Raw genomic sequence first — 253,747 nt, forward strand, 5'->3', positions numbered from 1 at the left:
TGATTAAAGGACATCGAGCCTATAAGTTTGGGATCCTTGAGAAGATAATAAGAAGGTGAACTCCCAAAAAAGATATAGTAATCCTCCTGGATATTGGAAGTAGACACGATCGCCAGGCAAAATTGGGAACTTGAGGGTTGGGCAAGACTGGGCCAAGGGAAGATGGGGAGAGAAAAGTGTGAAGGGGAGAGCGGGGGGAGCTCGGAGGAATGGGGTGCTTGGGATATACGAAGGGTGGATATGAGAGCAGGGAAGCATATATCTGAATTTAAGGAGCTACCTGAGGGTTGTCAAGAGACTTGACCCTAGAGGGGTTCCCAGGTTTCCAGGGAGACGCCCCCAGTTAGTTCCTTGGGCAGCTGAGGAGAGGGAGCCTGAAAAGGCCAGTTCCTATAGCCATACTGATGAATTTCTTGCATATCACCATAGAACCTCCACCTGACGATAGATGAAGAAAATGACAGAGCCCCACCTTGGAGCACCGGACTGAGCTCCCAAGGTCCTGATGAGGAGCAGACGGAGAGAGAACATGAGAAAGAAAGTCAGGACCGTGAGGGAACCTCCAGCTGGCGACAGATGGGGAAGGTGACTGAGCCCCACATTGGAGCACTGGACTGAGCTCCCAAGGTCCCGATGAGGAGCAGAAGGAGCGAGAACATGAGGGAGAAGTCAGGAACGAGAGGGGTGCGTTCACTCATGGAGACGGTGGGACAGAACTAATGGGAGATCACCAACTCCAGTTGGAATGGGACTGATGGATCATGCGACCAAACCCGTCTCTCTGAGTGTGGCCAACAGCGGGGGCTGACTGAGAAGCAAAGGACAATGGCTCTGGGCTCTGATTGTTCTTCATGGACGGGCTCTGTGGGAGCCTTCTCAGCTTGGTCGATCACCTTCCTGGACCTGGGGGGAGTTGGGAGGACCTTGGTCTTAGCATAGAGTGGGGAACCCTGATGGCTCCTTGGCCTTGAGAGGGAGGGAGGGGAGGTATGGGTGGAGGGGAGGGGAGGGAAGGGGGAGAAGGAGGGGAGAAAAAGGGGAGAAGGAGGGGAGGGAGGGGGGAGGAGGAGGGAAGGAGATGGAAATTTTTAAATATAAAAAAAAATAAACCAAAAAAAAAAAAAAAAAAAAAAAAGAATATGAGTAAACAAGCTTCAAATTAGTCCATAAATTTAACAGAAGTTAAAACTTCTGTTCCCAGTCTGTATCTGTTTTACCAGGTTCCCACTTGGCTGACAAATGCATCCAAGCATCAATTGTTGATAACAACATGCTCCAAATGACTATGAGTCCTGACCTTGCTGAAACCTGATGTGGACCAATCCAGCCAATGTGACTGTTGTAGTTTCAGCTGGTCAATGAACCAGATTCTTCTAAGTTCCCTCATTGCTTTTGACTAACATTCTAGCCTTCTAGGGCCCCGAGAACAACGTCCTAAGGTCAGCAGGAAGTAATTATAGAAATGAATACATCATCCCTGCCCCCCCCCCGAATGTTAGATAAAAAGGAAATTTCTTCATCAGTCACCACAGGGATTTTGGCCATTAATGCCTTCAATAAATAATAATTCCTATCTGGGTGCTATTTAATGTTACTAAAATCTCAATATCAGCCTCTGGAATAAATTCATCTCAAGGATTTGAGATGATGTACTAAGCAGGGGCAAGGAATTTTTTAAAGAGCAGCATTTTGTCATTAATAACTTTATAGCTGAACAACCCCTTTCACAAGCTCGAACTGTGTTTACTGACGGTTCTAAAACTCATGGCGCGCCGGGCGGTGGTGGCACATGCCTTTAATCCCAGCACTTGGGAGGCAGAGGCAGGTGCATCTCTGTGAGTTTGAGGCCAGCCTGGTCTACAAGAGCTAGTTCCAGGACCGGCTCCAAAGCCACAGAGAAACCCTGTCTCGAAAAATCAAAAAAATAAAAATAAAACTCATGCCACTTATTGTACTGAAAAAAAAAAATAAAAATAAAACAAGAAACCTAGTCTTTCTGCCAGGTATTTAATGTGTAAACTCTTTATTCTTGAAAGTTTTAGGTGTTAGAATATCTACTAATGCTTGGTTTTTAGTTCCATTTTCTTGGAATATCTTTTTCCACCTATTTTACCCTGATATGGTTGTTAACTTGACCATATCAATTTTCCATTCCAGAGTCCATATCTAACTCTAACTTCCTGAGAAAGAACATAATTCACAATGCTTGTCTCCAGGCTGTGCCTAGTGCATGTCCCTCTGGTCTAGTCCATTATTATCTGGTTTTCTCAAATAACGAAGTATGAGCTTAGAAGAGTTGACCCATCATATCTACTATAAAACTATCTCTTTCTTGCCTCCTGGGTCAAGAATTATCCACAAATAAATGCTACCCAAAGTTCTATACTAATACACAAGCCCTTCTTCCTTATCACACTATTCTTGATTTATTATTCCCCCTCTCTGTTGTCTTTTTTTCATGGGTCCCTACTGTCATAGTGTATATGTTCCTGCACTGCAGTAATCTCCCATAATTATGTCTCTCTAAAGAGCTGTGTACCCTATAATTATGTAACACATCAACTTTCTCAAATGTTTATGTTTGGCATATTTGTTCCTTAAGTTTCCTTATCTAAAGTCAAATGGGAGTTGGAGGAAAAGCTTCTAAACAGCCAATCTGAAAGTCCTTTTGCCAAGGACACATTTAACTGCTCTTAGGAGAGTCAAATGGCAGTTGTTTCCATGGAGAAAATTAAAGACTAGGACTGTATGGATATTTTTAATGTTAAAAAAAAGATTGAGAACGAATGCTCATGAGTACATGGAAGGATAATTAAAACATCTCATAGAGGAATGAGAACAAAGACACAGGATATCTAATCTCCCATCAAAAGGCCATTATCAAGGTACAAATAAAGAGTAGGAACTGCAGGAGGAAGACCTACAACCTGGCTGTCACTAATGCTCCTTGACCAATGTCACAGCAACTGATAGCAAAAGTATTATATCCAACACACAATAAACTTCTCAAAAACAATTTATTTTATATCTCCTATTATGATTTTGACATCATGTTACTATGTCTAATCATTGTGTTGCTGTCAATTTCTTAAGGCTTTGTACTTTGTTGATTTTTTGATTATCATTTCATACACAAATTTAATGAATTTTGAACATTTTCATTTTCCATTGCCCTCTCTCACACCCTCCCTCACCCACTGGAATTCTTTGTCTCCCACTTTCTTGTGTGTGTGTGTGTATGTGTGTGTGTGTGTTGTTGTTGTTGTTGTTGTTGTTGCCTGTTTTGGTTTAGTTTGTTTTCTTCTATTTTGTTTCCCACTGAATTTAATTAGGTATTTTATTTTTTATACTTCTTTTTATATTTTTTTATTTATATTTTCAAGCAAATCTTGATCATTCCTATGAGCATGAATGAGCCTGCCACTGTCTTGCCCCTTATCATAGTCAAGCCCCAATTTAGACGCTTTCTACCTTCCTCCATAGAACCTTGGGTCATGCCTCAGATATATCTAATGTCTGAACACGATATTGGGCTGGAAAACTTACATCTGTGAAGATAAGAGGTCTACTAGGTCATCAAAGTAGCAAACTATATCTGAGACAGACAAAGAGATAAAAATCCGAGAAACGCTTTGGGGGTTCAAATTCCTCATCAACCAAGCTTGGTGTATGGAGTGTCTTGGCTTTTTTCAGGAAGGAGGGCAAAGGCCCAGGGATTATCAGATGATTGATGTTTCTTCTGGGAAAGTCCATCTTCATACAACTACTACCAGAGTCTCAGGGCCCTCCGTGTTCCCACCACCCTGCTGGGCTACTTAGGGCTTCTTGCATTATCATAGGGAGAGCATTACTTGCAGGAATCTAAGCATCTTGTCAGTGGCTATACTACTAAAGAAAATGATGCACCTCCCCCATTTTCTGATGTCTTTACTGTAGGAAGTCTTACAGCCAGTAGTTACCCACCCACTGAGATGTGGCGTCTTATACTATTTATGCCAATGTAGAGCATGTGCCTGGTCTCTTTTCCGGGTGTGAGATTTGGTTTCTGATCTCTGTTCCAACAGAGGATTCTGATTTGTGAGTCTACTCCTAAATAAATAACCATCTATTTCTCAATTCAGAGTTAGTGTGGGATCCTCCCACTCCTGCACAGACCACCAAAGAAGCAGGATATAATCTACCTGGCTGAGAAAGGTTCCGAGCCATGTGGCTAACATAGATAAGAACAATGGGTTAATATAAGCTACAAGAGCTAATAAGAAGACTGAGCTAATGGGCCAATCAGTTTTATAACTTATGGAGATCTCTGTGTGATTTTCTTTGGGACTTGCTGACTGTGGGGTACTAGGTGGGACAGAAACCCCGACAAGCCAGCCCTCATGTTCATGTTACAGAAAAAAAGATGAAGAAGACAACCTTTCAGACCAGTGAGTGGGTGCCAACCCACTTTCAGCCATTTTAGAGTCCTCTATTAAGAGTTCTCTGTTTAAGTCTGTACCCCATTTTTATTGGATTGCTTATCTTTTATAGACAAATTGATAGAGTTCTTCATGTAGTTTGGAGATCAGCTCTCTGTCCAATGTGGGGTTGGTGAAGATCTTTCCCCATCCTATAGACTACTCTTTTGTCTTGTTGACAATGTCCTTTGCTTTACAGAAGCATCTCCATTTCAGGGGGTTCCATTTATTTATTGTTTCTCTCAGTATCTATGCTGCTGTACTTATATTTAAGAAGTGGTCCCCTGTACCAGTATGTTCAAGTGTACTTCCCACTTTCTCTTCTATGAGGTTCACTGTGGGCAGTTTTATGTTGAGGTCTTTGATCCATTTGGACTTGAGTTTTGTTCATGGTGATAGATTGGGTCTATTTTCATTCTTCTACATGTTGATATCTACTTATGCCAGCATCATTTGTTGAATATGCTTTTTTTCATTTTTTATTTTTTGCTTTTTTGGGTGTTTTTGTTTTTTGTTTTTTGGTTTTTTTAATTTTTTTATTTTTCCCATCTCCTCCCTTCCTCCCCCTTCCCTCCCCTCCCCTCCACCCATACCCCTACTCCCTCCCTCTCCAGGACAAAGAGCCATCAGGGTTCCCTACACTATTTTAAGTCCAAGGTCCTCCCAACTCCCCCCCAGGTCCAGGAAGGTGAGCATCCAAACTGACAAGGCTCACAGAGCCCATCCATGCCATAGAATCAAAGCCCATCGCCATTGTCCTTGGCTTCTCAGTCAGCCTCCACCATCAGCCACATTCAGAGAGTCCGGTTTGATCGCATTTTCCATCAGTCCCATTCCAACTGGTCTTGGTGGTCTCCCATTAGTTCTGTCCCACCGTCTCAGTGGGTGAACGCACCCCTCACAGTCCTGACTTTCTTTCTCATGTTCTCCCTCCTTCTGCTCCTCATCAGGACCTTGGGAGCTCAGTCCAGTGCTCCAATGTAGGGCTCTGTCTCTATTTCCATCCATCGCCAGATGAAGGTTCTATGGTGATATGCAAGATATTCATCAGTATGACTATAGGATCTGGCCTTTACCGGCTCCCTGTCCTCAGCTGCCCAAGGAACTAGCTGGGAGCATCTCCCTGGATACCTGGGAACCCCTCTAGAGTCAAGTCTCTTGCCAACCCTAAAATGGCTCCCTTAATTAAGATATATGCTTCCCTGCTCCCATATCCACCCTTCCTATATCCCAACCATCCCATTCACCCAAGCTCTCCCCCATCCTCCCCTTCACACTTTTCTCTCCCCATCTCTCCTTGCCCCCATCCCACCCTGCCCCCAAGTTCCCAATTTTTGCCTGGCAATCTTGTCTACTTCCAATATCCAGGAGGATAACTATGTTTTTCTTTGGGTTCACCTTCTTATTATCTTCTCTAGGATCATGAATTATAGGCTTGATGTCCTTTATTTATGGCTAGAAACCAATTATGAGTGAGTACATCCCATGTTCATCTTTTTGGGTCTGGGTTACCTCACTCAGAATAGTGTTATCTATTTCCATCCATTTGCATGCAAAATTCAAGATGTCATTGTTTTTTATCGCTGAGTAGTACTCTAATGTGTATATATTCCACACTTTCTTCATCCATTCGTCCACTGAAGAGCATCTAGGTTGTTTCCAGGATCTGGCTATTACAAATAATGCTGCTATGAACATAGTTGAACATATGCTTTTGTAGTATTGGGCATCTCTTGGGTAAATTCCCAAGAGTGGAATTGCTGGGTTCTGGGGTAGCTTGATCCCAAATTTCCTGAAAAACCACCACACTGCTTTCCAAAGTAGTTGCACAGGTTTGCATTCCCACCAGCAATGGATGAGTGTATCCCTTACCCCACAACCTCTCCAGCAAAGGCTATCATTGGTGTTTTTGATTTTAGCCAATCTGACAGGTGTAAGATGGTATCTCAAAGTTGTTTTGATTTGCATTTGCCTGATCGCTAAGGAGGTTGAGCATGCCCTTAAGTGTCTTTTGGCCATCTGAACTTCTTCTGTTGAGAATTCTCTGTTCAGTTTCGTTATTTGCAGATGATATGATAGTGTATATAAGCGACCCCAAAAACTTTACCAAAGAACTCCTACAGCTGATAAACTCCTTTAGTAACGAGGCAGGATACAAGATCAACTCCAAAAAATCAGTTGCCCTCCTATACACAAAGGATAAGGAAGCATAGAGGGAAATCAGAGAAGTATCACCTTTCATGATAACCACAAATAGCATAAAATATCTTGGGCTAACTCTAACCAAGGAAGTGAAAAATCTATTTGACAAGAACTTTAAGTCATTGAAGAAAGAAATTGAAGAAGATACCAGAAAATGGAAGGATCTCCCTTGCTCCTGGATTGGGAGGATCAACATAGTAAAGATGGCAATTCTACCAAGGGCAATCTATAGATTCAATGCAATCCCCATCAAGGTCCCAACAAAATTCTTCACAGATCTTGAGAGGACAATAATCAACTTTATATGGAAGAACAAGAAACCCAGGATAGCCAAAACAATCTTATACAATAAAGGAACTTCTGGAGGCATTACCATCCCTGATTTCAAACTCTATTACAGAGCTACAGTATTGAAAACAGCTTGGTATTGGCATAAAAACAGAGAAGTCGACCAATGGAATCGAATAGAAGACCCGGATCTTAACCCACAAACCTATGAACACCTGATTTTTGATAAAGGAGCCAAAAGTACACAATGGAAGAAAGAGGGCATCTTCAACAAATGGTGCTGGCATAACTGGATGTCAACCTGTAGAAGAATGAAGGTAGATCCATGTCTATCACCATGCACAAAACTCAAGTCCAAATGGATTAAAGACCTCAATATTAATCTGAACACACTGAGCCTGATAGAGGAGAAAGTGGGAAGTACTCTACAACATTTGGGCACAGGAAACTGTTTCCTATGTATAAGCCCAGCAGGACCTCCTGAAGCTGAGCAGCTTCTGTAAAGCAAAGGACATTGTCACTAAGACACAAAGGCAGTCTACTGACTGGGAAAAGATCTTCACCAACCCCGCAACTGACAAAGGTCTGATCTCCAAAATATATAAGGAACTCAAGAGACTAGACTTTAAAATGTTAATTAACCCATTTATTTTTTGCTGTTTTGTAAATCGGTACTCTTGGGTGTGTGAATTGATATCTGGGCTTTTGATTAAGTTCCATTGGTCCTCCTGTCTGCTTTTATGTCAATACCAGGCTGTTTTCAGTCCTGCAGCTCTGAAGTAGAGTTTGAAGTCAGGGATTGTAATGCCTCCAGAAGTTCCTTTATTGTACAGGATTGTTTTGGCTATCCTGAGTTTTTGCCTTCCATATGAAGCTGAGTATTGTTCTTTCAAGGTCTGTGAAGAATTTTGCTGGGATTTTGATGGGGATTGCACTGAATCTGTAGATTGCTTTGGATAAGATTGCCATTTTATTATGTAAATTCTATCTACACAAGAGCACGGGAGATCTTTCCATTTTCTGGTATCTTTTTTTAAATAAAGTGAATACTTTTTTAATATTTATTTTTTATTTATTATTTATACAGTATTCTATCTGTGTGTATGCCTGCAGGCCAGAAGAGGGCACCAGACCCCATTACAGATGGTTGTGAGCCACCATGTGGTTGCTGGGAATTGAACTCAGGACCTTTGGAAGAGCAGGCAATGCTCTTAACCGCTAAGCCATCTCTCCAGCCCCCCTTTTTTTCCCATGCCACGATAGGGCGTGGGCAGGCAGGCACACTCGGGACAGATGGCCCACGCGGCTCTGTGAGAGGAATCGGACTTGGGAATTGAACTCAGGACCTCAGGACTCGCAAGTGCCGTGCTTAGCCGCTGAGCCACCGCTCAGCTCGCTCATTTTCTGGTATCTTATTTGATTTCTTTCTTCAAAGATTTAAAGTTCTTGTCATACACGTCTTCCACTTGTTTGGTTAAAGTTACTCCAAGATATTTCATCTTATTTATGGCTATTGTGAAGGGTGATGATTCTCTGATAACTTTATCAGCCCATTTATCATCTGTGTAAAGGAGGGCTAATGATTATTTCAAATTAATCTTGTACCCTGCTACATTACTGAAGTTTTTTTATGAGTTGTAGAAGTTCCTTGGTAGAATCTTTGGAATTACTTATATGAAGTATCATAATATCAGCAAATAGTGAGACTTTGACACCTTCTTTTCTGATTTGTAGGTGGATGATTTTTTGATGTGCTGTTGGATTCAGTTTGCCAGTATGTTTTTAAATACTTTTGCAGCTATATTCATGAGTGGCATTAATCTGTAATTCTCTTTCTTGGTTGAGTCTTTGTGTGGTTTTGGTATCAGGGTTACTGTAACCTCATAAAAAGAGTTTGATAATTTTCCTTCTATTTCTATTATGTGGAATACTTTAAGAAGTATAGGCATTAGCTCTTCTTACAAGTTCTGGTAGCATTCTGTAATAAAACCACCCAGCCCTGAGCTGTGTTTGCTTGGGAGACTTTTGATGACTGCTTCTATTTCCTTGCAGGTTATAGATCTATTTAAATTGTTTACCTGATCTTGGTTTATTTTTGGTATCTGGTATCTATCCAGAAAATTGTCCAATTCTTTTACATTTTTCAATTTTGTGGAGTACAGGTCTTTCCAATATGACTCAATGATTCTCTGTTGTTATGCCACCCTTCTCATTTCTGATTTTGTTAATTTGGATGTTATCTCTCTGCATTTTGATTAGTTTAGAGAAGGGTTTGTGTATCTTGTTGATTTTCTCAAAGAACCAGTTCTTTGTTTCATTGATTCTTTGTATTGTTCTCTTTGTTTCTATTTTATTGATTTAAACCCTCAATTTGATTATTTCCTGTTGTCTACTCCTTCTGGGTGAGTCTGCTTCTTTTTGTTCTAGAGCTTTCAGGTGTGTTCTTAAGACATTAGTGTGAGCTTTCTCCACTTTCTTTAGGTAGGCACTTAGTACTATGAACTTTCCTCTTAACACTGCTTTCATAGTGTCCCATAGGTTTGAGTATGTTGTGCCTTCATTTTTTGGAATTCTAGGAAGTCTTTAATTTCTTTTTTTATTTCTTCCTTGATCCATGGGTGGTTAAGTTGAGCACTGTTCAATTTCCATGAGTTTGTAGGCTTTCTGCAATTAGTATTGTTGTTAAACTCTAACTTTAAACCATGGTGATCCGAGAAGATAGAGGGACTTGCTACAATTTTTTTGGTATCTGTTGAGGTTTGCTTTGCTAGCAAATATGTGGTCCATTTTAGAGAAGGTTCCATGAGGTTCTGAGAAGAAGGTATATTCTTTTGTGTTTGGGTGAAATGTTCTGTAGATATCTGTTTAGTCCATTTGAGTCATGATATCTGTTAGTTCTCATATTTCTCTGTTAAGTTTCTGTCTGATTGACCTGTCCTCTGATGATAGTAGGGTACTGAAGTCTCCAACTATTAGTCTGTGGAGTTTGATGTGTAATTTAGGCTTTGGTAATGTTTCTTTTACATAAGTGGGTGCTCTCATATTTGGGGCATAGATGTTCCGGATTGAGAGTTCATCTTGATAAAACTGTCCCTCTGATGAGTATAAAGTGTCCTTCTCAGCCGGGCGGTGGTGGCGCACGCCTTTAATCCCAGCACTCGGGAGGCAGAGGCAGGCGGATCTCTGAGTTCGAGACCAGCCTGGTCTACAAGAGCTAGTTCCAGGACAGGCTCTAGAAACTACAGGGAAACCCTGTCTCGAAAAACCAAAAAAAAAAGTGTCCTTCTCCATTGCTTCTGACTGACTTTAGTTTGAAGTCTATTTTGCTAGATATTAGGATAGCTACACCCACTTGTTTCTATTTGTTTGGAAAAATCTTTGCCCAACCCTTTACTCTGAGGTAATGTCTGTCTCTGAGGTTGACTTGTCTTACTTGTATACAGTGGAAGGCTGAAACATGCTTTCATATCCATTCTCTTAGCCTGTGTCTTTTTATAGATGAATTGAGCCCATTGATATTAAGACATATTAATGACCAATAATTACTAAGTCCTGTTATTTTTGGTGGTAGTATTTGAGTGTTTCCCTTCTTTGGAATTTGCTGATGGGAGGTTATCTGTTGTGGTGTAGGAGGGTCTTCTTTCTGTGTTGCTTTCATTGGTTGAATGAAGAAAACTGCCTTGGCCTTTCAATAGGGCAGCCCTTAGGTGGTCAGAGTAGACAGAACAGAATGCTGGGAAGAAGGGAAGTGTGGCAGACACCATGATTCTCGTGCCCAAGACAGACACTGGTTAGACTCATGCCAGTAAGCCACAGTCAAGTGGTGATACACATTAATAGAAATGGGTTAATCAAGATGTGAGAGTTAGCCAATAAGAGGTTAGAACTAAAGGGTCAGGCAGTGTTTAAATGAATACAGTTTCTGTGTCATTATTTTGGGATAAGATAGCCAGGTGGTGGGACACAGCCTGCCGCTCCCCCATACTACACTGTTGCATGTGTTTTTGTGGGTGCAGTTAGCTTCCTTGGGTTGGAGTTTTCCTTCCAATACTTTCTGTAGGGCTAGATTTGTGGATCTGTATTGTTCAACTCTAGTTTTGTCATGGAGTATCTTGTTTTCTCCATCGATAGTGATTGAAAGTTTTTCTGGGTATAGTAGTCTGGGCTTGCATCCATGGTCTCTTAGTGTCTGCAGCACATCTATCCAGGACCTTCTGGCTTTCATGGTTCCCATTGGAAAGTTGCATGTAATTCTGATAGGTGTACCTTTATATGTTACTTGACCTTTTTCCTTTGCAACTCTTAATATTCTTTCTTTACTTTATATGTTTTGTGTTTTGAGTATTATATGGTGAGGGGACTTTTTTTGGTCCTGTCTATTTAGTGTTCTGTAAGCTTCTTATTTCCTTCTTCATAGGAAAACCCTTTGTTAGGTTGGGAAAGTTTTCTTCTATGATCTTGTTGAATATATTTACTGTACATTTGAGTTGGAGTTCTTCTCCTTCTTCTATCTTTATTATTGTTAAGTTTGATCTTCTCATGGTGCCCCAGATATCCTGGATGTTTTAGGTTAAGAATTTGTTAGATTTAATGTTTTCTTTGGCCAATTAATCTATTTCTTCTATAGTATCTTCAATACCTGAGAATCTCTCTTCCATCTCTTGTATTCTGTTGTTTATGCTTGCCTCTGTAGTTCCCATTCGTTACTCAAATTTCCCATATCCAGAATTCCTTCTATTTGTGTTTTCTTTATTGCCTCTATTTCAGTCTTCAAGTCTTGAACTGTTTACTTAACCTGTTTGATTGTTTTTTTCTTTTGGGTCTTGGGTTTCTTTGAGGGATTTAGTAATTTCTTCAAATTTTTTGTTTGTCTTTTCCTCTATTTCTTTAAGGGAATTTTTCATTTCCTCTTTAAAGGTCTTCATCACCTCATAAAGTTACATTTAAAATTGTTTTCTTCTGTTTCTTCTAGATTAGGTTGTTCAAGTTTTCCTGTTGTATGATCACAGGGTTCTGGTGTTACCATCTTGCTTTTTAGGTTGTCGGGTGAATTCTTGCATTGGTGCCTACACATCTCTTCCCTCAGTTGATGCCAACAGTGTCTTTGTGTCTTTGTCCAATCCTTGCAGTGGCTGTCTGTGTCTTTGGGAACTGTTCTTGGTCTGCTCTGTACTGACATGTCTGTGTCTCAGGAATTTTGGGGCAGCCTACCTGCAGGAAACTCACCTGCTTTCTGGCTAGCAGGTGGGGAAGGGGTTCTGGGTTTTGCCCCAGTGTGAAGGCCTAGGCAGTGGGTGCCCTGTTGGGTTTCTGGCTAGTCACCTCTCAGTCCTCTCTGTGTAGTAGCAGGCTGTGTTTCAGAGTTCCACTGAGGTTGCAGGGGTATAGGGGTGATAGAGTGGGGGATTGACTTGAAGCTTCCAGTGTCCTATTGTCAGGATATGGGTAATTGTATTGGGACTTTTCAAGAAAGGAACCACAGCCAAGATGAATCCTCACTTGTGGAAGCATGACCAGAGGTGAGGGAGTAATGGGGCATACAATTGCTGTTAATATTGCTGGTGTTGGGTGTAGAATTTCAGCAATCATGAGCTGGAAATGTGACCAGATAGAAGGGTTCCAGGATCCCCAGCATTCCTGGGCTTCAAGGAGGAGTCTGCCAAGTTTTTGGCACCATTGTTAAGATACAATGGGAGTTGGGACATTGGCGGATCAGATGAGGACCACAATGAGTAACAGAATATGCCATGCAGGGAGAGCTTGAGTGTGCAGTGTATTGAGAAGAGGGTATTGGGAAAGTAGGGAGGGAACTATATTCAGATTACATGATTTGAGAAAATAAGAAAAGAATCTATGTTTAATAAAGAGGAAAACTATAGAAAAAATCCTACTTCTACAATATTCCAATAGACATTAAGCCTCATGGACTGTACAACTACTAGATTCTTGGCCTTTCTATTGGGAAACAGCCATTGGTGGACCAGTCCAACCACAGCCCATAAGCCATTCTAATAAATATATATGTGTGTGTGTGTGCGTGTGTGTGTGTGCATGTGAACCATACACAGACACACACACACACACACACACACACACACACACACACACACACCACTATCAGTTCTGTCCCTTTAGAGAAACCTTAGTAAACACTTGACTTTCTTCCCCCTCTCATGGTTATTCCTTCACTTTCCACAAGGCTATTACTCCGACTCATTACATGGAGGCAGCTTTCTCATGGGTCTGTTTGGAGCATCATCCCTAATAACCTGTTAAATTTAATCCCCAGTACTCTTTTTGAGAGAGACTAATTAACATGTCTTGGGCCTGAGTCTCAAGGCAATCACTTATCCTCCAATGGTCTCTGATGAGTCAATTAAACAAAATAGTGTTTTCCTGAATCTTATATAAAGTTGGAAAAAAGACCAAGACCACACTTTAGACCAAATAGAAGCAGTAGGGCTTTCAGCTGACTGTTCCTATATCCAGTTGCTTTGAGTAAGGCAGCATCCTCAGGAATTACAGGTTAAGTCTATGTGGACCCATGAAAGGGCAGTAAGTGACTGATTAAAGATGAGGAGAACTAGAAACGTTCAGACAACCTCCACAGAAGCCTGCATCTGCGCTTTGTGAGAAAAGGGGGCCTGTGGGAGGATTCAGATAGGAATGGTCCACTGTGTCAGGTTCCATCCATATCTACCTCTCCACGCTGACTCACAGCACCGAGAATCCACAAGCCTGCATCTGCGCTTTGTGAACAATCAGGGTACAGGTTGGTATTAAAACCTGTCTTAGTGTCATTTATGTCCCAGCTTCCAGTCTGTTCAACCTCCCCATCTGACTCTCCCCACCTAACGTCCAGAGGCAAATCCCTCAGCTCCTTCCCTGTGCCAAAACGTGAGTATGTCCTCCCTCCATTGGGGCTGTGGCCATGTGAATAGGGCTGTCTACTATGCTTTCTACAACTTTTGGTATTAAAAAACCACACTTTGGCTTGTTTTGAACATTTTTAACATGAAGGATAAAGAAAGGTCTTCCATTCTTTACACAGAAAAATCATCCCTGGTAACTGCAATTCTTCCAAATGCTAGTCTATATACATAAGGATAGAATCAAACTGTTGGGAAGCAGGGCACCAGCATATATTATAGTCATATCTGAGTCATAAAATACAAATTCCCCCTATTATTCCACAATAGAAGTAATTATAATTTTGTTCTTTGCACACTCATGTAATTTTATTGTTTCCAATATTTTATTAATGCAATGATGAGATGAAAATGTTTGCACAATGATCCATGTGTGCTTGTGTTGTGTTGGTTATGGACATGAATTTGGAAGACAAAGCAGTGAAATCTCCAGAAGCAGAATGCTAATGGGCAGAAAGTGTTCCAGAAATCCAGCTAGACAAGAAAAGCTCTCTGAAGTCTCCTCTAACAGATTTAGTTAGCAAACTCTGGAAGAGAATTTGGGGGAGCCCAGGAACCCCTTCCTGAAAATATTGACATTCTGGAATAACAATCCCATTACAACATATAATCATACAGAATCCAGTATTTGAATGCTGTTTTGAGCTCTGTCCTAAGCACAAAAACTAAAGAGACAGAGACAGAGAGAGACCCCATCCTGCACTGCACTGTGGGTTATTAGAAAATGGAGAAACAGAATAAAACAGGTGGAAATACGTTGCAGATAGCAAGAATAGTGGATCATCGAGACCATGAGGCTGGGGAAAGATGGCACATGCTACTACATTCTCTGAGGGTTGAAGTAAGAATAAGGCATAAAAATTAAAATTGAAAAGCTGAACCCAGGAAAGCCCAGGTGGTCATGGCACTGCTTGCAACAAAGTCATAGGACGTACATTTTGGGAAGGGCAAGTTTGAAGGCAGCAGCCATTGCGTTTGGATCATGCAGAACAGATGGATTCCCTAAAAACAGATTTTCAGGGGAACTCTGAGACCTCCTGACTGCAGCGCTAGGCTCTGCTCACCTTCATCGCCCATTTCTCTCTTTTTCAGCTTCACAAGGCACAAAAGTCGGTGATGAAAAATCAGACTTTGACTGAATTTGTTCTGCTGGGACTCACAGACGTCCCAGAGCTTCAGGTCTGTGTCTTCCTATTTCTCCTGCTCACGTACATCCTCAGCATTGTGGGGAATCTGACCATCATCCTCCTCACACTGCTGGATTCCCACCTCCAGACACCCATGTACTTCTTCCTCAGGAACTTCTCCTTCCTGGAGATCTCCTTCACATCCACGTTTACTCCTCGGATACTCTTCAGCATCTCCACGGGAATTAAGACCATCAGCTTTGCTGGCTGCTTCACACAGTACTTCTTTGCTATCTTGTTTGGAGCCACTGAGTTTTACCTTCTGACGGCCATGTCCTATGACCGCTATGTGGCCATCTGCAAACCCCTGCACTACACCACCATCATGAACAACAGGGTCTGCTCCCTGTTGGTCCTTTGCTCTTGGCTGAGTGGCTTCCTGATTATCTTATTCCCAATCATCTTGACGAGTCAGCTGGATTTCTGTGCATCCAATGTGCTCAATCATTATTACTGTGACTATGGGCCCCTCATCAAAATAGCTTGTTCAGACACAAGGCTGCTGGAGCTCTTTGACTTTGTCTTAGCAGTCGTGACCTTGATAGTCACCCTGGTGCTGGTTATTCTCTCCTACACTCACATCATCAGGACCATTCTGAAGATCCCTTCTGCGCAGCAGAGAAAGAAGGCCTTTTCCACATGCTCTTCTCACATGGTTGTCATCTCCCTTTCTTATGGGAGCTGCATCTTCATGTACATAAAGCCTTCAGCAACAGAAGGAGTTGCCTTCAATAAGGGTGTGGCTGTGCTCAATAATTCAGTTGCCCCTTTACTTAACCCATTCATTTACACTCTAAGGAACAAGCAAGTAAAACAAGCCTTCAGCGATGCTGTCAGAAAAGTACTTCATCTTCACTCATTTTAGAGGCCTGATAATAAATGAAAATTTTGGATGATATTCAGGATATTCCTCCTCTCTCTTGAAGTGATTTCTCAGGTAAGATGGGTATGGCTGGTGTCAGCAGTCTGTTTCAAATTAGTTCAAGACCTTTCTGATATCTACCTTTGGTGAAAGAGGCAGAAAATTTATATTGATAGACCGTATACAGAATACAGCTAGTTAAACTCTTTTGCTTGTCATAAATTGGGGGATCAGTCTAATTACTGCACCTCTATTATTCCCATTGTCATCTCTTAACTCTTTGATCAATAACTATCAAAAGCATAAATACACTGTGTCAGAAATTCCTACCTCTTTCTCAGAAGAGATTATTATACCATGTACAAAATTCTTTTTTTTTCAAGACAGGGTTTCTCTATGTAGCTTTGAGCCTCTCCTGTAAGTAGCTCTTGCACACCAGGCTGGCCTCAATCACAGAGATCCGCCTGCCTTGCCTCCTGAGTGCTGGGATTAGAGGTGTGCACCACCACCGCCCACCTTGAAGATTCCTTTCTGCATCACTTTTCTTTGGGCTTTAAACAATTTCATTTCTAGAGTTTCTTACTCTCATAATTCTTCAGATCACCTCCCTACCTGAGGAGATGACTCAACAGATAAAGCGCTTGCTTTAAGAACATGAGGACCTGGATTCAGATTCCCAACACTGATGTACTAGCTGGGCATGTTGACTTGCACCAGGAATCATAACATACAAGACGGGATCAAAGATGAGCTGATTCTAGATATTCCCTATATAGAACCTAAAAGATAAGCCACAGGTTCAGTGAGAAATCCTGTGTCAAATAGTAAGGTGGCAAGCAATTGAGGAAAGACACCAGATGTCAACATCTGACCTCTACACTCTCATAGAAAAGGAGTGCACACGCACACACACACACACACACACACACACACACACACACCCTGCAGAGACACATAAAACACACACCCTCAAACATACATGCACACCATATACAACACACACAGAGAGATACAGATATCTTGGAAAGCCATCTCCTATTATACAAGATTGTGTTCCTTGTGTGCTCCCATGAAATTTCTAACTATTTTCTGAGAACAAAATGAAAATTGTCCTGATGAAATCATCTGGACTCTTTCTAAAGGAAGACTCAGAAAAAGAGAAATCTTAGCAATCTTGGCAGTAATAGAAATCTGCTAAGAGACAGAGAGAAGCAAGGGTGTGACTGAGATTTAAGGGGTACATTTAAAGATGATTTATGGAGATTTTAGGATGAATATATAGGATGATTTGCCATATTCTATTATTTCCACATTTTCCAGTACTCAAGGACCCCTGGATGCCTCTTTGACTTTGCCAGTCATTGCACTCACTGCAGCCTGAGATCCTGGACAAGCAGAGCCACCTGGCATCTAATACTTCAGGTCCCATTTTCCTCATGACCACTGCTCCTACCGTTATCCTTTGTGAATAAAAGCCACCTTGAACCTTGGAGGTTCTGGCGCCTTCTCAGAAGCATCAGCCTCATTTCCTATGTGGATGCAGGGCCTCATAAGGGTCTAGTAGTTTAGTGTCTCCCCTGCTGTTGTATAGCCCTCATACACCCTTACGTTACTCGACCTCCCTGTTCATTCCTTTATCATCTTTCATGAAGTTAAGGTATTACCATATCACTAAACATCGGACATTGCTTTTTCTAAGTTCTAAGAGCAACCTCAGTTCTTATTTGAGTGTTAGACTCATATTGTGAAGAAATGCTCTCAAGAAAATTCTAGCCTAGCTAATAAAAAACCTAATCCCAAGAGCATACCTCTGGCTCCTGCTGGTACAATCCTCCAGCCACTGAAATTCTTTCAGTGTGTAGCTTCATTCCTCCTTGACTAAAGTCTGTATGTCTCGAACTAGACTATCAGGGTTTTAACCCTAATATAGCAATCCCACATATACAGAGACATTTCGCATTCATTGATCACTGGTTTTAAAATGATGGCTCTTGAAGTGACAGCATGCTGGAGGAGGCCGGAAAGAAATGAAGGGTACCACAAATGCAAATTCACATGAGAATACAAACTTTATATTAATCCTGCAGGGCCCGCAGAATTGCCTCCCCATTCACTACAAGTCTGAACGCTTTTCTTGAAAATATATAGGTCATTAAGGGCTTTGAACTCTCTGCTCCCCTATAGTTAGGGGGTTATCAGAGCCTTGAGCACTGAGGGCTCTGGACTGGGAAATCTCTATGGTGCGTCACAGATAGCAAAACATTATACATGGGAAAAGCTTGCATATCAGAGCTGCTCTAAACAGGTGACCCAAAACCATAGTATCTATGTCATTAGCCAAATATTGTACCACCCCAGGAATTCCCTCTTGCTCATTCTGAGGAAATAATATATCAAAACCCCTTTTAAATATATTCACTTTATATGCCAATAGACTTTATCATAAAAATATTTTCATATTCATGCACCCATATTGGCTTAGGGTTTCTTTTTTTTTTTTTTTTTTTTTTTGGTTTTTCGAGACAAGGTTTCTCTGCAGCTTTTTTAGAGCCTGTCCTGGAGCTAGCTCTTGTAGACCAGGCTGGCCTCGAACTCACAGAGATCCGCCTGCCTCTGCCTCCCGAGTGCTGGGATTAAAGGCGTGCGCCACCACCGCCTGGCTGGCTTAGGGTTTCTATGGCTGTGAAGAGACACTATGACCGTGGCGTCACTTATAAAGGAAAACATTTAATCAAGATGGTAGCTTACAGTGTCAGAGATTTAGTCCATTATCATCTTAGCAGGGAACATGGCAGCTGGGAGTATGGCAAAATGCATGCAGACAAGGTGCTGGAGAGATAGGTGAGAGCTTTACACCTTCCACAGGCAACAGGAAGTGATCTGAGACACTGGGTGTGGCTTGAGCATATATGAAACCTCAAATCCCGCCTCCACAGTGACATACTTCCTCCAAACAGGCTACACCCACTCCAACAAAGCCACACCTCCTAAGAGTGCCATTCCCTTTGGTAGTCATTTTCTTTCAAACCACTACATTCCACTCCCTGGCCCCCAAAGGCTTGAAGTCATATCATAATACAAAAATGCACTCAGTTCAACTTCAAAAAGTCCCTGTGGTAGTATGAAAGGAAATGGCCCCAAAGTGACACTATTTGAAGGTGTGGCCTTATTAGAGAAAGTGTGTCACTGTGGGGTGGGCTTTGAGGTCCCATTTGTTCAAACTTCCCTCAGTGTGACTGTCAGTAGAATTCCTGTTGCCTGTAAGATGTAGCTCTCTCAACTCCAGCGCCATGTCTGCCTGCACGCCACCATGCTGTCTGTCATGATGAGAATGGACTGAACCTCTGAAACTGTAAGTGAGCCCCCTCAATTAAATGTTTTCCTTTATAAGAGTTGTTGTGGTCTGTAGCACTGGGCTGAGCTCCCAAAGTCCACTCGAAGAGAGGGAGGAGCAAGAATACTAGCAAAGAATTCCCACTGAAACAGCTCACCTGAACCAATAGGAGCTCACCAACTCTGACCTGACAGCAGAGGAACCAGGCTTTATAATCAAACCAGGCTTTCTGAATATGGGTGACAGTTTTATGGTTGGGACAGAGTACAGGCCACTGGCAGTGAGACCAGGATTTATCCCTACTGCTTGTAGTGGCTTTTTGGAACCCATTCTCTTTGGAGAGATACTTTGCTCAGCTTAGATATAGTATAGAGGGCCTTGTTCCTGCCTCAAAGCAATGTGCCAGACTTTGGTGACTTCCCATGTGAAACCTTATCCTCTCTGAGGAATGGAAGGGGGTAGGAAGGGAAGGTGAAGGGAGTGGGAGGAGGGAAGGGAGTGGGAATTGGGATTGGTATGTAAAATGAGAAAAGATTTTTTAATAAATTAATTTTAAAAATAGTTGCTGTGATCATGGTGTCTTTTTTATTTTTATTTTTCCATTCAAAAATTTCCACTTCCTCCCCTCCTCCCATTCCCTTCCCGCTCCCCCACTCACCCTCCTCCCTCCCCCTCCAGTCTTAAGAAAGGGCATGGTACCCTGCCCTGTGGGAAGTCCAAGGCCCTCCCCCACTCCATCCAGGCCTAGGAAAGTGTGCATCCAAATAGACTAGGGTCCCAAAAAGCCAGTACATGCAGTAGAAACAAGTTCCAGTGCCATTATCAATGGCTTCTCAGTCAGCCCCATTGTTCAGCCACATTCAGAGAGTTAGGTATCCACGGGGATGTCCCATGCTAGGTCCTTGGGCAGCAGAGGAGAGGGTGCCTGAACTGGCCACGCCCCACTATCACACTGATGATTGCCTCGAATATCACCATAAAACCTTTGTCCGGCAATGGATAGAGATAGAGACAGAGACCCACATCGGAGCATTGGACTGAGCTCCCAAGGCCAGTTGAAGAGCAGAAGGAGGGAGAAGATGAGCAAGGAAGTCAGGACCACAAGGGGTTGGTCCACCCAGTGAGACAGTGTGCCTGAGCTAATGGGAGCTCATCAAATCCAGCTGGACTGGGACTGAACGAGTATGTGATCATGGTTTCTTTTCATAGCTATAAAAACTCAAACTAAGACAGTCCCCAGAGTCTATCATAGTCTCAACAATGTTTAAAAGTCCAAAGCTCAAAGTCTTTTCTGAGAGTCTTGCAGTCTTTTAACTGTAATCACCATAAAATCGAAATCAAAACACAGATCACATACTTCCAACATACAATCACACAGTATATACATTACCATTCCAAAACACGGGGAAGTGAGCATAGTGAGGAAATACTGGACCAAAGTTAGACTGAAAATCAACTGGGCAAACTCCAAACTCTTCATCTCCATGTTTGATGTCAAAAAAAATTAATAAACCTTCAGATCTCCAATTCCTTTCAGCTTTGTTGACAGCAACACACTTCTCTCTCTTGGGCTGTTTCCACTGCCTGTGAGCTACTCTTCTCAGCAGGTATCCCACAGCTCTGGCATCTCCAGCATCTTGGGGTCTCCAAGGCAATTGAGGGTTCAGCTCCACACCTCCAGACAATGGCCTCTCTGGGACACTCGACACATGCCTGGGCTCAGCAGCCTTCCTTAGCTGATGAGGCAAATTCCATAGCCCTTTTCTTAAAGCCAGAACCACGTGGTCAAAGCTGCCAAGTTCTGAGGCTTACATGGTCCCCTTGTTCATTCACATCTTCACCAACTTTCTGTTTTCAATGGTTTCCTTCACTGCCTAAGCTTGGCTGGCCTGAAACTGGATCTGTAGACAGGCTGGCCTCGAACTCACAGATCTTCCGATTATATCTTCACCAGCTTTCTATTTTTGATGCCTCCCTTCACTTTCTATGCTTGGCTTCTTGGAACTCGCTCTGTAGCTAAGGCTGGCATCCAACTCAGAGATCCGCCTGCCTCTGCCTCCAGAGTGCTGGGATTAAGGGTGTGCACCACCACGTCCATCTCTAAGCTTTTCTCTAATTCCTTTTCACAAGTTGGAAATTTAGCAGCGAGGGATCTTGTTCTGAGGGGACTGTCTTTATTCCATTTCTTAATCTCCATTTTTTTTTTCTGTGTGAAATTAAACTCTAAAATCACCCAGAAATGTCCACAATCTCTGAGGGGAATTCCTGGACACCTTTCATAGGAACAAAAAAAAAAAAGGTTCTCTACAGAATCACAGTCTGCTTCTGTCTCCCTTCCTCTCTGTAGCTCTGCATCTGTCTCTCGTTCTCACTCTCTTTTCAGCATGTTTTCCTTTCCCGAAACCCTCAACGCGATTGGTGAGCTAGGTTAAACAAGCGCTGTTTGTCCCACAAGGTAGTCTCAGTTTGGACACAGACAGCACGAGCAGCTAGAAAATTCATTCCACTTTCCATTCCAAAACTCTTATAATGTAACAGCAATCCCAGTGCAAAGTCCAGATAGGAACTACTAGGAGGGCCAGGGGTTGAAGACTTTCAACACTTGTGTGTAAGAGTCTGGGTTCTCAAGGTCTGGCTTCAATGTCTAGATACAAGTAAATGGGTGAGTAGCTCCCTCTAGTGGTACATGGCATTCTTGCACTATTTCATACACCTCGTTATACAGTTTCTAAAATAATAATTATAAAATATTTTAAATAAGGTGGTAAGACAACTCGAAGTTCTCTTGTCATTGAATCACTGCTTGAGGAATGATCTAAGCAAGCATTGTCTTCAAATTCAGACTTTTACTTTTTTAGAAAATGTCAAACACTGCCATATCTCTTGCCCTGCACCAAAAAAAAAAAAAAAAAAAAAAAATCAGTATAAAGGGGATCAGATACTTTCATATACAAACCGAAACTTTGAAACTGCTAGGGAAACATAGGTAAACACTTCAATATATGAGCATGGGCAGGTACTCTAAAGAGGGCTCTGATAGCAAAGGAAATAAGCCCAGAATTTCACAGACGGCAATGGATTAAAGTAATTCCACACAACAAAGAAAATAATCACCATCTTTTAATTGCTAACTATATATCACATAAAAGACTAATACCCAAGATATATAAACAACTAAAACATTCAAATATCAGAAAAAACTTTCCAATCAATAAATGGACTAGTGAAGTGTATAGTTCTCAAAGGAAATACAAACAGCCAAGGGCTACTTGGAAAATGTTCAACATCCTTAGCCGTCAAGGAAATACAAATTTAAATTGTTTGAAATTCCACATCACCCTAGTCAGAATGGTTATCATTGAGAAAACAAATGACGACAGATTCTGTCAAAGTCGATAGGAAGGAAGAATCCTTATGTCACAGGTGAGAATGTAAGCTCATGCAGACACTGTGGAATCAACATGGGAACCAGCAAACAGCAAGGCAAAGAAGGCAGGTCTAGTTCATGTTACAGTTCAAGACACCACAGTCTGTCACAGCAGGGAAGGCATGCTAAGATACACAAAACTTAACAAAATAAGAAAAATTAACAAAGCTGATCATTTTAAACTAGAATAACAAGTAAAACACTCAAACAAGGTCATAAGTGAAAGGTAAAGATGATATTATAATAAACTACAGAAATGTAAACTATTGGAAGAGTTTCTTGTAAATATTATACATCAGCTAGTTGGATGACCTAGAAGAAATGTATTATCCATCAAGACTTATTTGGGACAAAATTGTAAGTCTAGAAACTGGTGAGTAGGAATATGGAGTCAGCAACAGACTCCTCAGAAATAAATGATAAATGTCTGAGGTTATGAAGTATTAGTTACCCCATATGATCCTTCAGCATGTTCTGAGATGGCATACTGTATCCTAAGTCTGTCTGACTGCATGTAAGTTAATATTGAAAGTATAAAATAAGGGCCATTAAGATGTCTCAGGTTGTATGTCATCACAATGCTACATTCTGCCATCGAAAATGCTCTCGTTTGTGTATAGCAATGACTCAGTGGTGCATTCTGACAACACAACTCGACTGTAACAACACTAAGATATGCAGTGACATCACAATGCTCAATTTTGATGTCACAGCACTGTGTTTGGTTCCTAGAAAGCACATCAAGTGCCTTACAGTTCTCTGAAATTCCTACTCCAAGAGACCCTCTTCAGGAAGGTCTACTGGGCATATACCCTAGCACACACACACACACACACACACACATATGCAAACATGTACACATAAATGAAACTAAAACTGATATATAAAAATATTCCGTTTTATATAACAATAATTAATTATGCCATTAAATTTCATTTTAATATCAAAGCTAAAATATAATACCACCATGTTCACATTTATCAATACCGTGCACAACAGTGTGAAAAGATGCTCCATTGTGTCATCACAGTGCTCCATTGTGTCATCACAATTCTCATTGTGTCATCACAGTGCTCCATTGTGTCATCACAGTGATCCATTGTGTCATCACAATTCTCATTGTGTCATCACAGTGCTCCATTGTGTCATCACAGTGCTCCATTGTGTCATCACAGTGCTCCATTGTGTCATCACAGTGCTCCATTGTGTCATCACAGTGCTCCATTGTGTCATCACAGTGCTCCATTGTGTCATCACAGTGATCCATTGTGTCATCACAGTGCTCCATTGTGTCATCACAGTGCTCCATTGTGTCATCACAGTGATCCATTGTGTCATCACAGTGCTCCATTGTGTCATCACAGTGCTCCATTGTGTCATCACAATTCTCATTGTGTCATCACAGTGCTCCATTGTGTCATCACAGTGCTCCATTGTGTCATCACAGTGCTCCATTGTGTCATCACAATTCTCATTGTGTCATCACAATTCTCATTGTGTCATCACAATTCTCATTGTGTCATCACAGTGCTGCATTGTGTCATCACAATTCTCATTGTGGCATCACAGTGCTCCATTGTGTCATCACAATTCTCATTGTGTCATCACAGTGCTGCATTGTGTCATCACAGTGCTCCATTGTGTCATCACAGTGATCCATTGTGTCATCACAGTGATCCATTGTGTCATCACAATTTTTCATTGCCTCAATGTTGCAGCTTTGAGTTCTGAGATCCAATGTCCCTCACAATGCTCTCTGGTGACATCGCAATTCACAAATTAGCCTTAATAATACTCTTTTCTGCCATCACAATGCTCTAATTTTGTTACTTAAATGTGCTCAGTTTGCTGTTATAAAATCACTGCTCCATTGTGACGTCTGAGTGGTGGATTCTGAATTACCATGGTCAACCACGGCTTCGCATGGGTGGCTGACTGGCTGACTGGCTGCCTGACTGGCTGGCTGGTGGGTGGGTGCTATAGGAAGTCCTACAGCCATAGCCTTTAATTGCCTGCCCACTTGGGTATGGCCTCTTATATCATAAATGCCCAGGTAAAGCACAAGGTCACTCTCTCTTCCATCTGCAGGATTCAGTTGCTGCTCCCTATTGAAGCAAAAGACTGTGATCTGTGTGTCTTTCCCTAAATAAATAACCCTTTATCATACTCAATTCTGAGCCAGTAAGGGATTTCTTTTTAGAGTCCGTCTTCATCTGGCGCCCATGTGGATCCAAACTCCACACCTACTGGGTTGACCGGCTTAAAAAGCCTAAACCATCCACAGCCCAGAAAGTCTCCCATCCCCACCTGCTTGGCTTGCTTTCACCTACTAAGCGGTTTTTTGTAAAACCCCCCACCACAACAGAGTTAAGTGCGCCCGGCGACTTGGAAATTTCCCAAGCTTGCGCGCGCACACACACACACACACACACACACACACACACACACTGCCTCATTCCCTGTCACACAGCTATTTGCACAGCTTCTGGTGTGTGCTCTATGCTCCTGAGTTCTGGGCTCCTTGTTCAGTGTACGGGATTGATTTAATTGCTTTTAATTTGTCAAGCAAAACACATTTCTCAGTATTTAACCAGCACCAAGGCAGGAAACCAAAGCAGCTCTGGACTGTTCATGGCTCCACTGGTTGTGCCACCGGTCATGACTGCAACCATAACACCTGCTGCACAATAAAGATTATTACACCTAAAACAATTTACCAGACCTCATAGCACAGGTAAATATTCTATTAATTAATAAATCAATAAACTTGAAAGTTATATAATGGCAGACAACATTATCATTGAGAATTTTAGTAACCTTTTTTGCTAATACTGTGGATTGTATTCCACAAGGCTTATATGGTTATTATTCTGTAGGCTGTCCAGATGACTACTTATTGAATCTCTGGCTTTTGCAAATGCCAACTTATAATGCAAAAAGATACTTGGGCCTTTAAAGGTTAGATTAGTAGCAATGCATGAATGGATCCTGTATACAATGAACATTGAGACATTTGACTATAATACTGAATCATGGGTAGGAGAAACAATTTCCAAAGGTATGAGGAGACATCAAAATGCCAAATGTTTTAATTGTGGTAGAATAGAACATCTGAGAAGGGATTGTAGAGAAAGAATTCCAAGAAATAATGTCTCCTCTGGGAATGGTAAAAATAAAAGGTATCAACCTTATGAATTATGTAGAAGGTGTGGCAAAGGTTGACATTGGACCAATGAATGTAGATCAACAAAAGACAGACAAGACAACCTGATATCATCAGGAAACTCTTTGTGGGGCCTCTCACAGGACCCAAAGTCAAAAGTGACTCAGCCATTCCCAGTCATTGTGGAGGACATGTGTCACAAGGTAAATTTAAAAATCCAAAGCCTCTGTAAAAACCATACTGTTGGGGGCTGGAGAGATTGCTCAGAGGTTAGAGCATTAAAACATTATAAAAATTAAACATTATTAACTGTTCTTCAAGAGGTCCTGAGTTCAATTCCCAGCAACCACATGGTGGCTCACAACCATCTACAGAGATCTGGTGCCCTCTTCTGGCACCAGAAGCATACATGCAGACAGAACACTGCATACATAATAAAATAATTCTTTAAAAAAAAATATACTGTTCTAGATGATGAAATAAACATGAAGGATAAATCAAAAATTTCAATAGGAAATAGAAAATGTATATTCTGGCAAACTTCTATAAATGAGCAAAGACCAGAGCTAAGAGTGCATATAAATCGCATTGTAATTGTGGGTTTGATAGAAATGAGTGCAGACGTGAGAATCATTACTCCAGAATTGCAGCATGCAAATTGGCCTCTTCAAGAGGCAGATGTTCAATTCCTAGGAATTGGAGCTCTATTTCAAGTGAAACAAAGCACTAGATAGGTTGAATGCATAAGGTCGAAAGGACAGAGAGGAAGGCTGAGGCCGTACGTGGCTAATATTACAGTAAATTTATGGGGCCATGATTTGCTGCAACAATGGAATATCCAGATTAACATTCCTGCATAATTCTGAGAAGGATATTATAAGGTACTATACACGAAGGTCATCAGCCATTCAGGCTGTACAAGAACACAAATCAACTAGCAAAATTTTACAGATACTAAGAGCCCTACCTTTAAAATGGTTAACTGAGAAACCAATATGGGTTAAACAGTGGCCATTAACATAAGACAACCTGCAGGTTTTAGAACAGCTGGTACAGGAGCAACTAGATGCTCACCATATTGAATTCAGCCCTTGGAATTCTCCTGTATTTGTTGTTAAAAAGAAATCTAGTAAATGGAGAATGGTGACAGATCTAAGACCTGTCAACAAGGTAATTCAACCTATGGGCTGTCTACAACCTGGAATTCCTCTGCCTTCTCTATTACCAAAAGAATGACCTCTTATAGTTATAGATTTGAAAGACTGTTTCTTCACTATACATTTACAAGAAAAGAACAGAGAAAAATTTGCCTTCATAGTGTCTACTTATAATAATTCTCAACCTACTAGGTTGAGATACCAGTGGACCATCCTTCCACAGGGAATGCTCAATATCCCCACCCTATGCAAATACTTTGTAAGTCAGCCATTGGAATAATACATAAAAAAATCTAAATCTATAATTTACCTTTACATAGATGACATTTTGTTATCTTATTCAAACATAGATACTTTAGAAAAAATGTTTGAAGAAGTAAAGAAAGTTTTACCAAAATGGGGATTATGAATTGATCCTGAAAAAATATAGAGAGAAGATTCTGTCAATTACCTGGGTTACAAAATAGGCTTACAGAAAATTAGAACACAAAAGGCACAAATTAGGAGAGACCAATTGTTGACTTTTAATGACTTTCAGAGATTGTTAGGAGACATTTCCAGTCTATGACCAACTGTTGGAATAACACCTGATCTAATAGTTCATTTAAACAAAATCTTAGATGGTGACAAAGACCTAAATAGTCAAGATAATTAACAGCAATGCCGGACGTGGTGGTGCACATCTTTAATCCCAGCACTCAGGAGGCAGAGGCAGGTAGATTTTTGTGAGTTCAAAACCAGTCTGGTCTACAAGAGCTAGTTCCAGGACAGGCTCCAAAGCTACAGAGAAACCCTGTCTCAAAAAACAAACAAAAAAAGAGAGAAAGAAAGAATTAACCGCAGAAGCAGAAAAGAAATTGACTGTCACTAAAGAAAAATTACAGGAGGCACATGTTGGTAGGGTAAATCCAAATCTTAATTGCATTCTAGTCATATTGCCTTCCAGAATTTCCCCTACAGGAATTTTAATGCAAAGGGAAGATATTCTCTTAGAATGGATTTTTTAATCATATAAACCAAGTAAAAAATTAAAAACTTATGTGGAAAATCTCTGAATTAATTATAAAAGGAAAATTGAGACTTCATCAACTAGAAGGAATAGATCCAGAAGAGATTATAGTGCCTTTTACTACTGGTGAAATTAAAAAGTGGAAAAAAGAAGCATATTTAAGAAAGGGTGCTGGTATAACTGGATATCAACATGTAGAAGAATGAAAATAGACTCATATCTATCACCATGCACAAAACTGAAGCCCAAATGGATCAAAGACATCAACATAAAGCCAGCCACACTGAACCTTATAAAAGAGAAAGTGGAGGGGGCTGGAGAGATGGCTCAGCGGTTAAGAGCATTGCCTGCTCTTCCAAAGGTCCTGAGTTCAATTCCCAGCAACCACATGGTGGCTTACAACCATCTGTTATGAGGTCTGGTCAGAAAGACTATTGTATACATAATAAATAAATAAATATTTAAAAAATAAAAAAAAGAGAAAGTGGAAAGTACACTTGAATGCATTGGCACAGGAGACCACTTCCTAAATATAACCCCAGAAGCACAGACACTGAGAGAAACAATAAATAAATGGGACCTCCTGAAACTGAAAAGCTTCTGTAAAGCAAAGGACACAGTCAACAAGACAAAACAACAGCCTACAGAATGGGAAAAGATCTTCACTAAGCCCACATCAGGCAGAGGTCTGCTCTCCAAAATATACAAAGAACTCAAGAAATTGGTAATCAAAAAAACAAATAATCCAATAAAAAAAATGGAGTACAGACCTAAGCAGAGAACTCTCAACAGAGGAATCTAAAATGGCTGAAAGACACTTAAGGAAATGTTCAACATCCTTAGTCATCAGAGAAATGAAAATCAAAACAACTCTGAGATTCCATCTTATACCTGTAAGAATGGCCAAAATCAAAAACACTGATGACAACTTATGCTGGAGAGGTTGTAGGGTAAAAGGAACACTCCTGCATTGCTGGTGGGAATGCAAGCTGGTACAGCCCCTTTGGATGTCAGTGTGGCGATTTCTCAGAAAATTAGGAAACAACCTTCCTCAAGACCCAGTAATACCACTTTTGGGTATATATCCAAAGGATGCTCAATCGTGCCACAAGGACATGTGCTCAACTATGTTCATAGCAGCTTTGTTTGTCATAGCCAGAACCTGGAAACAACCTAAATGCCCTTGACTGAAGAATGGATAAGGAAAATGCACTGATACATTTACACAATGGAGTACTACACAGCAGAAAAAAATAACGACATCTTGAATTGTGCAGGAAAAAGAATGGAGCTAGCAAACATAATTTTGAGTGAGATAACCCAGACCCAGAAAGACAATTATCACATGTACTCACTCGTAGATGGTTTTTAAACATAAGGCAAAAAAAAAGCCAGCCTACAAACCACAATCCCAGAGAACTTAGACAACAATGAGAACACTAAGAAAGACTTGCATAGTCCTAATCTACATGGTAAGTAGAAAAAGACAAGATCTCCTGAGTAAATTGGGAACATGGGGACCTTGGGGGAGAATTGAAGGGGAAGGGGAGAGGCATGAAGGGGAGCAGAGAAAAATGTAGAGCTCAATAAAAATCAATAAAAAAAGATTCCCAATTTAAAAAAATATGGGAAGACAATGAACCTTGGCAAAAGCTTTTGCTAATTTTTTTAGGAGAGTTTAATAGCAATTATCCCAAAAGTGATAGAATTAACTTTATATAAAGAGAAATATTTGGATCATTCCCCACATTGTACTGGACACACCAATAACTAGAGCCCATACATTCTATACTGATGCAAATAAATCAGGAAAGGCTGGTTACAAATCAGAAGATTTAAGTAAGGTGGAACAAAGCCTTTATAATTCTGTTTACAAGGTAGAATTATATGTTATTCTCGTGGTATTAAGGGATTTTTAAATAAACTCTTAATATAGTTACTGATTCACAATATGCAGAAAGAGTTGTCTTACATATGAAACCACTGAATTTATATCAGATGATACAGAATTGACTTCATTATTCATACAGGTTCAAGATATAATCAGGAATAGGCTTTGTCCCATATACATAACACACATTTGATTCCATAGTGGTCTGCCAGGTCCTCTGTCAAGGTAATTGATGAATTATTGATTGGAAGCATGTTGCAGGCCTCAGAATTTCATAAAAAAATCAGATCAATATCAAAGGTTTTAAGAAAGAGTTTTCTATTATATGGCAACAAGCTAAAGAGATTATAAAGAGATGCCCTACTTGCTCTTTCTATAACCAAACACTGCTATCTGCAGGGACTAACCCAAAGGGTACTCAAATGAATAAAATCTGGCAAATGAATATATTCCACTTTGCAGAATTTGGAAAATTAAAATATGTACACCACACCATTGACACTTATTTATGTTTTCAATGGGCAACTGCTTTGAGTTAAAAAAAAAAAAGGCTGATCCAGTAATCATGCATTTATTAGAAGTTATGGCTATCATGGGTATTCCCGCACAAAAAACACAGGCAATGGTCCAGCATATGTCTCTAAGAAAAAGAAACCGATTTTTGCTTATTTTAATATAAAGCATATTACAGGTATACCAAACAATCCTACAGACCAGGTAGTTATAAGAAAGATCAAGTCGAACTATAAAGGATATGTTAAACAAACAGAAAGGAATGAACAATACCCTCAGAAATAGGTTGAATAATACTTTATTAATCTTGAATTTTCTTAATGCTAAGAATGAGAGACAACAGCATCAGAGAGACACTGGATAATAGAAAAGTCTTCTGAATTAAATCAGCCAGTGTATTTCGAGGATGTGTTGACCTCACAATGGAAGCCAGGAGGTGTTCTACATTGGGGAAGGGGCTTTGCTCTTGTTTCATCAGAAGAAGAGTTATGGATACCATCATAATTAATATATATTCAGTTTGAAAAAGAAAAATCTCTTGAGAAAGAGAGATGACAGCTCATCCACAGAGGTGACAACCAAACAGGTGGTAGGGAACTCATAAGGGTTGGGGCAGGGTTCTGTTCTTGTCATTGCAAGAAAAATATTCATCTTCAAAAAGTCAAGAGACCCTGGACATCTAGATGCCTAAAGGGGAAAAGATAATTATCCAGATAGGATCACCAAGCAAAGAGAATTATCACTTATGAGGACAGGTCATCTGAGGGTAAGAATCTCTGAATACTAATTAGAATAATAGTCATGACTCACTTAAAAATCAAAGCTGGCTTTGGAGTTGACAATGGCTCTGTTCTTCTCTAAATCCAATCATGTTGTTAAAATAAAAATTCAGAGTTTCTGTCTCATGCCAGGAGCCGTGGTATGGGATAGAAAGAAGAAAGAGTTTAGAAAAAAAATTTACTGTTCTTCATACCTATTTTTGTCTCTATTGCACCTTTTATTGAATATATGTCTGTATAAATAATGTTTACATTTTCCACAATGAACAATGAACTTTCCTCCAGTCATCTTTGAAGTTTCCAGGAAGAAGATAGAACCCCACAATAACTCCACCTGGTTGATATGAAGTCATGATGCTGATAGCGCTACTATAAGACTTGCTTTGGGTACCAGCTGCTCAAGATGGTTTCAACTTGGTTAGCTGAAATGATGCACTTTTTTACAATGTTCTGGCCAGAACCTCAGAAAAACCCTACCAAATACTCAGAGACTATTTGCAATTATGCCAGACAGTAATCTTGAAACTTAACCATCATTTTATTTCACAGGATCCTATAGAAAGAACATCGCCCCCTTGACAGATGGAAGTAATTCTAGAAGACAACATCACCTCCCCCAACAAGGTTTGTCCTCAGGGTTAGGGACATCATTTAGGGGTTGACTATAACTGTTATAGGGTTAGGGGGTTGGGGAAAATTATGTAAGCTCAGGGATCTCTTTGAAAAAAAGGGGGAAAATTGGATGGGATAATAGATTAGTGTGAGCTTACTCACACTAAATAATAATAGTGAGTAATAGAGTGAATATTTGTGAGCTATTATTTATAGGCAGTTTATATTGGTATAGATTCTTGTATATTGATACAAACTTAAATTATATTGAATATGTTCCTATTTGCATCTACAATATTTGCACACCTAGGCAAAGTTATTTTGTCATAGTGTATGCATGTGTGCTTCTACCTCTGCTTAAGATATTTTGTATATTGATACAACTTTAGGATATATTTATCATATTGCAATATACATTTCCATCTCTGATCAAGATACTTATACATTGTTTACATTTGAGGTCATTGACCTCATTTGTTTCACAGTCATTTAAAGATTCTCTAATATTCTAATATGAAGTCTTAGTCTTTAAGTTTTATAGGTATTAAGAATTATAGGTCAATAGTCATCCATGTTTGTCATACTTATAGTTAGACTAATCAGGTTCTTTAGATACAGAGAGATTGTATTCTGCATAGATAGGTAACCTTCAACCACTTCAAAGAGCTGTAGAATATGGCATTTAAATAACTTAGGGTTCTGTTGACATGAGACACAACTACTCCTGGCAGCACCAATCTATCCCCGAGAGAATGATGAGCACCAAAGACACTCCACTTGGAGATTGTTTTCTTCTTGGCAAAACTGGCCTTTGGACAAGGAACTGCCCATGCACCGACCACTGACAAAATGCACAGTGTCTGGACAGGAAAAAGCAGGATACAAGAAAAAAGACTGTCAGATCTTGCCAAGACAGGGTAATTTTTATAACTGATACTCATTCTTGTTGTATATAATTTTGTATTAGTCTTAGAATTATCTTATTTAAACAAAAGGGGGAGGTGCTGTAGGAATTCCTACAGCAGTAGCCTTTAAGTTAACCCGGCCTTTTTGGGCATGGCCTCGTATACTATAAATGCCAATGTAAAGCAAGCGGTCACCTTCTCTTCTGGTTGCGGGATTCGGTTGCTGTTCCCTGTTTGAGCAGAGGACAGTGATCTGTGAGTCTACCCCTAAATAAATAACCCTTTATTATACTCAATTCTGAGCTAGTGTGGGATTTCATTTTAGCGTCTGTCTTCAGCTGGGTGGCTGGCTGGCCCCAGATAGCCTCCTCTCCTTGTTTTCTCATTGTTTCACCTTAAAAACCCTTCTCCACCTGGCTCCTCCCTAGCACTTCCCGTCAGCTAGTTGCTGACGCAGCCTCCTGACCACAGGTGAATTTTATTTAATCAAAACCTTTGTTATACTCCATTCTGGGCTCCTTAACATACACCTTTGCGAGCCGGGCGATGGTGGCGCACGCCTTTAATCCCAGCACTCGGGAGGCAGAGGCAGGCGAATCTCTGAGTTCGAGGCCAGCCTGGTCTACAAGAGCTAGTTCCAGGACAGGCTCTAGAAACTACAGGGAAACCCTGTCTCGAAAAACCAAAAAAAAAAAAAAAGAAAAAGAAAGAAAGAGACCACCTGATGCAATACTCCATTCCTTTAACTCTAGCCCTTGGAAGGCTAAAGCAGGAGGATCAACACAAGTTCAAGACCACTCTAGGCCACATAGCCACACAGCAAGACTATCAGGGGAAAAAAGAGTGGACACAGCAAGCGTTCAACTATACTATGATGCCCAACTACAGGGCATCAAAGATTAAGGGGAACATCTAGGCTACTTCAGATAACACCTCTCTTCCTCATGGGGTCAGGGACTGGGGCTGCTTACGCTTCTGGTATCAGAAAGTAACTGGTAAGGTCCCTGTGCTCTTGGGTTTCAGTGCAGGGCAAAACAGAGGGATGAAGGGAGGAAGAACCAAACCGACAGAAAAATGGAATGTCAGTAAGTATAAGGATGTGAAATGTTTGTTGAGGGTTGATAGTGGATGAGTGTGGGGTGTTCCTGGAATGCTCCCTGGGAGAAGCAGCTCGAAACAGGGCCTCCAGCCTTTCTCATACCATGGGTAACATTTGGATTGTACACTCAGGTAGAACATGGTGAATTTGGGGAAATGTGGAAACTGATCCACATAAAAAACTTCATTGACTTTTTTTACTACAAAATTAAAATGAAAATAAAATATATGCCACTAGAGAGGTGTTTAAATACTGACTTATGTAATAGTTCCCAAATACTGCTTGCATCTGTGAACATAATTTTCACATTAGGTATTTTGCCTGAAAAATGGTTAACTGTCCAGACCTATAAGGCACACCTTACTCCCAGCACTTAAGAGGCAGAGGCAGGTGAATCCCTGTGAGTTCGTGGCCAGCCTGATCTCCATAGCCAATCTCAGGCCAGCCAAGGTTACATAGTGAGACCCTGTCTCAAAACAACAACAAAAATTGGTAAAGTTGAAAATTCTTGTACTAATGATAACTGTTTCATTACCAATTTTACCTTCTTAGTACCAAGTATTTCAGAATAACAGAGGCTGGAAAGTCGAGAATACGCATGCATGGATCTCTGTGTGGTCAGCTTAGATATTTGAATAGGACACAGCAGCAGATAATGGGCAGAAATCTGTCTATGAACAAGGGAACAGAAGCTGACAACCACCACCACCTCAGGAAGTCCAAGGCTCACCACCTCCACCGTCTGAAAGCCTCACCTTAAGCTTGTGTCCTTACGTTTAGACCCCGGCTATCTGGAAGTGGTTCCTTGGCTCACACTGGGATGCCTCAGGGTATGTTTCCAGCCCACAGGTCTCACTCCACCCTTGGTCATCCAAGGAACAAGGACCCATTTATCTTACTCGTTCCTCCTCAAGAAACTTTCAAAATATCTGTCTATACTTTCTTCACCCTTCCTCTCTCTGAGCTATCTAACCTCAACCCCTTCCTGACCCTTAGACAACAGCCCTGCCCTGATATTTGTACAGAAAAGTACTCAAATTGGCTATAAAACACAATAAAAATTCTTGTGGAGGGTAATTTGGCAAAGTATTTCAAAACCATATTTAGTCAGCAATCTTGGTTCAGGGAGTTGTACTAGAGAAAGTGTAGGTAAATATACAGATACGTGTGAGTACGTTTACCTCAATGTTCATAACAAAAGTTAATTGCAAAGACAGGACATTTCTTAAGGTTATCGGACACCCACACTGTACGATAACACAGAGACACTGAAGGCATGCTCTAGGAGTCATGGCACGGTGCTCAAATGTCTTCAACCAAGCAGAAACTGTTAAAACACAGTTTAGACAATATAATCTTTTTTAATTTTTATGAACTTGCATGTGTACAAATGCAGAACAAAAGCAGGCAGTAGTAATTCCCCAAAGACATTATTAGCACTTTGTTGATAGATATGTTTTCTTCTGTATGCAAATTTCTTACCACTAACAGAGTTGCTTTTTGCAAACTGGGAAAGAAACTTAATGCTGTTTCCAAGCCTTCGTTTCTCCTTTGGATTCATTTTCCCCGATTCTGCCTCTACCTCTCCCACCTGTCATGAACAATCAAGAATGGGCTTTCCAAGAAAAGGGAGATGTGCCAAATTCCTCCAAACAATAGCAAAAGTACACACCAAGTGTAAACAGTAAATAGTTTGTTGCAAGAAACAAGTGTCATTTCAAGACTCGAAGACCACATCAGACTTCAGATGGGGGCAGAGGGGAGATGTGTGCCAGACCTGAGACCAAAGGAGGGCATGAAAAGCATTTCTATCAGCATGGGTTGGGAGGAAGTTAAGTAGAAAACACCAACATCTCAGGAGGATCCAAAGAGATAGGGATCAGTCAGGAGACAAGTAATTGGACAGACCAAGCCCACAACGATACCAAGCAAGACTTGGGAGCTGAACTTGCAAACCAAACAGCTACTCCCTGCCCCTGTCCCTTCCCAGACATGCGAATGATATCAGGGAAAAAGGCTTACAATAAGAACTTACTGGGAGAAGCAGGAAGATGGCTGTCTCAAGAGCGTAACCCCAGGAAGTCACTCAATCATGACCAGGATTACATCATCACACAAGCTTCTCCCAGCTGCCTTCCCCTTGATCTTCATTCCAGTCTTCAGCTCTCCTCATATGATGAAGCCCAGTCAAGGTCTTAAAACCAGGTCCAGGAAGCAGAGCTCTGAATATACCTGAATATGCGTAATATACCATTGCCTTAGATGTTCACGCTGAGTGAGACACACAGTGCACAGCAGACTGCACCCGAAGGCCTCAGCTTCTCCTTTTCCTTGAGAATGTCCAGGGATCCAAGATCTTGGGAGGAAGTGGAGTATGGTCAAGGACCCCAAAGGTATCTCTTCATGAGCCGCCTCATGGCCCCTGTGACCTCCTTATTCCTCAGGGTGTAGACAAAAGGGTTGCACATGGGGGTGACAACTGTGTAGAAGACGGATAGAATCTGGTCTGTGTCCCCAAGAGAACCTGCCTGAGGCCTCATATAGGCCACAGTCCCGGTCCCAAAAAAGAGTATGACCACAAACAAGTGAGAGGAGCAGGTGGAAAAGATCTTCTGACGCCCCTGGGACGTGGCAACGCCAAGGATAGCAGCAAGAATACAGGCATAAGAGGCCACAATCAACGAGAAGGGCGTGAAGATAAAAGCGATTGTAACAAAGAGATTCCCCACTTCGCCCCAGAAAGTGCTCGCGGTAGCCAGTCTCAGCACAGGCAGGATGTCACACAGGAAGTGATGAATGGTGTTGGCACCGCGGAAAGGCAAAGTGAAGATGAAGACAGAGTGAATGGTGCCAGTGATGATGCCCGCGAGGTAAGAGACCCCCACCATGCTGGCACACGTTCCCTGGTTCATCAGGGTGGTATAATGCAGCGGACAGCAGATAGCAGCATATCGGTCATAAGCCATGGCGGTGAGCAAACAGCATTCGGTAATGCCGAAAAGGGCAAAGAAGTACAACTGCGTGAAGCAGCTGCCACGGGGGATGGTGGGGCGGGAAGAGCGCAGGTCAGCCAGCATCCTAGGCACGATGGTAGTGGTGTAGAGGATCTCCACCAGGGAGAAGTGACGCAGGAAGAAGTACATGGGGGAGTGGAGCGCCGAGTCGGCCAGCGTGAGCAGGATGATCAGAGAGTTGCCCAGCAAGGTAACCACATAGATACACAGTACACCCCAAAACAGATGGCCCTGGAGAAAGACAAAACCTGAGAATCCCAATAAAATGAACTCTGTTACTTCTGTACCATTGTCACCTCCCATTTCCCCAAAGCCAGACTAGAAAATAAAAAGGAGCTAGAGAGGGCAGTCAGCCAGAAACAAAGGCTGCAGCAGTGAGGATGAAGAGTCGTCCATGAGAGCATCCCAGCTTGCTGGAGAGGATGCTGAGGATGCTGAGGAGGATGCTGAGGAGGATGCTGAGGAGGATGCTGAGGAGGATCCTGAGTAGGATGAAGAGAAGGATGCTGAGGAGGATGCTGGAGGAGGATCCTGAGTAGGATGAAGAGAAGGATGCTGAGGAGGATTCTGAGGAGGATGTTGCGGAAGATGAAGGCTAAAGTGAAGGCTTAGAATTTTGGCAGCTGTTGCCTCCCACTCAGGAAAAAAAAAAAAAAAACTCGGGAAGAAGATTCTCCTGCTCTTGAGAGATTTCTCAGACAGGTTTTGTTCCACCACCCAAGCAGGAGCTAGAAGCAAAAAGCTGGGGACAAAAGCAGTTTCCTTCTAGAAGGTGTTGGGGATGTGGACAGAAGAGTGGGTGAGCAAACAAAAGGCAGATAATCTGGCAGAAGAAAAGTGGGCCTGCCCAGACGCAGAGAGTGAGTGGGAAGAGGCAAGAGCAGGAGACAGGAACGCAGAACTGAGGACCACAAGGGCTGTGGAGATTTTACCTGTGAATGGATCCCCAAGGCCCTCAGAGTGCCCCCCCCCCCACGGAGCACATCACAGCAGTTCAGTCCCCTGGAGAGCTAATTCTCAACAGAGGGAGGAAAGTAGAGGAGATGGAAAACAAGGAGAAGCAGGAAGGAAGTGGCTTCTTCCTCTTCATTGGCGCCTAACCCTGAGCTCCCTGCTGTCTGGGTCTGGTGGATCCTCCTCCTCACACCCAGACACAGCAGAGAAAATGCATGTGGAGGGGAATGGTGTGTACAGGGTTCTTTTTGCTAAGCACAAAGTGAACTGGGCTCAGAAACCCGGTGCTCTAACTCTTTGACCGGCTTCTCTAGGTGGGATTGCCAGCCCTGGCCCCAAGGGCTACAGAAGCCTTTCCCACTCGCAAAATTATTCCTTAGCATTCTGCCCATTCCTGGAAAACACCTTTTCTCCTCGTGCTGGAGATGGGACGCAGGGCCGTGTGGACGTTGGCCCGGCTTCTTCACTGGACTGTACTCCCAACACTCCCAGGCCTGGCAAGCATTTGGAAGCCTTTTCGTAAAATAGTGTTAATCCGCAAAGAAAATAACTACTGGAATAACAACAGACCGATTCTGGAAGAACACCCAGCCCAGCACAGGGCTTTGACTCATCCTCCAGCTGCAGAGGGAAGCAGTAACCTTCTCACGGTGTCAGAAATGGGAAGTGTCTCTTCAGATCTCAGCTGCAAAGACGGCATTCACAAGGGCAGGTGACAGAGGCGACCAGAGAGAGTGTCTGATGAATAAAGACAAGACCCAGAGCTTTGGGGGCTGGAGAGATGGCTCAGTGGTTAAGAGCACTGCCTGCTCTTCCAAAGGTCCTGAGTTCAATTCCCAGCAACCACATGGTGGCTCACAACCATCTGTAATGAGATCTGGTGCCCTCTTCTGGCCTGCAGGAAGAGTACTAAGAATACTATATACCTAATAAATAAATAAATCTTTAAAAAAAAGACACAGATTCTTCCAATTATGTCACTTAAATAAGAAAGGATGTTTTTCATGGCTGTGGCTTGGAACCCAGTTGGATAATCCAGAAAGATATTCCAGTTCAAGGCAGGCCATTGTCTGCTTGGCCCTTTCTGGTGTGCAGGTGTTAGAAAGAGTCCAAGTGGGGACTCAGGAGATGGCTCTGCACTGAGAGTGCTTGCTACTTCTCCAGAGTGTGGAGTTCAGTTCCCAGCACCCACATGGCAACTCATGGCCGGTCTGTTCCAGGGTATCCAACACACCCTCTCTGCCTCCTCAGGTACTGCACACATATTATACACAGACAAACATGCAGAAGAAATGCACATACACATAAAATAAAAATTTCATAAAAAGAATTCCAAATGAGCCTTCATAAACACACTAGAGACTGCACACATGTGCACGCACTTGCCCAAATGCACGTGTACACACAGACACACACACACACACACACACGATAAATTTAAAAATTAAATAATTAAATGTTTTTTTAAAGCGCAGGAACTAGAAGGGTGCATCAGCAATTAATAGCGTACACTGCTCTTCCAAAGGACCCATTAGATTCCTGCCACCCATGTCATGGCTCACAACCACTGTAATGCTAGCTCCAGGGGATTCAGCGCCCTCTTCTGGCTTCTAACTTACGCATGCTGGAGGGACAACAACTCTCAGCAGTTAAGAGCAATGACTACTCTTCCAGAGAACCCAAGTTCAATTCCCAATACCTACACACTGACACATAATTAAAAATAAATCTAAAAATACTTCTTTTACATGATACTATTCAGTCATGCCTTCTCAAGCACATCTTGGCATGACACCTGGATTGTGGTATCATAATGCTTACTTGTGTTACCCCTATGCTGCACTGTGCCATCGCAGAGCTATGTCATGACATCACATGTTATCACTATGCTTCATGGTCTGGTCATCGTGTGACCACACAGTGCTCCCTATGACATCACAGGGGTCAGCTTATGTTACAACGCTACATTTTGACAACATACATAAGCTCCAGGAGAACTAATGCCCATGTCTGGCCTCCAAGAGTAGCTGAACTCACATACACATACCCCCCACAAAGGCAGACACATAACTAAAAATGAAAAGAAAGAAACTGACTTTTTTAAGCTTCTTTATTTTTAGACGGTCTCTCACTATGCTGTCTTAGTTGGCCAAGAATTAAATATGTAGCCTTAATAGGCCTTGAATTCAGAGGGATCTGCCTACCTCTACCTTCCAAGAGATTGGCTTAAAAGTGTGTGCTGAAAAGAGCCTTTAGTGTGTTTAAAATTGGAGCAATATCTCAGTGGGTAAGAGCGCTTGCTCCTTCAAAGGACCCAAGTTCAGTTCCTATCACCCATGCCAGCAGCTCTCAGTTATGTCAGGACCAGGGGACCTAGTGCCCTCTTCTGGCCTCCACAGACATGCACACACACATGAGAGAGAGAGAGAGAGAGAGAGAGAGAGAGAGAGAGAGAGAGAGAGAGAGAGAGAGAGAGAGAGAGAGAGAGACAGAGAGAGACAGAGACAGAGAGAGAGAGAGAGAGAGAGAGAGAGAGAGAGAGAGAGAGAGAGAGAGAGAGAGAGAGAGAGAGAGAGAGAGAGAGAGAGAATAACCAAGTATTGCCACCTGGGGGATTTTTTATCTGAGGGCGTTAGGGGAAAAGGCACTCACACACTCTCTTGATGGCTTCCTTCTTTATTCTCTGTTCTATTTTCCATTTATCCCCCTCATGTTTTTCTACAGCTTTTATGCCCAGCAAAATCTTTTAGGCAATATAGGAGTCACAAAGTGGTTATATTCCTCTTTCAAGTGAATGATTACAGATAAAAACATGTTTTATCTCCCTTACATGATTAAAAACAGAGTCATTCTGACAGCCCACATACATCTAAGTTTCCTGTCACATATTAATAGATCATGAGCAAGCAAGGAACATTTTTTTTCTCAGTCACCTTTTTTGTTGGCAGACCACAAACTGGTTACAAAGAAAGGACCAATCACTTTATTATCTTGTCTTGATAGGTAACCTTTTAAAGAATTTTAAAGTAGCCACAAACCTAAACTTATGTACATAAAAACAGTCCAAAGAAGCAAAAAATATCAAATGGAAAAAAACATATTTAACAAGTGGTGCTGGCATAACTGGATATCAATTTGTAGAAAAATGAAAATAGACCCATATCTACCACCACGCACAAAATTAAAGTCCAAATTGATCAAAGACCTCAACATAAAGCCAACCACACTGAACCTTATAGAAGAGAAAGTGGGAAGTCCACTTGAACACATTGGTACAGGGAACCACTTCTTAAATACAACCCCAGCAGCACAGACATTGAGAGAAACAATTAATAAATGGGACCTCCTGGAACTGAAAAGCTTCTGTAAAGCAAAGGACACGGTCAACAAGACAAAATGACAGCCTACAGAATGGGAAAAGATTTTCACTAACCCCACATCAGACAGAGGTCTGATCTCCAAAATATACAAAGAACTCAAGAAATTGGACACCAAAAGATCACATAATCCAATAAAAAAAAAAATGGGTACAGACCTAAGCAGAGAACTCTCAACAGAGAATCTAAAATGGCTGAAAGACATTTAAGGAAATGTTCAACATCCTTGGTCATCAGAGAAATGCAAATCAAAACAACTCTAAGATTCCATCTTATACCTGTAAGAATAGCCAAGATCAAAAACACTGATGACAACTTATGCTGGAGAGGTGGTGGGGAAAAGGGAACACTCCTGCATTGCTGGTGGGAATGCAAGCTGATCCATCCCCTTTGTATGTCAGTGTGGTGATTTCTCAGAAAATTAGGAAACTACCTTCCTCAAGACCCAGTAATACCACTTTTAGGTATATATCCAAAGGATGCTCAATCGTGCCACAAGGACATGTGCTCAACTATGTTCATAGCAGCTTTGTTTGTCATAGCCATAACCTGGAAACAACCTAAAAGCCCCTCGACTGAAGAATGAATGAGGAAAATGTGGTACATTTGCACAATGGATTCCTACACAGCAGAAAAAAAAAAATAACGACATATTGAATTTTGCAGAAAAATGGATGGAGCTAGCAAACATAATTTTGAGTGAGTTGACCCAGACACAGAAAGACAATTATCACATGTACTCACTCATAGGAGGTTTTTAAACATAAAGCAAAGAAAGCCAGCCTACAAACCACAATCCCAGAGAACTTAGACAACAATGAGGACACTAAGAAAGACTTGCATAGTCCTAATCTACATGGTAAGTAGAAAAAGACAAGATCTCCTGAGTAAATTGGAAGCATGGGGATCTTGGGGTAGGATTGAAGGGGGAGGGGAGAGGCAGGGAGGGGAGCAGAGAAAAATGTAGAGCTCAGTAAACATCAATTATAAAAAAGAAAAGAAAAAGAAAAAAATGCCATATTAATTTCAAGTGTTATTAATAAACAAAGTAAATGGGAATTCTAGATGCTGTTGGCAATTAACTTCTTTTAATTAAAAGCTATTCTAAATTGAAATGTTACTCTTTGAAAGGTTTCTGGGGGGGATAGAGGTGCTGTGAGGAATGACAGGGAGGATTTGGAGGTAAGCTCAGCGCTTGCTTTGCAAGCTGAATTCACATCCTTGGCGTCCGTATAAACAGGAAAGAGGAAAGAAAAAGACACAGTGGTCCACCCGTAGTCCCAGCACTGAGGAGGTAGAGATAGGTGAATTCCAGGAGTCTGCTGGCCAATCAGAAGAGCAAACTCACGTGCCCCAGGTTCAGCGAGAGAACCTGTGTCAAAAAACAAATTAAAGACAACTGAGAAAAACATCCAGTGCTGACTTCTGATCTACAAGTGCTTGCGTACAGACACACACACACGCACACGCACACACACGCACACACACACACACTTTGTTAAGGATTTTTATGTTTGAACTTTTCTTTTTTGGAGAGAACATTTGGAGAGTATATTGTTTTTTGCTAGAGGTAGCCCAGGCTGGTCTCTAACTCATGATTCTCCTGCCTAAGCATCTGGAATTCTGAAATTATAGTCAAGTCACAAGGCTTAAAAGTTTGTTTGCTGGGCTGGAGAGATGGCTCAGTGGTTAAGAGCACTGCCTACTCTTCCAAAGGTCCTGAGTTCAATTCCTGGCAACCACATGGTGGCTCACAACCATCTGTAATGAGGCCTGGTGCCCTCTTCTGGCCTGCAGACATATACACAGACAGAATATTGTGTACATAATAAATAAATAAAACTTTTTATTTATACAATATTCTGTCTGTCTGTGTGTATGCCTGCAGGACAGAAGAGGACACCAGACCCCATTACAGATGGCTGTGAGCCACCATGTGGTTGCCAGGAATTGAACTCACAACCTTTGGAAGAGCAGGCAATGCTCTTAACCTCTGAGCCATCTCTCCAGCCCATAAATAAATATTTTTTTTAAAAAAAAGTTTGTTTGCTGACATGAGAAACTTGGAATAAAAGGAAAAAAAAACATTAAGTTTTCAATACAAAATTTCTTCCAGTAGAGAAATACATACATACCAGAGTATTAACAAGAATGAGTGGGTGAATTTGAAGAATTACGTATGTTTTTGTTGGTCTTTTGTTGGTCAGAGATTATGAGCACTGGCTGCTGCTCCCGAGGTCCAGAGTTCAATTCCCAGCAAGCTTGTGGTGACTCATAACCATCTATAATGCGATCTGATGCCCTCTTCTGTAGATGTACATGTAGACAGAGTTCTCATATACATAAAATACATAAGCAAATAATTCTTATATATATATATATATATATATATATATATATGATACAGTAGTGAAAAAACAGAACATAAAAGATTAGCACAAAGAGGTTTGCACAACTCCACAGTCCTGGTCAAGGTGTGATCCCTCTGTCATTATTGCCACAGCTCCAGCCTCTCACAAGGTGGCCTATGAAGTGTCAGAGCTGCTCTAAAATTCCAGAAGCCAAATCCCCCCTCTGCCCAGCACTGGGCCACCGTTGCTTTAATGATCTGATAGCCTGAAGGAGGAACACAAGTCTCTTCTTCAAATACCTTCGATCCAGCTAGAACAACTGCACTACAACCAGTTAGGCAGCAACGGCTGATGTCCCCAAGGCAGATTCCCTGAGCACGGAAGAGCTAGCAAGGACCAGGCGTGAGGAAGCCCAGGACGAGGCCCCAGGTGCTTGGAAATGCTTGCTCACTCACAGGATCGTCACTGTCAGCTCGAGGGTGATGTTCCCACACACATACCCTGTGGGTAGCTGACGCAGCTTTGGAGATGTGCACCTGTGGAGGGGCAGACTGAAGTCATGGAGAGGAAACTGAAGAACAACCCAAAACAGAAGGGACCAGCAGCTATTAGTCAACACCACAGAAGTTGGAAATGAGCGTGGTGTCAGTAACAGCTCGCTTCCTGGTGTCGTGGGGCTGTGTGTGATGTCAGCCACAGCTCACTCCCCGTGCAGTGTGGCTGTGTCTAAGATGCTGATGAACATAGGTTAGTGCCTAAAAACTCCTGGTGCCACTTTGGAGGAAAGAAAGCTGTGTAAGTGCACACAGAAGCATGGCTTGCGTGTTCCTTATCTTTCCATGGCAGGAGCAGGGTGGATTTTAAGGCAGCCCCAGTGGCATATCTAGGAACATCTATGAGCATCCTGTGCCTCTGCCTTGTAGCAGAGTTGGTCCCATAGAGAAGTTCTGTAGAATTCAGACTAATTGCTTATAGAATTCAGTTCCAGTATTTAAAGTTTTCTGTGGGTCAGCCCTAGCCCGAAACTAGCCTTAGTATTAGCACCAAAGACCTTCTTTCTTGCCTCATATACTCTACAAAAGTGACCAAGATTTAGTTCAAGGTCAGTTTTGGAACAAATCACTCTACCTAAACTAGCTAATTTATTTTTATTTTACGTGCATTGGTGTTTTGCCTGTATGTACATCTGTGTGAGGGTGTCAGATCTTGGAGTTATAGGCAGTTGTTAGCTACCACGTGGGTGCCAGGAAGTGAACCCAGGTCTTCCTGAAGAGCAGCCAGTGCTCTTAACCACTGAGCCATCTCTCCAGCCCCTCAACTAGCTATCTTGCATCTGTCTTAAGACAACTTTATGAGTAAGCTGCTTCAATTTACAAAACTCGTGTAAGATTCCATTCTCTCTTTATTCTAGAGCAATGGTTCTCAATCTTCCTAGTGCTGTGACCCTTTTATACGGTTCCTCATGTTGTGGTGACCCCCAACCATAAAATTATTTCGTTGCTACATCGTAACTGTCATTTTTCCACTGTTATAAAATGTAATGCAAATACTTTTGGAGACAGGTTTGTGAGAGGGGTCGCGACTCAAAGATTGAGAAGTGCTGTTCTAGAGGAATATATATATATATATATATATATATATATTCCTTTGCAACATGGTTTATATATTGCTATCGAGGCATTTATAAAATTTAAAGTAGGCTTCATTTCATTGGCATACTAAGGAAAATTGATTTAAAAGTTTCTCACGTCTACAGCTTGCTTTGCAGTTATTTTATATGCATTCACATTTTCCAATGAGAGACCACTTAGTGACGGGCTGTGGCCCTTTGGAAAGAAAGCAGATCAGTGACTTTAACAGATCAGGGAAGAATTGACTGCTAAGCGTCGTGAGGAGCTGCGGAGACTATATACTGATTACGGTTGCGTGACCGCGCATCTGTCAAATTTATACTTAACAGCACCGCTTTTACGGCACATGATTTCATACTTCAATACACATGATTCAAAAACTGAAACTGTCCTTAAGATGGCCTCAAGAATCTAACCTTGTGCTATTGTGCTGGACTGTTCCCGAGAGATCGTAAAACAAACACACACACACACACACACACACACACACCTGGAAAAGCCTTTGGCCTTCTCGCCTTTCCTGGGCTGAGATTTGTTTGTTTGTTTGTTTGTTTGTTTGTTTTTTAAAAGGTGGTGAGTGAGGCTCTCACAGGCAACAAGAGAGAGCTCCCGAGAGAACTTAGGCCGAGCACCAGCCTGTCCATTCCCCACGTCACCCCAGGTCATATTTACTCCTAACAAGCCTCCACCCAGAGGCAGCTTAATGATTAGCAAATACTTTCTCCCTAAAGCTGCTACGTTTTAATTAATTCCCTGAGGTCACCCTCAGTTTCCTGTCTCCTTCAGGCCTCTTTCCCCAGTTTCATAGCCCCAGGGACTCCCCAGCAGTAATTACCTGCTATAAATGAGGGCTTCTCCACACAGCACAGCAGTAATTACCACCCCGGTAACTTCATAATTATTTTTGTCCCTCAGCACTTAAGAAAAGGGAAAACCTTGCTGTTCAGCAATGAACATAACATTTGAGTAATATCCGGTTTTGTCCTCACGTCCGCCCTGGCATGTTGGGCCTCGAAGGTGTTTATTGCTGCCTTGTTTCGGTGACAGGAAAGCTAAGAGCCGAATGACTACAAAGTCACGTGGCCAATATAGACGGAACTGAGACTCAGAATCTCAGCTCCCAGTCAGCCTCTTCTCGTCCTGACTAGATCTAGGCCCACGTTCCTTCCAGCACCAGGAGACCTGTCCTACACAGTCCTAGACACCTCAGTTACTCTCTCATCCCTGCCTTGCAGCCCCCAGTCAGGCTCCCGGAGCTGGAGAGAAGGCAGCCTGTGGAGAGGTTATTGATCCCAGGCACGGTCCTCACTGCCCTGTCTCATCACCCTGAGCTCCGCCAGACTCCTCCCACCTCCATCCTGCAGCTATGATCCTATGTGCAACACAAGTAGCTTGTCAGGCCATATAAAATGCAGCACTATAACAAAGATTTAAAGCAGGGGACAAAAGAAAAAGAAGATTACTTTTTTTAAGAGCAGTGATTAAAAAAAAAATGGAGTCAGCAGAAAACTAAAAACCGCCCAAAGACCTATGCCCTTTGTATGGGCGGGCTCCCAAGTTTGTCTCAAAATTGTTTAATGGCCAACTCCAAAAGGGCAGTCTAATCCATTGCAGAGTTAACAGTTCCAGGCGATAGAGAGAACAGCTATCCTTGGAACTAAGAACAGACCGAAATTCTCCCAAGGACAGTCTTAGACAGACGGCTGTGGTTCAGCCCTGATGGTGAGCTTTCTGGGCCCTCGGCAGAGCGGATGTCACCGCACTGAAGGTCCTCGGTGGCTGTGGGAGGCACCAGAGGCACCCTAAGCTCTGCCCCTTCCTGAAGGCAGGATTTCTCAACCCTAGCACCATTAACGTTTGGAGGCAGAGGGTTGTTCCAGGCATTTTAGAACATTTGTCCCTCTCTCCACTAGATGTCAGTAGCAACCTTCCCACCAATTGTGATACCAAGCCAGAGATGCTGCCATGCCTCCTGGGAAGACCCAGAATAAAAACTGCTGCTCTCTTTCTTCCTTTCTTTCTTCCTTCCTTCCTTCCTTTCTTCCTTCCTTCCTTCCTTCCTTTCTTAATGGAGAGAGGCCACAGAAGAACTCTTACTTTTTATTGGGGTTTTTTTTTACTGTTTTATTGAAGCATAAGGCCTTTAAGTCCACTCCCTTCGCATATTCAACTCTGCGGCTTTTAGATGATTCACAGGGTGATATGACCATCACCACTAACCAATTTGGGGACCTTTTCATGATGTCAAAAGGAAATTGTGTAACCATATCAGCCTTCCCCTTCCTCTCCCTCCCCGTGCCTCAGCTGGCGACCACTAACACTGGTATCTCTCTATAGATTTATATATTCTGGGAATTTTACATAAAAGAATCATTATGAGTTGGGGTGTGAGGCTGGAGAGATGACTCGGCAGGCAAGAGCACTGACTGATCTTCCAGGGGACCTGGGTTCAGTTCCCAGCACCCACATGGCCATAAGCCCAATTCCAGAGGATCCAATGCTGTTCTGGCCTCCACAGCCACCAGTCACGCAAGTGGTGCTGGCATACATGCAGGAAAAATATTCATATACATAAAATAATTATTCTTAAATTTTTAAATTTTTACAATTTATTCACTTTTAATTAAAACACAAATACATCACTTCATCCTTCCCTTTTCTCCCTCCAGCCCCTCCTAGGTACCCTCCTCCCAACCCTCCCATGCCTCTCTCTCAAACTGATAGCCTCTTTCTCTTTATTAGTGTTATATATATATTTGTATGTGTGTGTGTGTGTATGCACAGTTATGTAACTACAACCTGCTGAGTCGGTTTTTCGAGGCGCTAATTCTCCCTTTCGACCAGTCACTAGTTGCCTTAAGTTCTTTGTGTCGGGTGGCACCTCATATAATCTGCTTTCGGAGTTAACATGCCCACTGATATCACCACTGCGTACGTCTTGTCCACAGTAGCCATTTCTAGGACAGACTTTTCACAACAGACTTCCTGGTATTCTGTCACCATGTGTCCTGTACCACAGACGCAGGAAGTGTGATGTAGATGTATCTTTCGGGCCTGAAGTCGCCACAGTCTGTGGATCTCTGCACGGGGTCCGGTTGTGGGGTTTTGTGGCGGTCTCCGTTTGCTGTAGAGAGTTTTTTGATGACGGGTGGTAACTCATCGAAAGGATACATCCTTTTACTGTGGGTGTAAGAAGGAGATTTAGGGTGCAGAAAGGAATTGCGCCCGTCTAGTCAAGCGGCAGTGGTGAATACTTTTCTCCGTTTCGTGGTCTCGCTTGCTGGGAAAACTGCCTAGGTTGCTAGTACCGTGCATGAGGCTAGGTTGCTAGTACCATGCATGAGGCTAGGTTGCTAGTGCCATGCATGACTCTAGGTTGCTAGTACCATGCGTGACTCTAGGTTGTTAGTACCGCGCATGAGGCTAGGTTGCTAGTGCCGCGCATGGTTTCCCTCCTCCGGAGCGGGCCTGAAGCCCAGTGAGAAGCAACACATGAGTGCCCCTTGCTGCATCTTCGGGAATATCTTGCTCTGCCAGTCACTGCAGTGGTTCGTAGATGTTGCAGCTGGGTAGCTCCATTAATTGCTTCCTTCCCTTAACAGATCACGTAGTATTTTCCGGTACCATGGAGGTGAGACCACAGGAAGCAGGCTTTCAGGTCAGATCCTGTATGTTATGCGGTTTACTCTTTTTATATGACTTTACTTCTCTATATAAAGACTTCATTATTTTTAGGCTCTTTATTTCTTTCTGTGACTGCCTATACCCATTTTCTTTTCTTAAGCCTACACATTGTTAAACACACTGGAACCTGTTTAGAGGTTTTTTTGTTTTTTGTTTTTTTGTTTTGTTTTGTTGTTTTGTTTCCGTCTGGATTGTCTTTACTGTGTAACTCTAGTCTTTTCGGACCCTGTGAGCAAACTTTAAACTGTTACACTACAGCGGGATCCTCCGCGCGCGGCTCTATCGGTCGGCTCCTCCCACTTCTAGGGTTGTGAAAGCCAAACCTACACCACCCCCCTGCCAGGCCTGTTGGAGGTGTTTGACCTGGAACTTCATTCAACCCCCCAGCTCTGGAATGCCAGTGCCCTACGCTGTGACGGCGTCTTTACTTAGCGTTTTGTTTCTATTTAGCGTGGAAAAGGCTGTTTAAGTGCTCTGCTGTAAGGCAGGGTTTCTTAGAGGGACCAAATCCCTTTTTCTTTTTTCTTTTTTTTTTTCAGCTTTCTCGGGGGCACCAGAGATATTCAAGGAGTCCTACACTGGGCTTCAAAATGTAGTTTTTGTTTGTTTGTTTTTTTTATTCTTTACCCTTTGATCTTTAGGGGTCTGCTACCCAGCTCCCAAATAAACACATAGAGACTTACGTGTTCTTATGAATGCCTGGCCTTAGCTTGGCTTGTTTCTAGTCAGCTTTTCTTAAATTAAATTATGCTGTCAACCTTTTGCCTTTGAGCTTTTACCTTTCTATATACCCAATAATATTCCACTATATGGGTACATTATACTTATTTATGTGTTCCTTGGCTCATGGGTATTTGAGCTGATTATACATGTATTATGAACGATTACTGTGAACTTCCATGTAAAAGTTTTTGTGCGAACCAATGTTTTCAAATTTCTTGGATGCATGCCTAAGAATAAAATTGTTGAGTCATGCAGTCACTCTAGGCTGTGTCTGAAGAAACCGTCAACCCGTTTCCAGAATGGCTGTGCCATCTTACAGTCCCGCTCACGGCGAGTTAGCTTCCAGAGTCTGCGTCCTCACAACAGCCGTCATCGTCCTTACTGTAATCCTCTTACGGCCTCTCCTCGCAGTTCTTATCTTCATTTCCCAACGTGGATGGTGTTGATCGGCTTCTATGTGCCTAAGGCTATTTTTTTTTTTTTTTTGCATCTTCCCTGGAGAAACATCCGCACAATCCTCTCTTCAGTATTGTTTTTTTAACTTATTTTTATTCTTTTTTAGTTTGGGTGCATAGTGATGGGGTACATGCAAAGGAATACAAGGAGGCCAGAGGTGACAACCCCGGAGCTGGTGTCTCAGAAAAAAAAAAAGTTTTAAAAAGCGAGCTGGGCGATAGCTCAGCCTGTTAAGCGCGGCGGCGCCAGCGCAAGCGAGGTCCCGAGTTCGAAGCCCGGGTCCGTGAGATTCTGTCACAGAGCGGTTCTGTGTCCCGTGTTTGTGTGTGTCTGTGTGCTGTATATGTGCAGTTTCCCACGCTGTCTTGTGGGGAGGGGGGGGAAGAGTGGTGGACATTCCTAACCACGAGCAGCTTTTCCAGTGCCCTTCCCCCATTTCTTAATTATTCCTCATTGTATTACTAACTTGTAGCACAACACTGTATATTCTGGACACTAATCTCTTCTAGGTTGTAATTTTCAAATACATTCTCCTCCGTGGACTGGCTTTTCACTTTATGGACAATGTTATTAGTAATGTGGAAGGTGCCGGGCGGTGGTGGTGCACGCCTTTAATCCCAGCACTCGGGAGGCAGAGGCAGGCAGATCTCTGTGAGTTTGAGGCCAGCCTGGGCTACAAGAGCTAGTTCCGGGACAGCCAGGGCTACACAGAGAATCCAGTCCCGGGGGGGCGGGGTGGGTTAGTTCTGAAAAAGCTTGATACAGAGATGTTTACAACCATGAACTTTTCCCTGGCCCATTGCTTATTTGGGAATACACCACTTCCCTTCTACACATTGTGAGGGTCTTAACTAGGGATTCTGTCCCCTCACTGAAACACCATGACGAAAAAGAGCAATATGGAAGGAAAGGGAGTTTTTGTTTTGTTTTGTTTTGTTTTTTGTCGTTTGTTTGCTTGCTTTTGTTGGATTTTGGTTTGGGGGCTTTTTTTGCTTATACTTCTACATCACAGTTCATCATCAAAGGAAGTCAGGACAGGAACTCACACAGGACAGAATCCTGGGCGAAGGATCTGATGCAGAGGCCATGGAGGGGGTGCTGCTTACTGGCTTACTCCCCATTGCTTGACCAGTCCGCTTTCATATAGAACCCAGGACCACGGCCCAGAGATGACACCACCCACCAGGGGCTGGACCCTCTCCCATCAATCACTAGGTACTTCTGTGGTAGTCCATGTTCTCTCACTCTGTAGAGACATCATGGCCATGGCAAATTGTAGCTTGAATTCTAATTGGTCTTAATAATAAAAACCTAGAGTCAGATGTTAGGGGTAAAAACTGAAAGACAAGAGAAGCAGAGCAGCCAGCTACTAGTTCTTACCCCTACAAAATCCTCAGACCGAATGGGGTATCCTGTCTCTGCAAGTCCTCAGACGGAGTGTCTCTGCATGAAACTTCTCAGACTGAATCCTGAGCCCCTGTCTCCTCCTGCCTTATATTTCCTCTCTCCACCCAGCCATATCAATTCCTGTCTCCGCCTCCCTAGTGCTGGGATTAAAGGTCTGAGCCACCACTGCTTGACTATGCTTCTCTTTCAGGCTGATTCAATCTCATGTAGCCCAGGGTAGCCTAGAACTCACAGAGATCCATCTGCCTCTGTCTCCTGAGTGCTGGGATTAAAGGTGTGTGCCACCACCACCTGACCTCCACGGCTAACTAAAGTGGTTAGCTCTGCACTCTGCTCTTCGGGAAAGCTTTATTTGTTAAAGCACAAACAAAATATCCCACAACAATTCTTGGGCATACACCCAAAGGATGCACATTCATACCGCAAGGACATTTGCTCAGCTGTGTTCATAGCAACATCGTTTGTTATAGTCAGAGCCTGGAAACAACCTAGATCTCCCTCAACTGATGAATGTATAAAGAAAATGTACATTTACACAATGGAGTATTACTCAGCAGTAAAAAACAATGACATCTTGAAATTTGAATACAAATGGGTGGAACTAGAAAAAAAAAAACTTCCTGAGTGAGGTAACCCAGACTCAGAAAGACAAAGACAAACATGGTATGTATTCACTCATAAGTGGATATTAGATATGAAGCAAAGGATGACCAGTCCATGATTCCAGAGAAGCTAGGTAACAAGGAGAATCCTAAGAGAGACATACATGGACCCCCTGGAAAGAGGAAACAGACAAGATCTCCTGAGAAAATTAGGTGTGGGGGAGGGAGAAAAGGGAGGATGGAAGAGCATGGAGAGAGGAGTAGGGGAAGGAGGAGGAGACATGGGGTTGCTCAAGCAGAAGAAAGGACAGAGAGGGAGAGCAAGGAAAGAGATATTTTGATTGAGAGAGCCATTACAGGGCTAGCAAGAAACCTGGCACTAGGGAAATTCTTAGGAATCCTCACCTCAAGGATGACCCCAGCTAAGCCCCTAAGCAACTGGCCTTCCCCTGCAATCAGACTGATGACTACCTTAATTGTCATCACAGAACCTTCATCCAACAACTGATGGAAGCAGAAACAGAGATCTACAGTTAAGCACCGGGGCTGAGCTACCCGAGAGTCCAAGAGAAGGAGGAGTGATAATATCAGCAAAGGGGTCAAGACCATGATGGTGATACCCACAGAAACAGCTGACCTGAGCTAGTGAGAGCTCACTGACTCTGGACTGATAGCAGGGGAACCTGCATAGGATCAAAGTAGGACCACTGAATGTAGGGGACAGTTGTGAAGCTGTGGGGCCACTGGCAGTAGGACCAGGATTTATCCCTGCTGTTTGGACTGGTATCTTGGAGCACATTCTCTTTGAAGGGATACCTTGGTCAGCCTAGATACTGGGGGGAAGGCCTTGGTCTTGCCTGGAAGTGAAGTGTCTGACTTTGTTGACCCCCCCCATGGGAAGCCTTACTCTTTCTGAGAAGTGGATGGGGTGAGGGGTGGAGGGAAGGGTGGGGCAGGAGGAGGGGAGGGAGTGGGAATGGGATAGCTATGTAAAATGAGAAAAGATTGAATTAAAAAAATTATTAATAAAAAAGAAGAAAATTTTAAATGATAAGAGGTAGAGGGTTAGTCTATTCTGAAAGAAAAAAATAAAGATTAAAGCTTAAATAAAGAAAACAATAAAAACAGAAAATCAACAAAACGAAAAGTGCTTCTTCGAAAAGATCAGCAAAATTAGCTAAGTTGTAGCTAAACTGATCAAAAATAAATAAATAAATAAGAACGAGAAAGAGTCAGATTACTAAAATCAGGTAAGATTTACTAACCTTACAAAAATGAGAATTTTGAGGTAATAATATCTTCCAAGTGGCTCTGCCACCTGGTTTTCTGCAGGGAAGCATACTTTTCCCACGCCTCCTATAGGATCTGTGCTATTCTGCTTCTTTGTATCTCTTTAAATTTCTCATTGGAAACTGGGCGTGTTAAATAGTGTACCTGACAGTTCTAGAAACCAGGTTTTGTCGCCGCTCTTTGTTTTTGTGGCGGCAGCTGCTGCTCTCTCTGTTGTCTGCGTCTTTCCTCCGCTGATTCTGAAGTCTCTTAGCCATGTATGACCTTAGCCATGTATGACCACGAAAGTTTCTGGCTGACTTCGCAGTCAAATAAGAAAACCAGAGATTTCCTTGGTTCTCTCTGCCTTCCTGGTAGGTGCCCCACCCTTTGCTGAGGGTGCCATACCTGTTGCCTTCCCTACACTAGCAGGCTGGACCTCTAACCTAGAATTCACTTCCTGCTCGAGTAGCGCCTTAAGGTGCGCAAAGAGGTGAGAGATTCTCAACTGTGCACGGATGCTGCCACGAGATCCGGGGACTGAGTAAGAGCTGCTAAAAGGCCCCTCTGGACATCCCTAGAATTTCTTCATAAAGTCTGGCCAGTCCGTCGTTTGCTTCAGTGAGTAGCAACACCAAGGAAATGGAACTTTAAAATTACCACCGACAGCCCTGTGAATGAGGCTGTTCCCGCAGTTTGTAGAGACTTTAGGAGGCGGGAAGCCTGCTGACCGCCTGCAGGAGCTGCTGGTTTTACAGTGGGCCTGAGGTTGTTCAAGGCTGGAAAGTGGGAAAGGGTGACGATGAGACTCCTTCAGCTACTCCTTCCACCACACTGACTGCTCTCACAAACACTCAGCCATTTCTCTAGGAGACGAGCAGGAGAATCACTTGTGATTGATTTATCTTAGGCTCATTTCTAGGGTTCTGAGAAACTTTTATTTTGACCATTTTTGCTAATGACTCCTGGCTTGACTCCACCATCCAGGAAGTGCTTCCTCCCGCTCTGATGTTTTAATCACTTTTTTTTACTAGTCCCCTGGGACTTTGGGAGAAAAATAACCCAACACTAGAATGCCTATTGGAGCAGACACTACAGAACTAGAATGACATTGCCTAAAGAAAAGTAGACTGCAAAAGGACCCATCTGACTTCTGGGTAATAACTACAGGGAAGAAGATGGATCCACATAAAGACACTCGCACTCCCCTCTTGATGGCGGAACTTTTCGTGGAATGAAAACAAATGTCCATTAACCAGCAGACGGATAACGAAACTGCAATATGGATATACAATTTTTTTTGGTTTTTCGAGACAAGGTTTCTCTGTGACTTTGGAGCCTGTCCTGGAGCTAGCTCTTGTAGACCAGGCTGGTCTCGAACTCACAGAGATCCGTCTGCCTCTGCCTCCCGAGTGCTGGGATTAAAGGCGTACGCCACCACCGCCCGGCTACAATATTACAATAAGATATTACCCACCCCCACTGGACACAACGTGAATAAGATCAGAAGACATCATGCAAGTGAAATACGTTACATAAAGATAAAAATACTAGCTGGGCATGGTGGTGGCACACACCTTTAATCCCAGCCCTTGGGAGGTAGAGGCAGGCCACATCTCTGTGAGTCTGAGACCAGCCTCGTCTACATGGTGAGTTCCAGGACTGCCAGAGCTATGTAGAGAGACCCTGTCAAAAAAAAAAAAAATGCTGCATGGCCTCACTTCTGTGTGGAATCAAAAACTTTTTCCACAGAGTTAGAGAATGAAGTTGTGGCTACAAGGACTGGGGAAATGACTCAATCAGTAAAGCTGCGTACCGCCTCAGCTGAAAGCCTGAACTTGGGTCCCCAGCACCCATGCAAAATCTGGGTGTGTGCATCTGTAACTCATCACAGGAGAGGGAGAGAACAGGCAAATCCCTGGGATCGATATCCATCCTAACAGTGAGAGACACTGTCTCAAAGAATAACATGGGGAGCCGGTGATTGAGGACAATACCCAGTACCAACCTGTCCTCAGAAGAATCATCTGCAGAAACACACACCCGAAAACCTTCGGGGTCTTGTTTATTTATTTGTTTGTTGAGACAGGTTCTTCAATGTAGCCCTACCTCACCTAGAGCTTGCTATATAAACCAAGTGTGGTAGTGTGTGAATGTAACTGGCACACATAATCTTATAGAGACTGGCACTATTAGGAGGTGTGGCTTGGCTGGCGGAAAAGTGCCACTGTGGGTGCGGGCTTTGAGGTTTCCTGTGCTCGGGATACCACCCAGAGTCCTGAAAGTGCAGCAATCCCAGCTCCAGCACCATGTCTGCCTGCACACGGCCATGCTCCCCCTCATGATGATAATGGACTGAGCCTCTGAAGCTGTAAGCAAGTCACCCAGATTAAATGTTTTCTCTTTGAGAGTTGCCGTGGTCCTAATGTCTCTTCCCAGTCATAAAAACCCTAACTAAGAAGTCGGTACACAGGTCTGGGTATTGCTGTAATAGGCCTGCCCATGGCTTGTTTGGAGGTATTTGGACTTTGGTACTCTGGGTTATGAAAGCAATGGAATGCTTTAAACACTGCTCAATGTGCCAATCCTAGTAGAAGCCTGGAAGACAGAAGTGATAAGAGTTAGCTGAACTGTCGGGGACTCACTCAAGAGGTTTCAGAGCAGAAGAATGTTACTATTCTGCCTAAAGATCGTTCTTGTGATATTTTGGTGAAGAAAGTAGCTGCCTTTTGCCTTTTGCCTAAAGAGTCTACCTGAGGCTAACGTGAAGAGTCTTGGATTAATTCCATTAGCAGAAAAAAAAAAATCTCAACCTAGTACAGACTCTGCTGTGTGGGTGTTAGCGGTAACTCTAATGACAATGCCTAATGAAAAGACATGAGCTGAGCAGGGTGAATTGCTAAAGGGAAATTTTGAGGAGAACAAGAGCACCAGGAAGTGGAACGGAGCTAAATCCTGCGTTCGAGGAGATGAACGATTAGGAAATGGAATACAGGGAGTGGTGACCTCGGTGCAAGATTCCACCCAGCTAAGCTTCCAACTTGTGAGAAGGAACTAAAAAAAATAAAATAAAACCTTAGAGCCAGATGTGGTGGCGCACACCTTTAATCTCAGCACTGGGGAGGCAGAGGCTGGTGGATCTCTGGGAGTTCGAGGCCAGCCTGGTCTACAGAGCGAGTTTTGGGACAGCCAAGCTTAGGCAGTGAAAGACAGAAAGCTGGTGCAGATATAATTGAATGAGGGGGCCGTGTTCCAGCCCCGGTCACAGCAAACAGCAGAACTTGGCAACTTCAGCCACGTGGCTCTGGCTTTAGAGTTAAGAATCGAAGAAATGAGCTATGGAATTTGCTTCCATGCCTAAGGAAAGCTGCTGAGGCCAGGCATGTGTCAGGGGTGTCCCTGAATGGAGGCCTAGAGAGGCCATTGCAGGAAGCCGTGAAGGTGAAGAGCAGATTGCCCTGGAGAACCCAAGATGTTGGAGATGGCAGAGTCCTGGGGTACCTGCTGAGGAGAGCTGCTAACAGGGAGTGGGACCAGCCCAAGGGGAAGAGGTGTTTTAGTCTGCAAAGTAGAAGAGAGTTAGAAATGTAGAAAGCGTTTTGACATCAGATATGGAGATGCAGAGTTTGGAGTTTGCCCAGTTGGTTTTCAGTCTTGGTTTGGTCCAGTATTTCCTCACTATGCTCCCTTCCCGGCGTTTTGGAATGGCAATGTACATCGTGTGCCTTATATGTTGGACATATGTGACCTGCTTTTTTATTTTGATTTTTACAGGAGATTACAGTTAAGAAATTGCATGAAACTCAGAAGAGAACTTTTGAACTTTGGACATTTTTACATTGTTGAGGCCGTGGGGGCTTTTGAAGTTGTACTGACGCATTTTGCGTTATGATATTGTTACAAGCTTATGGGGGCCAGAGAGTGAAATGTGGTAGTTTGAATGTAATTGGCCCCCAATAATCTCATAGGGATTAATAGGAGATGTGGATTTGTTGGAGTGGGTGTGGCCCTGTTGGAGGAGTAAGGTTTCCTATGCTCAGGATACCACCCAGTGAGTCAGACAACTTCCTCTTGCCTGCAAGATGTAACACTCCTAGCTCCAGCATGTCTGCCTGCACACCATCACGATGATAATGGGCTGAGCCTCTGAAACTGTAAGCAAGCCCCTTCAATTAAATGCTTTCTTTATGAGAGTTGCTGCGGTCATGGTGTTTCTTCACAGAAATAAAAACCCTAACTAAGCCACCAAACTAACCTCAAACTCACAGAGATCCACCTATCTCGGCCACCCAAGTTCATTCCCAACACTGGGTCCTCAAAACTTTTTTTTTTAAAACAGGGTCTTTCTTTGTTGTTTTCTGGAGTTTACTATGCATACCAGATCAGTCTTGAACTCACAGAGAGTCTCCTGCCTCTGCTTCCCAAGTACTGGGATTAAAGGCGTACAACTCCACATACGGCCCTCAAAACTTTAAAATAGTGGTTACCCCCAGTGTATTAGGAGGAAGAAATGGGGATATATATAAGTCAAAAGCTACGAAGTAACAGACAAGTTCTACTAGTCTGGAGATCCAATATAGAACATGAAGACTATAGTTAATAATATACTGTATCCAAATGAGTAGATTTTTAGCTCCCCTCATCATACCAAAAGGAAAAACCCTGTGAAATGATGGGCGTGTCAGCTTGCTCCAGCTCAGCAGCCATTTCACTATCTGCGTGTATCACACAGCATATGGTGTATGTCTTACTTTACACAATCAAATTCACACCGTGAATTAGGGAGACAGAGAAACAACCCTAAAAGGAAAGCTTCCAAGGATTCAGTCACCCCCATCAGACCCCAAGCTAAGAAGCCTTCAGTTGACCCTGTGTCCCCAGAGTCAGGGTGCCCAGGGAAGGGAGTGCAGCTCTCACACCAGGAGGCCAGAGTCAGCTCTGGGGGGGAGGGGGAGCCTCAGAGCCAGAGCCAGGCTAGAATGGAGTTGCTCCGGGAACAGAGCTAGGTGAAAATCTCTTCTGCTGTTGGTAGACTGTACCTGAGTTTGTCGCTCACTGGTTCCAGTGCAGTCCGGACCTATCCTGAAAAGAGGAACACGGTTTTCCATTTCAGGACACACAGAATCGAGAGCCACACTTGCAACTGCCACAGCTGATGTCAAGTCCATCTATAAACTGTGTGTCCCACGCAGGCCAATCAGACTCTGGGGAGGCAGAGAACTAAATGTCTTCCTTTCTCATACTGTAGATATATTTAAAATGAAGAAACTACAGCAAGGAGTCACTTGGTAATGTTGTACTTTTGATGTTTATTCCCAACCAACCAAAAACAAATATTTTTGTTTAAAAAAAGTGTTTTTAAACAGAGTCTCACTATGTAACCATGGCTGGCCTGGTATTAGCTATGTAAACCAGGCTAGCCTCAAACTCACAGAGATCCACCTGCCTCTTAAATTTCATCTTATGTGTAAATTTCTATGTGCACGTAAGTGTATCTGTGCACGTGCGTGGGGGTGAATCCCACATGTGTGCAGATACCCACAGAGGCCAGAAGAGAGTGTTAAATCCCGTGAGGTTACAGATGGCTGTGAGCAGCCCTGTGTGCATGCTGGGAGCCAAGCTCTGAGTCCTCTACTGAGCCATCTCTCCAGTTACCCAACCAAAATTTATTTTGTTTGACTTTTGAGACAATGTCTCATTCTTTAGCCCTGGCTGGCCTAGAACTCTCTATGTAGACGAGGTTAGCCTCTGAAGCCAAATTTTTAATACAACCAATAAATACGTGGTGGTTAATCTTCATTATCAACTTCATTTAATTTAAGATCTGTTGAAACACATCTCTAACTTGTCTATGGAAAATGTTCCAGAAAAGTTTAACTAAAGAAGGAAGATCCACCCTGAGTGTGGGTGACATCATCCCATGGACTAGGGACCCTGAGTGTGGGTGACATCACCCTATGGATTGGGGACCCTGAGTGTGGGTGACATCATCCCATGGGCGGGGCCCCTGAGTGTGGGTGACATCACCCCATGGGCAGGGTCTCTAACTGGATAAAAAGGAGAAAGAGGACGTTGAACACCAGCATTCATCTCTGTTTCCTGACTGTGGATACCATGTGACCAGCTGCCTTCCCCCCTCATATACTGAATCCTTTCTTTCTTAGACGGTGAGCCAGAACCACTCCTTCCTTAAGCTGTTTGTGATGGACATTTTGTCACAATGAGAGAGGGACTAATATGAAATTCCAGGCTAATGTGTCTTTATTAGCATTGGCAGAGCTGCCTGAGGCCCTTCGTGAGCCCAGGCTCAGGAGTCTTTCTCATCCCTCCTGTTAAGATGACCTCTCCTCCCTTCCTCGCTGGGGAGCTCTTTGCTCCCCTATAAGGAGAAAAGAGTTAGAATTCAGGTAAATTAGCCTCATTCTTTCCTCCCAGGATAGTTTCAGACCAACGGTTCAATGCTGGATCCTCCTAGCAAACTTGTGGGGAGTGAGGGAGTGGGTCCTTACTCTCCCGAAACCCTGTCTGTGTGGCGCCCCTATTGGAGTCCTGCTTCTTATTCCAGGCCTGGAACAAGTCACCCCTTTACACTGCTTCTTTCTTGTCTGGCCCAGGGAACGAATGCAAAGTACTTTAAAATGAGGCCAGAAGTTATACTCTTTGGGGCTGAAGAGGTGGTTCAGAAGTTAAGAGCACTGGCTTCTCTTCCAGAGGTCCTGAGTTCAAGTCCCAGTAATCACATGGTGGCTCACAACCATCCATGATGCGATCTGTGCTCTCTTCTGGCCTTCATGATGGCCTTCATGCATACATGCAGGCAGGATACTGTACCCATAACAAATAAATAAATCTTAAAACACACACACAGTTACACCCTTCTCTACATAATTCATTCTCTGCTTCACACTAGCAAAGGAACCCTGGCACATCTGGGTGTTTTAAAAGAAGGGAGTTTCACATAGACCTTTTCTTTCTCTCAATCCATGTTCAAGTTCCAGATTTTGGCCAAATCATACTAGAACTTTCTCTGTCTGGATTTCATCAGATCCTAATGGGGGCGGAGCTACCTCCAGTTCCATATTTGACGCAGACAAAGTTGTGTGTTGCGGCCAATCCACCTAAGAAGCAAACATACCACATCATAACATGGATTAATTTTTCACCCACGTCAATAACACTTAGTTTTATATTAAGAAAGCATGTATCATTTCCTTTTTTGTTTTTGTTTCTCAAGACAGAGTTTCTCTCTGTAGCCTTGGCTATCCTTGATCTCACTTTGCAGACCAGGCTGGCCTCAGAGATCCACCTGCCTCTGCCTCCTGACTGCTGGGATTTCAGGCATGAGCCACCACAGCCCAGTTCTAGAAATCCTGTATCATTCTTAATGTTAAAAGTGTACCCTATTCCTTGCAGGATACTAACTCTAATGTCATTGCACTGAGGACTCATTGTTGGTCTCTCAGGGGCTTCCAGGCCATAGGTGCAAACTCCGATCCATTCTCTCTCTCTCTCTCTCTCTCTCTCTCTCTCTCTCTCTCTCTCTCTCTCTCTCTCTCAAAAGAAAAAATGGGTTATAGCATATCTTAACACACATGCATCATATCTGGTGACTTCAATTATTTTTGTGGGGAATAACAAAACAGCAGGCAGGAGTCACACACTGAGCACACATGTATCTAACACGAGAAGCATGCAGAGTGCAAGAGCCATGATCTCTTCTGTCACTCTTCCCCATGCTCCCTGGGAGGAAACTTACAAGCTAATGCAGGGCGGTTTAGCATCCACCCTTTTGAAATGCGCAAGTATTGCCTTGGATTACAAGAATGATATTTACTCTAGCTGTTTGCAGACCCTGCCTGACCTTTACCCTGGTCCTAAACCTTGCCCCATTCCTGGTGCTCACTGATCCCTGACCCTCCAAGTTGAGGGCCCAGCCCCAGTCCCTGCCCAAGTCCACATCTGCCTTATGAGATTCCTGGCCTGACCTTTGCCCACTGACCGGGCCTCTCCTGTCATTCCGTCTAGGAGGTCCAGCTTCTGCAGATCCTAATCTCGGCTAGATTTAACTTGAACCCCAAAGCTAAAAGGAGAGTGTGAGGCACGGATGGGCAGTAACAGAAGACATGGGCAGAGGCCATCACTTGTGTGGCTCTATGAGCAGCAGCGAGGAACTCAGGTGTGTGTTAAAGACAGTGGAAGTTCACTCAACAGTGGCTAGAAGAAAGGGTGGGAGCGAAGAAGTCAGGCACAAGGCAATTAGGGTATGCCAGCCAGGAGAGGGTCATGGTCTGGTTGTGGGGCCCAGGGAAGCCTGGCCACACATAATGTCTGGCCATACATGGGGCCCAGGCTACACAGCTTCCATAGCAGGCAGCACTGGGTTCCAGAAAAAGCCATCAGCTAATACCACGCAGGGACAGCCGCTACTGAAGAGGAAGTACCTGACATCTCAACCATTAGATAAGATCACCAGATGTCCCTGAGTCCAGGGCTCACCTGGTCACCTTTTGCCAAAACCCCTAGACAGATGCTAGTCAATCAGGGTCCTGAACCCCGGAAATCCCATATATATAAAACCTCAACTGGGCTTGGCACTCTCTGCTCTCAATCACTGCATCGGACACACAGAGTCCAAGCTTAAACTGGAATAAAGGCTCTTGGCTTTGACATACAGGACTCAGTCACCTAGTTGGTTTTAGGGGCTCCATGATCTGGGCATAACACTGGTAAGGTCATGCCAGCAGAGATAAAGAAGTGTGTGACATTACCAAATCAGGAAAGAGAGCGGACAGGGCTTAGGGACTACTAACACACGTGGAACTGGGGGGGAAAGAAAATATAAGTCCTGTTACCACTTCCTGAGTATTGGGTCATGATCGTGTGCTATACTATACACAATTTAAGCAGGACAGGGGTTGAAACACAGGGTGTTGCACATTCTAACTTAACAAACACCACAACTGAGCTACATTCTCAGACCAATACTGCACGTGAGTTTTATTTAATTTATCTTATTTAACTACGCATCTTTAAGAATACAAAGCAAGACACACGCAACCATCCCCCACTGGATCCGTGGCCACCGGATCCTTGGCCCTGACTGGCCCTGGAGAGAGGCTGGGCCCCGCCTATACCTGGAGGAGCCCCAGAGCCCTTTCAGCGGCCACTAGAGGCATGGACTTGCCAGAACCTGGATGAAGAGCGACCACCTAAGCCACAGACCCCACCTGCACCAATGGAGAAAGAGAGACCCCTTGAAGCACACGCCTCACCTGCACCCACTGGAAGAGATGGGCAGACAGCAGTGGAAGAACACATTCAACAACATGAAGAGCAATGTGGCAGCACCAGAACCCAATGGCCCTACAACAGGAGGACCTGAACATCCTAACCCAGAACAGCAGAAGAAAATGACCTGAAATACTACTTTATGAAGATGATAGAGGCCCTTAGAGAGGAAATGAAAATTTTCCTTAAAGAAATGGAGGGAAAGCCGGGCGGCGGTGGCGCACGCCTTTAATCCCAGCACTTGGGAGGCAGAGGCAGGAGGATCTCTGTGAGTTCGAGGCCAGCCTGGTATACAAGAGCTAGTTCCAGGACAGGCTCCAAAGCCACAGAGAAACCCAGTCTCGAAAAACCAAAAAAAAAAAAAAAAAAAAAAAAAAAAAAAGAAATGGAGGGAAAGACAAACAAGAAATTGGAAGAAATGAATAAATCTCTTTAAGAAAGTCAAGGAAACCAAGAAAAAATCAAACAGGTGAAGCAAACAGTTTATACTGTTCAAGACTTGAAAATCGAAACAGAAGCAATAAAGAAAATGCTAACCAAGGAAATTCTGGAAATGAAAAATCTGGGCAAAGGAACAGTAACTACAGATGCATGCATAACCAACAGATTACAAGAGATGAAAGAGAGAATCTCAGGAGTTGAAGAAAACGGTAGAGGAAATAGATTCATCAGTCAAAGAAAATGTTAAATCCAACAAATCCTTAACACAAAACATCCCGGAAATCTGGGACACCATTAAAAGACCAAACCTAAGAGTAATAGAGATAGAAGGGGAAGAAATCCAGCTCAAAGTCACAGAAAATATATTCAACAAAGTCATAGGAGAAAATTTTTCCAACCTAAATAAGGATATGCCTATGAAGGCACAAGAAACTTACAGACCACCAAATAGACTGGACCAGAAAAAAAGTCCTCTCACCATAAAATAATCAAAACACCAAACACACAGAATAAAGAAAGAATACTAAGAGCTGCAAAGGAAAAAGACAAAGTAACATATAAAGGCAGACCCATCAGAATTACACCCATCTTCTCAATGGTAACTCTGAAAATCAGAAAGTTCTGGATGAATGTGCTGCAGACAGGAAGAGACCATGGTACAAACCCAGACTACTATATATACTTACCACAGATAGAGAAAACAAGATATTCCATGACAAACCAGATTTAAACAGTACCTATCCACAAATCCAGTCTTACAGAAAGTACTAGAAGGAAAACTCTAACCCAAGGAAGCTAACTGCACCCACAAAAGCACAGGCAACAGATAACCTCACCCCTCACACCAACAACCCCCAAAGAATGGGAAAAGACAAACACTACCACCAAAAAACAACAGGAATAAACAATCACTGTTCAATAATTCTCTTAATAACAATGACCTCAATTCACCTATAAAAAGACAAGGGTTAACAGTATGGATACAAAATCATGATCCATCCTTCTGCTGCATACAAGAAACACACACCTGAACCTCAAAGACAGACATCACCTCAGAGTAAAGGGTTGGAAAAAGATTTTCCTATCAAATGAACCTAAGAAAAAAGTGGGTGTAGCTACCCTAATATCTAACCAAACACTTCAAACTAAAATCAATCAGAAGAGATATACTCATCATGGGAACAATCTATCAAGATGAAGTCTCAATTCTGAACATCTATGCCCCAAATACAAGAACATCCTCATATTTAAAAGAAACATTACTAAAGCTTAAATCACACATCAAACCCCACACACTAGTACTAGAAGACTTCAACACACCACTCTCACCAACGGAAGGGCAATGAGACAGAAACTTAACAGAGAAATAAGAGAACTAGCAGATGTCATGACTCAAATGAACTTTGAAATAGACATCTATGGAACATTTCACCCAAACACAAAAGAATATCCCTTCTTCTTAGCACCTCATGGAACATTCTCTAAAACTGACCACATACTCAGTTATAAAGCAATCCTCAACATATATTTTTTTAAAAAAAAATTGGAGTAACCCCTATATCTTATCAGATCACCATGGCTTAAAGTCAGAATTCAACAACAACGCTAATTGCAGAAAAACAACAAGCTCATGGAAAATGAACAATACTTAACTAAATCACTGAGGGTCAAGGAAGACATTAAAGATTTCCTTCTGAGCCAGTGAACTCTGCCAGAGCAGGCCTGAGTGAGCAACCTCCATAGGACCAGGTATGAAGGAGCGACCGCCAAGGGAGGTGCAAGCCAGGGACATCTGCAAAAACAGGCCTGAGCCAGTGAGCTCCACCAAAGCAGGCCTTAGTCAGTGATCTCTGCTGGAGCATGTACAAGTGAGTGGCCGCTAAGGGAGCAAGCCTGAACCAGAAAACTCTGCAGGACTGAGCCCAGGCCAGGGACCTTCACAGGAGCAGGCCTGAGCAGGGATGTCTGCAGGAATGGGCCCGAGCCAGCAAGCTTCACCCGAGTAGGCCTGAGCAAGTGACCTCTGCTGAGCCCAGGCCAGGGACCTCCGAGGAAGCAGGCTCAAGCCAGCAACTCCACTCGAGCAGGCCCTAGACAGCCACCTTTGTGGAACCAGGCCCAAGCAAGTGATCTCTATGGGAACAGTCCCAAACAACCTTGGGGAATACAGAGAAAACTCTGGGAACGTCGTCGAGTGACCTCCGGAGTGACTGGAACCATGGCACTGACTGCACCATGAGGAGCAAACATCTGAGCCTTGGATCCGCTGGCACCTGGAAGACTGATCACCAGAGATGCAGCTCCAACTACACCAATCAGAGGAAAAGATAAGTAGACAAGGTAAGAACACACTCAGCACCACAAGGAGCAACACAGCACCAACAAAAACTAGTGGCTCTACAACATCAAGACTTGAACATCCCAATATAGATGAAGCAGAAGAAAGTGACCTAAAAAATAACTGTAGGAAAATGTTTGAGGCCCTTAAAGAGGAAAAAAAATTTCCTCAAAGAGATGGAAGAAAAGACAAAAGAAAAATATTGGAAGAAATCAACAAATCCCTTAAAGAAAACCAGCAATCAAACAGATGATAAAAGCAATCAAACAGATGATAGAAATATTTCAACACTTGAAAACTGAAATAGAGACAATAAAGAAAACACAAACGAAGGGAATTCTGGAAACAGAAAATATGGGAATACAATCAGGTACCACAAATACAAGTAAAAACAGCAGAATATAAGAAATGGAAGAGAGATTCTCAAGCACTGAAGATACAATAGAGGAAATAGACTCACCAGTCAAAAAAAACAAAAAGGAAATCATTAAATCTAACAAAAGCTTAACACAAAATATCCAGGAAATATAGAACACCATGAAAAGACCAAACAAACTTAAGAATAATAGGGATAGAAGGAGGAGACATCCAATTCAAAAGCACAGAAAATATATTCAACAAAATCATAGAAGAAAACTTTCCCAACCTAAAAAAAAAAAGATATCCCTATGAAGGTACAAGAAGTTTACAGAATACCAAATAGACTGGACCAAGAAAAAAAGTCCCTTTGCCATATAAAAATCAAAACACAAAACATACAGAATAAAGAAAAAATACTAAGAGCTACAAAGGAAAAAGGCCAAGTAACATATAAAGGCAAACTTATCAAAATTACATCTGACTTTTCAATGGAAACAATGAAAATCAGAAGGTCATGATCAAGCATTATGCAGACATTAAGAGACTAAGGATGCCAACCCAGAATACTAAACCCAACAAAACTTTCAATCACCATAGAAGGATGAAAAAAAGATATTCCATGAGAGAACCAGATTTAACCAATACCTAGCCCACAAACCCAGATCTACACAAAGTACTAGAAGGAAAACTCCAACCCAAGGAAGTTAGCACAAAAATACAGACAATAGATGATTTCACAGCAGCAAAACCCAAAGAAGGGAAAAACACACTGCCAACAATGATAACTAAAATAACAGGAACTAACAATCACTGGCCACTAATATCCCTTAATATAAATGAACTCAACTCACTTATAAAAAGACAGAGCCAAACAGATTGGATACAAAAACAGAATCCATCCTTCTACTGTATACAAGAAACGCATCTCAACCTCAAAGACAGACATCACCTCAGAGTAAAGGGTTGGGAAAAGATTTTACAATCAAATGAGCCTAAGAAACAAACTGATATAGGTATCTTAATATCTAACAAAATAGACTTCAAACTAAAATCAGTCAAAAGAGACAAAGAAGGACACTTCATATTAGTCACAGGAAAAATCCATCAAGAGCAAATCTCAATACTGAACACTTATGCCCCAAATACAACGGCAGCCTAATATGTAAAAGAAGTACTACTAAAGCTTAAATCACACATTAAACCATACACACTAATAGTGGGAGACTTCAACATTCCACTCTCACCACTGGACAGGTCTGCCAGACAGAAATTTGACAGAGAAATAAGGAACTAACAGATGTTATGACTCAAGTGTACTTAACAGACCTCTGTAGAACATTCCATCTGAACATAAAAGAATATACCTTCTTCTCAGTACCTTATGGAACATTCTCAAAAATTGACCACATACTAGGTAACAAAGCAAGCCTAAACAGATACAAAAAAATGAAATAATCCCATGTATCTTATCAGATCACCATGGCTTAAAATTAGAATTCAACAGCAACACTAATTTCAGAAAGCCTACAAACGCATAGAAACCAAACAATGCTCACCTGAATCACCAATGGGTCAAGGAAGAAATAAAGAAAGAAATTAAAGACTTCCTAGAATTCAATGAAAATGCCCACATAACATACCCAAATTTATAGAACACAATAAAAGCAATATTAAGAGGAAAGTTCATAGCACTAAATGCCTTCATAAAGAAGCTGGAAAATCCCACACTAGTGAGGTAACAGAACCCCTGAAAGTTCTAGAGTAAAAAGAAGCAAACTCACCCAGGAGGACCAAATGACAGGAAATAATCAAATTGAAAGATGAAATCAACAAAATAAAAACAAGAAAACGATACAAAGAACCAATGAGACAAAGAATTGGTTCATTGAGAAAATCAATAAAATAGAAAAAGCTTTATCCAAACTAACAAAAAGGCAGAGAGAAAATATACAAATTAACAAAATCAGAAATGAAAGGGGGGGCTGGAGAGATGGCTCAGCAGTTAAGAGCACCGCCTGCTCTTCCAAAGGTCCTGGGTTCAATTCCCAGCAACCACATGGTGGCTCACAACCATCTGTAATGAGGTCTGGTGCCCTCTTCTGGCCTGCAGGCATACACACAGACAGAATATTGTATATATAATAAATAAATAAATAAATAAATAAATAAATAAATAAATAAATAAATAATAAAAACAGTCATCAAAAGTCCCCCAACCAAAAAAGCCCAGGACCAGATGGTTTCAGCACAAAATTCTACAAGATTTTCAAAGAAGAACTAATACCAATACTCCTCAAATTGTTCCACACAATAGAAACAGAAGGAATATTGCCAAACTCTTTTTATGAGGTTACAATTACCCTGATACCCAAACCACACAAAGACACTATTAAGAAGAGAATTACAGACCAATCTCATTCATGAACATTGATGCAAAAACACTCAATAAAATACTGGCAAACTGAACCCAAGAACACATCAGAAAAATCATCCACCATGATCAAGTCAGCTTCATCCCAGGGATACAGGGATGGTTCAACATATGAAATTCTGTCAACATAATCTACCATATAAACAAACTGAAAAATAAAACCCACATGATCATCTCATTAGATGTTGAAAAAGCATTTGACAAAATTCAACATCCCTTCATGATAAAGGTCTTGGAGAGATCAGGGTTACAAGGAGCATACCTAAACATAATAAAGGCAACAATATACAGCAAGTCAACAGCCAACATCAAACTAAATGGAGAGAAACTCAAAGAGATTCCACTGAAATCAGGAACAAGACAAAGTTGTCCACTCTCTCCATGTCTTCTTAATATAGTTCTTGAAGTCCTAGCTAAAGAAATAAGACAACAAAAGGAGATCAAGGGAATACAAATCTAAAAAGAAGTCAAACTCTCACTTTCTGCTGATGATATGATAGCTTACATAAGGGACCCAAAAAATTCTACCAAGGAACGTCTACAACTTATAAACACCTTCATTAATGTAGCAAGATAAAAGATTAACTAAAAAAAAATCACTAGCCCTCCTTTACACAGATGATAAATGGGCTGAGAAAGAAACCAGAGAAACATCACACTTTACAAGAGCCACAAATAGCATAAAATATCTAACCAAACAAGTGGAATACCTATGTGACAAGAAATTTAAATCTTTGAAAAAAGAAGGAAATTGAAAAAGACACACACAAAAAGAAAAATCTCCCATGCTCTTGGGTAGGTATAATTTACATAGTAAAAATGGCAATCTTACCCAAAGCAATCTACAGATTCAATGCAATGCCCAGCAAAATTCTTCACAGACCTCAAAAGAAAAATACTCAATTTCATATGGAAAAGCAAAAAAAAAAAAAAAAAACAGACTATCCAAAACAATTCTGTACAATAAAAGAACTTCTGAAGGCATCACAATCCCTGACCTCAAACTCTACTACAGAGCTACAGTCCTGAAAACAGCCTGGTACTGGCGTAAAAACAGACAGGAGGACCGATGGAATCCAACTGAAGACCTTGATATTAATTCACACACCTATGGACACCTGATTTTTGACACAGAAGCTAAAATTATACAATGGAAAAAAAGAAAGCATTTTCAACAAAGAGTGTTGGCATAACTGGATATTGGCATGTAGAAGAATGCAAATAGATCCATATCTATCCCTCCTGCTTCCTTCCCATGTTCTGGGATGAGAGGCATGTGTGACCTGATTTCTTCAGGTCTAGGAATGGAGCCTCCCACATGCCAAGTGAGCCTTCTACCCACTGACTCCCACCCACTCACCTCCAATATTTATATGAACGTATTTTAAACCACTTTCTTTGGGACTGAGGGAATAACTCAGTGGTGGGGCACTTGCCTAGCAATCCCTACCAAGCCCAACAGAACAACAACAACAAAAAAGATAAGGAAAGAAAGAAATTGGTACGTTTGCTGTGCAGCCCTTGAGACTGTACATGAGGAGTCACCAAGTTCAAAATCACTAAGGAAGCTGCAGGAAAAAGGGAAAAGTCAGTACTTTAACAACCCGGGGGTTTGTACTAAGATGCCTTGGTCTGAAAGTCCAGTCTCTGAGACTCTGCTGCCTTAGTGTCAGTCGTGACCCGGTCCTGAAGCCCTGCTGTACTGAGTCGTCCAGGTTTCCAAGGACTCTTAGGGCAGCCTCCTGCTTCTGAGCCTACCCTCCAGAGACCACACAAACACGAGAGCGGAGCAAAGCACTGGCAGGTGTGCCAGGTTCTCCAGCTTCTTCTCTCTCCTTGTTTGATGAATGAGAATTTGAGGCCCATAAAGAAAAGATCATTCCCAACGGATCTCAGAAATCACAACAAAACCAGGGCTACGCCTCAGGTCTCCAGGCTCTTCTGTCTGTGACTTCCTCTCTTCCTTCCTTCCTTCCTTCTTTTCTTCCTTCCTTCCTTCCTTCCTTCCTTGTCTCCTCTTTTTCTTCTACTTCTGGATCTTGAAGCCTTGAATTTGATAGCTGTAGTCAGTTCAAAAGAGTGTCTTCTTAGGGCCAGTGAGATGGTCCAACTGGCGAAAAGGCCTTCTGGGTATGTCTGAGAACCTGAGTTTGATTCCCAGAGCCCATGTAAAGGTTCAAGGAAAAAAAATCAAGTCCACAGAGTTGTGCTCTGACCTCCACATGCTCCCAGTGGTACATATGCCCACTCACACACATACACACACAGACACATGCACATACACACATATACACACACACATGCACGTACACACACATGCACATACGTACACACGTACACACATATACACACGTGCACACATGCATGTATATACAGACACATACACGCATATACACACACATACATACACACTCATAACATTAAAAAGAAAATCAGAGTCTGTTGAGATGAATCAGCAGGTAAAGGCATTTGCTGCCAAGCCTGACAATCCCTGGGACTCAAATACTGAAAAGAGAAAACTCCCTCAAGCTGTTGTCTGACCTCCGCAACTGTACCATAGCACACACACTCAAAAGCATACAGACATGCATACATATACTACATATATACATACATACATGCAAGCATATATATATATATATATTCGTACATACATTTTTAAATATAATATTTAAAGTTTATTTAAGTGTCCTCTTTCAGGGCAGGGCCTTGAGCACAGCAAGCTGGCACTCTACTGCTGAGCCATTCTTTCTTCTGACCAGTAACCTCCCTCCTTCTCATGACCAAGCAGCTCTCACCGTGTACATTGTGTACATTCTGAAGAAAAAGGCTTCCACAATGGAAAAGTTACAGCTCTGCTCCAGGGGGAAGGCTGCCCCCAAAGGGTTACAGCTCTAGAGGGAAAGGTACCCTGGCAGTCAGGAGCCCAGGAGCACCGCAGTCACACGAGATGTGTTGAGAGAGAAGAGCCCAGGAGGGTAGCTGCCTCTGCTCAAGCAAGAAGCATCAGAGGACTGGGCAGAAGATAGGGTTTATACAGAGTTTCTTGGGAGCAGAGCTTTCCAGGGTGGAACTTTCCAGAGTAGGTATTGGTGGGATGTCAAGTCTTGAGTTGGGGTGAGCCCAGAGAATGATGGAATTTCACGTTCAGGGATTGGTAGGTTTTTAAATCCAGAGCTTGGCTGGGTCCAGCCTTGTTAGCAGGGCCTGGCAGTTGGAAGTCCTCCAGGGAGGGGCCTGGCCACTCATTCAAGTCCCTAAAGCGGCTTACACAAATGTTTCTTGGCCACCATGCAGCACAAAGTCATGCTGCTGATTATAAAATCCCAGGGTGTGTGGGAGAATTTCTGGTTTGTACAGCCTGGCCAGACCTGAAGAGAGTAAGCTGACTCCGCCCCCAACCTTGGAACTGTGTGAGGCTGTGATCCGAAACTTGTCCCCCAACCCCTTCCTACTCTCCTCTGAGGTAAGATAGCATACTCAACCATATCTGTCTGCTCATAACACAATAACATAGGCACTGCCATGATCCTTCACTCACATAAAACTTTTGAAGAGCCTGTGGGGCTGTGTGAGCCGTGCTACTGGAGGAATTTCATACACAGGCTCCACCCAGTAAAGAGAATTACCAGGCAGGAGACAAGGAGCAAAGTCCTGTCACAGGAGGAGGGGAGATTTATATCTACCAGACCAGGCAGAGGCGAACACCAGTGTCCCGGGACACACACCACCTAGAACTGCTATCATGGATATCCTGGTCGCATTTCTGCAGCTACTGGTGCTGCTCCTGACACTTCCCCTGCACCTGCTGGCTCTGCTGGGCTACTGGCAGCCTATGTGCAAAACCTATTTCCCCTACTTGATGGCCAGGTTAACAAAAAATGCCAACAAAAAGATGGAAGGCGAGAAACGGAAACTCTTTAGCCCGATAAAAGATCTGAAGGAGACCTCCGGGAAAGTGACCCTGCTGGAGCTGGGCTGTGGCACTGGTGCCAACTTCCAGTTCTACCCACCTGACTGCAAGGTCACCTGTGTGGACCCGAACCCCAACTTTGAGAAGTTCCTGACGAAGAGCATGGCGGAGAACAGGCACCTGCAGTACGAGCGCTTCATCGTGGCCTATGGAGAGGACATGAAACAGCTCGCTGACAGCTCCATGGATGTGGTGGTCTGCACACTGGTGCTGTGCTCTGTAAAGAGCCCAAAAAAAGTCCTCCAGGAAATCCAGAGAGTCCTGAAGCCGGTGAGCAAAGTGGGAAGGGTATGGGCTCACGGCAGGTGAGCATTGCATTGGCAACTCCAGAGTTCAGGACCCCAGATGAGGAAGTTGATGTAACCTACCCTCTGGCAGAAAAAAAAAAAAAAAACGCCATCAGAATGTCATGGTCCATGGTCGATAACACCAGGCATCTTCTTGTGGATAGGAGATCTGTGGGGGTGCAATGGATGCTCCAGAAACACAGGGGAGTACTGTTCAGTACAGTGGTGAGGAGAGCTGGCACAACACTGAGGGCAGTAAGGTCTAAATTGGTATCTGAAGAGTTAGGGTGTAGAGGAGGTGGGGGAATAAAAGTGGGGAGAACAAAGACTTCAAGTGGAAATGTTGGGGGGAGCAGAGTCTCTGACAGTTTGACCTGGGTGTGAAAGAAAGGAATTTGGGATCATTTCCAAAGTTTCTGGCTTGCACAACTGAAGGGAAAGCGGATCAAATAGTCACTAGCCGGCAAGGAAAACTGCTCTGAACGTGTTGGGTCTCAGGATTTGCTAAGGCATCCATGCAGAGAAGCCACACGGGTCATTAGAAGTTCAGGTCTGGAAGTCAGGACAAGATGTGGCCTGGAGAAAGAGCTACGGACAGTATGACCGTCTAGTGGGAATTCAGTATGGGAATGAGTGACTCCTCTGGGAAGAGGACACGGGGAGAGAGAGCTTGAAGGAGCCCTGCTGTAGTCAGAACCCTGGGGTGTCTTGGTTGTGCTAGACACCAGAGTCTCAGGAGAGGCTGGAATCACGGCTCTAGCTAGCAGGCATGTCTAACCCACAGGCCCTGGTTAACTATGAAAGTGGCCCAACCCAAAAACTGTAAACTTATTTAAAATACAATGAGACTTTTTTTTTAAATTTTTTTAAAGATTTATTTATTAATTATGTGTACAGCATGCTACTTGCATGTGTCCCTGCAGGCCAGAAGAGGGCACCAGATCTTATTACAGATGGTTGTGAGCCATCATGTGGTTGCTGGGAATTGAACTCAGGACCTCTGGAAGAGCAGCCTGTGCTCTTAACCTCTGAGCCATCTCTCCAGCCCTACAATGAGACTTTCTGGGTGACTTTTTATAACTTGATCACAAAGTTCTTGGGCATGAACACGGTAGACAACAGGTGTCATGTCACAATACCGGAAGGTTACACACATGAAAGAACCCTCAATCGCTCTTGTTCCCCTACTGTGCAAGTCACTTTAGTGAGTCTATAAAGATCTCTCACCCGTCATGGCCGCCCAGTTACCAGAGGCTCCTTTCGTGCCCTGTGAGGAGGGCGGGAGCTAGACAGACAATGTCAGGAGCAGTTTGCCCCCCACAAAGCCTCAGGCCAGAAGCTCTTACTCCGGAGAGATGGGTCTGAAGGAAGGAAGGGGCAGGAGGACCGGCAGTATGAGATGGAATGGATAGGTGACCTTCACCCCCTCCCAGGGAGGACTACTCTTCTTCTGGGAGCATGTCGCCGAGCCTCAGGGAAGCTGGGCCTTGCTGTGGCAGCAGGTTTTTGAGCCTACCTGGAAACACATCGGGGATGGTTGCCACCTCACCAGAGAGACCTGGAAGGACCTGGAGCAGGCACGGTTCTCCAATATCGAAATGGAATGGCAGTCTCCTCCCTTCTGGTGGTTACCTGTGGGGCCCCACATCATGGGAAAAGCTGTGAAGTAGCCCTCTAAAAGGAGTCCCTCTGCTCCCTCCCTGCCTGTAGTCAGAAGCCACCCCAATCAAAGAACGAGAAAATCTCCTCAGCGCCACTGCCGCTGCCGCCAGGGTGACCCTTAGCCTTGGTCCCGCTTGCAGTGAGGCTTGCTTCCTGCTTTCTCCAGAGGCACTATAAACTAAACTATATTGTCACCTGCAAAGCCCAGGATTTTGCCCGGTCACCTTCTGGGACCTCTACTCTCCCTTTCCCTTATCCGCATGGTAAAGTTCTCACTGCCGTCCTTCCGACACTACACTCTCGTGCCCCTCGGAACTGGTCGCATGTCGATGCGTGTGTTCTCCGCCAGGCCACCTCAGCCTCCCTCCCTGACATCCACTTTGTGCCAAGCTTCAGGGGGGCAGAGGGAAGCCAAACCCTCAAGATAAGAGAAAAGCACTCAATAAAGCAACCAGAGTTTTTTTTTTTATTGTCAAATTCTTTTTAATAAATAGACAAAAACCACTAGGCTGGTACAGCACACTAAGGTCAGAAGACAGGGAGGATTAGGGAAGGAAGAGCCCCTGAGACAGCAACAAGAGACAGCGACACGCTCTCCTCCCTGACCCTCTGTCTAAGGCACTTTGGGGAAGACATGCTATCCAGGGTGGATGAGAGGAGGAGATCGGGGACCCCTACTCCCTATCCTGCACCCCATCCTTCCAGTTGTGCCCACAGCCCATCTCTGATCTCACAGCATTCTAAGGGGAAGTTGGAGGGGTGGTTCTCACGGTGGGAGAGGTCTGTGCCCCTGAGGAAGCAGAGTCTGCTGTATCTCAATGCGACGCCAACAACCTTCCCCACTATTTCCATCCCCAAGAAGCCCATCTTGGGAAAGGGTGGAAGGGATTCAAAGGCCAGGCCTGGAATAAGGGAAGTTAAGCAGTGGCTGGCACAGGAGTTCCATCAGGAGCCACATCGGCATCCAGGATGGGGCGGGCGTCAGAACCCTCCCACTGGGAGCCGCCCCAGTTACTCCTCTGGATGGTGCCTGTCTTCTCCTCCTTGAACTGCTGTCGGTCTTCCCGAAGGATCTTCACTGCGTGGTACTGGGGCACAGTGGCCTCCGGGTGCTTTACGCGCTTGAAGAATCCCAGCTATGAGGACAGCAAGACAGACCATGAGAAGAAGCCTGCAGGGCTAGGAGCCCTTAAAGCCCCTCACCAGCTCTGAGCCAGAAAGAACTAGCTGAAACGAAAGTAGAGTAGGCTGGCCAAATTCCAGCACGGCGGCAAGTCCCCAGCTTGCTACCATTAGTACCAGGGTCCAAGGTTCTCATTCACAGCCAAAGGAAGACCAGAAGGAAGCCCAAGGTGTAAAACTAAGGAAATACCCTTGGTCCCTGAAAGAGAGGGTTAAAACTGAACACCAGGGCCTCCCACGCTTTCTTCTCCCACCCAGGTTTCTAAAAAAAAAAAAAAAAAAAAAAAAAAAAAAAAACTCAGTAATGTCTCCTAGAACACAAGAGCCAAGGGATAAAATAGCATCCTAGACCACCCCGAAAACCCGAATGATGACTCATAGCCATACACCTGTGTGTTTGTGCACTGAATTGCATCCCCTTAGGCAAGGGCCCTTGCAACCATGGATACAGTAGCTTAACCCCTCACCTACCAAGGTGGTGCTGGGCCCCTTGTACACTGAAATTCAGAACAGCCAAGACTCCTGCATGCTCAGACGGCATAGGATCTCCTTGTGCAATTGTCTCTGCACACTTGTTCCCTCAGAAAAGACATGCATGGAACCCCACGTGCCCACATGCTGGCACTCCCAGCCTACTCGCTCCCTGTGCATGCTGGGCTGTGTGCTCACACTGAAAACCTCACCTCTGAATTACTCCTTACCTCAAATATTCGGACCCTCGTCTCCCTTGTACACACCCCTCTTTTTACTGAGCCCCTCCCAATGCCAGATCTGTACTTAGACATACACACACACACATAGTTACGCACACATGTTCATACACACGTGCACACACAGCAGTTACCCCACAGTCCCTGGACCCCCAACTTCCATGGCCGAGGGCTGCACGGCCAGATGGGCTCGGTGATAGCTGGTTGGAAATGATGAGCTCGGACTGTTGCGATGGAAGAAGCCACACTGGGATGTTGAGGGAGAAGGGGAAAGAGGCAAATGATGGGAAGGCTGAGGAGGGAGGGGGACTTTGTATCTGCTGTCTCCCTTCTATGGGAGTAGTGCATGGGACAGGCATCCTGAGGCCGATCCTGAAGGCATCAGTTGTCCCTAAGATCGGGCAAGTTCTCAACAGCACTGATGCCACTCCAGAGCTGGTCCGCTGATGACACACCCTTGTCAAACAGCAGCGGACAGGGCAGCTACAGAGCCCAAGGATGTGCTCGGCTCTGCACAAGCCCCCTATGTGACATGTGGCTCTGGGAGGGGCCCTGGTGGAGCATGGGATTCCCTGTACTGACATGTGCATGTGTGTGCTTCTATGTTGAGCCAGTAGGATTCTGTTACAGCTCTGTCAGAACAAGAATGGTCCCATACGAGGCAGCGCCCACTCAGCTCCAAGCAGTTCCCTGGAGCCAGTACTCCACACTGTAGGCCTTGGTCCCACAGCTTCCTTCCCAACCTTTGCTGCCACACTGTGGCTAAATCAAACCACTTTCCTACTCCTGAGGCTCTATCCAAAGAGCTTCTTCTGGAAGCCTCACATGCCACTGCCCCATCTCCCCACATCCCTATCCTGCCACTTCACCATCTGAAGCCCAGCTCTTGGGACCTCAAAGCCTTCCTTCTTCTGAGTTCCCACCATCTCAGTTCGACACTTCTGCCCCAGCTACAAGGCTCCCGCACTCCCACTCGACTACACAAGCCTTGAGGACAAGGTCTGCACCGGAGCCAACTTCGAAACATCCTGAGCAGACGGAGTTCCTGGGGCATGCAAGGTAAGTGCTCAAGGTAGGAGCTGCTGGATGAACCTGTGTGAGTGAGCCGCCAGCCACCTTCCTCTAATTCCAGTTCCCACTGGCTCCACCCCTCCCCGGGGCCTCACCTTCCACAACAGCAGCACCAGCAGGGCCAGCACCAGCAGCCCAGCCAGCACTGCCAAGAGGATGACCCACCAAGGGACTCCTTCTGCAACCACAGCCATAGGGTCCAAGTACACCATCACCGGGATCTGAGAAACAAGGAGTCAACAGGGCAAAAGCTGGAGAGAGTGGGAAGCGGGGAGTCCCCCACAGGCCCCATCCTCCAGCCTGGCAGGCAGCTCACCATTGTGGACGCATCTCTGAGCAACAAGTTCTTGATAGAGGACTTCACTGTGATGTTGGCTCGAACGATGACTTCCAGGGACTTCACGGCTATGTACTCCTAAGGGATAGGGAAGGAGGGAGACTTCTAAATGCCCATGTTCCCCTCAATCCTCTCCAGCCACTGACACCACAGACAAAATGGTGCCAACGCAGAGGGCGTTTCTGCCTGGCTTGGCTTTAGAGAGTGCTGCATTAGGACGGGGAAGAGACAAAAGTAAACTCCAGGGGGCGGGGTTTGCAGAAGCCGGCCAGCCTGAGAACCAGTGGTGCCCTCACCTCCAGAAAGGTGCTATTCCAGAGACGACCCCAGACATGTAGAACGGCTGCACGATCAAAGCTGTAGAGCGGGCAGCTAAACACCACACACTTGGCCGTGCCCTGGGCACAGTCCTGCGGAGAAGGATAGGAAGACCCTGAGCCGACAGGCCCATGGGTATGCCATCTTTCCCATGCTCCTCCATGGACCTTAAATCCCTCTCCTCCAGGAAGTCTTCCTAGGCTAACCCTCTGGCCCAAAATAGCTGCCTACCTCAAACCTGGGCCTTGAAACACATTGGAAGGGGTCCCTCACTCCCAACAAACAAGCAAAGTGACTTCCTGAGTTGATAGCTACTCCGCTTACTGTCTCAATAATTAAGCACCCAGAACCTACCTTAGCTCAGTTAAGCTCCAAATCTCCCGCAAGGTACTTTGTTTTTGAAACGGAGTCTCACTGTGCGGCCCAAGTTAGCCTAAAATTTATCCTTCCACCTGGGCCTCTAAGTGCTGAGGCTGCTCTGGTGTGGCAGAAGCTGAGTCTTAAGGAAGGCCACCAGCCTACTTCATGTCACAGAGCTAGCAAACTTATCCAGTAGTGTCAGACACGGTGGTGCACACCTTTAACCCCTGCGCTCAGGAGGCAGAGGCAGGCAGATCTCTGTGAGTCCAAAGCCAGCCTGGTCTACAGAGTGAGTTCCAGGTCAGCCGGGACTACACAGTGAGACTCTGTCTCAAAGGAAGGAAGGAAGGAAGGAAGGAAGGGAGGGAGGGAGGGAGGGAGGGAGGGAAGGAAGGAAGGAGGGAGGCGGGGGGGCAGAGGAAGGAGGAAGGAAGGAGGGAGGGAGGGAGGAAGGGAGGGAGGGAGGGGTTAGGGAGGGAGGGAGGGGTTAGGGAGGGGTTAGGGAGGGAGGGAGGGAGGAAGGAAGGAAGGAAGGATGGAAGGAGGGAGGGAGGAGGGAGGGAGGAAAGGGAAGGAAACCCATCTAGTCAGTTGTGGAACACAGGTCCATATTTGGCAAAGTCATGATCCCACTCTAAACTCAAACTCACTGTGGGAGAGGCTGCCTGCGAGCTACTGGGGCCAGGAAACTCACGGTCTCCTCCTTCCAAGTCTGACTGAAAGTTATGTTAGCCATTGTTTGCCACAATGCACACACGTAAGAACAGCTTGAGAGAGTTTGGAGTCTCTTCTGACTGGGGAGGGAGCATGCTCCCGTGAGAGTCAGAGGACAACTTGCAGGAGCTGGAGCTCTCCTTCCACCATGCAGGCTCCAGAATGGAACCCAAGTCTTCAGGCTTGGCAGCAGGGCCCTTACTCTCTAAGCCGTCTCCCTAGCCTCTATTTGGAATGTTTTAGTTTTCTGCTTTTGAGTAATTCAGAGGTCCTTAGCCGGTTTGTTGAAAAGCAAGGCTATCTGCTTTATTTTATATACAAGATTCAAAATGATAGGCAAGATGGCTTAGCAGTTAAGAGCCCTGGCTATGCTTGCAGAGAGCCTGTCTTCACTTCTCAGCACCCACACAGCGGCTCACAGCCATCCGTCACTCCAGCTGCAGGGGACCCAATGTCTTCTTCTGACCTCCACAGGTACCAGGAACGCACGTAGCACACATACGTATATGCAGGCAAAACGTTCATAAGCATAAAATAAACCTTTTTAAAATACCTTTTTAAACAATCTAAGAGCCAGGCAGCGGTGGCTCAAGCCTTTAATCCCAGCCCTTGGGAGGCAGAGGTGGATCTCTGAGTTCACGGCCAGCCTGGTCTACAGAGTGAGTTCTCGGGCAGCCAAGACTACACAGAGAAACCCTGTCTTAAAAAAAAAATTTTCAAACCATCCGAGATATTACACAGCTGAAACGAGCCAGGTACAGATGAAAAAAAATGCCAAATGTGACCTCTGAAAGAAGGCAAGCACATGTGGCTTCCACACATACATGTGGGCAAAACACACATGCACATGAAAATTTAAAATAATAAAATCATTTTAAAAAATAAAGCCAAGCCGGGCGGTGGTGGCGCACGCCTTTAATCCCAGCACTCGGGAGGCAGAGGCAGGCGGATCTCTGTGAGTTCGAGGCCAGCCTGGTCTACAAGAGCTAGTTCCAGGACAGGCTCTAAAAAAGCTGCAGAGAAACCCTGTCTCGAAAAACCAAAAAAAGAAAAAAGAAAAAAAATAAAGCCAGAAAAAAAGTAAATAATAAATAAGTGCAGCCACGGGGGCATACGCCTGTAATTCCAGCATCTGAGAAGAAATAAAAGGATTTCAGTTTGGAGGGACGCCCGGGCTACATAGCACAGCAGCCCTTCCCCTCTCAAAAGAATGAAGAGCTGGGCCATAGGTCAGCAGTAGAGTGTTTGCCTGGCATAGACAAGGCCCTAGTTTGGTCTCCAACCCTGCTAGTAGGAACACCCTGTATTTTATGGAATGATGCGAGCTTGATTCTGAAATAAAAATAAGCACAATTAATGAATAACTAGACATGGTGACACATACTTCTAATCCTAGCACTGTGAAGGCTGAGGTAGGATTGCCGTGAGTTCAAGACAGTTTCTAAACTGGGCATGGTGGCACATGCCTTTAACCCCAGCACTTGGGAGGCAGAGGCAGGCGGGTCTCTGTGAGTTCGAGGCCAGCCTGCTCTACATAGCAAGTTCTGGGTCAACCAGAGAGACCCTGTCTCGAAATAGAAAGAAGGAAGAAAAAACTCTGTTTCTAAATAAAGAAATACTAAATAAAGAAACTATTTCAAGGTTCTTGATAAACAGGGAATCTCTCGGAGCTGTCAGTCCTGTGGAGGAGGCGGGACTAGATGTCTACCACAGCAGCAGCGAGTTCCACAGTCCAGATGCAGCACAGCTGCCTGAGTCCTTTAGCCTCGGGTTAGGTACCAAAGGGGCATGGGGAGGCTTCAGCCCAGAAAAAGGACGAGACGCGGCAGAGTTCACCATCCGCTTACGGCGACTGGCGACTGGCCAAGGACCTCCGTACTTATCACGCTCCACGCCGAGGCTCAGCTCAAGCCCCAGGGTCCCTAACTGGCATCTGTACCACATTCTCACTGTCTGCACCAACCTAGGAGGAACACAGGGCGTTCAACAAATCCAGCTAAATACCAAAACTATGTGGGAGAGTGGGGAGCCAAGCTGTTCAAGGGGGATAGACAGAAAGCTCAGCCAATCTTGTATATATACTATAATCTTAATTATGAGAACGTGAAACACTGAGCCTGGAGGCCCATGGCTGTAATCCCAGCCCTTAGAAACTGGAGGCAAGAGAATGAGTCCACCCCAGCTCCTTACAAAAGGCAATGTTTTAGACAAATGAGCAGGGTCGCTGCTTGGCTACCTAGCTGGCCCTGGAGTGCACACCGGGAGTTGCAGGGTCTGAGGTGTCAGGAGCTGCCTCACGGGTACTGTCTCCCTCCAGCTGTCCCTGGCATCTGAGCACCACACGCCTTGCCAGGTGACTCCGTGGATGCCCAGCTCCCTGACCCTCATTGTGTTGGTTCCGTAGCCGTGTTGCCCTTACCAGGGTGATGTTTCTCTTTCTCTCGGCAGAGGATACTGGCCACCAGGATGTGCTGGGCTCCAGCTTCTCTGGAGGCTCCTCTGGACTCGGCGGTTCCAGCTCTCGCCGCTTCCTATCCCTGTTGTCCACATCCTGGAAGGCGCAGTGAGAGTTCCTTCAAAGACTGCAGCCCTGAGATGCCATCTTCCCTCCAACACCCACACATAGCCCCTGCCGCGCGACATCCCTCCCACGCTCCACCCCGCCAGCCCTGCCTAAGCCTCACCAGACGGAGGATGTTGGGTCTTGGAGAGCAGATCCCTTTCTTCCCAGGCCCCTGTCCTCCCTCCAGCTCCACCCGCATGGGGTACAGCAGCCACTTCCCGTTGGCAATCTCGTGGGGCCACATGATGTTGAGGAAGGCCGAACCCAGAGTGTTGAGCGACTGTCCTTGATTGGAGACCTGTGGGCCCAAAGCAGTGGGAAGAAATGAAACTCGGATTCTGAGTGGTCCCTCCATTGCAGGGAGAGAGGCAAGGCTGATGTGGAGGACCTTGGGGAAACAGAGCAAAGCCGCACAATCTAGACCAGACTGAGCGTTGTTCTCTGCTCATTCTCCAGGAAATGCTGGCCAAGTGTGAGGGGATCTAGGACGAGCCAGGGCAAAGAACTGATGAAAGTTATAGATTCTCCCAAGAACCCATTCCAGTGAAAGAGTTCCCAACGCCTCTCAGATCTGCCGGAGAGATGGCCTGTCCAGATAACTCCCTGAAACCCCAGCACCAACGTGTGCTTAGAGCCATGTCTGCCCGGTGCAGAGGCCTGGAACCCCAGGGCCACAATGCTGCCATGTGGGGAAGAGCCCAAAACATTGAGAAATCTCTAAAGCCTCTTTTCTGGGGCTACACGACAGGATGCTTACCGTGACCTCATACTTGACCTTGCTGCCCACATCCCTCTCAGATCTCATGGCGCTCTCTCCCTTCACCTCGCCAGAGAAGAAAAGTTGCTGAGGCGTGGCTACCCTGGTTGTGGGGAGATGAGAAGAGGAGCTGAGGAGGCCTGGGGTCCATGCAGCAAATGGAGCCAAGAGGGTAAGGTCGGGTAAGGTCGGGTAAGGCCGAGCAAGGCCGAGCCCAAGCTCTGGGAGTGGCAGAGAGACCCAGGCGAGCAGCACCTACCCTGAAATGGACAGCGGTAACTCAATGAAGACTTGAGCTCGAACAAGGGCTGGGCGCAGCTCCTGCTCACTGATCCTGGCATACAAACACAGGGACGTGTGAGCCGCTGGCCCAGGAACCTCCACGGGGCACTGGAAGCCTTTCTAAGTCACCCGACCTGTTCCCAGTCTTACGTGGCCAACAGCAACTCCACCTCCAACTCCGTGGTCTCAATAGTGATTCCAGAGGTGCTGAGGATGAGGTAGAAAGTGACCTGCCAAGTGTGGGACGGCAGGTGAGTCAGACAGGAGCTGGGTCTTAAGAATAGGCCTCTCAGACAGAGAAAAGGCTAGACATGCCAACCTGGGCACCTCTCTTCATAGGGTTCCCCAGCTCACACTCGACATGAGAGGCATTCTCATTAGACAGGCAGAGCGGCTTCTCCTGAATCAGGGAGGGAAGGATAGGTCAGTTTGGGTTCCCGAAGCCCTCAAGATCTCATCTCTGTGAACACACGATGGAGTTTCATTCGGTCATAAAGAAGAAGAAAACTACGTCATATGCAGGAAAACAGATGGAACTGAGGTCCCCACAGTAAGCAAAACAAGCCAGACTCAGAAAGACAAACATCGCACTTTCTCTCATATTAAAGAAATCTAGCTGGATAACGCACACCTTTAATCCCAGCACTCAGGAGGCGGAGACAGGCAGATCTCTGTGAGTTCAAGGCCAACCTGGTCTACAGAGTGAGTGCCAAAACAACCAAAACTGTTACACAGAGTAATCCTGTCTTGAAAAAAAAATAAAGAGAAGAAATCTAGCTTTAATATAGATATGTCATAAAATTGGAAGGGGGAGCTGGGCAGTGGTGACACATGTCTTTAATCCCAGCACTCGAGAAGCAGAGGCAAGTGGATCTTTGTGAGTTCAAGGCCAGCCTGGTTTACAGAGAAAGTTCCAGAACAGGCTCCAAAGCTACACACAGAAACCCTGTCTCAAATAAAAAAAAAAGTGGAAGAGAACCATATGGGGAGATGAGAAGAGGCATTCTACAATGAGGATGAGGGAGCACAAGGAAGAGCAGTAGAAAAAATAATACTGAATATTTTGTGGAATCTAAATATGTGTGTGTGTATACACACACATATATATACATAGGTATACATATATACATATATACACATATATACATACACACACACACACACACACACACACACATATATATATATATATATATATATATATATATATGAAGCCAAGTGTGGTGGCACATGCTTGTAACCCTAGCCCCTAGGAGGGTGAGGCAGGAGGACTGCCATGAGTTCAAAGACAGCTTAGGCTACAGAGAGAGACATTGTCTCAAACATACATGCGGACCAACCTTGGTACTTGGGAGACAGAGGCAGGCAGAGTTCAATGAGTTCAAGGTAGTATGGTCTACAGAGCTAATTCCAGGGGAGTCAGAGCTACACACACACACACACACACACACACACACAACTGTCTCAAAAAAAAACAAAAATAAAAACAAAAGAAGAATATCCATAAGCATAGGGGACAATTTCGGGCGAGGAGGGAAACCAGAAGGAGAAAGGACGGTGTGGTGGTCTGCATAATAAAGTCCCCTCTAGGTTCACAGATTTGAGTTTGTCACTGGGGAGTGGCACCACTTGACAGGGATTAGGAGCTGTGGCCTTGTTGGAGGAAGTGTGTCCCTTAGAGTAGACTCTGGGGTTTCAAGTGTTCAAGCTAGGCCCAGTGTCTCGCTCTTCCTGCTGCTGCCAGTCCAGATGTGGCGCTCTCGGTTCCTCCACCACATCTGCCTGCATGCCGCCATGACAATAACAGAGTAAACCTCTGAGCTGTAAGCCGCCCCGATTAAATGTTCCCTTTATAAGAGTTACTGTGATCATGGTGTCTCTGCACAGCAATGGAAACCCTGACTCTGACAGGGAGGGGGGGTAATGGGAGTGACTTTGATGAGCTAAATACAGTGACATGCAATATGAAAATATCATAAGACCTATAATTACTAAAAAAAAGTCACAAAGAGAAAATAAAAATTAAAGGAACACACTAGGCCCTGTCCCAGGTTCTTACCACAGAATCCAGGGCTCGAACACCTGAGTAGTGTAAGGAAGCCGGTAGGGTGACCAGGAGCTGGGCTTCATGGGCGTCATCCCCATCTGCCTGAGGCTGGGCGGGGTCCGAGGGCAGGTTGGTGACCGTCAGTTCCAGGCCTATGAACGGCTGCCCACTCAATGCAAACAGGGCCGTTGTCCCATCCACAGCCCTGGAAGATGGAACCCAACTCACTGTAGGATCCGAGCCTCCCACCCCCTGTCTACTTCCAGCCCCCAAACAAGTGCACATGGCCTCTCCTCTCACTCCAGGTCCCCCACAACACACACCAGCCAGCTCTGAGTCAGGGGACCTCCATTCTTAGGCTAACTCCACCACTTTATGACCTGGTTTAAAAAAAAACAGCAACCCAGAGAGGTTGCTCTCATTCACAACGTGGAGCCACAGAGGGGTCACACTGTGATGATGTGTCCATAAAATACACGGTATTACACAGACTAGGAGCATTGTTCTCTGGTCAGGACCCTGCCCTTCGCTCGGTCCTCTGAATCGGAGCCCTGTCTGACCCCTCTGAAGAAGCTTCCTCCATTTGCTGAGGCCTAGCCCTCTCCTCCCCGACACATGTACTCTCCACCCGTCTCACGTGGGCAGAGGTTGGAACTCGGTGTCGCTGATCCGGGAACAGAACCGGGCCTGCACCAGCTGCAGGTTGCTCTGACAGATCTTATCGTCACCACAGCCTTGCTTCAGGAAGTGGATCTGAGGAGAGTGTTCAGGAGAAGATCACGTCTAAGGTGCAGATCAAATGTGTCACCGAGGCATACGGTGCATTAGCAAAACACGGGATGAGAGGACTCCAGGCTGGTCCATAAACAGACCGCAGTTCCCCGCCCAGACTGCACAGACTGTGAAAAGCAGTGACTGGTGCCACTGGGCTGTCAAGAGAGCCACACAGTGAGCTGCACGCTGTCCATTCTGGCCGAATGGGAGCAAGGAGATTTAAGAGGTTTGATGTCCATCTCAGAAAACACCAGGCTTTGATTACCCCAGAACCATGAACAGGGAGCAAGGGAGCAGGAGCACTGTCCTCTTAGACTACAAAGGAACACATGGTCATCTGAGCCATTTCCCCTTTGAGGTATTACCGTGCCTACATATAAGGCTTGTACTGGGGCTACGTGTGCGGAAGAGCTTTTTCTGCAAGCTGCAAGTGGGTGTCACCATGGAGGCATTGGGACCATAATCCCTCCCAGCTCCATTTCCCGCATGCTCACCTCTGTCCTTTGGGTGCTAGGCTGGTGAGCATTGAGGACGGGAGCCACAGGGGGGAGCCCCTGGTCAGGAGCTTGCCGAGGGCTGTTGAGACTATATTGCAGGGTCACCACAATGGCCCGAAGCTTATCTTTGACATTTTCCTGAAAGGGAAGTATTGTTACTCACTGGAACCACCCAGCCCCAGCCCTGATCAAGGCCCTCACCAGTACACTGAAGACTTTCAAGCTTAGAAAGAAATTGAGGGAGACAGACATACAAGCAGGCAAGCAGTGAGGATGAGAGAGACCACAGCAGGAAAGACTTTCCCTTTGAGCAAGGAGCAGACGCCACCTCTGTGAACTCCCAGACTTCACTTCTGTGAAAACAGCAAGGACTACTAGCTGGGTGTGGTGGCTCATGCCTGCAACCCTAGCACCCAAAAGGCTAAGGAAGTGGGATCTCATAATTAGACCAGCCTGGCCTAAATAAAAAGTTCCAGGCCAGCCTGGGCTACATACAGACACTCCATCTCATTTTTTAAAAAAAATCAGGCAGAGAGGTAAAAGTGTATAGAAAGGAGCTCAAACGGGGGACTGCTCAGTGCCTAGATCTTTTAAAGGTAAAAAAAAAAATGGAATTCTTCACAAATTTATGTGTCATCCTTAAGCAAAAGCCGTGCTTGCCTTCTCTGTCATTCCAATTTTAGTATATATGCTGCCAAGTACAAAGGCTTTTTTATTTTTTTAACTATATTTGTCTGTGTGTGTGTGTGTGTGTGTGTGTGTGTGGTGTCTGTGTGTGTGTGGTGTATGTGTGGTGTGTGTGTGTGTGCGTGTGTGTGTGTGTGTGCGTGTGTGGTGTGTGTGTGTGTGTGCGTGTGTGGTGTGTGTGTGTGTGTGTGTGTGTGTGTGTGTGTGTGTGTGTGTGTGCGCGGTGTCTGTACGTGAGTATAAGCACATGAATGCAGGTATCCAAAGAAGCCAGAAGAGTGCCGGGTCTCCAGGAGCTGGAGTTGCAGGGCATTACTGAACACCCAAGGTGGGCACTGGGACCCAAACCTGGGTCACCTACAAGAGCAAGACAATCTCTTGGCTGCTGAGCATCTTTCTAGTCCCTTGGGGCCCAGAGCTCACAACAAAGAGAAGAGGCAGAGAAGAGACATGCAATAACGATGTCACTCGGAGACCAGAAGGCAGTGTCACCTGCAGCTGGAACACAGTGTCCCCACAGACTCGGTCTTGTTGGTGCTTCAACCACACAGTGCCTGAGGACTGGTGCTTGGGGTCATCCGGGCCTCTGCTCAGGAAAGCCACTCGTGGAACCTGGCCCCGGAGCCTCCGGTCCGTGTCCCCATCTAAGGTGTAATCCAGGGCTGTGGCGTGGAAGGAGAAGAGGGAACCCAGTGAGCTGAGGACCCTGTTCCTGGGGTGCCATCAGAGAGAGCGGTAGGTGAGGATTCCACTCACCCACAGTAGGGTTGTAGCTGCTAGGCACAGCAACGTAGCTGAAACAGATCCTTATGTCCACGCTGTGGGGCAAAGAGAGGCTCTTGAGCAAACAAAACCCCAAACCCTACTTCTGCCACAACCCAGACCCAAGCTAGGGAAGAGAGGCAGGGGAAGGGAAGCCAGCACTGGCCTCCTCCTTGACACAGTCCCTTCTGGCCGTGCCTCACCAGACCAAGAGTCCACCGGCACAGTTGGGTTGTTCTAGGTCGATGGCTCTCGGAGCAATGAAGATCTCTTGGGAGACGTGAAGAACGGGTCTAGCCCTGGGTGTGGAGAGTTCATTGGGTAGGGAAGACGAGAATGTGGGGTTAGGAACACTCTGCAGGACGAGGCGTGGGACTGGAGAGAGGCCAGACCCACAGTGAGGCTCTGAGAGTCTGGAGGCTCACCTGAACAGTGCGGCAGTATCAGCCAGCGAGCCCACCAGCAGGTCTGGGTAGTAGTTTTCATCCACATCCAGGCCCCCAGACAGGGAGTAACCAAAGCTCTTGATGCCCACGGCTTCGCCCTCCAGCACCTAGAGAGCAGCGGTCACCCTCCTGGAGCCCCACTTTCCCCAGTCCTCCCTACCCTACCCTCTGCAGTCCTTACTCCACCGGGAACCATTCCTCCACATCAGTTCCCTCACCTGTGAGGGCTTGACAACCACCCCCAGGCTGCTCCCGTGGTAGATAAAGACTTTCCCATCTCCATCAAAGGGAGCTCCCACGGCAATATCTGGGGGCATAAGAGAAGCATTGTGAGGCTGCGGAGGACGGTAGACAAGGTCCATACCCAATTCTAGTTTCATTGAGGAGCTCCACACATCTTTCTAAATCCTCCCGGCCATTCCCCCCAGACATCTCTAGCTCAGCTTGGCTGAGTTACAGAATCCGCTGATCTCGATTCCACTCCCGATTCAGCTCCCGTCTCAGCTCCTCCCCACACTGAGCTTTGCTTTCCCCGATCCCAGTCACACCTGGGAAGCCATCTTGGTTGAGGTCCCCCAAGACAGCCAAGCTGATTCCAAACATGGAGTCGGGGGAGCCACAGATCCGCAGAGGGGAGACATGTGCCCAGTGGCCACCCTGGTTCAGGTACACATACACGGCACCTCCCAGCTCTTCTTGGCGCTCAAAGAAGTAAGGGGCCCCCACAATCAGGTCCGGCCAGCTGTGGAAGAGGAGACAGCATGGGGCCCTCTAGACCAAGGGAGTCGGGACAAAGTGTAGAAGACACTCCTGGACCCCGGGGCACACTCCTCTAGTCCCCTCTCACCCGTCGTTGTTGAGATCAGCCACAGCCAGAGAGTAACCAAAGCCAGAGGTCAGTTGCTCCCCAGACAGCACGACCTCGGGTATCAGGCGGCTGGCGCTATCCTTGCGCAGAATGACCACAGCCCCCTTGTGGTTGGCACGGGGAGCCCCTGCCACAAAACTCAGCTCTTCCGCACGCAAGAGACCCTTCCCAGAGTCGACGGAGAAACCTAGGTGAGGAAATCCCTTACTATGAGTGATTCTCCGAGAGTCGGAAGCCAGGGGATCCCCCTGGAGCCATGAGGGAGAGTTGCTCCCCAATCACTACCACTATGTCTGGGCTATTCCGCCGCCGCCGCCAGGGCCTAGAAATCCTTACAGCCCTCCTGGTCAGAGACACAGGACGTGATACGGAGGTGTCATAGAGCAGAGAATAAGGCGGTAACAGAGAAGCTTGGCGACTTGGTAAGAAGGGCTGGCACAGCAACGGGAATCGGACCAGAGCCGCCACCATTCATGCCCAACCTGGGGAACTGGAGAAGAGGATGTCCCTCCCATTCTGCACACCCAGGAGGTCCACTGGCATCCAATGCGCCTTCTTTACCACCCCCTCTCCCCAACCCTGCAGAGGAGGAAGTCTTTACAGATATGGGAGGAAGACAAGGGAACAAAGCAGCGCTTGCTTCACCCAAATGTTTCCTGGACCTCATTCCATCCTGGATGATAATATGCAAAAGAGGCTATAAATGACCCACGAGGCTGGAGCTCCTCCAATCATAAGCCCACATTCACCCCCAAAGGAAGTTCCCCAGAGGTCAAGATTGTCCTTCCGACCAGGGTCACCCTTGCCCTCTGGCTCCACCTGCGTCTTCCCCCATGAAGACCCTTGGCTCACAGCCCTCAGGCCTGTCAATGTGCCTAATTCTCCTCTGCAGTTTGGGCCCAATATGTATTTCCCTGGGCATATGTTAGGAGAGGGCTAGGGAGGAAAGAATACTCCCTAGGAGGGAAGCAGGAAAGCCAGGGCCAAACCCCAGGACCCAGGATGCAGGAGCTTACAAACCTAAATAGCTATTCAAGGTCAAATCTCCGGCTGGTCCTGTGAGCCGGTCAGCAGGATCCAAAGTTTTATACACCAGCTGGTCAGGGTCTGAGCTATCAATGTTGGTCACAAAAAGCAACCCTGTGGGGGGGCAGGTCGGGAAGAGACACCAGGGAAAGGCCAGCAAGAGAAGGGGGCACAGAGTGAGGAGACAGAGACAGGTAGAAAGGCCAGAGGAGGTTCAAGGGGAAGAAGAGGAAGAAAGTGAGAGAAACCAAGAAGCCAGAGGCAAAACAAGAGAAAGACAGAAACAGGAGGATGGGAGTGTGGAGAAAGAGGAAAAGAGAAAGGAGCAGAGGGTTAGAGCAGTTCTGGACCAGGGAGGGGTCCCTACCAAAGTAGCTGTTGGCAGGGACCGGAATGAGGCTGGGGTCTTGCTCCTTCTCGCCCCCTGCCTCGTAGGGCCCGTCGTCCAGGTCTGCCAGGTCGGACGAGCCCTGTGCACAGAGCTCCACCCTGGCCGTGCCTGCAAGGACAGTCCTGTTAGTACTCAAGGCAGGAGAGAGGCTCACCCCTCAGACCAGACGCCCGCCTGCCCGTTGGATGGGCACACAGGGAAGCCCCTCCCCTCCTCTTCAGCCCCACCTCCACCATCTCCAGAGCCCAAGCTTCTAGGGTCCCCAGACATGACATCACACTCACCGAGTGGCAGCTCAGCCAGTGGCAGCGTGCAGAGACAGGAATGGCAGTGATGAGGTGTGGGCTGCTGTGTTGGAGCATGCAGGCCCCGGGCCCCGCCGTGCATGTGGGAACTCATGCCAACATGTAGATAAACACATGGCCATGCGACGGAGAGTAGGTACCCCCATTCATTTATGTGCTAGCAAGATGGGAGTGGAAGGCATGGCAGTGCCCCAGGTCAATACGCCAATGAACTTGTGGTCATGCTTGGCCGTGTGCTGCCGGCAATCCCATCTCTAAAGTAAGAGGAGGCCTTGGGCCCCTCCTTCACCCTCCCCAATGAATGACTCACCCTTCCAGTTATAGGTTCCTGGAGCCCCAAAGACGAGGTAGTGGCTGTCGGGGGAGAAGGTGGCAGCTGTGCCCTGCTGGCAGAACCCAAACTGTTCATGGCCCTGGGGGCGCCCCTCACAGAACTTCCATTCCCCACCGTCTAGCTCATCACGGATGGCCAGGTCCTGGCTTAGCACAAAGCAGCGACCAATCACATCCCGAGTCTCCAGGATCTGATCCACTCGCTGTCGAGACTCATAGCGGTGTGCACAGGTCTGTGAGAGAACAGGAGGTCAGGTCATTCCCCTGCGTTTACCAGGGACCTACAAGCGGCTCGCATACATGTAAACTTTTGGCACACACACACACACACATACCCATGCACACACGGACAACCCTATGCCAACATCACTTGAACACCATCACTTAGCCAGTATGAGATCTTTTTTCGGTACCCTATCTGTGCTCACTTGAAGAAAAATAGCTTTGTCTACCTGGGTACTCACAGACACATAACAGCATAGAACACGGGCTTCCCTGATCATGTAACAATCTTAAAACATGCTGTTGTGTGTGTGTGTGTGTTCATGCAGATGTGTGCAGGGGAACATACACGCAACATCAGTGCACATACACGTGTGTCAGGTGCATGTGAAACCTAGAGGACAACCTTGGGTGTCATTCTTCAAGAACTATTCGCTTTGGGTTTTTTATTTATTTATTTATTATGTATACAATATTCTGTTTGTGTATATGCCTGCATTACAGATGGTTGTGAGCCACCATGTGGTTGCTGGGAATTGAACTCAGGACCTTTGGAAGAGCAGGCAATGCTCTTAACCACTGAGCCATCTCTCCAGCCCTCGCTTTGTTTTTTGAGACAGAGTCTCTCCCTGGGATCAGGGCCCTTCCAATTGGGCTAGACTGGCTGGCCAGTAAGTCCCAGGTATCCTCCTGTCTCCACTCCCTAATGTGAGGGTGAGAAGCACAACCTCCAAACGTTGCTTTACGAATGTTGACTCTAGGAACCCAACGACGTTGCTTTGTTGTTGGTGGTTCTCGGAATCCGACTCAGATGTGCATGCTTACAAAGCACTCTACTGAGTCATCTGTCCCTAGACCTTCGTAACTGTCATCATCTCCCAAAAGAAGACATCCTAATATCTGTCCTCTGAGTATTCCCTCTTCCCAAAAGCATGGCTCAGCACGCCATGCTTCCAGCAGCCCTTAGCCCTTTCTCTCTACTCTTCCTTCGGACTCGCAGACTAGAAACCAGACCACTTAGTGAGCACTGGTGACATTCCACCTCGTGGCGACTCCTGTGTACGTCAGTGAGAGACCCAGATGAGAAAAAGAGCTGTCATAACTAAAAGGCATGATGCCACACGACTTAAATCAGCACTCGGGAAGCAGAGGCAAGAGGATCTCTTTGAGTCCCAGGACAGCCAGGTCTACATAGTGAGATTCTGTCTTAACAAAGCAAGCATCTCCAGAACTGTCTGGCAGCGCCGAGGCCTCCACTGTCTTCATGTGTCCTCCCTCAGAGGTTAGCATAATGTCTGAATCTCAGCAATGTTCGCAGTAGGAATCCGACAAGAGCTCGGATGAAGAGACGGGTGTTTTAAAACGGATGAGGAAAGGGACTGTCGCTTACACGTTCGTGTATCAGCCAGTGGTTCTAGGAATCACCCCGGCGTCCAGCTTGTGTTCTGTAGGTGCGCCTCTATGCATGTACACACGCGGGTGCGCGCGCACACACACATGCACACACGCAAGCGCACACACATGCATGCACGCACGCACACACGCATGCGCACACGCGCGCGCACACACACACACCATCAGAGCCTCTGCATTGCCACAGGAAGCAGTACTCACGACAATCTTGCCCCCGGGTCCCTGGCTCCGAACACTGACTCCCAACCACTGGTTCTCCTTGCTTTCCTTCTGCACATCAGCTGAAGCAAGACACTGGGTTTCAGGGGAAGGAACAAGGGACCAAGTCCTGCCCTCCCCTCTTCACGCGCTGCTCCCACTCCACCGTGCCAAGGCCACACCTCCTCTGTCGATGTCGACTCTGTAGCAGTTCCTCTCGTCTAGGCTCAGGGGACAAGCAAAGAGGCCTCCAGTACGGTTTGCTTGCTGCCCAGGAAAAGCCAGGGCCTGGGGAGCACCCGCCAGCAGCCTGTAGGATGGGACAAGGGCTAGATTCAGAGACCAGAGTACTCAGAGCTTCCCTGACCCCAACTCCTCAGTGCCAAGCGGAGTGTTCAAGTACTAAAGAGGAAAAAATAAAAGTCATTTTTTTCTCAAATTCTGGCAAGGGTATGTTAAAAGACCTAGGCACACAGTCATGTCACATGTGTGCTCACTCTCTACATAAAGGACCAACAGAAAGAGTGGATACACACATGTCAACACACATGCCTGCCAGAGCAGCCTGCCAGCATCGCCAGCTTAAGAGAACTGCCCGTCCCTAGCACCTGTTCCCGACAAGCTTCTCCACCCCCTGCTTGGCCCCAGCCTCAGACGCTACCCTCCTCCCTAACCCTGGTCTAGTTGAAAGCCTGCCAGAGATAGCAAGAATGCCCGGAGCAAGAGCGGCAGGCACAGAGACTGGTACAACAGTGGCTCAGGGACTTTCAGAAGCCAGGCAAGAGGCTAGAAATGGGCCTGTTTCCCCTCACCACGTGCCCAGCAAAGACCCTACCCACTGGGTAGCTCTGCAAGCCCCAAACTCAGTCATGCCCACTCGCAGGAAAATGGGGAAATGTTTCTGGTGGCCGCTAACACCACTCCATTTCCTTCCCATTTCCAGAATCCCCTTCCTTGTCCTACCTTCGCCTCCCACATCCACAGATTTCTCTTTTCCTCTCCCTCCACCCCTACCCTTCTCTCTCACTGCCCCCTCAGCCTCTTTCTTAGTTACAACTTTCTTGGCAGAACAATTTTCCATGATTACAGCCAAAGCGTCTTCCCCAGAGGGGGACTGTGCTGGGAATGGAGGCTGCCTGAGTCCCTCAGGACTGGACCCCGAAGCTAGGAATGACTGGGAAGTGAGGTGCAGTAACTGATACCCAGATGGCAACCGAGACCTTCTCTTCAGGAAAGGCTCAAGAGTAGTAGGCAGCAGGACAAGTCCCAAGTCCTCTCTCCCACACTCTTCCATGTCCCATCCTGGGGGCAAATCCCGCAACTGTCCGACAGTATTACAGACAGGCATCTGTGGGGCACTGAGCCAAACCTTGTAGGGTGGGGGAGAGGTTCCCAAGCTCCTGCTGTCCCTTAACTTAGCAGCTGTCACCTCGTATCAGAGCCAGTGTCAAGCAGGATCGGGGAAGCACGCAGCTGGACAGATGGCCCAGCCGTCAATATTACTTGCTGTTCTTGCTGAGGACCTGGGGTCTGTACCCAGTACCCACACCAGGTGGTTCACAACTGCCTGTGAGTCCCATTCCAAAGGATCCAGTGACCTCTGTGGGCACCCATCCTCACGTGGTACACATAAATTAATACAGGCACAGGGAACGCGCACAAACACATAAATAAAAAAAATAAAAATAAATCTTTGAAGAGGTGGGAAGGATAGACTGACAGTCAAGAGCACTTGTTGCTCCTGCAGAGGTAAGCACCCATAAGGTAGCTCACAACCATACCTAATGCAGCTCCAAAGGAGCTGACATCCTCTTCCGGCCTTCGGGAACACCAGCCATGCAAGCAGTGCATACACACAGGCTATATATATGTGTGTGTACGTGTGTGTGTGTGTGTGTGTGTGTGTATCACCGAAAACAATCTCTTAAAATGGGGAAGCAGGAAGAAAGAGGACATATATTCTCATTCATTTCACCACTGTTAACTGACACCCCATTATACACCAAGCCCTGAGTCAGGCAGTGATTGGTAAGACAACACAGCACCTACTATAGGCCAGGCCCCAGGCTGGACAGAGGCTGAAGGAATTAACCTTTACCACTCTCCACTTGGATTCCTAGGAGAGGAGCCACAGGCACCATCCCACTTGATCTCACAGTCCTGTAAGATAAGGATTCTTATCTTACAGGTGAGCAAACGCATTCACAAGCTTGGCTACCTCTAGATCCTCATCTGCCTAATTGCCGGGTCACTGGCGCTCACTGCCTGGCCTGTTTTCAGAAGGTTGAAACCACTCCAGCAGGGGGAGAGGAGGGGGAAATGACACCCTAGGAACTCTAGGTGATGGTGCCCAGGGAAAACAAACTCCAGCCTTCGCACGGGTCCGCAGTGTGCCAGCCTGCAAGCAGCGGATGTCATCTGTTACACTGGGGTCGACCGATGTGTCTTTGGGCCGGCCCCATAGGAAGTGTCAGGACTCGTGACTGGGCGCGCGCCTGTGGTGGACGCACAGAGACACCCAGGGCCTCCGCTGCTTAGTGTGCAACTGCACAGTCAAAGGAGTAGAAGTGTGAGTGTTCAGTGTTCACACCTGCCCTGGAGGTCGAGGGCTGGAAGGAGGAAAAATACGGACAGACGCTAAGTGCCCAGTCCCACTCCTGGAAGGAAGAACCCAGCCAGTTCCTCCTGGAATAAGAGAGCCCTGCACCCGGCTCCAGTCACACTCTCCTCTCAAACTTCATCCCAGAAGTCCAGCCGCCCCAGGCCTTCAGACAGAACAGTAGCCAGGGCTCCAGCTACTGCGAGGGTGGGGGGTGGTGCTGGCTGCTGGGTACAGAGTGAGCCTGGAGGCGCAATAAGTAGCTCACTACTACTGCATCCTGCAGAGCTTCGGCCCTGGCTCGCCCCTCCCTGGCCCAGCCAGTCTGAGTGGCCCCCGGGGGAAGCTGTGCAGCCAGGAAGGTTAGCTCAGTCAAGCCTCTGGACCCGGGATGCTGTGATGCTGCTGCTCTCCGGCTCTCTGAATCCAGCACAAGAGCTTTAGCACAACAAACACTTCCAAACACTCACCTCGGGTCTTGTGGTAGTCTAAATATTCTGCGTATATTAAGAACTTTTAATCCTCCCCGAACAACCCCATGGGATAGTGATGCTGCTGCCTCCGTTTCTCAGTTGATGGGAATAAAGGAGGCGATAGAAACAGAGCAAAGCAGGGTTAGGCCTCAAAGTCTCATCTCTAGGTTAGACTGGAAACAAACAAGGTCTAAAGAGGGACTGAGCAAGGCCGCAGCTTCTCCATGCCCCCAGTCACAGGAATGCCCCCTGCTGGAGCGAAATGGAGCCAGATGGCCAGGGCCCCTCTGGGAATACCCCCAACTTGGCTCTAGAGACAGAATCAGGGGCCACCTTCAGACAAGGGGAAAATGACAAGAGACCAAGCTATTAAAAATAACCGAGAATTTGCCTGGAAATAACTCAGAGAGTTCAGCATGTCCTAAAAAGGCCTCCGGGCCTGGAACTCTAGCAGATGGCAGAAGGAAGGAAGGAGGGAGGGAGGGAAGGAAGGAGAGAGGGATGGGTAACTGTAAGGCTTGTTGATGGCTTGAGACATCGGTTGGTTCCTATCTTTCCCAAAGGTTTAAAGAGCACAGCCTTCTCCCAGATGACGGGAATAATGGAAGGAGAAAGATTAAGGCTCCCCCCCCCCACCTCCAGTGGGTGTGGAGAAATAAAGTGTTGTCCCTGCCTTCTGCCCCTAGACCAATAGTAAGGGGAGAAGACAGTCCCTGGGGACAGCATTGATCCCAGTAATGGACACTTAAATGTGGCTTATACATTGGCTATGAGGGTGGGGGAATGCCCCTTGGCAGGAGGGGGTAGAAAGCTTTCTCCTGTTCTTGCCGCTATTCCTGTGTGGTAAGAACCAAGGGTATGGAAACGCAATCAGCTGCAAATGTATCTGTCTACCAGGAGCCCTGAAAAGATGACAAATGTCCTCTTCATTCCACTCCTGTTTGTCTTTCCCCACTACTGAGATTTCTGGAGTTGGACATTCCCTGAAGAGGACAAGAAGCAACTTGGCATCTTTACTGGATCTTGCTGCTGCTACTGCTGCTGCTGCTGCTGCTGCTGTTTCTCGCAGCAGTGGTGACAGCTGCCACCATCCCTTGCTACAACTCGGAGTCTCTGTTTTCCTGCCACTGTTTCTGACCAAACCATCGCTGCAGATTGTCAGGCCCCCCCTAGGTCTTCCTATAGCCTCCCTGCTGTGTTGAGCCGCATCAGTCCTGGCCTCCCAGGGCCCTACAGCCCTCACTCCATCTCAGGGGGATGCTCTGGCAGTAGCTAGTTGTTCTCTCCTCTTTTCCTCGCACGGCACCCTCATCCTCTCTGTCCTGCCCGCTCCTTTCGCCCTAATCAGTTCGCCGCTCTGAGGAAGAAGAGGAGCCAGAGATGCAGGACTGGAGCGAGGATGCACCCTGAAGGGAAAGGCAGAGAAAAGGGGGTCTCTGGCAAGACCATTGCTCTCCAACTCATCCCCAAGGCAAGATCCTGGGTCTGGGGATCTGGACAAGACCAGGCAAGCTTTCAGGTTAGAGTGTGAGATACCTGTGGGCAGAGCACGATTGAAAGTCCGAGAGACAGGTAGATAAGGAGTTGGGAGAAGGGTAGCCCAAGGGCTGGTATGGTGACTCACCAGCTCCGGGGTTGGGGTTGTAATTGTCGGTGCAGGGCTACCGAGAAGCCGAAGAGGCTTCCAGGTTCGCCTTCCTTGCGCAGGGCGTTCATTACATCCAGATTGAAGGCGACAGTCCCTGGTAAGAGCAGTCCGGCGAACAAGGAACTAAGAAGGTAACAAATCCCAGGAGGCCGGAGGGAATCGCAGCTCGGAATCCTGCCCATGGAACCAACCCTGCAAGCGCTCCCTGATAGTGCGAAGAAATCGTCGCGCGCCTAGAGCCCCCGGTTCTCCCCAGGAGTGTTTCTGGTTTCCGAAATCTATCTGGTCTTTCGGGAGTCTTCCAATCTTCCAATCACCTCGGCACCCCTCTTGAGACCTCCTCTCCGCTGCCCCGGGACCTGCTAACTACAACTACTGCAGTGGGAGCGCCGGCGTGCGCTCCGGCTCCGCCTCCTCTCCAGGATGCCGCCCAGGCCCCGCCCCTGCCCCGCCCCCTGCCTTCTGCAGCTGATGGAGAACCCGCGCACCGCCCGGGATGCCCAGAACCTCAGCTCCGGTGGAAACTGGTCTACCACCCGCCGTACCCCCTACCTAGCACCCTGCCACCCCACCCTTGCACAATGTACTCCTCCCTTTCCTCACCCTTCCCCCCCAAAAAGTGGACGCTGAGGTCAAGCCTGCTGAGAGAAGTGCAGCTGGAGAGAAGGCTGAAAAGAAAGAAGGGTCATAGAGAACTGGGAGGAGGCTGAAGGATTGACTACCTGAGAAGACAGATGCGCAGATTAAAAACAAAGGAAGGGAAAGCAGAGGGTCCCTGCGCCTCGATCCGGCATGGTCCTTTACAGAATAGCAAAGCACACCTCTTAGGCTGTAGGAATCAAACCGCTCCCCGTGCCACAGAGCCCACAAACAGTTAGTCACGACGTCTGCGTTCTAGGGACCAGAGAGAAGCAGAGGCTCAGAAAGAAAGACACTCAGCAGGTGTGGAGACTGGAACGAAAGAAAAGAAAGAAAAAAAAAAGAAAGGAGAGCAAGAGGAAGGCGAAGAGTTAGCTCAAAGTCTTCAGGGAAGGAAGAAAAAAAAACGAGTAAAATAAGAAATGTGGAGAGGGAAGAGGGGGTCAAAAGGCGATAAAGATGAAAGACAAAGGCACAGAAAGGGAGTGTCCTGCTATCAGATCTTTCCAGGGACTGGGCTTTTCCCGCATAATGATAAGGGATGGCAAACTGGGCAAGGTGGGGCACACCTATGAATCCCAGCATTCGGCAGGCAGAGGCAGGCAGATCTCTGTCTCTTCGAGGCCAGCTTGGTCTACAAGGATTGTTCCAGGCAGAGCTACAGGGTGATACCCTGTCTCAAAACAAAGAGGGGAAGACAGGCTTTGTGGCCCACACCTGTAACCTCAGCACGGGATAGACCCAAGGAAGCCAGCCTGGTCTACATAGCCAGGGCTACAAAGTGAGATGGTGTGTCAATAAATAAATCAAAAGGGGGCACGGGGTTTGGGACTGGTTCAGGCGGGAGTTGGGCATCAGAAAAGAGATCTCCACAAAAGACCTTTTCTCAAAAACAAGAAGAGTTCTTCACAGAGACCCAAAGGCCTACCCGGCTTCCTTTCCCTTCCCCCACTCTGGGATAGATGCAAAGGGAGGGGACTTTTTTCTCATCTCTCTGCTATTTATAACTCTAATCAAGAAACAGTGCCAGGGACTAGATGGGAAGTAATTTGGCAAAATGGTAGCCTCACAGCCTTCCACTTTGCCCCCTGGTTTCTCTTTCTCACCAGGCATTGGTCTTGTGTATGGCACTCTTTTTTTTTGTTTTGTTTTTGTTTTTCGAGACAGGGTTTCCCTGTAGTTTCTAGAGCCTGTCCTGGAGCTAGCTCTTGTAGACCAGGCTGGCCTCGAACTCAGAGATCCTCCTGCCTCTGCCTCCCGAGTGCTGGGATTAAAGGCGTGCGCCACCACCGCCCGGCCTTGTGTATGGCACTCTTGACGCTTACTTTGAAATCCTATTTTTACCACCCCACCCCTTATCGGGTACGTCGCTCTTGAGACCTTTTTCAAGACCATTTCTCGTTGTCACTATTGTCTCTGCCCTACAAATACCCCATATTCTTGAGAACTCTCTTCTTCCCTTTCCCATGTCCTCACATCTCTCTCCTGTGTTCAGGGTTATACTTCTTCAGCAGAGAAAAAGGAACTGTGGGCTCTTGCTCCGACCACAGGACAGTGTTTGTTGCCAGGTGAGTTAAATGCAGATGCTAGCTTGGGCATTTTCTTTATGCTCTGCAGGGCTGCAGCACCCCTCTAAACAGTTGCTATGAACAGACACACATGCAAGGCTGGCTCTACCAGGGTTCTCCCTTCAGTGTCCCCCCCCCCCCGCGTTTCCTCTCCAGTGTGTTGTGTCTCAGAGCCCCAATCAGCAGAAAAGAGATGCTATGAACACACAGAGGAGCAAAACCGGGATGGAGCCCAGTGCTGATGACTCCTCCCCAGGCCTCTGACTCAGGTCAAAGCCTCGTTAGAGCCCCAGCTGCCTTCCTTTCTGCACCTGCAGCTTCACTTGCCTCGGTCTGGTCTGCACTCCCCTGCGTTCCACCAACTTCCCATAAATCGGAGGCTGAAATCAGATGCCAAGAATCTGCTTCTGACCTCCTCTGCCCAAATATTTGAGAAGTCACCTCACCCGCTACAGGAGGAAGAAGCAGAAAATAAGAGAGATTGGTCACCCAAAATTAGCCTGGCTATAAATAGTGGGGCAAGGGAGGGAAAGAACACACAGGACTACTGGACCAGCTTAGTAATGAAGACAAATATATTTCCCTACGGGATAATCCAGAGCAGAACGTTGCGGTGCTGAGCTGCACCGTAGGTGAACAGACATAAAGAGACTGGAGAAACCCAGAGAGCTGGGGAAGAGATCGACACTAGACATCCTGCCAGAAAACGTCTTGTATTTGAGTCAAGAGTTTAGAAATTAAGCCGGGCAGTGGTGGTGCACGCCTTTAGTCCCAACTCTCAGGAGGCAGAGACAGGAGGATCTCTGTGAGTTCGAGGCCAGCCTAGTCTACAAGAGCTAGTTCTAGGATAAGCCCCAAAGCTACAGAGAAACCCTGTCTCAAAAAAAAGAGTTTAGAAATTAGTAAAATTAATAAGCAATGCTCAAAGCTGGACATGGTACTGCACTCCTTCCATCCAAACCCTCATAGGCAAGATCTTTAGTGTGAGGCCAGCCTAAAAATCCAGGAGAGCTCAGGGCAGGAGCATAGCTTGGTGGAGGAACCCCTGCCTAGCATACATGATTATGATTCCCAACACCGCGTACGCAAAAGTACTGCATTATAACATTGATATAACATTCTCAAAATGACAAGATTATACAGATAAAGAGCACATGAGTGTCTGCCAGGGGATGAAGACTGGGGGGGGGGGCGGTAAGTCCAAGTATTAAGGGGCAGCTCAGGGCAGCTCCTTCACAGTTGCAGGCTCTGTACAGTGGTGGAGACTGAATCTATACGGGGGGGAAAAGTGCACAGTCCTCAAGCACAAATGAATACATACATGACGAGTTTGGGTTTTTTTTTTAAAGATTTATTTAAAACTTAATAAGGCTCGTGGATTGTTAACAGCATTGTACCGATGTCAGCTTCGGGGTTTTGATGTCATAGTGCAATGGCACATTCAGGAAACTGAGCAGAAGGTCTTCAGACCCTTAGCACACTACTTTTGCAATTTTCTGTTGGTCTAAAACTATTTCCAGAAATATTTTAGTTGAGAAACGTCCATACCCCACAAAGACAGTGGCCTTTTCTCCCGTCCCTTCCTGATTCCCTAAATACCTTCTTCACTTGTCTATGGAACCCCTATTTGCCAGCTCCCCAATACATACTTTTTTCAGCTGTCGTCTCTAACGTATAAGCAGGCACTTCTAGAGGATACACCCCACGGTTCACTTCACCCTCCACCCCCCTCTGGCAACAGAGGCTTGGAGTGTGTGTGTCAAGGGTCGGGCTTTCTCTCCCCAAGACACACAGCTTGAGGACTTTCTCACTCACCCCACCCAACTCTCCAGCGCTGGAAGCCTTTGCAGGCCTCTGAATTCTGCCTGTAGCCAAAGCTCATGCTGGGAGTGGCTGGGAAAGAAAGAATCTAAATGTGATTGAGTGAAGTCCGGAGGGAGATGGCTTGACCACTCTGCTTCTCAGGGACCCAAAAGAAACTCTTGTATGTTGGAAAGAGGACCAAGGGGTCACTTCCCACAGGGAGCCATTTAGACCATCTTAGGGCCCTTTTCTTTGAGCGCTGGCTTTAGACCAACATTTGGAATTTGGCCACACTGCCAAGAGCCCCCTCTCTTGAAGCCCAGCCAAACTTCCTAGTATGTGAAGCTTCTCCACTCCCTCCATGTCCACCCTCACTCAGTCCTCGCCCAACCCCTAACAACTCAGCAGTTCCCGCACTAAGGTTTGGCCTGGATGCTCAATTTGGAGTTTGTTCAATAAAGCTAACTCTGAGAGAGACCTCAAAGAAACAAGGAAATGGTGAGAAAACGGGAATAAGAAGCCGCACGCATTCGTTCCAAAGGAAAAGAAGCCGGGTGCAAAATCACACAGGGAAGTGAGCAGAATGCCATTTCAAATTCATGTTTTTACTTTGTTTACTTGGGGGATTTCGGGTTTTGTTTGGTTGGTTGTTGTGGGGTTCCATGTGTTTGCTTTGTTTAGCCAGAACTGGTGAACCTGGGTTCAGCAAAAGACCCTGCCTCAAGGGGCTGGAGAGATGGCTCAGTGGTTAAGAGCACTGTCTGCTCTTCCGGAGGTCCTGAGTTCAATTCCCAGCAACCACATGGTGGCTCACAACCATCTGTAATGGGGTCTGGTGCCCTCTTCTGGCCTGCAGACATATACACAGACAGAAAATAAATAAATAAATATTTTTTAAAAAAAGACCCTGCCTCAATAAACTAAGTAAAGAACCATTGAGGAAGACACTCGGGGTCAACTTCCAGGCTCCATACACACACGTGTGCCTCACACACACTCAGACCCAAGCAATACAGACAAACACACAAAAGCATGCTACAGAGAGAGAGGAGATGGGAGGAGGAGGAGGAGGAGGAGGAGGGGGAGCGAAATTAATAAATATACACATAAGCAAGCTATAGAGAGGGGAGGGGAAGGGAGGGGTGGGGGAAGGGCATGGTGGGAGAGGGGGGAATTTTAAGTAGAGGAGCCATCCTCTGGAGACTTGTGTCCCACTTTTGCCAAAGTCAGCTAGAGCTAATGAGCTTCAACTACAGCGGAAACCAGAGTCACACAGTAAATAAGGGAAGACCAGACTAAAGAGGACCCTGTAGAGATCAGTTGGAGTTCCCAGATATAGGCACCCCACGTCCACTTCCCAGCTCTCGGGCAGAGGAACAGCTGGGATGTGGGAAAGAAGGGCAGAGACTGGTGTCTGTAGCCCTGGCAGTCTCTAGTGTGAAGAACGTCAGGATGTTGTGCCAAGGTAGGTCAGGGGAATACAAGATGACCCTGATCTTTTCTCTGAGTCACTCCTGACATTCCCAGTACCAACCCCTCTCATTAGCTCACCGTCTGTATCTCTCTTGATTATGCCTCTCTTTTCTGGTACCCAGCCAACCCAAACCCTTCTCTCTCAAGCCCCAAAGCTTTGGGAGTGAAGCACCAGGCATCTTCCATTCTGCCTATTTTTTGCTTGCTCACTGCTGTAAGAAGCAGGGACCAGAGCAGGAGGGGGAGGAGCCTGGGCCATGCTGCCCTGTGATGCTCTCACTCTTTCCGATCAACCCAACCGGTACAGAGAACAGAGCCTCTTCCCAAACGCTCCTCCCCTTCCAGGGTTCCCTTTAGTTCATCACACCCAGCAAGCTCCCCTGAAAAGCGTTTAGGGTCTCCCCTTTCTGAGGTCTATGGAATGCATTCTCGGGCTTTAGAATCAGCTTGAATGTGCATCCTAAGTCTGTCTATTCAGAGCTCCATTATTTAACTGAGCTCTACCTCGGACTCTTCATCTGCGCAATAGAGATGACAGCAATATTACACAGCATTGTCCGAGGAATCAAATGAACACACAAAGCGCTTGGCCTATTATGAATGCCGAGGAAGTGTTTATGATAGACATAGATACATACATATTATCCAACATTTTATTTAGCCTTTGTATGTAGTGCTAGGGATTAAACTCAGAGTCTTAAACACGCTAGTCAAGCACTCCACCACTGAGCTACATCCAATCCAGTCCCTACTTAAAAAGTTTATTGTGGGTACTTGGAGAGATGGCTTAGCAGTTAAAACCTCTTGCTACTGTCTTAGTCAGGGTTTCTAGTGCTGCAACCAAACACCATCACCAAAGAACAAGTTGGGGAGGAAAGGGTTTATTTGGCTTACACTTCAACATTGTTGTTCATCACTGAAGGAAGTCAGGACAGGAACTCACACAAGGCAGGATCCCAGAAGCTGAAGCAGAGGCCATGGAAAGGAACTACTTACTGGCTTGTTTCCCCTGGCTTGCTCAGTCCACCTTCTTACAGAACCCAGGACCAGCAGCCCAGGGATGACACCATCCACCATGGGCTGGGCTTTCTCCCAGTGACCACTAATTGAGAAAATGCCTTACAGTTGGATCTCAAGGAGGATCCTTCCTCTGATGACTGTAGCTTGTGTCAAGTTGACACACAACCCAGTACACTACTCTTTCAGAGGTCCTGAGTTCAGCTCACACCACCCCAACAGGTGACTTATAACTGCTTTGAATTCTAGCTCCAGAGGATCAGGTGCCCTCTTCTGGCACTGTGGGCACACAAACAATGATGATGATGATGATGATGATGATGATAACAATGATAATAATAATAATAATAGAAAATGAAAGTTCCTAATGTTATTTTGACAGTTAATAGTGAGACAGGATCTCACTATGTAATTCTGACGGCCCTGGAGTTTGCTATATATGTATACCAGGGGCTATCTTTGAATCTACAGAGATCCCCCAGCTTCTGCCTTGGAAGTGCTAGGATGAAAGCCTCCTGCCACCTCAATGAGGTATGTCTGTACACTACTTGTTTTTTTTTTCTGGGGGGGGGGGTTGTTTTTGTTTTTGAGACAGTATTTCTCCGTAGCTTTGGAGCCTGTCCTAGAACTGGCTCTTGCAGACCAGGCTGGCCTCGAACTCACAAAGATCTGCCTGTCTCTGCCTCCCAAGTGCTGGGATTAAAGGCGTGCGCCACGACCACCCGGCATGTCTGCACACTTGTAATGCACCCCACAGCCCAGTTGCTTGCGGGTCTGAATCAGAAGGTTCCTGAATTCCAGGCCATCCTGAAAAGCACAGGGAGACAACACAGACAGAAAGACAGACAGGCAGGCAGGCAAGCAGAGAGGCAGAGCAAGGGACAGAAAGAGAATGTAACAACAGCAATAAATTGATGATGTTTATAATTTTTCTTGCTGGAATTAATCCTGGAAGCATTCCTCCTTCGTCAGAGAGGCACTGCATAATTTACCTTGCACTTTGGCTGCAGCACTTAGACTTCTGCCACGGCTAAAATGGGTTCGCATTCCCTGACCACAAAAGGACAGGGATGGCCTTGCACGCTCACCACTCACAGCCCGCAGCCTTAGCAAAGCTCCATAGAAGGCCGCTAGAGGTGCCTTAAAATGCTTCACTACCGTGATTACCCAGAGCTGAAGGAACCTTGGTGGAGTGGGGAAGATGACGAGAGGGCTGGAAAGGAAGGAGAGGACCTGGGAACGCACAGCGAACCGGCCAGCACTGCCAGGAAGGAAGGTGAGGGAAGGAAAAGAATTTCAATGAGTTTGGAGAGCTTCTGCTACCCCAATAATCTCAGAACTGGGATGGACAGCAAGAGGCCACCAACCCTCCCGGGGCCTGACGGCCTGGGCATGTGAAAACCGACGCCTCAGACTGACCAAACGGGAAAGCACTTCCAACTCTGAAAAATGAGCCCCATTAAAGATCAGCTCACACACCAGCCAACGCTCCACTTCCCCGCTCCACTTCCCTCCTTTAGAGATGCACTACCAATTACCAACGACAAACGCGGAGGGCGGCTCCGGCGTCACGTGACGCCGCGGCCACGTGACCCCGCCCTGGCGAGCGGAGGCGCGACCCAGCTCCCGCAGCCCGAGGGAGGGGCCCGTTGTACCCAAACCCAGCCGGATTCGACCATGCTGTCCCGCCTGCTCAAAGAACATCAAGCCAAGCAGAACGAACGCAAGGAGCTGCAGGGTGAGCGCAGTCCCATCGGCCCTCCCGGCCGCGGCCTGGCTTCTGCCGGAAGCCTGGGGCCCGGGCAACCTCCCAAATCAAGGGGAGGGCGCCGGCTAGCGGGCGACCCGAGTGCAGGGCAGGGAACTGGGGCACTTGTGCAAACTCCGTTCCCTTGCCAACCCGCTCGGGTCCCTTCGGCAGCTCCCAGATCCCGCCGAGGCGACGTCTGAGCCCCGCCCCTGGCTCTTGACACGCGGTGCCCATTGGCCCAGGCAGTCTCTCACCCCGGAAGTGGGAGGGAGTTGGGGCCGCCCAGTGGCTGGCTTCCAGCCGGTCTGCCACCACAGCAAGACTGTGAAGCGCGGATCCTAAGGCCCGGACTGGGAATCTGGTTGCCAATCCATTGCCCAAAGTAATGGAGAAAGGGTGTCTGGGAAGAGGCCTGGGCGTGCTTGAGGGGGTCCCTTCCCCTCGCAGGGTGCCAGTTTCCTCACCTCCAAAATAAAGGGGTTTGTTTTATGTTTGTGAGGTTCTTTTTTAAAGGTCTGACGTTAGTTGACCAGAATAATAACTTTCCAGAATAGTAGTCAGTGCGTAGGGAACCCCTTGGCACCACCTCTTAAATACGAAATCTGCTCCAATCCCTTTCCCCTTCCCCAGAGAAGAGGAGGCGAGAGGCTATCACTGCAGCGACCTGCCTGACTGAAGCTTTGGTGGATCACCTCAATGTGGGGTATGAACCTCGTCCCTCAGCTCGTTTCCTCCATCCACCCTGGTTAGACAAAGTCTGGACCATTCTCCTAAAGGATCCCGGTGCCCCAGTTACTCCGCTGACCTCCCTCCCCCTAATTTACTTCACGGAGACCTGAGTCAGCTTTGACCCCTAAGCAGCTGCAGTGGTCAGGAAAGTTGCCAGAATTCCCCCTCCCCATACCAACCTCCCTGGCACAACTTGATGCCACCTGGCGAACTCGATTCACCCATTTAAATCCAGCTGTCACTTGGGTGGGAGGGAAGGACAACCTGTCTCACCACATCCCGCTTTCCTTCCTTCCCTCCTACTCTCTGGCAAGCCTGGGAAACAACTGGCAGGAACAAGAGGGCCCAGCTGGTAGAACTGAGGAAGAGCCTATGCCAAGAGCTATGACAAAACCAGGCTGTCTCTTCCCTTTCTTCTGGGTCTCCAGGGACTCTATCCCCAGCCTCATCCCTGAGTGAGGAGGCCAATGATAGGCAAAGAGACTTCCTGGACATGCGTGACTCAGAGGAGCGTAGAGATGGTGCCTTGATAGTCTGCCTATGGGAAGAAAGGAGGCTCACACTATGCCTTCCACTCAGGGCAAGCAGAACAGCTCTGTTGTAAGTCCAGAGACTGAGTCATCCAAGGGAGACGTGCAGGGCTTGGGGTCATCTCCATTACTCATCTGAGAGATTAGGTGGAAAATGGCTGTGGTTGGGGCCTCTGGTCTCTTTGGTCTCCAGACAGCTGTCCCCTCCCAATGCTCCCACATTGGCACCTTTGCTACCATTTGTGAGGCTGGCCGGATTTCTCTCTTTTCTATTGCTAGATGCCACCCCGCATTCAAGCTTCGAGGGCAGCTAAGCCAAATCCAGATTAGAAAGGGTTTTGTGTTGCTACCCACAGCTCCTATTCTCCAGAAAAATGAAACAAAGGCTTGGTCTGTCTCAGCCCTTGTCAGGTGCCCTGACCGCTTTCTCGGACCCCCACACACACATTCCAGTGGGTGGTGGCACCGGAAGTGGAGTCTCCTTACTGACCTAGAGCATTGGGATCGGGAATGCTAGTCAGAGAGGGAACGGCAGTTACATAAAAAAAAAAAAAAAAAGCAAAAAAGTCAGAGCACCAACCCCTTGGTAGTCATGGCAACCACAGCCAGACCTTGATTGACCAGAAAAGAAGTGTTGCCCAGAGCATAAGGACAGGAGTGTGTCGTGTGTGTGTGTGTGTGTGTGTGTGTGTGTGTGTGTGTGTGTTCACTCGTCTTTGTGGGTGAAAGGAGTGTGAGTGGGAGAGTTAGGTGTGACGGCAAGTGGCCATACGCCTGTAATCCCAGCACTTGGACAGTAGAGGCAGGAGGATTGGGTCAAGGCCAGCTTCATCCCCATAGCAAATGTGAGGTCCTCCTGGGCCACATAAGACCCCATCTCAGAGGGAGTGGGCGTGAGAAGGCCAAGAAAATCTCCTGGGACAGGCTTATTTGACCCAGGGTTCCTGAGGAGGGGGCTTACTCTCCCATCTCACCCCAGATTCAGGGAGGGGCCTGGTTCCTTTCCCAGCTTCTTGCTGAGAACCCGGACCTTCAAATCACTGCCAGATGTGTCCCTGCTGCTAAATTTTCCCACGCTCCCTTTTCCCTTCTAGCTTCTTCCTCGGGGATCTCCCCCAGGTTAACCCTCCCTGCCCCATCTCAGCTACAGAAACTCCTTGAGAGGATAAGGAATGGTATGTCTCCTCTAGCTCCCAGATTGGCTTTCTTAGGACCCTTAGAGTTGTAAGGAGCCTGCTTCATTAGGATCATACCCAGCTAAAGGCCAGAATCCCAAGGCTTCCCCAGCCCTACCTCCTGGCTGATCTTCCCAGCACGGTCATAGGCCCTATGAACTAGATGAGCTGACATCCTCCTCCTCCTCCAATCCTTAGTGTGGCCCAGGCTTACATGAACCAGAGAAAGCTGGACCATGAGGTGAAGACCCTACAGGTCCAGGCCGCCCAGTTTGCCAAGCAGACAGGCCAGTGGATTGGAATGGTGGAGAACTTCAACCAGGCACTTAAGGTGGGCCACACTCAACACATCGTTGCCTTTATTTGAGCCCCCAGTGGCTAGCTTCAGTCACATAACTGTCTCAGACTCAGGGTTAATGAGGAAGTGGGAGCGGTCCCAGATATTCCTTCCGGTGTCAGAAAAGTCAGAAAGAAGGCAGGATTTGGGGATGTGGCTCAGTGACATGTTTAGGGCCCTGGGTTCTACAGAAAACCCTCAGTATGGTACATAATCCAGTCGTACCAAGTACCCTGGAGCCTGAGGCAGGAAGATAGCTTGAGCCCAGAGTGGAAGCCAACCTGAGTAATGTTGCAGTAATCTGTCTCAAAGAAAGGCAGACAGACAGACAGAAAAGCAGCTGGTATATCTGAGTGAGCCACCTCAGCCTAGGAGGCATAATCTATCCACCCTGATTCCTAGCCTCCAATCTCCTCTCCCCTTCCCAGGAAATTGGGGATGTGGAGAACTGGGCTCGGAGCATCGAGCTGGACATGCGCACCATTGCCACCGCACTGGAATATGTCTACAAAGGGCAGCTGCAGTCTGCGCCGTCCTAGCCTCTCTCCTCTCCCCAAAACCCTCTTCTTACCCTCCCGGATGGGAGGGAGACTGGTAGGCCACAAATAAAACATAAGGTTCCATTCTGTGTGGTGTGTTTGACAGAGTCACTAACTCCTGCATGGTAGTGGGGTTTCCAGGTTGTTTCCCTGTGGACCAGTGCCTTTTGTGGAGGGCGACAATATTCCTCTTCCTGCGCCTACTCTTCCTTGAGCCTGGTGCAGGTGCATTTTGGCTGAGCCGGAAGTTTCCTCATCCCTGCCCAGAGGAGGCCTCTGCTCAAAACTTTCTACTTCCAGACTGGAGTTTCCTACAGGGAATTAAGGCAGGGAGCAGACCTAGTCCTCGGCTCTGGCTCTCTGCCCCATCACAAGCTCACATGCTCTTCCCGGCTGCCGCTAAGCAGTGTCATGAGTCTGGGCCGGGTGGGAGATTAATTCCTGGGGGCACTTTAGGGCTGAGAAGGAAAAAAAAAACAGGTCTGGGGCCACCCACAGAGAGGGGAAGCTGCCATCCTTAGTAGTTCCTACCTCCTAGGAGACAGTAGCATAGCCGGTCAAGAGGCCAGGCTGAGAAAGACAGCCTAAGGGGGGCCTGGGCAGAGCTGCCCTCTGCCAAAACCTAGCTTCAGCCAGGCAGGCTTCAGCCTCTTAGCTCCTCCTCATCATCACTGCCCTCACCGCCCCCCCAAACACGGAGACACTTAACACCCCTGCTCCGCAGCAAGAGTCCACCCCTCCAGACTTTGGCCTTAACTGTAGCGAGTGTGGGAGCCTGGGAAGGCTGGGAGCAAAGTCTCTTAAGCAGACGAAAAAGCCTGCCAGCTTTGCCCAGAGGTGAGTGGAGCGGTGGGAACGGGACGGGTGCTCTGAAAAGACTTGCTAGGGACGGCATGTGTTGATCGTTCATGCTTCCAGCTTCACGCACTGTCCTCACACAGAAGCCCTTTGATCTCCCACAGTGCTGAGGTGGCCCTGGTGGGTACCGTAGCGCAGTTTGCTAAATGAGAAAACAGGTTCCAAGACAGTGAAGGTGTCCAGCTCCACTTTGAGGCCGCCGGGGCTGAAATGCAAGGCTCTCGACTCCAGAAGTCAGGCAAGGATGCACCCAGAGGGTCTTGGTGTTGGTGGATTAGTAGAAGGTACAGTGGCACTCCAGGTCCCTCTGCCCCCACACAACACGTCTGTACAGAGCCAGCTCAGGTTGATTTCATTAGCTACAAACGTTAGCTTGCTCGTGTGTGTCCACATCTGTTTGGCACAATAAGCCCTAACCTGCCAATCATCTGCCTAGCAGACGGTTTCTTGGTTTGTCTGCTCAGACCAGACATTTCCAGCGTAGTAGACGGTAGGGGCCAGGGCTGAAGGGACAGAGGGAATGACAAGCTTTCCCGCCCAGTCTAGGCTGCCATCTGCAGGGCATCGCATCTAACCATGTGGCTGCCTCTGCTTCTGGGTGCCTTGCTGTGGGCGGTGCTGTGGCTGCTCAGAGACCGGCAGAGACTGCCTGCCAGCAATGCTTTCATCTTCATCACTGGCTGTGACTCAGGCTTTGGGCGCCTTCTGGCACTGCAACTTGACCAGAAAGGCTTCCAAGTCCTGGCTGGCTGCCTGACCCCCTCTGGGGCAGAGGACCTACAGCGGATGGCCTCCTCCCGCCTCCACACAACACTGCTGGATGTCACCGATGCCCAGAATGTCCAGCAGGTTGCCAAGTGGGTAAAGACCCACGTCGGAGAAACTGGTGAGTAGTGGAGCCCCCGGGAACCTGGTCTCTACAGTAATCCCAGGAGTCACTGGGGCTGTGGGGAGGAATGGGGTTCAAATCCTCCCAGGAAGGAAACCTTCCCAGAACCCCAGCCTGTGTCTGTCATTTCCCCACAGGGCTTTTTGGTCTGGTGAACAACGCTGGTGTGGCTGGGGTCATCGGGCCTACACCATGGCTGACACGGGATGACTTCCAGCGTGTGCTGACCGTGAACACACTGGGTCCCATCGGGGTCACCCTTGCCCTGCTGCCTCTGCTACAGCAGGCCCGGGGCCGGGTGGTCAACATCACCAGCGTCCTGGGTCGTTTAGCAGCCAATGGCGGGGGCTACTGTGTTTCCAAGTTTGGCCTGGAGGCCTTCTCGGACAGCCTGAGGTGAGGGTGCACAGCTCCAGCCCAGCCTGGAGAGGGACGGGGATCTTACTCCAACGGGTACACTGGATGCTGGCACGGGCCAGAACAGGAAGAGGAGACAGGGTTATAGAGAGCTGAAACCCCAGGCTTTATCACCTACAAGCTATGTCCTTAAATAGCTTACACTTGTGTGTGTTATTTGAGGCAAGTCTCACTGTGCCATCCTGACTGAGCTGGGACTCACAGAAATCAGCCTGCCTCTGCCCCTCTGCCTCCTAGTGCTGAGCTTAAAGGTGTGTGAGCACCACCACACCAAGCAGGGACTTTTGTTTTGTTTTTTTCCTGCAGTTTTTCGAGACAGGGTTTGTTCCTGGTTGTCCTGGAACTCGCTTTATAGACCAGGCTGGCCTCGAACTCACCAAGATCTGCCTGCCTCCACCTTTCAAGTGCTGGAATTAAAGGCGTGCACCACCACTGTCCAACCTACTTGATTTTTGAGTCAGGGTTACCCTCCGTAGTCCAGGCTGACCTCAGATTCTTAGCAGTCCTCCTACTCAGCCTCTTGAGCACTGGCATTACAGATGTGAGTCACCACACACCTAACGAGGTTATTTCTTTAGGTTTGTTTTTTTTCTTCCAAATCTGTTAAGTCAGAGTGAGACTTGCCTCATGGGGGTTCAGAGCAAAGTGGGGTATGTATAAGAACCCATCAGTGCCTTAGATGTTGGGGAAAACCTTTTGTCATTTTTTTTAAATGGCATTTACTTACACACACACACACACACACATATACATGCACACATAAAACAGACACACATACATATTTATTGTGTGTACGCATGTACACATGAATGTACAGCTGCCATGGTGTGCATGTCAAAGTAAGCCCACAGGAGTCTGTTCTCTCTGAGGTGGCGAGGCAAGGCGGGAGCCCTTCCTCCTCGATGAGTCATCCCGCCAGCCGCACAGCACTGTTGCTGTTTATTTGTTTTTGAGACAGGGTTTCTCTGTGTAGCCCTGGCTATCCCGGAACTTGCTCTGCAGACCAGGCTGGCCTCGAACTCAAAGAAATCCTCCTGCCTCTGCCTCCCGGGTGCTAGGATTAAAGGCACCACCATCACCTGCCTCCTCATTAACAGAAAAACTAGGATTTTTCTTTCCATCCTCTTACCCATCCTGTATGAATAGCTATGACTGTGGGACTAATTAGTAGGAGTGTGAGACACACCCCTAGACCAGGTCTGTCCTTCAATTTTGAGACAGGGTCTACTAGAGATAGACCAGGAGGTCCTTTTTTTTTAATGTGTGTGTATTGGTGTTTGGCCTGTGTAGATGGAGCTGCAGGGCTGTGTCCCGCCACCCGGCTAGCTTTACCCAAAATAATTACACGGAAACTGTATTTTTTTAAACACTGCCTGGCCTCTTATTGGTTAATTCTCACATCTTCCTTTAACCCATATTTAGTAATCCATGTAGCACCACAAGGTGTGGCTTACCAGGAGAGATCTTAACCTGCGTCCATCTCGGATAGGAGAAGCATGGCGACTGCCTGAAGCATCTCCCCCTCTTTCCCAGAATTCTGTTCTGTCTACTCCGCCTACCTAATTTTCTGTCTCTTAAAGGGCCAAGGCAGTTTCTTTATTAATAATGAAAGTAACATATAGACATTCCTTCATCAGGCCTGCATGTATGTCTTATATGAAGGTGTCAGATCCTCTGGAACTGGAGTTACAGCTGTGAGCTGCCATGTAGGTGCTGGGGATCGAACCTGGGTCCTCTAGAAGAGCAGCTAATGCTTTTAACCATTGAGCCAGTTCTCCTGTCCTTTTTCCTTTTATTCTTGAGATAGGGTATCACTTTGTAGCCTAGACTGGCCTCAGACTCACAGACACATCTGAACGACAATGCTCAAAGTCGGTGGGACTGTCAGGAGCTAAGATGGCCATGGGAGCAGTTCCCGACAGATAATTTCATTGCCTCTGTCCCCTTGCCTGTTCTTCCAGTCAGCATCATGGAAACAGATACATTTGGGTCTCAGCCCAGGCCAGAACAGGGCGGCACGATGCATCCCTACCCGAACTATCAAGTCACCTGCCAGCTAATACCAGTCTAGAGTCCCCACACCCAATACTCAGGTCTCAACCTTACAAGGCTCTAGATCAAGAACTGGTGGCCTGCAATTATCAACCACATGGGCTCAGCTGCCTTCAGGCCAATAATGGTTTTTATATATTTAAATAGTTACATTGTAAATGGTTATATAAGTACATTAATTTTGCCAGATATTGTGGCATACACCTTTTAATCCCAGCACGCAGGGCAGAGGCAAGAGTATCCCTGAGTTTGAGACCAACCTGGTCTACATAATGAGTTCCGGTCCAGCCAGGGCTACATGGTAAAACCCTGTAGCAAAATAAACAAAAACACTAATTTTGTCTGGCCTATAGTATGTCAAAATTTACTATCAAGAAAAAGTAAGAGATGGGATGGGGAGAAGCTCACCAGTTAAGATCGCTGTGTGATCATGAGGACCCATACCCATGTAACATGATGCCCTCTCCTGTGTATGTGCATACACACTCCCACATGTACAAACACATGCACACACATGTGCACACACGCACACACATGTGCAAACACATGCACACACATATGCACACATGTACAAATAAACTCCCACATGGGCAAACACATGCACATACACGTGTGCACACAATGCACACATTTACATGAATCTTTTGAAGACAGGAACGAACAGAAAGATCCTGAATTCAGAGTTAATCTGGACTACAATTAGCAGCGTGAGGCTTTAGGCTTGATCCCAAGCACCTACCACCACCAAAGTAAAGGAAATACAGCTTGCTAACCATTAATCTAGTTAACAGGATAAAATACATAATAGAGATGTGTTTAGTGAGACCCACCCATAATTCCAAGACTAGGGAGCTGAGGCAGGAGACTGAGGCCAGCCTGGGCCACAAAACAACCCCCCCCCCCCCCGCCCCAGCACAGTGATATAGGCCTGTAATCCTAGCACATTCAAGGCCAACTTCTACATAGCAACCTCAAGCTACATGAAAACCGATCTCAAAATTTTTTTTTTCTTTCAAGCCAGCAAAATGGCTGAGCGCTTCCTTACAAGCCGGACATCCTGAGTGTAGTGAACATCCGTGGTAGAAGAAAACCAAGCTGTCCTGAGACATCCAGACATGAACAGTGGCACACACATACACAAAAAGATTGGCCTAGACTACACAGTGAGACCCTGCCTCATAAAATAAGTTTTAAAAAATGAGAGAGAAATATCCAGCTAACATAACGGCTCACACCCATAATCCCAATACATGGAAGGCAGAGACAGAAGTTACCAGTTCAATGCTAGCCTGGACTACGTGAGACTCTGTCTCAAAACACAAAAACAAGGGGTCAGGGAGGTGACTCAGAGGATAAGAGTGATTAAAATCTGCTCTTGCGGGCTGGAGAGATGGTGCAGAGGTTAAGAGCACTGACTGCTCTTCCAAAGGTCCTGAGTTCAATTCCCAGCAACCACATGGTAGCTCACAACCATCTGTAATGGGGTCTGGTGCCCTCTTCTGGCCTGCAGAAATACACACAGAGAGAATATTGTATACATAATAAATAAATAAATAAATATTTTAAAAAAAATCTGCTCTTGCAGAGGAGCAGACTGGTCCCCTAGCACCCACATGGTGGGTGGTTCACAACAGCTGTAACTCCAGCTGCAAGGGACCTGACACCTGACCAATGAAGGCTCCTGCATACTCATGAACTCATGCAACGCACATAAATAATCAGCAGGCTTTTAAAAATGAGAATATAAGGAAAACAAAGTGAGAGGTCCCAGCCCTCACTGGTGATGGTGTGGCGTGTATGCTGGTCCACCATACACAGGCCCTAGGTTTATCCTCAGTGCCAGGGAGAAAAACAAGAAGATCCCCACGCTCCCCATCCCAGGCCAACCAGCAATAGCCGTTCCCGTCAGGATGCACGTCCCTATACTGTCACACCTCAGATCCCTCACTCGTAGGACCCCTCTGCCCACCCTCCAGGCGGGACGTGGCTCCATTTGGAGTACAAGTATCCATCGTGGAGCCTGGCTTCTTCCGAACCCCTGTGACCAGCCTGGAGAGTCTGGAAAACACGCTTAAGGCTTGCTGGGCCCAGCTACCACCGGCGACACGGGCCCACTACGGGGAAACCTTCCTCACTTCTTGTGAGTAGCTGGGCCCATATTGAGTGCACGGTGGGAAAAAGAGGGCCAGGAAGGTCAGGCCTCGTAGGGAGGAAAAGGACAGGCAGAGGGAGGTGGTGTCGCTTCCCAAACTGGGCAGCCAGCCCAGGTGATCTATAAGACAGCCTAAGAGGGATGGCGGGGAGGGAGGAAGCACGCGCACACTAACTACGGGCATCTTCCAAGATACAGATCTCCGAGTGCAGCGCCGCATCATGAACCTGATCTGTGACCCTGACCTAGCGAAGGTGACCAGCTGCCTGGAGCATGCCCTGACTGCTCGTCACCCCCGAACCCGCTACAGCCCGGGCTGGGATGCCAAGCTGCTCTGGCTGCCTGCCTCCTACCTTCCGGCCAGCCTGGTGGACTCTGTGCTCACCCGGATCCTTCCCCGGCCTGCCCAGTCAGTCTCCTGATTCCAACTTGCCAGGGCTGATTGTGAAGGGCATAACATGTATTTCTGTCTCCACTCTGGTGCTGCCTGGTTCCTGGCACAAAGCTGGCTCTCAATAAATATGTATTGTCTTAAAAGGAAAAGCAGGTGGACAGAAGTGAAGGTACTCGTGCGAGCCTGACAAGATTTAGTATCTTAAATCCCTAAACTGCCTAGAGCTGGGACTCTTTACTGCCTGCAAAACTTCTGTTGTCCACTGGGGGGGGTGTAAGGAACTACCTTCCACTTAGGCTTTTTGGAGCTGCACTTGGAGAGATGGCCACAAGAGGGCACTTTTGTCCGATTTTTCTGCGTGGAGTAGTGAGCATTCATTTGCACCTGGCAGGGCATTATCTAATGTTTGCCAGACAGAAGGGCAGGTGATGAAAATGCTCAGAGCCGGATTGGGTGGCTTCCATGGAAGAAGGAAATACTTAAATTCTCCTATTATCTAATGCACGAATCGGGACACTGGCCCCATAGGTCTCAAACAACCATTCGAAAAAGGAGCCAGGCCTCCTCAAGGACTGAGAGGGAGGAGTCTACTGGCCCTCAAAGCATCAGAAGGCCAAAAGTTGTCCAAAATAGACATGGGCCAGGCTTTACCATGTAGGCCCTTTGTGGAAAAAAATCCCTTGGTCTTATGCAAGATATGGCTTCGTAAATGCTCTAGGAACACTGAAGAGACCCAGCAGACAACACAAAACAGGGCTCAGAGAGGGGACACTGACATCTCCTCCTCTGGTCCCCACTTCTCCCACGGCCAACCCAGCCAACACCAACAAAAGACTCCTTTCCCCAACACCCCCTAAATATGCCTGCCTATTCCCAGGGCAGGGACTGGGAGAAGGTAAAGGAAGGGGCCAGCCTTCACTCTAAGATAAACTGAGACCATCTCCTTTTCAGGTCTGAAAAAATAATCCGTTTAATTGAAAAACCTGGAGAATCCCTTAGATGGAAAGACAGAATCTGAGACCAGACCCCCCCTACATTACTTCATAGCCACTTCGGATACTTTTCACCAGACAGCAGGAGAAGATGATTCCCAGGACCTAAAAGGAAAGATAGAGATGAGGGTGGGAGGGAGTCAGGGTCAGCTTCCCCAAACCCATCCAAGGGCCACTCTGCCCAGGCTCCCCAGATGCCCTGCACTGACTCAGACCCCAGACCGCAGCGTTCCTCACCTCCACAAAAGCAATGCCCAGGGCTGCCGCAGCCACCAGCAATATATTCTTCCTCAGCTCGGCCCCCATGCTCTGGACGCAGCCCTGAGGGAAAAGCGAGCATGAATACCAACAGAAAGAGATGTCCTCCCTCCCTCCTATTCCATCTCCCAGCCCTCTCCTCCCTGGAGCTCGGCCCCAGCCCTGATCCCGTTAGCCTCTCTCCTGCCTCCTGAAACATTTCCCAAGTTTCCCCGGTCTAATGTCTTCTCCCTACCTGAGTATGGATCGTGGGTAACTTGAAGTCAGTCCCACAGCCCACAGTGACGTTGACGCAGCAGGAATCAGGGACTCGGTCCTTGGCCATCCCAGGGACGGTCTCCCAGTCTGTGTAGTTGTTAGCCCCACAGCAGTTAAACTAGGAGAATGAGGAGGGTAGGGAGGAAAGCTGCTCAATCAAACCTCCACTTCAGTCCAGAGATGAGGACCTTCCATCCCCACGGTCCCTCTCCCTGGCCTTCCCACTCACTCGCTCCTGCCACCCGTCCAGAACCAAGGCCGTTCTGTTGTCTTTCAGGTAATTCTGCATCTGCTTCTGGAAGCTCTTGCTGAACTCTGACTTCACCTACGAGTAGGAAAGCATGTTGGAGAGAGAATTCAGGCCCTAGAGTCCCAGGGTGACCCGAGCCAGGGCTCCCCTGCTCCCTGCTTACCTTGTCTCTGAACACGTAGCCAGCAATGGCCACAGCCACCTCCACAAGCACGATGAGAGACAGGAAGATGGCGAACTGCAGAAGCACAGGACAGGCGTCGGGTTTGACGTCTGCATCTAAGAGGCTTGTTCTGACCCAGTCAATTCCTGGTGCTCCTCACCCACCCACCCACCTCACCACAAAAACGCCCTCCGGCGTCACAGGAGTCACGCTGCCCCCCAGCCACTCACTGTAATCATAAGACAGGAGTTCTCCTTGCAGGCCCCACAGCAGCCCACAAAGGCCACCAGGAACAGGAAGGCGCCCACTGCAATGATGACCACAGGCAACAAGGAGACCGGTGTGGTCTCCTGGCTGATAGTCTGATTCAAGAAAACCTGAGCTGCTACACCAACGGCAATCAATCCCACCGCACAGGCCTGAGGGGAAAAGGTGGGTTTGGTCAGATCCTCGCCCTCACACCTGACCTCCACCCAGAAAACAGATTTTTGTTTGTTTTTGTTGTTTTTTTGGTTTTGGTTTTTTTTTAGAAACAGGGTTTCTTTGTGTAACAGCTCTGTTACATCCTGGAACTCGCTCTGTAGACCAGGTTGGCCTCGAAATCACAGAGATCCACCTGCCTCGGCGTCCCCAGTGCTGGGATTAAAGGTGTGCACCACCACTGCCTGTCCCAGAAAGCAGATTAACACCTCCAGGGAGCCCTGACTGTAAAGAAGGCAGTCTGCCCATCTGTGCCCCACAGGGAAGGCTGGGAAGTCGGTCAAGACACTCAGGGAGGGGGATCAGGTGTCACGCCTTCCTGTAAATGGCTCTTCACATGGATTACTTTCTACCACTCGGGTAGACTCTCTCCAGAACTGCCCCCTCACTCCAGTGACTAAGGTCCTAGGGCCAGCTAGGCCAGGGAGAAAGAGGGGGGTAAAAGTGGCCCCACTCTGAACAAACACTAGCTTCTCAAGCCAGGAGCAAAAGAAAGTAGGCTGAGCCTTTCCTTCCCCCACCTCCATGAGAGGGTAGAGAAGAGAGATGAATACACAGGGTGGGGATTGGGGTAGCCCCGTGGCGATACCATCAGACCGTTGGCAGGTTGCCCCACTACCCCATATCACAAATGGTTGGGTCACCAGACAGGAAGGGCCAGGAGGGGGTTGAGCGGGGGTGCTGCCCATCTAGGGTGGCCATTCTCTGGCCAAACTTTCCCCCGAGGTCCCGGAAAGCCAGCGGGAAAGGGGTGCGTTCTGCCTTGGACCGTTTCTTCGGGCTTTCCTTCCACATCTGGCCTCCAGCTGCCTTCATTCCTAGGTCCCTCACCCCTCATGGCTCCCGCTCCAAGACTCCCCGCACCCCGTCCCTCTACCCCCACTACTCACGCAGAAGGCCAGCAGAAGAACGTAGAGCAAGAACTTGACACACTTCATTCCTCCTTCCACCGCCATGGCTGCTGGGCCTGGGGCCGCGGAAAGCACAGGGATCGGATCAGGCCGAGGGGGCACCAGCTCGGCAGCTCCCCGCCGGCCCTCGCAGCCTTCCCTGCGCGGCCCCCACCACGGCCCTTCCCACCCGGAAACCCGCGCTCAGATCCACGTCTCCCTGTCCCTTCCGCGCGGCGGCCGCACAGGGGTGGGGTGGGGGGGCGCGCAGCGAGCGGGACCTCGGGATCCCAGGACGCACGGAGGGCGCGGCCGGGCACCGTGCAGACCTCGACCCCGGCGGCCGAGCGCCGCACCGGATCCGGACTGCGACCCCCGCCGGCCGCCGCCCAGCGCCGACGCCTGCGCTCGGCAGGCCGCGACCCCGGAGCCGCCAGGGCCTCACCCCCGGGGCGGCGCGCCTGGCGCCCCGCGGGCGTCGCTAACTTCGAGGCAAAGTTGCTCGAGGGCCCGAGCGAGCAGCGGGCTGCTCGCGGGCGGCTGGGCGCGCGGCCCCCCGGGGCGCCCCCGGGGGCCCTCGGCACGCGCCGCCCCGGCCTCACCTGCGCTCCCCGACGTCGCACGATGCTCTCCGGCCGCGGGTCAGCCGCCGTCTCCCCGCCTGCGCCCCCCCACCCCCGCTCGCGCCCCGCCTGCCGCGCGGCCCCGCCCCGGCTCCAGCCAGCCCCCTCCCCCGCGGGGTGGCCGCCAGCCTCCCTCGTGACGCGGGAACAGCTGCGGCCTGAGTCACCAGGGCTGGCGGGCGAGGGGGAGGCGAGCCCCCCGCCCGGGCAGGGCCACGTGGCCCCTACCCGGAAAGCCCGAGCCGGGCGCCGGACCCCAGGCTTCCCGGGGCCCCTTTCAGAACCCGGCTCCGGCCGGTTCCCGCTGCCCCAGAGGACGGAGGGGCCGCCCAGAGTTGCCCAGAGGCAGAGACGAGGCCAAGTGTCAAAATGGCCTTCGGCCGACTGCAACCCCCACCGAGAGTCACGAGAGCTACGCACCTCCCGCTCCGTCCCGGTTCGAGCCCCCGCCCCCATTCCCGAGCCCGCAGAGAGCGGTGCATTGGGTGGGGCGAGAGTAAACAGTTCCAGAAAGCCCCTGGCTTCACGTCCCAGCAGTCCCCTAGCATTCTAGACTAGGGTGTTCTGGTCCCAACTTCTCCATTTTCTGGGACTCCTGGGCTGAGGAAACCAGAGGAAGCCCTCGTCTTGAGCCGGTCCACTTTTCTGGGAAAAGATGAACAAAGTCTGCGCTCCCTAGCTCCTGAGTCAGCCAGTGGTTGAAGGAGATGTGAGAAAGGGCACCAAGGCTAGCAAGGCGTTTGTCGAATAAACTTCCCCCTCTTGTTCCTCTTCTCATCAGAAAAATGGCAAAGCTTTAATCACGCTCTTATTCTAGCACTCTGGAGGCAGAGGCAGGCGGATCTCTGTGAGTTCGAGATCAGCCTGGTCTACAACAGCTAGTTCAAGGACAGCTTGGGTTGTTTGGTAGAAAAACCCTGTCAGACCTCCTTTGTGCCACCGATGGTTCCCTAAGGAGCTGTCATGAAAAGCCGAAAGGGAAGCAACCTTCACACTCCTAGCCTGAGCTCTGTTATTTCCACAACAGCTCCTTCTGCGAGTTGCTCGGTGAGTCTGAAGAGGAGAAAGTGTGCACTAAGAAACAATTAGAGCCGGGCAGTGGTGGCCCACACCTTTAATCCCAGCACTCAGGGAGACAGAGGCAAGCAGATCTCAATGAGTTTGAGGCCAGCCTGGTCTACAGAGCGAGTTCCAGGACAGGCTCCAAAGCTACTGAGAAACCTTATCTTGAGAAAAAAAGAAGGGAGGGAGGGAGGGACGGAGGAAGGGAGGGACGGAGGGAAAGAAGGTTAAGGAAGGAAGGAAGAATTAGAACTCAAGGCTTTATCAGGCCCCAAGTTGGGCACCAAAATGTAGTTTTTTGGATTTTGGGTTTTGTTTTTTTTTAATTCTTTATATTTTGCCCTTTGGAGACCCACAACTCAACTTCCAAATAAATATACAATGACTTATTATTCATTCTTATGAATGCCTGGCCTTAGCTTGACTTGTGCCTCGCTAAATTGTTCAGGATGAATTTTGAATTTCTTAAATTATTCCATCTATCTTTTGTTTTTGGACTTTTATCTTTATCCTGTATACCTTTCTTTTCTTCTTACTCCAAGGCTTGTTGTGTAGCTGGGTGGCTGGCCCCCTAGAGTCCTCCCTGCTCCCTGTTCCCACTCCTCAACCTTCCATCTTCCCCGATTTCTCCTATTCATTCTCTTTCCTTGCCAGCTCCACCTAAGTTTTCCCTGCCTTGCTATTGGCCGTTCAGCTCTTTATTAAATCAATCAGGCGGCCGGGCGGTGGTGGCGCACGCCTTTAATCCCAGCACTTGGGAGGCAGAGGCAGGCGGATCTCTGTGAGTTCGAGACCAGCCTGGTCTACAAGAGCTAGCTCCAGGACAGGCTCTAAAGCTGCAGAGAAACCCTGTCTCGAAAAACAAAAAAAAAAAAAAATAAATAAATAAATAAATAAATAAATCAGGTGTTTTAGGCAGGCAAAGTAACACAATTTCACAGAGTGAAACAAATACAGTGTAAAAGAGTACAACACATCTTTCCACAGCATAAACAAATGTAACACCTTAAAATGAGGCGTCCTTTCCTGACCTCGCATCGCACCATACATAGACATACACTGTGCATAGAGAGAAAGGTAAGATGCATGAGAACAGACAGACCTGGAGGTCTCGAGAAGACAGGCATCGCATGTTTTCCCTTATGTGGAGTCTGTATTTTTTTTGTTTTGTTTTGTTTTTCGAGACAGGGTTTCTCTGTGGCTTTGGAGCCTGTCCTGGAACTAGCTCTTGTAGACCAGGCTGGTCTCGAACTCACAGAGATCCGCCTGCCTCTGCCTCCCGAGTGCTGGTATTTTTAAGAGGAGATGGTAGTAAATGCAGGATTATTGTTAGGGATGTGGAAGAGAAAAGAAAACAGAGGGTGAATAAGAGGGAATAACAGGGGGCCAGAGAGATGGTTTGGTGTCTAAGAGCACTGACTGCTCTTCCAGAGGACCCGGGTTCAATTCCCATCACCCACATGACAGCTCACAACTGCCTGTAACTCCAGGATCCCCCACCCTCACATAGACATATATACAGGCAAAAACACCAATAAAATTAAAAATAAATAGAAGGAATAACAGGGGTAAATAGTCATGTATGGGAATGTCATAAAGCCAGGCAGGGGTAGTGGACCCGCACTTGGCAGGCAGAGATAGACGGATCTCTGAGAGTTCTATGCCAGTCTTGCCTACAGAGTGAGTTAAAAGACAGCCAGAACTACACAGAGAAACCCTGTCTCAAAAAAATCCAAAAAGAGAGAGAAGTGTCCTAATGAAGCCCCCCGACAATGCTGCCTCATCCAGCACAGAGCGAGCCCTGGAGAGCTGACTGGGCTAGTGGAGAGATAAAGAAAGTACAGGCACATGGACAGAAAAGCCGGCACGGGGTGGAGCATGTGTGCTTTCTGATGGAGAAGCACTCAGCACGTTTACTGTGTTTACTGAACAGTGGCATGAGAAGGGGTGGGAGCCGTCTGTGGGGAGTGGCCTCGGGCTGTAAAACAGCAGGTGGGAGGGAGCTACTGTCTGATGCTTTCTGTGAACTCAGCACCCACACATGAACCCGATTCCTCTGGGTCTGTGGCACCGGAGTCTTCAATACAGCTGTGCTCACCTTCCTCGGGACCTCGTCTGCCCTGACACGTTGACTCAGGGCTTCACTTCCCAGACAACGTAAATCCACTGGGAAGGAAAATGCAAAGATAAGGCTGTGCTGCGCTGGCTGGGCCGAGAAGCAATTGCCAGAATTACTCCCAGAAGAGTACACCAAGCACATCTGAGACCTGGCTCTCCCTTATCACCGCAGGATATGGAGGAGAAGTCAAGATGCCTTAGAAAAGAGTATTCATGGGTTTTCTTATTGTGCTTCTACCAGAAGCCAGGCCTGTACTGGGCACAGGGCAGCAAGGAGAGAAAGAGAGTTGGTCTGTCCTCTGCCATGTTCTATGCACACTGAAGGAGGGCAGAAACTCCTGGTGAGCCACAAGAGCTCTGGGGGAGAGTAGACTCCAAGGTGGGTAGTATTCTCCAAGGTAAACTTGCTGAATAAAAAAAAAGGAGACTCTCAGCTTCGGGGATGGGGAGTGAGAATTAGCCATCAGCAGTTCATCAGGCTTGGAGAGGGGAGTCTCAGTGGTGACCACGTGTTTATCATGTTCAGGGCCCTGGGTTCTGTCTCTATCAATGCAAAAAAAAATAAAATAAAGTTTTCTAGCTTTGACAGTGATATGATAATGCAGGAAAATTTGTCTAACTCTTTGAAGGTGCATGCTAAAATATGGAAGGGTGCCACGTCACGCCTGAACTGTGTTTGGAATACTGGGAGACAGTAAACGAAGCTGAAAGATGAAGAGTAACAGGATGGTGAGTTACCAGTTATTACTAGTTCCATCACCCAAGGCTACCTTGGGTATGTCCCAAAGGCAAACACATGGGAAAAAGGGTAATAGGAAGCCTTGAGAAGGTAGCATGAGCCTAGAGATTGGGCTTACGACACTGGGGTGACAGCCACCATCCACGGGACAGCAGTCAGGAAAGGAGACATCACCTAACTTAGGAAGCTCCAGACTGGTATCCAGGTGGCCACATTTTTACCAGAGGTTGGATGTGAAACTCAGGAGACAAGGGACAGTCTAGAGACAAAAGCCAATGTGTCCGTGCCACTCCGGAATCACCTGAGTACAGCAGCTCAGAGACAGCCTGGGTAACATATCAAGAACCCGTTTCTTAAGGATTAGTTAGTTCATCTACAAATGGGTGGGCAAGAAGGAAGAAAGAGAGCCTCTGGGAGGCTTTACACTTAAAAAATACATGGGTGTGGACCAGGGAGATAGCTTACTCAATAACGTGCTTGCTGATCCTTCCCACACACCTCCACACCCATGCACACGCCTCCACACCCATGCACATGCCTCCACACCCATGCAACACCTCCACATCTATGCACACACCTGCACACCCGTGCAACACCTCCACACCTATGCACATGCCTCCACACCCATGCACACCCCTGCACACCCGTGTAACACTTCCACACCTGTGCGACACCTCCACATCCATGCAATACCTGAACATCCTTGCACACCTTTGCAACACCTCCACACCCGTGTGACACCTCCACACCCGTGCAGCACCTCCACACCCATGCACATACCTCCACACCTGTTCACATGCCTCCACAGCTGTGTAACACCTCCACACCCGTGTAACACCTCCACACCCGTGCAACATCTCCACACCCATGTACACACCTCCACACCCGTGCACATGCCTCCACAGCTGTGTAACACCTCCACACCCGTGCAACACCTCCACACCCGTGCACACACCCAGAGGAAACAGAAACAGGTCGAAGTAGCCAGTAAAAGGACTAAAAGGGAGAGGTTGGGCTTCTTCACTATGCCAGACTTTGTGCCAAGAACCTTCTCCCAGCTCACTAAGAATTAATCATCGCAACAGCCCTTTAGGTCAATATTGTCTTTCCTGTCTTACAGTTATTTATAGTGTGTGTATGGAGGTCAGAGGGTGACTTCCAGGAGCCATTTCTCTCCTTCCACCGCGTGGTCTTCCGGTTCTGTTCTGTCTTAGAGATAAGGAAACTGACGTGACCACGTGGAGTAACATTCCCAGAGTCAGTTAGGACAGTCTTCGAATTTTTTGTTTGCTTTTTTTGTTTCATTTATTTATCTCTTTCTTCCTTTCCTTTCTTTCTTTCTTTTTTCCTTTCTTCTTTCTTTTTTAAAGACAAGGTCTCAGACTGTCCTGGAATTCAGTATGTAGACCATATCAGCCTCGAATTCACAGATATCCACCCTGCCTCTTGAGTGCAGGGACCAAAGGTGATTGCCATACACCCTGCCTGTCTTGGAATTTGAACCCAGATCACAAAAGAGAGAATGGGAGCATCGCCCAGGAAAGGAGCGGGGCACCCAGGGCAGAAGGCTCCAGCCTGTCACGCCGTAGGTGCACCCCGCAAAGGTGAGAGCTGTGAAACTCTAACGCCTGCGCTTTTCCCCTCTCACGGGAGACTTTTAAAAGACAACAAGAGAGGAGAGCTAGCAGGAGGAAGCTCACAGAACCGTGGGAGCCACGAGTGCCAAACAGTGCGGGGAGGGAGGTCAACTTAGGTGAGCAGCAAGAGGAGCTGCCTCCGGGACACTTCTGGGACCTGGGAGCAAGAAGAAGAACTGGGCACAGATGAATGAGCAGGGGAGATCTGGAACGAAGATGAAGAGAATCACCCACCACCACCCAGGGGGGCTGCCGCAGGAAGGGCCAGGGCAAGCTGCAGCAAATGCACAGTTGGGGAAACAGGAGAAAGCTAGGAAGACCCAGAGAATGAGCCTGTATGGAACTGGCGTGGGGGGTGGGGAGGGAGGACCCAGTAGTCATCCTAGCCACTTAGTCAATATGATAGTACTGTGGGGTGCTGGGTGTGAGGGAGGAGGAAGTGTGTTTACGGATGCTCAGTGAAGGAAGATGAAAACTCTGGAGAGATGGCTCGGCGGTTGAGCTCACTGGCTGCCCTTACAGTGAGCCCACGGCGGCTTCCCAGCACCTAGAGAGAAGCTCATGAACATCTATAACCCCAGTCCCAGAGGATCCACTGCCTCTTCTGAACTCCCCGGGCACTATACACACAGTACAAACACACACACTCAGCCACACATCTATATACACAGATATAGTTTTGAATTATGGGGATCAGTGGCGGTAATGGTTTTAAGTACAAATTACTTAAAGCCATTTAACGCCACCTTAAAATATACCTATGAGTCAACTAGATGGCTCAACATGCCCAGTTCCTACGCAATCCTATGTTGGGCTTTGAATCTTAAGGCCCCAGCCTTGAGTAATAAAACACTCCAGGACAGCAGGCTCATCAAAGCGATGCTGTGGCCGGAGCTGTGTGCGCAGGTACAGCTCTCCAGTCTGACACAGAACCGCTCTTGTGCCATTGCCGAATGCATTCCTGAGGGGAGCATACCCCACAGAGGGACTGTCGCTCTGCTCTGTCGGTTGGTTGAGTCTGGGGACACGGAAGGGGCTATGGTGGCCAACTGTGCCTGTTCCCACTTTTCACAGGCTGTAGATGTCTGTGTTACCCAAGAGGACACATTGCCCAATCCCTGTGTCCTCACTGTGAGGAAAAAGAGAATCAGAGTAATAAAGCGAGTCACTCAGAATCAACCTGCTGGTAAAAGTAGGGGTGTCCTGCCTGTCCCCAGCAGGAGGCACCTGAGGTAGATGCCCCTGACACCCTGTTCTGTCAACTCCAGTCTAGAGGAAGGAGAACAACTCACCCTCTCAGCTCCCGAGGCAGTTCTGAGGCTCACGGAAGGAATGCAGAGAGCTGACAGGGAGCCCAGGGCTCCAGTTCAGTCCAGCAGGAAAGTGCTTATCTTGCACGCTTGAGGCCCAAGGTTCAATCTCCAGCACTAATAAGAAGAAGCTAAGGGGCAGGGATGTGGCTTGGCTGGTAGAGTGCTTGCCAGTCATGCATGAAGGCCTAAGTTCAAGCCACAGCCCAGCACAAATTAGACATGGTGGCACAAGGCTGTAATCCTGGAATTCAGGAGATGGAAGCAAGGGGACCAGAATTTAGAGGTCCTCCTCATCTGCAAGGAGACTCTGAAACCAGTCTGGGCAACTTGAGACTCTGCCTCAAAAACAAAATAAAGGCTTTGTATTATTATTATTATTATTATTATTATTATTATTATTATTATTATTGGGTTTTGTTTGTTTGTTTTGAGACAGAGTCTCACTCTGTAGCTCAGGCTGTTCTGAAACTCACTATGTAGACCAGGCTGGCCTCCAACTCATAGAAGTCCGCCTGCCCCTGCCTTCCAAGAGCTAGGATTAAAGATGTGTACCACTATGCTGGCATATTATCTTTGGACTTATGGGAATTAAAATAACTTTGCCTACCTGCCAGGTGGTGATGCCCAGCACTCCAGGAGGCAGAGGCTGGCGTATCTCTGTGAGTTCGAGGTCAGTCTGGTCTACAAAGCTAGTTCCAGGGCAGTCAAGGCTACACAGAGAAACCCTGTCTCAAAAATCCAAAATAGCCGGGCGGTGGTGGCGCACGCCTTTAATCCCAGCACTCGGGAGGCAGAGGCAGGCGGATCTCTGTGAGTTCGAGGCCAGCCTGGTCTACAAGAGCTAGGTCCAGGACAGGCTCTAAAAAAGCTGCAGAGAAACCCTGTCTCGAAAAACCAAAAAAAAAAAAAATCCAAAATAATGGTAATAATAATAATAATAATATAAAGAAAATAACTTTGCTCTGATAAACTAGAGAGGTGACTCAGTGGTCAAGAGACCTTATTGTTCTTCCAGAGGACCTGTGTTCAGCCCCCGGCACCCACATCAGGTATCTGACACCTTTTTCTGACTTTGTGGGCATCTTCATGTTTCTCCTGAGACAGGGCAGAGGTGAGCATGAAATACTGAGACAGAAGCAAAGCTAGGGGGTTGTTGGTTACCTCATGAGTTGAATCCTTGGGACGAAAGCCAAAGACCCTAGGCAGGGGCTGAGGAAAAACTCACTCACTCACTCATTCCAAGTATTAAAAGCTAAGTTATAGCTGGGCGGTGGTGGCGCACGCCTTTAATCCCAGCACTCGGGAGGCAGAGGCTGGCGGATCTCTGTGAGTTCGAGGCCACCCAGGCCTACAGAGCAAGTTCCAGGACAGCAAGGGCTGTTTCACAGAGAAACCCTGTCTTGAAAAAACAAAAACAAAACTAAATGACTCTAGTCCTAGCACTGTATGGAAATGAGCAGGACCCGGTCCTACCTTGAAGACGCCACAGGCAGAACTGGGAAGATAGCTTGACTAAGAGCACTGGCTGCTCTTCTAAAGGACCAGAGTTCAGTTCCTAGCACACACATGATAGCATAGGACTGTAACTCTAGCTCTAAGGGATCTGGCGCCCTCTTCTGGCCTCCCTGGCACAAGGCACACATGCAGTTCACATACATACATTCAGGAAAGATACTTATACACACAAAATGCAAACAAATCTCTTTTTAAAAAAAGGGGGGGCTGGAGAGATGGCTCAGAAGTTAAGATCACTGGCTGCTCTTCCAGAGGTCCTGAGTTCAATTCCCAGCAACCACATGGTGGCTCACAACCATCTGTTATGAGATCTGGTGCCCTCTTCTGGTGGGCAGGCATACATGCAGACAGAACATTGTATACATAATAAATAAATAATTTTTTAAAAAAAATCTTTAAAAAAAAGAAAAACTAAAGATGATTACGGCCGTTGACACAGATGAAACTACAGTGGGGTGATGTCTATGATGCCAAGAGGCCCCGGGTCCTGGGAGCTGCCCGGCACAGCACGGTGGGTGCAGGAGAGCAGCAACATACCTAACATGGGCTAGGGGTGGTGGCACATACCAGGGGACAGAGGTAAAGACATCTCTGTGTGCAAGGCCAGCCTTATCTACCCAGAGAGTTCCAGGACAGCCAGGGCTACCTAATGAAAGCCTGTTTCAAAAACAAACCAACCTAAGATGTTTGCCAAAAAACCGAGGGCTTCGTAAAGGGCCCACTGGATGCTGGTCTCAACCCAGTCACGCGTCTTACATGGGGGCAGTACTGCAACAAGCCGGCCAACAACAAAGAGAAGTATCCTGATTAGGATGGGTAAGGAATGCTAGCAATGCCCAGGCCCATTCTCTGATCCTCCTCACACCCTCAACACACACACGCACACGCACACGCACACGCACACGCACACGCACACGCACACACACACACACACACACACACACGCCATCTGGTCAACCACTTTAATCTTTACACCCATGGACTCTCTTGACTTCCCTCTGAGATAGAGATAGGATTTCCTTGGAATTCTCCTCCCGCCAGCCTCTTGCCAGCTTCCCTCATCTGACAGCTCAGGTCAGCTTTGTCGGTGCCTGTCTCAGCCCATCTGCCAGCTTTTCCACGTCCCTGGAAGGGTAAACATTGAACGCAGAACCCCTCCTTTTCTTAGACCGGGAACATGGCGCCCCCTGCTGGGAAGGTCCCATCTGGCCCTGAAGTTAGGATTTCAAGGCCCTGGAGAGGGAACCACCATGAAAGAAAGACACAGAATAGGTGGGGAGGCCTGGAAAAACCAAGAGTAAAAAGCAAAGGGCAGAATTGGAGGGCTGACATTCCCTAAGGTTAGAGAAGATTGGTTGGAATTTGGAGAGGGTTCTTCTCTGAGGGGCTGGAGGCAAAGGAAACCATGACCCCTAATGATTCTTACACTCTCCAAAGTGTGCTATGCCTCCCCGGCCACCGCTACAGCCCCTAGCACAAACTCTTTGGATCCCTTCTCCCAGCCCCCCAGCTTCTCTTAGAGAAACCAGAGTTAGCGGGGCTGCCAAGAGAGGCAGGCAAGATAAGTACAAGGTTTGGGGAACATGATATGGGAAGGGGCAATAATTACACAGTAAGGTCCTCGTGGGGACTGCAGGGTTTGTGGCCAGCGGCTTTGGAAGGGTCCACTCCTATAGCGCACTACCCCAGCCACAAAGAGCCTCTCTGTATCCCCAGAGGCACGCACTAGAGGGAAAGAGAGTCGACACATCCAGTAACGCCCTCTCATCCCTCCTCACCCACCCCAAGAAAGCCAAGGAATAAAGTCATTAACCCCGAATGAATGAATGAGGCCTTGGGAGCAAAAATGAGAGGAGACAGGAGTAGGGAACCCCGTCTACCACCGTGACCTGGCCCTGCCTAACCTCAGAAGCAAAACAGGGTAGGACCTTGGGGAAACTCTCTGCGAGGTGGGCCCCAGGGGAGGGTGCTTCATGGCTGGGATACAGAACAGTCCCCATCTTCGTGGCAGCACTTCGGAGCACAGCCTCGGCCTCGAACACTGGCCGCTGGCGACAGAATCCCAGGAACAGACGTTCTTGTTTTTAAGGTTGTTAGCAGACCGCATACCCTAGAAAGCACTTCTGTCTCTCTGCCAGGTCCTGCCCCTTGGTACAGCAAAGCTGCGGTCCCTTCTCACCACCAGCTCACAGTCTTCAAACTTCAACACCAGCCTCAAGCCCCTACCCACGGTTGAAGGAGGCGGACCTGAAGGTTGCCAGGGCTGGGCTAGGAGAGCGGGCGCCCTGTAGTAGGAAGGCAGTTACCAGGGTGACCAGGACAGTGGGCTGGGACCCGAGCCAGGGTTGGCACTTACCGAGATAGCAAAGGGTGGTTGGTTGGTTGGTTGGTTGGTTGGTTGGTTGGTTGGTTGGTTTGTTGGTTGGTTGGTTGGTTGGTGCAAAGGTCTCTCTAGGTAGACTGGGCTGACCTTGACTTGTAGCGACCATCCTGCCTCAGCCTCTAGACTGTTCTAGACGGGCACGTGCTTTTACCCCAGCAAGCCAAAGTCTTAATGTTCCGCTCTCTTCTAACTCCTTTCCTGTATAGCAACCAGCGCCCCTCCTCGTGACTGGGTCTGGGGGCAACTGGAGTGCTGAAGTTCCGAAAAGAAACCTTAGAAGAATCATCCTAAAGGACCAGGCCTGAGAGAAGTCAAGGAAAGAGGTGAATCTAGGAGGCGTTGGAGAACGGACAAGGCTGACGGTATTTCAGAACGTCGACTGACGGTGCTGTTCACCGGTCCAGCGGTTGCCTACCTGGGTTCGGGGTTGGGGAACGTACTTTGGGACTTCAAATCTAAAGGGCAAAATATCAACAAACAAACAAAACACACACACACACACACACACACACACACACACACTGGATTGACATTTCATATTATTCCACCAGAGGGCAGGATTGTCCACTTAATCAATGACCTGCTGTCTAGCGATGGAGCGGAAATCTGCCTGGTTTCTGCCTCCCCGGTTCTTTGGCCACAACAACCCCTTGTGGACACAAATACACAGTTTTCTTCACACACTACCACCCCCTGCCCAGCTCTCACCAGGTTCCCTCACTAAGGTTCATTCAACCTTTTAGTCAAAGCAGCTAGGGAATACATTAGTGAAAAGGGCCCTGCTCTGTTGGGTGTCACCGAGCCAGGGTTACAAGCAGAGTAAGGGGTGATGACAGACTCTGTTAGAATGGTGTGTCAGACCTTCAATCCTCATAGTGTTTCAAATCAGCTGTAGTAGTGTTATTCCCATCTTACAAAGAACTCTTAAGTTTGAAAACTTAAAAAGAAAAAAGAAAAAAGGAAAAAAGAACTCTAAGGTGTAAAAGGGTTTAATAACTTGGGCTGGGAAGATGGCTTGGCAGGTAAAGGAGCCACCAAGCCTGAAGAACTGACTTGGATTCCAGGGACCACATGGTGGAAAGAGAGAACTTACTCCAGAAAGTTATTGTGACTCTTTTTGCTTCTGTGTGCACTCGAATCACACACACACGCACACACACACGCGCGCACACACACATGCACACGCAAGCACACACACACACGCATGCACACACACGCACACACGCACGCACACACACATTCACACACACGCACACACACGCACGCACACACATACACATGCATGCACACACGCGCGCATGTGCACATACACACACATGCAGACACACACATATTCAAGTTCACACAGCCAGAAAGGGAGGTTGCATAGACACGGGCAGCCTAGCTCTGGTAGAAGCTGTTGAAGGAAAGGACTGCTGACTGAGTCCTCAAAAACTCTCGTTCGTCCGTACTGATACCTAAGAAAAGAGTAAATCTGGCCAAGAGACTTGGAGAGTGAAGCTGTGTGCCTTGATCAAACCTTGACAGGCTAAGTGCTCACACATCACGCTGAGCTCTCAAGTTCCAGCTCCAGCTGAGAAGCTGTTCTGGGGAGACTGCTCAGATGATGGGACTGGAATGCTACACCAGGCGTGTAGCCTGGGTGACTGCGTTCATTAAGTGAAGCCGCAGGATAGGGCACATCTGAAGGGGAGCGTTTCTCTACTTGATCTGTGGTGTTTGAGGTGTCTCGGGTTCTCAGGACTGGAGCAGTAGCTGGTATCGTGTACCTAATGTCTGCTGCTTGGAGAAAGGGGCTGAATCTTAGCATCTCACTTGTCTTTCCATCTTCCACTAGATGCACGTTTGATGGGAAAGTGAGAGGTGTACTCTCTAAAGAAACAGAAAGAGGTGACACCATTTCTGCTGTCAAGGCGTTTGCCGGGTGTTTGTTTGTTTTTCAGACACGGGGTCTCACTATGTCACCTTGGCTGTCCTGGAACTCACCCTGTAGACCAGGCTCACAGAGATCTGCCTGCCTCTGCCTCCCAAGTGCTAGGATTAAAGGCATGAGTCACCATGACCAGTTTATGATATTTTATTGGGTTTTGATTCCAGAAAGGAAACCAAAAGCCTTCTTCTTGGCCCAAGAATCCCAATAGTGAAATTTATACTTTTTATATTTATTTATCAAGTTTTTTTGAGTTGGGCCTTCCTACCAGAGTCTATGCATTTTTATTAGTGAACAATATGTGGCATGGCAGAGGAGCAAGACCCACGCCCCAAACATTTTCAGTTTGCTAAGGGATCTCCAGAGACACAGGGCAAGGCATGTCTAAGCAAAGAACTCTCTGAGGGCTGAGGCAGGAGGATAGCTGAGTTTGAGGCTAGCCTGGGATACATTTGAGACGCTGTCTCGAAGAAGAAAACGAGGATAGGGAAACAGAGTGAGAGGAGTTTAGGGGAGAGGGAGGTCTGGGGAAAGGTAACCGGTATTAGTGACCACCTTGAAGCCATTTTACCACTTGGCCTTCTTCCTTCTTATGCCCTGCTGTCTGGCTATGCTTGGGGTCACACCTGAAGACTAAGGCTGGTCTGGCTCCACTCAGGCATCTGCGTATAGACCTCTCTCCCACCCTTGTGCCTTAAACTTCAAGCTCTTTTTCATACATGTAAAACAAAGGCCTGACTGGGAACGCAGGAGCCCAGAGTCCAGGCACCACTTTCAAGTCCAGCGTCTCATCTGACTCTTTCCCTCATGGCTCTCACCCTGTCCAGCCCGGTCACTCCCTTTGTTCCATTAAAACCCACTTTCAAGCCCACGGCTCTCCCAGTTAGTTTTCTTCCTATCTCAGTACTTGGCATCACCTCCCCAACTTCTCCGTTTGTCCCTGACCTTCTCCTCTCCTAATTTCCTCGATCGGGATTCCTGTGATAAGTCAGCCTGATGTTTCACTTTATGGCTCCTCTAACCATCCTGGGCTACCTCAAGTAGCTGAGGCTGTTCCCATCTCCACCTCCTCCCCTTAGTGTCTCTCTCTTCGCTCCCACCACGACGGACTTGTCTCTCTTCCTCTTCCCTTTAGGGGACTTGCCTTCTGATCTTTTCTCTGCACCTGCTCAGCGAGGGCTCCCCTCAAGCTATCTCCCGGTCTCTGCTTCTCCCCCACGGTAGTGAATCTCTGTCAGTCCCCTTGACCACCTCTCTTGCTCTCTCCTGGTTGAGTTTGTAGAATTCGGTTAGGCAACCGCCCCTCTTTGCGGTCCACCTTTGTCTCTGACTCTCTCTACTCTAACTGTCCCACTAGTTTTCCGTCTTTGCTCTGGCTCTCTAGCTAAGTCTCCCCTCTGTGACTTCTTTTCTCTTTTGTCTCTCCCTCTTCCCTTCCTATCTGGGTCTCTTTGGATCTGCCTCTTCCCCCACCCCCAACCCCTACTCATCGCTCCGTCTGTCCCCGGTCTCTCTGACTCGGTCCCTCCCGGCCTCCCCCCTCCCCCCTCATCTCTCGCTCGGTCTCTTCATCTTTCTCTGGGCCCGTGCTCTCCCTCGCTCCCTCCCTCTCTCTCTCTCTCTCTTTTCCTCGGCTCTCTCCGGCTCCCTCTCTCGCCTCGGATGACAGCGCTACCTCTTTTGTTGGCTCCGCAGCCAATCGCGGCCGCTGACGACACGGGGGCCGGGGCTATAAAGGGCCCGGCCCGGGCTTGGGCCCCCCCAGCCGCCCGCCCCGGCCGCCCGCCCGCCCCGCCCGTGCGCCCGCCGCCCCCGGCCCCCGGCCCCCCCTCGGCCGGGCAGCCCCCAATCCCGCGCCGCCCGGACCCCCTCCTCCTCCCTCTTCCCTCCGCCCCCTCCCCGCGGGACTCCGGCGTCCCCGCCCCCCAGTCCTCCTCCCCTCCCCTGCAGCATGGTGCTCGCGGCCCCGCTGCTGCTGGGCTTCCTGCTCCTCGCCCTGGAGCTGCGGCCCCGGGGGGAGGCGGCCGAGGGCCCCGCGGCGGCGGCGGCAGCGGCGGCGGCGGCGGCGGCGGCCGGGGTCGGGGGGGAGCGCTCGAGCCGGCCGGCCCCGTCCGCTGCGCCGGAGCCGGACGGCTGCCCCGTCTGCGTGTGGCGGCAGCACAGCCGCGAGCTGCGCCTGGAGAGCATCAAGTCGCAGATCCTGAGCAAACTGCGGCTCAAGGAGGCGCCCAACATCAGCCGGGAGGTGGTGAAGCAGCTGCTGCCTAAGGCGCCGCCGCTGCAGCAGATCCTGGATCTGCACGACTTCCAAGGCGACGCGCTGCAACCCGAGGACTTCTTAGAAGAGGACGAGTACCACGCTACCACGGAGACGGTCATAAGCATGGCCCAGGAGAGTAAGTGAGCTACGGGGTGCGCGCGGTGCGGTTCAATCTCGGGAAGGACTCGGAAGCCCTTTCTGCAAAAACTTGACGGATTGGGGAGCCGGGCCACTCCACACAACTTTTTCGAACAGCGAAGATGGGCAGCGGAGTTGAGTGCACGCCCCGTTGGGGGTGGGGGGTGGGGGGTGGCCAAACCGGGCAGGTTGTGAGATATTGCTTCCCACCCTTGTGCGGAAAAAGATTCAAGTTGAAGTTGTCCCAGAAACTGGCACCCAACAGTGATTCTCCTTGAAGCGCTAGGTGGGTAGATTCCGTGACCAGTGCAGTCCCAGCTGGGCCGCAGTGCCATCTTCCTATTGCTCTGGCACCGGCACCAGCTCCCTGCCTGGTGCTCTGTAAGGCGCCCACCAGGCTGCGGAGAACCGAGGTTCCTCTAACCCCCACAGGCATAGGACCCAAACCTGGAGTCCCTCTGACTGACACCTTTTCTTTCTGCACCTGATCTCGCGCTGGGTAGCCCCTAGGAGCTGGAAGAGCTGTTCCTTCCTGGTACAGAAAGAGTTCAAACAACTCCACTCCACTGCGCTTGCGACTTAATGAGTATCATTTGGTTACTCTCACCTTAGTGTTCTGTCCCTTATTCCCCGTCCTACCCACAGCTGGAGCCAGAGAAGACCCAGGGAGAAAGAACTAGATGAGGGGGATGGGAGAACCCAGGCATCCGAGCCTCTGGCCAAACGGAGGATGAACACTCTAATAGACATGAGCTGCTTTGAAATTTTATGGCCTGGAAAATCCAGGCCAATACTACCGCCCCCACTGCCTGCTCTCCCTAGGGTCAGGTGACTCCCTGCTCCCCTCCCCCACCGATTGTCGTGCCCCCCCCCTCAACTTCAGGGAACCAGGCTTTCTCTATTCCCTAGTGGTTTGGCAAGCCCCCCTCCTTTGGTTTTATGGCTCTGAACAGAAGGGGTGGGGGAGACTGGTTTATTGGCAGATGGGTCATAAAAAGCTGGGGGCTGCGGGATATCCTAGTGGTCCACCCCTATGGTAGAGGTACCCAGGTGTACATCTGGAAGGTTGAGTGCCTGGCATTGCCACCCAGTTTCTGCAGAATTCAACTCCAACTTGGTCAGGCTTGTAAAGAAAACTCAAAAAACCAGGAAATTTGTGGTGTGTGTGTGTGTGTGTGTGTGTGTGTGTCTGGGGAGAGAGAGAGAGAGAGAGAGAGAGAGAGAGAGAGAGAGAGAGAGAGAGAGAGTGGAGGGCATAGAGATCTGATCTTGGGTTCTCAGTCTCCCATGTTCTTAATGCTTCTACTTTTGGAAACCAGGGTCAGTCTGAGATTGAATAGGGCAGGGATGGGGAAAGGATTCTATCTAGAAAACAGTTGTAGAGAAATATGAATGACCTAAAATTTTCTTATTCTGGTCTGTGTGATGTAAAGTGTGTGTTTCCAGGGTGAGTGGCCTAGCTGTGGGCTTCCTGTTGCCCTTCACTCTTCCTAGCATCCCTTAACCAAAAGGCTTGAGCCCAGAATTAACTCTGGTAGTGGGGAGCAGCAGCAAGTAAGGGACTCAATACGTGAACTGGGCAGTAGAGGTTAGCCTGGGGGCGGGAGTGCACCAGTAGATGAGGCTGGGGTCTCACCCTAACTTCCATTTTAATGCCACTCCAGGACTTTAGGTAATCCAGGAACTGGGTTTCAAACCAGGTATTGTACTTCCCCTTTAAGAGTGTAGCTGCGACCTTAAGAGAGGGAGGGGGAGTAGAGGGGAGGGGAGGGAGAGAGAGAGGGGAAAAGGAAAAAGAGACTTTTATAGTCTAATCCCCAGGGACCCGCTTTAATAAGAGACTTGTGCTCTGCTAATCGGGGGAGGTGTTTGTCAGCAGAGATGGCCTCTGCTCCCCTCCCCCTCCTCCCCTCCCCTCCCCCAGCCCCCACCTTTCCGCGGCGGTTCTGCCTGCCCTAGTTCCCTCTACCCTCTCACTCTCCCACCCCAGTCTTCATCCCCGGGAACCCAGCCCCCTGCTCTTCTGGGAGCCAAGCCCAGCCCCTCAGTTTGTCTCTCCTGTGCTCGCTCAGAGGCCCCTGCCCTCTCGCCCAACCTCCTGCCCCTGGGCCATCCAGCCTGAGTTGGGAGAGAGTGAGTGGTGGGACGGAGGCTGTAAGCAGAGAGGGGGCTGGGCTTTTGCTGAAAATAGTGCAATGACCTCTCTCCCCCATCAGCACCGCCTACTAAACCTGACCTGCTGCCTGCCACCAACCAAATCAATCCAACACAGATGTGGCCCCTTCCCCTCCCAACCAGAGCTGGGCCTAAATGGGTGTTGGGGACTCTCAAGTCCTTTCCCTCTGTAGCTTTACCTGCTTCTTTGTTCCTTCTGCACCTTATCATCTCTACCCCTTGAGGTTTGACTCTCTCCTACCTTTGCCCTCTTAACCCCTGCCACTCCAGTCGAGCCCACCCAGTATTCTCCATCTCCCAAACATTCCCCTCCTTACTGCAGCCCTCTAGCCTGCCTTCAGTCTCTCCATTCTTACCTCACTGTCTCCAACCTCTCCCTTCCCTACATCTTGTCCCTTAGAAACATTCACTGTCTGCATGTGCACATGTATGTGGAGAGCTAGAGGAACCCTTGTCCAAAGGAACCAGACTCGAAAGGGATATCACATCACCCTGTCCCAACTTTAAGTGGGCTGCTTAGGTTATGAAGTGAACCTCTATCGAGAAGCTATTATTATTTTTCACATTCATTATTTAATGCCCAGAATTATCTGTATCGCACTGGGGAGTATGGTGGGTAAGGTTAGATACGGGGCAGCAAGCCAGGCAATGGTTACACTTACTTTGGTTGCTGCCAGGGAAGAGTCTAGGAAGAACCTACCATTCACATATGGCATTATGGCAGGCACAGGAACTACAATGACGGCAAAACAGGCTCAAGACAAGTATAGACCCTCAAAGGAATAAGTCTCTAATGGCAAGAAACAGATAATTCTACCTGGAACGGGTGGTACTTGCATGGAATCCCAGCTACTCAGGAGACTGAGTCAGGAATTTCTGAAGTTCAAAGCCCAAGTATAGAGCTCAAAGCCAGCCTGGACAACTCTGTCTCAAAATAGAGACAGGGAATGTAGCTTAGTGGTGGAGTGCTTGCCTGGCAAGTGTGAGGCCCTAGGTTTGTTCCCCAGTAACACATACACATGCACACACAAATCTCCATACTGCAATTAGATGTGATAAGCATTTGGATGCTTGTCACTCTGACTGCCCTCCTAACCTCTGAACGTCACTCCTCATCCCTACTCTACCTGACGGGAGCAGATACTGGAAGAACAAAGGGAAAAGACGCTGCAGAAGGACATGGTGTGTCATGTTCTGAGTATATAGTCATTAAGTACTTTCTCCCTCACCACATTTGGAGAATGCTCTTCCTGGGGTGATGGGGAGCTAACCCGAGACAACAGATGTTACGCTCTCCATCACTGTACAGGTGGTAATACTTGGGTGACAGGTAAGGGCCTAGACAGCACCAAACTTACATGGCCCTGGAAAACCCTCACTGCATTCTTCCTATCTACAGTGAGAATGGATATGCCTGGGCAAAGGACACATAACTTAGGGCCTCTCTAACACACTTGGGTGGTTAAGGAGAGCTCGGCATCATGGTACACACTGTAATTGCAGCACTTGGGAAGATGAGATTGGAGGACTGCTGTGAGCTGAGGCTAGTGAGTTCCAGAACAGCCAAGGATACATGACAAAACTGCCTCAAAACAACAAAGACTGGAAGAGTTTAAGGAAAACAGAGGAGCTGGAACAGAGCAAAGGGATATACTGAGAACCATCCGTGAGAAGTAAAGTTGGGACAAGGAACCTTTGTAGACTTAGAAGCACTGGACTGAGTAACCAAAGGGAGCTCAAGGGTAGAAAGATGACTGCTTATAGTTGCTTTGGTGTGTTAAGTATTATTTCTGGTGCTCTGGACAAGCAGGACACTCCGCAGATTCCTTCCTTCAGTTGCTTCCTTCAGCGTCTCTGCTGGCAGTGAGGAAGCAGCAGTGGAGAGAGGAATGCCTGGTAATTCCATTCTGTAAGGTGTGCTACTGCAAATAGGGAGCCGAGATCTGAATTCTGGTTTACTTTATAAATTTAGCCCACACTCCATCTCTCTGATGGTTACTTCCTCTTTGCTTTTCTGGGGGGTGAGGGGGGCTGCCAGGTTCCACCTGCTCACCAGACAAACTAGGGCAAGGTAACTGTAGACAGCGATAGCTTCTATGAATAATAAAGACTCAGAAAGAGCTAGAGACTAACTGAGAAGCACAGAGGCCAAGAAGCCTTCAGATGGAGGGAGACTCAGTAAGCACCTTAGCGGGTCATTTGGTAGATGGATCCTCTGTGTTAGGAGAAATGGTAGAGAGAATGGGTATAGATCGGCAGGACCTAACAAATTTATTATCCTATAGATGAGACAATTTTAGGCACCAGAGACATACTAGCTAAACAAGATAGGCACAGGAGAAGGGTAAAGAAGAATGGAAGACAGGCTGAGAAGAATCTGCTAAAGCCACCACAGCTGCTAAACCCCTCCACAAACACCCTTTGCTGATGCTGTACCCCCTTCTCTCTTATCAGCGGACCCTGCAGTGCAGACAGATGGCAGCCCTCTCTGTTGCCATTTCCACTTCAGCCCCAAGGTGATGTTCACAAAGGTCCTGAAGGCCCAGCTGTGGGTGTACCTTCGGCCTGTGCCCCGCCCAGCCACAGTCTACCTGCAGATCTTGCGACTGAAACCCCTAACTGGGGAAGGGACCGCAGGGGGAGGGGGTGGAGGCCGGCGTCACATCCGTATCCGTTCACTAAAGATTGAGCTACATTCACGGTCCGGCCACTGGCAGAGCATCGACTTCAAGCAAGTGCTACACAGCTGGTTTCGCCAGCCACAGAGCAACTGGGGCATCGAGATCAACGCCTTTGATCCCAGTGGCACAGACCTGGCTGTCACTTCCCTTGGGCCAGGAGCTGAGGGGCTGGTGAGCAGGGGGCCTGAAGTGGTGGTGGATATGTGTAACCTGTCCCCAGGAGATGGGGGTTATAAAAAAGTAGATCAGGAATGTGGAGGTTGGGGCCAGGAACTAATTCCAGAGGAGGTGGAGGTGGGGTGGCAAACTATCACTTTTCAGGGATTTACGCCCTGAAATCTGAAACTGGATTTGGGGTGACGGTGTCAGTTAGTGGGAGACCCGTGGGAACACAAAACTGACCCTTGTCTGGGCGTGGTGTTCTCTAATCCTGTCACTAGGGAGGCCAGACAGGAGGATCAGGAGTTCTAGACCATTTTCTGCTACGTACCAAATTTGAGGCCAGCCTGAGCTATGTAAGATTCCACCTCGAATCAAAACTAAAGAACCTGGCCATTGATGAGGTCACACTGCCAGGAAAGGAAGAATTAAGGAACATGAGCAAAAGAGATAGCTAGATGGCAAGAGAAGTGGGTAGGTCTGTCGGTGGGAACAATGAACAAGCCAAGATGTCAATGGTTTTTGATCTGATGCTCCTGTTGAGATGCAGGTAGGAAAATAAGAGAAACTTATTTTCAGGGCTATGTCACATCTCTTTCCCCTCTCCCTGACCCTCAGCATCCTTTCATGGAGCTTCGAGTCCTAGAGAACACAAAAAGGTCCCGGCGGAACCTAGGCCTGGACTGCGATGAACACTCGAGTGAGTCCCGCTGCTGCCGATACCCTCTCACGGTGGACTTTGAGGCTTTTGGCTGGGACTGGATCATCGCACCTAAACGCTACAAGGCCAACTACTGCTCCGGCCAGTGCGAGTACATGTTCATGCAAAAGTATCCACACACCCACTTGGTGCAACAGGCCAATCCAAGAGGCTCCGCTGGGCCCTGCTGCACCCCTACCAAGATGTCCCCAATCAACATGCTCTACTTCAATGACAAGCAGCAGATTATCTACGGCAAGATCCCTGGCATGGTGGTGGATCGCTGTGGCTGCTCCTAAGGTGTGGGCTACAGTGGATGCCTCCCTCATAGACCCTCCCCCAAGACCCCAGCCCTGGTCCCCATTCCCCCAAGCCCTAGAGTGCCCTCCACCTCTTCCCATGAACATCACACCTTGTTCCCTGACCAAGCAGTGTGCAATACAACAGAGGGAGGCAGGTGGGGATGGAGGGTGAGGGGCCGGGAGAAAGGAAGGGCAGTCAGGGTGGAGTGTACCTGAGATTTGCAGGTGAGAAGGCTTGGCAAGAAGACAAGAGATGTAGAGACAGAGGAAGATGGAAGGATAGAGACAGAGGAGCAAACAGAGCAACACTGAGAAGGCTAAAGACAGACAAGGAGAAAGAGACTGAAATGGGAGTAAAATGAAAGCCCTGCCCCAAGCCTCCTTTCTTCTACCAGCAAGGTGAGGCTTGATATAGACTGGGGAGTTCCCCTGACAACTCAGTAGGAGTAAATCAGAAGTCCATTCTTAGCTTCTTCCCTCTCTCCTTCCAACAGCAGCCAGAAGTAGAATAAGGATGGGGCAAAGGAAGGACCTGGGAATTTTTTATTTATTTATTTATTGTGACTTTTCTTTCTTTCTTTTTTTTTTTTTTTTTTGGTATTTGGCTTTACTGGAATAGGGGGGACCCTGCCCACTGTGCCCCATTGGTCCCTTAGTCCCCAAACCCTGCTCTCCCCAATACCAACCTCCTTAAGCACTTGTATTAAGCCTCCAGGGTTGGGAATGGGAGTAAAGGGCAAGAGGGTGGACACATGGAAGCTTCAAACCCATAATCACCCTAACCAACCTTCTTGAGCCAAACGGGTTGAGCTGAGTGGTCATGGAAACAAAAAAGTTCAGACTTAAGAGCTGAGGGGAGGGGAACCTCAACATCCAGATCTATGAGAGCTACTAAACTACCCCTCAGGCCTACCTTAGTTGTGGTACTATTAGCCACAGGGCATAGCCTGCTTATCCCCAACCCCCCTCAGCCAAGAGACCAAAGAGCCTGTGGAATGCCCCTGCTCTCAGCCTCTATCTTCAGGTCAATAAAAATTAGAGATCCCAGAGTCCCCCCCCCCCCAGGTCTGGGAAGGGTTAAGGGTCAAAAAAATAGTAACGAGGCTGAAGGTTATAGGGCATCTGAATCCAAATCACTGCTCTAGGCTAGGGAGTACAGCCAGCAGACCAAGTGGATGGGATTCTGAAGGGGACATTTTAGTCCCCAACCCCTAAGCTCAGGGTGGAAGAAGGGAGAACAAGGGAGAAGAGTGTCTATAATTTTATCTTTTATTTTTGGAATATAGCAGTACCTGACAGCAGGGATGGGACAGTACAGGCATGTGATAAGGCCAGTTACAGCAGAGGATGGGAGGATGGAGAATCCTTGGTTGGGAAGGCTTAGGAAGCAGGCAAGCGATTAGCTGCCACTTCAAGTCACTACCTGGGCCCATTCATTCCTCCCACAATCCGACCCACCCTCCTCTGGACTCACTGTGCCTCAGTTTCTTCCCCTTGATGGAATGAGAAACAGCAGCACCCGCCACAGCCAAGAGATGAATTCTGAGCACTTACCACGGGCACTTTATGGACATAAAATACCTCTCGCTGTGGGACTAGATAACCAGGGCACCACGATGGTGGTGAAGAGATGTGAGGCTCAAAGGAGTCAGGCTTCAGAGCACAAGTACCCTCTGCCTCTCAGCTGGACAATGCCTGAAGCCAAGGAGCTGAAATCTCCACACCCTAACCGACCTCACCTGTGGCCTCTTGGCTCCAGACAAGATCTTGAGAGGATGGGGGAAGAGGGGGAGATTACAGCAACATGATTACGAGTAGAGCCAGACATGACGTAGAAAAGGACTGAACGGAGGTCTGTGCTTCCTGAGATCATGCTTCTCTCACTGGGGCCAGACCACAGGAAGGACAAAGGTGTGGGACTATCCTTGGCACCTAACTCCTGTCTCACAGTGAGAAAAGGAGACGTCTCCTACAAGGAATGGACAAGGGCTGTTATGCCTTTCAACTCACTTCCCATGTAGCAGCTGTTAGTCCCAAGCCTCTCTCTGGCCCTGTTCTTCACCTTTTTTTTCTACCCCATCTTAAAGAACAAGACACATTTGACCATCACCACCAACCACACTTCTTTGGTGGAGAGCAATAGAAAGCAGCGAGAAGATGCTTTCCTCCAAGGTCAAATGTCTATTGATCTTGGAAAAGGTGAGGGCCGGATAATTAGGTTATCAGGTAAACTTCTCTACTATAGTTTAGAGAGCTGGGACATTAAACTTCAAATACTGCCTCTTTATCACCACCAAGTAAATACCTTTCCAGGGGGAAAAGGTTCTCTTATGAATACAAACCTGAGTTAAGCCTCAGTTTCCTGGTCTTTTCTATCCCCTAAGAGGCTTGAGGACATGGCCTAGCAATTCAGTGGGAGCTGGCACTTCCCACACCTTACCTGTGTGGACTAGCCAGTGCTCCTCTGAAAGTGTCATTCATTATTAGTGTAATTCTTAACTTTGTGTATCTGTTACATCATGTGAGTAATTGCCGTTGTTTGTTAAGGGTGTTTGAGGAGTATGGGCTGACAGGGGCACTGGAATGCCAGGAAAGGACTTCTTCACTGACATCAAGGTTATAGGAAGGAACCATTGCAAAAGGCCATCAGGCAGTTTTCAAGTTATGTGACAGAGGGCAAAGATGGCCATAGGGTGCTCTGAGTTTTGGAACGGTCACATGACACAATCCAGCACTTGAACCTGAAAAAAGAAAAATAAAAGCAGTCAAAGAGTTTAGAATTCAGTGGTGAGCTCTTCTCCTTGAGAGTCACGTTTGCACCTCGAGACTAAGAACTGGAGAGGCTTTGAGAGAACAACAGACAGGCTCAGGTGAGTTCACTGGGGGCTCTAGGGAACGGAGACAGGATGGACAGACCCTGGGAAGGGAGATGACTTCAGAGTTCTTCAGAGAGCTGGATATAAAAGTCCCAAAGACCACAAAACACCTACTTGCACAGAATGAAAAGTCTAGGCTGCCTTCAGAGTATTCCCAAAATCAAGCTGGCAGCTCCCCATTGTAGTTCAGTGTTCCAAACATTGAATCCACTATAAAAACTCCCACATGCCCACAGCATAATTCCTAAGGCATTAGAGTAATCTTGCTTGAGTCACAGGATTCAGTGTGCCACCTGGCTTTCTCTGTCCCATTAGTTCCATTAAAGCTTTCCTGCCAATGAGCTAGACTAAGAGGGTCTCTTGGTCTCACGTATATGTGCTCCCTAAAGGAGCCAGACTGCATTTATATACACGAAGGCCAGATGACGCCACTCACCACCCAACCCCCATTCTCTAGCTGGAACCCGCTTGTCCAGGTGTGTGTGTGTGGGGGGGAGGTGTCCCCATTTGTCCTAGACCTCAATTTTACTTTGGTAGACTTCAGGGCTAACACTATGTAAACTCCATCAGGAATGTGTGCTGAGCACACGATAACACTGAATTCTCACTGCAGCCCTCACAATAGTTTGGAAACAGTCACAGAGCAATAAAGTAATCTGCCAAATCAGGATCCAGAAGTAGTAAGGTAGAACAAGGAATCAAACCTGGGTACTTAACATGCAATAACATGTTTTAATCTATTTAACCTGTTGTTAAATTGTACGAGAGGTAGACAGCAGAAGTGAGAAAGCTGAAAAACAGCTTGGGTCCAAAGGGCTGGCTGAGTGTGGAGCCTTTCCCAGTGTCTTTCAGCTTACGGATGGGGATGTAGCATAGCTGACAGAGTTCTTCCTGCCTAGCACCACACAAAACCGGGCATGCTGGCACAAGCCTGTAATCCAAGCCCTTGTCAGGGAGAAGCAGAAAGATCCTGAAATTCAAGGCCACCCTCAGCTTGCTTCATAGCTCATTTGAAGTCACCCTGGGCTATAAGAGACTTTGCCTCAAGAAGGGAGGTTAGATTTTGGAGGTATTAATAAACAGAAAACAATTGCCCCTGTCTGAGGCCTTGTACAAGAGAGCAGTTAAGAAAAACTTATTCATGAGTTTGGGACCAGCCTGGTCTACAGAGCTAAGTCTAGGATAGCAAAGACTACACAAAGAAACCCTGTCTAACCCCGCCCCCTTCCAGAAAGAAAGAAAGGAAGGAAGGAAGGAAGGAAGGAAGGAAGGAAGGAAGGAAGGAAAAGAAAAACCTATCCTAGCTGGAATGGTGGCACACACCTTTAATCCCAGCACACTCAGGAGGTAGAAGCAGGTGGATCTCTGAGTTCCTGGCCAGTCTGGTCTACAGAGTGAGTTTCAGGACAGGACAGAGTCAAGGCTACACAAACCCTGTCTCAAAAACAAAACCAAACCAAAAAAACCCAAACAAACAAAAAAGCCATCCTATCTCAACTATCTGAATTTCCTCCATTTCTCATGTCAACTAACAAGTCTCAAAGACTAAGAAATTCTGCTTTGATACCTTCCTTCTTCCTAAAGTCTTCACCCCAAAGCTTCCAGCCTTTTTGCTTTCAGCTGTTCTCAGGGTGGACAGAGCCCTAAAAAGGTACAGCGTCACAGCTAAGGGTTCCAGTCCTCACTGTGGCTATAACACTGACCAAATCCCTTAAGAACTCCAGGGGAATGATGATTCTGCATTAACCGGGGGATGAAGAGCAGTGCTTAGGTCCCAAACCTAGAGGACTATCTAGTCAAACAGAACGGACTTGTGCTTTAAGGATTAAATTAGTAAAAACATAGGCGTTCTGATCTATTCACGCTCACTGTGCAAAAATGACTAAAAGGACACAGAACAGGATGCTCAGGGTTAGAAGTTAAGAGAATATTCTGATCAATGTATGAACAGCTGGAGAAATGGAACAAAAGAGGTTAACTAAAAGGAAAAAAAACTACACAATTGGGAAGCACCATAAAAAATTTGGGAAAAGCCAAGAGCGGTAGTGCACACCTTTAATTGAGGCGGATGGACCTCCGTGAGTTTGAGGCAGGTCAGGGGTACAAAATCAGACTCTGGGTTTTGGTTTAAGATCTCGGTAAAGCAAACTAAAAACAATGATTATACCTTAAAAGAAGAGGACCTGGGATTAGTAAGTAAATGCCTGTTGCTCAAATATAAAGACGCTGAGTTTGGACTCCTAGTTCCCACATTTAAAAAAGAAAAACAGGTCTAGTAATATTGTCTGTAACTGCAGAACTGGAGGTTAGAGACAGGTGGATCCTTGGAAATTATTGGCCAGCCAGTGTAGCTAAATCAATGAGCTGCAGATTCAGTAAGGGGTCCTGTCTCAAAAAATTCATGGTGATCAATCGAGGAAGAAACCTGATTGGACTACCAGCTTCAACAGGCACACATACCTACCCATATGAACACATATACACGTCACATGCATATAAAAGTAAAACCATAAAAGAATCTTAGCCAGGCATGGTAGAAATCCCACCACTACGAATCCTAGCACTCAGGAGGCTGAAGCTGAAGAATGCTGTGAATTTAGAACCAGCCTGGGCTACAAAGTGAGACACCACCTCAAAAATGAGGGGCAGGAGAGATCAAAGAGAAACTGAGGTTAAAATTGAGTGTGTCTCTGCAAGGTTATGGAGGATAAACAGATTAAGATCAGAGCGGGGCTGTGGTGGTGCACACCTTTGATCCCAGAGCATAGGGGGTATCAAATCTCTGAGTTCAAGGCCGGCCTGGTCTGCAGAGCAAGTTCCAGGGTAGTTAGGTCAACACAAAGAAACCCTATATTGGAAACAAACAAACAAAAAAAAAAAAAACCACAAAAAACAAGCAAGCGAGCAAACAAAAACAACAACAAAAACACAGACACCAGGAGTGACTTTAATAGCAACACTGAGGATACAGAGACAGGCAAATCTCTGTGAATCTGAGGCCAGCCCCATCTATGTAGGGACTTACAGGACAGCCAGAGCTACCTCACAGAGACAGCCTGTCCCAGAAATAAATAAATAAAGCCGGGCGGTGGTGGAGCACGCCTTTAATACCAGCACTCAGGAGGCAGAGGCAGGTGGGTCTCTGTGAGTTTGGTCTACAGAGCAGGTTCCAGGACAGCTAGGGCTGTTACACAGAGAAAACCTGTCTTCAAAATAAAAAAAAAAAAAAACAAAACAATAACCAACCCCCCTCAATTAAAAGACCTTTACTGCTACATTGTATTATCTACATCAACTTTATTTCTTCAATATTTATTTATTTATAATCATTCTGAGATATAAATCCTAATGAGCCTATACTCTTAATACAAAACAGCAATTTTCTGGTTTTCAGAAGAAGACACCGTGGAGAGGAAAAAATTAACTGGAGGTTACAGTCTTGTGTAAAAAAGGGGGGTGGGGCCGGCAGAAGAGAATGATGGGAAGAGAACCTCATCCAATTACATCATTTGGCTGAGGAGGTGAAAAATTATACAATAAATGAGCAACCTTGGCTCTGTTCACCATGACGCCACTCAAGTTTTCCTGAAGTGTCTAAACTTAGGTTCCCACCTTTCTCATCTTCCCAAAGAAATCTCCAAACCAAGCATTTATTGATCCAGAAATATAGAGACTAAGATGAAAAACCCATGCAGGCGTGGTGGTGCCTGCCTGTAATCACAGCTCTAAGAAGGCTGACTCAAGGCCTCCTGGTCGACACAGCACGTCTCAGGCCAGGAGGGAAAAAAAAGGATATAGGGAAGGGACTTCTGTTAACTTATCAAAAAGGCTAAGTAGCAGGTTTCAGATCTACATATAACTTAGAGAAACAACCAAATGATTCCTACTTAGGTGACTCAGAAAGGAAAGTGAATTTTAGTGATATCTAAGACATCACTGCTGTGGCTGCAATAGCATCCTGCAACAGAAGAGGACAAAGTAACCCAGAAGCCTCACTACAAAGTGCAGGCATGGCTGGGACCACTGTGTAGTAAGTGAAGAGCTTACCCAGCGGGTACAAGGCCATGTTTGATCCCAGTACTGGGATAGGGGAGCAAACGAAAACCAGGCATCTTGTTCTGCATATGGCCCAATGACCTAGGTAACAATACTTAATATTTCTGACATATAGTCATGCTTTGGATTTCTATACTCCTACCTAAGGACCGGCCAGCCCCTTTGCCTTCTTGAGCTATAACCACCAAGCTCCCATACACTGACTTCTGCTCTAATCAGAGTACCATGTCAGACCATTTGGATTCTATTTTATTCATCCAAGCTTAACTTAAAGCAGAAGACTATCAAGTCACCAGCCCGACGTCTTACTCTTTACATTCCCTAAAATCTCCCACTTCCTCCACATCATCTCAAAAGGTTATGTTATTTGCTTTTTCAGGAGTTTCTCTATGTACTGGAACTCACTTTGTAGACCAGGCTGGCCTTGAATTCCGGGATCCACCTGCTTATGCCTCCTGAGTGCTGGGATTAGAAGCAGGTGCCACCAACGCCTGGCTATTTCAAGCTTTGGGTGATTTGGCCTCATCATGAAAAATAAATAAAAAGCATATCTCTGAGTATGAAGAAGATAAGAAAGAAGCTTAAAAGGTAGGCTCAATCTTCTTATCTTTTTTCCTATGGGATAAAGGCATTACAGTTAATTCCCCTAATATTTTTCATTGACATTCCCTGTGTGGTCTAATCTGGCTCTAGGAATTTAAAGGAGCACCTAATAAAACACATGTTCTCTTTTCTTTCTTTTTATTAATAAGCAAAATAATTAAAAACAAAAATATAACAACCTTAATGCAGAGTAGCAGTTAAATCAAACTGCTGCTGGAATTTAAGGATGCACCTATCTAAGGCACACACTTCCTCACTGTGAGGCACATGACTGTGTGTAGGGTGTGTGTGTATAAAAACCAACAAGAGTTTGAGAAATGGAAACCACTATGGGGCAGAAAGCATGAACTTTTCATTATGCAATCCCAAAACGCTCTGCTCTTTTCCTTTTCTTGGCCTGTAATGAAAAAGCAAGAAAAAAATTAGACTGCAAGACAATAGCAAGATTAAGTTTATGTCAGCTTTAACCCAAACCCACATTAACTGTCAAAAGGCCCAAGAAGAGATAACCACTGACTTCAAGCCAGAGACTATATTCCTGAATCCCTCCAGCTATCCAGTCAGAAACAGAGAGGTTTCGTGAAAAAAAAAAGGTGAGAAATGAAGACAAAACACATCCATACACATATCATAAAAACAAAGGTACAACAAACAAAATATAACATAAAAATAAAGGTTAAATAAATAGGGTGTGAGGTGGGAAAACAACCAAGGGAAATGGGAGAAGGAAAGAGTGGCAGAAAATGCAAGATTTCAGTGGACAACGGTGAGCAATACTTTCCACAGAGCACCTACAATGAGGCAGTAGCTATGACTTAGGCCTCTAGCTCACAAAGAAGTTGACTCTTCAATGCAGAAAGAGTAAGTTGGAGAAGAAAGGGTGTTTGCAAGAAAGTCCTTATTATGGATCTCTCTCTCCCTCCCTCTCCCCCATTAGGTTTTTCAAGAACTAGCTTTGTAGACAGCTGGCCTTGAACTCAAGAGATCCTCCTGCCTCTGCCTTCTTAGTGCTAGGACTAAAGATGCGCACCACCACTACCAGTAGCCTCAAACACGTGTTCCTCTTGCCTCTGCCTCTGCCAGCAAATCCTACCAGCATGCTCCACTACAACCGGTTTGCTTTTTTTTTTTATGGAGTCTTTTCCCTTGTGTCTTAATATTCTTTAGCAGATTTCATCTTAACTGCTAAGCCATATCTCCAGCTCTTGATTTATAATTTTCATGGCATATATACTTATTTATAAAGAAACTTTAGGGACTAGCAAGATTGTCCAGTTGGTAAAATGCTTACTGTACAAATAACCATGAGGACTGTGCCTGTAGAGCTATCACTGAATAGGGGAAGATACGTAGATTCCTGGAGCTCACTGACGAGGCAGCCTAACCCATCAGTGACATCCTGGTTTAGTGTGAGAGGCCGTCTCAAAAAACAGAGAGGAGACAGGCAGTGGTGGCACACGCCTTTAATCCCAGTACTCTGGAGGCAGAGACAGGTGGATATCTGTGAGTCTGAGGTCAGCCTGGTCTACAAAGAGAGTCCCATGACAGGCGCCAAAGCTACAGAGAAACCCTGTCTCCAAAAATGAAAACAAACAAAGAAAGGTGGGTGTTAGTGGTGCACACCTTTAATCCCAAGGAGGCAGAGACAGGCAGATCTCTGTGATTCTGAGGCCAGCCTGGTCTAGAGAGAAAGTTCCAGGACAGCCAGGGGGACACAGAGAAAACACACACACACACACACACACACACACACACACACACACACACACACACACACACACACGAGTCCTAGAAGGACGAAGAAACAAGTGGAAGTGTCAGTCAAGCAAGCCTAACAACTGAAAACCTGAGTTCAGTCTCCAGAATGCCGACAAGCCAGTCCACCTGAATAAGCTCACAATTACAGAAACGAAACTCCCAGAGTTGTCCTCTGACCCCCACACAGAAGCCTTGACACGGGAGGGCATGTGTGTGCATATGCACACACAATTTTGGTGGGGTTTTGTCTGATTGTATTACTAGCTCTATGAAGTATTCTAAATTTAGTTCACCTCTGTATCCTCTGTGGTTCCAGTTCCAGCTGAACTTGTCACAATCCCAAATCTCTCCTTCCTTTTTTTCAGCTTCTCATCATCCTCAGACTGTCAAAGGATAAAGGCAACAGTTGAAACAAGTTATTCTCTATTTACAAAGTTTATAGGAATAAAACTAATTTATTGGTTACAACATGCAAGCCAACCTTAAATATCAAAAGACAGAGAAGAAAATAAACACCCTTGTACTGTGATTTAGCTGCACTTTGGCCGCAAGGATTCATGTGCTGTAAGTTTGGGGAATACCTAGTGTGACAACAGTGGGAAGTGAGGAGACCTTTAAGAGGTTGGGCACTAAAGGCCATGTCTAGGCCGTGCGCAGTATTTGTTCAGAAAGGATTAAGACAGTTCTTGTGGAAGCCTGAGTGGATTCTTGTGAAAACAAATCATTCTAACAAACCTAACCTCTGTATATGCTCTGACCTCCTGTTTGGAAATGTGATTTTCTCCTCCTGCAACATTCCTGCCATGATGTAACACCACCAATGAGATGGGGGACCCTTGTTGTTGTTTGGACTTTCAGCCTCTAAACTGTGAACTAAGCAACTTTTGTTATCAACTTTCTCAACCTTTTATAGTGTTTTCCTATAGTGTTAAGAGACTAATACAGTTAGCATGCAGTATGCAAGAGTAACTAAACTTACGTTGAGTAGTAGCCTCAAAACAGTACAGTGAAAAAAGTCAGTCAGGCATGGTGGTAAGAGTAATACCAGCACTTAGGAGAAAGCCTCAGGAAGACTGTGAATTCAGGAGAGGTCTGGAGTACAGTGAGTTTCAGGCCAGTAAGAAATATATAGCAAGACACTGTCTCAAAAGCTAAAAGGCTAAGATGGCTCAGACACAGTATAATGTTAGATGTATAAACATAAGAACATAAACTCAATTCCCATCACCCATGTGAGAGACTGGATAAGGAACTATGTGTTTTTAATCCCAACACTGAGGAGAAAGAAACAGGCAGATAAATCTCTAGGGTTCACTGGCCAGTCAGTCTAACCTAATCAGTAAGCTCCGTGCCAATGCAAGACTACCTCAAAAAACACAGTGGAGCCAGCTGGACAGCTTAGCCAATAAAAGCACTTGCTGGCAAGACCGCCTCACCTGAGAATGATTCCTGACATCCACAACTGATTCATCCAAGTTCTCCTGTGAGACAGTCAGACAGACTCATACATACATGCAGTACCTGAATAACACCCGTGGTTGACCTCTGGCATCCATATACACATGAACCCACATCTATCTATCTATCTATCTATCTATCTATCTATCTATCTATCTATCTATCTATCATCTATCTATCTATCTATCTATCTATCTATCTATCTATCTATCTATCTATCTATCTATCTATAATTTAAAAAGAAACACGTGGGGGCTGGAGAGATCGCTCAGGGTTAAGAGCTCTGGATGCTTTTCCAGAGGTCCTGAGTTCAATTCCCAGCAACCACATGGTGGCTCACAATCATCTGTAATGAGATCTGGTGCCCTCTTCTGGCCCACAGGCACACTGAAGGAAGGAAGGAGGGAGGGAGGGAGGGAGGGAGGGAGGGAGGGAGGGAGGGAGGGAGCGAATATATACGTCTTTCGTTTCCTCTCCCTCTATATCTCTCGCTTCTTTCTTTCTTTCTTCCTTCCCTTCTTCCTTCCTTCCTTCCTTCCTTCCTCCCTCCCTCCCTCCCTCCCTCCTCCCGTCCTCCTAAATAACTCCCACAAAAAAAAAGAAGAGCAAGCAAGCCCCAATCAAGAAATTGCCTTTGGCCGGTGATGACACAGGCCTGTAATCCCAGCACTTGGGAGGAATAGATAGGCAGGTGGATCTCTGAGTTCAAGGCCAGTCTGGTCTACAGAGTGAGCTTCAGGACAGTCAGGGCTACACAGAGAAACTCTGACCCGAACGAAAATAAATAAAATAAAATGAATAAAAAAATTTCAATTCCACACTAAGAGAGCACCAAGCAACACAAACACTACACTACAGCTGAAACAGCCATCACTGGAAGCACAAATAAACCTGAAGGCCATTTACCTTATAAATCCTACTACAAAATGCATGTTCATCGGGAATATGGTGAGCCAGCATTTTTTGTGTATTTTAATTATTATTATATTATTATTATGTGTATATAATGGAGGGCATCTGCAGTCAGAGGTTACCCCTGTAAAGTCATTTCTCTTCCATTTTTTAATTATTTTTTATTGATATTTATTGAGCTCTACATTTTTCTCTGCTCCCCTCCCCTATTCAGCCCTCCCCCAAGGTCCACACGCTCCAAATTTACTCAGGAGATCTGTCCTTTTCTACTTTCTACTTCCCATGTAGATTAGATCTATGTAAGTCTCTCTTAGTGTCCTCATTGTTGTCTAAGTTCTCTGGGATTGTGGTTTGTAGGCTGGCTTTCTTTGCTTTGTGTTTAAAAACCACCTATGAGTGAGTACATGTGATAATTGTCTTTCTGTGTCTGTGTTACCTCACTCAGAATAATGTTTTCTAGCTCCATCTATTTTCCTGCAAAATTCAAGATGTCGTTATTTTTTTCTGCTGTGTAGTACTCCATTGTGTAAATGTACCACATTTTCCTTATCCATTCTTCAGTCGAGGGGCATTTAGGTTGTTTCCAGGTTCTGGCTATGACAAACAAAGCTGCTATGAACATAGTTGAGCACATGTCCTTGTGGCACGATTAAAGATCCTTTGGATATATACCCAAAAATGGTATTACTGGGTCTTGAGGAAGGTTGTTTCCTAATTTTCTGAGAAATCGCCACAGTGACATCCAAAGGGGTTATACCAGCTTGCATTCCCACCAGCAATACAGAAGCGACCTTTTCCCCACAACCTTTCTCTTCCATTTTTTTCATGGGTTCTGGGAGTGGAACTCAGATCATGAGGTTTGCACAGCAAGTGCCTTTACCCACTGAACCCTCTCTCCAGTTCCATGGGAAGAGAAGGTCTTATGTAGCCTAAACTGGCTTTAAACTTCCTAAATTCCTTAGGATGACCTCCTCCCATGTGCTTCTATTACAGGTATGTGCCACCCTGCCTTAACTGTGTGTGTGTATGGAGGGGTCAGGGGGCAGTCTATTGCCTAGTTTTAGTTCTGATGGAGAGTATGAATTCACCTTTTGAGCTGAAAGGTGAGGGAAGAATGAGCCAAGAAAAGGTCCTGACTAATTATCACTGACTCCAGACAAGCTTCTTTTTTATTCAGACCAGGGGACTTAGAGGTTTAGGTAAAGCCTCTGTTCCAAATATATCTTCCTCAGTCCAACAAACACCCTGCCAGCCTTTACCTCCCAAACCCAGTACCCTCAACTCCTTTCTAGAAGCTCTTCCTGTTGGGAAATATTTTTTTAAGGTGTCTTGTTTTTGTTTATGCTATATTTGTTTAACTCTGTGAAGCTGTGATTTTTTTTTTTGGCTGTCTAAAACACCTGATGGTCTAATAAAGCACTGAACAGCCAGGAGCAAGGACAGGCGGAGCTGGCAGGCAGAGAGGATAAACAGAAGGAGAAAAGAGAGGAGAGGAGGACGTTAAGGTTCAACCAGTCACGGAATAAGACTGAAAGTAAGATATACAGAAATAAAGATAAAAATCCAGAGACAAAAGATAGACTGGGTAATTTAAGAAAAGCTGGCAAGAAACAGGCCAAGCTAAGGCCGGACATTCATAAAACTAAGCCACCATGCATGATTTATTTGGGAGCTGCATGGTGAGCACCTCAAAAAGACAACAGAGTAAAACATTACACACTTCCTCCTTGCCCTTCAGGGAACAGCAATGAACAGTGTCAGTTAATCAACACAGTTCTTATGATCTCCCAACCTGACCCTGCAGCACTGATACTATCTCAAAGAAACAAACATACAATAAATGTCACACCATCCTGACTGACAGATTCGGATTTGTTGGTTAGGAAGACCCATCGGAGGGAAATCACCACAATCAAAAGACTCTCCTCTCTCTCCCTCCCCCCTCCCCCCCTCTCCCTCTCCCTCTGCATTTACCAAGCCAATATTCCCCAAGGCCAAGCTCAAGCACAGAAATGAGCTCATGCACCCGAGGAGCAGAGACCTAGTGTGGTTTGTCCTTGTCAGCCTTTCCCTTCACCATGATTCCCTCAATCTTTCAACACCAATCACACTTTTTCTCCTCATGAATACTCCTGTTCAAGAAAAGAAATGTTTCTATCTGAAATGCTTCATTTCCCTCCAGCAAATGTAAATTCAAAACATATAACTTATATCTAGGACTAAATAATTTGTCCCAAATACAAGAAAAACAAACAAACAAAAATTTCATTTATAAAGTAAGAATTAACACCCATATAAGAACAAAAAAGAACAGGGAGTGGCAAGATAACTCAGCAGGTAAAGACCCTTACTTGTCAAGCCTGATGCCCCGAGTTCATCTCTGGTGCCCACTTAGTAGAGGGAGAAGAATAACACACACAAGAAAAATGAGCATTGCCTGGTGGAGCTGGCACACGTCTTTAATCCCAGCGCACTCCCAGCACTCAGGAGGTAGAGACAGTAGGATGTCTTAAGTTCAAAATCAGCCTGGTCTACAAAGAGAGTTCCAGCACAGCCAGGGCTACACAGAGAAACTGTCTTAAAAAAACCAAAGAGAAAAAAAATGAAAAAGAAAAATGAACAGAATAACAAAAAGAACAGAATAGGCTGGATGTGGTAGCTCATGCCTATAACCCAAGCACTCAGTACAATGTCATCACAAGTTTAAGATCAGCCTGAGATCCAGAAAGAGATCCACTTCCCCTCTTAAAAAAAAAAAAAAAAAAAAGTACAAGGAGAAAAAGAAAAGAAAAAAAGAGGAAGCATGCAGGACAGAAAGCATAATCTACATTTAATAAGCTTTTATTTAACATTTATTTATTATTTTTGGTTTTTGAAACAGGGTTTCTGTGTAGCTCTGGCTGTCCTAGAACTAGCTCCGTAGACAGGGTGGCCTCGAACTCAGAGACCCACCTGCCTCTGCCTCTGGAGTGCTGTGATTAGGGTGTGTGCCACCACCACCAGCCTGCTAAACATTTATTTTTATTTAAAGGTTTATTTTTATTTTTAAATGTGAGTATGTGTACATGCCTGATAAGGCCAGAAGAGGGCGTCACATTCCCTGGAGCTGCCCACATGGGTTTGGAAACCAACTCAGGTGCTCTACCACAGTAGCTATGTGCTCTGCAGACCCATCAGTGTGCTTCCCGCTATAAAGGCAGTGCAAACTGAGCCCTTTAGAAGGTACTCTTATTTTTTTCCAAACTGGCTTCTCTTCTTGTTCTTTTATATATATGCCAAGTCCTCAAGGAATATTAAGAAAAAGATGCAATGAAAGAACTACTAAGACATTCAAGAATGCTCTAAGATAAAAGTCACACAAACAAAAAAGTGTTTACCATATAGGAACTATCATATGAGGTAAATAAATATTAGGTGGTATTATAATGATTATTGTTATTGCTGTTTTGTTTTAATCAGGTAACCCAGGCTGCCCTTGAACCCTTGAATTGTCTCACCTCAGCTTCCCATGTTCTGGGATTACAGGCATATACCATATAGAATTCAGGTGTGTGTGAGGGGTATGTGAGCTTGTATGTGTGCAGGTACATGTGTGTGTGTAGACCCAATGTTAATGTGGGTGTCATTAATCATTCTTCACCTACTATATTTAAGCAGGGTCTCTGATAATTGTCAAACTCAGATCATGTTTGGGATAACTGGCTTGCTTGGGGAATTTGTTGCCTTTGCCTCCCATATGCTGATATTACAGGATGGCTACCACTGCTTTTAAATGGGTTCTAGGCATCTGAACTCTGGACCTCAAACTTGAACAGCAAGTGCTTTCTTTATCCAGTGAGTCATCTCCCTACCCTCAAGTATTTTTATTGGCACATTCCTTCTGGTGCCTTGAAGTCTGAGACTACCAACAATTTTTGAAGCTCACTATGCTAGTCATTCTTCACACAAGCCAGGATCACAACAGTGGCACGAATCGGTTACCAAGGAAACTCCAGATATTTGAACAGGTGATCAGATGTAGAGTTAAAATTTTATGTGTGAGCCAAGCATGGTGGCACACGCCTTTAATCCCAGCACTCAGGAGGCAGAGGCAGGTGGATCTCTGTGAGTTCGAGGCCAGCCTGGTCTACAGAGTGAGTTCCAGGACAGCCAAGGCTGCTACATAGAGAAATCCTGTCTCGAAAAACCACACACACTTAGGTGTGGCAGAATACTCAGGACAATGTATAGTCTTGTCCACTGAGCACTATTAACTTACCATTCTTACTAGGTCTCTGAAATCTGGCTACCATATGCTTGACTGTCTTTAATCAACTATAATGATTAACAACTGGAAAAACAAATACATACAGGAGTGAAGCTTAGTACTGAGCAGAGATTCTAATTCTAGACCCCTGAAGAAATGCTTTCATTGACTTATGTAAAATTACTTTGCTATATTGACAGGATCTTTCTATGTAGCACAGGACAGCCATAAACTCAACAGCCTCTTTTTCAATATTAGTGTTGGGATTATATATTTCATATTAGGCATAAATCAACATTTTCAATGGCACCGCAATCATAAAATTAGTTCATTCGTTATTCAAATTATCAATAGAATCCCTTTAGGTCAAACACCACTTGAGGCCCTGGGAATCCAAATACAAATAAAATAAAGATCTTATAAAATTAACCTCATGATGCTGATTAAGTTTACCTTGGAGTTACTGTAAAGATGCGTGTTTATGGCCGGGCGGTGGTGGTGCACGCCTTTAATCCCAGCACTCGGGAGGCAGAGGCAGGCGGATCTCTGAGTTCGAGGCCAGCCTGGTCTACAAGAGCTAGTTCCAGGACAGGCTCTAGAAACTACAGGGAAACCCTGTCTCGAAAAACCAAAAAAAAAAAAAGATGCGTGTTTATTCTTCTCTACATTACTAAATTGTCTATCACATCAGGCTACTGGGAGGGAGATATCGATTTTTCTTTCTAATCCCAGATCAAAATGTGCTTTTCATAAGCAACCTGCCAATAAACTTTATACAATGTAAACAGCAATGCAACTATACTTTTCTCTACTGCTACAAAGTCTAGAGCCAAGAGTGTCCTTTATCTTTGAGAAGTGATTTTGAAAATATTACTATGGGCTGGAGAGATGGCTCAGAGGTTAAGAGCACTGCCTGCTCTTCCAAAGTTCCTGAGTTCAATTCCCAGCAACCACATGGTGGCTCACAACCATCTGTAATGCGGTCTGGTGCCCTCTTCTGGCCTGCAGGCATACACACAGACAGAAATTGTGTACTAAATAAATAAACAATAAATAAATAATTTTTTTGAAAAAGAAAATATTACTAGAAAAGAGGGGCCCAGATCAAGTCCAGTGTTCAACAGCTTATAATCCCAGTTACTGAGCAGTTAGAGAATTATGATTTTTAAAGTCAATCTGTTATAAAATCCTATCTCAAAACAAAATTTTTATTTATTTTTTCATACAGTATAAGCTTTATTATATAAATTGGATGTCACTTTATCTTTTGTTAGTTACATCAGTCTAAATTTTATAATACTAAAAAACTAAAAAAAAACATTTCAATACAGGTATAATGTGGAAAATACATATTTGTGGCTTTACACAATCTAAATTAATCCATACTATTCAGTTCTCCAAAATATAAATGCACTAGAATATACCAGTTAAATGCCCTCATATAACTTAATATATAAGAAAATACCCTTTAGACTGGACAGTTTTACAGCAGAGGTAAAATGAAGAAAAAGATTTTGCTTTAACATAATCTTGGGTATGATCAAAGAAACACAAAAAGTTAATGCAATTTCTACTTCCAATTAAATTAGCATTTTTCTCCTCCAATGGGTCTTTCTCTTGGCAAGAAGCAAGTGCAAGGAAGTTCATTTGTAATTTGTTCACTTGTCTGTCTCTTGTGTCTCTGCATTCTGCCCAGATGGGACTTCAAGGTTTTCTGAAGTACAAGCACCTTCAGGCTCTGGAAAGAGCTGGGAATGCAGCTCTGGAAAGAGCTGGGAATGCTGTTCAGTGATAAGAACAATTGCCTAGCCTCTTCAGGGCCTTGGGTTTATTAATGTTTATTAATCCATGGTACTGTAGGAAGGAAGGAAGGAAGGAAGGAAGGAAGGAAAAAGGAGCCAGAAGTACTGAAATGGAAGAGAGAAATACAAAATCCAGAGTGATCCAAATCAGTATCAGAGGCAAATGCTTAGAAAGTAAAATGATACGGTTAGTTACAGCGCTGCTGCTAGCTCTTAAGAATTGACTTCACCCAAACCTGGGATAGCCCAGCAGTTAAGAGGCAGAGGTAGGCAAGATCTGTGTGTTTAAGACCAGCCTGGTCTACAGAGTGAGTTCCAGGATAGCCAGGGCTACACAGTGAGACTCTGTCTCAACAACAACAAAAAGAATTTACTCCACCCTAATGTAACAGGAATGTTTTTAAATGTCGCAAATATTCTAAGGGAGCAAAAAGGAGGTACTAGGTTATAACTACATATTTTGACTCAAGAGCTTGTGTGGCAACCATTTTCACTGCAGCCAGGAATTAAGAACACAGTTGAAAATTACCTACAGCAATTGGCAACTAAAAACAGTTTTAAAAAAGTGATTTTCTTTTTTTCCCAGCAGAATGCCAACATTAGTATCTCCAAAAATGAGTTCAAACTTTTGTTGGTTTCCAAACTCAACTTTTAATTCAAGATTCAAATTGAAAAGAACATTTTTACAAAATTTACTAATTTTATCTTGAACACACAAGTACTGCTCAGACTTTGCCAAAAACACAATGAGTGTCCTGTTCAAGCACTTAAAACAGTCACCACCTTCAATCTGAGCAGCACGATTCTCGGTCCTACAAAGAGACTACAAGAAACAGGACCTGAAGTGTAGTCAGGCACATTTAAAAGTTTTGAACTCAGAAATTCCCAAGACAGAAGTAGTCACTGGACTCAAATAAGAAAAATCCTCATTTTTATCTTAAGAGACCAAAGCAGGGTACCCTTTTACTGGTGAGTGCAACAAAATTATTCATCCATCAGTCCTCTTATGCCATGGGTGAGGACAAATTCCAATCTGGAGACCTAGTCAAGACACCTGTACAAGGAGAAACCTAAGGCACTACAACTAATTTTCCCTCAGAAAATCTTTCCTCTGGAGTGATTAAAGAAGTTTGACATGAGCTAAGACAGTTGTCTTCTTGGTCCTCTACACACACAATATAAGGATGTGAGCCCTTGAATATGTTAATGTGCTACTACTGAGCTCTAACCCCAGGCCCAAATCAGTTATACTTTGCAAAAGTAACAAGTAGCTGGTGATTTCTGTAAATGATATAATATGCATTAAGATGTCAGCAATTCTCAGGCTAATATGATTTTCTAAGTGAATTTAAGGTTGTAAGGCAAAAGGGCCTTCGGATCACTTTCCTGAATCTACCACAATGTGACTGACAAGATGAAAAGCAGAGCCTAGGGGACGACGGGAAACTAGTGTCGAGGTGGCCTTGAATTCCAATAAGTAAACCTTGTGAGATATCCCATGGTAAGTAGGCTTCCAATTTCATACTTGCAGGGTGAATACAACACTGATGGTTTCTCTCAGAAACACTTCAATGCTTGAATACACAGCTGTCACCTCCCTGCTTCAGTTCCCAAACCCATCTGACCTTGTTTTTTTCCCGAGCCTTTACACCAGTCAGGGCAGAGAACAAAAAGTGGTTCCCAAAACTAATGTGCACACCTAGGCAAATTAACGGTGAAACACACTGCACTAGCAGAAAGCATGCCACCTTAGCACACCCATGGTAAAGAGGTCTAGTAACATTCCTTAAACACATACACAATAAAGTTACCTTTCCTGCACTGTGCAGTCTCTGTGACATCAGAATCTTTTCTAGGGCCAACAGAATGTGAGAACTGTAAAGCCAAATAGAATCAGAGAGCACCAAGGCCCATGTTTTCTGTCTCTGGGATTTTTAAGTGAAAGTCTCCATCGCTCACCACCACACACCCTTCTTACAAGCCCTATTGCTTTTTCTGGAACCCCCCCCCACACACACACATAAACACACTCTCTGGAGGAGGTCCTCTCAGCCTTGCTCTAGCTGATTATAGGACAAAGAGGAGCAGGTGGAGGAAATGAAGGCTTCACACTTGAGACCCCAGGAAACCAATTTCTATTAAAAGTTCCCACCTCCTTCCCTTAGAAGCCAGGAAGCGATTGCTTTTAAGGATAAGTGATGCAGAGCTTGGTCGAAATGTCAAGAAGTCAATAAAGGAAAGTGAAACTTTTAAGAGAGAGTGAATGTTTTCATAGCCAAAATATTCAGAGAATAACAATGCAAAAATGGATATACCTGAGCTCTCAGAAATGTTGAAAGAAGGTCTTTTTACTTGGACTACTTAAAAAACACATATTCTTGCTGTCATATCAACATAAGAATCTAAAAAAACAGGTTTAGAGAGAGCTGTATTGTTATTTACTAATATTGTATATATGCACACACACGTGTGATGTGCTTACATTATTTATTAATACTGTATGTATGCACACATGTGTAAATGTGAGGTGCCTGCATAGTTATTATTTCTAATATTGTATATATGCACACACGTATGTGTGATGTGCCTGGAGGGAGTATTCTTTGCTATTATTTACTAATATTGTATATATGCACACACACGTGTGAGGTACCTGTATTGATATTATGTACTAATAGTGTACGTATACACACACGTGTGTAATGTGCCTAGAACAGTCCATGGCATGCACTTAAAGGTCAGAGAACAATTTTGGAGAATCAGTTTTCTCCTTCAACTACAGACTTGGGACTGAATTCAGGCTGTCATGCTTGCATAGCCGGCACTCTCATCTACTGAGCCATCTTGCTGAACTAGGAGCTATCTATATTCACCTTTGTTTCTTGAGACAGGGACTTACTGTGTAAACCTGACTCGCCAGAACTTGCTTTGTAGAGTAGGCTGGCCTTAAACTCATGGCTATTCATCGGCTTCTTCCTGGGTTGAAAAGCATGAACTACCATGCCTTGTCAGGAACTGTTTCTTAAAAAGATCCTGGTGTTTACTTAGGTACAGCCATACTTAGAAATAACTTCAATTACATCTAACAAAGTACTGATAAAAAATTTCAAACACATCTCATCAAATCCAAATAAGGCTGTCACCTGACTCTATTTTCCCCACAAATACTACAAACAAAGATCTCAGCTTCAGAGAGTTTTGTAAAAGTCAAGAGAAAGGGCTGAGAGGCTAGAGAGATGACTCAGTGGTTAAGAGCACTGGGTGCTCTTCCAGATGACCCACGTTCAACTGCCAGCACCGCATGATACAACCATTTCTAACTCCAGTTCTAGGGAATCTAATACCCTCTTTGGTCTGTAAGGGCACTAGAGACACACAAAGACATACATGCAAGCAAAATACCCATACACATACAATAATAACAAATTTTTAAAAAGAAAAAAGAAAAGCTAGGAAAGAATCATAGACACCTATTACATTCCTAGAATTCAAACAGAGAAGCAGTGGGAATCTTTCACAAGCATATCAACAACTCAACAAACAAAAACGTATCAAAGGCTTGAATATGGAAACAGAGCATCCTGAGCAAAATAGCAAACTACAGCTCTAAAAATTAATTAATGCACTATTTTTTTAAAGCAACAAGATCAGGACACACTTGTGCAGGTCCAAGAGTAGGATAATTAGATTCAACCATGAAACGGTCCTTTAAAACTAACAGAGAAACGGTATGTCAATAAAGTAGGAGAAATGGATTTCTCTGAAGACACATACTATTCTAGAACACTAATGAGGCCAATCCTCTTAGGCTTCTCAAAACACTGTTTATTTTCAACTGCTCTTCTACACAATGGCACAACAGTGAGAATTCTATAACTGCTTCTGTTATATCCTAGCTAATTCTGGACCAAAATAGTCTCTAAAGTCCACACTAAGCATTTCAAACAATTTCAATATGTTTCTGTGAAATAAATATAAGAAACTAAAAATAAATAGGTATAAATAAAAGACACATCTCCACTGCTAGGGATTTGAAAATTCAAGATTTTATAAACCCCAAATGCTGAACACTGCAAAGATATTTCTATTTCTGTCCTAAGAATCTGCTCTGGAAAGGTTAAGACCTGAATAAAATACCAATTAGAAATGAACAAAATAAAATACCACACAAAAAAACAGGAAAACTAGCATCTGGATGGGGCAGCAAGCAGAAACAGCAGATCAGCTGGAAGTTAACCTCAAGTAATGGCAAGTTCAAAGACAGCCTGAGCTAAAAGAAATCTTGCTTCAAAAACCACAACACAACACAACACAACACAACACAAAAAAGTCACAGAATATGGAGGTGAGGAAGGAAGTTAGCATGTTCTAATTCTGACAGGAACACCCCAGACTACATCTGTAACTCTAGCCGCCAGAGTCTCGATGTGACACTGCTCAGACATCTTCATCTTCCACTCATCAACTGGTTTGTTTGGGTTTTGGGGTTGTTTTTTGTTTTGTTGTCTTTGTTTTTGTTTTTTTTTTGTTTTGTTTTGTTTTTTTGAGACAGGGTCTCACTCTAGTCCTGACTGACCTGAAGCTTATAAGTTTCATCTCCCTCTAGAGAAGGTCTGTTTGTCTGTCTCTGTCTCTCTCTCTCTCTGTCTCTCTCTCTCTCTCAAAAAGAACACCATCATGCTTCTCAAACCACTCCGTAAAACAGAAAAAGTACATTACCAAATTATTTTTCCTAATGAATGTTCTCATCAAGAGACTTGTAAACAGAATTTTAAAACTAATGGAAAGATTACTGACTACGATCAAATTGCCTTTATTTCAGAGATTCAGAGGTGGTTCAATATACTTAAATCAGCAAATGTTTTATCTTACATAAATGGGCTAGGCATGGTGACCCAGGCCTTTAATCCCAGCACTTGAGGCAGAAGCTGGAGGATCTGTGTGAGTTCAAGGGCAGTCTTGAACTACATAACAAGTTCCAGACCAGTAAATGAGAGCCCCCCCCCACACACAAAAAAAACAGACTCAAGGATAGAAATCCTATGGTCATCTTGATAGACATGGAAAGGCTCTTGACAAAATCCAATATCCCTTCATGTTTAACATCTGCAAAATTTGTCTAGAGATGGCTCAGCCACTGAAGAGCAACCGTGACTCTTGCAGAGGGTCTTGGTTCAGTTCCTAGCACCCAGACTGGTTCACAACAGTCTGGAACTCCAGTTCTAGGATCCAACATTCTCTTCTATCCTCAGTGGGCACTGCATACATGTAGTACACATATATACATGCAGGAAGAACACTCACAGAGATAAAATAAGCAAATATTTCATAATATAAAGTTTGAGGAATCTAGGAACAGAAGAGAAGAACTGTACCTCAAAATAATAAAGGCTACAGCTGACAAACCTACATCAACTAAGGAATGCTGAGAGAGAGAGAGAGAGAGAGAGAGAGAGAGAGAGAGAGAGTCTTCCCAGAGCAGAGTACCCCAACTGATTATCTAATACCAAATAGTCAGCCCTAAAAAAAAAATACACACACATGTGACATTACACACACTGAACATATTCAAGAACATCATGCAAGTTTAAAAGCTAAAAAGACCATGAATTTAAGAGCAAAGGGAAGACACAGGGGTGGGGTAGAAAAAGGAATTATAATCTCAAAAAATTATAATAAAAAATTCAGTAGTCTTCCTATAAAATAATGACATACAAAAAAAGAAAAGAAGAAAAGCACAGAAACAATGAAAACTTCAGGCCATCCTACCAAAAGCAATCTATATAGTCAAGCAATTCCAGCAAACATTCCTGTAACTTCACAGAAACAACAAAAAAAGTTAAAACTCATAGGAAGCAAAAAGGACCCCAGATAGGCAACGCAACCCTGGACAAACATACACTACCACAGGTATTCCCATGCTGACTTCAAGTTACATCACACACTCACAGTAATGACAAAAACATGGTACTAGCCCAAAACCAGACTCACACATCAATGACTAGAAAAGAGGATCAAGATACAAGGCCAGGCAACTACAGCCACTTCTCTTTTGACAAAGGTACTCAAAACACACACTGAAGACAGCACCTTTAGCAAATGATATTAGAAAAAAATATCAACTTCAAATGGATCCACGGGTGTCAATGTAAGAGACAGGACACTGCTTGAGGAAAAAGAAGAGCACACTTCAAGATATAAACACAAGAGAAGGACTTTCTGAGCAGGACTTCACTCACTCGAGAAGTAATTAACAAATGGGATCTCTTGAAACTAAAAAGCTTCTTTGCAGTAAAGGAAACTGCCAATTAAATGAAGAAGGTGCCTACAGATGGGAAATTTTTGCCAGCAATTAATCCAACAGAACATCAGTATCTAGAGTATACAAAGAACTAAAAAGCTAAACATAAAGGAAATAAACCAATCAAAAAATAGGCTAGTAGTGATGGCTGAGCAGTAAAGAGCACATACTACTTCAGAGGATCAATTATACTTTCCAGCACCCACATCATGTGGCTCAAACTGCCTGTAACTCTAGTTCCAGGGATACCTGAGGCTCTGGCTTCCACCAACCCCTATACTCACACGTGCACATACATACACAGAGTTAGAACAGTTACTGCTCTTGCAGAGGACCCAGGTTCAGTTCCCAGCACCCACACTAGGTTTCTCTTTACTTACTATAACTCTGACTCCAGAGGATCTAATGTTTTTTTCTGGCTTCTGTGGGTATCACAGTGCCTTTTGGGGGTCAGGGAGCATAGTAGTGCTCTATGTATCCCTAGCTGTCCTGAAACTTTCTATGTAGATAGGCTGGCCTTGAACCTACAGAGAACCATCAGCCTCATGCATCCCAAGTGCTGGGATTAAAGACATACGCCACCAGCTTTGGCTGCATACGATATCTACAAATGAAAAATTAAAAAGTGTTCAAAATCATTAGCTATCAGGGAAATACAAATTAAATCTGCTTTGAGAGTCCATCTCACCCCAATCAGAATGTCCATCATCAAGAAAACAAAGGGTAGTATTACAGCTCTTTTAGAATTTGTCCAGCAGATTTTCTGACTTTTGTCAGAAATCCCACTGGTCACCCGCCCCATTCCCCACTCCCAACCAAAGAAAACAAAAGAGCTAGGACTGGTGTAGTGGCACACACCTTTAATCCTAGCAATTAGGGAGGCAGAGGCAAGTATATCTGTGTGAGCTAGAGGCCAGCCTGGTCTACAACAGTAAGTTCCAGGACAGTCAAAGAACACAGTGAGACACTATCTTGAAAACAACAAATAAAAAAAGTCAAGAGGTAACAAACGTTGTGGAGGATCTAGAGAAAAGAAAAACCCTTATCTCCTGCAAACTGTGATAGCTATTATAGAAGTCAGTGAGGAATTTAGATCACCACATGACCCAGCTAAACTTGTCCTGGGCATATCCCTAAAGTGGTTCATCGCCTACTGCAAAGATGCTTCTCCATCCATGTTCAGGGTCGCACTGCTGACAATGACTAGGGGTGGAGTCACCACAGATGTCCACCAATGGATGAATGGATAATGAAAATGTGGTTCACATAATGGAATTTTATTCAGCTATAAAGAAATTAAAATTTACAAAACGACTCCTAGTTTTCACAGTACCACTATGTAGAGCACAGAGGGATGGGATGTAAAATTCATCAACACATTTAGTTAGCAGTAAACCCTGCATGCTTGAATACCAACGAGACATGCCTACCAATGAAATGATGGTATGACCATTGTGATGGGTGACCAACTATCTTCTGATTGATTTTCAGATCTGCTCCTACATGTGGGAATTCATATCTTGTACTTTAGCCCTGTATTGTATTTAATATGGCAAGGGAGAACACAACCCCTAGATAGGAAATCTGCTGTGGGACAATGATCTTTTATCCTGTCACTTGTATTAGTTTTAATAAAATGCTGATTGGCCAGTAGCCAGGCAGGAAATAGAAGAGGGGGTGACCAGGCAGGAAGTAGAGGTGGGGCAACAAGAATTCTGGGAAGAGGAAAGTTTCAGTCTGCAGTTGTCACCCAGAGAAAGAGAGAAAGCCAGACACAGAGCAAGCAAGATGTGACTACCTCACTGAAAAAGGCACCAAGCCACGTGGCTAACACAGACAAGTATTATGGGCTAATATAAGAGTTAATAAAAAGCCGGGCAGTGGTGGCGCACGCCTTTAATCCCAGCACTCGGGAGGCAGAGGCAGGCGGATCTCTGAGTTCGAGGCCAGCCTGGTCTACAAGAGCTAGATCCAGGATAGGCTCTAGAAACTACAGGGAAACCCTGTCTCGAAAAAACAAAACAAAACAAAACAAAACAAAAAAAAAGAGTTAATAAAAAGCCTGAGCTAATAGGCCAATCAGTTTATAATTAATGTAGACCTCTGTGTACTTCTTTGGGACTGAACAACTGTGGGACTGGGTAGGACAGAAAGTACGGTCAACAGAAACCTGTAATTGTCGGTTTGCAAAATAGACACATTGTCAAACTAGCTTCTAAATATTTATATTTAGGTTACTGTTGCTCTCAACCTTAGTAAAAAAAGCTTCTTTTTTGCAGTATTTAGCAGTTACACGTAAACTCATAACTGGTTAATGTGCTGAGAATGCTCAGCCCTAAATGGGACATGCATATCAACCTCTCATGTTAGGCTCAAATAATATCAAAGAAATATGACTCAAAAATTAAGAGCATCTGTTGCTCTTGCAGAGTGTTGGAAGCAGAGCACGAAGGCCCTTGTGCCCACAAATCTCCAGAGAAACCAAGAACGTGAAGCAACACAGGATGTCTCTCCAGTGGGAAAGATGTAAGACACATGTTCTTCCAATGAGAAAGACAGGAACTGGAAGTGATTAATAACTTGGTGATCTGCATTATCTGTTGGCCTAGGCTGTTATCAAGCTCCCATAGTCAGGAGCAGAGATACCTAATAGTCTAAATGGCCCTAACATTATCTGTATAGCCAGAGGCTCCCACAACTAGGACTTGAGGTGGTTAATAGCCCAAACGACCTCTACACAATCTGCTTGACCAAGACCAGGTCAGACCCTTCCTTAGGCCCTTCAGCTAGTATAGGCTGCCTATCTCTAGACCCCATCTTTACTGAAGAAATTACATGTACTCTGAGGTGAGTTTTGATGTAATTACGCTTCCGTTTCCCACTGGAAACTTTACAGCAGGAAACTTTTCCAAATTATGCTGTGTTTAAATTTGTTGGGAACAACTCACCTGGGATCAGACTCCAAGTCTTGATCCAGGCTGACGAAGTCAATCTCAACAGTTTTCATTCTCACCTCTTGCCGTTTACTTCCTTGCCTGTTGTGACTACCTACAGGGTTCTCCTCAGCAGAGGACCCAAATTTGACTCCCAGCACTTATATGGTAACTCAAAATCACCCATAATTCCCATTCTGGGAATCTGACACCATCTCCTTTAAGTTCAAAGCCAGCCGGGTCTACGTATCAAGCTCTCAGCCAGGGAGGTCTACATAATGAAACCCTGCTTTAAAAAAAAAAAAAAAAAAAAAAAGCAGGGGGTAGGGGACAAAAAAGCTATCAGGTAAACAACTTTGATTTTAATGGTGCCCATGTATGTAAACTCCTCCTAATCAATGCTCCCAGATGGTATTACTTGGGTTAGCTTCTTGAGTGTTAGTTAGTACCTTAGATTTCCTAAGCTTCCACAATCCATAGACCTAACAGAGATGTAGCTGTGGTGCCACAGGGGAGGGCTTGTTGCTTGAGTCCCGACATTCAATGCCACCACTGCCCACTCATCCCATAAAATCAAACCACAAAAAACACACAAAACAAACAAAACCCCAGTTAACACAAACTATATAGCCCCATACCTCAAATCAAGCACCCTCCAATTTCCTCTTATACAAATTTTTAAATAACTTTTAAATTGGTGTGTGTGTGTGTGTAAAATACTTTAACTGATATGCCCCTCAAACATGGCTAAGTTAAAAGTGTGTGTCTATCCAGGACAGTCAGCTGCTACACAGAGAAACCCTGTCTTGAAAAACAAAAACAAAACAAAAAACTATGTGTCTATAAGCCGAATGATGGTGGAGCACACCTTTAACCCTAGCACTTGGGAGGCAGAGGCAGGTGGATCTCTTGAGTTCAAAGCCAACCTGGTCTATAGAATAAGTTTCTGGACAGCCAGGGTTACACAGAGAAAACCTACGTCAAAACACAAAAACAACAACATTACCAAAACAAAATAACAAAACAAAACAAAAAGAGTAAAGAAAAGAAAGAGGTGTGCAGTGTCTAAGGTTAAGGCAGAGTGGGAACAGGAGAACCACTGAAGCAAAGAAACCACTTAGTTAAAATTAAATTATCTTTTCAAGGGGCTGGAGAGATGGCTCAGAGGTTAAGAGCATTGCCTGCTCTTCCAAAGGTCCTGAGTTCAATTCCCAGCAACCACATGGTGGCTCACAACCATCTGTAATGGGGTCTGGTGCCCTCTTCTGACCTGCAGCTGTACACACAGACAGAATATTGTACACATAATAAATAAATAAATAAATATTTTTTTTTAAAGGGAAGATTATCTTTTCAAGAACCATGGACAGAAAAAAATCCACTCTGCATTGGAAGCACAACAGGAAGAAGGAAAGGCTGGGAAGTGAGAGGGAGAGGTGAAGTGTGTCTGTTACAGACAGACTGGACTGCTACACAGAGGTCAGAGAGTGCCCCTCCACTACGCACTCTTTAAGCAACACCTTGCTCTCCCTCAGAGTTTTTTCCACTGGACCAGTGGAGAGAATACGTTGTTTTATTTTTTACCTTAAATGGGTAGAAGAGATTAGGAAAAATGGATATAGGACTCTACACTGCCTCTGATTTTGGAGACAGCAAATTATGTAGCACAGGCTGGTGAACATGAGCTCCTTATCTTCCTGCCTCCTATCTTCAGAAGTGCTGGGGTCACAGGATGAGACAACACAAACTCAGTGGAATTGACTCTTTAGAATCTAAACATATCTCAGAGACAATCTCAAAACTAACAGTCTATTACATTTCTCATTTTAAAGGAACCCACCACTAACCAATAATAAGCATATATATAAACAAAGCTTATGCATACATACACATATAAAGCTCATAAAAATAACCGGTGAAAATACACAGGAATATCCAAGCCTAGAGTAGAGCTGTAGAGTCCAGTTGTAGAATGCTTGACAAGCATGCACAAGGCCCTGGATTTGATCACTACCACCCACCAATAAGAATAAAAACTAGCCGGACTGTGGTAGTGCACACCCATAATCTCAGCACTCGGGAGGCAGAGGCAGGCGGATCTCTGTGGGTTCAAGGCCACCCTGCTCTACAGAGCTAGTTCCAGGACAGGCTCCAAAGCTACACAGAAACCCTGTCTCAAAAAACAAAAGCAAACAAACAAACAAAGCAAAACAAAACTCAAAAGATTAAAAACTTGAGAGAAGGAAACTTAGTAGGCGTTAACCATATGAAAAGCTCCAAGTGTGGGACAATCTGGCCATAGTCCAGAAGGAAAAAGAAAAACAAACTAAAATTAGTAAGGCACCTGCAGCCCCAGTACTCTTGGGGCATGGAGACAGGAAGATTACCAAGCCTTCCTGGCTGCCAACATGAAAACTATGAGCTCCAGGTTCAGGAGATTCAGAGAGAGAGGAAACCTGATGCCATCCTCTAGCTTCTGCACACGCACACACAGGTGTAAGCACCTGCATATATCACGCGCACATACGCAGGGAGGTCAGAGGAGAGCACAGATGGTTCTGAGACAGTTGATGTGGATGCAAGGAATAATGCGCTCTTAACAGCTGAGTCAGCTTTCCAGCCCTAAAAGTTGTTTCTCTTTGTTTAATTCATTTTTTCCTGGGCTGAGCTAGCCTGCTACCATTTAAACTAAGGAATGTGTTCCCAGTCTCACAAAACTAAAATTAAAACAAGTATAGTAAGGAAAAAGGAGAATATCATTTTTTTGAATATACCTAAAAAAAATTCCAAAGACAAGTATACCTGGGAGAAGTGGTCACCCCAAAATGGTATCAACTTAAAAACAGTATCAGTTAGCAGATGAACAGAAAAAAAAAAAAAAAAAAAAAAAAACCTTACTTTTGCTCTATATTAATCCCACATTTTATTCTAGGTACCTGTTTTCTCTTTAATTCTCATTACACCTGTATCAGAATAGTTAAAGCAGATTTTAACATTACTATAGACCACACTTTTTTTTTTAAAGATAGGGTATCACTAGAGACCAATCTGCCTCTCTATATTCAACAATATACCAAACAGAAACAGGCTGTGTTTTAGTAGTCTGGATATAAGCTATGAAACAACCTGCAGGACAAGATTATTTTGTCAACAGTTGATATGACATAATCTATAGTGAGACAGGGATACTCAAAGGACTTATAAAAATGAAGTGCTAAAGAGCCAGCTTTACGAAATAACTTCATGAAAGTCATTTCCATATGTACAGCTTCCCAGGCTGTTCTAATGTTTTAAAAACAGCAGTTACAGGAACATACATTACCTTTCTAGAGATGGAAGAGACATTCAAACCAAATCTCTGTGCTCTTTCCTTTAGTTTATCCAGGTTAACCTACAAAAATAGAGATACATTAAAAAATAAATAAATTAAAAAAAAAAAAAACAGAGAAGGCAGAAACTATGGTCCAAGACTGAGTTCAAATAGGCCTACTGACATCAAACATACGCTATGTACCAAACTCAGGAACCACGTGACACCTACTCATCCATCCCAGTGATGACTAAAAAGCCCTCCTGAAAGGAGGTGAAAGTGAAGGATTCCACGCTAACGCTTTATTCATCAGTGGTGGCAAGGGCATAGGAGGGCTCAAGACCAAAGTAGGTCTAACACTGCTTGGAAAAAACTACCATATAGCCGGGCAGTGGTGGCACAAGCCTTTACTCCCAGCACTCAGGAGGCAGAGGCAGGTGGATCTCTGTGAGTTCGAGGCCAGCCTGGTCTACAAGAGCTAACTCCAGGACAGGCTCTAAAACTATAGCAAAGCCCTGTCTCAGAAAAAAAAAAAAAAAAACAAACTATCATATATATAAAGTATCCAAAAACAAGACCACCACTCACAATCCAAATTCATGAATTCCTACAACACAAACCCCAAAAATAATTTAATTGGTTTTTAGTTTTTTGAGAAAGGCTCTCTCACTATGAACCCCAAGAAAGCCTTTAAGTCACTATACAGCCCAGCATTACTTTAAACTTGCAACAGTCCTCCTGCCTCAGCTTCCTGAATGCTGAGATTATAAGCATGTACTATCACATGATTCCTAATTGAATCTTCAAACAAAGACCGCTGTGGGAGCTCCATTAGCCAATAGCTCAGCAGCCCCCAGCTTGCGACCCATAAGCTGCAGCTTGGCATGTTACACCCACACGCTTCAGCCTGTGATCCTGCAGCGCAACTGATGAAAGACTTTGGGTTTTCTCTTTATCCTGGGCCCCAACTCTCAAAATCATTTGATCACCTTAATAATTGCTCTTAATTTGTTAAACGAAGCATTTTTTTCAATACCTAAGTAAGCACAGTGCTGCTAGCATCTCTCAACCATGTGGTTGCAACTGCGACACCTGACGGCCTCGGGTGTCTGGTAACAATTACACCTACTCAAACTCATTGTAACTGCCTTAAGACAGGGAAGATTTAAAAAAACTACAAAAATGACTGGTACCATAACTATCCAGAACTTCAATAATTATTCTGCTTGTACTACAGATGGTGTTCTACAAGGCTTACGTGATTTTCCCTCTATATCCATTTATTTGATTCTAGAAATTAGTTTTGTCTTTCATATTATCTCATTAAAAATGGTTTGGTAATAGAGCCAAAAATGAGGCACTTTTAAAAATAACACAGTCTTTACAGACTAATAACGGACATCAATACTACGGAGAGGAATAGCAATAATTTGACAAAATCATCTATAACAATTTGTGCTGTTAAATTTAACTATCAAAATCTGTTAAAAAGTTATGATAGAGGGGCTGGAGAGATGGCTCAATGGCTAAGAGCACTGGCTGCTCTTCCAGGGGTCCTGAGTTCAATTCCCAGCAACCACATGGTGGCCCACAACCATCCATGAGATTAGGTGTCCTCTTCTGACATGCAGGCAGAATACTGTATACATAATAAACAAATGAATCTTTAAAAAAAATTATGATAGATTAACAGATAAGGTATCTCTCCAGGAAGGTAATATGCACACTATAAAAACTATATCTAAGGATAAGACAAGTTTCATACCTTAAAATCCTAAATGAGGCCATCAGAACATAACACTGGACTAGAAGACAACATCCCCTCTCCCAACAAAATTTGTCCTCACAGTTAGGGATACCATTTTGGGGTTGATTATTACTCATACAGGGTTGGGGTGGAAATTATGTAAGCCCAGAGATTCCCCCCCCAAAAAAAAGAAGAAAAAAAAAACTGAATGGGATAATAGGTAGATTAGTGTGAACTTACTCACACTATAATAATAATAATAGTGAGTAATAGAGTGAATACTTGTGAGCTATTCTTTATGGACATTGGCATAGATTTTTGTATACTGATATGAGTTCAAATTATATTTGTTATATTGAATATGCTCCTATTTCCTATTATAAAAAATTATAATATTTGTACATCTATACAAAGTTATTTTGTAAGATTGCATGCATGCATGTGTCTATCTGTTTAAGACATTTTGCATATCAGTACAATTTTAAGATATATTTATCATATTGCATTATATAGTTCTACCTCTGATCAAGATATTTATATATTATTTACATTTTGAGGTCATTGTCCTCCTTTATTGCAGTTGTTTAAAGATTGCTTAATATTATGATATGAAAACTTAATCTTTTAGTTATATACGTATTAAGTATTATAGGTCAATAATCAGTCGTGTTTGTTATACTTTTAGACTAATTAGGTTCTTTACATAAATAGAAACTGTATTCTGCATAGATAGATAACCTTAAACCACTTCAAAGACCTGTAAAACATGACATTTAAATAATTGAGGATTCTGTTGAAGTGAGACACAATTGCTCCTGGCAAAAACCATCTATCCCTGAGAGAATGTTGAGCATCAAAGACGCTCCACTTGGAGCTTGTTTTCTTCTTGGCACAACTGGCCTTTGGGCAAGGAACTGCCCATGCCTCGACCACTAACAAAGCGCACAATGTCCAGACTGGACAAGTAGGATACAAGAAAAAAAAGACTGCTAAACCTTGCCAATACAGGGTAAGATGGTCCTAAAATTATTCCTGCCTCTAAAAATGGTCTGTCAGTTACTCTAGGCCTTAGCCAAAGTTGGTTGCTTCAACACTGCAAATGAGACTTGGGTGATTACTCAGCCAGCCAGATGTCTCTGTCATCTACTGCACATTTTGGAAACTGCTTGATTGAACTTCCTACTCAAGTAATATTATCTCCCTTCTCAGGCCTTTGATGGGGTTGAAGATTAGATAGTCGTAGTTACCGTTCTCTTATGATCTAGCCAAGCCTATTTCCAATACAAGACTTAGACTCCTTAGGATAAAATGTTTATTAAAAGATTAAGAGGGCTGCAGAGATGGCTCAGAGGTTAAGAGCATTGCCTGCTCTTCCAAAGGTCCTGAGTTTAATTCCCAGCAACCACATGGTGGCTTACAACCATCTGTAATGGGGTCTGGTGCCCTCTTCTGGCCTGCAGTCATACACACAGACAGAATATTGTATACATAATGAATAAATAAATATTTTTTAAAAAGATTAAGATATGTTCCTTGCATAATATTGTTTATGCTGGTTGTAATTCTAACTTTATACTTTATCCTAGTGTACATACTTTTATATTGGGTTTAGAACTCTCTTATTTAAATAAAAGGAGAAGGTGCTGTGGGAGCTCCTTCAGTCAACAGCTTTTAAGACACCAGCTCATGTGGGCGTGGTCTCTTATACTATAAATGTAGCTGTAAAAGGTGTGCTCGTTCTCACTTCTGGCTGCTAGATTAGGTTCCTGTTCCCCGTTAGTGCAAAGGACTGTGATCTAGGACTGTGATCTGTTGAGTCTACCCCTAAATAAATAACCCTTTATTATACATAATTCTAAACTAGTTGGGATTATTTTGTAACTTTCATCATCAAAAACAAATTTCTCAACCGTAGAAGACAAACGATACAACTCAACTCCCTTTATTTTCTTGGAAGCCTTGGTATGATAATTTAGAACATGTTAACTAACAATAACAGTAATAAATTATTTCAATTCAGTTATAATACTAAATGTAGCAAGATTTCAAAGTTGAATATATTTTACAGCAACATGTTTCTATTTTAAAAACATGCTAACTAGTCACAATGGTCCAGAAAATACCACTCTAATTCTCCACTTTTAGTGTCATATATGTATAATAAATATATATACATTCTCCATTTTTTACTCATACATATGTATTATATATACATATATATCTATATACACACAAATACATCTGTGTGTTTATTGGATTAAAGGCATATACCACCACGCCTGGCTTCTTTTAAACTTATAGGCAATATTATGAGACAAAAGGCTGGGACTAAATGTAGCTCAGTTGGTGGAGAGTCAGCTTAGCATCCTGGGTGTGATCCCTATTACCAAATGGAGTGGGGGCAGACAAGAGTGAGGAATGCATGCAATCCCAGCATTCTGGAGGGAGGCAAGAGAATCAGAAATTCAAGGCCATCCTCAGCTGAAAACAAGACCCAAGTTAGCCCAGAAATCAGGAGACCCTACTTCAAAAAATTAGATTAATTGATTTTAAAAAAGAACAATATCTATAGATAGAATTTATTAAGTTGCTTCCACAGATTCTTTGTAATCACTAAGAATCATTAGGTGCGGATGAGGTGGCACAGCGGGTGAAGGGTGTTTGCTACACAAACCTGTAGTCTGTCCCCAGAGCCTGAGTGAAGGCAGGAGAGAACCGGCTCCACAAGGCTGTCCTCTGATTACCACACACACACTGTGGCACGCCACTCTCCAAAAACAAATCTTTAAAAAAAAAAGGTTTCTTTTAAAAGCCAGGCATGATGAAGCACACCTTTAATCCCAACACTTGGGAGGCAGAGCCAGTAGATTTCTGAGTTCAAGTCCAGTTTGGCCTACAGAGTGAGTCCCAGGACAGTCAGGGCTACACAAAGAAACCCTGCCTCAAAAAACCATTAACAAACAAATTAATTAATTAATGTTTTTAGAAAAATAATATTACCAAAAGTTGTAAGGCCTAAAACGTCGGGGCCATAAAACAAGGTGAGGGTTGGTAGGAGAAAAGGTTATCTGCAGGTACTTGAAGATGCAGCAACTTTTCTATCTTCCTCAGACTTCAAACACTTAAAATTCAAGGCATACTATTCTGAAAAATGTCACCAAACTCATGACAGTCTTCTCTAATTTGACAAAGAACTTCTATCCTTAAAACTACACAGAATTAAAGTTGGATTGTAAGAAATTAAAAAGATTTCATACCATAGGTTTGGCGTCAGATGACAGACCTAAGGGAAAAAATTTAAACAAAATTAATTATTTATTATTGCTAAAACTCATAAAATTAAATCCTCAAATCAAATTAAGAGCATAAACAATACACAGGATAAATTCTTTAGACATATATAAGACCTTGTCTCAAAAAGTTGATTCAAAAAAAGAACAATATCTACAAACAGAATTTATGAGTTACTTTGACAAATTCTATTGTGTTTATTAAGAATTTGACATGGGGGTTGGTGAAATGGCTCAACAGGTAAAGGTGCTTGCTGTTGATCCCCAGAGTCCAAGTAAAGGTGGAAGTAGAGAACCAACTCCACGTAGGTTATTTTCTAGACAGAGGTTCAAAAAACTGAAAAGCATACATCCACACACAAAAAAAACCCAAATATTCAGAGCATCATTAATTATATCAAGCAATTAGTGAAAGCAATAAGCAACTATCAACTTAAAACTGATTAAATAAAATGGGGCATAGCTATATAGTGGAATATATTATAAGCAATGAAACGAACAGAATATACTTTAAAATCAATTTTGGAAACATGTTAGACTGAGAATGATGTTCAGTGGCAAAGCACTGTTTATACACACAAATAGATAAGATATTCATGTCCCACAGTGGTGGCTCACACCTTTAATCCCAGCATTTAAGAGGCAGAGGCAGGCAGATCTCTGGGTTTGAGGCCACTTTAGTCTATAGAGAGCTGTCAGGACAGCCAGGGATACACAGAGAAATCCTATCTTGAAAACTTTTCAAAAAGAAAAACAAAAATCAGATATACAGAGTTGGCCCAGGGGTACAGATCTATAATTTTAGCATTTGGGAGGCTAAAGGAGAAAGATCGTAATTCGGAGACCAGCCTAAGTAAGTTACACAGTAACCCCAAGGCCACCATAGGGTACAAACTGAAATTGTCTCAAAAACAATAAAAAAGCCAGAATGTGGTGGTGCACGCCTTTAATCCTAGCAGTCAGGAGGCAGAAGCAAGTGGATCTCTGTGAGTTTGAGGCCAGCCTGGTCTACAGAGTGAGTTCCAGGACAGCCAGGGCTGTCACACAAAGAAACTCTGTCTCGAAAAAACAAAAACCAAGACAAAACAAAAAAGTATTATATTAAGCGAAAAAGTTAATTACAAAGATCACATATCATACATGCTTCCACTTGTGTGAAGGTAAATTTATAAATGAAGATAAACAGCAGTTGACTAAGCACTGAGGTAGAAGAAGGAATAAGAATAACTGATAATAGGTTCAAATTTCCTTTTGTGGGTGGTAAATATCAGACTCACTGTAATGCTGCACAGACCTCTGAATAAACTAAAGAACTCCAATGAATTACATCCTGGATGGATGGATGGATGGTTGGATGGTGATTTAAATGAGAAAAGTTACCCAAAAACTTGGCATTTGAACAACTGGTCCCCAGATGGTAGTGGTGTTTAACAAGTTCAGTAAGTGTGGCCTTACTGAAAAGTATCCCTGGGGTGGGTTTTGAGGGGGAAAAAAAAGCCTAGCCTATTTGTAGTTCACTCTCTATGCCTGTTTCAAGATATGAGCTCTCAGCTTCCTGTTCCTGCCACTATGCCTGCTGTCATACCTCTGCTCCACCATCATGGACTCCTATTCTCTGGAACCATAAGCCAAAATAAATTCTATTCTTCAAGCTGCCTTTCATCATGATATTTTACTGCATCAACAGGAAAGGAATTAATATGGTATTTATGAAGCAGAGGATGATCTTAAACCCCAAATTGTCATTCATCCACTTTTTCACCCTCAAGAACTTGTATTACAGGTAGGTACCACTATACCCAGAGATAATTATTTGTTACAAACTATATCAAGGCCCTAGACCTTAGCACAACTGATTCTATGATGGAAGTACCATTCAGGCTGTAAAACTCACCACACAGATCACATTATCCACCAAAACTAAAACAAAGGCCTAATCCATCAAATTCCATAGTCTCTAAATGTACTAACCTTACTTTTCGGCTTCTGTAGTTCTACTCATGGCTAACTGTTCTGATTAACTAAGTAACCAAGGACACGGTTTCTATGCATAAAAGCTCACCCTGGGAAAGGCTTGAGGCTACTCCAGGATCCTGAATACCAAGTGTAGTTGCCGGCCAGCTAATAAAGACTTTCTTTTTTTTCTTTATTAAATTTATTCATTTTTTAAAATTTTATGTGCACTGGTGTTTTGCTTGATGTCTGTATGAGGGTAAATGGTCCCCTAGAACCTGTCATGGTGCTAGGAATTGAACCTGAATTATCTGGAAGAGCAGTCAGTGCTCTTAACTATTGAGCCATCTCTCCAGCCCAATAAGGACTTTCTGTTGGCTTAACCCCATGTCTGAGCTGTCTTTTCTGCAGGCTACCCCACAACAAAACTTTTCAAAATTTATTTTAACTAAGAGGTAATCTAATTCCCACTGTAGACATTCAGATATATATGAACTATTAAATGACTTATTAAAAAAAATAGTATTTCCTTTTACATTATCTAAGTTCTTCTAAGAGTTATTCTGTAGTTTGTTTGTTTTTTGAGATAGGGTTTCTCTGTGTATCCCTGACTGTCATGGAACTTTCTCTGTAGATCAGGCTGGCCTAAATTTACAGAGATTCGCCTGCCTCTGCCTCTCCAGTATTGGGATTAGAGGTGTCCACCACCACTGCCTGGCTTATTTTGTGGTTCTAATATGTCAGAATGTAAAAATAACACTGCAAATGTTACTTATATATTACTTTATTGACTAGGTTTCCTTTTCAAATTAATTTTAGCTTTCTTGGAGAAAAGTTGTTTTTTACATTGTGTTGTTTTCAGGGTATTTTGAGACAGGGTCTCTCTACACAGTGCTGGCTATCCTGGAACTCAGAGATTCATCTGCCTCTGCCTCCCAAGTCCTGGGATTAAAGTGTTCTAGTGCGCCCAGCTTAAGACAGTTTTTTTACTACATAGCTAAGCTGGATTTGAACTAGCACTCTCTTACATCAGTCCCAGTGCTAGGACGAGAGGACTGCACTGCTGCACCCTATCTTAAAATACTAGATTTTGTATGTATATGGGAGGCCAGAGGACAACCTCTCGCATGGGTCTTCAGGCTCTGTTCACTTTGTTTTGTTTTATTGAGACAGGTCTCTCAATTAGGCAGGTTGGATGACCAGAAGGTCCCAGGTGTACCCCTGCCTCTGCCTGTTCAGCCCTAGGATTATAAGTACACACCACCATATCCTGTTTTTTAACATCTGAGTCCTGGGCTCAAACTCTCCTCAAGCACTTTACCCACTAAGCCACCTCCTCAGCCCTTAAAATACCATTTTAACATTCTACAAAGTCTACTATTTTTTCCAATTATTAATCAATATATATGATGCCAATATAAGCCTCACAGCTAAGTCTATCAAAGATTACTTCTTTCTTAAGTTCTTCAAAGTAAAACTGTAACGTTAAATATAGTCTTCTTCACTTTAGTACTTAGGTTAGCTCAGAGTTCTGAAAAAGAACACAATAATTTTAGGCTAATAAGACACAAAAGTAAGTAAACAAGGTACTAGAAATTCCTCAGATCTTCTAAGAAAGGAAAACAAATAGTAAGATCTCCTCGCTCATAATTTCAGAACCTTCTCTTATATTCCTGAGCTCTTAAGGGTGTAAATGCTGTAACTCTTAAGGGCTTCTAGACCTAACAAATTTAATTTGGAGGAAAGAAACCCATTGTCAGAAAAGAAAGTAAACTTTCTCAGAAGAACCTCTGCATTCTCACCTTTTGTTGGAACAGAAGAAATTCCAAACCTGTAGGAAGAAAAGACAAGCTAAAGTTTAGGAAGCTGTTCACACTCTTAGTTGTCTATGTCCGTGTCAAGGGTACATGACACTTCTTCCTTGTGATCTCAAACTTTGCAATCATTAGCTAATTCTAACAGCCCCATGAAAGAGGGCCAGTTTACTCTCCTTCTCACCAACAGTCCAAGAGTACACTAAAAGAAGTCCTCAGACTCAGAAGCAGCTGTCAGTTCCTGACTTTTACCTATTATAAAAACCCTAACCGATGATGACAAAACCTAATGCACAACTCCTATATTCAAGTCAGCAGAAATGTTCTGACTATGGCCCAAACTGTGTTCAGTAATTTTAATGAGAACACTGTTCCACTTAAACCAACAATTATATCTAGAAACAAAGATCTGATCTTTATAACATCTCTACCTTGTGTCCAAAGGGCTAGAAACACTCACCTAGCTGCCCGCGCAGCCTTCTTACTCTCCAAGCTTACAGGTACATTGAATCGTTCAGCCCTCTTCTGCATTCTCTATGTGATAATAAATGAAAATAAAGAGAAACTGTAACTTCTTGTTTAAGAAAATGTTTGTTAGGGTCATTTCTTAAGGTCTAACTGAAAACATGACTACATCAGTAGTATTCTTAGGTTTATCACAACTATTTTCAGAAAGCACACACACACGCACACACACGCACACACACGCACACACTATTATTACATTCACATTCTCAAAAACAAAAAGAATAATTCTATACAAACCCCAAAACACAAAAGTTATATTTGGTTGCCCTGTGAAAAAGATCAAAAGAACATCTAGGTCCCAGTACAGATAAAAACAAAACAAAACAAAACAAAACACTACTTCACTGAATTATAATTGAATAAATTTCTACTTTGTGTAGGGCAGTGATGATGCATGTCTTTAATCCCAGCACTTGGGAGATAGAGGCAACTGGATCTTTGAGTTCAAGGCTAGCCTGATCTACAGGGCAAGTTCCAGTTAGCCAGGGCTACACAGAGAAACATTGTCTCAAAAAAACAAAACAAACAAAAAACCTCTACTTTGGAAATACAAAGCTGAACACAAGATTTCAAATGAAACCTGTTCTTAAACACCTTGAAATAAGAATGCAAAGAAATTTTACTCTCACCAGCTACCAGCTAACAATTTACAGGGAACATCTACCACTGCTACTTTTCCTCTCAAACTCCAATCCTATGCCTGTAACGTTCCTATGAAGATCACACTGGTATATGTAACAGATGACAGTTTTAACTGCTCACTATGCCAGCCCAAATATCTTCCCAAGTAGGCAGAGAAAAAAATATTAGTCAATTTTTTACACTTATTTATTTTTAATTTTGCGTGCGTACATGGACATATGCATCTATGCTACAACATACGGAGCTCAGCTCCTTCTCTTCTAAGACATGGTTCCAGGGGATCAAACTCCAGGTTGTCAAGCTTTAGCCCCAAGCACCTTTACTTACAGAGACAACAGCCCTAAAAGAAAACTATTAAGTGATGCGGACAGAAGAAAGGGTACCTAGAAACCCAGCATCTGAGAGGCTGAATGATCTGGGATTCCCCTCTGTATGTTGTGAATACCACTGGCTAATAAAGAAACTGCCTTGGCCTGTTGACGGGGCAGAACTTAGGTAGGGGGAGAAAACTAAACTGAATGCTGTGAGGAAGGAGGCAGAGCCAGGGAGAAGCCATGCAGCTGCCTCCAGAGACAGACACGCTGAAACTTTGCTGGTAGGCCACAAACTCGTGGTGATGCACAGATTAATGGAGATGGGTTAAATTAAGATGCAATAGTTAGCATATAAGAAGCAGAGCTAATGGGCAAAACAGTGATTTAAATAATATGCTTTCTGGGTGATTATTTCAGGGCTGAGCAGCTGGGAAGTAGCGACCTATTACAACAGCTGAAGTAGAAGGGTTATGTTGGGGGCCAGCCTAAGTTACACAATAAGATGTTGTTTCAAAAACACAAAAAGAATCAAAATGGGGACTCAGTGGATAAAAAAGCACGCTGTGCAAGTCTTTTAACCTAAGCTAGAATGCCCCAGAACCACAGAACCATGGACATAGCCAAATGTACTAGAACACATCTCTAACTGGGATTCCTGTTGCAAGATGGTGGAGATCTGCTGGAAGCTCATGGGTCAGTTAGCCCTGGAAGATAGTTCAGTGGGTAAAGTTGTTTGCTGACAAGCTGGATGACAAAGTTCGGTCTCTGGAACCCACAATGCTAGAAGAGAACCAATTCCCCCAACTTATCCTCTGACCTACACATGTGCATACACACACACACACACACACACACACACACACCACTGATAGATAAATAAAAGGCAATTTAAAAAAATGTTTTAAAAGAGACATAGAGAGACTCCTACTGCAACAAAGTAGAAGGCAAGAACTGCCTCTGGAGTTGTCCTCTGGCCTCCCCGTGTGTACCACGGCATTCATGCATCCATATCCCCACCAGCACCCCAATAAATATTTTTAAAAAAGAATGAGACAGGGATCACTACTAAGAATACTTACTTCCGTCTGAGGTATTCCAGATGTAATTTTTACCACCTTCTTTTCTGAGGCCCTGCAAAAGATTTTTAAAAATCAGAAAACTGCTATTTTAAACCAAAACCTTAGAACTGGGTAAGAATTCACCTGAGTCATGTCCTCTGTCCCATATGTGTCTACCACCCCTTAATATAAAGAAACATCAAATTCATAAAAACTCTGGTTCCTTGAACTCTCATCTACTGAGAGGAAAAAATTAAAATAAAACTAAGCTACTTAACTAAAGTGTAAGAATGTAATCAGCAAAGAAGTCAGGGATCATTATTTGCTTTTAGGAACTTTACAGCTACTTCTGAACTAAGAATTCTCTCTCCAACCTTCAATTAAATAGAAGTTCTCAACCTTCACCAAAATATTTAACCAGTGATGTACAAACCTTGATTTCCTTCTTTTGTAAGTCCCTACTACTCCCGTGGGATTTTAGCCCTAGCTAAAACACTCAAAGCAGAACAAATAAAAATGCCACAGGAAGTGGGAAGAAAAAAGGCTAAGGAGATGGGGTGTTGAGTTAGGAAAACATGGTGAGTTACTGGTCAAAAGGTTTAAGAGAAAACAAAAGAAGGGGACCACAGGGGCAGGAGACAAAGTTCGGAAGTCCTCAGGATAAATGGAAGGGCATTAACTCTCCAACAAACAACTCCCATAAAACCGTGGGTCATAACCAGTCTCATTAAAGTCCCTTATTTAGAGACATGGGCAGCTTTTGTTCAAATATCCCAAACACTTTTCCCATTTGATGTCCTGAAAGGTAGTAATGGTTTAACGACATTTTCAGAGGAAGCAATTCTGGAGCAGGAGCCGACTATGCCCTCCATCCTTTTGTTGGAGGTCCTCCGACCAACAGGCAAGCAACAGATGCCCCCTACTGACCATAACTAAGTCCTACAATATTTAGCTACCTTGACTGGAGTTGGGGGCGGGCTTAAAACTAGAAATGGAACTGTATTCGCATATAACTTCAGACCAAAGATGATGTAAAGAGGTTTCCTTTTGGATATACAAGGGATTCAAATCAGTCCAGGAATATTCAGACTGTTTAAGAAATTTCGCCAACCAACCATCTTCTCATTGCTGTTGTCTGAGACATGGCTTCTCCCATGAGACCAAAGCTATCTTCAAATTCCTAATCCCCTTGCTTCCTCCTCTCATTACATATGTACACCACACACTCCCCTACTTTTCTCCTAAGATAGCATCTCATCTTGTAACACTGGCTGGCCAGTAATTTCCTGTAGAGACCTGGCTAGCCTTGATCTGCTCCCCTCTGCTTCAGGAGTGCTGGAATTAAAAGCATGGCCACAGTCAGACAAGGCTGCATTTGTAGACAAGTCTACATTTGAGAGGCAGAGGCAAGAGAATCTCTGTGAGTTCAAGGCCAGATTGGTTTATATACCAAATTCCAGGGCAATCAGATCTACATAGAGAGACCCTGTCTCAAAAAACAAAAAAAGGCATGGACAACTAGACCCAACAGAACTGTTCTTTTAATGACATGCAAGTAAAACAAATTTCTGTGACACTTTTCCTGATTAAGATAGAGGAGCAAAAGCCAAGTATGGTGGTAATCACCTTTTTAAATCCCAAGGCTTGGGAGGTAGGGGAAGACAGGTGGTCTTCTCCATCAACCTCAGGAAAATGACTGCCACATTCTCATCTAGTTTGTTCTTTGTTGTTTTTGAGACAGCATCTCAAGTAACCAAGATTGACACAGGCCTCCACTTCTCTCATTTTGGGATTATAGACACCCAACACTGCATCTAGTTTTACAAAGGGCTGGGGACTGAACCTAGGGCTCTGTACATACTAGACACTCTACCACCTAAATTACAATCTCAGTCTCAATGTACACATCTTGAAAAACAATCATTATAGTAGACCCAAAAGTAGAAAGGGAACCCTCATATTATATACCAATTTCTTTGGTCACAACTAAACTCAGGCAATAAATACACATCATATTCTCATAGGATTCACAGGACATTTACATACTTCACTGACTTATTTCTCTATCTAGTCACATACAAAAAGCATTCCCCTAATATATTAGTCAGGGTTCTCGAGAGTTACAGAACTTAAGGGATAAAAATTTCTCTCTCTCTCATACAAATATATGAATATATTTTATAATATTAATAATTATCATTATACACACACACAAGGAATTTATTGGAATGACTTACAGGCTGCAGTCCAACTAATCCAACAGTGGCTAGCTATGAACACAAAGTCCAAGAATCTAGTAGTTGCTCAGTCCCACTAGACTGGGTGTCGTCTCAGCTTATCTTCTATATGTGCTGGAATTCTGAAGTAGGCTCCAATGCCAGTAAAGGAATGGATGTGCTGGCAAGGCGAGGACAAGCAGGCAAGAAGAAATGAACCCTTTTTCTACTGTCCTTATACAGGGTTCCAGAAAGTGTGGCCAAGATTAAAGGTGTGCTTTCCCACCTCAAGATCTGTATTAAAAGGTGTGTGCCTTCCAAACTCAAGATCTAGATCACAAGTGTGCCTTGAATTTCTGGATTATAGTTCATTCCAGATATAGTCAAGTTGACAACCAAAAATAGCTATCAGAATCCATCCCTTGTCAACTTGATACACAATTGTTCTCCTTAAGTCATGGTCATGATTAATTTCCAAATGAAAACCAGGTCAAAATAACACCTAAAACATATCTATCCCACGTACAACCGCAAACACATTATAAATTTAGGATAGGTGGCAATGTCCCTTAAGAGACATTCTTTTAGTATCTCAAACTTGAAAACACAAGTGTCTGTACAAATGCACTCTTAACAAAGCACAGCAGAGCACTCATGTCAGCTGCAACCCTCACGTCTGTGGCTGGCCACAGGGCCTCCATTCTGTGTCAGCTATAACCCTCACTTCTGTGGCTGGCCACAGGGCCTCCATTCTGGATTTCCTCCACTCTCTGCAAGCACCTCAGCAGGTCTTGGCTCTTTTCCTGTAGGAGTGACCGACACCTTCATTCTTGATAGGTCTGTGCCCTTTGTCATTCTGCCCAGATTAGGCTGTTGTAACTTCCCATTAACTTTAATCAAGGGGCATGGTAGCACCAAAAGATGCCCTAAAGTACTTCCTACACTCCAAACATAATTCTTACCTCCATCATGGAGAGGCAATCCAATTTCCTCATAATAATCTAACACTTTTATTTCTTTTTTAGCCTGTTGATTTAAGAGCGTTAGAGTCCAAAGTGACCAGGAGGAAGTCTGAGCTTCCAGTTCAAAGGAATGTTTGTTGTGTCTCCTCCATGTGGAACCCAAAACTTATGGACCAGCAGAATTTAGGGAACAGAAAGTAAAAGCATTCCTAGTGGGTCACTAGGGGTATAGTGAGTGGAAATATTCCCTTTTCTATTCCTTGATTCCTTGACCCATGGTTTTGGCTACAGGAGAAACCATACCATATGTTGAACATTGTTTCAAAGTATATACTGCCTTCTGAAGAACCCTGCCCCAGTCCTCCATGCTGCTGCTACCTAACTGGTGTTGTAACTGCGTCTTCAAAAGGCATTCATTCCATCTTTCTGTCAGGCCAGCTGCTTCAGGATGGTGGGGTACATGGAAAGACCAGTGGATTCCATGATCATGGGTCCACTGTGGCACTTCTTTGGTGTGAACTGAGTTAGTTCCCTGGTCAGAGCAATGCTGTATTGGATAACACTGTCAGTGGATAAAGCGTTCTTTAAGTCCACAGATGGTGGTTTTGGCTTCATTACGTGCAAGAAAAGCAAATCCACAACTAGAATAAGTATCTACTCCAGTAAGGACAAAGCATTGTCCCTTCTAAAGAAGAAGTGGTCTAATGCAGTCAACCTGCAACGAGGTCTCTGGCTGGCCTCCCCAGGAAATGGTGCTGTATCTGAGGCTCAGTGTTGGTCTCTGCTGTTGGCAGATCTGGCACTCTGCAGCAGCTGCAGCCAGGACAGCCTTGGTGAATGGAAGTCCATGTTGTTGAGCCCATGCACAGACCCTACTTCTGGGTGGGGCCTGCATAATGTACAGAACCATCAGTAAACCAAGCCCTAGTCTTCTCTTCCTCAGTCAACTGATCATAGGCTACATACACCCCATGAGGCTACAGGTGCATGCTTGGCATAAAGTCTGCCTTTATGCTACCATGCTTCCCGCCATGATGATAATGAACTAAACCTCTGAACATAAGCAAGCCACAATTAAATGTTTTCTTTTATAAGAGTTACTGTGGTCATGGCGTCTCTTCACAGCAATAGAACATTGACTAAGATAGTAACTAATAGCTTTACATATATTTGACAAAAATCTATCAAAAGGATAAATATACATTCTGTGTAACACAGTAAATATTCCAGTACAAATTTATCTTCTGGATATGACTTACATAATTATAAGAATAGTTAGATAAGGACATACTGCTTTTATGAATAATGTAAATGTTTATCAACAGGCAACTGACAAAATAAAGTACTATTCCTACAATGAACAGAATAAACAGAATATACCAATTGTAGTCACATGTGGTTGCTCACATAGATAATCCTAGCATTTATGATTTAATGTTCAAAGTAATTCTTGACTAAATAGCCAAGTTCCACACCAGCCTGAGCTATTACATCAGACCCAGAGAAGGGTATAATTACTAGAAAGAATAGTTTCAAAATTAATAATTATATCTGGATGATAAGTACAAGAGGGTCCATTATATTATTCTCTTAACTTCTAAATTATTTACTTGTACTTTCCTATAACAAGCTATTAAAAAAAAACCAACTTACCACTTGCTAAAATAATCAACAACATACAGTTGATTAAAATAGATTACAATTATGTCCAACATATAAAATTTAAATAAATTATCAATGTAATATAAAACAATCTCCAGATGGAAAAGAAAAATCAAGAAACTATGTGCACAGCACCTAAACATGCATCCATACATTCATATAGACACAGTCTATGTTAAACTATGTGCATAGCACCTAAGCATGCATACACACACTCATACACCCACACACTCCCTGTTAAACACATGAGCACAGCACCTAAGCATGCATCCACACATTCACATACAGACACCCACACACTCCATGTTAAACAACTCACAAAAAAAAACTACTAAAAAACTTTGTAAAGTCTCATGGAATGTGCTCAACTTCCTTTTTCTTAAATAAAATTCATTGTATGTGTTTGAGTGTTTTGCCTGCATGTGTATATACATGTATACAGTGCCTGCAAAGAGCAGAAGAGGGCACTGTATCCCCTGGAACTGGAATCAGCCAGGCTGTGACTGCTATGTGGGTGCCGAGAACCAAGCCCAGGTCTTCTAGAAGAGCAGCAGATACTCTTACCATTGACCATCTCATCGATGCATTTGCTGTCTATTTTAGCTTTTCTTTGGTTTGTGCGTGTATGTGCTAAGGGATCAAATCCAAGGCGCTTCCCTACTAAGCCATATACCCAGCCCCTTCGTTTGTAACTTTATACTCTTCTATGATCTACGTAACACCCTCCTTTCCTCCCTGCCCCTCTCTCTGGGTATATTTTGCATATTAAAGGTTTGGGTCTATTCCAGCTACCCTAAAAGTTGGAAATTAAACACAAGGTCTTATACATGTCAAGGTGCCCTCCACCACTGACCTGTATTCCCAGGTTCATACACTTCCTTTTATAACACAATGCGCCTAACAAAACTATAGGCACACACCTGTAACACCAACACTCAGGGGGCAGGACAGGATAACTGAGTTCTACAGCCTGCTGAGCTACACAGAAGTCCAGTCTCAAAACCAACACCACTTTAAAGAACAGAAATGGTAGGAGGGCTCCACATGTCTATTGTCCCAAAGTGCAAAATGGCTAAAAATTTGTAAAAGGAGCCCCAATAAATGTTTATGACTAGCCTTGCAGGATAAGTTAAACAAATCAAAACCTCCTTTCTACTCCAGTATTTTGTCTTCTTTTCCTCCACTGTAAATCATAAATCAGAGGTAAACTTACATGAGCTACAGCTTCTGCCAATTTCTCCCTCTTACAAAAGTCCTTATACACAGTTTCATACTTTTCTACACAAGTAAAAAGTTTTCTGTAAAAGTATAAAATTCTACGAATAAGGGTTTGCAGGACTGTCCATGGAAGAGCATGCTTTTAATCCCAGTACTCTGGAGGCAGAGGCTGGTGGTAAAAGGTTTTATAAAAATTTATACTGCACAGGGAATCATTGATTCTAATCAAATAATCTATTATGGTGCCTCACAAAAGAACAAAGGCTAAGAGAACTGAACAATGCCTGCACCAAAGTTAACCTAGTTCTAATTACCTAATACATAGCATAAAGAAAAGCTCATTTTCTTCACTGGAAACATACCTGAAGCAGGCAAACCTTTCTAAAAATGCCTGACCTTATCAGAAATGAAAAGGTCAGGGGGAATGTGTAACAAGGAAACAGAGTGAAACTTTTTTTTAAAGCACTATCTGGAAGGCTAGGTGTTTAGTTGGTAAATGCTTGCCATACAAGCTGGAAGGACTAAGTTCAAGTTACAGTCTCCCTGTGAAAAAGACAGGTGTTGAGCTGGTGCCTAAGAGCTCAGCACTAGAAGGTGGAGACAAGAGACCCTTGGGACTTACTAGCAAGTCACTCTGCTCAAATGGGTGTATTCCAGGCTGGAGAGATGGCTCAGTGGTTAAGAGCATTGCATGCTCTTCCAAAGGTCCTGAGTTCAATTCCCAGCAATTACATGGTGGCTCACAACCCTCTGTAATGAGGTCTGGTGCCCTCTTCTGACCTGCAGCTGTACACACAGACAGAATATTGTATACATAATAAATAAATAAATATTTTTTAAAAAAAGGGTGTATTCCATGCCAGTAAGAGACCTGACCTCAAAAACTAGGTGGAGTCAGACACACACCTTTAATCCCTGAAACTCAGGAGGCAGAGGAAGGAAGATCTCTGAGTTCAAAGGTCAGCCTGGTCTACATAATAAGCTCCAGGTCAGCCAGGGCTACACAGTGAGACCCTACCTGGGCCGGGGGGGGGGGGGAACTAAGATGGAGAGTAATTAAGGAAGACACCTGACATTATCTTCCATATATATAGTATGCACTAGCACACCAAAAAATAGAACTATCCACTCTTATTTAGATTATTAAAAAGGGCTGGCTGGCTGTGGTGGTATACACCATTAGTCCCAGCACTTGGGAGACAGAGGCAGGTGGATCTCTGTGAGTTCCAGGACAGCCAGGTCTACAATGCTAGTTCTAGGACAGCCAAAGGTACACAGAGAAACCCTGTCTCTTGGGAAAAGAAAGAAAGAAACATAGAGAGAGAGAGAGAGAGAGAGAGAGAGAGAGAGAGAGTAAAAAGGAATAATTACACATCAACAGTTTTTTCAGGAGGTTCTTCCTCTTTAACGGGCAGTTCTATGGGCTTTGGTTCTTCTTCCTAAAACCAAATGAAACAATATGGTTAACATAAATCAGTATCCACCAAGAGCAAGGAGGTGGTGGCGCACACCTTTGATCCCAGCACTCGGGAGGCAGAGGCAGCCAGATCTCTGAGCTTGAAGCCAGCCTGGTCCACACAGAAAATCCCAGGACAGACAGAGCTACTGGAGGGGGCGGGGATGGGGGAAGAGCCATAAGGAGAGATGACTTAGTGTTTAAGAGCGAGTATTAGGTCTGTGGTGACAGCGCACGCCTTTAATCCCAACACTCGGGAGGCAGGGGCAGGTGGATCTTTGTGAGTTTGAGGCCATCCTGGTCTACAAAAAGACTCCCAGGAGAGTCAGAGCTTTTAAACAGAGAAACCCTGCCTCAAAAAAAAAAAAAAAAAAAAAAAAAAAAAAAAAAAAAAGTATATTGCTCTTCCAAAGGACCCGAATTTGATTCCCAGCACCTATTTCAGGAAGCTCATGACTGCCTCTGATTCCAGCTCCAGGGGAGCTGAGGCCTCTGTATCCATGTGCACATCACATACCCACACAATAAAAATAAAATCTTCAAAAAAAATTTTAAACAGAGTCCCCATTAGGGCCAGCAAGATGGCTGGGCAGCAGGTAAGACTCTAGTAGTACCAGCTCAAAATCCTGAGTTTAATCCTTCCTCAATCTAGGAATCAATTCTGCAGCAAGATGGATGGCTGAAACAACAGAAGTATCTGGGAGCTTAAGGGTTAGCTAGCCTACACACCTCAGTAAAAGCAGTAAGAGAAAATCCTGTCTCAAACAAGGTGGAAGAGAGAACTAATTCCAGAAAAGTTGTCCTTTCTACATGCTTACAAACAAAATTTGTTTTTTAACTAAAAGCAAGAACAGTTGGGCATAGAGGTGCACACCTTTATCCCAGCATTTGGGAGGCAGAGGCAGGCAGATCTCTATGAGTTCAAGGCCAGCCTGGTCTACATAGTGAGTTACAGGACAGCCAGGGCAACATAGTTAGACCCTGTCTCAAAGAAACAACAAAAATAGTAATAATAATAATTAACTTTAAGTCAGGCAGTGGTAACATACACTTTTAATCCCAGCACTCAGGAGGCAGAGACAGGCAGAGCTCTGTGAGTTCAAGGTCAGCCTGGTATACAAAGCTAGTTCCAGGACAGCCAAGGCTCTACAGAGAAACCCTGTCTCAAAACACAAAAAAGCAAGCAAACAAACAAAAAACCCCAACAACAACAAAAATATCCACTTTTTAAAAAGATAAACTGAGCATGGCAGTGCTCAAGAAACAGGAATAGAAAGAACAAAAATTAAAGATGCAGAGATCCATAGCCAAGCACTGGGCTGAGCTCCCGGAGTCCAGTTGAAAAGAGAGAGAAGGGATTATACGAGCAAGGTAGTCAAGGGAACCCACAGAGACAACTGACCTGAGCTAGTGGAAGTTCACGGACTCAGGGAGCCTATATGGGACCAAACTAGGCCCTCTACATGTGGGTGACAGTTGTGTAGCTCGGTCTGTTTGGTGGGGCCCCTAGCAGCGGGATCATGACCTGTCTCTGGTGCATGAGCTGGCTTTTTGGAACCTATTCCCCATGCTGGGATGCCTTGTCCAGTCTTGATGCAGGGGAAAGAGTTTAGTCCTGCCTCAACATGATGTGCCATGCTTTGTTGACTCCTATAGGAGACCTGCCCCTTTCTGAAGGGAGGAGGAAGGTGGGGAGAGGGAACAGGAAGAAAGGAGGGAGCAGAAACTGTGGCTGGTATATAAAAGAAGGGAAGGAAGAAAAGGGGAGAGAAGGGGAGAAGAGGGGAGGAAAGAAGGAATGAAAGGGAAGAAAGGAGAGGGGAGGGAAGGAAAAAGAAAAGCAGAGGGAGAAGCAAAAAGAAATTTAAAAAAAAGAAAGAACAGAAGTTCAGGTTATCCTTGGCTACATAGTGAATCTGAGGCCAGCCTGGGCTGAGACCCTAGCTCAAAACATTATATCCATCAAGAGACAACATAAGAACTCCAAAATAAACTAGTCTTTGACTCCTCTTAGGCACCTAAGAACTCAAAGGACTGATAATACACAATTTAGCCAAAGCAATGGCCAACCATTCTCAACTCACCTCAGTCTCGTCTCCCAGTACATCTTCTTCATTTGCCTCCTCTTCAGCTAAAGAACATTAAAGTTAAAATATTCAGGTCAAGCCCTGTTATAAAACCATCTTGATCACTGTGATAAGAGTAAAATTACAACCTCTTTGCTTTCCCAAAATTATATTCAATAATGATGGCAAAACCAATCCTTATAAAATAAGTCACATTTAGAGAAGATAAAACCAGATCTCTATCTAAAGTTAATATAAAACTGTATTCCATCTGAACTGAATAACTAAAAGCAACTGGGTTGTAATTAAGTCACACTATAATATTAATTTTAAAACTAATTGGACAGAGTATGGTGGTGCATGCCCTATAATCCCAGCATTTGGGAGATAGAGGCAAATAATCAGTAAATTCAAAGTCATTCTCAGTAACAGAGGCCAACTTAGGTTATATAACACCCTGTCTCAAATAAGCAACAAAAAAGGTGTGTGTATGCATGGTGTAAAGATAACTCAGTTTAAGTCCCAGAACCCACATAAAAATGTCAAGCATGTGGTGGTAGACCCTGGTAGCCAGGCAGAGCCAGAGGCTGACTAAAATGACAAGGTGGGTGGCTCCTAACAGCAATTCCCACGGTGACCTCTAGTGAGTTAGTCAGAGAGCGAGGGACAGGCGAGTGTGTTACAGAATAACACAGAAAGTATCTCTGACAGTGACAGAAGGTTGAAAGACGCCTCAGTCATTAGTTGCTCACAAGCAAAACACCAGGGACTTAGTGGGGAAGGAGTTCTTTAAAAATTAAGCAAACACAATGATACTGAGAGGCAACTCAGAAGTTCAGAGACTTATTGCTAATTAGATCCCAGCACCTAAATCAGGCAACTCACACTACCTGCAATCTCAGCACCAAGGAATCTGACACCTTTTACTGGCTTCCTTGGGCACGTGCGCGCGCACATACACACCAAAATAGGTGAAAAAAATATTTTCTAATTACACACTACTAAAGAACACCAAGGGGAAAAAACAAAAGATCAATGATAAAGATACTTGTTTAAAACCAACAAGGTAGCCCCATGCCTATAATTTAGCACTTGTTGGGGGGGAAGGACAAAATCAGGAACAAAGACAGTCTAAACCGAGACATTAAACTTTTTCTTGGAAAAAAGTATATTAAGACCAACAAATTAGCCAGGTGGTGGTGGCACACACCTTTAATCCCAGCACTTAGGAGGCAGAGGTAGGCAATTCCAACAAGACCCTGTTCCCTTAAGTTTCAGAGGACACTGTGGTTAAGTGCCCTGTCTCCAATTTCAGAAGAATGGGAATTCATGATGGACTGGGAACCCCACATGCTTTCCTTCCTGACCCCCATCCCCAGGCTGCTCTGCCTTCTATTTACACTAATTAGTTTGCTTCATCAATTCCCTTTCTATACATCCCCGATAACACAGCAAAGCCTCTAACCAAACCAATGAGCTAGTGCTGCAGGACTACCAGCTGTTGGCCACAGGGCTGGAGCACAAGCACCTCAGAGGTGCCACGACTGCCTTCGGTAGTCAGCTACTTGTGTCTGCTGAGTGTTAAGGTGACGCCATGATGATGGGAAAGGAGCAGGTGCTTTAAGGCTCACTTATGTACAGATAAGCTTAACTGATGATAAGGGAAAAGTGATTTGAGACATTTAAAATAATGAAGCAATTGCCAGATTTCTCTCATTGTGCTACTGTTATTTTAAGATTCCAAAAGTTCATAGACTTAACCCATTAACTGATGGAATTCTGATAAGCTTAATCTAGCTCTGGCAAAATACTAAACATCATATTATCACTCACTATATGATCATAACTACAAGATAACTCAAACTCCTGATTTTCAGGCCTCAGTCTAGTGGGTACTGAATTACATGTACTACCACATCCAAATCAGCCCAATAGTATTTTTTGTTGTTGATTTTTTTTTTTTGAGATAGACCTTTACTTTGTAAATCAGATTAGCCTTGAATTTGAGGCGATCTTCCTGCCTCTGCCTCCCAAGTACAAGGATTAGAGGCATGAGCCACCATGGCCATCTCTAAAAGTTTTCTTGATGTTGTTAATTTAGACCTAAGAAAGGAAGAAATCTTTTCAGTGTTAGAACTTGAAACTTACTGCTTTACCCACATCATGCTCCCTCCACAAAGTGCTCACCGTGTTCTTCAAGATATGCCTGCAGCCGATTGATAAGATCTTGTTTTATTCCCTTGGTCTCTAAACCACGAGCAAGACATTCTTGCTTTAGTTCAGCAAGCTGGGGAAACAAACAAACAACTTTCTAACTCCTGTGAATGGAAAGGGACGGCTCTCACGAGGAGGAGATGAGGGTCAGCTCCTAATGGCAAGTGCTATCCCCGACCAAGATCCTAAATCCACAAAGGTAGCTGACTTTTCCTTCAACAACACTGGGAAACACACACATACACACACTAAAATAAAATTGTAATCTATTTGAACAATTTTTTTTAATAACTAAGGGGAGACAGTTCTAAAAGATTACTCTATCATCAACATGGAGGGAGGGGAAATCAATCTCCAATCAGAAAATCCAGTGTCCTAATGGCAGATTCTCCCTACCATCCAGCTATGGTTTTACGGTACTGTAATAGCGGGTCTTCCCAGCACAGTTTCTGTGTCAGAAGCTTGGTCCTGAGTGTAGTCCTGCTGGGACTATTAAAAGTAGAACAGGAACTGAAAAGATGGTTTAGCAGTTAAGAGCATTGGCAGCTCTTCCAGAGGTCATGAGCTCAATTCCCAGCAACCACATAGTAGCTCATAGTCATTTATAATGGGATTTGATACCCTCTTCTGGCATGCAGGTGTGCTGCAGATGGATCACCGTTATACATAAAATAAATATAAAAAAATTAAACTGAAAAGACATTTTTGCCAGGCGGTAGTGGTGCAGAGACAGGAGGATCTCTGTGAATTTGAGACCAGCCTGGTCTACAGAGTAAGTTCCAGGTGGATCCAAAGCTACAGAGAAACCCTGTTTCGAAAAACCAAACAACAAACAAAAAAAGGTAGAGTAGCTTGATCAAGTGGCACAACATGGTAATTCTACCAATTGTGAGGTGGGAGCAGGAGGATCAAGATTTTAAGGCCAGCAAAAACATTCACCCTTTCCCCCCAAATGTGGAGCTTACTGGGAACTTCATCCTGGGCATTAATTAATACAGTTCTTTAGGCTAATTCTCCAAACAAATGAGTTCATATAAAAGAGTGAGAGTGGCCTGGTATGGGCCTGTAATTCTAGCAATCAGGATGTGGAGGCAGAAAGACCAGGAGTTCAACACCAACCCAGGTCAGCTTGGATTCATTACATGGGACCCTGCCCTAAACCTCACCTCTGGCTTCAGTCCTGCCATGTAATCACTCGTTCCTCAGAATTGCTGCCACCATTCTGTCACCTACTAGAAGGCTGTTACCAGAGCAATACCATGCTACTGGGGCTTTCAGATTCCAAGATTGGGAAATAAGGAAAGTACAACCTCAGGTATTTTGCCATAATGTTAGAAAATTGACTAATAAACACCTATTATCCCAAAAGTGCTATTACATATACCATATACGCATCTATAAAAATAATCATTTCAGAATTAGAAGTTCAGCTGGCTTAATATCAACAATGAACTAACTAAAGGGCCTATCCTTTAGTTACATATATCACAACAAAAAGAAACTCAACACCCTCCCATAGTCTATAGTATTTAGGTTTTTATTGTGCTGTTCCTATGTTGTACATCAAGTCCAGAACCTTAAACAGGATGAGCAATAACTCTACCTCTAGAGCTATATATACCACAGTCCTATTACAAACTTTAAATCACACAGCAGCTATGATTTCCCATGACAGATCTGCACAAAAATTAGACCACATGAGCAAGGGCATTCTGGAGATCCTCTCTGAGGGTTTACAGTTAATGGCCTATGGGGGATTTCTTCAGTGGTGTAACCAAAAGTAAGTGCCCCTGCCATAATGAAACTCACTGGATCATAGGGGAAAAAAACCCAACTACATAAGTAAAAGGGGGACTAGTTGGGAGGAGAAAGAAGGTTAGTCAGAATGAGAAGAGGGCAAGACAAGGTGGGGGTACCTAAATATGAGCAAAATACATTATGTACATGTATAAAGATACCATATGAAACTCATTTCTTCATTTATAAACAATATATGCTAATAAAAATATTTAAAATATTAACATATGAAAGACGCCAGATGGCAAAAAGATTGAAAATCCTAGCTCATCAGGATTATCTTGTAAGGAACAGAGCACACCTGAGAAATGCACGAGCAGGTACCTCCTACATAAGTGATTTATAAGGGGGTCACAAACTGGGGATTCAGGGTTTTTGAGCTGTGGACTATCCCAGTTCTCTCACCCATTCCATTGTCAGACGTGTCTCCCTTTTCCTTAACAAAATGTCTCCATTTCTACCAGACACACACTTTTTAAATCAGTAAAAATGTATACTTACCAATCTTACAGACTATAGAAGGAATAGTGATGTGTAACGGACAGAACTGAGAGAGAAGACACCCACATCAGAAGTCTCAAAATTGTCTGTAACTCCTGCTACAGGGAATTTAACAACCTCTTCTTTCCTTCTTGGACCCCTTTGGTCACCTGAATCACATGCACAATGCTCATACACAGACACTAATTAAAAAACATTTTTTGTAAGTTTGTTGTGCTGTTATGTCTCCTAGGAATGTCAGGAGCTGCACTATTAAAGTCTCGACATAACAAGTCTGCCTAACAAGAGCTGAACAAAGACAACAAACACACTAACACGGAGGGAGGGACAAGTCTAGGAACCTCAACACCTCACAAAGAACTACTGGCAACTAAGGAGTACCAAGAGTGGGAAAACAGTCTTTCACAGAGACAAGCATAACAACTGATATCAATACCAACGGTCAACCCCAAAAACATACAAATAAGGAATATTATACAGACTGAGCAGGTTGTACTTATGTATTTAGGTGTGTTTATGAAGAGAGAAAGACATACACATGTAACAACAATTAATGAAAAAGAGGCCATGGATTTGAAAAAGGGGTATACGGAAGAGTTTGGAGAGAGGTAAAGGAGGGGTAAATGATGTAATTATATTAAAAGCTCAAAAACTAAAAGAAATATTTTTAAAGAGGGGCATAATTTAGCAGAAGTGACTATTGCTATGTATGAGGTCCTGGAATTTCTTTCCAGTACCACATGCATGAATAAAAACTGTGAGCTGGAGGAGCTGGCACATACATGTCTGTAATCCCAGACATGGACAGAAGCTGAAGAATCAGAAAAGACCAATGTATCCTCAGCTAGATAATGAGTTTAAGATAAACCTGAGTTATGAGACCCTATTTCAAAAAATAAAAATAAGTAGGTATATATGTGAAATCTTCTATTTAAGAATCAACTCTTGGGGCTGGAGAGATGGCTCAGCAGTTAAGAGCATTGCCTGCTCTTCCAAAGGTCCCAAGTTCAATTCCCAGCAACCACATGGTGGCTCACAACCATCTGTAATAAGGTCTGGTGCCCTCTTCTGGCCTGCAGGCATCCACACAGACAGAATATTTTATACGTAATAAATAAATAAGAAGCCGGGCGGTGGTGGCGCACGCCTTTAATCCCAGCACTCGGGAGGCAGAGGCAGACGGATCTCTGTGAGTTCGAGGCCAGCCTGGTCTACAAGAGCTAGTCCCAGGACAGGCTCCAAAGCCACAGAGAAACTCTGTCTCGAAAAAACAAAAAATAAATAAATAAATAAATAAATAAATAAGAATCAACTCTTGTCGGGGAGTGGTGGTGCATGCCTTTAATCCCAGCACTTGGGAGGCAGAGGCAGGCGGATCTCTGTGTGTTCGAGGCCAGCCTGGTCTACAAGAGCTAGTTCCAGGACAAGCTCCAAAGCTACCGAGAAATCCTGCCTCAAAAAACCAAAAACCAAACCAAACCAAACCAAACAAACAAAAAAAAGAATCAACTCTTCAATCACATAAAAACTAGTTGAGGGCTGAATAGACGGAGCTCAGTCTTGAGCTCCATACTAAAAACAAGCTAGGTTTAAATTCTACCTTTACCACCTACACCTATGTATTACCGGAAAGTAATTTATAGTGTCTGTGCCTCAGTTTTCTTATCTTTAAAATGGGAATACCAGAACCAATTTTATAAAACAATTATGAAAAATGAAAATCTAAAGTAGTAAACCAAGTGTAGTAGTAGCTCATGCTTATAATCCTAGCACTCATAGGTAGAGGCAGGCAGACCATGAGTTTAAAGCCAGCCTAAACAACACAGAGTCCCAATCCAGCCTAGGCTACATAGCAACTCTGGTATTTTGTTGTCTTTTCAAGGCAGGGTTTCTCTGTATAGCCCTGGCTGTCCTGGAACTCACTCTGTAGACCAGGCTGACCTTGAACTCATAGAAATTCCACCTGTCTCTGACTATAAGGGAATAGTTATTACAACTCCTGCCTCCTGAAGGCTAGGATTAAAGGTATGAACCACCACTGCCTGGCTTGACCCTGGTTTTGTTTTTTTTTTTTTTTTTTTTTTTTTGTTTCTTTTGATTTTCTGTTCTTATTTTATTAAAAAAAAAAAAAGTCTTTTTTTTTAAAAATGATCTCTTACTGAGACCGAGTCTCTCTACATAGCCTTCGTTGTCTTGGAACTCTCACTATATAGAGAAGGTTGGCCACAATGAATTCACAGAGATTCACCTACCTCTGCTTCCCAAGTGCTGAGATTAAAAGTGTTTACACAAAGTAGCCTGATGATCTGAGTACTCCATTACCTACACATGGAAGAGAAAATCCTGACAGTTTTCTTTTAACCTCCAAATGCATGACATGGCACAACTCACCCTTACACACACACACACACACACACACACACACACGCACGCACAAATGTAATTTAAAAAAAAAAAAAAAGAATGTGAGGCCAAGCAGTGGTGGAGCACATCTTTAATCCCAGCACTCAGGAGGCAGAGGCAAAGACAAAGGCAGGCGAATTTTTGTGAATTTGAAGTGAGCCTGGTCTGCAGAGTTCCAGGACAGCCAGAGCTATTACTGAAAGAAAGCTCTTTCTGAATTAAGGATTACCTAGGGTGAGACTGGGTTAGAGAGAAGCCCTATCTCAACCTAAAATAAAAGAGGGTTTGGAAACAACTCGGCAGGACCCAAGTTGGGAACCCCAGAGCCCACATAATCAGATAAGGTAGCATGTAATCCTAGCACTCCTACACTGAGACAGGAGGCAGACAGAGAAGAATCCTCAGAAGCTGGAAGGCCAGCCTGCCTGGCATAGGCAAAATGGAACAAGAGCTCCTGTCTCAAATAAGGTGGTAGGTGAAAATGAACACTAGAGATTGTCCTCTGACTTCCACAAATGTGCATGTCTGCATTCATACAAAGGAACACATAAGATAAAAAATAAGAAGTACCCCACCCTCTACAACAATACTCCAATTTACTTTTATAGTCAGTTTCAATAACCTTCCAAATCATTAGCAACAACATTTACATACCTCATGTTTCAATAACACAAATACTATGACACTAGACACTATTATCCACCTCTGGTTCTCTCCACCGTAGAGTTCCTTTTAGCATGATTAATTATAAATTTGGTTGTTATATAGGTCAAGATATTCCTAAGCACAAGTCAGTCTTTCCAACTGAGTCAGAATGCCTATACTGTCACAAAATTTCCAGAAATTTGCACTTGACAGACTCACAATCAATGCAGACGTTTTCATCCTTCATGCTTTAAACCTTGTTCCTTTCTACTGAACTAAAGTCACCAATTTCTCTTTATAAAAATAAAAACAGCCTTTTTTTCATTTTCTTTTTCTTTTTTTTTTGAGACAGGGTCTTTCCCTGTCACCCTGAGTGTTCTGGAACTCACTATGTAGACCAAGTTAGCCTGGAACTTAGAGATCCACCTGCCTCTGCTTCCCAAGAGCTGGGTCCACTAAGCCCTACTTAGAAACAGTTGGGTTTGTGGAGTTTTTGGGTTTGTTGTTGTTGTTTTGGTTTTGTTTGTTTGTTTTTTTGTTTTTGGAGGGTTTTTTGGGGTTTGGTTGGTTGGCTGGTTTTTCAAGACAGGGTTTAGCCCTGGTTGTCCTGGAACTCACTCTGTAGACGGGCTGGCCTTGAAATCAGAGATCTGCCTGTCTCTGCCTCCCCAAAACTGGGATTAAAGGTGTGCACCACCACCACCAAGTGGAAACTGGGGTTTGTTGTTGTTGTTGTTTGTTTGGGGTTTTTTTAGGGTACTAAAAACCCTAAATCAGCTGGGTAACATGGCACCTACCTTTAACCCCAGCACTGGGATACGGAGGCAGGCAGATCTCAGTGAGTTCTAGGCCAGCCTGGTCTATGTATCAAGTGCCAGGCCAGCAAAAGCAACACAGAGAATCACTGTCTCAAAGATAAATTAAATAAAATAAAAAGTCTAAGTCAAATCAAAACATCAGACTATTAAATCAAGATGAACATTAGAGCCTAACATTGTCTTTAAAGCCAGAATTTATATGGGTTCTTAACCAGAGGTCTATGGACTCCTCAGGGCTAAAAGGTAAATTTATGGAGCCCCTTAAATCGCATGCAAAGTATTGTACATGCCTTTTTCTGGGGAGAGGGTCCATACCTTTCATCAGAGTTTCAAAGATATCTGTGACCTCCAAAAGTTTAAGAAGTGCTCTAGAGAGAAAGCAAAGACAAGCAACCGTGATTAAAGAGTAAGCCCTGCTCAGGCCCTCAGGAGCGCCTCATGTGCTCCTGTCTACAGAGTGCTGAGATCAGGTCGGAAGACATAGATGGGATTCACTCAACCAAATGCAAATATTAATATGATGGAAGGAGGAACTCCTTAAACAAGTACAAATCCATACAGGAAAGTCATAGAACTAGTGACTTATTCCAGGATCTCAAAAGGGTACAATAAGAAAATATCAAGATAGCTCACTAACTTTTAATCTCTTTCACCTAAAAATTAATTTTCTGTGTATACTTTGTAACATGTACAACAGTACAGAGTGTGTATACTCTGACATGTACAACAGTACAGAGTGTGTATACTCTGTGACATGTACAGCAGTACAGAGTGTGTATACTCTGTGACATGTACAACAGTACAGAGCTCACACAGATAACTAAAATGAGGCAGTTGCTACGTTTTTCTCACTTGTTCAGATAATCATTAGGAAACCACTGAAAATTCATTCCAGCAACTAAAATAACATAAAAATCCACTAATGAAGTTGAGATCCAATAGATAGTTAAGAAATGTTTGCTGTCAAAAAAGGTGATGTCCCCTGAAAAAACTAAATTATAGGGACATTTTCTACATACACTTCATTTACATTTTTTAAAGAAAAGACAAAAAATTATCAAGGCTTTTTCAAGATTAAAAATGTTGGTGGGGGGGACACACAGGAGCAGGTGCCTGAGGACACCTGAAGAAAGCATCAGATTCCTTAGAGTTGGTGTTCAGGTGACTGTGGAACCAAACTCAGGTCCTCCAGGGAGCAAGTGCTCTTAACCACTAAACCATTTCTTCAGACACAATTATCAAGTTTTAAGAAAAAAGGAAAAGTTTTCAGGGCTGGAGGAATGGCTCAACAGTTAGGAGCACTGACTGCTCTTTGAGGAGCCAGGTTCAATTCCCAGCACATGTGGAGACTAACAACTGGCTGTAATTCTTCAAGCACACAGACATACATACAAACAAAACACCCATACTCATAAACTAATAGTTTTGAAAAATCATCTCAATGCAACAAATAAAACAACAACAAGAAAGTAGAAAAACAGGCATGACGGCACATGTCTTTAATCCCAATACTTGGGAGGCAGAGGTAGGAGGATCTCTGTGAGTTCCAGGCCAGCTAGAGCCACATAGTGAGATCCTGTCTCAACAAACAAATATAAGTTTTTAGTTTTTACTAAGTTTGATTTGTACCAGGTTCCCAGGATAAGGTGACCAAAACATTTAACAGCAAAGATACTTGTGAAAACAAACAAGAATCAACATAGTTTCTTAATTCTTCCTAAAAAGAATAATCACAGAAGTGTAAGTCTACGTATAAGAAAAGTACTATGGAGGCTGGAGAGATGGCTCACAGGTTAAGAGCACTGACTGCTCTTCAGGAGGTCCTGAGTTCAATCCCCAGCAACCACTTGGTGGCTCACAACCATCTGGACTGAGATCTGGCGCCCTCCTCTGGCGTGCGGGCATATATCGAGGCAGAATGTTGTGTACATAATAAATAAATAAATCTTTTTAAAAAAAAGAAAGAAAAGTATTATGATTACCAAAATTTACAACTCAAAATATGTCCTGTGGTTCAGAATGTCAGCAAGAAGTGACACCAAGGAGCGCCGGAGAGATAGCTCAGCGGTTAAGAGCATTTATTGCTCTTGTAGAGGACCAAATTCTGTTCCCAGCAGCCACATCAGGCTGCTTACAACCGCCTGTAACTCCAGCTCCGGGGACCAGCATCCTCTTCTAACCTCCTCGGGCAGGCACCACACATTCCCACAGACGCATACATGTACACAACAGAAATAGATCTGAAACAAACGAACAAACAAAAATAACACCGAGAGACGGGGGTCCTTCCCAATGATAGACAGCAAAAGGAAGATCCCAACGTTTTCAAACATACTTCATATATTTCCAAAATCCTACAGCTATCCGTTCTCTGTAGGGGGTGGGAAACAGCCTCAAGAGAGGGCAGCTTTCCAGAGAAAACTCAAAAAAAAAAAAAATACTTTTAGGGCTAATGTGTTCGTCATTTTACAAACTCTTGGAGCTGCCTCTGCCCTAGGCTTCCACAGGAAAACCCATTTTAAGGCCTCTTCTTGCTTTCAAAATTCGAGTACGGGGGCGTAACCCCACCTAGTTAAAAGAGAATGGAGACATCTTCTGGGTTATGTTTACGACATGTTCAGGCATACATGCAAAAACGCCAATATATGCTAACTGAGCAGTCTCAGCCGTGGGACGAGGAGGGGACACATCAATTTGAGAAGAAAACGTAATTTTGGGTCCGCATGGGCCCCGGGGGAAGGACACTGACGTAATGCAAATCTAATGAGAAAGGAGAAAGGTGAGAAAGGATGAGCGATAATAAAGCAATGAGGAGAGGGCCGAAACAACAGGTAAAGACAGCAATAAAATCCTGAGGAGAAACGGGGTTTAGGGCAGGCCTAAGAAAGGAGGCACAAAACTACAACGGAAGCCAGGAAAGAAGTATAAGCGTCTAAAAGAAAAACACGTAGAAGGCGGCGCAGGACCCCGTGAGGAATTCGGGCTCCAGAAAACCCCACCTTAGCCTTTCCCGCATAACGGTACCTTCAGCTTGTGCAGCTCCACCGTCTCGGTCGCCATCTTGCTGCGCCTTAACTCCACCAGACCCAGCGCTGCCCCCGCCTCCAGGAGTCTAGGCTCCGTCAACCAATCGCTGTCGCTCTTACTCCGACCTCACACCAACGGTTCTTCCCATTGGTCGACGGCGGCGTCGCTCTCACGCCTCTTGGCCACTTTCCAGGATTCACTGAAAAGCTGGATCCAGGGAAGGGCGGGGTTTGCATAGCCTAACGATAGAAAAATTGACCAATTGCACGTCCCCACTGCATAACCAACCAATGATTGGGGACAGCGCGGATTCTGTTCCACCAATAGGAAAAGCGCAGACGGGGCGAAAGGCGGCCACTTCCTGGAGACCACAGGTGTGAGAGCCCTCGCTGTGCCCCAGCCGGACCGGCTTCTGAAGCTAGCAGGTAGGGGCTGTGCGGAACTTGGAAAAGGTTACCGAACGAAGCTGATGGGAGGAGTGGGAAGGGCGGCGGCGAATACGAGTTCCCGTGAAGAAAGCCTTAAACGACTTGCGAAAGTGGGACTCTGGGAGGAGCCTGGGCGGACTCGGTACCTGATTTGGGGAATTTGGGGACAGGCAAGAGCAGGTAAAAAATAGGCATTAGAGTTAGCATAAGTTTAAATGCCAAAAGCGCCCCTAGAAGGGTGACGGCTCCATTGCTTGAGGGACTGAGCTCAGGTCCCTTCCTAGATTAATTAAACAACTGGGTAAGTTCTTGCAGCGCCCCACGCTTCACAGTAGGGCTGAAGCTACTGGCTGGTGACCGGCCATGAGAGTGAAAGACAGAATAGACAAGCCCTAGAAAAAGATGAGGACCAGAGGCAGCTTTACTCTCGGTACCTTATTGGTCCTTTCATAACTGCATAGCTTTCTTATAGAACTCTGGGTGTGGATGACCTCTTATGATTTAATAACTTCAAGAAAGTAAATTAAAAATACTCCCGATTGCCCTGATGCTTCGAGTGAGTGTCACAGTCTAAGCTTACTGTTTCATGTTCTAATAGAAGTGCAGAGATCGGAGTGAACGAAACAAACCACTGTGTGGGTGTGCACACTAACGATGGCAGGCATGGAAGTCGGGATAGCTTGTAGGAGTCTGCTTCCACTGTGTGCATCCTGGGGATCCAACTCAGGTCTTTAAACTTGGTGGCAAATGCCTTTTCCAGATTAGCCATTTTAAAGACCTTCTTGCTCTTTTGTTTTGGAGAAATGATCTCCCTCTAGCCCAGGATAGCCTCAAACTCAGGACAGTCCTCATGGCTCAACCTCCCAAGTAGAGGGATGACAAGTATGAGCCACCACACCCAGCTGCTTCTGTCTTCTCAAGTTTTAACAAAGTCTTCAGTTTTTCCCTTGTTTTTTGTTTTGTTTTGGTTTTGCATGATAGGGAAATTCTTTCATTCCCAAGAGTTCAGGGGATTTTGGCTTTTCAGGAGACAACTGGGGAACAAGCTCAATCAGGGGTTAAGAGGAAATTGAGTTGGACTCCTGCCTGATCCCTCATTGTGGTAGGATGAATGTGGGGGTGGCACACAGCGAAGTGAACCCCAACACTCGAGTGATGAATAGTCGGGGCATCTGGCTGGCCTACATCATCTTGGTAGGACTGCTGCATGTGGTTCTACTCAGCATCCCTTTCTTCAGCATTCCTGTTGTCTGGACCCTGACCAACGTCATCCATAACTTGGTGAGCACTAAACCACACCCTTGTACCCAACCCAGGTCTATCCCAAAACAAAACAAAGTCACCAACTGTTTGGGAATGTATGTCTTCCTTTTGGGATCTTGCTTGGCATTGCTCCTGCCCCAGGGACTACTTTCCAGCCCTCACACTTCCCCTTTCCCTCCTCCCAGGCAATGTATATCTTCCTGCACACAGTAAAAGGGACGCCCTTTGAGACCCCTGACCAAGGAAAGGCTCGGCTGTTGACACACTGGGAACAGATGGACTATGGGCTACAATTTACCTCCTCCCGAAAGTTCCTCAGCATCTCTCCTATTGTACTGTGAGTTTGGGGTAGAGGAGATGCTGGGTCACATTGGCTCTACGAACCAAGAAAAATGTACTAGGGGTGGGGAAATGGCTTAGTCAGTCAGGTTCTTCCCACACAAGCATAAGGACTGGAGTTCAATCCCCAGCATATATGTAAAAGCCAAATATGACCACACACAACCATGGGTGCCTATAATTCCAGAACTGAAGAGTTGGAGGCAGGAAGATTCCCAGGGCTTGCTGACTAACTAGTCTACCCAAAATACTGCACTTCAAAGAGACCCCAGCTTCAAAAAAAAAAAAAAAAAGTGGAGAGCAATCAAAGAAGATTCATGTTGCCCTCTAGTCTACACACACACACACTACTGTATGTGTATAGGACTAGTACACTACTCCTAAGCCTACAGAGAGTATATTATAAAGTACAAGATAGTAATTAAGCATTCCTTGCTGGTTCCATGGTAATAAGGAAAGGAAGGAGGGACTGAAAATAAATCAAACTCCTATATGAATCCAAGTGATTTTACAGTCCCAAAAGAAGCAAATAAGTAGCCGGGAACACACCTTTAATCCCAGCACTTGGGAGGCAGAGGCAGGCAGATCTCTGTGAGTTCAAGGCCAGCCTGGTCTACAAGAGCTAGTTCCAGGACAACCAGGGCTACTACACAGAGAAAGAAACCCTGTCTCAAAAAACAAAACAAACAAAAAGCAAATAGTTAAAGGCAGAGCTGATTAAAAAGTAAAACTGATTTGGGGAAAGGAAACAAAAGGCTCAAAAAGTAATGCAAGGCAAAACAGCTTTGGCTGTCATTTGCAATTTATCATTAACAACTAGCAAATGGGCTGAGGTCTTGCTCAGTGGTAGAGCGCTTGCTGCACAAGCACAAGACCCTGGGTTTGGTCCTCAGCTTGGGGGGGTGTGTGACAACAATTAGCAAACAAACTGATGTACAGTCTCTAGTTACAGATGCCTTCTGATCATATCCTAAACCTCATTTAAACACTGTTTAATTTAGCTGGAGTAGTTTTGGACTACAAAGACTGTATGCAGTAAAACTAGTGATTCAAAATAGAAAAAGACGATCACGAGAAAGGCATGAACGTGGGTATGGAAAGCCAACATTTGTCACCCTGTTTTTTTCTCCCTAGCTACCTACTGGCCAGCTTCTACACCAAGTATGATGCTGCTCATTTCCTCATCAACACTGCCTCACTGCTCAGCGTACTGCTGCCTAAGCTACCCCAATTCCATGGGGTTCGTCTCTTTGGAATCAACAAATACTGAGAGATGAGTTGACAGTTCTGCAGGCACTGAGAGAAAGCACTGGAACAGAGAGATACAATGGCTTCCCTTCTCCGTGCTCTTCTGTATCTTGGAAGTCTGGGAGACAAGACAAACCTTTCTGAACTCCAAGAAGGAAGAAATTGGAAACTGGGGTTCCTGAGCCCAGCCTTAATAGGGTCAAGATTGTCTGAATCAGGAAAGGTGGATGAGGTGAAGGGCCACACCACTCTCCTCTGTACAGCAAGAAGCCATCCATACTTGGGCAGCTTGTCTGATGATTCTGTTTCCATGTCTCCCAAACGTACCACCTTCAAGTTCTGTTTTGCTGTATATTTTCCTTAAAATAAAGTTTTCAGTTATGACTGAAATTTGATAAGCCAGAAGAATAGAGAGATGTTCTCAATGCTGGAGAGGAAATATAGAATCCTGACTATAAAAGATTTAAGCAAATTTTTATCGCTACTCCTTTGATCCAATACAGGGTAGCCTTCACTCTCAGGTAACAGCAAGGAAAGAATTCTCAAATAAGAAAAAAGTGCTTCTGAGCTAGGTGTGGTAGCACGGACCTATAATCCCAGCCCTCAGGAGGCAGAGGCAGAAGAATCACTGCAAGCTGGAAGCCAGCCTGGTCTACACATAGTAAGACTCAGTCTCCAAAGGAAACAGAAAAGAACTCACAACTACATAAGCAAAGAAAAGAAGGAAGATATAAGTTGCCAGTTATATTATTTATAGAAAGATAATCCCCTGGCTTTAAATAGATATGTACATACAAATATGAACAAACTTAAAAAAATACAAACCCTTGGCTCACAAGGGGCCCCCTGGGAACCCCTCCATTCTTCCCCCTCACCCAAGGGCACAGGGCGTAAGTCTGCTTTTTAAAAATTAATTAATTTTGGTCATCCTTGCAAAAACAAGCCTGAAGTTAGGTGGTGTCCCATAAAGTGAAAGTCAGAGGAAAAATTCAATTTCCACTCTGAATTCTGTATCTCCAAAATTAGGGCTACATGCTTTTTCTCTTAGCTAGTACATCAGAGTAAAGGGGGAGGAACCCCTTAAATGGGTTAAGAAATAAGATACACTCATTTAAAAAGGGGTGTGTTTCATTTGCTCTGAGAGCAAATAATAAAGGCATACAGAGCCCAGAGAAGTCACCAGTTCCCACACCTTAGGAACGCACTAACTGGACTAGGTCCGACCCTAAGTTCTTTGCTCTGGCCACCTCCTATTTCTTTGGTATTGTCAGAAGACAAGAGTCAGTTCCTAGGTGTTGGAGAAGAGGGAGACTAGGTCAATGACTTCCTCTAAGTACTGAGTGAAAAATTTAAATTTTTCCCTTTTTAAAGTATTTAAAAAATAAATCAAATTCCATCCTGTGCTGTACACAGCCCTTTTGACTCCCTGACATGGATTTGAGGAAGGAAGAGGGGTGTCAGCGTTGACTCCCTGACATGGATCTGAGGAAGGAAGAGGGGTGTCAGCGATGGAAGGGCCGCCTAACTTTCTTCCGCCGCTTAGGTTTGGCTTCTCCCTTGGGTACTGTACTGTTGGGCTTGGAGGTCGAAGTGGCCCCAGGGCCAGGCTGAGGCGCAGCAAAGAAGCTCCCATTGGACATCTGCCCTGGGGGTACTTGAAAGATCCGGCTCAAGAAATCCTGCAGGTCAGCAGGGGGGGCCTCTGGAGTGGCCCTAAGGGAGAAAAGATAAAATGAGGCAGGAGCCATAACAGTCAGCTACCAAAATTAACTAAACTACACTGGGTCAGTTCCCAAACCTAGAGAGCTAGGCTTCTGAAACCATACAAATGAAACAGTGGTTAAATGAAAGAAGTATCACCTACCTCTGCCGACCACTGGTGCCTGGTACCCGAGAACCAAATGAGATATGGTAAGGAACTCTGTGGGTATCTGGAGAGATTCCCACACGCTGGCATCCAGCCCACTCTGCAAATAGAGATAATTATCCAAAACATCCATTCATAGCAAATGAGATAAATAAATATGATCTTGTATTTAGAAGTCAGAAGTGTGTGTACCTGTGATATCATAGACCTTTCCATCCATCAGTGCAAAGTAGGTGATCTTGAGGCCCAGCATGCTTGACTCTGCCCAAAAGTCTCCCTCCTCAGCAGGATGCAGCCTATTACACTCAGCACAGTATCTGGCGTTCTTAGGTTCCCGATCCATTTCAAACCTCCTGCAACCCAACACATAATTCCTTAATGCTCTTCAAGTGGTCATTACTGTCAAATACGACCACACAATAAGTTATCTTTACTCAGCTATAATATCTGCCTCTCTATACTTTATTTTCAACTTTCTTTTAGTTTGAGGCAGGGTCATGATATATAGCCGAGGCTAGACTTGAACATATAATGCTTCTACCTTAGACTCCTTAGTGCTGGTACTACAGGAGTATAGTTCCATACTGTTTTCACATTTCTATATTTAAACTATTTTTTCTTTCTTTAATGTCTTATTAGCATATAACACTTATGGACACTGATGGCTTTAATTCTGTTTCACATGTGTACAGAGTATTTCGGTCCTTTACCTTCTATCACCCTCTCTTACTCCCACTGATACCCTCCTCTTCCCAACTAACAATCTGCTCTCATGTCTTGACCTTTGTTCGTGTGGGGGTGGTGTAGTGACTTAATCAGTTTCATTAGGGTTGCTTACAGGGCATGGGTACCTTACCAGTAGCTATACAACTTAAAAATTTTTCTCTCAGGGGTTGGAGAAACGGCTCAATGATTAAGAACACTGGCTGCTCTTCCAGAGGTCCTGAGTTCCACTCCCAGCACCCACATGGTAGCTCATAACCATATGTAATAGGATCTGATAGCCTCTTCTGGTATGCACAAAGACAAGTCACTCATATACATAAAATTAGTATTATTTAGAAAAAAAATTCTTTCTTCCAATAACTTTTAACTGCCTATAAATCCTCAAAAAGGTAAGGCCTTGTGAACCCTTTACTGATTATATGATATATATACCCCAAAAAGCCATACTTATGCTAAAGATTTTTATAAAGGTGATTGACTAGAACTAATGCTGACTGTAGGACTTGAATATTGCACTTCTATAGCCAGATTACCTTGGACTTTCTTCAGCCCCTTTAGTCACCATCCACTGTGTTTTACCTTACAACCTTGTGACCAGTAAGTAAATCCTTTGGGTACACGAAACAGACCACTAGCTTCCACCAACTCAGCAGGCTACATGTGAGGCCTACCTGATATTCCCATCATTGGAGTTAAAAAGTATCTTGAGGTTGGAGAGATGGCTCAGGGGTTAAGAGTGCTGTTGCTCTTGCCAAGGACCCAGGTTTAATTTCCAGCACCTACATGGTGGCCCACAACCATCAGTAACGTTGCAGGAGACCCAACTCCCATTTCTGATTTCTGTAGGTACCAGACACACATGGTGCATATATATACATGCAATCAAAACACTTGTACACACATAAATCAATCTAAAAGAAAAAAATTTTAAGTGCTTAATTTATAAGTTTTGCTCTTTATCTATAAAAATATGATTAGTAAGATGGCTCAGTGGGTGAAGGCATGAGCCACCAAGCCTGATGACCTCCGTTCATCCCCAGGGTCCACATGGTGGGAGGAGAGAACTCCGTCAGGTTGTCTCAGGACCTCCACCCTACACCTGTGTGTACAGACATGTTTGTAAGCAAGCAAACGTACATATATAAGTGTGATTTAAAGGATTAAGAGAAAAAAAACCTCAGGAGCTGGAGAGATGGCTCTTACAGAGGACCTGGGTTTAATTCCCAGCACCTAAGTGGTGGTTCATAACCATCCATAACTCCAGGTCTAGAGAACTTGATACCTATTTTTTAAAATGGATGGAATCAGTATCATATTTTATTTGATTTTTACATTTTATTTCTTTTATGTGCATAAGTGTTTGTATGTCTGTGTATCATGTGCATGTCTGGTGGTGCCCTTGGAGGTCAGTAAAGGGCACTGGGTATCAGATCCTATGGGACTGGAATTATGGATGGTTGTGAGCCACCTACCATGTGGCTACTGGGAATTACCTGGGTCCTCTGAAAGAATAGTTAGTGCTGGGGGCTGGAGAGATGGCTCAGTGGTTAAGAGCACCGGCTGCTCTTCCAGAGGTCCTGAGTTCAATTCCCAGCAACCACATGGTGGCTCACAACCATCCATAATGAGATCTAGTGCCCTCTTCTGGTGTGCAGGCACACATGGAGGCAGAATGTTGTATACATAATAAATATATAAATAAATCTTAAAAAAAAAAAAAGAATAGTGCTCTTAACCGCATCTTACCAGCCCTCGATGCCCTCTTCTGACCTCCTCCAGCACCAGGCACACAGGTAGTATGCATACATACTGGCAAACTCACATAAAATACAAAAAAATGTAAAAAAATAAGTAAACAAAAACCTCCTGAAACTGTTAGCACGTTTGAACAAGGTTAGGCATATAAACAGAATCTATGTTCCCAGGCCAAGGTATTCCTATGTGAGATAGGAGCTCACAGAGCCCAGCCTGGCCTTGTGATATATCGCCGGGAATGATCTTGAACCTCAGCTCTTCCCATTTGTACCTCTGGAATGCTGGCATTATAGGCATGTGTCATCACACCTGCTTTATGAGAGCTGTATTTTGGCATCAGCAGTTGAAATCCTCAATCTTTCTATTTTAAAGATTTGGTGATGCACGCTTTATCCCAGCACTAGGGAAGCAGAGGCAGGTGGATCTCTGTGAGTTTGAGGCCAGCCTGGTCTACAGAATGAGTTCCAGGACAGCCAGGACTACACAGAGAAACCCTGTCTCCAAAAATAAAAATTAAAAAAAATCAAAGATTTTTTTGTATACATTTTAATATATGTGTGTATGCATGTAAGTATGTGTGCATGACTGCTGATGCCCTCAGAGCCAGAGTCTGGCTAGAGCTGCAGTTATAGACAGCAATGAAGCATCTGCTGGAGGTGCTGGCAGCAGAAGCCAGATCGCTGGGAAACAGCAAATGCTCTTAACCATGAGCCACCTCTCCAGCCCTAAATCCTCGGTCTAAGCAGCAGGGCAGACATGGCACTCATCGTCTGGGCCCCAGTCATCAACGACACCCAGAGGAAGGTCTTCAGCTACCAGTCACCAAGCTGCAGCCGTCACAGTCCTGTCGTCCTGTCTCGTACCTATGCTTCCCTTGGCATCGGCTGCACATCATAGTATTCATTGCCTCTTTGAGGTCATCTTGTAGCTTCGACAGAAACTCATTCACTGACCGACTCAACTCATTCTCTGCCATTCTTTTCCTAAAAGGAGAAAGGCTTTGTAAGTCAGTGTATTAAGGTACAAAGAAAGAAGATCTGGAGGCCTCCTCAGCGGTAGTTCTCAACCTTCCTGATGTTACAATCCTTTAATACAATTCCGCATGTCATGGAGACCCCCAGCCATAAAGTTATTTTTGATGTTACTTCATAACTGTGATTAATATCTAATATGCAACCCACCTAAAAAGAGTCATTAGACCCCCAAATGGGTCACAGTGCACAGACTGAGAGCCACTTCTGATGTGGGATTCCTCTCTGTACGCTATGAATATGTTTTATTACTATTGGTTAATAAAGAAACTGCTTTGGCCTATAGCAGGGCAGAATATATCCAGGTTGGAAGAGATATAGAGAAAGAGCAGGAGGAGTCAGAAAGATGCCATGTAACTGTCAAAGGAGGAGGGCGCCAGAACCTTAACCAGTAGGCCATGGCCTCGTGGTGATACACAGATTAATAGAAATGGGTTAATTGAAGATGTTAAGAGCAAGTTAGGAATAAGCTATTGGCCAAACAGTGTTGTAATTAATATAGTTTCTGTGTGAGTATTCAGTCCGGGCAGCCAGGAAATGAATATGCACTGTTCTAGAGGTTACAAGCTAAGCTAAAATGACAATTTAAGTTCTTTCTGCCTCAGAGCCTCCACCCACAAGTTCGGGGCCTTCCACTGAGAATTTCCCATCCACTTCCCCTGAATTTTCCCATTTTAAACTCACAGTTCATACTCCTTCCGCCTCTCTGGGTTGCTGACAATGTCCCAAGCTGCCCGCAAAACTTTGAAGGCCTCCTCAGCCCTGGGATGATGATTTTTATCAGGATGGACCTACCCAAAACACAGAGAATTGATTCATCACAAATCAATCCCAACCCTCCCCCATTTCAGGTCCTGAGTGTGTGTGTGTGTGTGTGTGTGTGTGTGTGTGTTTGCGTGTTTAAGAGCATAACTATATATAAATTTTTCGTCAATTACTGTAGCTTGTGGAGAGATCTGAGTTTACATCTAGGCTTTCAAGCTGTATGGCCTTGAATACTTTTATCTGTTATAGATTTTTAAGAGGATTAGGTAAGAATATATATGAAGACACAGGGAGATGGTTCAGTGGGCATTAGGACCTGAGTTCAAATCCCCAGAACCCACATAAAAGTGGACCATACAGAGATCAAGTATCTATAATCCTACCATTCCTACAAAGAGATGGAAAGCAGAGACAAGAGAATCCTCAGAAGCCAGCTAGTCTAGCAGAAGCAGTAGAAAAACAATAGAGACCCTGTCTAGACAAGGTAGAAGGCAAAACCCAATACCTGAAGTTGTGCCCTAGCCCCCACCCCACATCTGTGACCACATTCACAAACAACAGACAGATTTTCCATATCTGGCACAGAATCTAGCTCTAGGGTGATCTGCCATCCCAGTTTGTCTGGAAGTATCCCAGCTCAGCTCTGAAAGTCCCAGACAAACAGGGACAGGTGAATCACCCTACCTGACATTTAAAGCCCTTGCATTTTTGTTTGATTAGCACTCTTAGTATAAAAGTTTCCAATATGTTACAACTTCAAACTCATCTTTTTCAATTTCATGTTTTCTTATCAGGCAGAGTGTGATTGCGCACACCTTTGATCCCAGCTCTGTCAAGGCAGAGACAGTCTGATCTCTGTGAGTTCAAGACTAGCCTGATCTACAAAGCAAGTTCTAGGACAGCCAGGGCTGTTACAGAAAAACTCTGTCTGGAAAACCACACACACACAAACTTATCCAAAGTTGAAAGTGATAGCACAGTCCTAAAATCCAAGCAGTTGGATTCTGAGTTTAAGCCCAGTCTTCCCTCTCAGTAAGCTCTTAGCTACTGCTCGAGCACCATGCCTACCTGTCTGCTGCCCTTCTCCCTGCCATGACGGTCATGAACTCACTCTCTGAAACTGTAAGCAAGCTCCTGTTAAATGCTTTCTTTATTATAAATTGCTTTGATCATGGTGTCTCATCGCAGCAATAGAAAATTAACTAGGAAACACTAATATCCAAAACTTTCTACTGATCTGCCTTTCTGCCCCAGAAATGAAAGAGTATTAAGATCTCAGAAGCTTTTTACGTTTTCAGCCTTTCTCCACAAGAAGCCTTTATCTTCCTACAGCCATCTGCATTACCCAAAAGTACGGAGATGAGTCTCATCACTGCTAACAACAACAACAAAAAGAATGTGTTTAAACTTCATAGTCTGAAGCTGATAAAACAGCCTTTTAAAGGTATTCATATGGGGATCTAGGCTATATACAACAAGCCAACAGAAATTCTAGCCCAGAACAAGAGAGATTTTTTTTGGGGTAGAACTGTGTATATAAAGGATGAGGAAACACTTCTACTCCAAGAGAAGCTGGAAAACAAGAATGTGTGTATGAATGATATTCTCCAAGAGAAGATATATGTATGCTAAAGACATGAAGCTGAGACAAAGAAGTTCTACTACTATTGGTGACAATTTGAGGGAAGAAGTAATTGTTATCTACTCTTAAGAATATCCTAGGCCATCCACTAAGGAACATGTCTTTTTCACCAAATTTAGTTCCTCGCTAAATTAATACTCTGGGGGCTTATTGTACTTTTAGTTGTCAAGGAAAATATTGGGTGCCCACTCCAGTCTGTCATACAGCCACTGTGGTAATTTGCAGATTATAATATTTTTCCAATCCAGGCCCATACATTCAGTCAAGTCAGCCTCAGGTGCAGTTTTACACATATTACTTATATTCATAATATAGTTTTAGTACAGAAATAGCAATCGCAGGGCGGGGCTTCAGCTCAGGTACAGAGTGCATGCTAGAATGAGCAAGGCTCTGGGTTTGACCCCCCAGCACTGCAAAAAAAAAAAAAAAACAACTCATTTTTCTCAAGTATACAGTACATCAAAACTCCCGCCTACCTAGTTAACAAAAGCAACATATCTTCATGCACATATGTGACATACATGTCTCTCTTATGATTTATGCTCCCTTTTTTCTTCCCTTTCATATTCTGGGTTGTAGTGATATTTCATTTATATTTTAATAAATAAAGCTTTCCTGGAATTCAGAGACTAAAACAACCGCCTGATCAGCCTTACACACCAGGCAGTGGTGACACACACCTTTAATCCCAGTAGCCACATTAGTTTGCCATAGAAATCAGTGGTAGTGGTGCATGCCTTTAATCCCAGAACCAGAGAGGATTATATAATGGGAGGAAATAGCTTTCAGACACAGTCTCATTCTGAGATTCCTGAAGTCGGCAGGATCGCCATTTCGGACTGAGGTAGAGGTAAGAGTCAGTGGCTGGCCGTTTTATTTTTCTGACCTTCAGGCTGAACCCCAATTTCTGTCTCTGTATTTTTATTAATCATGCTACACTGGGTCTTAAAATCACATGTACAGCAGAGGACAACACTTGCCCAGCATGCACAGGTCCTGGACTCCACCCTCAATCTCACAAGAGAGAAGAAGCGGTTTTCACTGTCCTGGTCCTGGAATAACCACTGGCATGCACAACCCGAACACTCTCACACAAGGTCCACATTTGCCTCTCTAGGAGAGGCTAGTTTTCTCCATGTTTAAAATCTGTTGGGGCTGGAGAGTCGGCTCAGTGGCTAAAATACTTGGTCCCACATGGTAGCTCACAACCATCACCAACTCGAGGGGATCCAGCTGCAGGGGGTCCACACTCTTCATCTCCCCGGGTACCAGTTCGCACGTGGTGCATGTGCATACATGGAGGCAAACACTCATACACACGTAAAATACATCTAAAAAGATAAGTTCTTGCCAGGTGTTGGTGGCACAGGCCTTTAATCCTAAGGAGGCAGAAGCAAGTGGATCTCTGTGTGTTTGAAGTCAGCCTGAGTTTGAGATCTACAGAGCTAGTTCCAGGACAGACAGGACATATGAAATCCTGTCTCAAAAAAAAAAAAAAAAAAAAAAAAAAAAAAAAAAAAATCTTTAAATTCCTCCTTTTCCTCTTTTACCATTCATGGTGATGCACATTTATAATCCCAGTACTTCAACAAAACAAAAATTCCTTTGTTCAGGTGAGAGCAACTGAGATACTGCCTGTCTGTAAAGGATTTCATTTAGCTATTGCAAAGTGAGTGAGTTCAACCCTGTCTGTCAAATAACCCCCACCATCCCCTAAAAAAAACCCTCAAGACAAGAGACTTTAAATGGAGAGAAAGTAAGCTCCCTAGTCAGAGACGTCCATGATCCTTCCTTAGAATGTCTCCCTTCGCTTAGCTAGGAGTAGAGGCAAGCGCCTGTAAACCACAGCACTCAGAATGGAGGCAGGAGAATCGTGAATCTAGGTGAGCCTGTCTACACAGTGAAACTCGGCTTCAAAACAAAACAAAGGAATGCAATCCTTCAGCTTCAGTAAAACTGGAACAGAAAATACATAAGAGGAACAAGAAGCAAAGGATACTCACCATCACTGCTAGCTGCCTATAGGCCTTCTTTAGTTCAATATCTGACGCTGTAGCTTCAACCCCCAGCACATGAAAAGGGTTTAGTTCATCCTCAGGAACCCCAGCCATGGTCAAAAGTCTGGCTACTTCCTCTTCTGGCTGGCAGCAGCGCCCACTAGCGGCAGGTGCATTACCTTGCTTGTTAGTCCTCTGCCTGACCCAAGGCAACTCCAGCCAGTTCCACTGAACTAATCTTACCAGCCGCTGCCATGGTCGGCTATCTCGCAGCAGAGTCAAGCAACGATGCAAGGCTGGAGAATCCAGCCAAGAGAACAGCCAGGTGGTCTTATCCCTCCAGCCTAACCGATCACCCAGTCCCACCAAAAATCGCCAGCCCAACTGTAGACAACCCAAAAAGAGGGCAAGAGCCAGGAGGAGGAAAGCACCCACTAGCCTAAGAAAACGGGTGACTAGCCCTGCTGCACAGTAAAAGCTCTGGCTTAGAAACTGGACCATCACCTGGGCCCAGTCCCCCAATCTCCCTGCCCAGGCTCCCACCCAAACTCGAAAAAGGTCCAGGTCACTGCCTTTCAGCTGCCTGCACGCGTAAATGAGATGGCCACAAGTTTCCACGTACTCTCCCACCAACACCAGAAGTTCAATCAGCCACCAGAAGCCCGCTTGTCCAAGCTGACATAGTTCCTCCACTCCCCAGAGCCCCAGGCCTCTGCGCTTATCTGCCTGATTTCGTTTTCGGCCCAGCCGATGACGACCAGGGGACCTGGGATCTCTGCGTCCACTATCCCGAGTATCCTCCTTGGTCAAAAAACGGTGTCTCTGCTTCCGGGACAGGGGTTTCTTTCCACTGGACACACGTGGAAAGTCACTGGGAAATTTAAGAGGTTCCTCCTCATCATCCTCTTCTAACTCTTCATCTTCCCCTAAGGCTGGAGAGGTGCAGTGGTGGCAGAAGCTGCTAGAAGAGCCATCGCCTTCCTCAGAATAGGTCCCTTCAAGGACTCCAGGGCTTCCCTGGCAGTTACAAGCAGGTGGAATGGAAAGAAAGGAAGGGCTCCCATCTTCCTGGTACCCAGTCTCGTTCTCTCTTGAGGGCTCCTGGTCCACTCCTGACTCTTCCGATGACGCCTCACTGTCATCGGGGTACCCTCCTTCTCCAGGTGGTCCTGGACCCCTCGGAGGACCATGGCTTGGATCCGACCAGTGGGCTGGGTTTGGGGGTTGTGTGTACTTAGGACCAGAGTGCTCTGTGAAGCAGCGTGTACCATTCGGAGCAGTCTCTGTTGAGTTCCTGAGTCCTGAGAATGAAAGTATTTCAGGGTCCACAGAGGGTCCTGATGTCCTGAGGGAGGTACCACCGCTCTGCTGGGCTCCACACAACCCTCCTTCTCCGGGGTGCTTCTGGGCCATGACCCCGTGGCTTCCTGAGGATTTTAGGTCACAGCCATCATGAAAAGTTCTATTGCCTGCAACAAAGTTATCAAGTTGGGAATGGTCAAGAATAGAACCAAGAGACAAAGTTAAACAATGTACCCACTCCCCCAACCGCGTAAATTCAAATTCTTTGGGGGCATTGCTAACCCTGACAATAAACCTTACTTAGGCTGACCACAAACCTGCTTGCACCAACCCTCGACCTCAGGAACCTCCTTACCCCCGAAATTTTAATTTTTCTTCTTTCCCCCAAGAAGCTAAACTCTTCAATCTGGGAACTGGGCGTGGGGGGTGGGGGGTTACCGCAAAGGGTGTGGTCGGGGGGTTGGGATTACTCTTAGAAAAAAGACTGCCTTAAAGAGAGAGGCCGCAATCTGTCAGAAAAGGGTGGGGACAGTACAGATTAGGAGGAAAATCTCAGGGCGGAGTTTAAGAGGTGCCCCAGCAAAAGACCCCCCGAGAACCCACCGACTGGGTCCAGGGGCAAAGGCGACTTACCGAACCGCGGCGGTAACTCCTCCCCCTCGAGCAGCTGCGCCTGAGGCCAGGGGGAGCTACGAGAGCAGCTCCCCCGGCTCCGCCTCCCGCTCCGCTTCCGCCTTCCGTCCCCGCCGCGGCCGCCGACTTCCACTTCCGGGGTCACCGGGGGAAAAGACGGGAAGGAAAGAGAAGAGCGGTTGGCGGGGGCGCGAGCCGGCGCGGAGTCAATCGAAGGGGCGGCGCTAGAGCGCCCTGGCCACGCCTCTTAAAGCGCCCTCGGCCGCCTTGCGGGCCACACGGGTCGCGCGGCGAGTGAGCGGCCGAGGTCCGCTGAGGCCTGCGGCTGTGTTCCTTGTCTCTGCTGAGACTGGAAGATGAAGGGCAGCCGCCGGTGCACACATAGTCTGTGGCTTGCAGACAGTCAGAGTACGCAGGGGAGTCAGCGCCCCGCGCCCAGACCCGGCCAGAGAGGAAGCGAAGTGTGCGTTCCGGACTGGCTCGCCCCTTGACTACACGCGACACTCCTCTCCCGGACCCAGCCGGCGAGCTCCCATGCAGCTGATCCGCCCCCTAGGGACGCGGCGCATGGGCCGGGCCAGGGAGTGCGGCCAGGGGCTCCGGAGCGAGGCTCCGCGGGGCTCAGAACCCCGCGCTCATCTGCATGCTGCTTTGCATCTCATTTACATAGTAAGCTTGGGGTCGACGCCCGCACGCGCCCCCACCCCTACGCAGACCCTTGTGGATCCACTACACACACTCCTGAAGCCTTACAGTTCTGTCATTGTCCCTGCCAGGCCCGTCTTGCTCCGCAAGTTTTTTTCACCCATGAACACCCCCACCAGCACGGGTAATAAAACCCTTCCCCGCATCCCGCATCCGACCACCCGGTTCTCCAGAAGACAATACTCCAATTCTCTGGGAAGTGGGAGAAACCAAGCTGGACTTGGGGGTGGAATGGGACCCCATTGGGACTTTGAAAACGTCAATTTGTCGATTAATCTCCTCATCATTCAGACACCTTCTATCTTAGTCTTGGTGGGGGTCCCAAAACTCTCCATTGCTTAGTTAGGGGGGCGTCCCTGGGTCCTGGATTAGGGAAGTAGGTAGCCTGAGTTCCCCCCACACAGGGGAGGATTGAGGGGGCCCGCCCCGTGATGTCATCCCCCCCCCAACACACACCCTGTCTCCTTCCTCCCCACACACCCCTACCCCCAAGCTACTTGCTTTTAGCTCACAGGGTTTGGCTCGGACTTGTAGACGTTTAGGGAGCACCGAACACAGGGGACCTGGGGGGGATGTCTGTGGCCAACAGCCACCCCTACGCCTAGGACCTGGGGCTGGGATGAAGCTGGAGGTCTAAGCAGTTCCACCCTTTGCTCTCCTCAACCCTGGAGGGTGGTGAGTAGTGAACCCCCTCCCTAACCTCTCCTTGTCTAGGGTACCAGACTCTTAAGCGATTGAGAAGAACCCCACGAGTTCTCCAGTCCAGCTCTTAGCCTAGGACTTCAATATCCAAAAGACAGCAAATGGGAAAGTTTATCGGCATCACCCTGCTCCCACAGGGAGCTTGCCAATGCCAGCCTCTCCTCAGTGATCCCTCAGGATCAGAATTCAAATCCCATTGGCAGCCCGGGCATGCCAGGATGAGAGGGTGGGTGGAACAATTCCCATGCATGTCTGAGGCGAGTAGCAAGTGGATATCAGGTTGGGCGATGTCAGTGAGCCAGGCGCCTGCTTATTCCATGTAGGGCCATGAGATTTGGACTGGCTGTATTCGGCTTGTACCCCATCTTGGCATAAAGCCAAGACTTCAAAATCTTGACAGGGTAACTGGGTGACTCTTAATTCCTTATCTGAAACTCTTAACTCTCTATTCCCTTGCTTCCTTGGGGGTTGCATTTAGATCACAGGGTTTGGGCTCCAACTTACAGTTTAGGGAGCAACAAGCACAGTGGCTAGGGTGGGGGTGCCTGCAGCCAATGGCCACCCTGTGTCTAGGACCTCTGGGTTGGGATGAAACTGGGGGTCTAAACAGCTCTCCTCAGCCCTGGAGGGTGGTGAGCAGTAGTCCTGAGACCCTAAGATGACTCATTCTCCCTCTTCCTTCCTCTCCCTGTTTTATTAACCCTGCCCTGTCCGATGCAGCAGCGGGTTGGTATTGCATCCCAAGTGCGAACGAGGGGAGTTGCTTTTTAGTTGGACAGGTCACTCTTCAAAAGAAATGGAGGTACAGAGTCCTCAAGTCATGGTTTCTGTTCTTTTCCAGATTTACCGCCCCCTGCCCCAAAGTTACAGATGGATGAGAGAAGCTGACCTTCCGCTCTGGGACTATCTTCCCTTCTACCATGGAGAAAGCCTTGTTGCCGCTGACCATAACATCTGACCCAAGGCCCTTCAATCAACAGCTCCCCGAGCCTCCGGACCTGAGATGTGCCTTGGAACCCCAGGACAGCCTTGAACTGGCGCCTGCTCTTGTGTGCGTGCTTTGCTGCTGCTTTGGAATCATCTACTGCTGCTTCGGTGAGGGCAGGGCCTGGGGGGCAGCTGCCTGAGACTGTTGTCCTCAAGAATGATGCCAGTTTTCCTCCTTGTTCCGGCCACTCCACCTCCTTTGTCAGAGTTTTCCATACTGCCTCTGGCAGCCTCTCATCTCTGTTATCTGCCTTTCTTTCGTCTCCTGCTTCAAAATCCCATTCCCAGTTGTCCTCCCCACCAGAGATTTCAACTATCCTCAGAATCTGAGTCAGTCTGTGGTGATTTGGACATTGTCCTTTTTTCTCTCCACAATGCCATTCCACCTCCAGTTTTCTCCACCTATCCCCTCCGCTTCTGAGTGTCCTTATTTAACACTGGGCTAGTCCTTCTCTTTCCTTTGCCTGGAGGTCCCCATGGAATGCTGTTTCTGGCTTCTACGCCTTTGATTAGCTGTTCCCTTCCCAACACAGCAGAGCCATCCCTGTAGGACCCCCTTTCTGCCTCTCAATGCCTCCTGCCTCCCTTCCCAGGCTACCGCTGCTTCAAGGCAGTGATGTTTCTCTCCGGTCTGCTGTCGGGAGCTCTGGTGATCTTCCTCCTGTGCCACAAGGAGCGAGTGTTGGAGACACAGCTGAGCCTGGAGGTGAGCGCAGGCATCGCGCTGGGCATCGGACTCCTCTGCGGCCTGGTCACCATGCTGGTTCGCAGCGTCGGGCTCTTTCTGACTGGTCTGCTGCTAGGTCTGACCCTAGGTGCTGGAACCTTATTGGGCACAGAACCAGTCTACCAGCCACATTCAGCCTGGGTGCCAATCGGTGGACTGATGGGGCTGGCGCTGCTGGGAGCCCTGCTCACACTCCGGTGGCCACGTCCATTCACAGTCCTAGGCACAGCCCTCCTGGGCGCTGCCGTGCTGGTGGCCTGTGCTGACTACTTCTTGGAAGGGCTGGCACTGGGCACTCGGCTGAGCGAACGCCTGCAGGCGCTTCCAGGATTGCTTCCTCTTTGCTGGTATAGCTGGGTCTTACTGGGGACCTGGCCAATCTTGGGGGCTCTTGGGACACTGGCCCAGTGGAAACTCATGGCTGAGGAACGCGGAAGCCACACCAATGGTGAGTTAGTGCCCCAACTGCTATCCCTGATTCCGACACGTGAGGGGAAGGGAAAAGATGGAGAAGTGAGGATGGGGGAGGATTCCCATGTCAAACAGGGCAGGCACTGAAGGAAAGCTAGAGTTGAAATAGCCAAAGGAAGGGGCTGGAGAGATGGCTCAGAGGTTAAGAGCATTGCCTGCTCTTCCAAAGGTCCTGAGTTCAATTCCCAGCAACCACATGGTGGCTGACAACCATCCGTAATGGGGTATGGTGCCCTCTTCTGGCCTGCAGGCATACACACAGACAGAATATTGTGTACATAATAAATAAATATTTAAAAAAAAAAAAAGAAATAGCCAAAGGAAGTCTGGGTAGAATAAGAAGAAAGCTTGCCAGGAGATGCAGGAAGTAAGTTAGGACTCTTCTGAGGGGGAGGAGGACGGTAGAGGAAATCTAGTGTCTGGACTTGGCATTCAGGACCTAAAAAGCCCCCTTGAATCTGTATTGCCTCCTCCCCAACAGTGGTCTTGAGCCACCAGAGAAGGCATCTCCAGCTCCTCCGGATCCATCAGCAAGAGGCTAAGTGGCATCGGAACCCTTCTGGAGTGGGACTGTATGAAGGCAGCTATCGAAGTCAACTTTCCCCCAATATCCGGAGCCCTGGTGACAGTCTGGCTCCAGTGAGCGGGAGGGTGAGGTACCCTGGGGAAGATGGGTCAGAGGGCGTACAGTGATGGCCAGGGTGAGCTTAGGGTCTGACCCAGAACCCCCTTCTACTCTCTCTGGCCTGTGTCCACGCCGAGGTATCTCCAGAGTCTCCGTGAGGCCACGGGTCCCCGCACCGTCCTGGACCTGGGTTCTGAGTGCAGTCCCACTGCCCTCTGTCCATCTTCTCATTCCGCCCAGACCTGAGCCTAAGCCTCTGTGATGCCGCTACCCAAGTAAGGGCAGGAGATTGCTAAGTGGATATGGCCTGAGCCCACGGGACCCACACAGAGTTCCCTACCTCTTGGACTTGGAGATAGTCTCTATCCCCAGACTAACCCTTTTAAAGGCAGGCAGAGAGAATTCTTGTACAGATGGGAGAGAGCAATACAGCACCTACCTCTGTCAGTGGTCACGGTGCCCTGGTCCCTAGAGACACTGGCTCCAAACCAAGGAGATTTACCCAAAACAGCTTTAAAAAAAAAATTCCTGTAGTGCCGAGACAGAACCTAGAGTGTTGTCCAGAGTAGGCAAGCGTCCTACCACTGAACTACGACCATTCCCAAATATCCGTTTAAACGTCCCGATGTGCCTTACTATGGTAAATACAGGGCTCTATTGTAGGACCTGTAGAAGACCCAGGAGCCCCCTGAGGCATTAACAGTTTTTCTGGTAGGGAAAATGGCACAGAAGTATCTAAGATCCCCCAGCTCCCAGGCTCCTTAGGGGTACCTGGACTTCTGGTTGGCCTTTCTCAGTGGACCCCATAGTCTTGAGTCCCCTCTACCTCAGGGGAATGGCAATCCTCCATGGTGCTTTCTCCTTTCTCTTCAATGAGGGAAGACCACAGAATCTGCCTCAGCTCCCCTCTCCAAGAGCTGGCTCCTTCTCCAAGAAGAGAGCATTGACTCACATACCTAATTCTTGCCTTTTTGTTCAGAGAAACCTGAGCTTCAGGGCTGCACGGTAGTCAAGTGCCTTCTGCCTCCACTAACCTGTCCTAACGCTCCCTCCTCTGACTCTACTAAGCAAGATCTACTTCCTGGTTTCCCAGACAGTATGAAGGAACACACATCCCTCCCCCAGCAGCAAATCTGTAATGAGAGGGGGGAAGAACAAGGGGACATGGGAATAAAATGGCTTTGAAAATTCAACTGGGGAGCTGGACCTCTCCCGTAGCTTTTTACTTTCTTTACACGGCAAAGCAAAGGTAATCAGTCCAGGGCTGGAGAGGTGGCTCAGAGGTTAAGAGCACTGGCTGCTCTACCAGAGGTCCTGAGTTCAATTCCCAGCAACCACATGGTGGCTCACAACCATCTGTAATGAGATCTGATGCCCTCTACTGGCCTATAGGATATATGTAGGCAGAATACTGTATACATAATAAATAATTTTTGTAAAAAAAAATTAGTCTGTCCCTAAAGATCTGCTGTGGCACCTTTATCATGTATCACATTATGTATATGATGTACGTATACACATGATACACATATGTACCCAGACAGCTCAGCTCTCAGGAACACAAAGTTAGCCTTTATTAAATACAAATGTGTCAGACTCCATCAATCTGACATATAACATTTCACATATAACATTTCATCTAACATAACAACCCTATAACATTGAGATTGACCTTATTTTGTTAATAGAGAATACAAGGTTTTCCAAGTTTTTTGTTTGTTTGTTTGTTTGTTTGTTTGTTTGTTTTGAGACAAGGTTTTTCTGTAGCTTTGGAGCCTGTCCTGGAACTAGCTCTTGTAGACCAGGCTGGCCTCGAACTCAGAGATCTGCCTGCCTCTGCCTCCTGAGTGCTAAGATTAAAGATGTGTGCCTGGTCAAATTTTAAAAAAATAAAAGACTTGCGCCGCCACCGCCCGGCCTCCCAGGATTAATTAACTCACTGAAAGTCACAGGTGGCTCAAGGACTCCAGAGCCCTTGCTCAGTTTACTGACTGTGCCGTTTCTTGCTCTTGACGTTGGCAGAACAGCCCAGGTGTTGAGTAGATCGGCTGTTGCCTCTGTCAGCTAAAGTCACAACTGACAGCCAGGTATGGTAGCACACACCTTAATTCTTTTTACAAAACAAAACACGGGGGCTGGAGAGATGGCTAAGTGGTTAAGAGCACTGCTCTTCCACAGGACTGGGGTTCAATTCCCAGCACCCACATGGCAGCTCACTCATGTCTGTAACTCCCGTTCCAGAGGATCTGACACCTTCACACAGAAATACATGTAGGCAAAACACCAGTGCACACAAAACAAAACAAATTTAAAAAAAAAAAGACAAAAAAAATACTAGCCAGGCATGGTGGCACATGCCTTTAATCCCAGCACTCAGGAGGTAGAGGCAGGTGAATGTCTGAGTTCAAGGCCAGCCTAGTCCACACAGAGTGTTTCAGGATAGCCATAGCCAGTGTTATGTAGAGAGAGACCCTGTCCAACAGCAAAATTAAAAAAAAAAAACCTGATTGACAATTTCCTTCCACTAAAGAATAGATAACACACTTGAAAGAGCTATGTGACAAGGAGAAAAGGGAATTGGGGACTGACTCAGAATTCAGGGGCACCTTCTAGGAGCACAAGAAAGTGGTATCCAGAATTAGAATATTTGGGCCAAGAGGCCTCTAGCTCGTGCCAATGCTGTTAACATCCACACAATCCTAATGAGCAGACACTGATTAGTCTTAGGCCCCTCGCGGGGTGACAGTAGCAGGGGATGAAAGCACGACAGAGTCTGTAGCTGAGGGAATCGTGTCCAAGATTGAGTCCGTGGTTGAAGGAGTGGTATCCAAGATTGAGTCCGTGGTTGAGGGAGTAATATCCCCAGTTAACGAGCTCATGTCTGGAGTCTGAGGATTGCAGTGCATCCAGTGTGTGATGTTTCTGGGATAACCCTTTGCCACGCGAAGCTGCTGGTTAAGCCGCCAGTACTGTTTGCCCTTGAAGAAGTATACTTGACCATCTTGCCAGCTCATTGCTGCTGAGGGTTGGTCTGGCACTCCAGTAAACAATTCCTTGATTGGTTTGGGGTAGCGGCTGAAGTCTGTTCTGGTCAGCTCGTCCCATTGCCAGTATCCTGAGCCCTAATTTGGGGTGGGTGGGAGGAAGAGAATGAGAGAGCTTAGGGACCCCAGAGGCTGATCCAAACTTCAGAAGGTGCCCCTTTACGGGTAAGACTTCACCCCTCAGTATGAGGTAGCCTGACCCTCCTCAGAAGAGATTATCCTGACTTTACCTTAAAAAGGAACACCTTTTGATTAACAGGCCAATAAAGCGCTGCATCCAGGTTGGGTTCCACCCTGTTGAATTTCATGGGAAAGCCAGGAGACATCTTGAAACCCACATATCGCCACACCTTGTTTCCTGAGAATGGTCAAGGAAGAACAAGCTGTGTAATCGGGTGGGAGCCTTTGGTCCCTCTCTCGCCCTCTCGAAAGCGTCTCAGCGCCTCCTCCATTTGCAGCTTTGTAATGCCCAGGCCCTCAGATAAAGACCAAATTGCCCCCACTTACCCTTGAAGAAATGAATCCATCCTGTTCTAGGAGAGTAGACAGCAGCATCTAAGTTTCCAGGGAGCCCCTCCCAAAGAGCCGACACGCGGAACAAGGGGCCTGGCCCTGAATCTGTTACAGTCCACACATAGTCCCCCTTGAAAGCATAGGTCTTCCCGCGAGGTCCTAAGAGCAGAAGCATGTTGACACTTTAAAAGACAATGAACGACTCGTGAGCATCTCAGTGCTTTCCTTACTGGCTCCCGAGGGGCTCGTCAGAAATTCACTCCACTTGAAAGGGGCAGAGAAGGAAGACACAGTGCTGAGCCTCTCCTTTGTTGGTCACAGCCCTCCAGTCAGGCAGCTGGCTCTCTCTCTCTCTGGAGACCTAGTGCCCCATTCCAGGAAGCTTGACAATCTTACCACCAGGTGCAAAGCCCTCTCTAACAGGCATTGCAGCTGATTCCATCTTGCTGTTTCCACATGGTTTTGGTTTTTGTTTTGTTTTTTGAGACAGGTTTTCTCTGCGTAACAGTCTTGGCTGTCCTGGAACTCTCTCTAGACCAGGAAGGCCTCAAACTCCCAGAGATCTACCTGCCTCTGCCTCCCGAGTGCTGGGATTAAAGCCGTGCGCCACCGCCGCCCAACTCCACATGTAATTTTATTAGGTGGCAACCATAGTAAATGCTTACCCAGCCCTCTTTTGGGGGGATCGTTTTGTTTGTTTTTGTTTTTTGTTGTTTTGGAGGGGTTCAAAATAGGTTTCTCTGTGTAGTCCTGGCTATCCTGGGCTTGGCTCTGTAGACCAGGTTGGCCTCATACTCAGAGATCCACCTGCATCTGCCTCCCGAGTGCTGGGATTAAAGGCCTGCGCCACCACCTCAGCTACCCAGCCCTTTTTTTTGACTCTCAGTGCTCCCTCTCCATGCTATACATCTTCCCTGGTCACCAACCGTTTCCTGGAGTCCAACCTCCAATGTTCCTGCTTTGGTCCCATGTCACCCCCATCTGACCAGGCCTTGGAGCCAGTAGATTGCCCCCATTGCCTGTCGACAGTCTGTTCGGGAAGCGCCTCACCCAGCATCGTGGCATCCAGTTCAGTGCTGCAGGGGGTTGGCATGGGACTGGGTTCTGTGGTCACTGGTGACACAGTGGGAATCTCAATCTCTTCCTTCTCATCCTCTGTCTCTGGGCTCTTCTTGCCTGCAAAGTGAAGTAAGGCACCATAGGGGAAGAAGTCCAAACAAACACTCAAGTCTACTGTAAGCTCTGCTCAGTGACCCCATAGAGAGGGAAAGGGGAATTCTAAGGAGTTTCCCTCTGTGGTCAGCAATATACAGGAGACAGCTTAGTTTTGAGAAGCCCCAGAGAAGGAAGTTTCCTGGAATATACATCTTCAAGAATATGGTTGCCAGGCAGTGGTGGTGCACACCTAAAGGTTAAAATCCCAGCACTAGAGGCAGGCGGGTCTCCGTGAGTCTCAGTTCAGCCTGGACTACACAGCAAGTCCCAGGACAGCCAGAGCTACAAAATAAAGACCCTGTCTCAAAACAACAAACAACAACAAAAGAATTAGGATGTGATGGGGAGAAAGGCCAGGAAGGAAAAACAGACATAGAAGAGTCAAAAATAGAGACAGTATTTGAAGATGAATAGCTTGAAGAACTGGACAGAGGAAGAGAAGAAAAAAAAGCCATTTCACTCCATGAAAGCTAGTATTGTCTCCTTGAGCCTAGAGAGCTATTAGTCAGACTGACTCTCATGCTCACCATAGAGAGCCTGGATCCCTGCCACATCATCTGGGTGCAGCTTGAAGTAGGGCTGGTAGCCAGCATAGACAGGGGCCATGAGTGCTTGAGTGTATCGGGAGTGCCCAAGGCCCAAGGCGTGACCCACTTCATGGGCTGCGATGATGCGCAGGTTCACCCCTCGGTAGGTCCCCTCAGTCCAGAGTTCATCTCTGTCGAAGTGTACACTGCCAAGTTCTGGGATGTCGGCGTGGGCCAGGACCTTTCCTGGAGAACGGCAAAAGCAGACAGTAATGTGAGCGCCCACAACAACAGAGCACTCTTTGCTGGCTATACACTCGAGCTACTTTCAAGAGTAACAACACATCTGTAATCACAGCACTTGGAAGGTGGACATGGCAGGATCAGAAGTTCAAGATTAGCCTCAGCTACATAGAAGGGTTTATGTCAATCTGGTCTACACAAAATGCAGGATACAGCGCCATAGCTAGCTTAGGTGCTTCTTTCGGATTTTCCAGTCGTTACTCAGGGAAACTCAAAACAAAATCTCCACATCGGTTACCCAGTTCCCTCTCAGGGTGAGGATTCAGAGGGGAATGAAAGTCGGGTGTAACATTGAAAGAGGAGACTTAATAAGGGTCCGGCTAGGTTAGAAACAGCTTCTCTAGGGAGATCAGAGTACAGGGTATCATTGGGCAGAAATGATAACTTAAGATAACTTAACTGAACCTTAAGATCTCAGAGTCACTAGCTCACGGAGACGGTTCAGTGCTGAGGTTTGTTAAGAGTTAAGAATCAGTGCCTACCAGGTCCATCAAAGGTGTTGGAGCAGTATGGGCTTTGGCGGCCATGGAAGGAGAGGCGGATATCCGCAGAACCAGCCTTCACCTCCCGGAAGGTCAGGGGGGTCACGTTGCTCCAGTACGTAAAGGCTTGATGCAGGGCTGCCCGGGCTCTGGGGGGTGAGAGTGTGGAAGGCAGGTTCAAGATGCGGAATGTTAAGTGCTTCTTTCTCCAGCGACCTGGTTAAGGGACCAGAAAGTAAGTTAGAGACACAACCAGGAGAGCCTCTCAGGGTGAGGGTACTCGCTGCACTCCTTAGCAGGTTACTTAGTAAGTATTGAACACTTCAGGCTGTTCCGATGCTACCCACACTCAGAGCCAGGGCTCCTTCTCCTTCCCTTCCCAGGCTCAGTCCTCACCCAGAAGCAGGTATTTAAGGGTCTTCTGGTTGAAGGGATCCTCCAGACCGCAGCGGGGCTGTTTCATACGAGCCCTTGTGCCATCATCCATCCGGCCTGAAACTGGCAGGTCGGATGCTTCTTGGAAAGCTCTAGAAAGAGAGAGAGAGAGCCGGCGGTGGTGGTGCACGCCTTTAATCCCAGCACTCAGGAGGCAGAGGCAGGCAGATCTCTGTGAGTTCAAGGCTAGCCTGGTCTACAAAGCTAGTTCCAGGACAGGCTCCAAAGCTACAGAGAAACCCTGTCTCAAAAAAACCAGAAAGGAAGGAAGGAAGGAAGGAAGGAAGGAAGGAAGAGAAAGAGAGAGAGAGAGAGAGAGAGAGAGAGAGAGAGAGAGAGAGAGAGAGAGGAAGGAAGGAAGGAAGGAAGGAAGGAAGGAAGGTCCATGTATGTAGGTGGATCTGGAATGGCTAGAAATTGGGGATAGCTCTTTGGCCTCCTGGTTCCCAAAGTAGTGATAAAGAAAAGACTAACCCAAAGTCTTTAAAGCTGAAAGGGCAGGCACTCCAGCCTCTAGTGCTCACAACCGGGGCTCTGCCTTCTAGTCTGTAGAGATGGGGCACCCGTTCTACTTCTCTGCATCCTCAGAATCTCCTGCGGAACACTGGCCTGAAGTCCAGCCTTCCTCCCCCTTCCTCACTTTCTGGTCTAGCCGATCACTCCCTGGCCACCCTCTGGGAGTCACCCTGCACAGCTGCTGTGCTGCCATCTGAGGTCCTACTCACTTCAGCCGGCCAAGGTAGCCAGTACTTCAGTGGGTAGCCAGCCCACACTGGGGCAGCCTCATCCACCTATGACCTGGCATAGGACCATAAAGAAAAAGAATACCATAACAAAAATTAGCAGAATGTAAAGGAACACAGAATAGAAATAATGAATTAAACATCAGTGTTTTTTAATATTTATTTATTTATTTTGTATACAATATTCTGTCTGTGTGTGTGCCTGCAGGCCACAAGAGGGCACCAGACCCTATTACAGATGGTTGTGAGCCACCATGTGGTTGCTGGGAATTGAACTCAGGACCTTTGGAAGAGCAGGCAATGCTCTTAACCTCTGAGCCATCTCTCCAGCCCCCTAAACATCAGTGTTTATCCTGCATGTATGTAAGTATACCACATGTGTGTACTGCCTACAGAAGTCAGAAAAGAGCATTGGATCCCCTTGAACTGGAGTCGTAGATGATTGTGAGCTGCCATGTGGGTGCTAGGAACCAAACCTGGCTCCTCCACGATAGCAGTCAGTGACCTTAACCACTGAGCCATCTCTCCAGCCTTGTTTTGCTTTGTTTTTTGAGGCAAGGACTGGCTAGGTATGCATAATGACTCATCCTGTGATCCCAGCACTTTCAAGGATGAAGCAGGAGGATTAGGAGGTCAAGGTCATCCTCACTACATCGTAGGTTCAAGACCAACCTAGGCTACATGAGACCCTGTCTCAAAAAATCAAAATCGGGAGCCGGAGAGATGGCTCAGCAGTTAAGAGAATTTGTTCAGAGCACCCAGGTTCAATTCCAAGCATCGACATGGTGGTTCACAACCAACCTTAACTCCAGTTGTGGGGGGGGGCGGTCTGGTGCCCTCTCTTGACCAGCTTGGGCACCAAGCATGCACATGGCACACATACATACTTGCATAAATAAAATAAATAAACTTTAAAAAATTACATCGAGACACAGGCAGGCAGATCTCTATGAGTTCGAGGCCAGCCTGGTCTACAAGAGCCAGTTCCAGTGAGATAGCTCAGTGGGTAAAGGGCTTACTGCCAAGCCTGACTACATAAACTCAATTCCTAGGATCCACGAGTGAAGGACTCCAAATTCTCTTCTGATCTCCAAATATGTCCCATAGGACGTGTGCACACCCACCCATAAATAAATAAATGCAATAAGAAACTTTAAATCAAGCAACCCTAACTAAACTCAGTGGGTTACAAAGACAATAGAGGAGGGTCTTGTTGGAGGAAGAGATTTAGGAGAAATGGAAGGGAAGAGAGAGGGTGATAGGGTGAAAACAACCAATGCACACAACACACACACACGTACACACATGCACACATGTATGTGCACACATGAACATACGAACACACACATGCATGCGTGCATACATGCATGTATATGTGAAATTATCAAAAATCACTTTAAAATGTAAGGACAAGGCGCCTAGCTCAGCATGGTGGCTCATGCCAGTAACTGTAGCATAATAGAGGCTGAGGCAGCAAGATTGCCAGGAGTTCCAAGTCAATCTAAGCTACAGTGTGAGACCCAGCTCAAAAAGTAATAATAAAAATCAAAAACAAAGACTCATCGTGTGGTCCAGGCTAGCCTCCAGTCTTTTGCTAAAATGTTTGTTCTTGGCCAGGCAGTGGTGGCACACGCCTTTAATCCCAGCACTTGGGAGGCAGACGCAGATGAATCTCTGTGAGTTCGAGGCCAGCCTGGTCTACAGAGCAAGTTCGAGAACAGGCTCCAAAGCTACGAAGAAATCCTGTCTTGAAAAACAAACAAACAAAAATCAAACCAAAACAAAATATACATATATTGTTCTTAACTGGTTGGTGATGGCACATGCCTTTAATCCCAGCACTCGGGAGACAGAAGCAGGAAGATCTCTATGAGTTCGAGGCCAGCCTGATCTACAGAGCCAATTCCAGGACAGCTGGGGATCCCCAGAGGGATCCTTTCTCTGGGGGAAGAAAACAAAGATTTTCATTCTTTTGTATGTTTCTATATGAGTAAGTGTTGTTTACATATGTTCATGTGTCCAAGGAAGCCAGAGAGAGCATCAGCTCCTCTGGAGCTGGAGCCACAGGAGACTGTGAGCTTCCTGATGTTGGTGTTGGTCCTCTGGAAGAGCAACAAGCACTCCTAACTGCTGAGCCACCTTCCAGGATGCCATCTTCTTCCCTTCTCCCTTTTTTTTTGTTTTTTTGTTTTTTGTTTTTTGTTTTTCGAGGCAGGGTTTCCCTGTAGTTTCTAGAACCTGTCCTGGAACTAGCTCTTGTAGACCAGGCTGGCCTCGAACTCAGAGATCTGCCTGCCTCTGCCTCCCCGAGTGCTGGGATTAAAGGCGTGCGCCACCACCGCCCGGCTCCCTTCTCCCTTTTTAAGGTAGAGTCTCACTGTGTAGCCCTAGTTGGCCTAGAACTCTCTATGTAGTCCAGGCTGGCCTCAAACTCGCAGAGATCTGCCTGCCTCTGTCTCCTGAGTGCTGGGGTCCTGGAACTAAAGGTGTGGCCCATCACACCTAACTCGTCTCCAACTTTTAATGCTTGTCTTTGCCACTCCGGGGCTGAGATCAGAGCTGTGTGCCACCACACCTGACCTGTGGCTCCTCATCCTGCTTCTCCACCTCACCTCACATTCCACCATCCTGAGTAACATTACCATCCTGCAGATCCCTGCTGTGGATTAGGGTCCAGCAGGGGCGGGCCTGGGGAGAGGGGAGAACTTGACACACTTCGTGACCTGAGAGCCTCACCTTAGGGCCTCTGTGATATCTTCTAGACTGAAGTCATCAGCTCCTTCTAGAGGTTTCTGTAGATATCCATACTGCAACAGATAATCCTATAATGGCAGAGAGGTTGAAAGAGGGTTAGTCTCAGGGCAAAGCTTCCAAGTGACCTGAGCATGTCAAGAAGAAGCTGAGCATGAGGGCTCTCGCCTTTAATGCCAGCACTTGGGAAGCAGAAGCAAGCAGATGTCTGTGAGTTCAAGGCCAGCCTGGTCTACATAATGAGTTCCAGACCAGGCAGGGCTCCTTAGTGGACCCTGTCTTAAACGAACAATTCAAATGACCTAACAGACCCATCAGGAGAGAAGGGGACAGATATGGAAGAACTAAAAGAATGCTGAGGGGCCTCAGATGGAACAGGGAAAGAGCAGGAGGTGGGTAACGTAGATCAGGATACAGAGCACATGGGGAGAGACAGGTAACTTGTAGGGCAAGAGGAATACCTAGAGAAGACAATAGCTGGGTAATCCCTGTCATTCCCATGGCCAGAGGACTCACCAAGACTGCCTCCTTCTCTGTTGGCCCCAGAGCCCGGCCTGAGACTGTCAGGGCAAGTAGGAAGCTCAGCCACAACTGTTGCCAGTCCATGGTGCCAGCAGATAAGAGCTCCAGAGGCTGCCTGGGCCCTCTGACCTGAGACTTCTGGGAGCCTGGAGGAGCTGGGGCTAGGCAGGGGACTCTTACCTCCAGGTCTTCTCTGTCAGCCTCTGGTCCTCTTTATAAACCTTCAACTGAGGAGAGCAGTGGGAGGTGACTCAGCCCAGAAAGATGTTGCAACTCCCTTAACTCCTGCCCTACCAAAGGACAGAAGCCAAAAGAGCCCCTAACAACGCCTCCCCCAGAGCCCTCTGCTGGAGACCACGTGACTTTCTGTACCTCTCCGGTCACTGGGTCTGTCTCCTGGTATGGTGAAAGCCAGGTCTCTAGAGAGACTAGGATAGGACCAGGGCTGCCCCCTAGAGTTGGACATCCCGGCTCCTCAGGGATTTGGAGCGAGCAAATCTCTCAGTTTCACGTTTCCCTTTGCTCCTAACAAGGAAAAATCAATAAGCAGGAAGAGGCAGGAGGCAACAGAGGCAGCATGAATTCCAGATGAAGGGGTCAAAGGTGAGATCTGCTTCTTTGGTTTTGCTGTTGTTTGATACAGCATCTCTCTACAAATCCCTGGCTGTCCAGGAAATCCCCATGCAGACCAGGCTGGCCTGGTACTCAGAGAGCCACCTTGCCCAACTTTGAGATCTGTTTCTTTGCAACTAAAATCAAGTTAAGCCAGAATATAGCTAGCTTTGTGGTCCAGGCTGACCTTCACCTCTACGACAAGGTTTCTTAAACATTTTTCACTTGTGACTCTTTTTGTTACAGGGACTGGAGACCTGGCTCAGCAGTCAAGAGAGCTTGCTGCTCTTGTAGAGAGGCCCCAAGTTCTGCTCCCACCACCAAGGCCACTTCCACAAGACTGTACACAAATGGCATTACACAAACATATGAATTTCCTTTGTCTTTTTGTTTTGTTTTGCTTTGCTTTGCTTTGATTTCAAGACAGGGTTTCTCTGTGTAGCCCTGGCTTTCCCGGAACTCACTCTGTAAATCAGGCTGGCCTCTAACTCAAATTCAGAGATTCCCCTGCCTCTGCCTCCCGAGTACTGGGATTAAAGGCATGAGCCACCACCACCCAGTTCAAAAAATAAATCTTAAACTGGAAGATGGTGTCATGTTCCTTTAACCCCAGCACTTGGGAGGCAGGGGGAGTCTCTGTAAGTTCAAGGACAGCCTGGTCCACAGAGCAAGTTCCAGGACAGCTAGGGCTATGCAGAGAAACCCTGTCTCAAAAAACCAAATAAATAAATCTGAAAATAGGTATACAACTAAAACATTTACTGAAAATAAATCATAAATACTACTATTTTAGAACAGCTATTTGGTTATTTGGTGTGCATGTAACGTTTACCATTTATTAAAGACAAAAGCAGAGCTGGGGTGATGGTTCAGCTGGTATGCTTTCTACACAAGTATGAAAACTTGAATTAGGTGCCTAATCCCCACCTCAGAGTCAGGCATGGCTGTTCAAATCTGTAACCCCAGCGCTGGGAGGCAGGTGAACCTTGGAGATCACTGGACAGTCAATTCAACGGAAATATGGAGTTCCAGGTTTAGTGAGACCTTGCCTTCAAGAACAAAAGTATGGTAGAGCGCTAGAGCGCTAACAAGACGGCTCGGCGAGTAAAGACGTTGCTGCCAAGCCTGATGATCCGAGTTCAGTTCCTGAGGCCCACATGGCGGAAGGAGAAAACTGATTTTTTGTTTTGTTTTTGTTTTTTGAAACAGGGTTTCTCTGTAGCTTTTGGAGACTGCCCTGGAACTAGCTCTTGTAGACCAGGCTGGCCTCGAACTCACAGAGATCCGCCTGCCTCTGCCTCCCGAGTGCTGGGATTAAAGGCGTGCGCCACCACCGCCTGGCGAGAAAACTGATTCTTAGATATTGTCCTTTGACTTTCACACATGCATGATGGCATGAACACTATCCCCTCCACACGTGTGCGATGGCATGAACACTATCCCTTCCACACGTGTGCGATGGCATGAACACTATCCCCTCTACACACATGTGTAATGGCATGAACACTATCTCCTTTACACACATACAAACTAAATAATAAAAAAAAATTTTAAAATTAAGATGAGCCAGGCAGAGTAGCACATGGATTTCTGAGAAGTCAGCCTAGTCTGTGTTGCAAGTTCCAGGCCAGCTAGGGCTACCGATCCCCTCAAAACAGTGGAAATATATAGAAGACACCTGATATAAACCCCTCATATAAGAGAGAATGCACCATGACATCCCGCCATGAATTAAAGCAAATTTACATATTCATAAGAGAGATGTATTTGTTTTCGCAAAAGTAATTGTCTTCACTGATGTTTGGTAAGTGCATCTTCAGTCTTTTTCAGAGTCGATGGATTTTTTTTTCTGTGTATGTGGGTTTTTTAATCTTTTAATATTATTTTATGTGTATGGGTGTTTGGTCTGATTATATGTCATGCACCATGTGCATATAATGCCCACAGAAGGCACTGGATCCCCTAGGAACTAGAGTTACATAAGATTATAAGCCACCTGTGATTTGGCCTCTGAAAGTGCCAAATCCTAGCCACTAGACCACCAGGGACACCCCAGGTCCTCTGAAAGAACAAACAATACCCTTCGTTTTATTTTGTTTTTTGTTTTGTTTTTTGAGACAAGTTTTCTCTTGGTGCGGGACTACACCCACATTCCCAAAAAATGGACTATGGATATTTTCCTTTGTTTAAAAAAAGTGGGGGGGGATGGTGCGGGACAATTCTATATTCTATCAATTATGTTTTAAATAAACACTGATTGACCAGTAACCAGACAGGAAGTAGAGGTAGGGCAATGAGAACAGGAGTATTCTGGGAAGAAGGAAGCTCTTTCTGCAGTCCTGTCCAGACACTGAAGAAGCAGGATGTGACCTGCCTCGCTGAAAAGGTACCGAGCCATGTGGCTAGTATATATTAGGATAATGGGCTTAGGATAATGTAAGAGTTAATAAGAAGCCTGAGCTAGTGGGCCAATCAGTTTATAGCTAATGCAGACTCTCTGTGTGATTTCTTTGGGGCTAAACTGCTGAGGGAACTGGGCAGGACAGAAACCCTAACAAGCAAGCCCTCATGTTACATTCCCTGTGTACTTTTGGAACCTTTTCTGGAACTCGTTCTGTAGACCAGGCTGGCCTCGAACTCTCAGAGATCTGCTTGCCTCTACCTCCCAAGTGCTGGGATTAAAGGCGAGTGCTACTACCCACTATATGCAGGAGCGTTGCAGGTGTAACAGCACACAGAAGTGTGTGTGCCGTCTGTTCAGAGCCAAGGCTGCAGTGAAGCACGCTTTGAATCCACCACACACTTGATTTGTACATAAAAGTGGGTTATTGTATGTTCAGAAACCTTTGTCACTACGTTTTTTTGTTTTGCTTTGTTTCTTTTATCTTGTTGTGTTGTGTTTTTCTCCTGTTGCTTTCACTGGTGTAACTAGGAGTTGTGAAGTCTAGTTTAAGAATCTGCTGCAGGTGACGATGGTGCTGGCATTTAATCCCAGCACTCCGGAAGTAGAGGCAGATGGATCTCTAAATTAGAGGCCAGCCTGGTCTACAGAGAGATTTCCAGGACGGCCAGGGCTACGCTGAGAAACCCTGTCTTGAGGTTGGGGTGGGGGGATGCTTATGCTGAGCATTTAATTAAGCTAGACTCGGGACGAGGGTAGCAGAGGCTCAGAGAATGGCCCCCTGCTGCCCTCAGAGTCCTGAAATAATCTGAGGCACCAGGAAGAGGGGGCCTGGGTGCCGGGCAGTGTTAGGCGACATGTTGTGAAGGTAGTGGCTTTGTGATGCAGCTGACTGAGAAGGTTGGCTTGAGTTGACCTTTGAAGGCTGCCTAAGAGGGAACAAAAGATTACAGAGAAACAGAGGCGGGAATGAGAGCACAGAGCGAGAGCAGTGAGTGTTTCTGCAGTATAGTGGTTGTGGTGCTCACGCCACAGAGCTGAGGACATGCTGTGCTAAGTCTGATGGGTCAGACCGAATGGTTCACCACAGCTTACGAGCACCTACCTCAAGCTATCTCCGCACTTTAGACTATGTAGAAGATCCTAGTAGATGAACGGCTGAGGGTAGTGACAGAGTCAGCGCTTAGAAAGGGCCTCCAGCGCTGTGTGGAAAAGGGGAAGAGGTTACAGTAAAATTGCTAGATACAGCAAGGGGTGGTGGCACGGCGCATAGCTTCAATCCCAGCCCTCGAAGTACAGAGGCAGTTGGATCTCCATGAGTTCAAGGCCAGCCTGGTCTACAGCGTGAGTTCCAGGACAACCAGGGCTACTCAGAGAAACCCTGTCTCGAAACAAAACAAAACAAAACAAAAAAACTAGACACTTTGGGTCTGGGGTTCTAGCTCAGTTTGTAGATTGTTGCCTAATATGCAGCGATCCCTAAGTCCCCTCCTCAGTATTGTACAAATAAGGTGTGGTGGCACGTACCTATAATATTAGTACTTAGGAGTTAAAGGAAGATCAAAAGGTCAAGGTCATCCTTAATTATGTAAGAAGTTCTAGGCCAGCTTTGGTTATGAAACCCTGTCTCAAATTTTTTTAAATAAATAATTAGATCGATTGAAAGCTATATGTCTTATTACTGTGAAGGAAGAATTATTCCAATCTTTGGGGAATAGGGGCACATGGTGGCACATGCCTTTAATCCCAATACTAAGGAGGCAGAAGCGGGAAGATCTGTATGAGTTTGAGGCCTCTTGGTCTACCAAGGAAGATCAAGTTCAAGGCCAGCCAGGGCTGTGTATAGAGACCCTGTGTGTTTGAGAGAAAGGAAGGAAGGAAAGAGGAAGGAAGAGCAGAGGGAACTGTAGATGACTCAGTGGTTAAGAGCATTGACTATTCTTTCAGAGGACCCAGGTTTGAGTCCCAGTACCACAGGGTAACTTATAACTATCTGTAATTCCAGTTCCAGGGGATCCAAATCCCTCTTCTGGTACCTAAATACACCACACCAAGCAGCCACGTGGTGCTCAGACATAATCATAGGCAAAACACTCATACACATAAAATTAAAATAGAAATGTGGGATATTCCTTTACACTGTGTGAATATATGTCACTGTGGCGGTTTAATGAAAAAGTTGATTGGTCGATAGCTAGGCAGGATTTCCAGGGCAGAGAGAATGCTGGGAAGAAGGGCCAAGTCAGAGAAGTTGCCATTGAGGCGTGGAGAGCAAACAGGAGGTGTGAGATGAGAGAGAGGTAATGCCACGTGACGGAATGTAGATAAATAGAAATGGGTTAATTTAAGTTGTAAGAGCTAGTTAGTAATAAGCTTGAGCTATCAACCAAGTCTTTATAGTTAATAAGCCCCTGTGTAGTTATTTGGGACAGATTGCCAGGACACAAAGAAACTGCCTACATATAAATGTTTTAATTTTAAAAAGGAGAGAGGTGGAACTTGCTGTATGGCTTAGGCTGGCCCTAGACTTCGGGGCTCAAATGATCTGCTGTCATTTCCAGAACTGAGGCTACCGGAACTGTCACCCTAGCCTTTTGTTTACCTAGATATTAATTTTTTAATTAATTAAATTGATTAATTCTTGAAATTACATTGTGGTGTGTGTGTGTGTGTGTGTGTGTGTGTGTGTGTGCGCGCGCAGGAAAGCCGGTGAAGGTCAGAGAACAGCCTTCAGGAGTCCATTCTCTCGTTCCACTGTGGATTCCGAGGGTGTAACTCAGGCTTCTGCTTCACACCCAACATCTCAGCAGCACTGGCGAGCATGTTATAGGAGGAAACGGAGTGCCTGAGAGGGAGGTTTGAGTGAGGGAAGCTCGAGCAAGGCCATAGAGAACCTCACTGGCCCGTTATCAAATTCTGGTTCTCTTTTTTTTTTTTTTTTTTTGGTTTTTCAAGACAGGGTTTCCCTGTAGTTTCTAGAGCCTGTCCTGGAACTAGCTCTTGTAGACCAGGCTGGCCTCGAACTCAGAGATCCGCCTGCCTCTGCCTCCCGAGTGCTGGGATTAAAGGCGTGCGCCACCACCGCCCGGCCAAATTCTGGTTCTCTAACAGGCTCTTCCACACACCACGTGAACTCTTGAGTTTTGATCCAGCCCTTTGGTTTTTGGTTTTTTGTTTTTTGAGATGAGGTCCCATTGTGTAGTTCTGGCTGGCCTGGAACTCTGGGACTACAGGTTTGTACTACCATCCCTGGCCAACACTGCATCCTGAGTCTCCCCATTTGAGACGCACGCCCTCATATCCTGATGACATGTGGGGACACTCAGCAATGTAACAATGAGGAAGAGCAAGCACATCCATCATTTTGGATGCACAGGGGTGGGGGAAAGGTCGAATTCTTGTTCTTGGTAGTTCCTCATTTCTGGGCCATTCCTTTTCTCTGGGACATCACAAGGGAACCCTCATACCCCAGAATGGGGGTGGGGAATACTCCTGACTAATTGTTGCCCATGACCCAGCACCCAGATGGGTAAGAACTGAGTGACTAAGTCCCAGTTGTGACAGAAAGGGCACACAGAGAGCCTCAGGGGGGGTCTCATCAGGCTCGGTACACCCAGGAAATGATGGCATGTGGGGACCAGCTATAGCCCCTCAGGACCCCTCCACATCCCTCTTCTCTCTCTTTCTGGTCCTCACCATGTTACTCACTGTGGCTTTGGACGGCCTAAGAAGTACAACCACATTCCAGAAACCAAAGAGCCAGGCACGGTTAGAATAGCAGTGGAAGCTGCCAACCGTTTTCTTCCTTTAGGTCTCAGTGTGTTATATCATCACCTCTTCACCGCAAAGAAGTAAGTCTCTAATGAGCTGTGCAGGCAGCTCAGCGAGGAAACATCCGTGTCACAGCCTCCAGTGACATCTGCACATCGCAAACAAACACAAACCCTGGCACCGGGAGCTGCAGGCAGGGTCTGCGTGCAAGGGCATGATGACTAACCCTGCTACCTCTTGGTGTCATGACCACCCCTGCCAACAGCCCCCACTGCTGAGCCAGACTGACCCTGCTTTTGTCCGCCTCTGAATTTGTCATTTTTCACTGGGGGAGTTTCGGGAATGTGTGTGAAGGGTTACGGCTTGTGGTAAGCCTGTTCTAAAAAGGGAAGCTGGTTTTCAGAGAAGGAACTCCATCCTCTTGTTTGTTCTCTTCCTGTAAACTGGTGTCTCTCGATATATCCACAGACTATGGTGGAAGACTTTTATATAGATGGCTTTGGTTTGTTTTTGTTTTGTTTCCTTTTTATTTATGTATTTATTTATTTTAAAGATTTATTTATTTATTATGTACACATTATTCTACCTGCATGTACCCTGAAGGCCAGGAGCTAATTACGGATGGTTGTGAACCACCATGTGGTTGAACTCAGGACCTCTGGAAGAGCAGCCAGTGCTCTTAACCTCTGAGCCATCTCTCCAGCCCCTTGTTTTCTTAGTATAGTTTTTTTTTTTAACTAAACAGTATTAGAGGGCAATAAGAAGACTTCTGGGAGTATTTTCTATTGACCAAAGGTCATGGGCTATGGGCAAAAGGCAAAAGTATGCAGTGGTCTCTAAGCCCATGAGACAAGTTTCTCAGCCATTACCAGCCCCTTCTGACAGCCATTTACCCTGTAGAGTTGTCAGGGGTTGGGCATCTTAGCAGATAAAGGGTGAGTCCAGGTAGGTTAGGGATATAGCTCAACAGTAGCACATTTGCTTAATAGGAATGGGCCCGGAACTCAAGGCCCAGCACTGCAGACATAAATGGCAAATCTCGTTCTGAAACGGAGAATTGTAGGGCTGGAAGAAAACTGTATGTGGAACTGGCAGGAAGGCTTAGTAAGGAAAGGCACCTGCCACCGCGCCTGACAACCAGAATAGTATCCCAGGGCCCACGTGGTGTCCTCTGCTCTGCAGTGCAGACTGCCTAGATAGATAGATGTTTTTGTTTTTGTTTTGTTTTCGAGTCAGGGTTTCTCTGTAGCTTTAGAACCTGTCCTGGAACTAGCTCTTGTAGACCAGGCTAGCCTCGAACTCACAAAGATCCGCATGCCTCTGCCTCCCGAGTGCTGGGATTAAAGGTGTGTGCCACCGCAGGCCAGCTAGATAATATATCTTTAAGAAACTGTTTGGAACAAGTTAAGACTGTCTAGACTCCAACCTTGACGTGTGGAAAGTTGAGAGGGGGCTAGCCTGTGGTCTGTTTTCCTTCAGAGCCCTGAGGGAGCTAGGTTTTAAAAGGAATCTTCCAGGGCTAGGGAGGTTAAGTTCGCCAGTCTGTTACCGTGGAAACCTGTATTTATTTGAGCATCCCTCCCCACCCCCACCCCCCACAGAACACACTCCTTTAATTAGTCATAAGTTTCTAGAAACCATACGGAAAGTGATGGCCTGGACTGTGCACAGCTGGAACGGGTTAGTGTCCAAGGAAGTGGGAGGGGCTTCGGAGGGATGAATCAGGGGCTGGGCAGGCACATTCTATTCCCATGATGCCCCAGACTTCAACACTGCCAAATCCTGTATCTTCACTTTCTTAAAGCATGAAGAATCGAGATCTGCTCCCCTTTACCTACTCCCTGCGCTGCCCGAGGAGATAACGGCAGCTCCAGAACAGGGAGGAAGAGAGAGAGAAATAAGGACGCTCAGGGCTCTGTCGCTTTCTGGGACGGCAGGGAACTGATAGTACAACAGTATTTTGCTCCTTTCTGGGAACCGTGACCATTTCTTTCACAAAATGCTGATTAACATTGATTTTATGTGGAAAAGCACTTTGGCCTTTCGTCCATTCTCTCTGTGACCCCAGGAAACAGTTCTGTCCTGACGTTGGAAAATGTTTGGCTCCCTTCTGTTGACCAAGGTTCACTAGGGAGCTGGCTAGGGAAAGAGTCCCGATCGGGCCTTCGTTTTTTTGCAGAGGACTGTGGGGTTGGAGAGGGCGGCTGTGTCTCTGCCAGGTCAGCAGCTACAGAGCCTGCGGTTGGGGGGCTCAGAGCGGTCTAGGAGCGGAGGCATAGCCGGTCTTCTTTACCTCGCTTTTGTCCTTAACTGACTTAAAGGGGGAGGGCAGTCACCAGTGGGCTGCCATTGCTGCATTTTGATTCATTAATTTGGCATCGGGAGCAAGGTTGATATTCTCCCCATAGAAATGGAAAAGAGAACTTAGAAATACCACAGAACAGGGCTTGGTGGTCCGTGCCCGTGATCTCAGCACTTGTGATTAGGAATTCCAAGTACCTCTCAGTTAACACAGTGAGTTAGTGACCCTGTCTCAGAAAAACAGAAAATGGCTTAGATGGGTCAGTGGTTAAGAGGGTTGCCCTCCCAGCATCCACGTGGAAGCTCACCAGTGTCTGGAATTCCAGGTCCAGGGGATCTGATACCCTCTTACAACCTCCACCTGCAGCAGGCATGCAAGTGGTGTATAGACATACAAGCTGGCAAAACACTCATACACTTAAAAAAAAAATTTGAGCCGGGAGTGGTGGCGCACGCCTTTGATTCCAGCACTAGGGAGGCAGAGGCACGTGGTTCTCTGTGAGTTTGAGGCCAGCCTGGTCTACGTGGTGAGTTTCAGGACAGCCAGGGCTACACAGTGAGGCCCTGTCCAACTTGAGTTTAGACTCACACAACTTTGGCAAAATGAACACACACAGCCCCAGAGGTGGGGGGGGGGCTATCAGAGTTGGGGAGATGGCTCCCAGGTTGGGGACACAGCTACCAGGGTTGGGGACACAGCTACCAGGGTTGGGGACACAGCTACCAGGGTTGGGGACGTGGCTACCAGGTTGGGGACACGGCTCCCAGGTTGGGGACACAGCTACCAGGGTTGGGGACGTGGCTACCAGGTTGGGGACACGGCTCCCAGGTTGGGGACACAGCTACCAGGGTTGGGGACGTGGCTACCAGGTTGGGGACACGGCTCCCAGGTTGGGGACACAGCTACCAGGGTTGGGGACACGGCTACCAGGGTTGGGGACACGGCTACCAGGGTTGGGGACACTGATACCAGGGTTGGGGACACAGCTACCAGGGTTGGGGACACGGCTACCAGGTTGGGGACATGGCTGACAGGAGAGGAGAGTACTTGCCTTGCAAGCACATGGGCCCATGAACCCATGGGAAAACACAGGCGCAGGAGGCCGGAGTGGTGGCTCACAGGTTAAATCAGTGGTCCTCCTTCACCAGGTGGGGGTGGCCTTTAATCCTAGGACTCCAAGGCAGAGGCAGAGGGATCTCTCTGAGCTTGAGGTCAGCCTGGTGTACAGAGTGAGTTTCCGACAGCCAGGGCTACAGAGAACCTGTTTCGGGAGAAGAGTGGACAGTGCCTGAGGCAGAAGGATCCCAAGGGTCTCAGGGTTTCTGCTGCTGCTGCGAAGCACCGAGAGCAAAACACAAGGTAGGGGTGAAAGGGCGCCATGCTTCCACTTCCACATTGCTGCGTATCACCAAGGTGTGTCAAGACAGGAACTCAAGGAGGGCAGGAACCTGGAGGCAGGAGCTGATGCAGAGGCCTTGGAGGAGTGCTGCATACTGGCTTGCTTCTGTAGTGGCGCTCACACGCCTTTAATCCCAGCACTAGGAAGGCAGAAAAGTCTGAGGCCAGCCTGGTCTACAAGAGCTAGTTCCAGGACACCTTCCAAAGCTACAGAGAAACCTTGTCTCAGAAAACAAAAAACAAGCGAACAAACATACTGGCTTGCTTCCCTGGCTTGCTCAGACCACCTTCTTATAGAACCCAGGACCACCAGCCCAGGGATGGAACCATAGTGGGCTGAGCCCTTCCTTACTTCTCATTGATCCCTCATTGATAAAATACCTTGCAGCTGGATCTCATGCAGGCATTTTCTCAGTTGAGGCTCCTTCCTCTCTGATGACTCTAGCTTGTGTCAGGTTGACATTAAACCAGGCAGCACAGCAAGTCTCAGGGCAGTCTGAGTTCATAGTGAGTTCACTGCATGCTGCTTTGAAGAAGACAGCGTGTAAAATACTTGCAAAGCAAGCGTGAGGACTAGAGTTTGGGTACCCACACTTATAAATGCTGAGTGGGCATAGTGACCCATCTGTAGCCCCGTTGCTTGAAAGGCAGAGCAGAGCATCTCTGGAGTAAGGTGAGTAGCTAGACCAGCCAAACTGGTAGGGATTCTGGACTCAATGAGATCTCACTTCCACATATAAGGTGGAAGGTGATCAAGGAAGACACAATACATCAAGACCTCCCATAAATATGCACATGCACATGGGAACACACACTTGCACATACCTGTACACATACAAAAATCCACTGTGGCGTATGTATTTGTGCATGTGTTAAAATGGAGACATTACAGAGCTGTCTGCCTATTTTCCTTTTTAAAAGATTTATTGTACTTGATGTGTATAAGCGTTTTGCCTGAACACATGTATGTGTACTATATCTGTGACCGGTGCCCACAGAGGTCCGAAAAGGGTTTCGGATTCCCTGGAACTGAGGTAAGGATGGTCATTAACCACTCTATGGGTCCTGGGAATTGAACCTGGGCTCTCTGAAAGAGTATAAGTGCTCTTAACCACTGACCTCTCTCTCTAGCCCCCTATCTACTTTCAAAACAGAAGTCATGGATCAGCAGGTAAGGTGTACACTGAGAGAGAAAAATTCAGAGAGCTTTGCAAACTAAACGTTGGAATGGGTGGAGAATATTCTTTCACTTGATCACTACCCGTGGAACAAAACATGGCCATGGTGGTCAATAAGATTGAGAAGAACTGATCTGAGAGGGCCTTAACCTCTTGCTATGAGGCTGACAATGGCGGCCAGTGGCAAAAAGAGAGCCAAGCAGAAGCGTCTAGTCAAGCCTGGGGGCATGGGCTGAGGCAGCAGGATATCAAATTCAGCATCAGCTTGGGCTACAGAGGGAGGTTTTATCCAAGATGCTGGGAGATGGCCCCATGGGTAAAAGTGCTTGCCATGCAGTCCTGAGGACCAGCATTCCGATTCCCAGAATCCATGTAGCGAGTTTATAATCGCAGTGTTCCTATGTGTGGTGGTTTGAAGAATGGCCCCATAAGCTCGAATAGTTGAATGCTTGGTTCCTAGTGGGTGGAACTGTTTGGGAAGGACTAGGAGGTGTGTCCTTGTTGGAGGAGGTGTATCACTAGGGGTGGACTTTGAGGTTTCAGAAGCCAACATTGTTCCCAATTAGATCTCGATATCTCTCTCTCTCTCTCTCTCTCTCTCTCTCTCTCTCTCTCTCTCTCTCTTCCTCTCTGCCTCATAGTTGTGTCTCAAGACATAAGTATTCAGCTACTGCTCCCAGCCATAATGGTCATGGACTCTAGCTCTCTGGAATCATGAGACCCCAAATTAAATGCTTTCTCTTAAGTTGCCTTGGTCTTGGCGTTTGTGATGACATCAGAAAAGTGAGTAAGACACACGAGAAGTGGAGAAGTGGGAAAAGTGGACCAGAATCCCTGGACTTCCACACCTCAGGTAGCTCAAGTTGGCTTTTGACTCACAGTCAAAAAAACTGTAACTAAAGGTGTCCTGGAACTCCAAATCCTTTCTGCATTGGTTTCTCAAGTGCTGGTATTATAGGCATCAAGCTCAGTATTTTTTTGTTGTTGTTTGGTTCTGGTTATAGTGCCTTGAGACAAGGCTTCACTATGAATGGCCTGGAATTCACCGTAGAAATCAATCTGGGCTCAAACACTGAGCTATCCTTCCAACCTCTACCACCTGGATCTCTGGGGTGTAGACATACCCCGTCACTCCCGTTCAGACCTTTCAAATTCATGCCTATGTGAACAGTTTACAAAGAGTCCACAAAATATCTTTCAATCATTTTATGTGTGTGAGTGTTTTGTCTGCATGTATGTCTGTGCACCACATGTGTGCCTAGTGCCCAAGAATATGGTGAGCCTCCATTTGAGTACTGAGAATGATACCTGAATTCTTTGTAGGAACAGCAAATGCTCTTAACCACTGACCCAATTCTCCAGCCCAAACATATATATATATACATATATATATAACATTTAATTTTTTAAAGTAAATCTTTTTTTTTTCGAGATAGGGTTACTCTGTGTAACAGTCCTAGCTGTCCTGGAACTAGCTCTTGTAGACCAGACTAGCCTTCAACTCACAGAGATCCGCCTGCTTCTGCCTCCCAAGTGCTGGGATTAAAGGTTTGTGCCAACACTGCCCGGCTAAATTCATTTTTATTTATGTGCATTGATGTTTTGCCTGCATGTGTATCTGTGGGATGGTGTCAGAAGCCCTGGAACTGGATTTACAGACAGGTGTGAGCAGCCATGTGTGTGCTAGGAATTGAACCTGGGTCCTCTGGAAGAACAGACAGTGCTCTTAACCCTCTTAACTGCTGAGCCACCTCTCCAGCCCACATTTGTTTATTTTTATTGTGTTTGTCATGGTGCACGTGTGGAGGTCAGAAAAGTTGCAGCAATTGGTTCTCTCCCTCCACCAAGTGGGTTAATTTTGAAGAGAGAAGAGAGATGCAGCCACCATCTCCTCAGGTTCTTGGGAGACTGAATAGGAAAGACTGTCCAGCATATAAGTCTATTTATAATCAAAGCATGCAAGGAGATCAGGAGTTTAGGGTCATCCTCAGTGATACAGTGAGTTTTTCTTAGGGTAGCCTGTGCTACATGAGAACTGAAAGAAAGGGCTATGGAGATCTGTCAGCTGCCCAATGTTGGCCCAGTGTGACAACCTGGATTCAATCCATGAACTGGTAAAAGTTTTTATAGAGGAGAAAATAAACCTATTTGCTGCTTTGGAAATAGGCAGGGCAAAAAGAAAAGAAAAGGAAGGAAGGAACGAAGGAGAGAGAGAGAGAGAGAGAGAGAGAGAGAGAGAGAGAGAGAGAGAGAGAGAGAGAGAGAGAGAGAGAGAGCGAGAGCGCGCAGGTGAAAATAATTTCCAAACAGTTGGCCTCTCAGTGCCACCTAGTGGACAGAAAAGACAGTAGCGTCTTGATCCCAAATGACCAGTCCTAAAAGAGCTCACTTCCAAATTCCTAGAGCCTTTGCTGGCTACACAAGGGGGGAGACCATAAGGAAGGAAAAGGGTCATGTAGCAGCACAGCCACAGCCATGGAAATAGAAAAGAGAGCCAAGAGCTAACAACCTTTTTCATCAGCCACCACTGGGGAACCGAGTGTGCAGGACCAGAGAAAGTGATCAAACTTTAGCGCCCGCGTACACACACATTACTTATTGCACACGAGAGAGAGAGAGAGAGAGAGAGAGAGAGAGAGAGAGAGAGAGAGAGAGAGAGAGAGAGAGAGAGAGAGAGAGAGAGAGAGAGAGGAGAGAAAGATTATGGGCTGAATTATACTCTTACTGTGATGGCATTTGGAAACAAGACCTTAAAGCAATGGTTAGATTTAAATGAGGTCATGGTAGGGTACACTCTTGAAAGGCTTTACAAAGGGGACTTTTCTTCTTCTTCTTCTTCTTCTTCTTCTTCTTCTTCTTCTTCTTCTTCTTCTTCTTCTTCTTCTTCTTCTTCCTTCTTCTTCCTTCTTCCTTCTTCCTTCTCTTCTCCTTCTCCTTCTCCTCCTCCTCCTTCTTCTTTTGGTTTTTCAAGACAAGGTTTCTCTGTAGCATTGGAGCCTGTCCTGGAACTAGCTCTTGTAGACCAGGCTGGCCTCGAACTCACAGAGATCCGCCTGCCTCTGACTCCCGAGAGCTGGGATTAAAGGTGTACACTGTCGCCGGGCAGTGGTGGCGCATGCCTTTAATCCCAGCACTCGGGAGGCAGAGGCAGGCGGATCTCTGTGAGTTCGAGGCCAGCCTGGTCTACAAGAGCTAGTTCTAGGACAGGCTCCAAAGCTACAGAAGAAACCCTGTCTCGAAAAACCAAAAAAAAAAAAAAAAAAAAAAAAAAGGTGTACACTGTAGCCCGGCATAAAGGGGACTTTTTTTTTAGGATGATAAACTCAGAAAAAATCATATGGCAGCACATAAGAGAGAGGCTCCAGGGTTGGAGAGATGGCTCAGAGGGTTAACTGCCTGCTGTTCCAGAGGTCCTGAGTTCAATTCCCAGCAACCACATGGAGGCTCACAGCTAGCTGTAGTAAGATCTGGTGCCCTCTTCTGGCCTGCAGAACATAATGAGGTGGGGGGGCAGCTCCATGCAAGACAGGATGAGAAACCTCTCAGGATTGAAATACTGGCTGTAATTTTCTCAACAGACTTTGTAGGGAGGTGAAGTTCCTCCTTTACATTATTCTTGTTTATTAACTTGATGCGTTTGGGAAGAGGGACCCTCAACTGAGGAATTGCCTGCTTCGGATTAGCCTGTGGGCATGTCCATAGGGCATTTTCCTGAGGCTAACTGGTGCAGGTCCCAGGGCAGTGATTCTCAAGTTCTCAACCTGTGGGTCGAGACCCCTACGGGGACAAATAACTCTTTCACAGGGGTGGTGGTGCGTGCACGCCTTTAATCCTAGCAGAGGCAAGGGGATCTCTGTGAGTTCGAGGCCAGCCTGGTCTATAAGAGCTAGTTTCAGGACAGGCTCCATTGCTAGAGAAACCCTGTCTCTAAAAAAACAAACAAACACACACACACACACCAAAAAAAAAAAAACATGAAAAAACACAGATACTTACATTACAATTCATAACAGTAGCAAAAATAATTTTATGAGTCAGGCGGTGATGGCGCACACCTTTAATCCCAGCACTCGGGAGGCAGAGGCAGGCAGATCTCTGTGAGTTCGAGGCCAGCCTGGTCTACAAGAGCTAGTTCCAGGACAGGCTCTAAAAAAGCTGCAGAGAAACCCTGCCTCAAAAAACCAAAAAGAAAAAAAAATATGCTCAAGTGACATATTTCAGTATGGCGTGCTCTAAATTCACCAGCTTCACAGGCCTTACACGCGAATGTTCCTCACTAAGACATTCAAATACAGGCCAAATCTTCACTGCCAGACTTTTATGAGGTGTTTGCTAGTCACATTATTTAAACTCTATCCTTGCTAGGCAAGGAAGTACCTGCCCATAATCCTAACACTAGCGGATGTTGATGTAGGAGGATGCCCATAATCCTAACACTTAGGGATGCTGATGTAGGAGGATGCCCATAATCCTAACACTAAGGGATGCTGATGTAGGAGGATGCCTATAATCCTAACACTAGGGGATACTGATGTAGGAAGATGCCCATAATCCTAACACTAGGGGATGCTGATGTAGGAGGATGCTTGAGGCCAGTTTAGGTAACACAGTAAGACCCAATCTGGGTGGCTTGGCATAATGGCTCAAGTCGTTAATCCCAGCACTAGGAAGCAGAAGTAGGCAGATTTCTGAGTTCTAGGCCAACTTGGTCTACAGAGTGAGTTCCTGGACAGCCAGTGCTACTCAGAGAGACCTTGTCTCAAACAAGAAATAAAAACATTATGATTATATTAGTAAGTAGGCCTTTGGGAGGTGAGTAATCATGAAGGCAGAAAATGGGAGCAGTGTCTTTGTGAAAGAAGTCCTGGAGAGCCAGGCAGTGGTGGCGCACACCTTTAATCCCAGCACTTGGGAGGCAGAGGCAGGAGGATCTCTGTGAGCTTGAGGCCAGCCTGTTCTACAAGAGCTAGTTCCAGGACAGGCTCCAAAGCAACACAGAGAAACCCTGAAACCCTGTCTCAAAAAAAAGAAGAAGAAGAAGAAGAAGAAAGGCCTGAAGAACTTCCTTGTCCCTCGTCCACCCTGGGAGGGAGAAGGGACATTTTATGAACTGAGAAACAGGCCCTTCCTAGACACCAAAACTCCAGAGCACCGTCCTGGGATTCCTAGACTCCATAACTATGAGGGATAAATCTCAGGCATCCAGAATGTGCCCAGTCTGTGGGGTACTAGTTGCTACATCAGCCCAGATAGACTAAAACAGCCATTGTTCTCCCACAGAAACTACTTCTGAGTCACTGAGACCAAAACACCTGGCAGCAACAACTTAAGCAAGGAAAGATTTATTGTTGGTTCATAGTTTCCGTGGACTGTGGTGGGGAAGGCACAGGAATGGGGACGTGTGGTAGAGGCTGGCTGCTCACATCATAGCAGGCCAAGGAGCTGAAAGCACCGCCGTCGGGGACAGGCACCGCCTTCAGAGACCCGTCGCCAGTCCCTTCGCCAGCTAGCTCTACCTCTCAAGAGGCTACAGTCTCCCACCCAGCTCCAGTAGTTGGGAAAAAGGCATTCGAAACAAGACCCTATGGGGAACTCTTGAGATAACCGTAACACAAGCCCACCAGCATGAATTCTCTCAGCCATTCCTCAGTATGTTACTGTCACCATAGTGCGGTGGTTTGAATGAGACCCCCCATAGCCTCGTATACTCGATGCTTGGTCCCCGGTTGGTGGAACTGCTTCTGAAGAAGAAACTTGTTGGAGGAGGTGTGTCGCTGAGGTTGGGCTTTGAGGTTTCAAAAGCGTGCACCATTCCCAGTTGGCTCTCTCCTGTGCCACGCACTCCCAACTACTGCTTCGGTGCCATGCCTGCCAGCCTGCTACCATGCTCCCTACCATGATGGTCATGGACTCTCTAACCAACCTTCTGAGACTGTAAGCCCCAAGTTAACTCTTGTATAAGTTGCCTACCTCATGTAGTCTCATCACAGAAACTGAAAAGTAAAAGTTGGGGCTGGAGAGATGGCTCAGCGGTTAAGAGCACTGACTGCTCTTCCAGAGGTCCTGAGTTCAATTCTCACAACCATCTATAATGAGATCTGGTGCCCTCTTCTGGTATGCAGGCATACATGCAGGGAGAACACTGTATACATGATAAATAAACCTTTAAAAAGAAACAAAAAAGTACACACACATAAAATAATTTTTAAAAAGTAACTGAAACACATAGCAATTATGCTGCTACCTTTATTTTTTTCCTTTAAGACAGGATCTTGCAACATAGCCCTGGCTGGCCTGAAACTCATAAAGATCTGTCTGCCTGAGTCCTGAGTTAAAGGCGTGCACACCACCCCTGGCTTCTGTCTGGCTTTAGTAAAGCGTTTTTATTAGGCCTGGATAAAGGACTCAGAGGGTAAGAACACAATGATCTTGCAGGTTGGTACTGAATTCAGTTCCCAGCACCCACTTCAGGCATGACAACCTGCAAGGGCTCCTACACCCTCTTCTGGAATTCCCCAGTACAGACACACAAGTATAAAAATAAATCCTTAAAAATGATTCATTTTAATTTTGAGACAGAGTCTATAGCAGCTGAGGATGTCTTTTATTTTTTAATTTTTAAATCTTATAGGGGGGAGTTGAAGAGACGGCTCGGGGTTAAGAGCTCTGGCTGCTCTTCCAGAGGTCCTGAGTTCAATTCCTGGAAACCACGTTGGCTCACAACTATTTGTAATGAGATCTGGTGCCCTCTTCTGGCCTGGAGGCATACATGCAGACAGAATGCTACATACATAATAAATAAATCTTTTTAAAAAGTCTTATAGGGGGTGACCTCGAGTTTCTATTACTGTGATGAAACACCGTGATCAAAGCAAGTTGGGGAGGACAGGGTTGGTTTGTTTATCTGGCTCACACTTCCACAGCACTGTGCATCACTGAAGGAAGTCAGGACAGGAACCCAAACAGGGCAGGAACCTGGAGGCAGGAGCTAAGGCAGAGGCCACAGAGGGGAACTGCTTACTGGTTTGCTCCTCGTGGCTTGCTTAGCCTGCTTTATTTTATTTTGGTTTTTCAAAACAAGGTTTCTCTCTGTAGCCCTGCCCGTCCTGGAATTCACTCTGTAAATAGGGTGGCCTTGAACTCAGAGATCTGCCTGCCTCTGCCTCACAAGTGCTGAGATTAAAGCCGTGCGCCACCCTCGCCTGGCTCTCAACCTTTCTTAAAGAACCCTGGACCACCCATTATGAAAATGCCCAAAGGCCTGCCAACAGCCCAATTTTATAGAGGTGTTTTCTTGAGATTCTGCCCCCTCAGATGAAGTCAGCTTGTGTCAAGGTGATGTAAAACTACCCACACGGGGGTCGAGCAGATCACTACCCTCGGAATGCTGCAAAGGTGTGTCTCCTTAGAGACAGCCTTTGCTCTCTTAAATTTCTCTCGCACTGGCAGTGAGGACTCAGGCATCGCCGGGAATGTCTTTAACCTCTGATCCTGCTGCCGCTACTGCCAGCATGCCAAGGCTGCAGGCTTGTGCCATCCTGATGTTTTATGTTGTTCTGGGAATTACATCCAGGGCTTCATCCATAGTGAGTAAGCACTCTGCCGTCTAACTTCACCCCCACCCTACCCTTCAGGAACTTAATCATGTATGTGTATGTTTATTATACATGCACAATATCAGAAACTATGTATAAACTAATTCCTGGATTCCTACAAAAGGGAACTCAGGCTTTTGGCCTCTTTTGGGCCCAGTAAAGTATTTATTATCACCTGTGTTCTTTTCTATGCATGGTTCACAGCCTTATTTCATTGGCTATTTGAGAATTGAACTGCTAGGCTCTGTAGCCTGCACCTGTAATCCCAGCACTGAGAAAGTAGATGCAGGAGGACCATAGCCTGATCTGCACAGCGAATTCCAGTTCCAAGTTGCCACAGGTTGCACAGAGATTCTGTCTCAAACTAGCCAACTAGTTTAGCAGCGGGTCTGAGGAATGGCTGGAAACTAAACAAGCACAATAGAGAGAGCACTGAGAGCTACAACTACAGGTAGGGAAGAGGTACAAGCATGAGGCTGAGGTCACCCCCGGAGGGCTGGTCTAAGGAGGCTGAGGTTACCCCTGGGGGCGCTGGTCTAAGGAGGCAGAAACAGATGGATCCCTGGGGCTTACTAGCCAGCCAGCCTAGTACAGTCAGTGAGCTCTAGACTCAAAAAACAGGGTGCATGGCTCCACATTTGTGGGCACACAGACACACACATGTGCATACACACACATGAACACCCAAGAGATGGGTGGCTTAATGTTTAGGGTGAGGGGAACGGCAAGGGAGGGATTCCCAAATATCTAGAAGTTAAGAAAAGATTGGAGAGAGGGCAAGGATTTAATAGGGTTGGTCTCTGTGGGGCTCCTGAATTCCTGAGAGCCAGGCATGGCTGAGGCCGCTCCCTCTCCTCCCCACTAGTCTAACCAATGGTGCAGCATGGGTGAACATGCACGGAATGGCAGATCTCCTGGACGTGTCTACACACATCATGCACGGAATGGCAGATCTCCTGGACGTGTCTACACACATCATTACTTTGCCCCCAGTGTCATCGTAGGCAGCATCCAAGGTAAAATTTCAAGAGCTACTCTAGGCATTCAGAGTAAATCAAAATTATCTTCAGAGAGGAAGGTACAACAGACTCCTTGCTACATGGCACAACACATACATTAATGTCAAGTTAATTTTGTTCTAAATTTCATAGAAAACTGCACTAACATCTGTTTACTGAGGTCTAATTTTGTCATACATTATTCTTTGTTGAGATAGTCTTACCCTGCAGCGCAGGCTGGTCTTGAAATGCTGGCAATCCTGTCTCTGCCTCCGAGTGCTATTACAGGTGCTCACTACCATGGCCAGCTGCACTCCTAATTTTAAAAGAAGGGCCAGGGAGGGATGTAGACCAATGGTAGAGCTCCCATGTGCAAGGCCCTGGATTCAATCCCTAGCACCATTAAAAAAGTTAAGCTTGAAGCTGGGCAGTGGGTGCATGCCTTTAATCCTAGTACTTGGGAGGCAAAGGCAAGCAGATCTCTGAGTTCAAGGCCAGCCTGGTCTACAGAGGGAGCGGCAGGACAGTCAGCACTGTTACAGGAGAAACCTCTTGAAAAAATGAAAACAGAATCAAATGTAAACTTAAGTGTCTTCTTTCAGCAAACTGACAAACAAGAGTTGAGAACAGAGCCATACCTGACCACATGCTGTCTACTTGAATTTATTCTTACTTTCTTAAAAAAAAAAAAAAAAAAATGAGGAGGTGGTTTCGGGATGGCCAGGGAAATAACTCAAACACTGTGAACAGGAACGAAGACTCTAA

At 45.8% G+C, this 253,747-nt stretch overlaps 13 protein-coding genes, 2 long non-coding RNA genes and 2 other non-coding genes across 29 annotated transcripts; 9 read left to right on the plus strand and 8 right to left on the minus strand.

The window, feature by feature from the left end:
- The first annotated feature begins 14,989 nt into the window (after window positions 1-14,989).
- LOC119803638 (olfactory receptor 6C4-like) lies at window positions 14,990-17,478 on the plus strand. Its single transcript, XM_038315051.1, has 2 exons — window positions 14,990-15,904; window positions 17,419-17,478. The coding sequence occupies exons 1-2, from the start codon at window positions 14,993-14,995 to the stop codon at window positions 17,476-17,478; spliced, it is 972 nt and encodes a 323-aa protein (XP_038170979.1). The 5' UTR covers window positions 14,990-14,992.
- An 18,040-nt stretch (window positions 17,479-35,518) lies between these two features.
- Window positions 35,519-37,202, minus strand: LOC119803596 (olfactory receptor 9). Its single transcript, XM_038315015.1, has one exon. It carries the CDS (start codon window positions 37,129-37,131, stop codon window positions 36,193-36,195), a length of 939 nt encoding a protein of 312 aa, XP_038170943.1. The 5' UTR covers window positions 37,132-37,202; the 3' UTR covers window positions 35,519-36,192.
- A 4,879-nt stretch (window positions 37,203-42,081) lies between these two features.
- Window positions 42,082-46,511, minus strand: LOC119803563. The gene is made up of 4 exons (XR_005283674.1): window positions 45,977-46,511; window positions 43,810-44,046; window positions 43,295-43,466; window positions 42,082-42,531 (listed from the first exon to the last, which is right to left on the minus strand). It is a non-coding gene; the product is annotated as an uncharacterized LOC119803563 (long non-coding RNA).
- A 216-nt stretch (window positions 46,512-46,727) lies between these two features.
- Window positions 46,728-52,931, plus strand: LOC119803488. The gene is made up of 3 exons (XR_005283653.1): window positions 46,728-46,863; window positions 48,744-48,799; window positions 52,502-52,931. It is a non-coding gene; the product is annotated as an uncharacterized LOC119803488 (long non-coding RNA).
- An 18,884-nt stretch (window positions 52,932-71,815) lies between these two features.
- Mettl7b (methyltransferase like 7B) lies at window positions 71,816-74,524 on the plus strand. Its single transcript, XM_038314829.2, has 2 exons — window positions 71,816-72,383; window positions 73,834-74,524. The coding sequence occupies exons 1-2, from the start codon at window positions 71,886-71,888 to the stop codon at window positions 74,068-74,070; spliced, it is 735 nt and encodes a 244-aa protein (XP_038170757.1). The 5' UTR covers window positions 71,816-71,885; the 3' UTR covers window positions 74,071-74,524.
- Window positions 74,525-74,575: 51 nt separating this feature from the next.
- On the minus strand, window positions 74,576-97,305 carry Itga7 (integrin subunit alpha 7). Of its 2 annotated transcripts, XM_038314831.1 has the most exons (26): window positions 97,022-97,305; window positions 92,508-92,635; window positions 92,329-92,408; window positions 90,470-90,725; window positions 89,831-89,962; window positions 89,458-89,577; window positions 88,417-88,624; window positions 88,118-88,311; window positions 87,788-87,876; window positions 87,549-87,676; window positions 87,327-87,422; window positions 87,118-87,179; window positions 86,854-87,023; window positions 85,672-85,812; window positions 85,041-85,156; window positions 84,416-84,608; window positions 82,676-82,756; window positions 82,507-82,586; window positions 82,334-82,408; window positions 82,075-82,177; window positions 81,439-81,615; window positions 81,174-81,305; window positions 77,659-77,772; window positions 77,342-77,440; window positions 77,121-77,246; window positions 74,576-75,198 (listed from the first exon to the last, which is right to left on the minus strand). In XM_038314831.1, the coding sequence occupies exons 1-26, from the start codon at window positions 97,225-97,227 to the stop codon at window positions 74,980-74,982; spliced, it is 3,525 nt and encodes a 1,174-aa protein (XP_038170759.1). In that variant the 5' UTR covers window positions 97,228-97,305; the 3' UTR covers window positions 74,576-74,979. The 2 variants fall into 2 exon arrangements, with proteins under 2 accessions (XP_038170759.1, XP_038170758.1); XM_038314830.1 differs by lacking the exon at window positions 89,831-89,962 and having other exon boundaries at window positions 97,022-97,242.
- Window positions 86,277-86,378, minus strand: LOC119803751. Its single transcript, XR_005283711.1, has one exon. It is a non-coding gene; the product is annotated as a U6 spliceosomal RNA (small nuclear RNA).
- Window positions 97,306-105,123: 7,818 nt separating the features above from the next.
- Window positions 105,124-108,694, plus strand: Bloc1s1 (biogenesis of lysosomal organelles complex 1 subunit 1). The gene is made up of 4 exons (XM_038314837.1): window positions 105,124-105,283; window positions 105,926-105,998; window positions 107,928-108,060; window positions 108,495-108,694. The coding sequence occupies exons 1-4, from the start codon at window positions 105,223-105,225 to the stop codon at window positions 108,603-108,605; spliced, it is 378 nt and encodes a 125-aa protein (XP_038170765.1). The 5' UTR covers window positions 105,124-105,222; the 3' UTR covers window positions 108,606-108,694.
- A 594-nt stretch (window positions 108,695-109,288) lies between these two features.
- Window positions 109,289-115,516, plus strand: Rdh5 (retinol dehydrogenase 5). 4 transcript variants are annotated; one of them, XM_038314654.1, is made up of 5 exons: window positions 109,289-109,442; window positions 110,010-110,349; window positions 110,490-110,748; window positions 114,798-114,961; window positions 115,166-115,516. In XM_038314654.1, the coding sequence occupies exons 2-5, from the start codon at window positions 110,040-110,042 to the stop codon at window positions 115,393-115,395; spliced, it is 963 nt and encodes a 320-aa protein (XP_038170582.1). In that variant the 5' UTR covers window positions 109,289-109,442; window positions 110,010-110,039; the 3' UTR covers window positions 115,396-115,516. The 4 variants fall into 4 exon arrangements, with proteins under 4 accessions (XP_038170582.1, XP_038170580.1, XP_038170584.1 ...); XM_038314652.1 differs by having other exon boundaries at window positions 109,335-109,442; window positions 110,005-110,349; XM_038314656.1 differs by having other exon boundaries at window positions 109,336-109,442; window positions 110,005-110,349; window positions 115,172-115,516.
- A 795-nt stretch (window positions 115,517-116,311) lies between these two features.
- Cd63 (CD63 molecule) lies at window positions 116,312-119,682 on the minus strand. 3 transcript variants are annotated; one of them, XM_038314870.1, is made up of 8 exons: window positions 119,548-119,682; window positions 118,659-118,735; window positions 117,519-117,707; window positions 117,289-117,363; window positions 117,105-117,200; window positions 116,853-116,993; window positions 116,597-116,680; window positions 116,312-116,464 (listed from the first exon to the last, which is right to left on the minus strand). In XM_038314870.1, exons 2-8 carry the CDS (start codon window positions 118,722-118,724, stop codon window positions 116,399-116,401), a joined length of 717 nt encoding a protein of 238 aa, XP_038170798.1. In that variant the 5' UTR covers window positions 118,725-118,735; window positions 119,548-119,682; the 3' UTR covers window positions 116,312-116,398. The 3 variants fall into 3 exon arrangements, with proteins under 3 accessions (XP_038170798.1, XP_038170801.1, XP_038170799.1); XM_038314873.1 differs by lacking the exon at window positions 119,548-119,682 and adding an exon at window positions 119,510-119,533; XM_038314871.1 differs by lacking the exon at window positions 119,548-119,682 and adding an exon at window positions 119,261-119,343.
- A 14,247-nt stretch (window positions 119,683-133,929) lies between these two features.
- On the plus strand, window positions 133,930-140,390 carry Gdf11 (growth differentiation factor 11). The gene is made up of 3 exons (XM_038315116.1): window positions 133,930-134,374; window positions 139,006-139,403; window positions 140,010-140,390. The coding sequence occupies exons 1-3, from the start codon at window positions 133,930-133,932 to the stop codon at window positions 140,388-140,390; spliced, it is 1,224 nt and encodes a 407-aa protein (XP_038171044.1).
- A 7,659-nt stretch (window positions 140,391-148,049) lies between these two features.
- LOC119803225 (SAP domain containing ribonucleoprotein) lies at window positions 148,050-203,072 on the minus strand. Its single transcript, XM_038314378.1, has 11 exons — window positions 202,977-203,072; window positions 193,762-193,861; window positions 191,593-191,639; window positions 189,424-189,491; window positions 182,016-182,067; window positions 179,913-179,986; window positions 179,441-179,469; window positions 175,653-175,678; window positions 170,661-170,729; window positions 149,980-150,069; window positions 148,050-148,325 (listed from the first exon to the last, which is right to left on the minus strand). Exons 1-11 carry the CDS (start codon window positions 203,010-203,012, stop codon window positions 148,284-148,286), a joined length of 633 nt encoding a protein of 210 aa, XP_038170306.1. The 5' UTR covers window positions 203,013-203,072; the 3' UTR covers window positions 148,050-148,283.
- Window positions 165,130-165,191, plus strand: LOC119803761. Its single transcript, XR_005283715.1, has one exon. It is a non-coding gene; the product is annotated as a U7 small nuclear RNA (small nuclear RNA).
- Window positions 203,073-203,293: 221 nt separating the features above from the next.
- Window positions 203,294-206,662, plus strand: Ormdl2 (ORMDL sphingolipid biosynthesis regulator 2). 2 transcript variants are annotated; one of them, XM_038314379.2, is made up of 4 exons: window positions 203,294-203,404; window positions 204,514-204,688; window positions 204,856-205,007; window positions 206,144-206,662. In XM_038314379.2, the coding sequence occupies exons 2-4, from the start codon at window positions 204,515-204,517 to the stop codon at window positions 206,277-206,279; spliced, it is 462 nt and encodes a 153-aa protein (XP_038170307.1). In that variant the 5' UTR covers window positions 203,294-203,404; window position 204,514; the 3' UTR covers window positions 206,280-206,662. The 2 variants fall into 2 exon arrangements, with proteins under 2 accessions (XP_038170307.1, XP_038170308.1); XM_038314380.2 differs by having other exon boundaries at window positions 203,330-203,404; window positions 204,435-204,688.
- Window positions 206,663-206,988: 326 nt separating this feature from the next.
- On the minus strand, window positions 206,989-218,111 carry Dnajc14 (DnaJ heat shock protein family (Hsp40) member C14). 3 transcript variants are annotated; one of them, XM_038314373.2, is made up of 8 exons: window positions 217,976-218,111; window positions 216,047-217,509; window positions 212,321-212,427; window positions 211,469-211,588; window positions 208,317-208,477; window positions 208,122-208,224; window positions 207,769-207,970; window positions 206,989-207,723 (listed from the first exon to the last, which is right to left on the minus strand). In XM_038314373.2, the coding sequence occupies exons 2-8, from the start codon at window positions 217,451-217,453 to the stop codon at window positions 207,715-207,717; spliced, it is 2,109 nt and encodes a 702-aa protein (XP_038170301.1). In that variant the 5' UTR covers window positions 217,454-217,509; window positions 217,976-218,111; the 3' UTR covers window positions 206,989-207,714. The 3 variants fall into 3 exon arrangements, with proteins under 3 accessions (XP_038170301.1, XP_038170303.1, XP_038170302.1); XM_038314375.2 differs by lacking the exon at window positions 217,976-218,111 and adding an exon at window positions 217,946-217,964; XM_038314374.1 differs by lacking the exon at window positions 206,989-207,723 and having other exon boundaries at window positions 207,732-207,970.
- A 34-nt stretch (window positions 218,112-218,145) lies between these two features.
- LOC119803224 (transmembrane protein 198-like) lies at window positions 218,146-223,385 on the plus strand. Of its 2 annotated transcripts, none has more exons than XM_038314376.1 (4): window positions 218,146-218,644; window positions 220,224-220,477; window positions 220,963-221,544; window positions 222,049-223,385. In XM_038314376.1, exons 2-4 carry the CDS (start codon window positions 220,303-220,305, stop codon window positions 222,258-222,260), a joined length of 969 nt encoding a protein of 322 aa, XP_038170304.1. In that variant the 5' UTR covers window positions 218,146-218,644; window positions 220,224-220,302; the 3' UTR covers window positions 222,261-223,385. The 2 variants fall into 2 exon arrangements, with proteins under 2 accessions (XP_038170304.1, XP_038170305.1); XM_038314377.1 differs by lacking the exon at window positions 218,146-218,644 and adding an exon at window positions 219,161-219,355.
- Window positions 223,386-224,524: 1,139 nt separating this feature from the next.
- Mmp19 (matrix metallopeptidase 19) lies at window positions 224,525-233,115 on the minus strand. Of its 3 annotated transcripts, XM_038314632.1 has the most exons (10): window positions 233,100-233,115; window positions 232,908-232,954; window positions 232,191-232,276; window positions 228,673-228,803; window positions 228,277-228,492; window positions 227,492-227,737; window positions 226,800-226,925; window positions 225,744-225,908; window positions 225,467-225,594; window positions 224,525-225,314 (listed from the first exon to the last, which is right to left on the minus strand). In XM_038314632.1, exons 4-10 carry the CDS (start codon window positions 228,761-228,763, stop codon window positions 224,916-224,918), a joined length of 1,371 nt encoding a protein of 456 aa, XP_038170560.1. In that variant the 5' UTR covers window positions 228,764-228,803; window positions 232,191-232,276; window positions 232,908-232,954; window positions 233,100-233,115; the 3' UTR covers window positions 224,525-224,915. The 3 variants fall into 3 exon arrangements, with proteins under 3 accessions (XP_038170560.1, XP_038170557.1, XP_038170558.1); XM_038314629.1 differs by lacking the exon at window positions 233,100-233,115 and having other exon boundaries at window positions 232,722-233,083; XM_038314630.1 differs by lacking the exon at window positions 233,100-233,115 and having other exon boundaries at window positions 232,908-233,082.
- Window positions 233,116-253,747: the final 20,632 nt, after the last annotated feature.

Source organism: Arvicola amphibius, chromosome 17, assembly GCF_903992535.2.
Source record: "Arvicola amphibius chromosome 17, mArvAmp1.2, whole genome shotgun sequence".
NCBI lineage: Eukaryota > Metazoa > Chordata > Mammalia > Rodentia > Cricetidae > Arvicola > Arvicola amphibius.

Bases quoted from the DNA above. Each gene is read 5' to 3' on its own strand.
- Rdh5 (XM_038314654.1), top strand. From the start codon at position 110,040: ATGTGGCTGCCTCTGCTTCTGGGTGCCTTGCTGTGGGCGGTGCTGTGG. The intron at 110,749-114,797 runs GTGAGGGTGCAC...CCCACCCTCCAG, and splicing joins GCCTTCTCGGACAGCCTGAG to GCGGGACGTGGCTCCATTTG. The intron at 114,962-115,165 runs GTGAGTAGCTGG...GCATCTTCCAAG, and splicing joins GGAAACCTTCCTCACTTCTT to ATACAGATCTCCGAGTGCAG.
- Bloc1s1 (XM_038314837.1), top strand. From the start codon at position 105,223: ATGCTGTCCCGCCTGCTCAAAGAACATCAAGCCAAGCAGAACGAACGC. The intron at 105,999-107,927 runs GTATGAACCTCG...TCCAATCCTTAG, and splicing joins GTGGATCACCTCAATGTGGG to TGTGGCCCAGGCTTACATGA. The intron at 108,061-108,494 runs GTGGGCCACACT...TCCCCTTCCCAG, and splicing joins ACTTCAACCAGGCACTTAAG to GAAATTGGGGATGTGGAGAA.
- Itga7 (XM_038314831.1), bottom strand. From the start codon at position 97,227: ATGGGCAGGATTCCGAGCTGCGATTCCCTCCGGCCTCCTGGGATTTGT. The intron at 85,813-86,853 runs GTGACACTGCCT...CTTCCCTTTCAG, and splicing joins ACACTGTGTTCCAGCTGCAG to GAAAATGTCAAAGATAAGCT. The intron at 85,157-85,671 runs GTGAGCATGCGG...CACTCTCCTCAG, and splicing joins CTAGCACCCAAAGGACAGAG to ATCCACTTCCTGAAGCAAGG.
- Cd63 (XM_038314870.1), bottom strand. From the start codon at position 118,724: ATGGCGGTGGAAGGAGGAATGAAGTGTGTCAAGTTCTTGCTCTACGTT. The intron at 116,994-117,104 runs GTGAGTGGGAAG...TCATTCTCCTAG, and splicing joins TGGACGGGTGGCAGGAGCGA to TTTAACTGCTGTGGGGCTAA. The intron at 116,681-116,852 runs GTAGGGAGAAGA...CTTTTCCCTCAG, and splicing joins TACCCACGATCCATACTCAG to GGCTGCGTCCAGAGCATGGG.
- LOC119803225 (XM_038314378.1), bottom strand. From the start codon at position 203,012: ATGGCGACCGAGACGGTGGAGCTGCACAAGCTGAAG. The intron at 179,987-182,015 runs GTAAGTATTCTT...ATTATCACATAG, and splicing joins CTGGAATACCTCAGACGGAA to AGAATGCAGAAGAGGGCTGA. The intron at 148,326-149,979 runs GTGAACTAAATT...TTTTCATTACAG, and splicing joins GAACCACAGAGGATACAGAG to GCCAAGAAAAGGAAAAGAGC.
- Ormdl2 (XM_038314379.2), top strand. From the start codon at position 204,515: ATGAATGTGGGGGTGGCACACAGCGAAGTGAACCCCAACACTCGAGTG. The intron at 204,689-204,855 runs GTGAGCACTAAA...CCCTCCTCCCAG, and splicing joins CCAACGTCATCCATAACTTG to GCAATGTATATCTTCCTGCA. The intron at 205,008-206,143 runs GTGAGTTTGGGG...TTTTCTCCCTAG, and splicing joins AGCATCTCTCCTATTGTACT to CTACCTACTGGCCAGCTTCT.
- LOC119803596 (XM_038315015.1), bottom strand. From the start codon at position 37,131: ATGGGAGGTGACAATGGTACAGAAGTAACAGAGTTCATTTTATTGGGA.
- Dnajc14 (XM_038314373.2), bottom strand. From the start codon at position 217,453: ATGGCCCAGAAGCACCCCGGAGAAGGAGGGTTGTGTGGAGCCCAGCAG. The intron at 211,589-212,320 runs GTGAGTTTAAAA...TTCTCCTTTTAG, and splicing joins AGGCGGAAGGAGTATGAACT to GAAAAGAATGGCAGAGAATG. The intron at 208,478-211,468 runs GTACGAGACAGG...GTTGGGTTGCAG, and splicing joins CGATGCCAAGGGAAGCATAG to GAGGTTTGAAATGGATCGGG.
- LOC119803224 (XM_038314376.1), top strand. From the start codon at position 220,303: ATGGAGAAAGCCTTGTTGCCGCTGACCATAACATCTGACCCAAGGCCC. The intron at 220,478-220,962 runs GTGAGGGCAGGG...CTCCCTTCCCAG, and splicing joins AATCATCTACTGCTGCTTCG to GCTACCGCTGCTTCAAGGCA. The intron at 221,545-222,048 runs GTGAGTTAGTGC...CCTCCCCAACAG, and splicing joins ACGCGGAAGCCACACCAATG to TGGTCTTGAGCCACCAGAGA.
- Mettl7b (XM_038314829.2), top strand. From the start codon at position 71,886: ATGGATATCCTGGTCGCATTTCTGCAGCTACTGGTGCTGCTCCTGACA. The intron at 72,384-73,833 runs GTGAGCAAAGTG...ACCCCCTCCCAG, and splicing joins TCCAGAGAGTCCTGAAGCCG to GGAGGACTACTCTTCTTCTG.
- LOC119803638 (XM_038315051.1), top strand. From the start codon at position 14,993: ATGAAAAATCAGACTTTGACTGAATTTGTTCTGCTGGGACTCACAGAC. The intron at 15,905-17,418 runs GTACTTCATCTT...TGAACCTTGGAG, and splicing joins TCAGCGATGCTGTCAGAAAA to GTTCTGGCGCCTTCTCAGAA.
- Gdf11 (XM_038315116.1), top strand. From the start codon at position 133,930: ATGGTGCTCGCGGCCCCGCTGCTGCTGGGCTTCCTGCTCCTCGCCCTG. The intron at 134,375-139,005 runs GTAAGTGAGCTA...CTCTCTTATCAG, and splicing joins CATAAGCATGGCCCAGGAGA to CGGACCCTGCAGTGCAGACA. The intron at 139,404-140,009 runs GTGAGCAGGGGG...CCTGACCCTCAG, and splicing joins GGCCAGGAGCTGAGGGGCTG to CATCCTTTCATGGAGCTTCG.
- Mmp19 (XM_038314629.1), bottom strand. From the start codon at position 232,811: ATGGACTGGCAACAGTTGTGGCTGAGCTTCCTACTTGCCCTGACAGTC. The intron at 226,926-227,491 runs GTGAGCATGAGA...TTCACTTTGCAG, and splicing joins AGGGATCCAGGCTCTCTATG to GCAAGAAGAGCCCAGAGACA. The intron at 225,315-225,466 runs GTAAAGTCAGGA...ACCCCAAATTAG, and splicing joins AAAAGGTGTTCCTTTTTAAG to GGCTCAGGATACTGGCAATG.